At 42.1% G+C, this 288358-nt stretch overlaps 4 protein-coding genes across 7 annotated transcripts; 2 read left to right on the top strand and 2 right to left on the bottom strand.

The window, feature by feature from the left end:
* Positions 1–128029: 128029 nt before the first annotated feature.
* Positions 128030–208780, bottom strand: CTPS2 (CTP synthase 2). 4 transcript variants are annotated; one of them, XM_076357004.1, is made up of 20 exons: positions 208748–208780; positions 205184–205389; positions 202672–202842; positions 202286–202386; positions 200331–200447; positions 198892–198975; positions 194436–194516; positions 190348–190499; positions 189964–190096; positions 185650–185738; positions 184192–184286; positions 183290–183352; positions 182622–182665; positions 148765–148861; positions 146015–146070; positions 144220–144316; positions 140715–140859; positions 131648–131722; positions 131317–131428; positions 128030–129616 (listed from the first exon to the last, which is right to left on the bottom strand). In XM_076357004.1, the coding sequence occupies exons 2-19, from the start codon at positions 205347–205349 to the stop codon at positions 131353–131355; spliced, it is 1842 nt and encodes a 613-aa protein (XP_076213119.1). In that variant the 5' UTR covers positions 205350–205389; positions 208748–208780; the 3' UTR covers positions 128030–129616; positions 131317–131352. The 4 variants fall into 4 exon arrangements, with proteins under 4 accessions (XP_076213119.1, XP_076213112.1, XP_076213127.1 ...); XM_076356997.1 differs by lacking the exon at positions 208748–208780 and adding an exon at positions 208293–208521; XM_076357012.1 differs by lacking the exons at positions 131648–131722; positions 208748–208780 and adding an exon at positions 208293–208521.
* A 92-nt stretch (positions 208781–208872) lies between these two features.
* On the top strand, positions 208873–231012 carry SYAP1 (synapse associated protein 1). Its single transcript, XM_076357035.1, has 9 exons — positions 208873–209163; positions 213724–213842; positions 216151–216217; positions 217915–217988; positions 218338–218477; positions 221385–221530; positions 226664–226722; positions 227697–227844; positions 229396–231012. The coding sequence occupies exons 1-9, from the start codon at positions 208956–208958 to the stop codon at positions 229521–229523; spliced, it is 1089 nt and encodes a 362-aa protein (XP_076213150.1). The 5' UTR covers positions 208873–208955; the 3' UTR covers positions 229524–231012.
* Positions 231013–240467: 9455 nt separating this feature from the next.
* On the top strand, positions 240468–262769 carry TXLNG (taxilin gamma). The gene is given in 11 exon segments (XM_076356986.1): positions 240468–240525; positions 240528–240847; positions 249231–249543; positions 250252–250343; positions 253692–253862; positions 254597–254791; positions 256168–256287; positions 257348–257422; positions 260159–260251; positions 260788–260883; positions 261927–262769. Coding segments are annotated over 11 exon segments (1854 nt in total). The 3' UTR covers positions 262248–262769.
* Positions 262770–272981: 10212 nt separating this feature from the next.
* Positions 272982–281811, bottom strand: RBBP7 (RB binding protein 7, chromatin remodeling factor). The gene is made up of 12 exons (XM_076356971.1): positions 281614–281811; positions 281135–281279; positions 278966–279108; positions 278312–278485; positions 277887–278002; positions 277113–277273; positions 276558–276684; positions 276387–276464; positions 275716–275792; positions 275197–275254; positions 274305–274415; positions 272982–273515 (listed from the first exon to the last, which is right to left on the bottom strand). Exons 1-12 carry the CDS (start codon positions 281627–281629, stop codon positions 273447–273449), a joined length of 1275 nt encoding a protein of 424 aa, XP_076213086.1. The 5' UTR covers positions 281630–281811; the 3' UTR covers positions 272982–273446.
* Positions 281812–288358: the final 6547 nt, after the last annotated feature.

The raw sequence follows: 288358 nt of genomic DNA, 5'->3' as shown, positions 1-288358 counted from the left end.
CAGAGCTGCCGCTCGTCAGGAGCTCCCTCCTCCGGCTCGGGGAATGGCGGGCTGGGGCTCCCTCTCGCTCCCTGCGCTTTTGCTTTTCGCAGGTTTTGCCGCGGTTTTGCCGCTTCAGAAAGGGTCCCCCGGCGCGATCCTCCACCCTGGAGCCCTTCGCCTCAGTGGCTTCCTTTTTTTCTTCCAGTTTTCTTGGTAGAGAAGACATCAAAGCTGTGATCCTCAACAGCTTCTTTGACTTGGTCTTTTTTTTAAATTTGTCATCACGTTTGGACCCTTCTGTTGTCATTGTAGCAAGACTGGTTTAAGAGAGATACACACGTCACAAATAATAGTTTGGGATTTTCATATCTGAATTCTTTGAGAATACTGGGAAGAATGCTATCTAGACCTGTTTGTTTATTACTATTCCTTCTATAATTTTTTCTAAGACTTCTTCAACAACTCCACTTTGAGATGACTGTTCTGACCCAAGAGAGAAATTTCTTTTCTATTCCTTTTGCAAGAAATTTAAAAGCTCAACATCTGTTCTTTTGATGTCAGTTGTGACAATACATTATACATTGTATTTTTTGTCAATTAAATATTTGAATCTCTTTAATCACAACAGTCTTTCCCTAGAAAGATAAAAAAAATTTACTAGAGCAATCGAAGAGCAATACTTCCCTCAGTTTTATCAAATTTGTACTTCAGCCCAGAAGCTTAAGTGACTCGAGGAGGATGCCAGCTCCCCAGATTTAACTAGGTTGTAGCAGTCTGAGATCTGCTTAATTGATAGAGTCTAAAGTATATGAAGCCACTGCTCATTTTTCTCAGTGAACGTTTTGTAACAGGGGTCCATATTGCTTTGAGCATCAGATTGATGTGAAAACAAAAGTCATGTGGGAGAACGACATGGGTTATTGACTGCACTGCAGGGAACATGAAGGCAGAAAGGAGTGCATTAGTGTTTACATACAGTTGAGCTAAACAAGGATGCCAAATGCTCCCCGCTAAGAAGTATTTGAGCCATGACCTCTAACTAGCAATTTTCATTTTAGCCAACACACTCTTTTTCAGTGTAACACAGATCACTGTTAAGGGCAAGCCTTATTTCTTTCCTGCTCATTTTACAAGTTGTTTAAACACCTGAAAACAGTTGAGCTGCTGGAGAAGAGCATTGAGAGATAAAACTATCTGGCAAAAAGGTGTGTGAAACAGCTTCTTTCAGTACTTTGAGCTTGAAAAACAGAGTTACCTCTACGTGGGATTTTTCTCCTCTTGGCAAAGCCCTATAAAGTATCACAAGGTTGCTCAGTTCATTGTCAAAGGTACAACACAACTGTCCAAGGGCAGGCGTGAGTACCAGTCTTTCTTGAAGAGATGTCAGGGACACTGGCTCAGGGAGAAAGTCTGGAGCTTAGAAGCACATTTTGGGAGAAGATGAGTTTACTTGCTCCATCTCTGTTCCTGTTTTCTTATTGCTGGGAAGAACAGATGTGCTTATTTTACCCAAACTTAGAAAAGGGAGAAAGCTTGAACGCTGTAACAGTGACTTCATGAGAGGGTCACAGTTCACACCAGGTGTAAACAAGAGGAATAGCACCAGAGGAATGTGTTTGGGGTTGGGTTTTGCCTGCCCCTAACTGGTTTGGAGGAAGACAACTGTATTTCTAAGAAAATATGGCAGGAACCGCAGAGCCTGGGAAAAGGGAGAAGTGGGACTGGAAGCATGCCTGCCTTTGAAAGCAATCTGCCACCTCAAACAGAAAGTGGGGAGGGAAGGAGGAAAGAGAGATCACACCTGCTAGAGGAACTTAGTGTGGTTCTTTAAACACTTTGTGAAGACCATGACCTTGGCAGATCATCCCTTCTTCCCTGGGGTGTTTACAGGATCACCTGGAAAATGTTCACCAGGAATCCTGACAGAGCTGGAGATGGCGGGAGGGGAGGGAGGAGGGTGCTTCTTGCTTTTTTCATGAGCAAGGGATCCTTGTTACATATTAGATAGGCAGAGGATGATTTGAATCATTTCAGGGAACTGCTGTTTCGGTTTTCTCCCAACAGCTGTAAAATCTAACTTTATTTCCCCATTGAGGGACTGCCTTGTTAGCAGCTTTAGACAATTGTCGTATTATGGGAAATAGGTAAAATAAAACCTGATTCTGTCTTTGACAGGTTTCTGTCACTACATCCTAGTCCATGTTCCCAGTGTGACTCAGGAAATTACCGAGGACAAGTGGAAAAAAAGACCATAAATCTTCACAATTATTTCAGCATCCTTTTCTTTCAATATTATTTCTGTGACATTTGTCTTCATTTTGCCCTTAACTTTGATGTTATTGTCTCCCAGTGGAGACATGTTTTTATGTATGTATGTGAGTTATGTCCAGGAGCACCAAATCAGATTGCTTATGTTTGACAGCTGTGTTACATATGTCAGAGGGACAGGAGTCACCTCACTGAACTTGTCCTGGGGAGCCCCAGCTTTATTTCCTGCCTCTATTTCCTCATATGGTTTATTTGAGTACCAGACCTGCTGTTAACATATTCTCTTGTCAGTAGAGAATGAGGGAAGAAAAAGGGGAAAATTAGCTCCGCATCACCAGCTGATCTGAAGATGCTCAACCACAAACGTCAAAATCAGGTTGGATCTTTGCCACTGGACAGCATGTATTTTGTAATTCATTATAACTAAATATATATGTAACTAAATATGTATATATATAAAACTATGTATAATACTGTATATATCATTATATGGTATTTTTATATATGCTACATATTATAGGACTATTATAATTACCAACACTGGATCTCAGGGCTGATGGTGGGAAGCAAGAATAGTTGTGTAGGCTGGTCTAGTGATGAGGACAGATTTTTCTCTCAGCCCCAGAACAGTGACTAGTCTGATGCTCTCACCAGATTTGGTCATACTCTATTCTTGAGCTTTTCTTCACCCAATAGCAACCAACAGCACCTGATTCCTAGGCAGGGGGTAAGAAGCGATACCAGTAGGTCTCCTTGCCTGTGTAGAGCACAAGAGGTTATGCTACGGGTCATGTCCCGGCATCACCTGCATCTCCAGCTCCTCTCTTGCACAGGAAGGCTGAGTATCCATGAGGTGTGGGAGGGAAACACAGCAGAGAAGGGGGCTTAAGGTGGTCTTCTCCTAACCTCCTCTTCCACACACACACATAGGTAACTAGTGCAAACATGTGCCGTAAGACATGAAGGGAACACATTACTTTTGTTTTTCTAAATGTTTCTTGATTTTGGAAAATGTGTTTTAGTATGTAAGAACCCTGATAACAGAATAGTGGTACAATAAGCATAATTACAAAAAACAAGTGAGTGAAAACTTAAATAATGGAGAAGCGTTTTTGTAATAGATGTCATAAAACTTGTGAAGTTTGTGCATTGGTGACAACATCAGAGACTTGACTGTATTATGACCAAAGGGAGATAGGGCAATGAAAGGGTTGTGCGCACAAGTAAATGTCTCACAGGTTGCTGGGGAGCCACCAGCAAAAGGAGAGGGGCCAAACCTGACACTCCTGATACCCGTAAGGCACCAGGTAATGGGCCAAGTGAAACCCTCTGCAGGTCTGTGCTTCTCTCGGTTTGTGACCTATAAAGAAATAAGCAGGGACACATCCATTACGTTTCTAAAATATGCCGTGCTCATGACAAGGATGTTCCAGCCCAGCCTATGGACTGACTTACTGATACAAAGGAATTAACATGTCAAACAAAACTGTTCTCCTTTGGCCTCAGATTTATTTTGTTATAAAGATGGAGACCTAATAAGTCATCTCTGGCAAATTTCCCTCTTCTAATGCTGTCATCTGTTTTATGTTGATGAATTTTTGGTCTGGGAAAGTACATGAAAAACAGAAAGTAATTTCGCAGAGTCCTATAGAAGTGTAGATTTGTTGAGTGGTCATTAGATGATATCAGAAAACAAAGTTTATGACACTTTTTGTGGAGTCTGATATTTGTTATTTAGCAGATTTATGAGGCAAAAAATGTTTCCACAAAGCTCAGACCACAGCTGTAGCTATAGTAATATCCTTAATGACTTTTTTTTTTTTTTTTTTACTTTGGGTGGTAGTGTAGAGTGTCCTTCTGGCAGAAAAGTAATCAAGTATATTTATAGATTGGACACTTGGACATAGTGAAATGCTTTGAAAAATAAAAACATAAATATGCCCCAAGATTGAACATGACAATTTGTTTCATAGTCAATATAAACACAGTTTGTTCCTCTTATCTATCCTAACTGTACATAAGAAAATACCACAGCACAAAACCTTTTTGAATTTGTGAATAATGTTTTTGCATAGAAAAATGCTGCCATGAAAACAAACTTTTCAGCAGGAAGGTGGAATTTCCCCTTTGGATAACATTACAGAATTATGAAACTGCCCACATACCTCATTTCATCACTCTCTGAACTACGGGTTTTAATTTCATTTGAAAGGTTTGGATTTAAAATGTGAATTTACTATTCTAAATCAGAAGCAAAATCTCTGACATGAAATTATTTGAATGACAAATCATTTTAACATTTTGGTGAAAACAAAAGGATCGATTTTCTGTTCTTGAGAAGTACCATAGTTTGTTTTTTTTCTCTATTTTGGACAGTAATAATCAATTCTTACATTGTTTGGGTTTTTAATCTCAAATTTGGCAAGCCTGGGATAAAAATATGTCCTGTCCAACTTCAGGAAAAGCCAACTGAGGCACTCTGAATTGTGCAGGGTACCTGACAGTTACCAGGACAATATGCTTTCGAAGATGTATCTTCCAGATCATAATATGTTCAGGTTACACAGGATTTGTAATTATTCCCAAGGAGAGTCCTCAGATATATAAGCAGACCCAACCTTCACTGAAACCAATGGTGTTTGGAGAGGTCTAGAAAAAACTTTGTAAATTCAGACCAGTATCCTGGTTTCATGCCCTGAGTCTAAAACAAGTGCATGTAAAGCAACCATGTGAGTGGTTGCTTTACCATGGTGGTAGGGTTTGAGCACCCATGAATTAGAAGCACTAGTATGTGGTTATCAGGCTCATCATAGTATGTTTAGTGGAGAGAATTCGCTGGGAGATCAGTTCATGGTATGGATTAGCAATGAGCCAGCAGGTAGGAGTGAGCCTGGGCTTAACCTTCTGCTAAGCAGCATAAGTGAACTGAAGGTAAATATTTTCTGAAATCCAAGAAACTATGGTTAATGTGGTGTTTCTGGCTTGTGCCTTCTGTGTCTTTCTGGTTTGATACCAAATCAGAGGCTTTGCAGCAGCACTAGAGCTACACCGAGTTCACCGGCAGGTTTGCTTCTGTGGGGAAAAGTCTGTATTCTTAGAGTGAGGGGTGGCCATCAGTGTGGCCTCTGGGCAGGTGCTGGAAATTATTAGCCTGGGTGGGCATCAGCCAGGCTTCAGCGACTCTGTAAGGATGCTGCCAAGGCCACCCTCAGTAAGTGTTTCTTGAGGAAACCAAGTGTGACATGAATGTAATGTTCCTAGGCAGTCATTAAGGAAAAAGTCATAATTGGCATTTATGACTAGGATGAATCTATAATACAGACACAAACAAGCCAAAAAACATTTGAGGGAAGAACTTGCAAAGAGAAAGGGAGAAGGATACAGAGTGAGATCTCCATGTGTCCTTCTGTGTGCCGCGAGCGCTTGGCCGACTGAGGGCAGAAGCGCTGGGGCTGAAGAGTCCCTGGCTGCTGCATTTCAGCCCAAGCCCCCACCAAACAGCCGTCTCCACAGACATGCTGGCCTCATTGCTACGGGGCTCTTACCCTGCCATAGACAGTGTGAGACTGCAAGGCCCTGCAGGGAGCCGTTTGCTTTTTAAATACCCATAGCCTCAAACAGAAGTACTGTTTTCTTTGGCTTCCAGACTCCCAAAACGTGCTCGTGTGACAGAGCTCCTCCATAAATTCACCTCCTGATGTACAGTGCACTACAAGAATACTTTTGATAGCTAACTTTCGGCATTAGGGCAACATCTGAACTCTTTCACAGAAATAAGAAATTGAGCAGGGGAGCTCTGTGTGGCTCCAAACTGCAAATTAGAGCCCTTGAGCTGAGATCAAAGAAGGGGGAAGGAGGGAGCAGCCTGTGATAGCAGGTCCCTGCAGCCACGGGACTGGAGGTGACCCTGCTGCGGTGTTTCCAGGCTTGTACCTGATATAGCTCTATACCCTCACTGCTGTTCGGCTCAGCCTGAGGCATGATGATGAGCTAAAGCACATGTGAAATGTAGCTGAATGAGCTGATGCTAAACAGTATGAAACGTCAGTTCTCAGCAAGGGTAATAACACTGCTGGGACATAAATCATCTGTTGGGACACAGCCAGACAGCAGCAAATTGCAGGCCTAAACACAGAAAATATACATGATACATGGTAGGTGTGATTAAGTTTCAGGGCAAATATCTGCCAAATATGACTATGAGGATTGTAACACGGAGGACAGGGTAGAGTAGAGCCAGCATGAGTCGCGAAGGAGAGTGTGACTGGCGAAGCTGAGGCGCATTTTAATCAGCGAGCCAGCACTAATCTTCACTTCACTGAAGGAAAGAGCCAGCTGAGGCTGCTGATGGTGGTTCTGGAGAGGCACAGCTTCAGGAAAGCAAAACCGCTTGGCTTCCCGCAGCATAGGCTGCGATTCGGAGTGGCAGAAATACTGGCAGAGGTTCCGCTTGTAAACTGAGCAGCAGCAGCAGCAGCAGGTGGGAACGTCATGAGCACGATGATTTCCACACAGCATTTCATCTTGTGACTCGACTCACCCCCTGGGAAGCCCAACATCATCCTAATCTCTGTCCATTGTTATATAAATAAATATTTGGCTGAAATTTCCCTTTCTCTGTGAGTATAGGTTAATTGCAGGCCAGCGCGAGCCTCACGCCTGCTTACCTACAGGAAAGCACTTTCCCTGGCCTGGCCCCATGCCCCGTGGCCAGCAGGCCGCTCTCCTCCTGACCAGACGCTCCATGTACCCCACGCTCCTGCCCCCAAAGCTACCGAGCATCTTCTCCAGGAGCCTCTCCCACACACCACCCCGTGTCTTTGCAGCTTATGGGCAGCTGTGGTGACAATGGTTGGGCATCCAAGGGACCCTAGGGCCTGGGAACCCCTCTGGGGATGGAGCAGTGTGATGTGAGCTGGGGCACAGGGAGGGAAGAGGAAGGACTTTCCTCGACCCAGAGCAGAAAGACCAAGAACCTCTGGAGGCAGCGGCAGAGGAGGGAGCATGACAGGGATCCCCATTCAAAGCAGCAGGAACCATGGGAAATGGCATTTTGGCAGCAGTATAACCCCACAGAAGGGTAAGCACAGCTCCAAGTGCTGCTGCAAAATACCCCAGCTAGAGCTCTGTGCTCAGAGATGTCCCTGTGAGGCGCACCTGGTGTGTCAACTTATGAGCTAACCTCCAAGGCGAAGCCTTGACAGACTTAAGAATGATGTTTCGCCATTACGGAAAAACAGCCTGTACCTGCTGTGTGTCTGGTGGCAGGTCCAAAGCTGGGCAGGTTTCTAGATGCTACAAGACTGTCTTGGTCACGCACTGAATCTTGGCACACGGGCATAAATTCTGAAAATGAGAGTTATACTGACCTCCAAGAAATTTTTACCCTCACAAGAACAAGTAAAAAGTGATGAGTAAGTTGGACAAAGCAGCTGATACTGATCAGCTATTTTTCAGCCTTACTTATTTGAAAACAGCATCAGTGGTATAGCAACATTTTTCTTGATAAGCAGAAAATAAATGCATCACATTCATAGCTAACAGGCTTGTGCCTCAGAAAATAACAGACTAGAATGTTTTTATTTAGGCATAATGGGAGATAAAAAAAAAATCTTAAATTGCAATATGATGCAGAGAGTTACTTCAGTGAAGTGCTGATGTAATATGTTACCTTTGGTGTTACATAAACACCAAGAATAATCTCTTCTAGGGCGTAACAAGGCTAGCCTCAGTAAACAGTTGCACTCTAATTTCCGTCTGACAATTACACATGCTGACCACTGAGCAGGAATACTCTGTAATGTAAATTCCATTCCAGTAGGGGTTTTCACCTGAGATAAGCAAATCTGCATATGTTGATAGACAAATGTTTGACATACTCAGCTTTATAAATCTGATTAAGCCTATTTTTAAGAAATATTTTCAGAATTATGCAGTAGCACCTCCTACAGCCACTATTTCCTGGGTATTTTTTAAGACATGAGGCAGTTACATCACTTTCAAATTTGGAAATTGCATATGCAATTAGAGATTAGACAAACATGGTCACTTTAAGGCTGTAACCTCCAGAAACAAACTACTGTCTTCCTGTCTTACCTTGAATTCAGCGTCAGGGAGACTGTTGAAGCAAGATGGAAAGGAAAGGGAAGGGGAAAGGGAAGGGGAAAGGGAAAGGGAAAGGGAAAGGGAAAGGGAAAGGGAAAGGGAAAGGGAAAGGGAAAGGGAAAGGGAAAGGGAAGGGAAGGGAAGGGAAGGGAAGGGAAGGGAAGGGAAGGGAAGGGAAGGGAAGGGAAGGGAAGGGAAGGGAAGGGAAGGGAAGGGAAGGGAAGGGAAGGGAAGGGAAGGGAAGGGAAGGAAAGGAAAGGAAAGGAAAGGAAAGGAAAGGAAAGGAAAGGAAAGGAAAGGAAAGGAAAGGAAAGGAAAGGAAAGGAAAGGAAAGGAAAGGAAAGGAAAGGAAAGGAAAGGAAAGGAAAGGAAAGGAAAGGAAAGGAAAGGAAAGGAAAGGAAAGGAAAGGAAAGGAAAGGAAAGGAACAAAAGCTGTGTACACAAATAACAGTTTAATTGTGAAGGATTACTTGTTTTAGTTTTTCTGACCATTTCTGTAACCTAGCTACAGAATATTTTATTTCTGATGTGTGCTTTCCCTCTCTGTTGAAAATACTTGTCAACATCTGTGGCACATAAAAGGAATCTCAGGACACAAGCTAGTGGGAATTTTCCAAATAAGAGTCCTTTGAAACATGCATATAGCTTATTTTAATCATGTAACTTGCACCTAGGGGTAGCTGCTCTCCCAGTATTAACACCTTTTTTCCATACAGGTAATGGTATGCAGGTAACAACCACTTTCTTCTGATTTGTTTGGAACCACTATTTAAATTGTCCCAGAATTTTGATTCAGTGATTTAAGAATTTGTAGATTCTCTGAAATTACTAGCAGGAAGAAGAGTGAATTTACCAGAAGAATCACAGCACAAATAAGTATATTTAAAATAAAACCTGAAAAAAAAAAATGGAAAAAGTAACAACATAAAGGCAAGAAAATTGGTATGTGGAGAAACAAATTCCTTATTTAATGGAGAAAGCATTTATCTGTTTTTGGCTGTTATGCAGTCCATTTGTCATGGTGGCTAGGCTATAAACTGTGTTATGTCAGCATGCTGACTGTAAACTAAATATGACAATCTAGACTGTGGCATGTGCAAAAACATTTTGAGGATATATACTGACCCTGAGTACACACAGAAATACATTGAAAAAAATGCAGAGACTTAACCTTAAAGTGACTTTATTTTAACTATCTGCAGGCACAGAGGGGCTACAGAGGCTTCAGCAGAACTCAGAGACACCCAAGCATGAAACTGCTGAAGCAACTTTGACTCATAAAACGTGGGAGTCACAGATTGTGGTTTTTTCCATATTTCTATTATTCTCCCATCTTGTGACAACAAGTGAACCTTAATCTGTTAAAAAAAATCCATGGCTGGTTTCCTTCCACCTTTCTGTGACAGCATAAAAGTGAGTCTTTCTGTTCTGAGTGTGTCATGGTTTAACCCCAGCCAGCAACTAAGCACCATACAGCCCCTCACTCACTCTCCACCAGTGGGATGGGGGAGAGAAGAGTAAAGGTGAGAAAACTCGTGGGTTGAGATAAAGACAGTTTAACAGGCAAAGCAAAAGCCGCGCATGCAAGCAAAGCAAAACAAGGAATTCATTCACTGCTTCCCATGGGCAGGCAGGTGTTCAGCCATCCCCAGGAAAGCAGGGCTGCATCACGCGTAACGGTTACTTGGGAAGACAAATGCCATCACTCGGAACGTCCCCCCCTTCCTCCTTCTTCCCCCAGCTTTATATGCTGAGCATGACGTCATATGGCGTGGAATATCCCTTTGGTCAGTTGGGGTCAGCTGTCCCGGCTGTGTCCCCTCCCAACTTCTTGTGCACCCCCAGCCTGCTCGCTGGTGGGGTGGGGTGAGAAGCAGAAAAGGCCTTGGCTCTGTGTCAGCACTGCTCAGCAATAACTAAAACATCGCTGTATTATGAAGGCTGTTTTCAGCACAAATCCAAAACAGAGCCCCATACTAGCTACTGTGAAGAAAATTAACTCTATCCCAGCCAAAACCAGCACAGAGTGTCAGATAATTTCTTTAGTAAACATGTTAATAACATAGAAAAAGTAAGTAAAGTAAGTAAATTGAAGTTTCTAATGCTAAATCAGGGAAATTGTTTCCTTTTTTGTTGTTGTTGTATTGGGCTTTCCACCACGTCAGCATCCATGAAAATTAAAGACAAGTTAAATACTGCCAGTATTTGAAAATGGCTTTCTGTCAAAGAAAGTTTAAGAAACCAAAGAAAAAGCCAAACAGAACACAAGCAAGAAATAATAATTATTTCAATCTCTGCCCTTTTTATATGCCTCATTTTGAAGGACTTCTAAGAGGGATTAGGTTTTTGAGAGAAAATTGACCCCTAAAAGGGACTGAAGTACTTTATCTCCCAAACTAGTATTGAGCTCTACTTCAGACTGTCATAGATCCAACAGCTTATGTATGGGCAAAATTAATTTTAAAGGTGCAAGTTCTCCTTGGTGTATCTGCTTGGTTTTGAAAAAATCTGAACATGTTTGTGTATAGACAAACCTTATGAAAGTTTAAAAAAAAAAAAAGTAAAACAGTTATCACAAGCCATTCAAGGAGCTGTGAGGCCACAGGGCAATTACTGAAAGCTCCTAAATCTAGTTATTTTCCCTTATGCACCTGTGCCTCCTCTCTCTCCAGTACCACGCACTCCAAACACCCTCTTTTCTGCGGAAGCGCTGGTCCCCTCTGCCTCACCCCTGCAGGGACAACCCAGGTTTCATCACAGGCACCGAGGCTGCTTTCATTCTCCCCTCTGAAGAGTGCCTCTCTCACTTTGTTGCAGAGGTGAAACACGGAGACTGGATGAGCACTGTCAATATGAAGCAGGAGATGAAGACAGTATTTTTTTGCTCGGTTTGGAGGAACCTTTCAGCTCTGCTTTCTCCATGGACAGGGGTTTCCTGAGGCCTCCTTCTGAAGCCACCATCTTCTCATTCATTCGGCATATTTCCGGGCTGATGTTAATCATACCTCCGGCTCCTGCTTATACAACCTGCAGTATGTAAAGCTGGAAATTGCCCGAGCTCTCAGGAAATTATCTGATCTATTTAGAGCTATAACTTTCTTTTAGTCAACTATTTTCTGAAAAGTGATTTTAAGCTCCAGCCTTTGAATAGAAACTCCATATCAGATTAGTTCTTGAAAGGAATCTATAGCATTTAATAGCCCATTCTCTCTCCCAGTCAATATAATTTCTTTTTTAAAACCTCAGGGAAGCAATTCTTGCGGCTGAGTTTGGTGAGGTATTTGTTAATGTATTGCCAAGTAACAATTATATTGACTGGGGAATTCAACTGACTTCTTTGCATGTTACTCTTCATGCTATCACATTAAAAAAGATATCAGGAGGTAATTAAATAAAACATTGTTTAAAGACACCCAATATAGATCTATCAAAAGAAATCTATTTCAAGCATTTAAAGAACCACCAAAGTTTATCTCGTTGACATGAAATGGAAGTTAGATAAAGAGGCTTAACATTTCCTTTAGAACATTTTCCAATTTTTAGGATTTGAATGCTTTAGAGAAAGTATATACTGAAAAGCTATTTAAAGTAAAGGCTGGATTGCTTTAAGCAGAAGAAAATCAGAATGAGATGCTGAAGGTCAATCTTGAAAACATAGTTTGTATTGGTTTTAAAACATCCTTGACATTTCTTTCTGTTAAAAAGTAAAACACTCTAACGTATTTTTCTTGTAGTCGATTTTTTCCTAGCCAAGTGATATTTGTTTTCTTGGGATAAAACTTCATCCATTCCTGTGCCAGCCTCTTATCTATTTAAGAAAGGGTGTCCATTTCTGTAAGGTGGTTTTCTGCCTGTTTGCCCTTTGAGAAAGCAGTTCATGGCTGATGCTCTGCCTTCCAGCTAGCCTGTGATGTACAGCACCCCTGGCAACCCAGTAACTCCCAGGAGGAGATGGGTCTCTTACAGACAAAGCAATTGTTAGTGTGTACTGAGCACATCTGCAGAAATCTGGTAACGTAGCTAAATCACAAGTTTGCATATTTAAGCAGCATTTTATATAATAGCAGATTTGAAAACACAGTCTTGGATGAAGGGGCTGGTGCAGAGACAGTAAGGAAACAGCAAACAGGCACACTGGCTGAGAACGAAGGGATAATAGCCATCAGGTACCCCAGGTGCCCAGGTCTAGCAAGAGCAATTAACAGCACTTACACCGTCAGTTGATTAGAAGCTATAGGAGACATCACCTATATTCACTGCAGAAGATCCTATCCAGATCTGGATAGGATTCAGGTGTTTGTATCCTCAAATCTTATTTGTAAAGAAGGGAAGGCAAAGATGAGCGATAGCCAGAAGTAAAGGCAGCGTTGAGAAGAGGGGGATGTTGCTGCAAGGCTGACCACAGCTCAAAACTCTGGACACATCTTGGGGATTCCCAAGGACAACAGAGCAAGTTATTGAACAGACCTTCTGCTATTAAGCCTGATTTCTTCTGGAGTTTTTAGTTACCTCTTTTCTATTCTTTTTATTGGAAGGCTGATCTAAATTCTCATATATAAGGACCTAGTTTTTTGTTTGGCTGGGTTTTTGGTCATTAAGCCTGTATGTGAGGTGGAGCAAGTGGATTCAGGTGAAACCAAGGACACTCCATCTTTCTGTCAGCAGTGGGACCAGATAAAACAGCATAGCTGGGAACCCCTGAGTAACCTGTGTCCTTCCATATGCATGGGGGACCCAAGAGAAGCATAGTCTCAGTGATGCAAAAGCATTGGGTTTTGAGGTCCTATATTTTTGAAGAAGGATTCCTTGCAATGGCTATAAACCAGGAAAAGCACAGAACATCTCTTAAAGATTTCTGTTAAAATATTGCTTGCAAAGACTTACATTTCCCAAACCAAACTCATAAAAGCACAGGCAGTAAAGCAAACGAAGAGGTAGGAAGGCTAAAGAAGCACAGTAGGTATTCTAAGGCCTAAGGTTTGCTTGTGGATGATAGAAAACAGAAACCTCCTGTAACTCCTTCGGTTAGCCTCTCATTTAATAAAATAAGTATCTAAAAACAAAAATGTAAGTAAAGAGTTTGTAATCCCCAGGCATGTACGAAAGCAATTGTTATTGGTTTTTAATGCACAAGCAAGTTTATAATGATTCAGCAACTAAATATGATTTGTCAAGAACAAATTTTATCAAACCAATCTAATTACCTTCTATGATAGGGTAACAGACTTCACAGAGAGGAGGGGAGGAAGCATTAGATGCTGCGTATGACTTCACTTTTGAAAAGATTTTTGTGGTAGCTAGGGAATCTGTGGATGAAAAACTGGTGGAAAACAATATTCAGAAAGATGTTATAAAGAATTCATTGTCAAAGAACAACTGGGGTTCAGCGGGAGTCTCTTTTGAATATGGTTTTGCCCAGTACTTTCCATAACAAATGAGCTGATCAGACAGTTTGCACTTAAGAAGTCTGCAGAGCACACTACTTTAGGAAAGGCTAAAGGCACGTTTGACGGCAGGATTGGACTTCTGAATTGCCATGACCAATTGGGGAAACAGCCTGGAAAAACTGAGATGAAATTTAGTGGGACAAGCTAACTTGCTACACAGGCAGAAATAACCACAAAGGCAGGACAAAGAGCACCTGGCTGGACTGGTTTTCTTCAAAATGAGATCTAGTGGTGGTTGTGAGACAAACACTGAGCCATTGATTATGTCAGTTTGTGGCAAAAAAAAAGCCAGATGTAATGCAGGGTTGTTTAAATAGGAAGATCCTGCAAAACACACAGCATAACCCCTCTGCTCTACTCAACTTTGATACGGCCTCCATCAACATTTTTTAATCCATCACTGGAGGGTTTTTTTGACATCAGTTTAGGCAAACATTGATTAGAAAGGGTGTAAGTGTAGTTCATCCTGTCTTGGACAGAGGAATGAACTAGATGATCTCTTGAAGTCTCTTCAAAAAGCCCTATTTTTCCATTATTTCAATGTAAGAATAAAATACAATATTTACCACTTTTGCTCAGTGCTACAGTTCCCTCTGTTGCGCTTTCCTTTTTCACGTACTCCTCTCCCATCATCCTGGGAAGCCCAAGGTAAGGGAGATGCTTTCTTCCCTCTGCTCTCCTCCTTTGGTGGCATGCTGTCTTGTCTTGATCTTCCCCTGCTTTTCACCCCTACTGTGGCCTTCACAGACTGCTGCCCTGTAGCTTCATTCAGAATAAATCTGACTCCTTGGGCGGGCCTGATGTGAAACGGAGAGCAACCTCATAGCAAACATCAGCATGAATCCTCTGCTATGCGAACCAGGTTAAACCGATCAGATGCTGTGTGCTTGGCTGTTTTTTCTTCATCTCTGTGGTATTTTAAAATCTCTAATCAAGCTGTTAAATTGCTGGCTTTTATGTGGTGCATTTTGACACCTGGGCAGCCTTAGAGCAGAAACTGTCAGTGTATTTACCTTTTTCTTTGAAGCTATGATATGCCTAAGAGTTAGCACTTGCAAACTTTGCTGCGCCTCTCAAGAACTGAGGTGGCTGCAGGGTGGCTCCTTTCATTTTCACCCTTGGCGCTCATGCCACCTCTTGTCGTGCTCCCTGCAGGGCTGTCCACAGTAATCCTTACCCATCAGGTTTTCAGAAGTAGTTATCTGGAGCTGGCTACCCACATTCCTAGTTAGATGGTTAGAAATATGCTGCTTGACTGCAAAAGTCGTTCAGCTGGCCTTGGGGCAGCCCAGTCTGAAAGCTGACACTCTGCGTGAAGCTGATTAACAGTGCTAGAACTGAAATGTTTGGTTTTCTTCATATTCAGAAGGTCAAATCCCACGATTTTGCAAGAATTGCCTTGACACTGGCAAAAAGGTCTGCAAAACCTCCCTGCCCACCTCCCCTCCCCAGCAACCGCCTTTGCATGACCCCCTGCCTGAAAAGCTCTGAAGCGTCACTTGTCCCAGAATGGGAAAAGTTGGGGAACAGTGAAATGTGGTTGGTACAAAACATATAAAAAGAGATCTCTGTTTTCCAGAAAGATCATGCCAGCCTAGTTGCTTTAGCTGATACGTACGCAATGCTCATTTTTGCTTCTGCTGATGAATTTTGGAGATTCAACATGCCGCTGAATCAGGATCAAACTGAGGCTGCAACAGGAACAGTAACTATTGTAGTCCAACAGTTAAGGGCTGTTTCCACAAGCAGAGACTGTAAGGACTGTATGGAATTAAAATTTCAATCCTGCACATTTACAGCCAGTTTGCATGCTTTTATCATAACCTGAACATATAAGAAAAAAATATTCTTGCCTAACAAATTATTTCACATACCTTCAGACTTGGAAAATTACAATGCTTTTTTGTTATTCCACTCAAGGTATATTTTTTCATAGTGTGTAATGCTGTTCCTATGCATTTTCCATTTACCTAACAATATAAAAACGTAGCATTTCAAGCTTGGCAAGCAGATCAATGTGGACATTACTATCATCTTGATAAACAGATATTTCTGCAAGGGTTGAAATATGGATGTTTTTTCTAGCAGAAAAACTGGCATTCAGACTTCCTTGCTCGATGTACTCTGCAGCTTCTAGCTCTCGGAGAGACTGATACCATCACAGGAAAGTTTTCTGGATGTAGCTGAGACCAAAGTTCGACCCATTTACAAAAAATGATAACTCCCAGCAGGTTTTCATTCCTTACTAGAAGATGAATTGGCTCAAAGGGCTGCAGAGACATTTCCACATTAAATCACAGCTGCTAAGAGGACTGCCTTAGACAGGAGTTTCTGTGTTTCAAACCTATATCAATAAAAGAAATAGAAAACAGAGGAGGTGATCCGGAAAGTTACAACAATAGCTCAGCGTTTGAAGCAGCTGTTCAAAGGAAAAAGGCAAAATACTTCTATTGGATATTTGGTTGTCTGGAGCCAGAAAGGAATGAGATTAATCACAGTTTATTTTTTTTCGACGTGCCAATGTGCATGAGGATAAATGAAAGAAGTTGCTGTAAAGGTTAATTTTCTTAAGCAATTCCTAGGGCAAAACAAATGTTTAAGAAAACAACAATAAAAGTGCATGAACATGATGTTACTGTTTGTGAGGGAAGGGACATTACCTCTTTTATACTCTGTAAAATCTTACAAGTTATTGTCATTTACTTATTTTACAATGACTGGAAGGTCCTCTTTCCTCTTATCTATATCTCTAGTCTGCCAAATTGGGACCAGACATGTTCCTCAAAATCTCTGGAGAACTTGCAGGTCTGTAGATAGAGGGCTACATGAATCCCAAGTGTCATTTTTATAGACTGTGACAACTTGATGGTCTCTAAGGGCCTCCCACTGGTCAAACAACAGAACTACATTGGTACCCTCTTAAAATAAGGCTCCCTTCACTCCAGAGTTAGATGTGTGAGGGCTTTGACCACTCATACCAGATGAGGAGGACTCAGACAGGGCCTGGGCCAGGGCATGGGGAGGTCTCTGGGATGATTTCGAAGGGAGATTCTCATGGGGTTAGGTGAAAGGAAGAACAAACTTCTAGCTAAAAAACATTTCCAATGTTATTTAACCTCCTTGTTTTCAACAGGAGGGTACCCCAAGTATGGGTAACCTGGTTGTGCTGTATGTTATTTTTCAAATGAGTAATGGTTTGGTGCATAGAAAAAGAACTTTTAAAAAAAGTACCTACGAAACTTGGGGCCGGGGGGCAGAGGGGCAGAGATACAGTGGAGATGGGCGAGAAACCAGGGGGAACATAAAGGTTGGACAGAAGCTGGGACCCAAACTTGTCCTTAGCCTTTTCCTCAAGCTTTCCTCTCTAGGACTAGAAATGATCTCTAACTCAGCCTAGAGCTGCAATGCGCTGAGTCAATTTTATAAATATGGTCTTTCTTCACATAGAGTAAGAAATCTGAATGCCAGCTCTCCTCAGCCACCTGGCAAAGTCCAGATCTGGATCCAGTCACATCAGTCTGTCAGATGTCCTAGGCACATTTTTATGCTTTTCATGCCGTTGCTATACTTCTTTGTTCTGTTCCCATTTCCACATTACTCGTCTTAATGTTGTTGTCTCATCTTTCTCCTGCTCATGAGGGAGAGCTTTCCTGTAGCAGTCAGCTTGAGTGAGTATCCTTGCAACAGGCTACATGGTGCAATACATCAATGCTATATGCCCGCAGTGTGAGGTCCAGGCATTTCCTAGCTGCCCTGAAGCCAGCCTGAACACTTTCTGATGATTGTCAGTGTTCAGGCAGCGTATAAATCTATCCTGTCCTTGCAAAAAGTGACATTTCAAGCCTTTTTAGAAGGACACTGGAGCATCTTGTCTGCCCAGTATCAACATTGTGACGTTGCTGCAATGACTGGAGTGATGCATAGTATATGTGAGGCTCTGCAAGTGGAACCGAACAATAACGAGGACGATCGTTCACCTAGCTTGGAGGTGTCACCGAGGTTAAGTCGGCCTACGCCCTGAGTCAAAACTGTTTCCATAAAGAAAAAAAGACGGGTCACTGCCATAGGAGACTCCCTTCTGAAGGGAACAGAAGGCCCAATATGCAGACCGGACCCACTTCTTAGGGAAGTCTGCTGCCTCCCTGGGGCCCGGCTTAAAGATGTGAAGAGAAAGCTTCCTACCCTGGTAGGGCCCTCAGATTATTATCCATTATTGATTTTTCAGGTAGGCAGTGATGAAGTTGCAACTAGAAGTCTGAGGGCAACCAAGAGGGACTTTAGGGCTTTGGGACGACTGGTTAAGGGATCAGGAGCACAAGCAATGTTGTCCTCTATCCAGCTGCAGGGAATGAGGAGGGAAGAAACAGGAAGAGCCAGCAGATCAATACCTGGCTCCAAGCCTGGTGTCACCAGCAGGATTTTGGGGTTTTTGATCATGGGTCGGTCTACACAACACCAGGCCTGCTGGCGACAGATGGGGTACACCTGTCTCAAAGGGGGAAAAGGATCTTTGCACTGGACTTAGCAGGGCTCATTGAAAGATCTTTAAATTAGATTTGAAGAGGGAAAGGGATAAAACCAGGCTTGCTAGAGATAAGCCTGGGGGTGGCACGCCAATATTTGAGGGATGATGTGCTGGCAAGGTCCTTCAGTTTGCCATCTCGGTGGAGGTAGGTGATGGAGATGCATGCAGCAGCAAAAATGCAAGGTTTATGGATGTGTTGGAAACCGCGGAAGCACCTGAGAATGGTCACGTAGGAATTAGAGCTTCTACCCCCACAAGGTGGCAGGATCAATAGCCCAGCTGAAGTCGATCTACACCAATGCACGCAGCATGCACAACAAACAGGAGGAGCTGGAAGCAGAAAAACTATGATATAGTTGCCATCATGGAAACATGGTGGGATGACTCGCACAACTGGAGTGCTGCGATGGATGGCTCTAAACTCTTCAGAAGGGATCGGCAAGGAAGGAGAGGCGGTGGGGTAGTCCTGTACATAAGGGAGTGTTTTGATTGTCTAGAGTGACAATGGGGTTGAGTGTTTACGGGTAAGAATCAGGGGGAAGGCCAACAAGGCAGCTATCATGGTGGGAGTCTGTTATAGACCACCCAACCAGGATGAAGAGGCAAACGAAATATTCTATAAGCAGCTGGGAGAAGTCTCACAGTCGCTAGCCCTTGTTCTTGTGGGGGACTTCAACTTACCAGATGTCTGCTGGAAATACAATGCAGTGGAGAGGAAACAGTCTAGGAGGTTTGTGGAGTGTGTGGAAGATAGATAACTTCCTGACACAGTTGGTGAGGGAGCCAACTAGGGAAGGTGCCCCGCTGGACCTGTTGTTTGCAAACAGAGAAGGACTTGTGGGTGATGTGGTGGTTGGAGGCTGCCTTGGGCATAGCGATCATAAAATGAGAGTTTTCGATTCTTGGAGAAGTAAGGAGGGGGGTCAGCAGAACTGCTACCTTTGCCAAAGAGCGTGACCCCTCCACGGGCTGATCACCACTCAGAGCAGCTTTAGAATCAGGCCGGCAGAGATCCGAGTCCCTCTGGCACATGGCAGAGTCCACTCTGCAAAAGCCGTTCCTGTGTCCGACTTCTGGAGGGCAGACTTTGGCCTGTTTAGGGGCCTGGTTGACAGAGTCCCTTGGGAGGCAGTCCTGAAGGGCAAAGGAGTCCAGGAAGGCTGGACATTCTTCAAGAAGGAAATCTTAAAGGCGCAGGAGCAGGCCATCCCCATATGCTGAAAGATGAGCCAGCAGAAAAGACCAGCCTGGCTGAACAGAGAGCTTTGGCTGGAACTCAGAACAAAAGGAGAGTTTATGGCCTTTGGAAGAAGGGGCAGGCAACTCAGGAGGACTACAAGGACGTCGTGAGGTTATGCAGGGAGAAAATTAGAAGGGCCAAAGCCCAGCTAGAACTTAATCTGGCTACTGCTCTAAAAGACAATAAAAAAACGTTTCTATAACTACATTAGCAACAAAAGGAGGGCTAAGGAGAATCTCCATCCTTTATTGGATGTGGGGGAAAACATAGTGACAAAGGATGAGGAAAAGGCTGAGGTACTTAATGCCTTCTTTGCCTAAGTCTTTAACAGTAAGACCAGTTGTTCTTCAGGTACCCAGCCCCCTGAGCTGGAAGACAGGGATGGGGAGCAGAATGAAGCCCCCATAACCCAAGGGGAAATGATTAGTGAACTGCTACGCTACTTAGACACACACAAGTCTATGGGGCCAGATGGGACCCACCCAAGGGTACTGGGGGAGCTGGCGGAAGTGCTCACCAAGCCACTTTCCATCATTTATCAGCAGTCCTGGCTAACCGGGGAGGTCCCAGCTGACTGGAAGTTAGCAAATGTGATGCCCATCCACAAGAAGGGCCAGAAGGAGGATCCAGGGAACTACAGGCCTGTCAGCCTGACCTCGGTGCCAGGGAATGTTATGGAGCAGATCATCTTGAGTGCCGTCACACGGCATATACAGGACAACCAGGTGATCAGGCCCAGTCAGCATGGGTTTATGAAAGGCAGGTCCTACTTGATTAACCTGATCTCCTTCTATGACCAGGTGACCCGCTTAGTGGATGAGGGAAAAGCTGTGGATGTTTTCAACCTAGACTTCAGTAAAGCCTTTGACACCATTTCCCACAGCATTCTCCTGGAGAAACTGGCTGCTCATGGCCTGGACAAGTGTACTCTTCCCTGGGTAAAAAACTGGCTGGACAGCCGGGCCCAGAGAGTTGTGGTGAATGGAGTTAACTCCAGTTGGCGGTCGGTCACAAGTGGTGTTCCCCAGGGCTCAGTTTTGGGGCCAGTTCTGTTTAGTGTCTTTATCAATGATCTGGATGAGGGGATCAAGTGCACCCTCAGTAAGTTTGCAGATGACACCAAGTTGGTCAGGAGTGTTGATCTGCTCGAGGGTAGGAAGGCTCTGCAGAGGGACCTGGACAGGCCGGATTGATGGGCCAAGGCCAACTGTATGAGGTTCAACAAGGCCAAGTGCTGGGTCCTGCACTTTGGCCACAACAACCCCATGCAATGCTACAGGCTTGGGGAAGAGTGGCTGGAAAGCTGCCTGTCGGAAAAGGACCTGGGGGTGCTGGTGGACAGCCGGCTGAACATGAGCCGGCAGTGTGCCCAGGTGGCCAAGAAGGCCAATGGCATCCTGGCCTGTATCAGAAACAGTGTGGCCAGCAGGAGTAGGGAAGTGATCGTGCCCCTGTACTCGGCCCTGGTGAGGCCGCACCTCGAATACTGTGTTCAGTTTTGGGCCCCTCACTACAAGAAGGACGTTGAGGTGCTGGAGCGTGTCCAGAGAAGGGCAACGAGACTGGTGAGGGGTCTGGAGAACAAGTCTTCTGAGGAGCGGCTGAGGGCACTGGGACTGTTTAGCCTGGAGAAAAGGAGGCTGAGGGGAGACCTCATCGCTCTCTACAACTCCCTGCAAGGAGGTTGTAGCGAGGTGGGTGTCGGTCTCCTCTCCCAAGTAACAAATGATAGGACGAGAGGAAATGGCCTCAAGTTGTGCCACAGGAAGTTTAGATTGGATATTAGGAAAAATTTCTTCACCAAAAGGGTTGACAAGCATTGGAACAGGCTGCCCAGGGAAGTGGTGGAGTCCCCCATCCGTGGAGGTATTTAAAAGACATGTAGATGTGGTGCTCAGGGACATGGTTTAGTGGTGGACTTGGCAGTGCTAGGTTAATGGTTGGACTTGATGATCTTAAAGGTCTTTTCCAACCTAAATGATTCTATGATTCTATGATTCTATGGATGGAGGTAGCCGGGCCTAAGGAGTGGACTCCTAAATGCTCCCTAAGGCACAGGCTGCAGCTAGTATTTTTCCCCAGGCTATGCAGAGCTGTCCCTGTTACGTGGACAAATGGCCCATTTGGCCTCAAACCTTGGCTGTCCTGAAAAGCAGTGACACAGCTCACTGAAGGAGACTGACTCTTCTATGGGTGGCTACCAAAATAATCATTTAGCAGCTAAGAATATGCCTAAGGCTTTAACAACTTAGTAAGTTTATCCCACACCTGAGCCCAAGGCTGTTGATCTTTAGCTGCTTGTGTCCACTGCTCCCACTCAGTCAGGTGCCACAGTCTTCCTGGCTCACCCTTTGGGTCACCTTCCTGCACACAGCATGGGTGGAGCAGGGACAGCTGGCTGCTCTCCATGAGGAACAGCTCCCAAAATCACTTACCTACAGCACTAAGACTGGGAGCAGTCCCACCCTGTTTTGGGCAAGGCAAGCAGGCAAGTCCTGGCCGCCCTCAAGCTGCACTTCAGGTTGCAGTTCTTGGTGGGATCTCAGCTGTCCGTTGCCACCTTCTGAGTAATGCCCAAGGGCTGACAGCGCTATCATGGGTACAACAGCGATGAAGTGGGTGCATCTGGCCAAAGCAATTACATAAGATACAGCTAGCCTAGCAGAGTCACAGTCAGAAAAAGGTAATTCCATTTCCTAGGTTTTGATACCTTAAAATTTGCCTCTCCTGATTAGAAATATACATGCAATGTTTCTCTGCAAAGAGAAAGTCCTGGCAGCCTAGCCCTGAGGCACTCTGTCTGCTGAGCCGTATTTGTTCTTGAGCACCACAGGTACCAAAAAGCCGGCAAGAGCATCAGACAGCTTTTGTCCCTCCTGGGTTGGCAGGCAGACTTTTTAGCAGGGCCTGTTGCGACAGGACAAGGGGGAATGACTTTAAACTAAAGGGGGGTAGATTTAGACTAGATAGAAGGAAGACTTTTTTTTTCTTTTTTTTCTGAGGGTGGTGAAGCACTGGAAGAGGTAAGAGGTTGCCCAGAGAGGTGGTGGATGCCCCATCCCTGGAAACATTCAAGGTCAGGTTGGACGGGGCTCTGAGCAACCTGATCGAGTTGAAGATGTCCCTGCCCACGTCAGGTGGTGGGACTAGATGACCTTTAGAGGTCCCTTCCAACCCAAACTATTATATGATTCTGTGATTCTATGGGTTGCAGAAGATTGTGATCAAAAGCAATAATTTAGTTAAGTACCAAAGAAAACCCTGTTTTTTCTTTTTTTTCAGACCAGCCTTAATTACTGTGTGAAATACACATCCCCTGTGTTCACCTCCTCCTGCAACAGACATCTGACATGGTTCAGATCCTGACTGTGCATCCTGCTCTCCAGTGACCATAAGGGAAGCTTAGGGTGACAAACTGAGATGTGCAAGTCGAAAGTGAGACTGAGAGACACAGTGAGAGAACAGATGCTCTTGTAGGTCAACACAGATGGATAGGAGGCTGCCAAAACTGCCCTGGCAACTGAACAAGCTATGGGAAACAAGTTAAATGCCATAAGTCATCTGCAAATATGGTTGAAAGAGATGGTAATCACAGCAAACACAACCAGCGGTTGACAAGTTCCTGTGTTTTCCTTTTACCAGCAGAAGCATATGTGTTGTATTTTATTAAATCACCTAACTTCAAGAAAGAAGCAGCTGTTTCTGTGATCCTTAGGCACTGGTAGCAGACTTTAACTTAAAATGACCCACCTCCCCAGGGCCAGATCTATGGTTGCCCTAAATCAGGAAAACTCTAGTGCCTTCAAGAAATCTCTCCACTTAACAGCAGTTGAAGATCTAGCCCCCAAATTCAACCTCAACTTCTGTCTCTCTGAGTTTGCCTCTGGCTTCCATCACGAGAGCAGTTCAGGCTTACACTATCTATAGACAACCCAGTCACATGCTATAAAGTGACTACGTGTCTTTCAACTTATTATAGATACTAATAAAACACCTAGGGTCCTTGACATTTAATCTACTGTCGTAATAATGTTGGAAATAATCAAAACGTGAAAATTCATTTCATAGTTTCGGCTCTTGATTACTGGCTGAGGATAACATTTTATGGCACCTGGTAAAGGGCAGGTGAGATCATGCCTTTCATGTTGCTTGAGAAAAATGCTAAAGAATTCTGTGTAGAAAATAGAAAGAAGGCTCAAATTCTCATTTCAGACCCATCCCCCTTGTCTGCAACCATCATTCATGTTGTGTGTCCCTCTGGCTCATCCCTCAGTATCACAGGGACATCAAAAGCTAAGGTCTTCATGGCAGCAGTGGTCCTCAGGTAAGAGTGGCAGAGACAGCCGTGCTCTTAGAAATATTTTTAAATAGGACTAAATGAGAATAAAGGTGCTTCAAAGAAGATCTAAAATTTGAGAGACCCAGGAAATATGCTCCTAGGCAGAGGGGACAGTACCCCTGTACCAGGCAGGAGCTCCTTCCCATGAGCCCCACAGCCCCAGTTCATGGCAGCCTTGGGGCTGGGCAGGGACAGCCTTCTCCAAGACGGTACGAAGCCAGGTAAGGAACATGTCGTGGACATGATGCAAGTGGAAAAGTAAGAAGTTATTTAGCAAATGCCCTGGGAGGACTTCTGTCTGCCTGAGCCAGCAATACAGCTTGTCCTGGTTGCTTGTAGGTTAACCAGCTAGGAGAGAACATGCAATGGAACAAAAAGGTCAGAGATTAAGTTTTCTGCAGCGAGGCCTGCATTTTTATCTCCATCTCTTCAGCCTAATCAAATGGTTATTGAATGTAATGGAAAGACTTGCAGGCTCCCTCTGAGCCATGGAAGCTGGGAACACCTCCCAGCGGTATACTGACCCCTCTTCAGAGGAAAACTAACCTGGCCTGATTGCCACGCCAAGGAAACCCCAGCTTACTGCCCAGGTGGGAGGCACTGCAGGCCTGGGTTTTGCAGGCTAGGATCCCATAGCCAGGCACCAGGAAACTGATGCTGAAACAGCCATACTGCCTGCCCAGGACATTGGATAGGCCCTGGGAAAAGGTGGTGGTCAGGAGCCTAACCCAGGGCTGGTGAGCATTGAGCCTTGCTTACCTGTGCCCACCTGGCTTCGGACATGAGGATGAAGCATCTCATTCAAGGAACTGTTTTACTGTGTGTAGAAGACACACATTCTGCTCGCATTAATCCTTCGGTCTTCTCGCTGCCAGTCTAGCTTGAAGGAACTATTACACAGTCTATAAAGTTTAAAAGAATGAGAAAAACTCAGTTCCCCATGAAATAGATTGAAACAAAAACCACTCATCTTTTCTGCAGCAGCCACACAGACTAGACACAAGAGTCAGAATGCAACTGGGTCTGTAAATAAGAAACAAATTTGCAAGAGAAGATGCCAAAAAAAGTCCAGTTCCAGTTTTTGCTTTAAAAAAAATAGTACCAGATTCTCCAGCCTGGCAAATAAGGCTGGCAGTAAAATAAAATAATTTTAGAGAACTCTCACTTGTCAGGAATGCAACCTAAATAGCTTTGGTTCATGCAGGAGAGTCAGGGCAGAGGCATAACAAAACCTGCCCTTGGATTCAAAGGGGTGAGGGTGGTTCTCAAGGTTTTTATCTCCACTGACAGGCATGATTTTCAGTATAAGTGCACCTCCCTGCAGGAACAACAACAAAGTCAGGGGTTTACCAGCATGAACTATTCACAAAGCCCAGCTCTGTGGTTGTGTGTATCCAACCCCGGGAGAGGTAAGCTCAGCTGCAGCGAATGCTGCTCCCATCTCCACTTCCACGTATCATCATGACTTACCAGGCATGAGTAGATTAGCAAAATACATGAATAACTAGAAAGATTGCTGACATTTTCTGGCCAGAGTAGGAGAAGTGGGGAGGGATGCATGTGAGAAAGTTTGAGTTGTGAATGAAGTTATTTAGCCGCTACTTTGCTTCTCTGTGAAGAGGGGTGTATGTAAACTGCTGACCAGGATGAATGCCGGAGAAAAGCATTCGTGAAATCTGCTATGTATTTTCCAACTTAGACTTCAAATTAGAGCAGGACTAATAATTCATTGCAGACAATTTGCTCAATGATTTCACTACTTCCCCTGCTCACAAATCATTCTCAAGTAGATTGTGAGTCTCCCTGTTTCTATCCCTCCACTAATTTCTTTAAGTACCCTGGGGCAGCCAAATGCCGGTGTAAGGACCACAGGCAAAACCAGAGCTCTTGTAAAGGTAAGAGCACCGACAAATCCCCAGTACCATTAGGAGGCTCACCTGCATCACATGGCGGGAAAGTCTATGGCAGAAGATCCCAAAGTGAAATGTTGTTGAACAGATTACTGAGCCGGGGTGTGGGGGGGAAAGCACAACAGAGTCCCACTGAGTAGCTGTGTGAGGGAGAAATACAAGTGCCAGGGGACGCGTGCAGCTGGCGCTCAGGCGGAACACCCATACAATCAGAAAGCAATGGGGGGTGGATAGGCTCACCGCAGCACAGGCTAATTCTGCTTTCAGGGATAAATCACTTGCTGATTTATAACCAAATGAACGGCTCAGCTTAGGATGGAAAGTCTGGCCCTTTTGGTCAGACTTGTGAGGCTCTGCAAGGGCACTCGCGTGGTCCATGTGCACGGTCGTCTTTGGGGAACAGCAAGGCTTTGCCCAGAATTTCCCCCCCCTGCCTGCACACGGCTGCTCCCTAAATTCACAGAGAGGCTACCAGGGTCGGGTTGTCATTTGTAGCAGTGGCTTTCTGAGAAGGAATTGTGTCCCAAGCGGGACTGCATTGAGCCTCAAAGACCTGCATGTACTTATGCTATTGGAAGAAATTCTTAATGACCTTCTTACAAAGTAGTCAGGGCACAAAACATTTAGAAAAGCCAGTGGAAAGCCAACCATATAGTGATGACAGTGTCCTGAGCCTGCAGCTTTTGATGTGAAGAGCTTGGTATCCCACTGACCGAAACCGAGCAGGACCTTAGCTGATGTCTAGGCTGCTGGTCACTTGGCCTTTATTAAAACATCCAGAAGAAAGAAAATATCGAATTAAAGGCTTACCAGCAAGAGGAATTTCAGCCCAGATCTCTGTGTTAATAACAAATGTGTATCTTTACACTGATGTCAAACAGCATTAGGAAAAGCATGAATCCTTATGAAATTCTGCAAACAAAGGCGTCAGAAGAGGAACGCAACACAAGACATGGTCTGGCAGATCAAGCCTCACTCACTAGGCCTCTTGTAATGCAAACCTGGCCGCACCTCTGAGGCACAGCAAGCAGGATACTGATATCAACAGCATCACTCCCTCACAGAGGTCGCCACCAAAGAGCCGTGAGGAGAGCCTGCTGCACAGCAGATGCCACCGCAATTGCCTATATGGTGGAAGTACTTCTGCAGCGACAGGCTGGGTTTCTGGAAGACTCTGTTGCAGGAGTGAGAGCCCAACACGCTGCTTCATCTTTTTGAACCACAGTGTTGTGAACAGCCTGTTGTTAAACAAACAAAGTGGAGATTATTATTATTTTTATTTTTAGCATTTTAAATAAAACTTCTAGAAAACTTGGCACTTTTTGGATTTTCTCATTCTGTCATTTGAGTAATGTTTTGTTCAGCTTTTTATAAACTCGATTAAGTTTGAGGACTATGACACGAATTTCAGTCTCTTTTTCAAAACAAAATCCATTTTGTCACTCTTAACAGCACAAACTTGTGTGTGGATGAGAAATACGGACAGCACTGAACAAATACACATCCTATAAAGGGAGGATAAAGAATGAATCTGAGTTTGCAGTAGGACACTTTTTGCTTCAGCTTCCCCAGTGCTATGAATGAACGCTTGTATAAAACTCTCCTCTGTTCACTCAGAGTTGTACCAGACAGTAGTCTCTCATTTTAAAACAGGCAAAGGAAAATAAGTTTTTCCTCTTAAATTCAGCTGGTGATTTCAATTACTTTAATAGCTTTATGGATTGAGTCACTGAAGTTTCTTTGTGCAGGATGAAAAGGTGTTCCTGCGTGTGATCCTTCTTTAATCAGTGCTGAAATTTGTTCTTTCTAATAACACTGCCTATTTTTAAAAAGCTTCTTTCTGCTGTGCTGAGTCTAGGATAAATTCAGACTGTTAGTACCCATCCAGGGAGAACAGAATAACTCATTTCATAACAAAGCTATTTTCGTTCCTAGTCATGTTTGTAGCAGAATAGGAAACGGTGCTCCTGTTTTCTAGGGAGAGTACTTCAAGCCATCCTTTGTAATAAAGCACCCGGTTGATTCACCACTACTGTTGTTCCAGCTGGAGAGTCAGCATACGCTGTCTGTTAACATAGAGGTATGTCTACATGGATACATTTTTAACTCAAGATCATTACTATAAATACAGAACAAAATGGTTGCCAAATAAGCCTACTCCCATGTTAATTGGACTATCACATTAAACCCACACAGACACAGCATTTGAAACAGAGATCACAAAAACGTCAGTTTTCTCCACTGACTCATTCCACCCCAGATTAGCTGTTAATGTGGCTAATCGGCTGGCCTGCAATCCACTGCAATCCAGATAGGGTAGATGATAGAAAGGGCATATTGGTGGTGCTTATGGAAAAAAAAGGACCACTCCTCACATTGCGGCTAATCTGTAGTCTTACATTTCAATTATCTATTCCAGTAATAGGATGAAATATCATTGCTTGCATTCAGTAATGAACCAGAAACCAGGAACTTAATGTTCTCATCTACCAGGCAGTTTTTCTGACTTTTAAACCAATTGACAGTAGCTATAAAGAAACATCATAAAATACAGCATGATTTAAAAGATACAGCTCTCATCTTGCTCAACATTGTTCAAAATAGTCCTAGTTAAATATAATTTTCCAAATAGAGGGATGTCAAACTTTAACAGCAAGAGTCCCCTACTAAAGAAGTTTTTTTTTAATACCTAGAATTTAACATTTGTTCTTCAGCTTTCTAATAAATCGTCTGCTACAAATGCCTGCATTTTCAAAGTCCAATCAGAAATAGATTTAACTGAATGATACATACAATGTAATAAATGCACTTTCTAGCACTTCAAGTAGGAACTCAACAAAATTAAAATAATATATTAAAATTATGGATTTATTTATAACGTACCTGAAAGTATGCTGGAATTTCAGAAGATTAGTAAATTGGATTTATTTTCTAAAAGGACAATATTGGGGGTAAAGACACAGTGATTCCCTTAGATCTCATTCTTGCATTTTTAAATGCATTTGAGGCCTAGCGACTGCTTTGAGAATTCCTGTTTCCATGTGTTCATCTTAGATGCCTAAATATCTTTGGCAGTCAGGCTTTTAAAAGCAGATACTCCTCAGAATTTCAATGAGACTTTTGACTGCAATAATTTTGGAAATTAAAGTTAAAAATAAAAACTCTGAAGATACTCGAATCTTTTTCTGGGCTGGGTAGGTTTTTTTGATTTTGTGTAACTCATAACCAATGGAAAAGCTGCACGAGAATGCCATGAATTATTGTAAATGATTATAGAATTACTATCAACTTATCTCCCGCTACATTTTTTGCACCTGTCATTTGAATTCAAGCTACCTTTATATCCAGTATGACTTTATGACTTATGTCCTGTTCACACGCGTTTTCCTCCTGCTTCACCCCACTTTCCACAACTAACTGTTGTTCCACAACAAACAAACTACAGCCTCTCTGGTGGCTTCAGGTTTGTGACAGGGGAGTCGCTTCGTAATGTGAACTGCAGGTTATATGCTGCATGATGTCAGAAACTGTGGACTATCTCTATTTTCCAACCAAGGGAAGCTCCTGAAGAATACAAAGGACCTACCTCTTGACTCCATGCATGCATGCCTGCTTTGCCCCAGGGCAGGGTTGGGCTGAGAAAGGCTGGTGCAGTGCTGGGTGCCCAGTCCCAAGGGCTGGCCATGCCAGGAGAAGACCATGGTGTCATTAGGAGACCTGCGATGCTCTGCTGTAGCCACAGTTATCTAAAGACACAGTCCAGACAAGTGTTGCATTTGTGGACATATAATTTATTAGATCAAATTAAAAACTGGACAAGCTGTTGGGTACCCAAAGCTAAATACAAGTTGAGAAAACTAGTTAGAGTTTAACTGGGTGCATACAAGTTGGACCAATTAAAAGCCAGTAGCTGGCACCCATGCAGCAAAGGGAGAGAGGGTGAGAGATGATCAGCTAGCTATCTCCTAGGGGAAACAGCTGGAAAAGTAATTTATAACCTATATGGAGAGGATATAAAACCTACCACAAAACCAACACCTCAGTTGTAACCACCTTTTTCTCATTACTACTATTCATTTTCATTCCAAAACCTGTCTTTCAAAATTACGTATAGGTTTCCCTTGAGGAGCAGGGCTGAGAGATCAGACATGAGGTGGCTGCTTTGCAAGAAATGTGTCCACGGGCCGCAGGGTTTTCCCCCTGTATTAACGGTGGTGGCTGCAGGTTCCAGCCTGGGCCCCCGTGATGGCTGAGTTTCCTTTGTGTGGTGACCACGCAGACCTGCAGAGCACAGCCCCGCATGCTGGGACATGCCAGTGTGAGGTCTGGGAGAGGTGGGATGTTTGCTGCCGTGGCAGTGGAACTGTTGGCAAGCAGGCTCAGGCACGGCCTCGCTACAGCCAGCGCAGTGCAGACCGCAGGGAGTTGCAGACTTTGCTGGAAGTGAACGCAACTGCTTTGCTGGTCTGTTTGACAGCTGAGATATGTGAGTCAGGAAAGATCATCCTTAAACTGAGCACTGAGCTCAAGCAGTTCACCACTGGCATTAATTTCCCTCTCTGTCAATTGCCCCAGTCTGGTGGGGGGGCACAGCAGCAATAAAAAAACAGAAGGCACAAAATCAGTGGCAGCGAGAGGCAGATTAGATCTAATTTCCTTGGTTTTGGAAGCCTTGGTAGTGAGCAAGGTGCAAAAACACCTCCATCACACAGCACTGGGTGGAAACGAAGGATCTCAGAGGATCTGCTCTTTCAACCATTGCTGTTACCAGATTCCCGTGGCTCATTTTTGTTTCAAAGTGGATTTTCTGGAGACTGGAGCAGCTCAGGGGCTTCAGGGGAAGCCAAATAAAACTAGGTGAATGAGCAGTGGCAGTAATGATTTTTCAGCAGTGATAAATTATTTCAAGCAGGGATAAAAGCAAGAAAATTGGAAGAAATGCTTTGATACACAGTAAAAGCCTACAAATGATGAGCATCGTTTTGGACAGCTCATGGAAAACTCTGTGAGACAGCAGGTAAAAAAAAGTCAGATGAAAAACTAGTCTGGCTCTCAGCCTAGGATCTGAGAGTGGCTGGAAGATTGGTAGAATGTCAAGAAAAAGAGCACTGATTTATTGTTTTACAACCTTAAATGTACTGGCGTGGCTATGGCTACAAGCCTGTGCCACTCCAAGGCCTTTAAAAATGTACGTCCATTATCCCACAGCCTCAACCACCCACTGTGTCTACTGGTTATTACAGTCCTTTATTTGCTTTCAGTTCAGCTGAGAGATGTCTGATCAGGTTTGAAGTCTGATTGGGTTTTACTCTGGCTGAAACATCAGGCACCTTTTCAGTAAGGCTTATAGTCGCTTCAGAAGGGAATGTTTGTTTTCAGACTATATTTGAAGGGTACAGCCTATATTTCATTTGAATTCAAGATCTTTCCTATCTGTTGGGCACCTTAAATCCTTCCAGTGAGGCTAAATACCTACACAAAGCACGCAGGTTGGCAATACACTAGAAACAGCTATGCATGCCACAAGTTAAGGCAAAGAGTAAGCCTAAACAGCAAGGTCAGTCCAAACAAAGAAAACAGAATCATAGAATCATAGAATCATTGAGGTTGGAAAAGACCTCTAAGATCATCGAGTCCAACCGTCAACCCAACACCACCACCCACTAAACCATGTCCCTAAGTGCCTCATCTACACGTCTTTTAAATACCTCCAGGGATGGGGACTCAACCACTTCCCCGGGCAGCCTATTCCAATGTTTCACCACTCTCTCAGTAAAGACATTTTTCCTCACGTCCAATCTAAACCTCCCCTGCCGCAACTTGAGGCCATTTCCTCTCGTCCTATCGCTTGTTACTTCGGAGAAAAGACCAACACCCACCTCGCTACAACCTCCTTTCAGGTAGTTGTAGAGAGCGATGAGGTCTCCCCTCAGCCTCCTTTTCTCCAGGCTGAACAGTCCCAGTTCCCTCAGCCGCTCCTCATAAGACTTGTTCTCCAGACCCCTCACCAGCCTCGTTGCCCTTCTCTGGACACGCTCCAGCACCTCAACGTCCTTCTTGCAGTGAGGGGCCCAAAACTGAACACAGTATTCGAGGTGCGGCCTCACCAGTGCCGAGTACAGGGGCACAATCACATCCCTAAAAACATCAAAAACAACATAGAAAACATCAGCAAGTCTGGAAAACTAAGTGAGAAAATACAGTTGGGCAACCTGAAAAAGAATCTGAGGAGCAACTAGCAGAAGGAAGTGAAAAATAGACTAAATCCTTTCTCAAGCATATAAAAAGAAAGAATTCATAGTGCCAACTGATGCTTAGGGTATTAGCAACCTCTCAGAGAAGATAAGGCAGCTGCACAGCGGAGAAATGAATTCTTCACACTGGAAGAAACTGCAATGATTCCCGTGCCACCACTCCTCTTCCAAGATTCAGCAAAAGATGTCTTTGAAACTGAAGTGAGAGAAATAAACAGTCGGTTCACACGTCAGAAAGAGGTTGTCAGAGGACTTCTGCAGGGCCTCTGTTGTGACCTGTGATGTTCCACATATCCATAAAACACCTGGATGAGGAAGTAAGCAATGAGGTGAGTCAGTAACAAGAATTTCTTCAAGGTAGTAAAGATGAGAACAGAATTGCAGAAGATGAAGGTCTGTCAAGGTGAATGGGCAGTAAAATGACAGATAGACACCACAGAGGTGATTTGCCATGCAACAGGCAGTATTCTCTGTGGAGCTCCTTGTCAAAGGATGTTTCATGTGGAAGAAGGTTACATGGGTTCAGGAGACACCTGGACAAGAATTTGGAAGAGGGACCCACTGAGAGCTACTCAGTAAATAAACCACATCAGAGTCAGGAAAACACCTGAGCTGACAATATTTGGAGCCTGAAAGGATACTTGGGTGAGTCTGGTGTGTGCCCTCTTCTTGCTCTTCCCAGTGCCTTTGGGCACTACTAGGAACAGTGACCAAAAGGCTGAGTGGGTCCTTGGTGTGAATCGGTAGAGTGATTCTCACTTCCCTATGACATTCAGAAACACAGGAAATACACTATCAACTTCTTTTCTTTTTTTTGTTTCCTATGAAATGTGATCATTGGAAGGAGTCTCTTCTCAGAAGGGATTTAGAGCAATTATTTCCTGTTGCTGTATTCTGTGCTGGGCATCCAAAAGGAAAATTTAAGTGGGAGCAAGACTGTATCCTTAATGCCTTAATTCCTAATTGCAGGAGTTAGTTTTTCACAGATTGTGTGAATATTTCTAATTCAAAATTCAGGGAGAGTTCTCCATGGCACTGCAATAATCAGATCTCATTTCTTTTAAATTAGGGGATATTTGGTGCTCAAGTTCTTCATACATGCATATACATGTATACAGCATTTTTTTTATTTCTTTTCTGGATTTCTTTTCTTTCTCAACTGCATTTCCAGTTACTCACAATTACATGAGCATTTAAATTCCCTATTTTTGACATTTCAGTTATGATCTCTTCTTAACAGGAATCTTTACAGAGTTTCCCCACAAAGTTGGAACTCCACTATACGCTGGAAGAACTGACATCAGTTTTATGGTTTCCATCCTGTCTGATGCAGGTGAATGTAATTTGGACTTGAACAGTTTTTGAAACTGTTGTAATGGTAGATCACACACACCAACTGAACACAGGCTGAGAATGTCCCACCACCAGGAAAGATTAATCCAAGTGCTGTAGTTATGATGGATTGGGGTTTGCCATTTTCTGGAATTGGGAAATCCTGTTTGGGAACTGAAGCCAGCTTTGTGCTCATGTTCTCCCAGTGTTGTTGACCTCCAAGAGAAAAAAAGGAGAGGAAAATGCATACATAGGAAGGAAAAGCTAGAAGGACCCTGTAGGCATTCCTTCTGCAGAGCAAAGAGGAAGGTTTTTAGAAAGATCGTGAAGCTTAATAGAGAGCTGAATGCCAAAAAAATGGGGAGCAAGTGAGAGTTAAAATACTGAAGAGATGAAAAATATGATTCAAGTCCTAGAGAGAATGGGTTGAATAATTCTAAAACAGGGTGAAGTCTGTGTAGTGGGAGTGTTGAAAATGAAGTGATGAGCTGAGGGGAGGCACAGAATTGATCACTGAGATGGAGAGTGGGATGTAAAGGATGAGTCAGAACTAGAAAGAGGAATAAGTGCACTGAAGGGAGAGAGAGACCAGCAGAGACACCAGACTAAATGAGAAGAAATACATGAGGGTTGCAACCTGATTACTTGTACAGATGAGAATCCAGAACGGCTGTTGGACAGAAGGGCTGTGATTTGTTTAACTGTGTAAACTTCACCCAACCAACTTGGATGTGTGCATATGTGTGTGCCTGCTTGCACTCACATGTCTGCACGCTCACAGAAAGGAGAGGGGATGAAAGGAAGACCCTTCTTGCTCCAACTCTGCCTTGCGCATGTTCTTTAGTTTGTTTCTTTATCAGTGCACATGCTCTGGGCTTTGTGGATGGTGGGAGCTATTCCTTTCCTAGCAGTCAACGCCAAGTTGCAAGGAAGGCTCATATCCAGGGTATGCATATCCAGGGTATGCAGAAGACAAGTACTGCATTTTGGAATTCACTTCATCCCTAAAGCATAGGAGTGAATGCCATTTTATTTGTATTCTCCTACTATTTTCCACATATACCACATCTACTGCCTGTTTGTATTGAATTAATGCCTTCTGCTCTCAGCCCTTATGAAATCTTTAAGGCAATAAGTTTAGCAAGAAGATCCAGCAACTGCTTTCAGCTCTGACTTTAATTAGGTGTTCTGCATATTGGTTTCATATTCTTGGATTATGATGATTATTCCTCGGTCATAGCACTTCACATTTAGAGGCAACATTACTGCATTCATGTTTTCTGGTTTGGGAAGACTTTGTAAGATCAGCAACTGTTGTGATGTGATATACCCAGAAGTTTAGAGAAGGTGAGAAGAGGCAGCTCCTCAGGCTGTGGCACAGCTAGTGTTCATGGAAGCACCACAGAAGCTGGTGACAAGTCAAGACATCCTTCATCTGAGATCGCCCATCTGGCAGGGCTTAGATAGCTTGAAGGCCCCTGAGAAGAAAGTCACTTGGATGTTGGGCAGATTTCTGTTCAGACCTTTCCCGTGAAGAGGAGGCTGGAAGCCCTGGGATCGTGGGCACAAGGTTCACAGTCCCCCACCAGCAGCAACGCTTCCATTGCCAAACGCAGAGAATTGTGGTCAAAAGGCTTTGACATGATCCGAGTAGAGCTGGTGCCATGCAGAGATGCATAATTCAGAGCTGAGCATCTGGAAGGCAGGCACCGGCAGAGGCAGGTTCCCTGGCAGAGCCCATCCCCGTGCCATCGCTGAGCAAACGGCAGGAGCACGCTGCCGCTTCTCACACTGAGTGGGAAAACGGAGCAGCCCCTACAGCTGGGACTGGAAATGGGAGAGCAGCTGCAGGAAGCAAAAGCAAAGCAGGTTTTTTGTTCTGCATCCACAAGCAGTGACTGCCAGCAAAAGAGGAAGACAGGCAAGTACGTGACAACGGGGGACACTGAAGCGCTGGGTATGTTGATTGCCTCAGAAGGCCGGCCATAACTAGTGCAGAGCTGAAGTACTGACTTCTGTGTAACAGAGAGAATATGTGTGAAATGCTTTTAATCAGAGGACAAAGAGGAAAACAAGACTGCCTCGTTCAGAGGCTGGATGGTGGCTGAATACCCTGCCCCTGAAGGGGCCACCCAGAACTCACCTGTGACACACCAGTGGGAAATGACCATACAAAGGATACCTGAGCAGTGAATACCCTCCTGATGATACAGAGATGAAAAAAGTTCAGAAATTACTTAAGACACTCATGGCAGAGGGGCATATATAGAGTTTGGTGCCCTAGTCCCCAGGATACCATGCACACGCTGAAGCAAGCATCACACGGTGAAGCAATTTCCAGCATTTGAAAGAAGATTAATGAAGGCCATCAGACACCAGACTGCGCTGAGGGTGCACAGGATGGATACAAACAGGCAGTGGGGCTGGCTCAGAGGAAATCCTCACAGGCAGAACTACACTGACCCGGGAGGAACCTTCAGTCTGAAGCAAAGGGAGCACTTAGTCGTCAGAAGTCAGATACAAACCAAAGGCTGGACACAGCGACTTTAGTGGTGAAACTAGAGCCACAGGCACAGCAAGGTAGGGGGTAAAAGCTTCAGAGCTTGTAGTGGGAAGCCGACACCAGTAAGAACTGTTGTGGAAACAAACCCAAAATCAGGTTGGGGTTTGTACACCAGTCCTTCTGTTTGGGCTGGAAAATGAAGCAAGAAGGTGAAGGCATCTGCACTGGGGAGGAGGAGCTCTCAGACCTGACAGACCCCACACACCACATGCTTCTTCTCCAGAGGGAAATGGATGCTTTTAAGGAAGGCAGTATAACTGGCTGGGCAGAGTGCTTTGTGAGGGAGAATAGAAAAGTGTGTACATGGTATGATGTTTCATTGGAAATGGCACAAACTGAGCAGGCTGCAGGGATCCAGGTCCACACAACCGTTACAGGACTGATTTTTTATTTCAAAAAATCATGAGTCCATTCAAAAGCAAGCAAACCATGAAGTAATGCAGTGAGTCATACCTGCCCACCTCTAGCCATGAGGAGGTGTGCCAGCAGGCAGAGGAGCCACATCTGTTCTGCATCTCATCAGCCCCTGGAGGGATAACACTGAAGGGTTTCAGGAGGCTGAGTCTGCTACAGTCAAAACTCTCAGACAGTGCAAAGCCGTCCTTGAAATCCCCACGTCTGTTCATCCCACATCCTTCTTTAATGTACATTAGCGGACACCCTCAGCAGCTTCCTCTATAGCCCAGAGCAAATCACCATGCCAGTCCTCTTCAGCCCAGAAAACCACCAGACACTTCCAGTGTGGAGAAGTCCAAGTCACTGGAAGTGCACCAGTCTTTGTGACCCTGTGGGCAGGGCAGCTCAGAGAAGACTTCACATGCTAAGTTTCCTTACTGCATTCCTTTCTTCAGCTTCCTGCATTATCAGCTCTGTATCATGGGATTGCCAGAAAAAAGAAAAAAAAAAAAAAAGAAAAAAAAAGAAATAAAGACCCCTGCTACTCTCATGCCCCAATTTTCTCCATCTGTTTGGTCCTTAAAGCCTCATGTGCAAGTCTATCTGCAAGCCTCCCCACCTCCGGGGGACTCTTTATGCCCAAAACCTGCTCTCTGGAAGAATCTGAGCATCCAAATACCATCCCGGCTGCCCTGCCTCCTCCCCTTGGGGCCAAATGGGATGCATTACCATTAAAAGAAAGTTAAATACAGTTTATCAAGAGATCCAGGTGTCCTTTCACCCCCAACTGGAAACTCTTAGTATTAATCACTTTTTGATTTATTTGAATTGACTTTCTTGGTGAAATATTAGTGACATATGTGTTTGTTCTCCTGCCATGATCAAACGCTGACAACACAAAAGCCAAGGCCAAGCAAAGAGAAATGTATTTCAATATTTACTTTGGAGGTGACAGAAAATTATCGGTGAAGAGTTCTCTTCCAATTAATGTTATCACTGCTGTTGCAAACAGTGAATGACAGCAATGTTTTCACATGCTATAAAGCCTGGGTCTCTGACAGAGATGAATTGACAATCATGATCAACTCTTAACTTCCATTCCTTGTAAATGATTAGAATAAATGTGACAACAAAAAATCACTAGACCTTCACTAGGTAATGAAACTGTGAGTGATGAGCAGCCCATGATACTGCTTGTCACACCACCTTGATTGCTTTCTGGATGGATTAACAAAATTAGTAGGTAGCAAAAAAGTGGTGGGTGTCATACTGAAATTATGGCAAGGCATTTGGTAGCATATCACATAAATATTGTGCTCCAAATTCACTTAGACTGTTTTGGATGTGAGTGCTCTCCCAGGAGCAGCAAAGCAACTGTATAACTGACACTAATAACAAAAGGAGGGGAAAAATCAGCCAAAGGACAGTATTTAATAAAACACGGGAAGGAACCACGTAAGGCTTTATGTTATGCCTGGTCCCACTGCAGGATGCGGCCACTGGCACATATTTTCTGTTCTCGTCTTGGGAAGGGAGGAGGTGAAGGAGGTGCCTCTCTCACAGTCTCAGTCTGCCAGGAGGCAAAGGCTCCCAGGCACCGACTCACGAGAGAGAGAAGAGAAGGAACTCCTGGCCTTAAGCTTAAGTTTTGTCCTACTTTGGTTTTAAACTTTCTCTTATTTTGCCATGAAGCAATAAAGTGGGGTCTTATATTAAGAAATTGCTTTCCTTTCACACCTTTCTTTTTCAGAGCCTGCATCTGCACATGTAATATTTCAAGGGGAACAGTAAATGGAAAATTTAATTAAAGAGATATTTTATGAAAATTGGCTTGGGTAGTATTCACTAGCCTCACACAGGTAACAGTTATACTCAATAAGCTTTAAATAATATGTACAATGATTCAAAATTCTTTGAGTTTATACCAAAAATAAAGCACCAGAGGCTATTTAAGAAGTGTGATTAAAGACCTTAGCATAACCATGAAGTTACAATATAGTAACGCAGAACATATAGACATAACAAAACTACATGCAAATTACATACAATAGACAAAATTTGACTTATAATTTACAACTTGCTTTCTATAAAGAACTCTAACTATTGATGACTTATACTAATAATCTTAACTTGTCCACACTTTTTTCCCCTTTTTCCATCTGCTGAATAACCGTGACAGTTTTTTAATGGTGGTTGGATGGGAGAAGCCCAGAACATAATAGAACAGGTTGGGTCACGTTTATCTGACACAAACATATTGGCATCACTATGTTTGAAATGATTTCATAAATACACAACTGAAGGTTTGATGCTTTGCAGGTAGTCCTGAATATTATACCCATAGCCACTCCAAATATATTCCAATATATTTGCTCCCAATAGTGATCGTGGGTGTCAAATTAAGCTGATTAAACAGCCCACCTTATGAAATGTCAGATAAGCACCTGAGAGAGACCATATTCTTCAATGTTTTTACAGAAGATGACAGGTGTAGCAATCATTTAGTTTATCACCCTGACCTAAAACCTAACTTCCCCGGACCAGTTAAATGAATGATGAGTATTAGGTTGCTTTACACCTCGTCATTTGCTCTTTCATTCGTTTACTTGCTAACTCACAAAATTTCGGTCTTTTGAACTACAGCTACCAGCTGTATTCGCTTCAAACCACAGAGGCTTTCCTTGTTGAAACTTATTCCTGCCTAAAACCGTGCTGCATACTGCTTTTGAGAGTGATTGGGCCCCAGCTCATTGTTGGCCAATGCTGAACTGACCACAAGGCGCTGGCTGACTGTAGCACCCACAGGCAGCTCTTGTGCTGACAGACACCCCGCTTTGAAACTCTCCAGCAGTTTTCTCAAGCTACGTTTAAACAGAAAGTAAACCTAATTAAAACATTTTTGGCCCAAAACCTGAAATTACCCAATGAAATCCTGACATCTGAAAATATGAGCCGCTTATGGTGTAAATATATTCACTTCTGCGGTGGAGGACAGTGACATAGCTGCTTTCCTGCAGAGCAGGCAGCGTGCTGGAAAACAGAGGAACTGCTACTATGAAAAATGAAATTGGGAATTACATAAAAATGCAAAATTGTGGAATTATGTTACTTTAGCTGTGGTGATAAGATGTGAAAATACAGTGAACATTCATGTGACTGAAATACAGCAGCTTATGAGTAATATGTTCCTCAGGACACAATGATCTTGTTCAAAGCATAAAGAGAAATCAGGAGCTGAAAGAGGCTTGTGAATTTGCAGGCTATCTCAAAGGGAAATGAAAGCCACTATCCTGAAAATATTCATGAACTTGCTGAACTTTACATGTGAGAATCATCCTGTATTAATCATTTGTATAAACTTATTTAGTGGAGTCATACATTTTCAGCCAGGAGCATGCTGAACTATTCATTTTAAATACATGGTCTGATGAATTTAGTCTTCCTTTTGTGAATCAGCCATAAATGGATCCTAATTTGTCAGACAAAGTGTTGTCCTGGACAGTAAGCCAAAAATTTAAAACAGTTTTCATCTAATGGCCTATTCCCAAGACACTTGCTTCAGGAACCTCCTCTTTGTGGGCTGTTACTGATTACATGCATCTGAATAGTACCAGTCCCCTTTCCTGAACAGGTGGCTGAAATGCTTGGTGTGAGAAAGTAAGGAGCAGTGAGTGCTCTTGCTCGCTGAGCAGCACTGGTAAGAAAAACTCCTGCTCCTTTCAGTGGCTGGCAGAGAAAAAAACAGCAGCCAGATGTGAGCCAGTCCCAGAGACAGCGGTAACAGCCACCACCTTTGCCACGCAAAAACCCTTGAAGGAGCCTTCAGTGCAGAGGGAGGGGGAGAGAGCAAAGGACAACATCGGATGCTCCCTGCAGCAGCCGGGGCACAGCGGCCCTGTGTGCTCTGCTCCGGGCATGCCGGAGAGTCATGTGTGGAAGCTGCCTGCTTCCACGCTGTTACTGGGGGAAGTTTGTTAATTAATTTGAACAGCTATGGAAACATTTGATCGCATCCTGCGTTAAGTAACTCCCTTGCGCTCACCTCACCAGCAGTGACAGTAGGCAGCTTTATAGCCTACCTTTATAGTAGGCAAACTGAGAGTGTTAATACATCAAATGGGTGGTTGTGGCAGCCATCCATCAAGCATTCACCTCCTTCCAAATGCTGCCTTTTGAGCAAGACTGCCTCACCCCCATTTCACCAGGTGTGTCAGCTTCTCTATGTTGCTGATCACTACCATCTGTGAGGGAGCACAAGCTACTTCTGTACTGGTTTTCTGAATCCCCATGCTGCAGAAGTTCTCTGGACTATGAGCATTTTAGTCCCAACTTCTTGAGAAACTGAATAAGAAAAACAATACCATGACCACAAACCCCTGAGTAAATCCCTTGAATGTCCCAAGAATCACTTCAGTTTCCCAAGAAAACAATCGTCCTTCTGAGAAAACCATCCTGGAGAGTCAACTTGATGCCAAGTCCGAATTATATAAAAATGACAAGTTTCGTATATTTTATATAAAGCACGTGACTTAAAATCCCCTGACCAACTGAATGCCTAATGTGTATTTCTGTTTCACTCACAAATTAATCTGTTGTCTATGAGAATCAATAACTAATTTGAGAGTAGAAAGCTTATCACACTCATTAAACTCGGTATAAGTTGTAACTCATACAAGAAGGAACAAGGCTTCCATTAATTGGAAGCCAGCTGCAAGAGAGCCAGAGCACTTCAGAAAGTTTAGTCAAAAAGTCCCAGAGCCTTGACAACTTCTTAGAAAGCAAAGAAGGAAAAGCTTTCTAACGCAAGACTTTGAGAGGCTCTCTCCTCTGTGAACGTCTAGTTAAAGAGCATGTGGCAGAGCTCCAGGTATTTAAGTGCCAAAGTTTAGCCCTGAACACTCTAACTCTGAACCAAGCTGATGCTTTCTGATGATTAAGAAACATCTACATTTTTCACTGAACTAAGACCAGCTGTTCCACAAGCATCCACACTTGGCTAAAAGTAGGCATGGATTGTCATTTATGACTCCATAAGGATCCATAAGGACCCCCATCACCTGCACAGACTGGGGCTCACTAAACCATTTGTGTTGGAACAAGATTGTGGCAAATCTTGGAATTGTTTAAACTGACTTGTATGTCCTCAAATGCTCCTTACTCGTCACCAAGGCCAACTGATGACTGTGAATATTATTACTATATTATCTTTATTTTCATTTAGGCAACTTTTTAGCTGCCTTCAGAAATATTGTGCCTCCTTATTCTCCATTTTTTTCTTTAGCAAAGGAGCGGACACTCATCAAGTAGTAACTGTTTAAATAAATTGCATAATTCATGGGTACCATTCCCACAAGACCAAAACACTGCAGGACCTGGGAGCGGAGAAACAAGATGTCATCCCTACAGGTGCTTATTTCCTGCTATAACTTGGTTGCAGGCCTTGTGATCTTTGATTTCTTTGCTGCTCTTGCACGCATGCACAGCACTGTCTACCATTGCACTTTGGTAAGGCATTCCTAAGGTGCAGAAGCCTTCCTGTGTTTTTTTTTCCTCTTTTTCTTTTCTCTGTAAGGTTGATTCTTTTTGTAGTGCACAATAAAGCCAGGCTTCCCTCATTCAGAGGTGATCAAACTCTTCAATCACACTCTACAGTAAAACAGATCCTAAGGCAAAAAGTTTGTTCATGAGCATACTGTGCAATGTATTTCCTCATCTCTGCTTTCTCTTTTATACAACGCAAAGTCCTAAACCTCTCATCCTGATTTACGCAGTTGTCAGCAAACCATTGCCCTCCACAGCAACTATGTCTGTGCATAATCCACAGTCAGAGGACAAAAGCCGATTCAGAAGAACCTTGCAAGTTTGCTTTGCCTGTACCCCGCTGCCTCCTTTGCGGACCCAGTATTATCCCACTCTGTTTATAGTGCAAGTGAGAACTGAAGGGTGAGTCAATATCATCTGAATAATATCCCCCAGTATTCATACGAGGTGTGTGATGTGCTCTTCCCAGCAGCACTCCTCCCTCTCCCTAGCAAGGAGTCAGAGCAGAGCTGCCAAGGGTTTGGATCAGCAGGACCCTGTAGACCCCCAAAAGGGAATGAGAAGGCTGTGCTGGCTAAGGACATCCTGCATTTGAGAAAGCTTTCACCGTGAGAAGTCCTCAGGATGGGTCCATCTTCACCTGTGAGGTCAAATGGGTCAACAACTGAGTTAGCAAGATGGAGAGAGAACCTGGTCCCACACACATAGTCCACCCAGGGGGCTCAAATGTGCAGGGGGCTCAAGGGTTTCAAATGGTCTCACCCATCACTCAGCTGAATGCAAGATTCTCTCAAGACCCAGCAATGAGTGGATAACAGGAGGGTATTCTACCCTTAAACTTACCTCATTTGATCTATACTTCACCTTCAAATATAACATCCAAAGTTTACAGGATGAAAAGTGTGAGCTTAAAACAACAGGGAGAAAATTGCCAGTATGAGGCCAAAATACTTCTAAAACTTGCACCTTCCAACATCTGAAATATTTCTCCCTGAGGCTGTTTTTCTGATCCAGCTGGTATTTGTGGAGTAGAAATCACTTGCTGCTGCTGTATTTCAGCAAAGACGGCAGTAAAGCGTGCAAAGTACTCCTGAACTGTTAAGAAATACGTTAAGTTTCTAGAAATAAAATATCCCTTTATGTCTTTGGAACATCACCACAGTGATTCATCAGAAACAAGCAATTCTAAAAAAGTGCAATTATTCTTTAGCAGCTAATGAGGAAAATCTTTGTTGCCAGTACAAACTGAAAAGCTCAGTGTAAAGAATGAGCTTGGGTGGGCTGGAGCAGTTAGAAGAGGCAGCTTTTAGTGGAAGAGCAAACTCTAGAGAGTGGATCATTTCCATATGTTTCTCTATGTCAGCAACGTCTGTTTGAAGCCTCACTGCACAGTCGTGGGGGTACGTGGACATTCAGCAGTGACCACCCACAGGACTGAAGCAGCTGAACCTTTGCACAGTCTAAAAGGCAAACCCAGCACTGAGGCTAATGCTGGATGCAGCTCTCCCTGTTGCATTTCGTGCTTATTGTATGGTACCTCACAGCACATTCCCGAAGAGTTCCAATTTCAAATAGGTAAGATTCGTTGCAATGTGTTAACATACATTTTGCTAGCATGCATCAGTATTATTTTGATCAAAGCAGACCTGACTCATAACTTTACACTATAGGAATAGGTTGGAGTTTACTGGAACTGAACTATATCAATAAGCAGCAACAGTCATATTAAGGCTCTGTGATATGGCTCATTTAGCGTGCTGGCTTTATTAAATCTGGGGTAGTCTATGTTATGCATCATGCAAGGGGAATTTGGTAGAATTTTTCAGGTTTTAAAGAAATGCTTAAAAAAAACAAGAAACAAGAAGATTAGAACAATTTCCTACATAAACAGTGGATGATTTTGTCACTAAAGAACCTTCTCTTCAGAGCTCTGGCAAGCTGCGGAAATCCAAATGCTATTTGCAGACTTACTAGGTTCAATTGTGCTTTTAGCACATTCCTATTTTGACTGAAAAGCTCAGTTTTCCCACCCTGAGAGAAAATTCTAGCTTCCAATTTTGACTGAAGAGATGTCAATTTTCTCACTCTCAATAAAAATACTAGTTTTCAGGGTGAAATGGAGCCAAAACATTGATGGAAAACTATGGCACAGAGCAGTTCTCTCATTGCATGAACCAGTGTTCACGCTTCAGCAGCCAATGCAAAAGTCAAGAAGGGAGGGGATATTTCTGCACATTTCCATAGAATAAGCAGTTGGTCTAAAGGGTGGGTTCACTAGTCACGGTACATCACTAAATTTCAAGTTGCCCAGGCAGGTTACCTGAATGCAATCAGTTTTTCCATCTACAAAGCAGTAAAACGTTACTGCAGAGGTGAGGTGGGCTTCACACTAAAATGCTTAACAGACCTTGGAGAACCTCCAGACATGACTGACAAATGCAAAATGAGGTTTTATTCCGGGTTTGTCAAGAGGGCGCCTGGCTGACAGTGAGAGTGTGCAGAGCAGAAGCACAAGCGTCAGGAGTTGATTGTTTCACAATGCACCCAAAAAGAAGACAGGAAAGCAAATGCTGCCTCAGAGCCACATTAAGGCAGCCGGTAAGCAGGACGGGTTATTCCTCTTTCTCAGCAAAATCTCCTAGTCAGGCCTGCCAGAGCTGCTTGCCTAGCCTGTAGTTATTGGTTTAAATTTGGTTTTATGCAAAACAATGTTATTATCTCATCACTTTTATGTTTCTTTCTCAGTTGCTTTTTGCTTATTTTTTTAAAATATCTCTTTGCAAACTTGGACAGGTGAAAAATTAAAGAAGGACAACATTGGGGTTTTGCAAAGCAGCTTCTCATGTGCCATGGCCTTGCCCCCATCTCCGTAGTAGGGTGCAGATGACAGCAGGGTGCCCTGACCTTTCTGAAGCAAATGTCCCACCTCATGGAAATTGCTCTTTTCCTTCCCTACTCTCTGCACTCCCGTCAAGAGCTGGTGAGGCCTGGGGACAAGCAGGTGGGTTTACAGGTCATGCTTTGCTTGGAGGGTGCTACGGTCCTGCTCTACAGAGCTGGAGGAGTCAGGTGTAAACATCCACAATCAAAGAAACAAAATAAAGCCACAGCAGCGATATGTCCTTTTGCACATTAGCTCCAGGCTGACCCAGAGCCATGGGGAAGCCCGTAAGCTCTGGAAGGGTCAAGAAGCTCAACCATCATGGGGGTAGGGGCACCTGAAACAACCATACAGCATGGCCCGACCAGGGGCCTTCCTGGGGCACAGGGGACAGGGAGGGCTGCAGAGCGGGAGCAACATGTTACTAAGGGAGAGACTGGCAGCACATGATAGGGCTGGTGGCACTCACACTTCTGGTTGGGGTAATGGGATTCCCAGCCCCATGGCTGGGAACACTGGTTGAACAACACTGGAAGGTTTGGCGTGAAGAAGTAAGCAGAGCACTGGGGAAGAGATGGTCAGTTTTCAGGCTGCATCTCTGATAGCCTGCTGAGGGACCACTCAGATGAAAGTCTTGGTCCTCGCACTCGTGGGCAGAGCCAGAAGTATGAATGATGTCTGCTGAGTGCCAAAAGCAATGGAAATATTTCTTGGGTCATCTGCTCTTGCCAGGTAGTACTGCTTGGTTCAACAACTCATGAATGCAACAGTGCTTGATGCTAAGCCAAGGGTCTCTCATCTCACATCCAGCGACACCCACTGCTTGCTGGATTTCATTCTGCTCATGTTGGTTTCAAATCCACTGGCACTAACTAGCACTTACACATTCATTTCAAACCAGAACTCCTCCTGCCAGCAGCAGTGCTGGCTCGACTGAAAGTATATGTCGTCAGCTGGGTGATGAATGCTCATCATGTCCATCTAGTACTATCCAAAATATAACCAATGTACCCTTTCCTCATGTAAGACAATCTACTCAATATGAGATAAAGTCCAATCCAGCATGGGGGATAGTCCCATCTTGAGCAGGAGAGGGGATCAGAGGACCTCTAGAGCTCCCTGCTAACCTACACATCTGATTTCATGAGCATGGAGCCTCTGCTGCATGTGCAGGGCTAGTGGGCTGACATGAGAGACCCCCAGCCAGAGACAGGGTTGCTGCAGGCTGAGGAACAGTAACCCAGAGAGCTGGGCAGGAGCAGCATGCTGTACGGGTTACAGCCTCGGGAGATCAGTCACAGAGTGACAGTCATTCAGACTGAGAGGGATCTCAGGAGGTCTGTACTCCAACCCCCTGACCAAATCAGGGCCAGCTCTCAGGTCAGACGAGGCTGCTCAGAGCTTACACCAGTCAAGGCTTGAAAACTACCAAGGATGGAGAACGTACAACCTTCTAGAGTCCTCAGAAATAAAATCTATGGCACGAGGTGGTGGACTGAGCCATAGCCAAGAGCCATGGCTGGTGGGTCTCCAGTTTTGGGAACCATCACTTCTGGGTGTAGCAATCAGTTCTCCTGCCTCTTTGCCCAGTATGCTTCTAAATGTACAAAGGTGTTGTGATACCCTTCATGCACAAGACATTGGAGAGTAGCATACACTATGTGATAAATATGCTATGTTTGCCTACATGTAGTTATGGTGATAGCTATATGTGTAAGAAATACATTTCAGGGTCTCTGTGAAATGCTACTTGACGGTGTCTTCCTTGCTTGTGCAAGCCAATGCAAGGCACTGCAGACTTACATTGCATTACTATCTGAGCATAACAGGGGATGTTATAGGGAAAGAGGCAGCTGCAGTCTGAACGAGGGGCTTACATGTAGGGTCCCAGAGAATGCAGTCCATTTTAACTATCTGTGTCACAGATGGACCATCTATGTCTGCTGAGTAGCTCCCTCTGTCACCTCAGATTCAACCTCTGAATTTCTAGAGAAATCATGTCCCATTCCTTCTCTTCTCCATTAGTGTTTGACTAGTCTACACAGAATGGAAGAACTACAACAGAGGAGGTGTAAGAGCCTGCAAAGGCAATTGAGGCCAGCTTGGCAGAACCACTAACCCAACAGGCTGTATAGGCACAACAGGCAGGGGAAAGAAACAACCAACAAGTTTTTTAAGGAAACAAACACTTTAGACTGAACATTCAGATTTCAGTTTTTTAAAGATGAGAGGCTTCAGAAGGGATTTGTACTGTGGGGGAATCAAGTGTTTTGTCACAATATCACATAACAAGCTAAGCTGGGAATAAACCAGCTGGTTAGATGTCTGTAGGACGGGTAGCCTGGAAATAACATTCACTCAAGGACTAGACAAGAAGAATGGACTGACCAACTCTTCTGACATCCAATCTTGCAGCCTACCCACAGGGGCATCCTTCTATCTAAGCATAATGAAAGATCTGCTGCAGAGAAAATATGCCCATAAACATACATTGATCTAAAGTTAATGTACTTGTGAAAAATTGCTGTCTGGGGGGCCAGTGTAAGTGCTATCAGCATACTGGGAGCAAATACTGAGAAAGTTATTCTGTTGGCATCTTGGAAAAGAGAAAATACATAAGAAGTATGCTTTAGTGATATGCAAAGCAAACAAGCAGTGAGAAATATCTCATGTAGGTTCCCTGATGGAATACCTGCTAAAACAAGAGTCAGCAAAGACTAAGAGTCCACAGAGCAGTTGTTATATTGAATTTTAATGTCTCTAAAATGCCCTGATAAATAATGAGACATTACTTGTAATTCTTTCCCTAATTACATGATAGAAACCACAGTTGCTTTGGTAAATGGATTGAGAATTTCACTGGAACGTCCTCAAGCACGTTTGTGCTCTCCACTGAAACACTCAGTTGTGAGACCCTCTTGCAGCACTCCTCAGCCCCCTGTGACGGCTCTCTGTCCCCTCTAAGCAGGAGTCAGAGAAGCCCCTCAGAAAAGCTGGGCTGAGTTAGACAGCAAGGTCAGGTTAACGAGAGCAAAAGCTTAGAGCCAGCATGGCAGTCTAAGCTGGTAGCTACATAAACATACCTTGCACCAGTTTCAGTGGAGCATATCAAAGCAAGATGGAGATCCTCTGAAGAAAAGAATATGCGGTGGTGGCAAGAGGAGAGTTAGGGAAAAGAAGAGACGAGTAAAAAGAAGAAGAAAGAAAATGAAGATGTTTGGGATTGTTTTTGACTGAGCTGAGGTCTCGGGTGAAGGTACAAGAGCAGCTCTCCAATGTGTGGGTTTGCTTTCCTTGAACATTTCCTTTAAAAACCTGAACCTCCAACAATCTTTTGTGAAGTCTGTGGCCAAGACAGTGTTGCACCTTAAAGTACAAGATCTCTTTGCTGTGAAATTCTGACAGGGAAGTGCAGAGTTTGTACACCCATGAAGTTCAACTGATGTGATAGCTTTGGGCATTTGTTTGCCTTTCAGCACAGAAAACCCTTTTACTCTGATACCTGATCATTAACTGTTGTTATGCCTTTTCTCCCCTTTATCTGACTTTCCATGCAACTTATTTGTAAATGACTTCTATTTCCTAAGTCATTACTTGGTTCTTTTTGCTAATGTAAGTCTGTAAGTTTTGCCTAACAAAAAAGACTTGAAATATGGCTCTGGTTAGTATATATCTGTTTTCTCAAAGCAGCAAAGATCTAAACCTCTTATGTAGAACAGCTGTGTGTGTTAGATTCCTTGGTTTGGACAATGCTTTGAACAAACTCAATTTACCTTTCATTTCATAGGCTTGCTCATGCCTGAAAAAGAAATAACTTGATAAAACATTTGCAGTCTCTGCCAGCGTAAGCAGTGTCTGAAATGCTTTGTTGATGAATGGAAGTTTTCAGATTATTTTTGGTGCCGTGGCATACTGCTGTACATAACTCAGCCTGGAAAATAACTGACAGCCTCTGGCATCTTGGAGATAAGCAGTATCAGCCACCATAGAGTAGTGGACCCTGTCTCATGAGTAAAACAGACTTTGGCAGTAGCTTTGGGAGAGAAAACCTGATTTTTTCTAATAATCACGCTCTTAATGCCTTTTTAGTTTATTTTGATGCATATGCAGCCTTTGAATGATTATTTGCTTCTTTTTGCTAGTGGTCTTTTCCATTGACACAAAGGGCATCAACCAGCCTATTTTGAGATGTGAACGAAAAGTAAGGTGGCTAGGAACAAAAGCGAGTTCAAATACATGCAGCTATTTCCTGCGTCTAGTGGCTCTCCCATCCCTCCATCGCCTCAGTGCAAGAGGCATGGAAAGACGAGGAAGCGCATCCCTCCCCAGCTGTTGAGAGAGCCCTGCAGCACCACGCCAGCCCGGGGCAGCTGCACGAGAGCTGCACAGAGCCATTGCAGCTTTTACCTTCACCCAGCATCGGCTTGCCGGACCCAGACAGGTCTGGGTCACCCGCCAGAGCAGGCAACAGTGCAAACCACCTGAGGCTGCCAGGGCTGCTCTGTGCCCAGAGCTGCCTTTGATGCTCAGAGATATTTGCCAAGTGGCTGTGAAACATGGAGCCTGCTGTTTGGCTAACAAAATGGTCAGATGTGCCAGGGCAACTGGAAGAAAATCCAGAACACTTTTCAGAGCAGACTGCGTCCACAGTGTTGCTGATAATAATTGACAGATCAGATGAGATGTCTCAAGATAGGAGGAAAATGAGAACGGGCATCTGCACCCTCCTATATTATTTTTTCATCCTATTCTCCTTTAGTACACCCATATCCGTGCATTGTTGCTATGTACTTGGTACAGAGGAAGCCTCTGGCTACTTTAAGTCACAAAAAAATTATAGACACAGTGTGCATCTAAGTCTGTCAGATGGTAACAGCAATCACAGGCATCCACTGGTTTTTAAGTGTTAAACCAGGGGTAGAAAATCAGTTGCAATTACTCTTTTCTGGAGGTGTCAGCTGTGTATGATGAACACATTATACGTATCTTTGAAGGGAGACCACAGCACTATCTCATTATAAAATATTTTTCTTCCAAATCTGAAACTAAAACAAACAGAAAAGCATGGCCAGTAGAAATTGCATAAGTATCTTTATGCAACATAAATATGCAAAAGGCCTGTCAGAACATATCCTCATGTGTTGAAATCCACTGGATGGATGCTATCAGTCCCTAAGGAGAGAAGTCATTCAGATGTCATTCAAAGAGTATAATGATTTGAATGTTCACACTTTTAAATGCTCTTTTTCACATATCTTTCCATGTTGCGGGCACTTTCACAGAGAGCAGTGCAGGAGTCCTCTCCTGACCATGCTTTGAGCCCACAAGAGGCAGCACGGCACAAAGCAGATGAACCAAGTTAACATCTTACCAGCCACACAGTCACAAGCTTGCTGCACACATTTTAAAGCTGACAAGCTGTAGAGGTGTAGCCTGTGGGTGTATTTCACAGCCACTTACATGTCAGCCACATCCATGGAAGCCCTCGGCGTCATATGCCCGTATGGAGTTACCTGAGGCACTGGAATCTGACCCAGCCTTGGGGACTCTGCAAGGGGCAGCAACCCAACCCAAAGCTCAGCGCCAACATGGGCCCAGCCAGAGAAGGAGATGTGGCACAGAGCTGCAGACACCTTACCATAGCCACGTGTCATCTTCCAGGAAGATCTGGACATAACCTGGCCTTTATTCATGCAAACTGTAATTTTTCTCAGCTCCATCTTTTTAGGTCTCTGCTAGGGAAAATATACTTTCCCCCCTTCCCTACCTTGAGCATTTTCTGTATTTCAAGTACATTGTTAATCCCAGAGGTGACTGAAAGCTGAGCACATTCACAAGGGCTTTCCTGAATAACAATATACTTGGGCAGTCGTTTCTGATCCTTTGGAGGACAAGCAGCATGTCTGTCATGGCATCCTGAAAATGACTGAGATCACATCAGTAACAGCACAGTGAAAGGGCTGTAAAGACAGAGATGGCTCTGGTTTGAGATAATATCATTACTCTGACACAGTACATGTAATTGCTTCTGGGGGATGTTTTAATTAAAAGTGGAAAAAACTAAGTTTCTTTTCAACTTCAACTTCTTTCTGCCTCTTATCAAATAAGATGTAGATGATGCAGGATAATTAGTCTCATTGGCCTGAGTGGTTTGTGCTCGAAGTGTTTGTAATAATATCCTGCTTTACCCTCTGTCTTTTTATTACCCATAGGACACTGTGGGCTATCAGACCAATGCTGAACTGTATCAGTGCAGGCAGCCTTGGGGGCTCATATCTTAATATATGTTTTGACATCTGGTCAATCTTTAAATTTAACATATTGATTTATGTGCTAGCATTATGAAGAGCTCCCTATGGCTACTGAACTGTGTGTTGTTTGGATATACAAGGTCAGCAGCCGCTTCTGCAGATCAGTTCTTTGTGGTCTGTGCCAGAAGCTGATAGGAGGCAAATCTTCTGTGCTCCCCTTGAAAATAAGCTGCAAATTTTCTTTAGGAAAAAAAAAAAGTCATCGTACACAAAAGAGGAAAAGCTGTATGCAGGAAAATAGCGTGAATAGTGGAGAATAGGATAAGGAAATGAAAATGAAGGCAGAGCTGCATGGTTCTGAATCTGAACTTCAGAATAATCACATTTCATCCTCCAAGAATATCCTTCCAGATAAAAGCATGAGGTGAATACCGTTGACTTTCCAGACCACAAGTTCTGGAAGGAAAATAATGAGACAGAAAATATTTGACATTTATATGAAAGAGCTCCGGCAAATAACACTTGTGATTTCTTAGTATCACCAAGTAAAAGAAACAGGTGATGAAGTACACAGTAAAGAAAGATACATTTCTTTTTTCTATCCTCAATGTTTGGAGTTCCAAATCCATTTGCCAGATCTGTTGTTTTATTTCTTCCTTGCACCAGGACAGTCACTGCTTGAAAAGTAAGATATTTCACAAAATTTACTACCCTTTTTTATTTAAGACTTTATTTTTTTAATTTAAGAATTGTTAAGATATCCCTAACTGGTTTCAAAGTCCATTTTTCTTCTACCTTGGCTAGTGTATTATGATACTCCAGGCTTTTACATTGAAGTTGCAGATGAGGAGTTACAGTAAAATCATTGAAGTATCTTGTTAACTCCTGTCTGGTTGCTTATCAGGGGTTGTGACTTGGCAACTTTCATTGGAAACTACTTTGTCATAATCTGACAAGACAAATTAATTAGTGTAAAACTCCACCATGCATTCATTAATGCTGACGGGCCTCAAACCTTTGACATAACTGCTGCTACATAATTTATGCAATTGGCAAGGAGCACAGAGAGACAAGGGTTTATTTTTATCAGAGCATACAGCATTCAGTCTTTAAACACCTGTGCCTTTTAACAAAGAGATTAATATTAAAATGACTTCTTAATATTGTTAAGGTGCTTTATCCCTAGCTGCTGAAATAGCCAGAGTGTTTATACACCTTCTCTGCATGTCTGCAGAAACACAGCTTAAATATTATCGTGCAAAGATTTTCTTTCTGGTGCTTTAAAGATCTTTCAGGTGCTTTATAGCCTCTCTCTGTTGCTGTCAATGAATTAGAGCATTGCTTATTTTCCTTGGTAAGCATTTGTCCCCACTATGTAAATGTGAAAGGCTACAGATTAGGCAAGCAGAGTCTGTTGCAGGAGACTTTATAATTCAGCTGAATTAAGAACATTTTCATTTTAGAAGGATGGGACTTTTGAGAGCATTAGGGATTGTTGTAGAGATGAACTCCAATCTGGAAGTGGCCGTGTGCAGGGAATGAGGCCGTGTCGGTGAAGAAATGGGGCTGAAGCCATAGGAAGTAATGTCTACAACTCCTTTAATACTCCTCTAGCCAAATCAGCCACAATATCATACGTTTTAGGAGGAGGAGTACTGAGTATAGCCCAGCTGACCCTGCATGGTGTGGATGCACACAGAGGTCCCCATGCCAACTTTGCTGGAGTCAGTAAATAAATTCTTGCTGACTTCAGTGACCAGCGGATCAAACTCAAAAACTTCTTCTCACCCTTTTGTACAAAGAATGGATATCATAGTCACCAACTTGCAGAAAAATCTAATTCCTAACAAGAACATATGCTTCTATTTTGTTCTTTGTCTTTTGTTTTTAGGGTCTAAGGCAGAACCAGAAAGCACCCCTCCACCACAACGTCAGCAGCAGTTGCTGTTATCTCATCATGATTATGTTCCTGTATTTCAAACACCCACAAAAATATTGACTGCCTGAAAGTTCCTTTTAATCTGGTACACTGCCACTGACAGAAAGAAGAATAACCCACATCTGAAAGAAAATTGCAGTTTTTTCCCTGGTGGCCGATACACAGGTGAGTCAGAAGCAACACGAAAGAGTTGTGGGCCCTAATCATCTAGGCTGCTATTTTCCTTCTCTCTACAGCAGAGAAGAAAAGCATGGGTGGCTCTTTCCTGATCTTGCCCTTTAGCCACCCCACTCCTGAGAGCAGCCTTTTCCCTGCTCACTCCCGCGGGGGCTGCACAGCCCGCAAGATGAGTATGAGACGGGTGCAGGGGCCACCGCAGCACAAGCAGAAAGTGGTCCTGGTTTGAGGACTTACCAGGAACTCAGGTCCCCAAAGCTGAGAGACCAATTTTTTACCTTAGTCTGCTGATAAAATTTTATATAATTTCCATCTTTTTTTACTGAGGTTTTATCTTAGGAGATGATAGTTATAAGCACCAGCACAGTTCAGATACAGCCATTTGCAGTGCTCTGAAAAGCCAGTGCATTAAGCGCAAGCCTTCTTTCTCTATTATTTGTTTACAAATGCCTCACCCATCTGTTTAATCTGTATGTGACACTCAAAACTCAAATTTCTGCTAAAGAAGGTGTACTGAGACAATCCCAGGACTCACATCAGTTTGGGACAACGGGAAGGAAACAACAAACAAAAATTTTGCTCTGAACCTCATTTTAATATGACTAAATAGTACAAGAAAAGGAAAAGCAGCAACTGTGTGCACAGTACATATGACAAGCCCAGAGCCTGGAAAACAGTTTTGGAAAGATGGCAAGGTGGCGTGTCTGTGGAAGATAGTAAGACCAGAAAGGAGGAAGAGGAGATACCCTTCCTCAGGGAGCGTAATGGTGTGAATGGTGAAAATCTATCATAGGAACTGGAAAGTGCTACAATGTAGTAAGTATGCACAAGATCAAAAGAAAGACATACTCTTAATAAAGCCTCAAGGCATACTCTTAACAAAGCTAGTAACAAGATTTCAACATTTATAGCAAATCAAAAGCCTAAGTGGAATTGAGCTCGGAAGAGGGAGTTTGGGTCAAGAGGTATATAGCATGTAATAAAAGACTTGGCACTTGTTACTTTCATAATCGTGTAAAGGTAGAAGAAAAGCAAGTGTAGTAGGAGCTGCAATACCTTTTATTGCTTAACTGTTGCACTTTTGAACAACTGACGTGCCCAGAAATCTTGTTTATGTTTTTTACAGTACAACAAATTCAAAGCTCGGTCCGGGTGAGGAGCAATTGCTGGAGTTTCACATGATTATATTAATCCATTCAACAGTTTGAGAGGCAAAGAGCAGTTATTCCAGTGGAGCAGAGCTAGATGCAAGCAAAAGAAACAAGCTGTAAGGTCATTAGTCTCTGTGGGACAGAGATAGATAATCAGCACCTGCAGAAAGCAGGTGCTGTCCTGGTAACTGAGCTGCTTTGCTGATGAGTTGAATTTGACTTGCCACTTAGTACTCTATTTGAAGACCAAAGAGGATGTTTAATGATACAGAAAGGAACATTCACAAACTAATTACACAAACTATAATCAGTTCAGCACCAGAGTAGATCTGGCATATTATAGGAACAGCTGGTAAAACAGTGATTCCTGGATAGGTCACTTTCAAGTATCTCTGAGCATTCAGGTGTACATTTTCTTAAGAATTTAATGCTTAAAGTGGCTGAGAATTATCCAAATGAATTTCAGAGATGTGTAGAAAGGGAGCGGCCATTGACACCAACTTGAAGTCGGTGTGGTAGGACCTCTGAAAAGGTCACTGGCTGCCTACGTACATCTTTACAGGGACTAAATAGAATTTAAGGCATTGGCTGTCTATCCCAAGTCTTTAGATATCTGAAGACTTACCAACATCTGCCTTTCCCCCAGTCTCTTAAGCCATACACTGTACAAGAGGATACGCTCTGCTGAATCTAGGCCAGGATATCTGGAACTATTCCATATCCTCAGATACTTGCCAAACCTCTGTCATCTCTTCAACTCCCTTTCAATGCCAACTAAAGATGTTTTGGAGGTTGGGAATTTCTATTTTGTTTTGGGTTTTTTACCCATTTTAACGAGTAGGAAAACTACCTTGCATTGAGTAAGTATGTACCCAGGATACCCTCTTTGCATTGGCAGTGCCTGTTAGAGCTGTGTCTATCAAATTTAATGTGCTACTATTTTATGGAGAAGATTTTAAAATGTGTTTTTTACACATTGGAAAGATTTTGTTTGATTGCTTTTTCTAGAGGGCAGGTAGCAGTCCAAATCAAACCAAAGGGCATCCTCACACCTATCTACTATTTTGAATTCACATAAGCATGCAGCTCGCTGCGTCTCTTCCCGTTGGGTAACTCATGATTGTCAATAATATCTTGAGCTTTTTCTAATGTTAAAAGTAAAATCCTGTATATTAAAAAAAAAAAAAAAAATCATTCTGATTCTGTACAGGCAATGAATAAATGGGTCCTTATATCAAATTAATTCTAAGCCATCCCATCCTCTAGCAAACTATTTTGAGTGCATTTTCCCTTTGGATGAAGTACATACCGAAGTGATAGTTAACTGAACAGACTACCAGAAAAAAACATATTATCACTAATGCGCATGGCTTTAAACAAATGCCATCAATAAACAGGCACATCTAAAACACACCTGTCTTTCCATTCCACTAAGATGCATTAGCTATTTAATATATCACGTAGTTAGCAATGAAGCACAGTTAGTCCTTACTTTATACAACTTGCAAAATATCTTTTTAAAGGTTTCTCTCAAATTTTGGACGACAGGAAAATGTTTCCTATTGAAGCATAACATTTCTTGCCATTTCCCCGCTATCATAAGGCAGAAACATCAGTCAAGATTGCTTAGAAAATCAAGAATGCCTGAGCATATTGCAAGCCAAAGTACGGTAGAAAAACAGTGAATTGATTAATTCTATAAAGTTGAATAAACATCCAATAGACTCATCTCCCCTAGTATTAAAATTAGATGGTTCATGAGAATAAACATTATACATAGGAGAAGTTAATAGAAATTTAGGCTAAGTTAAAAGATGAAAATATCTCCAAGTACTATAAACTATGTAATATTATAAGCAAGAATAATCTTTCTGATCTGCTTGTGAATCCACTAAACCCTTTTTATCTCTGATTTCCAGTCAAAGAGTGCCAAGGCAGGTCATAAATTTCTTACCAGAGAGATCTTCCCAATAATGCCATCTACATTTTAAAGGATGCTGAAATAGCTGTTTCACTACATCTTTTCAACCCTTTGTGCATACAGATAGCACAGAAACAAGAGTTGTCTTTGTTATGCTGTTATATTGCACAGAGCATTGTGCCTGCCCACTTTCCCCACCCTCCAGTTCCCAGCCATTCTCACTGGAGCACCAAGGGCAAGATAAATAATAAAAGGAAAATGTTAAAATAATTATTTTAATGGCTAGAGAACAAGAAAATTTGGCTGAGATCTTTAAAACTCTGAGCCTAATATTAAAATCATAAACCCTTCACAGGTTTTTCAGTGTGTCCTTACATTAAAGACAGAGCAGCACCTACTTTTCACCAAATTAGATCATTGGCTTTATAGGCTCTTTCTCAAGGGTGAGCTTGTCCCTAGCTACTTCCTGGGCACCTAAACCTACTTGCTTTGATGTCAGTGGGATCAATGATAATTTTGCACTGACATTTGAACAGAACCAGAAACAGCATTCAATATGGTTGCATATTTTTGCGGCATGGCCCTGACACAGTAAATTTAATTCTGTTAATTTTGGAGATGTAGAATTTTTTTCCAGGTTTAGATATTTCCTTTTTGATTTACATTTTATCCACAAAGTAAGAGATATCTTGGGAGGTCACTGCGCTGATTTTGGCTATGGCAATTTTCAAGTTCTTTTTCTAGGGTTTTGGGCTTTCTTAATGCCTAGAAAACATTGAAGAACACATTGTACAGAAGTTGCAAGCTAAATCTCCAGGCTCTTCTTGTGCAGCTATTTGCAGGGTTGAGTCTCCGGCAGATTCTCACTGTCACTTCAGTGATCTGCATTACAGCATAACTTTACAAACCATCTTATTGGCACTGAAGATGGAGTGCAAAACTGCAGCTTCAGTAGAGCCAAGCAGTTAGGAAAGGCGGGGGCTGGGTATTAAAGTAAGTTATTTTCAGGGCTGACTTCAGCTTCTTTTGGTGCCAGCCCCACAGCATGCAGGAGAATCCGGTCCAAAGAGTCAGTCCCGAGTGTCGCCCTTTCTCCAGGAACTGATCAGCAGCAGTGAGGGCTGGTATCCAATTTAAAGGATGTGCCACTGACACACTGCCTAGAAGCTCTACCCAGCAACCTGGAAAAATTACACCAAACTTTTTGGCAGTCAGAGAACTCATTTTTTCCATTTGCCAACACAAATCAGCTGGTTTAACATGCAAGATGTGATTAAAGGGTGCCCCACATGACACCAGCTGGCCAGGGCAGCTTTGCCAGCAGTGCCTGTTATTTCAACTCTTTGCAGCAACACTTGGAGTTGGGTTCACTCCTGATTTGGGTGACAACCACTGGGCTTCTGCAAGGAGTGCCAGCACATCTGTCTGTGGCTCATGATCAAAGAAGAAAACAGAAAAGTAAAGAATAAGATCAAAGGGCTCAAACTTGAAGCCAAGTTCAGCAGAACTGGAATGAAGGATTCTTTCCTTCCAGCATCTTATAGATCTTCCTGCACTGTACACAATACATTTGCTGAACTTGCAACAGCTTGTGCAACTCTCTTCCAAAAACATGTTGCCAAGTAGTCTCCATTTCTAAAGAATGCCCTCCAAAGAATTAGAGAAACACACACAATCATTTTAAAGAACAATAAATGAAGTGAAAACTGTCAACTTTATTATGTAATTGCATTAAATCCATGCAATTATGTGCAAGAATAATTTAATTCTTTTTACTGATTCATTCCAGAGTTAGAATTACACAGTATTAATGCTAATTTTTCATACTGAGAATAATTAATTTGTCTCAATTTATTTGTTTGGGGGATGACTTAGGCAGGAAAGCACAAATTGCTCAGTGGCTAGATGATGTACACTTCAAAAACATTTTCCCTTGGCAGTATGTGATGATATGAGGCTTTCTGCAGGATCACCACCACGTACTAAGATCAGCGCCGGAGCACCTTCACGGTATTTCAAGATGGTCCCCATGCTTTTTGGTGGAGGACTGGGTGTGATTGCCAGAGGGTTGACTTCTCTTTGCTCGTACCTTCGTTCAGTAGAAATAGAGGAAAGGGTGTTTTAGCCTTTTTCTGGGGCAGGTCCACATTATTCCATCAGCCCTGTGGTTACTTTCAGGATGTTTTCCTGCTCCATATTTAACACTGCAAGCGAAGCTCTCAGCTGTGGATGGATGTTCATTCCTAAGTAATAGTGCAAGGAAAATGTGGGGAAAGGTTTGGGTTTCAGTCTGCATATAGATCCAATCTATTGTATGCCTTTGTGGACCTGGAAGACGTATTTAAGCACAAAGATAGCCCTTTCCAGCTCGTGCAGTTGGGACTGTGTGTCAGGCAAGCACCAGCCACAACCACACAGCTTCAGAGGAAAGGAGGGAGGCCACTTCACAGGTCCACCAAAAGAGCTTCCTCATGTTGCTTCTGCCACATGCTTTTCTTCAGAATTTGATTCTTACATCGATAGATATAAACTTACCTAATAGGTTCCTAATTTCTCAGAAAAAATGAGGTTATTTGAAGAAACAAACTAGGCTAATGAAAAGAAGGGAAACCTCAAAATAATTCTTTTAGAGCCAAAGTACAAGATAAATGGCAACCATATTTAATTTTTTAGGGCAATCACACACATGACTGAGCAATCCAGTAAAACACTGGGCAGATCCCTCATACAATCCCAATAAAATGGAGGAGCAAAACAAAGTTAAATCAATAGCGTAGGAATTAATTATTATATCTACTTACTTTACTCTCACACTTTCTAAGGAAAAAAAAGAGCCTACAAAAAAAGAAAATCCAAACACAAGTTAGTCTTTGCTCGCATCAGAAGTGTCATGTGTATGATCTATTTCATATGCATCACACTGATGTATTTTTGCTTAAAGTCTAATACAAACTGCTCCCGTATGTGTGAATTTCCAAAAGCCACTCTTAAGTCTTCACATCCCCACCTATTAACCTCATTTTATCTTTCAATGCGAGGCTTTTTTATCTCTTGATGAGGTCATTTCTTCACTTCCATTTTTTATTTCTCAGAAAGTTTTGTTTGAATACTCGAACTTTTTTTCTCAATATACTGGTCAAGACAGAGGACAGAAAGCTAATAGCAATGTAGGGGCTGTTTAAAGAGATGGACCCAAGGAGGATGGTTGGGAGGGGCAGGTAGAAAAGGGGCCTTGCAGCATGCAGACACCTTTGAGGAGGCATTTTGAACAACTTTCAGTGAGAAGAACCATAACAACTGTTTGTATTTCTAGGTCACAAAGGTCAGAACAACACCAAGAAGCTTTTCTTTAAAGAAAACAAAACCTAACACATTAATCACTCATAACTATGGAAGTAATCAGCTGATGAAAGTGAACACATAAGAAATTTAGCAACAGGTGTGTGAAATTAAATTTCCCCACATTTTATCAAACTACAGCCTTTCCAAGGCCCTGTTGCCACAGAAATGACCTTTTGGGCAGTCACTTCTTTCTTGGAAATGTTAAATTTACATTTGACTCCTCAAAGGCTTGGTTTTTTTCAAGTGTTCGAGTTACAAAGGCTAGGAGCTTAATGTCAGAAGTGCCTTGAAGCACTTCTGTGGGATGATGCATTAGAAGTGCTACAGGTTTAGTGGGACATCAGAAGGTTAGGATGTGCTGTGTCACTTTTACAAAGCAGTAAGTCCCAGTGCACCGTTGCGGTGAGACCTGCACAGCCAGGCACCCAGGGGAAGCATGCGGGAGAGGTCCCAGATCCGCAGACAGCCATGCAGCTTGCAGGAGTATGGACATCTCTGTTCTCGGATCTGCTGCCAGCCAGCCAGCGAGGGAGAGGGGTCATACATTAATAGGCCAAAGATGCATCTTTTATTGATTCCGTCTGTTGTTTTTTTAAATTCACAAATCAATTCCCTCTGCTCATCTCATCTGCCCTATTCCCCCAGCCAGCCCTCGCCACCTCTGCGATCCCAGAATACCTTTCTCTAACTTGCCCACCTTACACAGGGTGAAACCCCCTCTGCCTGTGCTTTGGCTCCTGCCTGCAGCAAGGAGCTGGCAAACCCTGTCCCAGAGGTGTCCACACCAGGATGACACCGAGCAAGAAGTTCTGCCCAGGGCAATGCCATCTACTGCTTTGCCCTGCCCATAGGCACCTCTGGTGTAGGTCCTGCTCAGCTCTGCTGGCACATTGGTCTGCAGCACGGATCGAATCCTCCACAGCAGCTCGATGCCGCTGGATGCTGGTCCTGTCTTACTGTCATCCCCGCCATTCACATCTATCCACCTTCTGACCTCTCTGATCAGCCTTCCAAAAAGGATTCCAGGTTAGTCCTGGCAAAAGAGCAGCTCTTGTGAGAGGCAGTGAGAACAGGAGGAGCTGCTTTCCCACTGGAGTTGCTTTCTGTCCCAGTCAGGGCACATTCAGGAGCTGCTGAAGGACCAGAGCATCAACTGGACTGCCGAGCGTGGTGCTGGCCAGGTCTCCTCCTGGGGAGCCCTGCCCACTCCCACAGCAGCAGGGGCGCTCAGTGAGGAGCTCAGTAGCAAATTCCTGTTGCTTTTTTTGTCCTCAAGAAAGAATTAATATTCAGTCAGGGTATGAAATTGTGATCGGTTGTTTTGCTGTAAATCCCAGGGCCGCCACTGAAGACTACGTGCAGCGCACTGTTTCAGGGATTGTTTCATGACCTCTGCCATCCAGAGACAATATGGGTTTTAAAAAGTAACAGGGTAAGAAGCAGAAACAAATAGAGAAGAGTAAGTAAGTGACATGGGAATGCATCTGACAAAACTTTACGGACAGATCTCACTGTTGTTTCAGTTGGTGCCATTAAGTCTTTATTCTCTGCTCTTTGCCACATTTCATAGCCAAATAGTTTTCTGTGGTCAGTGGCTGTGTAGCTCTTCTGAAGAGCCACACCATGTCACATAGCTGGCATCATACTCTTCTTTATCACTGCTCATGAAGGCCAGAACATCTCAAAAAGGCCACTGAAGAACTAGAAAAGGTGCAGAGAGGAGCAGCAAGGATGACCATTGCTCTGGAAAGAGAACAGAACCATATGGAAAGAGACCAAGATCCTTCAAGTAGGAAAATATATAGCGGAGGGGAATTAGAATAGGAATGGGAGAAATGGGTGGTAATGGAATAATTGGAGAACTGAGAGCCCTCAAATGAGAATATCACATAGCAGGCAGATTTGAAACAATCACAAGGCCAAATTACCCAATATAATTAAACTATTGAGCTCATTGCTGCATAAAATTATGGATGCAAAATGTAAAAACAATTAGACAAATTCATAGAAGGAAAGTGCTTCGTAACATAAACCCACACCTTCCGACTGAAGAAGCCCCTAAGCAGCAGGCTGTGGGTGAGAGAACTTACTGGGGCAGCATGACTGCAAACTTACTCTATGTGCCCACTCCCTGCCTGAGCACTTTTCATACTACCTGATGGTGGCTGCAGGGAGGGACAGAGATTTCCAGGCCACGTGGGACCTGTAAACCCTTTGATACATGTCATCAGTATGGCTCTAGACTGGCCAAAGACAGCTGGAGTCTGGCTTCTGGAGAAGAGTGACTGCCATGGGTCTGAGCTATTCTCCCCACACAGCAAGACCCAGGAAGGGGAACCTGGGATCTAGCAAAGATGCTGGGAGATGGTTCATCTCCCATCACCGTTCCCTTTGGCGTATGCTCCCGGGGGCCAGTACCAGGCTGTGCACAGCAAGCCCAGCCACGTCTGCCCTGCTTCTCATGGGGAGGAAGGATGCAAATGACCAGGGCATCCCATCTAGAGGCAACACAGCAGACAGGGTGCTGGTGGCCCTTCATCAAATGATACTGTCATACTTACAGCTGGGGGAAGTTCTTCTCCACCTCTGACTCAGGACTGAGCACTGACAACACAACTGAGCCCTATATATGAGTACAAGTTATGTGATGTCACGACTGATGCAATGACATCCCTTGCTAATCACTTCTAATGTATTCCAGACCATTCTAGTACAGTTCAGAACAAAATATAGCAAAATGTTCAGTGGAAGGGAGGCATGAAATTGAGATGTATGGAGTAAAAACACGTCCTCATTGCAGGAGGTAAGGAAAATTCAAGTTCTTTCATTAGGCAGCAATTAAAATGCAGTTTATAGAGCAGGAAAACAATATTACTGAACAACTGTAAGGCAGGTGAGCTAATCATTAACTGATTCTATTATGCTGCCTTCCCCCAAAATTAAAGTGATTTCCCCCTAAATTAGAATGAATTAAGAGTGTATTTCGTGATTACACCTTACATAATGATGCAAGGGATGGTACTTCTGTTCATATTTCCTTTCTCCTTTAATAAAACATGCCAGATAAGAAAATAAGCTAGCTGTTCCCATTAGCCGTTTTGAACACGGTGTATCCCACCCTCACGACAGGCAACTGGTAGGTAGGCTGTGAAATGCAATCAGCTTTGAGCCCATCACAAATGGGTTTGATGTAATTGATACTCCACAAATTACGTCCACTTCACAAACTAGATGGCATGGGTGTCAATGCGTTCATGTCAAGAGGCAGTTTTGCTGGGTAAGGAATTTAGGACTGATTTCGGAAGAAACCCAGCTGCAGATTTTTCTTTTGATACCCCCAGGAACTACCCCAGTTCAGAATGTTTTACAAAACAAAGGTATCCCCTATCCGCTCTTTCTGAAATGGTGCTGCAGCTGTCTGGAGAAGACAGGCTCTGAAGAGCAAAAAAGATGCACATCTGCACTTGCACAGCCCTTTCCTTCCCATGCTGTACGGTGCACTGATGGCTTGTGAATGCCCTTCGTGCCTGTCCATGGAGCTGTTTTGCCCCACAGGGCGACACTGCCATTCATCTCGTGGCTGCAGCATGCTGTGACCCAAATTGTGGCTCCCCCGCTCCAGAAATAGCAGCTTGCCTCTGGGAGAGGTCAGCCATGGCTGACTGCTTCATGTCAGCTACATCTGCTGTGGAGGTTTCCAAATCTGTCCTGCCTGGTTGCTCATCACCTTTCTCATCTTCGGGACTCGTCTCTCAAGAGGCTCTGCATTACCTCCCCATGGCTCTGCCCCAGGGCAGGAGACAATGTCTGCACAGAGCTGTCACCCTGCGTGCCTTATAGCCCTGTGAAATCCTGTACGTGGGTGAAGTTTTCACAGATCAACCACAGGGCAGTTCCTAGACATCCTCTGCTCTGAGTTTGTGGCTCAAGGGAGCTATAAACTTGGGAATTGGGATACACCACAGTGCTACAGGCAACTTTTAAGAGGGCTCTTAAGAGTACAGACACACCCAGATGCAGAGCAAGGGTCTTTCAGTCTAACAGCCTCTTTCCCAAAGAGGCTAAAGAATAGAGTGTAAAAAACAGTCTTCTGCCCTACAGATCCTCCCAGCCTCTAGAAACCAACATTTTCTTGAGCTAGAGGTCACATGCTCATCACTGCATGTAACAACCCTTTTCTCCATGAGCTTACCTAACTCGCTTCAAACTCATTTTTCTTTTTGGATAAATCCATGAATCTTTTGACAGTGAGGTTTGGGGTTTGATTTTCTTTTTTTCTTATTTTCCTCATGTTTTGGCGCACGTTACAATAAGCAGTCATGCCATGGGGATGGCAGGTTGCACCAGAGGGCTGGAGCTCAGCTGCTGACCCCCAGGACCATTTCTACCCAGACATGTACCCCCTCCCCAGCTCCCGAGCCCACCTCATGAGCAAACACACTGCTCTGCCAAGGCGGTCGACTGCTCCTGACCCTCCTTTTCCCAGCTGTTCGGGTGATAGCAGCAAGGGCAGGAGATGGGGGCGTGTGTGGGAGGTGGGCAGTGCTTTTGGGAAGCACAGGGGCTGTTGCTTATGTGGTCCATGTGGTCTGAGCCAGAAATGTAAATGCCTGAGGAGGTGAAGCATGTGGGGTCATGCACCAGAAAGTGGGAGCAGAGGCGAAATGTTCCATATTCTCTCCAAGACCTCCTCCCCACCGTGCTCTACAGAGTTCCCCTTCCTCTGCCTTCCCCAAGTCCTGACTGTCCTGCCCTGCTGCCGACCAAGACCTGGCTTCCCCCTGTCCCCCAGGAGCTTCATGGCCCTCCCAAGTAGGCTGGGTCAGCCCTAGGGCATGGCAGGGCTGGAAGTGCAGCTGGGGATGCTGCAGGGATGCTGGGAGGCACTCGCAGGAGATGGGACCCTTCCCAGAGTCGGTGCTGATTTTGCTGCTGACGCTGTAGTACGGCTGGTCCAGCTGTGACTGGCGTGTCCGCTGTGTGCTTCCCTCCAGCTTGTTCCTGTTGTTTGCGTTGTGTCAGAGCTGCTCATACACCCGCTTTGGCTGCTCTTTCTGTTCGGTGGTAACTGATGGGCCTCATTTTCCAGAAATGTCATTCTAGCACTGTTCATGAGCCTAAATGTCATTTTATTTTTTTTACATTACAGATGGGCACAATTAATGTGAATTACGATAATATAGATTAAGTATTACAAATTTCTCCCTTGCTGAAGACCACATTTCTCTTTAACTCTTAATGTGGAACCTGAGGTTATAGTACATCACCGCCAAGGCAAGCACTCTTTTTACGAGATCGTTGCCTTGGCAGGTGTTAAAAAGATCACTTCTAGGACAGCGACAAGTAGCATTTTAATTTTTACGCACTCTTAGTCTTACCCTGGGTCACTACAACTGGCAGAGCACAGCAATAGACTCTTATTGCACCAAAGCAGATGGGATTGTACTGCTGTTGTTTTTACGGCTTGTCGTTTGCATTATCCAAAACATATGGACATAGGTAACCAACTAGATGGATAGGGATGTGAAAGAAAGCCCACGGTAAGTGGCTTGGAATTAGTGCCTAAATAACGAAGTGAGGTAGCTGGCATTATTATCCCTTTCTCTGTGTGTAGTACTGCACATAACCCCAGACATGGGTCAGGATCTCTTTTTGTTAGATGATTTACTAATAGAAAATGGAAAGAAAATCCCAGTCCCCAAGAGCATTACACAGTTGTTCCTACGTGTGTGTGCTTTTACAAAAAAGGTGTCTACTCTCCGCTATCTGAACTACAACTTTGGCAATTGTGTTTAGCTGGAGCAGTAGCAACCACCTCTGAAGCACCTCAGATCCAAGAGCTACATAGATGGTAGAAATGGACACAGCACTTCCATTAAAAGTAATAATAATCAATGTGTGGAGGTTACAGGTGAAAATAACATGTTGGACCTGTAAGAAAAGGAAAAGACAAAGCGTGAATAAAAGCCTCTTCTGGGAGGACATTCAATCATAGAATAAAAATAGCTAGATGAAGAAAGCCCCCAAAAAATGGAACTGGCAAAAGAAAGGCACGTTTTGAAATGGCAACAAAAGAGTAAATTACTCTTGAGAGCTTAGAAGCTGAATGAAAGTTCTAAGGTCAACGAGGTGGTAGACAATGGTAAGAGGAGAAAGTTAAGAGAACCCTAGTCATTTGATAACTCGGCTATAAGGAAGAAAATTTGAGAGTTACAGAGAAAGAAAGAAAAGACTGAGAACAAAAGACAAAGTTAAAAAAAGAGGTAGAGTTTGGTCCTGGAACACCAAGGAAGCCGAAGAAGGGATAGGAAGTGGGCATAAACAGCACTACAGAAATCAAAAAACAGCAAGTTCTGCAAAACTAGAAGTATAGCAATCTAAAAATCAGAGTATGTTTTCTTTTCTCTGAGGCACAAGAACAACTTGATGATATGATTGGTTTGATACACATGTGAAAAGAGATTTTGCAGGGTGAGAAATGTTTCAGTTACAGCTTGAGAAAAATACACGTGTTTCCAAAAAAAGCGCAGAAGAAAATATCATTGTTGGTGAGGCAGTGGGATTGACAAGCAGAAGAGATTTGTATTTGTGATGATCATTGTACATTTTAGAAACTAAAATTTGTACTTGTAGTCATATGGGAAAATCAATGGGAAATAGTATAGGTATGATATCAAAGACAAATAAATCATCCGAATTTTCCATTAGAAGAACCGATGCTTGATTGTGAACAGTATTTTTGCGACCTACACAGTATACAGGGAAAATAAAAACCTTTTTTTCTCTGAAACCCAAAAATATCTTTAAAAATAAGCTGTAGAGAATTAAAGTGGAAGACAGATGCATAGATGCACTTGTCTTGAAAATAAGAAATTCCCTAAATTCTCAGTTATTTCCAGCTAGTAGTTTTAATACCTAAAGCAGGTTGTAGATTTTGATTTTCCTCTAATGTGAATTAATAAAGTGTTCAGATCATCTTTAACAGCAATTCCCAAGGCAGGGCTCACAGGGAGGGTGTGCAATCACTGTTGAAGCAGAAGAGCGTGGGGCAGTCAATTGCTCCAAGAGTGCTGCTGGTTGTCCAACCAAATGCAAAAGGAATTATTCCTCTCCTTAGAGAGTCATGGGCCAGCCTCATCTTCTAAACTTGCATAGAGCTCCCAGTTGTAGGCCAGGGATTTTAAGAAGTTGTTGAAATATCAGCAAGCCTCAAGCTGCAGATTCCCCATGCCTGGTGTGAGTAGCCTGTTGCAAAACTGGATCAATCATTGCAATAATTCCATTTACTGAGGAAAGGAATTTGGTAGCTCTGTTCAACCCCTATTGTGCTATCTACTTCTGACTGCTTGGATTTATAGCCTTTTTTCTCTTTCTGACCAAAGACAAATTCACACATGTCCAGACTCTCCATTTTCCACTAACCAGCAGAAAGACGACTCATTAAATCTACTGCCTGCACTAATGCATTAAGTACTCATGCAGTCTCTGAACACGCTCCAAAAAATACTTCTGAATGCAGGAATTTAGAAACTGCACTTACCTGAACAGCTTTCATCCTGTTTGTCAGATCTTTTCACTGATCATTACAATTCTAGGGGATTAAGCGTTAAACCTGGAGGACGCTGCATGTGAGGGAGCTGTGCCATTGCCTTGCAAAGCAGGAGCTCAGCCCTGTGAGGGCATCTCTGTGCATCCCTGTCATCTATGGTGCCAGCAGCAACATGTCAGAAGGGCTGTGAGAATCCGAGAAGTCCGTCAGTGCCGTGTTGAGCATCCAAACTTATCTTTGTTTTATGCTGCTCAGGATAAAAGTTTTTGCCATCCTTTCGATAGACTGCTGTCAATTAATTTACTGCTGATGCTGTGTAAACTTTCAGGCAGTGCTGACGTTTTCATTATTTGGCAAACTCGCCTTTCATTATCCACTTTGCCTCTCATACAAGCTCCATAAGGCCTGAGATTTACCCTAAGTAGCAGCAAATTGAATACATTTTCTCACTGAGAGAAATTGTTCAATCTGCAGAGATCAAATAACAGAATACTTGTACAGCAACAATTCAACTGAAGATTGAATTGCCACACGCTCACGCCATCCTAATGAGCAAGAGCAAGTCAACAGCAGGGAGATACTATTTCCCTGCTCTCTTTCTTTAATCTGCCAAGAAGGAGTGGACAGAAAAGGAACCACAGCTCGATAGGCAGGGAGGTCCCCTTTTAACGTTTTCTCCAGGCTCGAGTTTTAGAGACACATGATGAAGACATTTTCCTGCCTTTGTTGGTTTGCAGACATAAGGATTGAAACATAAGGATTGTCATCAACACTTGCAGATAAAGTGAGAACCCTTATCTTGACTATTGGAGAGCAATAATAAAGGACCTTTTTGATAATTTTTCCCCCTATTCTTACGTAAAAGTATGCTCCTTTTCCGGTTTTAGTTGTACTATGAAATAGTCATTCAGACCCAAATTCCAGGCACTTTCCTATGCATGTGAGTGGCAGAAGGAAGTAAAATATAACCTTGTAAACACAAATGACATGATGTGAACGTGAAAACTTGTCAGAATTCTGTAGCTATGCTAAGTTAAGGAAAACTAGGAAAATTTGAATTCAGATTACTTAAGGAATACAGTTCAATTTTCTGCTGCCTTTATTGTGAATGAAGTTGCTGACATTTTTCTCACAGAACAATTTCTCCTGAAGAAGATCTGAAGAAGAAAAAAACGTCCAGTGGAAACACATTGACTTGAAATAAAATTTGTTTTGCCATTCTCTGTTTTATATTCTCATAATAACACATAACTTTTAACATACAAAGGTTAAAAAGCTTCAGTGAAATGCTTCAGATGATTATTTTTCTTCATAAGGAGAATCCACAATTTCAACTGGACAAAACTGGACAAAAAAGAGCATGGTCCAAACTCTCAGCATTTCTCTTGGGATGGATTTTACAGGGTCTCTCTGAAATAGTTGTAAGCTGTGTGGGTAACTTGCAAGATGTGCAGTGACTGGTAAGAGAGGCCAGAGCATCGTGCGTTGTCCTTAGCAGGCCTCGAGCCCAAGCGTGAGCCCCAGGTGCAGACCCCAGGCTCCCACTTCCATTTGTTCCGCTGCTATCTGTGGGCCAGGTGAGGATTTCGCCTGGCGCCATGCCTCCCGCAGCTGGAGACGGCAGCACCCTTCCTATTGCAATATCACCCAGCTCCCGGCACTATGCTGATAAGATTTTGAACTGCTATTTATAGAGGGTCTTTCATCTCTTTTCTTCCAGGCTATGTCTTTCATATCCTCTGAACAGATAGAGTAGGAATTTGCCCGATATGCATAAGCCTTACAATCTTTTGTGAGAAACTCAGTCTCCTCTGGATTAAATTTTTTTGCTTTTCTTTGCAGAAATCTCTACATCTCACTGAAAGTCTGCAAAGCCTAAATCCTTTTTTTTCCCCACCCTATTTCATTTACAGGAGTCTGTACGGCCTTCAGACAAAATACAGAAGGACATTTTTCATGCTGGGTCTTCCACTGGAAGGCAGACTGATTGATAACAAATATGGGGAAGCAGAAAAAGTACAACAGTGTGAGAAAAATAATTTACCCCAACAGACTCAAATCATCAGGGAACATATTTTCATTTGCAAAGTGACTAGCAGCCTGCAGGAGGAAAGGGAGCAGCAACATGTTCCCTCTCCCAAGAGAAAAATGCACCCCTTTTTTCACAACACCACAACAGATGTGTTAATGTCAAATCTGACACATTTGTCATGACAGAAAATTTCTGCTAGCTAGAAACAACTGTTTCGTAGAAAGTACTGTGAAAGGGTTGCTGAATACCAATGAGCACCAGATTCCAATGCATTTCCTAAGACAGGCAGGGAATGCCCAATTTCAGACATCAAATGTTTGCTGAAGCATGTGGAAGATATGGATCGAGTGCATCCAAATTGAAACTAAGCCTCAAGACAAAATACCCCATGCAGCTTCCATGGGCTAACTCAATGCACCTTATATGCAAAACCAAAATGTCTTATTAGTCTAATTAAAGTTGCAGAAGTCTAATTAAAGAGTCATTACTAGTCCAGTTACGATCATACTTAAAGTTATTGTCCAAATTATGTAATTATTACAGGAAAAGCCTAATTAATAATGCAGTTAAAGCTGTGCTACATGAACTCTCTCGTAACCACCCTTCCTGTGGTGTATTGCTGACCTTTCCCCTGCCCTTCTGGTTCCTAAGGTCAGTGGCACCAGCCTTCCCCAAGAAGAATGGGGGTCATGACATGTCCTCAGCATCCCACCTTCTTCCTGGGGGAGGAATCTGACGTTGATAGTGGGGGTTATGGTTACATGTTAGCTAACACAGACTCTTTCTTCAATGGTCTTCATTCCTCCTTATATCTATTTTCTCTCTGTATGATATGTTTTACATATGTTGGATGCTTGTTTCTCTTGTGTTATCCCTAAAACCTGTTTTACCCAGGTCCCAAGGCTGGCTGCATTCCTTTAGTCACCAGTAATCGACCACTTCAGACTTACATTTATAGACCTTGGGCCGCTGTTGCCATCCTGTGCCTGCACTTTCAAGGTCTCTGCTTTCAGAGATGCTATGGTTTCCTGCTAACATAACTAATATTTAACAACAGCACAACCTAGTCATACATACATCCTTGTTCTAGGGGCATTAATAGTTCACTCTACAAAAATGGTGATCCATTATAAGGCAGCTAGATGGATAGTTGCATATAGATATAATGGTTTGTTAACTACTTGTTATTAATAGTCCTCACAGTAATATCACTTGTATGTTATCAAAACAGCTTTATGGCATTTGTGATGCACAGCCGGTGCAACCTGACCGGGGCAGGAGGCTTGCGCAGTGCACAGCTCCCTTGTGCTTCCTGAGCTAGAGCCTTGGCTGCTGCCAGCGGGTGGGAGCTGCGAGGTCAGTGCCTGCCAGGGGAATAGCTGGACCGGTACTCTGTAAAGGGTGGTAGAGTGATCAGCCGGGGCAGCTCTGCATGGGGCCTTTGCCAGTGTAGCATACACTAGTCCTTCCTTACCGTGCACCTTTTACCTACCACTCTGCAAGGCATATTACAGGGGGACCTACTTACAGGATCATTTTGACTTGGGCTTTCATTTCTTGTTTCAGGGTGTCTAAATCCCATCTCTGGAATGCTTTGGTATCTGCAAAGTGACTTTTTAGATGCAAATTATTGTGCTATAAGATTATTGTAGCTCTTCAGTTTGCAAGTCTAGAGATTTTATTTTTCTCAAAAAAGCTCTGCCATCATCTGAGGTCGCCAAGTTAAGCTCTCCTGTTTGTGAGTCACACGTCACTACACTCAATAAAGCTGTGGAGACCAGCAGTTGTCCTCATCTCACACAACTCCTCTGTATTATGATTTTCTTCTCCTTTATGTTGGTTGTCAGGGGGCACTGAAAAAGGAGTTAGTGCAAATGGATTACTGAAGGCTGTATTCAGCTCACTTAATAGGATGCCTTAGGCAGACCAGTGGGATGGTAGTAGGGCCAGGAAGTCCCGTTAGGGACATTAGGAACCTGAACGGATAATGAGGTCCCAGCAGGTCGTGCAAAGCTCTGCAGAGGTCCTTCAGTTCCTAGTTCAGGCACACAGACAGGAGGAATAGAGTTAGATGGCGTACATTGTGACCTAACACAATGGCTTTATTCGGGAAGGTGACAAGCGATTCAGAGCACTTACTGTCCAGTACTTAGAGACCCCAGCTCTCTGTACAGACACTGGAGAGGGGCAAGTGATGCCCACCTTTAGAAAAGGCAAGAAGAAGGATCCAGCTGTTGGCCCCATCTCTGTCCTCGGGAGAGGTACAGAGGCCTGCCCAGGCATGTGAAGGAAAAGGCAGGTCAGCCTCCCCTCTTGCAGGACCCTAGTAAGCAAAGCATTTGGACAACAGTTTTGCCTCCTCAGAGAAGTTGGGTAATCCTACAAAAAATTAACTGAGTTTAAATACTGAGCAAAGAATAAGTGATGCGGTCAAAGCTTTATGATTCTATTTAGTACATGTGCTGCACATATGAATGAACATAATTTTCCAAAGGCTTTTGCTTTTAATCTATTCCAAACATTCAAAAACTCCATTTCCAGTCAAACTACTGAGAACTGGATATTCCTATACAATTTCCAGCTTGAAACACACAGTCGTGTGACACACGTGTATTTATCTAGGTAATGTACGTGTATGCACATAGATACGTTGAAATTCTCAAACCGCACCATGGTGGGTTGACCCCAGCCAACAGCCTAACACCCACTCAGCTGCTCACTCACACCACTCTCTTGCAGGATGGGCAGAAAATAAAGGGAAGATGAGAAGACTTATGGATTGAGATAATGACAGCTGAAATAAAAGCTCTGTGCAGAAGCAAAGAAAAATATGTAGTTTATTCTTTACTTCCCATCAGCAGGCAGTTGTCCAGCCACTTCCTGGAAAGCAGGGCCTCAGCACTCATAATGGTTTCCTGGGAAGGCAAACACCATAGCCACAAACGTACCCCTTTCCTCCTCCTTTCCTTGAGCTTTTATTGCTGAGCACAACATTTGGTATGGAGTATCCCTTTGGTCAGTTCGGGTCAGCTGTCCCGGCTGCGTCCCCCCCAACCTCTTGCTCACCCTCAGCCTATATGCTGAGGGGGCAGAGTGGGAAAAAGAGAAAGCCTTGACACTCTGCATGCACTGGTCAGCAATAGCCAAAACTTTGGTGTGTTATCAACACTGTTTTAGTCACAAGTCCAAAACACACACAAAACGTATCTACAGATAATTCTCATCTCATTCCATGATACTCAGTTGTTCTGATTTCTTAAACTAATCTTGTCTGCCCATTTTTAGCTCTGCCTTTTCCCACCTTTGGTTCCTCCCCTGTGGTCCGAACAGTGATGGAGTCTGAAAACACATTATAAAACAAAGCTTTATTGAGGCAGTTAGAAAAATGAGCGACAACACACCCATATGGCAACTCATCCAATCACCTACAGCGAACACAGGATCATAAATGATGCCATGGCTCTGGTGGACTGCCAGGGGCACTGAATGTCCCGGGTCATCTGGCAGCAACAGCCAATCGTTCAAATGCCTTTTGAACGTGGGTAAGAGTCACGCCGTCCCTTGGCTCCACGAAGGTCAGTGTGACTTGGGAGAATCATACCTTCCATAAATCATGTGGACGGCATGCTGCCTACACTGCCCATGTTGTTCGAGGGGCGAGGGGGCACGATGTCGGCAGTCCTGCCTAGCTGCTGATATCGGTCAAGGGGCAGGGTGTCAGGAGGCAGGGTGTCATCCCCTAAATATCCCATAATAAGTCCTGTGCAATCCTGAACTGCTTTTCCCCTGCATCCCATAATGTGTCCCATGCCTAGGCAGAAACCCTCCTTAGTCCAAAAGGTGATCTGGAGAGCTGCTCCCAGTGACTCCTCGTGATGGGTTTCACGCCTGGATACTGGGCTGAGGTCCTGCTGGGGCAGCCCTGGGAGGGGCCTGGACAGAGTGTTTGTTCCTCTGAGACCTTAATTTAGGTTCCCGCCTGCCTTTGTGCCCCTGGGCTCCTCTGGGCACGTGGAGAAGGGCCTCTGATGGGCTGATTGCCCCTGGGATGGGCCTGGGAGTAGCTGGGACAGGGTGTGAATTGGGGTCCCCCTGTCATTGTCTCTCCATACTCCTTTGTGGGTGTGCAGACCAGCTTTTATTACATAACCTAACAGATTAAAACTAAAATTTGCAAACTACTTCTAAATGGTTCTGGCAACGGCTCTAGAAAGGCACTGAGTATGGATTTAACATGCATGAGCATGCACCCTGGTGAATGAGCAATCATGCCTTCGCTGCTCTCTTCCAGCCTATATGACTAACTTTTGGAAGACAGGTTGAGATCTGTAGGAAGATGTCTTGCTGGTCTAACAGCCAAGGGTATTTATCCATTGAATAATGACAGCTTTTTTCCAGCAGCATGAAAAGCTTCACCTCACCAGCTGCAAACGATTTCAGTTTGTCAGCTTCTGTGCCACCCAGCACAGTATGAAGAGATAACTTATGCGATCTTTCTTTCATCTTCTGCCCAGCCTTGATAGTCATTCTCTGGGGTTCCTCATGCTGCCCTCAGCCTGTGGATTTCTTCCCCCGGGAATACAAATGTGGAAGAGACAAGCTAAATGACATTATTGTAAGCCAGAGATAACTCTATAGTCTGCAGGACCTCTTCATTGGGATGTCATATGGTAAAGCAAAAGCAAACCATTACCATGTAGCCATCTTTCTACTGCAGTCACGTCCATTTAACTGAAGCTGATATGTCCTCATCTGTCCCCATGAAGGAAAATTCAAATCAAAAGGAATTAATTACATTGCAAAGGTTGAGGGAGGGAAGAGTTGTGTTTCCAAAAATAATTTTCTTTCATCTGCTAGATTCCTTTCAATCACCTGTAACATTAAGATGACCAGGACACTTCAGACTGGCCCTCTGCTCTTTAATCTCTGCTGAGTATGTGTGTTTTGAAAGCTTTTCTCTTTCTCATACCAGTGAGAAAATCTGTAAGTGCAGAATGTAATTTTTTTTCTATTAGATGTAAATGTAAAAGTAGGACTTTCTTGAAAATTCAGCCTGCTGCCTGTTACACCAGGTAATTCACTGAGATCAAAGCACAGACACACTTTAGTGACAACGTACAATTTAATCTTTGGGAAATAAAATTAAACACAAATTATGTAGACAATAACTTTTTTACCAGGAGGTAACAGCATTTTGAAAAAAAAATATGAATTTATCATTATGCCTTAGAGATGTTTCTACTTTGATGTTCTCCCTATGTGGACCATGAAGTTTCCAGAAATAAAAAAAAATAAATCCTTCCTTTTAAGCATCTTCATCTGTAGTTTTCTCAGATGTGGGAGTTTGGGAAGGGGGGGAGTTTGGGAGGGTGGTTGGTTTTTGTGAGTTTTTTTGCATTGGGAGAACCAAATCTGAGCAGCATCTAATAGAGCAGAAGACAATTGCTCAGTTAAAAAGCCAGGAGGGTTGCCTCCAATCTTCCAACAAGCCACCTCCACCAGCCTCTACTGCCAGTGCAAAGCAGAAGTTTTGAAGAGCATTTTAAACACATTGAGAGACATCCTCTCACTCTGCCATTCAGTGTGCCTTGCAAAATCTCCCCTCGAGTCTCCAAGTTATCCATGATGAAGGACCAGGTAAGGGGATGGGGTGAGAAAGGGGGACGTGTAGCTCATTGCATGCACCATCCTGCTTCATAAGTATGTCCATACTAGCACAGACCAAAACTTGAATTCTGTACTATGGACATTCTTTAATATCTAAGTAATTAGTGAGCCTCAATGTGATGTAATGTTGTTTATAAAGCTGTTCAACATGTTCATACTCCATGATAATACGTTGATCTCAGGCGTCCTATGTGAGTCGTAGTCACAGCTGCTCAGAAAGATGGTACCCAGCTAATGCTACTTGCCAGAGAAGTGTGACAGTAACAAGCTGTTTGTGACAAGGCAAACCAAAATGCTGCCTGCATTCATACAGTGAAAGCTGGCAGAAGTTACCTTAAGAAGCTCAAGTTAGGAGCTGAGTTAGAAACATTTCCCTTGTCCCATGCAAACCTTGGAGGTATGCCATTGCAAACCAGGATGCAAAGTCTGACTGTCAAAAGGGATACCTTCCTCCTCCCCAAAGTGGACTGGTCTAACTCAAACATTTCACTTGGACCTTTTAGAAATGTTTGTTTCTCGCTTTTTTTCTCCAGACTCGTTTCTCTTGTAGCTAAGAACACATTCCCTGGTCTCGACTCTCATTTAAGTAGTGTGGTGTTTGATAGTCACCCCCCAGAAATACTAAACCAGTGCCAGTGTTGCTGGAATAAGTGCTGGGGAGAAACAAAAGGCTTCAATTACAGTACCTCAGATTTTTGAAACAGAGTCAAAGTCTAAAGCTATCAATATAATATTGGGATCAATTGGTCAATCCATCCCATTAACTTCAGGTACTTCACAGAGGTGCGTGACCAAGTTAGGATCTCCTCCATGGGCAATGCCACCTTAGCTTAGACAACGGGAACTGTCCACCTGAGAGACTCATCGGTCTTACGGACCCCACAGGAGTCGAGGGCTGCTGCCACACTCATACAGCAGCCTCTCCCACGTGCACCAGGAGCTCCTCTGGGCATAGTCCAGCCTTTCTGAGGATGCTGGCCAAGCTGAGGTGACACAGAGTGGGTAAGGACACTTCCCTCGCCACAGTGGTCGATCCAGAGGGAGAGTTTCAGAAACACGGAAGGATGCTTTCCACGGCTTGCAGCATGGAGGGACTGAGCAGGCATCAGCTTCAGACCAGTTAGAGCTCTGCAGTCATGCTGCGATCCAGCTTCCTCGGAGAAGATGCAGCTCTAGCATGAGGCCAAAGGCATGACAGCTGAGAAGATTAGGAGTAGCGTTTGGTATATTTTTTCTCATGACAGAATAATAATAAAATAAATATAGGTAAAAAAGTCATAGTCAATAAGCAAAAGGTGACTACAGAACATATTGTTTTGGTAAAAAAGCAATTACTACTTTGGTTATTACAGAGTCCCTCAGTCCCTTGGTATTCATGATGTATCTCAAGGTTCACTAATAAACCTTTACTTTTCATAAATTTTGAACAGTATTTTCACTGGCCACCACATTACGCAGTTATAACTTTCACAGATAAAATAATCATCTCGTTCTTCAAAATGTTCTTGTTTTTCTTTTCTTTAAAAAGAACTGACAGCTGCACTCAGAAATCAGCCTATGTGGCTTTACTATTTTTTATTTATTCTTCAGAAAATATTTTTTCTGGCTAGCGCAAAGGATTTGTGTAGGCTGAACAAAAATGCCAGTGAAGTTATCAGAAAGTATCCTATTCACTGCAATGGGAATAGCTTAGGCACATTAAACTTACGTTCCATCTCCTTCATTTACAGTATGGTGATGGAGAACAGGAATTAATTTCTTATCCCTTCAAGCATTCTCTGTCACTAAGCAGTTGGTAATGTTTGATTCCCTTTTTCTTGGGTGGTTAATTTTTACTGGCAGTAGGGAAATGTAATTACCTTCATTCTGGTATAGTTCTAGGCCATACCTGGTCTCCCAAATGTACCAACAGCATCAAAACTACCTACTGCAGGAATTTCAACATGTATGTGTTAAAATTATATATTAGATTCAGCAATTCCTTTTCCCCTACAGCAACAAATCTGGCCCTTGTGAGCTAGTATTTTATGAAATATAAGCTGTGCATTCAAATACAGAGAATTCCTTTGCAGAATTGTATTTTTTTGCCCATTTGAAATCCATTTTCAGGCTATGTCATCTAATAAATACCAGATCCCAATTTATGTTCAGGTGGAGTATTATATTAGCATTCTTGGAACTCTATCTCATTATTGCACCCTGCCTATATAAGATGAACATTTTTCTTCAGACACAGATGTCAACCTATATTGATGAGATTCTCCCATTCCTAATAATTGGTATGAAATCACTCAACAGTCACTGCATAGAAATGCATAGCCCATTCTGTAATGAGCCATTCAGCATCCACATGAAAAGCTAGCAAGAAAACCACCTTCTCCAAAAGCTAAAATGACATATTAAAACTTGCAAAAGTTGGTATTGTATCAAAGAAAATTAGAGCATTCTCTAAGGCTTTGGGTATGGCAGCACATGCACAGCCCTGTGCGTGCAGTCCCTTACCTCTCCTCCGGTATGATGTGAAGGCCAGCATTTAAAATTGCTTATTAACTTTTTTGCTTACAGAAGAATAAACCAAAATGGTTCAGGATTGCACAGGGTCTATTTACAGTCCTTAGTTAAGAGCTTGTTCATTTTTACCTCAGAGCTCCACTGTCTTCAATTTGTTTTCCCTATTTTGCTTTGCTATTGTAATAGATCGGGCTGCTCTCTCGGGAAACCGCTTGGGAATACTGCTGTGGAGCAACTGGAGAAGGAATCACCTGCAGAAGAGAAATTCAAGAGGCCATCTGGTCCCTGCCCCACACTGATAGAGAGCGAGCCCTGTCAGATCAGTGCCCAGTCGCTTCTCGAAATTTTCTGACAAAGGGTATTCCAAAGCCTCCCGTGTCTCTGTTGCTATATACCTTGATAGTTGTTTTTTTCCCCCAAAATCAGACTTACGTCTTCTTTTCTGCAATTAAACTGATTACTTCTTGCCAGCTGTGGAAAACAACTGGACATGGAAAGCAATTAATTGTTATGCTCTTCACAGTTATCTTTTCCATATTAGAAATCTGTTATGAAGTTCCCCACCTGCATCCTTTCCTCCTAAGACTAAACAAAGGCAATTACTTCAACCTGCCCCTCAGAGGTGACGTCTTCGAGTCCTCCATCTTATTAACATTGCCTTCCAGTTTTTGGCATGCTCCAGTTCATCTGCAGTTTTCAAGGGAATTGTTCAACCCTTCTCAAGCTGGTATAGCTGAAAAGTGAGGAAATTGCCTAAAGGTAAATCACCTTCACGCGGGATCCTGGGCGCTGCTGAAGACCCAGAGCCCATGCAGAGGCCGTGTCCCTGCCATCCGCCCCTTCCCCTCCCGGCAGCAGTCCCAGCTGATCACCCGGTGCCAGTGCTGCGTCCGGGCAGGGGAGTGAGGGGACTTCCAGGAGCCCCTGGAAACCTGCTTGGCCCTGTGCACTCTCCCCCATTCACCCAGTGCTCTGCCTTGGAAGATGCCTGCGCAGAACCAGCGCTGCTGAAGGGGGGGCCTTCCTTACCAGCCTCCACGCCCCTGCTCGGGTGAAAGGAAGAGAAGGGCACCACAGCTGGGAGGTGCTTCTTTTTATGAAACATATTATTTTACATGGATCAGAGGGTGCATTTAAGGAATCCTGTGTCCATTTCACATTGGCCTCAGTGAGGGAAGCTCTAAGGATTCATCCCTGACCTGTGGTGGGGAACACCTGGAGATACAGCCAATGCTCCCAGTGCTGGCAGGTCTGCAAGGGTCTTGGCCACCACTTTTTTTCCTGTTTTCTTCTGAGGTAGAGTGAAACTCCGCTGGGAAACACCAGGAGTTTTGTTCACAGTGTATTCACCAGTGACTACAGAGAGGCATATGGGGAATCTCCTTGCTCTGGGCGAAATAAAGGTCCGGGTAGGAAAAGGCCAAAAAACAGAACTGAAAACAATCTTACTGTCTGGTTGCTAATTTTTTTGAAAAAAAGGATCTTTTTTAATACAGTGGCCACAGTTCAGTCATGAACATAGAGGCATCTAGTGTCATTTGAAATGTCCTACAGATCTCCCCAGCTAACAGATGCTGCTCCACGAGGCTACAGCCCTCCCATGGCTGCATGTTCTCCAGTCCCACACAGATGTCTCAGCTATCAAAAGCAGCAAAAATGACACCATGTTCAGGCAACTCAATCAATCTCTATATGTCTGCTTGCGTGTCTGGACAAAAAAAAAAAAAAGAAATCCTACAAGACACAAATTAATATCAGTTAAACAGCCTTGTGCTTTTGCAGGCCAGACAGACTTCTACTGCCTCATGTTATGCAGATTTACAGTTCCAGAGGATCTGCGGGTGCAAGAAGTACAATTTCCTGTCCTTGTGCAATAATAAAGGAGTTCACTAGTAACTTAACCTATATGTTCACATTTGAGTCACTCTCCAGCCTCAGTACCTTTTGGTTTTATCAATCATTCCATAAGCTCCAAATATAGTTAATTATGTCAAAGAGTGATAACTAAATCCAAAACAGACTTCCATGAAAGTTTTACTGGAGGAACTGGGTGGAAAACTGAGATTTTGCTCTTCATTTGAGCCATCATCTCATTATCACCTGTTCTTCCAAGTATGCTTCTGCCAGCCTCCTTGTCATTTATGTAACTATGTAAGGACGAATGTACAGCCTTCCCAATCTCCTTCTGTAGTTAACAAAAAAGATAGGCCCTCCAGACTCTAGGATTGTTGATGTGGATAAATACAAAGGGCCAGGAAGGAAGTTTACACACTGAATCTTTGAGCATCTGTAACTTTCCTTATTCCTTTATATGTTTTTGATTGCTTCAACTAATTCTCTCTAAGATATCACCCATGCTTAGCCCAGAAGGTAGCAGAATAGCTCCTTCAAACAGATGTTCCACTTTAGGAGATGTATCTTCCATCTCACTCTATGGAAACATCTAAAACACAGCCCTCCTGTTGTCTTAGGGATGGGAAGTGAAAGAACACACAGAAGAGTAAAGCCAGCTTTGGGGCAGAGGAGCATCCACATGGGCCCAGCAGAAACCCAGGGCCAAGTGCCGTGCAGCTTAGGCATCACCAATCTGCACTAACAGTGGGAGTAATGCATTCATGAGGCAGTCCGCACCTGCTGGCCATGCAGCCAGGGAAATCCCCTACCTGGCCTTGTAATTGGAAGGTTATCTCATCTCCCCCACTGGAGACAGCTTAGGACAACAAAGTCTTTAGTTTAGGTGACACTGCGCACCCAAAAAAAGCCAGTTGAAAGCATGTTGCTGGGTAATACTGATTGTAGCACGGATCTGTGGATCCTATCCAAAGGGGTTAGAGGGAAGTTACAGACCACATGGGTTTTCCCTTTCTTGCTCCTGTCCTCATAAAACTGAGTCACAGGGAATTCCTCCAGGCAGGCCAAGGGCAAGAAAATCTCCATTATACACGTAGTGGGAAGTTCTACTGACAAATCCTTTGAGATACCTCGATATAAATTGTGAGGGGAACAGGGAGGGATAATTTCTCTCAGTGTTCCCGAGCAGTTTTGTGTTCTTTCATATTAAAGGAAAACCATATAATTTCTCTCAGCAGATAACGCAAAATGTTTCTGATAATCTGGTGAATTCTGATAATATGGTGAAAAATACTTATTAACATGCAGAAATTGCAATGTATAAAATTACAGCTTTTAATTGAAAACTGGCATTGATACAAGTATGTTGCTGGAAAGGGAAATATGGTTTGTGATACTAGCAGTGTTGAGCCCCATAATGGGCTGTTATTTACTGATGTTTTTATACATACAAAGCATACACCCATTAGCAAGCCACTTCAGTAAATAAGTAGGGTACAACTGTAGTTAAAAATTATTGCAACTGAGCCAGTACCGAATACAAGCTCTTCTGATCTGCACTCAGACATACAGGCTTTCCCCTTTAAGCTTGCTGCTTATGCTTACATGTGAAAAAATGAGCTCTCTTTTTTGTATGATTTGTCTTTCTATGTTATCTGCAGAATACAAGAATAGCAGCAGGGCTGAAACCCTCCAGCATGACTCAGAAAGCTAAGAAAAGCCACCAGCCACCCTGCTAATGCGATGAGAGCTCACATGCAGAGCTGCTGACTGCCTCCCTACAAAAAGCCTCCCCCCTGTTAATACATCTCTGCTCACTGTCTTCATATCATCGCTTCCATACGTATATATATACACACGGTGGGGGTGAGCATGGCACAAAAAAAGTGGCCTCAGTGAAGTCAATCGTAATACTCCTGGTGAGTTAAACAGGGACAAGAGTTTGCCTCAGGTCTTGAAGTCAATGTGCCTGTGTAAAATTACATCTAAATTGTGGGCCTGAGCATAGCGTGGGGCGTTTGCAGTTTGGTTTACCCTGGAGGGAACCCCAGGAAAGTCAGTGTGTCAGGAGTTTGACATAGTCTCCATACATCACCAGCCCCCTGGCTGAGGCATGAAGAACATGCCCCCACCACGCTGCTGCGATCCATGGCCAGCCCGCAGTCCCCGAGTACTGCAGCCCAGCCTTTAACCAGCTTTGCTGTTCCAGTAGGCACAGGATCCCCCAGCGTCAGCTCACCTTATAACCCCATTTATTGCTAGACCCATCTTAAGAGAAAAGCAAAATCATATTTACTGTCACAGAAGACAGGGGTAATGTAATTTATTTATGGAATTGGGAACAAAGTTTAAAAAAAAAAAGAAAAACTAATGATAACAGCCACCTGAAATATTTCTCTGTCCCCATCTGCTCTGCCAGGAGTCGCTTGCAGATGTTGCTCCCATGGATAAATTCTCACAAGCAAATACCCATCAGAGTGTTATCCTGGAGACCCTGCCTCTTCCTCTGCTCACAGTCCCCTGTTTATCTGCTTTCTTAAAAAAAAAATCTCTAAATAGTAATGAAACTTCAAAATTTGTTCCACCTCTCCAGTATTCCCCTTTTCAGCTATTAACATCAGAGTTTGCACTGTATTTCAGCTTCATTTCTTTTTTCCCCTCCTGCCAGTCAGTGTAGACAGGTCCCTTGAGGCCGGTTTGGTGTGTCACTAGCACTGTGCCTGCTGCCCAGAGCTGCTAGCCAGGTCCCAGCTGACGTTTAACCACTGAGGTAAGTGCAGCAAAGTAGGTCATTTTACTGAACTTTCACATTTCCACTACGCATTTCCATCACTGGTTCAGCCAGTTCTGTGTTTTATCGCAAAACTTCAAACATTATATATTTACTGTTCCTTAAGATATAGTAGCACTTCACTAACACTCAGCTCAGCAGGTTTTTCCCCCAGATAACAGCACCCAAACACGCTCCATAACAGGGACAGACAGCAGAGCAGAGGCAAGAGCTACGAGCCTGTTGTCTCACGCTCAGTGCAATCTGCTCTGGGTAAGCACTTTGCTCAGGGTGAGGCTGAAGAGGCTCAGAGCAGTGGAAACAAGCCCAGAAAAAACAGGCTTGCACTCGGCTGTGTGCGTTCACGTTCACTGCCAGGGACGCCTGTGCCCTGCAGACCCCCACGTGCCCCCTGCGAAATCCAGCCCTGAAAATGGGGAGCTTTAGCACAGACAGGCTTAATCCCCGCTTCCCAGTGTCCTGGGTGAAATCTTGGCCTCGAGTACCCAGTGGGACCGTGGGAGGTCGCGTTGCCCCTCCATGCCCAAGGATAAAACACTGTCATTCTGATTCAGCAGCCCTTCAGAGATGCTCGTGCAGCCCGGCCATGCGGCAGTACCCGGTGCCCTCCCCTCCACACCAGCTTTCTGTTCACAGCGTGAAAACAAAAACCATTACTCACCAGCAAAACACAGCAGATCAAAAGCCAATCGTTACTGCAGGGAGTATGTGTTTCTCTAATTAGGGTACCTTCCCAGTATCTCTGTTTTTAACTGCTATGGTAACAGCCGGTATGAACATTAACAAATCGAACAGAATGGAAGGAGAGGCTCTGAAACAAACAGAAAGACCACATTACACGAGTGGACTGTGCAAAATGACGCAAACGCCAGCGAGTCTAGAATTGATTTAATAAGTGATATGCAACAGGTACAAATTTCTTGTGCCTAGAAAATAAGGTAAGAGGTATAAAGACTTATCAGCTGAATCCTGGTAAGTTGTATCCCGTATAATTATCTCGGCATCTTGAAGTGCAGATGCATCGGTTAAAGTAACCAGCATTTGTTATCTACAACAAACCCGAGCAATTACTCTTCAATGTAAAAATGTAAAGCAAATTCAGGGCAGTGCAGCAGTGTTAAAGTGGTTTCTGTTTCTCACGGCTGCAGTGCTTTCCTGAAGGAGCTGTAATGTCTGGCTGCACCCATCCACCAGGACCAGCACCTCGTGCGCTCCAACGACCAGAGGGCAAACGTGGGTGCTACGAAAGTCCTTCCAAAGCAGGACTGGCAAGCAGGAGAAAATGAAATACAGCTTTTATTCTGCAGTTACGGACAAATGTAGATACAAAAATCAAAATAGTGCAAGGCAAGTGTATTTCAAGAGAAAGGGACTGCAATATGAGATAATATACTGGAATAATATACTTAAGGCATGACATGTGATTCCTATTCTCCTTACTTCTTCTCATGTCTAGATGGGAATCCAGTTCACTTTTATCCCTCTTTACAGGCAAGCCCCTACTTTTGCGCTGTGTTGGGACTACCACAAAATACAAGGAAGTAAGAGTTTGTGAGAGGACAAACCTAGTAATTTCTTACCTCACCCCATTGACCGCAGAGCCATTTTTCTGACTTTCTCTTCTTAAGTTCTTTTTAACGTATATGTGCATTAAATTCATACACATACAGAGCACGATGTAACCAAATCAAGAAAAGGCAAAGTTGCTTTCTCCTAGAAGATCACCGAGAAAATAAACACAGAATGATTACTACTGAGGATTCTTAAACACTGGAGTGCTGCTCACTCACTACTGTTACTTGTTACGTAGCTATTTATAGTTGTATAAATATAACTAACTAGTTACACTAGTTACTAGGAGCCATAAAAACAGTCATCATGTGAACTGATATCAAACCCCATCAGACTGTCTGTCCATCAATCAGTCTTCTAGGAAAACCTTCAAGGGTCAATACACACTTATTCCTCAATAGGTGATATTCCTTCCTCTCAAACCTCAAAAAGAAAATACAAACTAGCAAGGTCTCTGACACGGGTCTGTGTGCTCCTGAGGGTGCACAGCACCTAGTGCAGCTGAGCTCAGTCCTCATGGAGTTTGCAGACACTAATAATTAGTTAAAAGCTACCATATTGAAAGAATACACAGTAATTTAAGAAATTCCAGAAAGAAAATTAAAAAACACATTAGCTTTGAAGCTGAACTCAGTCTGTCCAACAGTGTCAGAGGCGGTAAGGACCTCCTAGGCGTTCACCTGCCTCTCAGGGGTCACAGGACCACGGCCAAAAACGAGCTGCCACCTCCCTATCTGCACTGCCCTCTCCCAAGCACACCCATCACCGGGGCTCTGCTCACTGCTCCTTGCTCTCTGTTCACCAGAGCTCCACAAACTCCTCGTGAGCCATCAAAGCAGAACCTTAATTTCAGGAAATTAGTTTGCCCTTCGAGCAACTTATTATAACTTTAGCTTGAGTTGGAAATAAGCAGTGAGCAGTGTTTTTAGCAGAAATGTTCTCTGGGCTATACAGCAACACAGTAACGATGTAAATATTCACAACAAGATGAAGGTGTCTGTAATCTACTTCATTGGTTTCAACATTGAAATTTGGCCTCCTCCAGCAGACATGCTAAGTCCTTACAGTGCTGAAAGAATTAATATTTAGTGTACAGTTTGGAAAAGGAGAAGTTTTGCTGTTTAGAGGCTTAAATTCATACAGCATGTCTATGAAAGGCAAGGCTTGAATACCTATGGATTCAAACATGTTCAGTTTTCTTTTCCAAGTATATGAATCCTATGCTCAAGCAGTTCACTATACATACAGTTTTCTAAATCCCTTTTAACAGACATAAATAACCTTATTTTTAGTTCAGTGTTCCAAGTTTTATCAGCAGAATACTGTGTCTCATATACTCTTCCAAAGTCCAAACACAAATACATGCTGAAAATAAACTCTACTTACTTTGCTAGCTCTACTTACTGGGACATTCTTGTCTGTTTTTTTAACTCTAAGCACTGCTGCATATTTATGGATTTGAATACATACAGCATGAAAAGGAAGGAAAGTGGGTTATCTAAACACCTTTTGTAAAGATCACTCTGAAACAAAACTCAAGCAAAGGCTGGCCTTGCCGCAGGTTGCCTGTTCGTCTGCACAGTGGAACAATTTTTTAAAGGCGGAAAAGAGATGCTGGACAAAGGGAGCTTGCTCCTGCGGGTGACACATGGGGTTTCCTTTCCTTACGGATGAAGTTAACCAAGTGCTCTGCTACATTTCATCCAGTTTCCTCCAGAAGTCTCAGGACTTCTTCTAGAGGAGCTACTGCGAGGAGTGCAGACAAACAAAGCAGCATGTGTTACGCAGGACTGCAAATACCAGTAATCCCAAGGAGGGCTGCTTTGGGCACCCAAGGAGCAGAACTGCTGTGAGATGGGATCAGCATCTGAGACCAAGCCACACTGGGCAGTGAAGTTACCATCACAGCTGAGCCCTTGTCCCCGCAGCAGTACAGGTTGTCCCAGTGTGGTTCCCCCTCTGAACCAGAAGAGTTTTTCCCAGTTTGCAACTAGCATGAGCTACCTGGACTGCAGGCACTGTACTGCTACCGTGCCTCGCCGTGCTGCGGGCTGCTTCCCTGCCGAGACTTTCCTGGCAGGACTAAGGCATTCTCCCAAATGAGCTCATAGCTGAGAAGTGATAGAGCCTGATCCAAGTACTTACATGCAATGCTTAAAGAGTACTTTCAGCTCTGCCTGGTAAAGCAAATGATCTTTTGAGTCAAGAGAGGAGGAGGAGCTGCCCCTTTGCCAAGCAGCTGCTGTCAGTGCATAAGGTGCAGGGAAGAACCTCCTGTGTCCTGCAGAGTGGAGTGACAGAAAGCCTGAAATGCTTGAAGACAAAAAAAACCCTTGGAATTACAGCAAGCTACAGCCCTCTGGAGGTCATGTCTCGGGAGCTGAGAGATGGCTGGAAGGCTGTCATGAGAAACCTGGCCCCCCAGAGATGACCACTGAAATAACCTTTTGTCAAGCAAGTTATTCACATAGTTTACCCATTCCTGCTTTCAGATGCAAAAGTATCTACTCCCCAAACATAAGCACCTATAACCTTCCAGGTCTGTACAGATCTAGGAGGAAAGCTTGATCTAGCTGAAGAAGCTAGACCTGTGGCTGAAGAGGGAGCAAGGTACGGGGAAGAACAAGGTCAGAAGAATGACATGGGCTTTCCAAATTGTACCTGTGTCCTGCAGGGCTTTGTAATGCCTCAGGAGCCGGAAAGGAACAGGTCCCCACTTTGCCTCACCCCTTTCCCTGGGGTTTGCCAGCCAACTAATCTACAGCAATCTCTGTTCAATTCTGCCACTTTTTGGCCCTAATTCATCCTTTTTATAGCAAACTTTGGCTTTGGCAATTACTGATTTCCCCACAATTCCCAAAAGAGTACAGAGGGCCCCCTGGAGGCTTCAGGGTACAAGAGCAGCTGGATACATGGTTTAGAAGTGAAATAGGGATGGGCAATTTCTGGGAGATTGTGAAGAAGTAACAGTCTTTGGCCAACAAGGGAAAAGCCTTTCTTACTCCACCAGCTGCTTTTCTGATCTCAACAGTCGTTCCTGATTGCCCACGAAGTTCATGAAATTACTTTTTGCTCTGCAGTTCGCTCACTCTCACCTGGCAAAGCACTTCGTCACGCTGTAGCTATCCCCACCATGCGAGTGCAGCCCCACACTGATGGTTCGTGGCCCGCTCTCCCCAAACCCCGCAGGCACGAGTCCTGTGTCAGAGGAGCAAGGGGAAGGAAAGCAGGGGCCTCGGGATGGTCAAGGAGCGCTCCTGAGGCAGCGATGTGATGAGAGATGGGCTCGGGGCAGCCTCACTGAAACGCGATGCTGCGTCAGCAAGAATGACCAGGAATCCCCACTTGAGGAGTTTGGGTCAGAAAAAACATTTGGCTGTTTTATAGAGACTTGGCCCCAGGAAAGGGAGTATTGCTTTAAACATCCCGAACCTGTGGGGAGAAACAGGCACAGTCTGTGGGAAAGGACTGCCCACAGCTCTGGGGTGGGGAGGGAGCCTGGCACAGCGCTGTGCCCCAGGGGAGGGGAGAAGTGCAGGAACAGGAGCATCTGTGAGCCAGTGGCTTTGCTAACATATCTTCCAGCTATGAAACATCACAACGATGGCAGGTATCACCTTAATAAGAGGCCTTTCCCTGGAAGGAAGCTAAAAGGGACCTAGAGAACATTTTTTGCACTCTGTTAAATTCTGCATGCTTTATGGTAATTTCTGTTGAATTTTATTTTCCCTGTAGTTTTAAAACTTATCCCCCAGAATTCTATAGTTAGTTTGTCTTTTTTTTAAAGAGACAAATTGGCTCGAAAATCCTTTTCAAATATTATAATTTTCTATGAAGATTGTTTAGGGGCCACCCAAAAAATCCATAATCACAGAAACTTCAATTACATAAACAGCAGATATTTTACAGGTGTGTATCTATACGTAGTAACTCATATTATGCAGGTTTCTCAAATCAAACAATCCATGGGAGGAAACAAAGAAGTTATTTTCTTTACCCAATGCCTTTTTTTTTTTTTTTCTCATTTCTTCTGGCAAATGGAAAGTAAACATCTTAACCCACATCATGTGTTCTAAATAAATACAGAAATTGACTTATTTTCTACATCTTCAAAATACCATTCATTATCATCAAATCCTGCCACCTCATAGCAAATAATTTATTAATTTATAAGCTGCTAAAGGGAATGGATTTAGGTAATACCTTGATATAATAATTGATGACCTCAGTGTTGCAGATGCCTTTGAGTCAAATAGCTGGACCAAGCTACTCCAGCCTGACTGAAGAGGTTTCTAGTGAAATGTCACAAAAGCATGTGATGAGTTATTGCCCATCAACACTGTATATTGCCTGGCCCACTGACCGGACAACTACAGACTGCCTGCAGCTCCTGTGAGTCTGCCATACTTCCAGCTTTTGACATGGTGCAGTTTCTGCAGGCGCTGATTTTCAATAGATTTCATACAGAGAAAAAGGCACATTTTCTTTTCCCAGGCCAAGGGCGTACTGCTGGGTGTGACACAGGTCAGGTGCAGTCCTTTCATGGAGAAACAGATTCAAGTTGAATCAAATGGGGTGAGGGAAAATCATGTAAGACACTCCACACCGTTTAAAAGTTGGTCACTTTTCTTGGGTAGGGCAAAAAGGACACCAAGGGGAAGAGAAAGCTCTACCTTACCCCTGTTGGCTCAGCTGGGCCTGACTAGTACCGTTTAAAGCAATTGCTCTGTATTAGCCTAGGGAAAGTCCATTAAGGTCGCTGGGAACTGGTGATTTCTCAGTGTCATGGATCAGATCCATGTTCATTAAGCTTCAGTGGTCTCCGCGTACTCTGTCCTCTCCAAGCAGTGTTTGCTCTCACCCTGCCCTGACCACTAGCAGCCAAAGTCAGTAAAAAGCCTCCTGTGGTTACCCATCTTTAAGATGATGTTACATTTCTCTCACTTCCACTAGCAGAATAAAACATCTGGGAGTTGTTTGCACTAATATCAGTGTGGAAAATGTGAATACATTTTGTAAGCAGCATAGGAACAAACTCTGACAGTGACGGCTTTGATTTGGAGGGGCGATGATTGTATCAGTGAGAGTAAGTAGATGTTTTAATTTTCATCTGTAGCAAGATTTATTCTGAAGAGTTAAAACATATTCCGACATATGCACACACATACACATGCACATACACCCCTGCCCCCAAAATTTGGTCTGCTTAATTCAAGGCATATTACAACATTTTGCCCTTGGGTCTACAAACAGTTCATCCCTGAAGGTATCAATATGCGTTATGTAGTATAGAGAATTAAATGTAAAAATACCTGTACTGGCATTACACAAGAACAGGCATTGATACTTTAAACAGCTGAGCAAGAAATGAATTCCCCTTGTAGGAGCAGACAGGGATGTGATTTTTCTCTCGATGCCGTATCTGCCTCTTTTTAGGATCCTATACATTCAATTCACTTGGAGCTGTTTCATTCCAGAAGTGTGGCACAACTTGCCACACAGCTGTTGCCAATTAATAACAACAGGATATTACAATAAAACGAATAGCCTATTAGTTCACATCCTGCTTTATTTTCACGCCTCACTCTCGAGCAAGCCAATAGGCAGCTGCTCTGTGACTTTAAACTGGTCCCTATTCATTTTCTACAGAGTGTGCCTGGACACTGAAATGCATTATGCATGCACACCAACACAAAGGAGCCTCATTCTTGCTTCGAGTGTGTGAAAATAATACATTGGATCTGATGGTTATATAAATAGTAGTAATTATGCAGAAAACAGTCCATGTTCCCTTGGTAATGGCACCTCATTAATTTTGCTGAAACCTCCCTAAATCATAGCAATGAATTCTGCTGTCAGGTTTTGGTTTGGGTTTTTTTGTTTGTTTGGTTTTCTCTTTCATGAGCAAATTGTGCCATAGAAGAGTAAGACAGGAACATTTCTGCTGGGTTGGAATGGACAAATTGCCCATCATATAAAGCAGCGGTGGGAGAGAGGAAGAGCTGTGACGGATAGTACACACTAAAGTTGTGCTTGCTAACGGCTGTAGAGAAAGTATTACTTTGACAAAAAAATTCAAGAAGTAGTTCCAGAAGTGGTGGAGCCCAGTTTCCAATGGATTTGTGTCTTGTGGGCAGCTGAAATGCATGAAGGCTGCAGCATGAACTCATCGTGTGTCCTGGTTTCAGTCGGGATAGAGTTAATTTCTTCCTGGTAGCTGGTACAGTGCTGTGTTTTGGATTTAGTGGGAGAATAATGTTGATAACACTCCGATGTTTTAGTTGTTGCTGAGCAGTGCTTACACTAAGTCAAGGACTTTTCAGCTTCTCATACTGCCCTGCCAACAAGGAGGCTGGAGGTGCACAAGAAGCTGGAAGGGGACTCGGCCAGGACAGCTGACCCAAACTGGCCAAAGGGATATTCCATACCATATGACGTCATGCTGAACAAAAAAAATGGGGGAAGTTGGCCAGGGAGGAGCAGCTGCTGCTCAGGAAGTGGCTGGGCATCGGTCAGCAGGTGGTGAGCAATTGCATTGTGCATCACTTATTTTGTATATTCTTTTATCAGTATTATAATTTTCCCTTCCTTTTCTGTCCTATTAAATTGTCTTTATCTCAACCCATGAGTTTTACCTTTTTTCTGATTCTCTCCCCCATCCCACTGGAGGGCAGTGAGCGAACTGTGTGGTGTTTAGCTGCCTGCCGGGTTAAACCATGTCAGCAGACATGAGATAATCTCTGAGGAGAAACAAATAATATGAATTTTGAGAAAAACTGCAATTAGCCAGGGGGGTTTTTTATTAGTAGTAAATGCCAGATAATCTCCTTAGGAGCCAACCATTGACAGAGGGGAGGACTCTTCACTTGTAACCGACCTTGTGCGTTGTGCAGCTGAAATTCAGTCATGAAACACAAATAACTGGAGGCCTTGAAGACAGGCAGAGCATCAGTTTGGTTTCCATATGGACCCTCTGTTACTAGTATGATTTGAGCTCAGGCTGGAATGTCTTTCCCTTGGTAAGGAAATGAGTGGAAATGCAGTGTCTTTGAGGCCTTCAGCAGACTGTCAAATCTGATCGAAACTGAACCGCAAGTTTGAAAGTTATTGAGAAAGGAGCTGATGGTGGACATACCTGTGCAGCACTGGAGAATGAGCTTAGTTTCTTCAGAAACCAGGCTAATCAAGAGATATGCTCTCATTATTGTCACCTTTCTGGTTCCCAGGGCTAGCTGATAATAGTGTCACCAAGCTGATGGCCTCTACATAAGTCTACATGTATTTCTCTCAACCTCTCTGTCTTTGGAGGTCCAGGCCTTTAATACAGTTATTTCTTTTCAATGGACAAACTCTAGAGAAGTAGCCTTCTACTCTTTAAAATTAAGTATCATATAATTTTTCACATGGAAAACTGCTCCAACTCAATGGGTGAAAGGAGTGACTGACACCAGGACAAGGCACCATTGGCAGGTATGTTGTTAGAGATCAACTTGCTTGTGTGCTAAAATAGTCAATGAAAATGTAGCTCCATATATGTGGCCAGTGTTCACGGTGCAGCCTGGGAGCAGGAGGTCGCAGAGACTCCTTTCTCCTCATGCATGGAGGTGGAGCAAGCAGCTACTACTCCAGTGATGTTGAACTCAAACAGCCTCAGCACTTTTCAAAATATATTTATTTCGAGACATAATTATTTCAGTCTTTATTCCCGCTTTCAAAAGACTATGAATAGGCTTCTTCAAAGACTGAGAAGAGACTCAAAGCTATTTTGATTCCATTTACAAAATATTGGGTAGATAACTAACTGCTAATAAATACTCCACAAATTCCAAGGGTGTGTGAAATTTTGTCCCTTATTGGTCTTTGTGAAGTCCTAAAAAGGGTTTCCTTTAGTTTGCATTTAGAATCATAGAATCATTAAGGTTGGAAAAGACCTCTAAGATCATCGAGTCCAACCATCAACCCAACACCACCATGCCCACTAAACCATGTCCCTAAGCGCCGCATCTACACGTCTTTTAAATACCTCCAGGGATGGGGACTCCACCACTTCCCTGGGCAGCTTGTTCCAATGTTTAACACTCTTTCAGTAAAGACATTTTTCCTCATGTCCAATCTAAACCTCCCCTGCCGCAACTTGAGGCCATTTCCTCTCATCCTATCGCCTGTTACTTGGGAGAAGAGACCGACACCCACCTCGCTACAACCTCCTTGCAGGTAGTTGTAGAGAGCGATGAGGTCTCCCCTCAGCCTCCTTTTCTCCAGGCTAAACAACCCCAGTGCCCTCAGCCGCTCCTCATAAGACTTGTTCTCCAGACCCCTCACCAGCCTCGTTGCCCTTCTCTGGACACGCTCCAGCACCTCAATGTCCTTCTTGCAGTGAGGGGCCCAAAACTGAACACAGTATTTGAGGTGTGGCCTCACCAGTGCCGAGTACAGGGGCACGATCACTTCCCTACTCCTGCTGGCCACGCTATTTCTGATACAGGCCAGGATGCCATTGGCCTTCTTGGCCGCCTGGGCACACTGCTGGCTCATGTTCAGGCGGCTGTCAACCAGCACCCCCAGGTCCTTTTCTGATAGGCAGCTTTCCAGCCACTCTTCCCCAAGCCTGTAGCGCTGCATGGGGTTGTTGTGGCCGAAGTGCAGGACCCGGTACTTGGCCTTGTTGAACCTCATACAGTTGGCCTGGGCCCATCGATCCAGCCTGTCCAGGTCCCTCTGCAGAGCCTTCCTATCCTCGAGCAGATCAACACTCCCGCTCAACTTGGTGTCGCCTGCAAACTTACTGAGGGTGCACTCAATCCCCTCATCCAGATCATTGATAAAGATATTGAACAAGACCGGCCCCAAAACTGAGCCCTGGGGAACACCGCTCATGACCGGCCGCCAACTGGATGTAACTCCATTCACCACAACCCTCTGGGCCCGGCCGTCCAGCCAGTTTTTTACCCAGCACAGAGTACACCTGTCTAAGCCGTGAGCCGCCAGCTTCTCTAGGAAGAGAGCCTCCTATACAAACTAACATTGATTGTTAAGTAAAGTGTTTCTAATGCATTTCATTTTATTCTCTATACTACTGGATGCAGTAATAGGAACTGCTAATCGGGTTAACTCACCATTGTTGCCCTGCTGCCCATACAGAAGCATACAGATTCAACTGCCATTTCTCAGGTTCCCAAAGAATCTCAAGAGTCAGTTATTTCATGAGTATTCCTCACTCCCAACTGTGTCCCAGCTTTTACCCTGTCTGGTTCTCATAACTGAAAGTGTTGATGAATGCTTTAGTATTCATGCACACTATGCCTTTCTGTCTCTTGTGGTCTGCAAGCTGCAGCTATACAATGTCACTGTTTTATTTCATTCTGGCTTATTCATTTCTTTCATAAATTGCATGCCTGTGATATATTTTCCCAAACACTTCTCAACAATTATGACCGTGCTAAAGAATCTGGATACAGCAACTAGTTAATAAAAGTGTAAAAACAAGTATTAAAATATAATCTGAAAAAATTAAAACAAAATTTGTGTAGATGAAGTAATTGGCATGAGTATGTGCTATTTCTAAAAAGGCCGGTGAGAAGGTTGGAGAACACTAGGGAAATCCCTGGGCCAGTTCTTCTTCCTATTGCAGTGCTAGAAGTGTACTGTTTATTATAGCCAACACACCTACAGAGCCAGGTCATCGCTTTCAAACTCAGTTAGTCTGACATTTAGAAATATTGAGTATTACAGACTGTCGACTAGAGGTAGGAGTTCTTAGTGACTGTAAAAAATAGTGTTTTCTAAATTAAATCCCCAAATGGGAAAAGTATTAGTCGATGCCTTTCTTACTAGCTGTTCCAAAGTATTCTCTTATTTCATTGTATTGGGTTTACGTGGCAAGGTTTTGGTAGCAGGTGGGCTGCAGGGGTGGCTTCTGTGAGAAGACAGCTCCAAGACAGACCCGCCGCTGGCCAAAGCTGAGCCCATCAGTGATGTTGGTGGTGCCTCTGTGATAACATATTTAAGAAAGGGTAAAAAACACTGCACAGCAGCTGGGAGAGAAGAGTGGGAAAATGTAAGAAAAACAGCCTGGCAGACACCAAGGTCAGTGAAGAAGGAGGGGGAGGAGATGCTCCAGGCACTGGAGCAGGTATTCCACACTCCAGCCATGTTGAAGACCATGGTGACACAGGTTGTCTCCCTGCATCCCATGGAGGTCCACAGTGGAGCAGATATCTATCCTGCAGCCCGTGGAGGACACCAGGCCGGAACAGGTGGATGTGCCCTGAAGGAAGCTGCAGCCTGTGGAGAGCCCACACTGGAGAAGGCTCCTGGCAGGAGCTCCAGCCCATGGAGAGGAGCCCACGCAGGAGCAGATTTTCTGGCAGGGCCTGTGAGCTTATGGTGGCCACAGGTGACCCATGCTGGAGCAGTCCGTTCCTGAAGGACTGCACCCCATGGAAAGGACCCATGCTGGAGAAGTTCGTGAAGGCCTGTATTCCATGGGAGGGACCCCGCACTGGAGCCAGGGAAGAGCGTCAGTTCATCACATGTTGTCTCTGCCACAACCCCCTTTCTCAGTCCCCCTGCATCACTCAGGAGGCAGAAGAGTGAGGAGTGAAGTTGAGCCTGGGAAGAAGCGGGGGGCAGGGAAGAAGCGGGGGGCGGGGGAGAAGGTGGTTTTATTTTTGGTTTATTTCTCACTATCCTAGTCTGTTACAATTAATTGGCAATAAATTAAATTAATTTCCCCAAGTTGAGTCTGTTTTGCCCATGACGTCAATTGGTAAGTGATCTCCCTGTCCTTATCTCAACCCATGAGTTTTCTTCATATTTTGTCCCCCTGTCCTGTTGATGGAGGGGCTTGGTGGGCACCTGGCAGCCAGCCAAGGTAAGCTCACCACATTCATTTATATGATGTTTACTCTTTTTCAAAAGTCCTTCTGTGTCTATTTACTCTGTTAGTCTCCCTATCTGATACACCTTATTTTCTCTCTCTGTTGCAATGTTTCTTACGTAAATACATAACCACCCATGTTTTTACTAAGCTTTAGTTACTAAAATTGCTTCATTTTTGCTACTTAATAATTTTATCTCGCTTTGCTTGATCTTTCGAAGTCCATATTCAGTCTTTACTAGTGCAACACATTATTCATTCAATTCCTGAGGTACGCATAGAACTTTCGACTAATGCAACAATAGTCTGTCCTCTAACAAGCTTACAGCTGAAATAATAGATGACAGAAGAAGCCTGAGCTGGGGGCAATCAGGGAATGATGAGATTTGCACAGTATACACTTGAGAATGAATTGACCACAGGATATATATAGATCATCACGTCCTTGATGGCATGTAACCGTGTAATCAGGGTCTGATAAAGGCTTCAAGGCATCAAAGCAATGAGGTTTTAGAACAACCTTCTTGTTAGAGCTGTGGGGACAAAAAATAAGTCATCCTTTAGCTGGAGCCTGGTGTATTTCTGAAAAGGAGTGCGTGATGCTGTTGCCTGCAGCAGCAGGAAAGTGGATCTTTATTTTTCTTTTTATTTTTCATACAGTATTTTTGTATTTGCTTGTTCTGAACAAGGGAAGGAAAGGGTCTTGTTAGAGTGTAGGTTTGCAGAAGGTGAATGTCAAAACTGCATGCATGAAGGACAGCAGTCAAGGAATAGCACCTCATGAATGGATGATGGTTAGCGCAAGATCTAGTGAGAAAGCAGGCTCTTATTAAATGGCTTTCCAGTGGCTTTCCCATCTGCTCCTGTGGTAGCTCCTGTCCATGCTCAAGAAGTTAAAGTATCGGATTTACGTCACAAGAGACGGACATTGTGCAGAGCATTGCTGCGGACCAGCCGATCATGGACTAACCCAACGATGGCTGCCAATGTGCTGTGCAGAGCTGTCAGCACGTGGCACAAACCCTGCTAACTTGCCGAACCGCATTAAAATAAACCATAAACTATTTTCCAAATAAGCTGTTGCTCTAGCTTTTAGAGAGCTAATAAAGGCAGGAAGGGGAAGGAAGGTGGTCTGCTGGGTGGGGAAGAGGAGGAGAGGCATGGCCAGACAACGATCTCGCAATCGGGTGTGATCTGTTTTTCAAAAATAATTTGTACTCCATCTACAAACGGTATATTTCATAATAAATGGCACTGCTGGTAGAGTGGCTAGACATTTTAAGAAAAAATTTAATGGTTTATTTGATTATATGGGGCTAAAGCATTTGTGCAGGCAAAGCATAATTAAATACCAAGTTCTTTACAGCCCTCAGAACATTGCTGAAAGGTTAAGGTACTATCTTTCTCCCTTGTGCACTGATTGCTTTTTGACCACACACACACACACGTATTCCCCCAAATCTGTCAGCTTGCTGGATTTGCAGTTTGTTTCCTGATTTGAAATAGTCTTTTCCTACTGGAGCAAATACTTTTATACCACGGCTGGTAGCTTCCCAAATACTGCTAGCATTCAGGAAGCAATAACAGGGAATGGTTTATTCACCCTGTGTGTTTCTGTCACTGATCACACCTAGAGACTGAATCCTGTTTAAAATACAGCTTTATTTCCTAACTAATTGTTTGCCTAGAAAAACAGATGTCTCAATGAAAATGGCTAACTTAGGGGGAATGTGGGGTGTGATTGCAGCCTTTAAATTTTTTATTGGATTTCAGGTAGGAAGAATTTTCCTATGATGCTACATGACAGGGAAATCCATGAGTGTGCGGTTCCTGCACAGCACCTCCTTGGTGGCTTCGGAGCCCCAGGTCCCAGGATCCACACTGGCATGCAGTCAGGCTGCTGACTTTCTCTGCGGTTTCTGCTGTGCCTTGGTAGAAACCGGGCTGTCTCCACTGAATACTTCATTTTCTGTCTCTCTGCAGAAGCCAGGCAACGCTGTTTTGTTGGAATTTTTCAAGCACCTCTCGGCACTCTGGCACATAGTTATTTCTACAAAAACCTTCTTTAGCTCCTTCATTCACTGCCTACTTCACCCTCCTCCACAAGTCCCCTTTTGCTGCATGGCTGCTGAAACCTTGACACAGCAAAGGTACCTGCTGTTTCTGCAATTGCTGTCTACCGCCCTGCCCGTCTGTCCGTGTCTACCCATGGAAGCTTGTCAGCTAATTATATTGTCCGGTGGGGGGCAAGGATGGGCTTTGGCCAGCACCCAGCATGCTGGGATCCTGCTCTGTGCAAGCACTCCTGAGCACAAGAGCAACACAAATACATCGACAAAATAGTACTTGAAATAGAAGTAGGACTCTGCCACAAACACTCTCAAGAGCTCCTTTCCCCTGTCTCTTGTTGTGAGAATAGGAGTTTGATCTCTCTCCGTGCACCACCTTCACCAGATGTCTTTTGCAGCACACCCAGGGGGTCAGTGGGCCTGGGTTATTTCAAACAAAAGCAGCTGCCTTTAAGAGCATTCCTCTCTGAATGTGTATCATCTTGAATGCAGACACAAAAGTAACATCTCCCCCTTGATTTTCTAGAAGAGTTTTGTTATTGCATTTCATACTGTTTTGACTTGCTCTCTGTTATTTATTCTTAGGTGTCTGTGGCAATAAAGATGTATTTTCCTCCATAAGAGAGAGCGGAGAGTGTTTATTCCTCAGCTCTGTAGATCTGCTTCACCTTACTCCGTCTCTCTAAGGATAAGCCATCACTAGCAGGGCTGGGGAAACATAGTACATTGAACTTTCTGAAGCTAGGCAGGAGCAAAAAAATCTTGGGTGCAATGGTCCAAGCGTGGGATGTCACATCACTTGCGCCATGGTCCCGGTGAGGGAAAGGAGAAGAATTCAGCAGTCCTCACTGCTGAGGCCTGCAGACACACTTCTTGCTCAAATCAGGGGGTGGCATCCACAACCTGTTCTCCAGAAGACCGCTGATGGTTGCAGGCCTGGCAAGCTATGGCATATGCCTCTTAATTCTTGAGGACAAATACCCAAAAGCCCTTGTGTAGAGACATAGCACACTGAACTCCCTGAAAGGAGGGAGAAATGGGGTAAAATGCAGGATGGGAGAGGAAGTGAGAGGACTGGATGGGACAGCCGTCCTGCCAGTATGGTCAGCGAAAGGCTCTCCAGAACATGGGGCTACATCATTGCCCTGGGCATCAAACATCACCTTGCTGTTGACCAGATTTTTTGGCAGTCAAGTTCTGTGGGGAGGCTTTGTCCTGGAAACTGTTCACTCATTGCCCCATGTCTGGAATAAAAGCAGAGAGCCTGAGAGAAGTTTCACATTATAACCTGATATCTTCAAAGGGCTTCCCAAGAACATGATCGTAAGTGCCGTCAAACAAAGTTCTTCTTGTCCAGCCATTGTCTGGAGAGACAGCTTCTCTCTTGCCACTCCAGTCAACTTCATTTCAGTCACCTAAAATAGGTAATGCATTATTCCTTCATGTTCATATACAGACAATGGCCCAGAAGGTGCAGGCACTGTAATAGCTTAGATTTGTTTCCAGCTCAGCTTTGTTTCAAAAATAATTGCACTTTCAGATTAAGCCAAGCTGAGTATGGACTTCAGACCAGAATCTCTTTTCACTTAGTAAAAATGTGGGATATTAGGAAAAAATTATTCACGCTGTTACTCTAGGCAATTAAAGAAGTCTTATCATGTTTTCGTAGTTTTAAAATTCCTGGCTTTCAGTTACTGAAGCATCTTAAACCACATGTCATTTACTGTAGTTCTAACGACGTCTGTAGTTTCCTTGGGAATACTTTACTTGTCAGAAATTAAAATTCATTATCACTAATGAGATATTCTGATTTCAGATTGTCATTTCCGATCCTAAATATAAAAGTAATTACCAACACATACGACCCCCTAATGGAACAATTTTATCATCATTCCCGGAAGTAACATCAATACTTTTGTTGTTTCTTGTAAACAAAAAGCCTTTACCATAATGACCTCCTATAGTCAAGTAGAAGGATAGATACGTAGGATACAAAGGAATGAAATAATTGCATCAGCGATTTGGCATCATTTTCTGCTTACATGAGCAAGAAATAAGTACAAAAGGGCAGTTATTTAAGTTATTATGTACAGTTGTATAATGCAGCTTTTGTTTTTGTTTCCAAACTCATGGAAAAAATGATGCAAAATATGCAGCTGCGTCTCTGAAAACTGCAGCAACACCAGGCAGCGAAGAGAAGTTGGTGCTATTTGTAAATCTCAATAATCTGATGAGAACAATACTTAGACAGACATTAACAATACTTAGACAGACGTTAACTATGTCCCTTTTTCCCATTCCCATTTCACACGCATTTGAAAGACATGAGAACTTGGTGGATTTTTACCCAAATACTTCTCCTTTTCCTGAGGAGGAGGCCATGGGAGGAAATTGATTAAGAAAAGATGACTGGAAGGATCTTCTTGGATCATCAGATCTAGTCTTCTGTCTTCTCTATCAGTCATGTCATACGCATTTTTTCATAAAGAGACAAGTACATAACTTTTTTTTTTTTACTCCTATCAGAAATCAGCTACTGGTTAGGAACATTGGGTTCGTTTCCACTTTGAAATTGTTTTTGTCCGTGTTTATTTCCAATCGTTCTTGTATCAGCATTTACATCAGTTAAATGCAGCAAGGTCCTTTGGTTAACTGCCAGAAAATGGGCTTTCCTTTCTTCTGATCCTCCTCTCCCTTTTGCCCCAGTCCTTACTCCTCTTCAGAAAGGAAGGATCATCACGACTGTGCACAGTGTTTTGGGTGGGAACTTACCAGCGGTTCACACAAGGTAAATAAGACTTTTCCAGTCTCTGCTGGAAGTACTCTGCCTGATTCAGCCAAAGGCCGCTTGGCCTTCCCGCAGTCGCATCTCAACCTGTTCACCCTGCAGCTGCTCAGTGTAACAAGGGCTTTTTCCTTCCTCCTTTGCTTCCAGCTGATGAATTCCAGCTTACCGCAGGAATTTTTGCTACTTAGCAACCTTGTAATTTTGACTTTTACAATTTCGTTATTTCTCTCATGTCAAGATTTAAGGTCATCCTGTTGTTCCTGTACTGTTCCTACTTCCCAGCTGTTACCATCAAGAGCTCATCAGCACGTTCCTACTCTTTCTGCCAAACTCTAAGACATTTCTGAGTCCCACATCCAATCCCCAAGGAATTCAGGTCTTCTCTTTCCTCCTATTGATTAGTTCCCCTCCACTGCAAGCCTCTTACCGTCTGCTTATTGGCCATTTCCTTAGTTATCATATACTAACTGACACACAAAACCCCAGACTGATTAATCATTTCCAGTGAGGAAATGTTTTACTGAAGTCCCGACAGATTGGAGCTATTTCACTTCGCTTGTATCAAAAATTAATTGACTCTTGAGAGATAAATATTAGGTTAGCCTGGCACAATCTACTGTCGGGAGATTGTAAATCTATGTTGTGTTTTATCCCATTCCCCAACTAGTTCCTTGCCTTTAATTATTCTTTCAGACTTCTGGGATGAATGTTGCCTAACTTTCTAGTTTGACTGCATTCAGCATTTTGAATTCATATTTCGTTATGGGAATCAGCATATTTTACCATCGAGTTCAGAATTACTGGGTTCAGTTGAAGATAAGGTAACACTTAATTATTTGTAAGGCTATCTTTTGGTTATATAATATGTCTATTTCAGCACCTATACTGCTGAAGAAACTTTTCTTATTTGTTTTAAAGTGCATTACAAGGTCTAAATGAGTCATAATCTTCCTGATTTCCAAATTGTCATTTTTTTTGTTGACCTACCCCTTTTTTTGCTGATCAGTCTGACAAGCGCTTCTATACAGATTCTAAAGAGACTCTCAGTGGCTCAAGTGTAGCAAGTCTTCATCAGCATTGCAGATGCCTGAAGCCAGGAAAAATGAAAACCAGCCTGGGAGTCTTTCAAAATACACTGTAACTAATTCAGCAGTTTGGGATTTGACACATAATATAAGGCTCTGAGGCCTGTGTTACAAAAATCACATATATGATGCTAATGGTCCCGTTGGATTTTTTGTAGGTAATTAATGAGGAAGCTTGTCACTAACCACATCCAGGAAAATTGTGCCCACTTATTACCATGGTTCTCCATTCTACACCTGAGAAGGTACTTTCCTCATTCATATTGCAATTCTTAACATGTTTTTAACTTGAAGAAGTACTCAAATATGAACATACTCAAATGCATTCACACAAGCACGCACAGAGATAAACACTGGGAAAAAAAGTCAAAGATGTGTATGAAATAATTCTGCACACACACTACAGTAGTACATTTGCTTTAGTAAAACTAGTAGAAAAACCCCTCCTCATTGCCATTCTTACTAACAACTCTATAGTCACCTGAAGCGTTTAGCTTCACACTTAACTTCTGGTGTAGTAAGAGAACTAGAGAATTTGACCTCGTTGCTAGATTTAAGAGAAACAAGACAGACGAAGGAAGAAGCTGGAGGTTTTTAAGGCAGGATGTTGCCAGGGTTAGGAATTTGCTCACGCAATGCTCTCCACCACACTCAAACCATCCCAGGGCTGTTTTCTGGGCCCACACACTGAAATAAGTGCATATGCACAGGTCTTGAAAATGTCATTTATAGACGATGAGAAATACAAGATGCTGTGTTCAACGTTGCTGTCAGCTCATTTTGTTCCTTATTCCTTATCAAACCAAATATTCTATGTCAAAAAAAAAGAATGAAGTGACCTTGGTTTGAGGAAGTTAATTGGATTGTCAAGATGTTTCAGTACTATTCCCGGAATGGCATCATTTGAGTAGACTCTTAATATTTCATAATGGACTTCACGGTAGTGCTGAAATGTTTCAGAAAAGCAAACCTACTTTTTAAGTCTGTATTGATGAGTATTTTACCTTATCAGCATCTGACCAAAACCAAATGTTTGTTACAAAGTAGTACACTGTAAAACCCCCTCAGAGAAAGCCAAGTGTCAAGATTTGAAACGTGTAAACCAGGAGCTTCCCTGGCCCCTGGCCCTGCCTGGGCTACACCACAGGTCCCTTTCCCCTGTGACATCCCTTACCGACTGGGCATCCTGGTCATCGTCGTGTCCTCAGTCCTGCCTGGCCCTACCTCCTGCGTGAACCTCAAACCCACACCGCAGCAGCGTCTCTGCTGCTGCCAGCTGGACTCCTGACCTGACGCTCTACCTTGCTTCATCTGGGACTGTTGGTGGATCCTGCCACTGTCACCAACCCGGCCCTGATCACACCCTGCGGGACAGTGCCCCATCGGAGAGGGCAAACTAAACCCGAGCTCCAAAGGCAACAGGGCTGACAAATTGGTGCAAAGAAAGCACAAGCCCTGTGGGAGCCGTGATGAGGATGAGCCTTCCCTGCTCTTTGGTTCTTCTAGACTGCTCTGACTTTCCAGGCTGAAGATCAGTCCAGCTGGGCACAGCCTGGCTGAAGCCTTCCTCCACTTCTGCTACAGCTCTTCTTTTGGACTATCCTCTGTGCAAGAAGGATTACGGTAGCATATGCAGTAGTTAGCTTTGCAGGCCAGTGGAGAGTTTTCTTCTGCCTGGGAAGGTCCTTCTCTTGCCGGATTACACCCACCATACCATTGCAGCTACCAACTGCACTCTCCAAGGTCCCCTGGGGATCCATGGGGCCCAGGAGAAGCCAGCAGTATGTGAAGTTGGATTTCATCTCAGAAATACCCAGGTAGCTCTCTGAATGCTGATTGCTCCAGATTCTTACCACACCACAGGGTGTTAGAAACTAATCTCAGTTTCCATGAGTGCTCCGTAAAGCACTCCGTTCCTTCTCAGATCGTGCTGCTCATTCTAGTCCTTGCTTTGTTTTTCTTGGCTAGTCACTAATTATCCCGTTGATTGATGCAGAAGGCTGTGAGGACGTGTTGTTTTTGACATCAAACAACTTTTTAAAAAAAAATCTTGATTAAGGAAAGTTGGAGATGTGGTTTGTCTGAGACCCATAGGGATAGAGCCAAAAGACCTGTTAGACCCATAAGTAAAGTTGAGACCAGAATGATCTCATGGACTATATTTTCATTAATAAAATGCACCCCAGCAAAGGGTTAACATTGCTTGAGCATGTCTTACCTGGGTTTTTGTGAGAACACTTAGTGTACTCCCCAGCACATCTTAGGCTTTGAAGTACTCTACCTTCACACAGAATGGGGGCAGGAACGGGTTCAGCCTGCTGGTGGGCAGTCTGCCATCAGGAGTGTATTACAGTGTTACACAAACGTAATACCAACAGTCCCAATGCTGTTCAGACACGTATGCACAAATAAAATGCAGAGCGTTCAGAACAGAGACATTACGCCCTGCCTTGCATCACAGCGCACAGCCCAGCACAGCCCAGCTGCCTTTTGCGCAATCCAGCACCGGAGCCTCTTGATTCCTGTTTCCACAAGCAACTCCTAGTGCTCAGCAGCAGAGAAGAAGGGCAGAAGGAGAGCTGTGCTTTCCCCACCTGCCCCTAAAGGCAGGTCTCCTGGCTCCCAGCCCCGCCTTAGAGGGGAGCAGCGTTCCTGTAGAGGAGGGTCTCTGAGTCCGTGGAGGGGGAGGAGATGAGGGAAAAGATTATGCTGGAGTGAAGAGCTGGGGCAGGAGAAGAGAACTTGTATGACCTTGAATAGCAATATTCGCTGTGGAGACTCATCCCAGGCTCATCACCTCTCCTTTGTTCCTGTTCCAGCCGAGCACTCAATGTACCAATTCTCCCCTAATCAGCATCACCCTTTGTGAGCAACACAGGAAGTTTCCTATTTTCTAGATACAGCAAAATAACGCCTTGATTGAATTTCCTCCCTGGAAAGAGGCAGAGGGAGAAAGACCTTCTTCCATCTCTGCCCCTACACTAGGAGGCCCTTAGTGCAGCATTATCTACAATACTCAGAAACAAATTTAGCTCCCTGCCTCCAGAACTGAAAAACGGGGCAATCAACAGCATAAAATCTGTGCTGTCACTGCTTTAAAACACCCTGTGACTGACAGCTCTTAAACCCAGCATCAGAACAGAGGCATGTCCAGGCAGCGAATGACTTAAGATGCGGTGTGACAAGGTTACAAAACCTAGACTCCTCCATCTCATTTGTTCTAAAGTTTATCTCCGCAGCCTTTGACTCACTAAGTAACTGTAAACACCCACTGCAGCTGGTTTGTCTTTTTAAAGTGAGAGCCTAGTACTGTGTGAGCCTCAGCACTAGTAGTACCATGGCTAGAATACCCTAACTGGATAGGGGTAGTATATGCCTGCAAGACAATAAATATATCTTTGCAAGCAGTTCCCATTGGGAGTCTTGGAAATCATGCAACGTGGTTACTTAAACATTTGGCTTAGCTACCACAAAGAGATAGCATTCAGATATAAAAAGACAGTATCAGTTTGTGGGAACTTTATTCCATGGTTTAATGGTCCTTGGGGCAGCATAAGTGAAGCTATGCACAAGAAAGGAAAATAGGCAAGTAGGCAGTGGTCCTGGCAAATGGCATAGTCATTTATTCTAATTAACTGAATTAAATTACAGGAGTCAGACAAACTGTCTTTCTACAACCAGCCAACAAAATCAATACCAAGGATTAGTCACAGCAAATTTAGTAGTGTTCCCTGTTATGAAGGTGGCTGGACATTTCCTATTAGAAGACCTGCTTTTGAGCTAATTATTCTTTGCAAAACTTCATCTGTCTGGACTGAAATTTTCCATACACGATATCTAAGTTTGACTGATCCTTCTGGAAAATTTTAGCAAGACGAGTCCAACTATTTCCAAGAATAAAAATAGTGAATAGGCTACTGCTTGGCTTTGTTACTCTCCAGGACTTTTCTTTCCACCTTCTTACCCTTTGCTTTGGAGGAGGGATTTGAAGTGCAGTAGAAAGTGGAAGCTAGCGTCAGGAACTGGACTTGCGCCTCCCCAAAGGGTCTAGCCAAGCTCAGCTAAGCTTCACAGTCCTCAGACACTCCACAGATGCTCTGGAGAGTTCGGTAGCTGCGATGCCCAGAGGTCCAGCCCTCCCTGAGTGCGCTGCGCCCAGCTCCCTCACTGACACAACCCAGAGGACTGCTCGACATGCAGGAGCGGTGGGAAACTCCCCTGAACAGCTGCCCTCAGCCATTCCGGACCCACCTGGGATAAGCAAAGAATTTGTACTTAATTGTGCCTTTGGTGGCACCCAAGCAACCCAAGGGAGGGACTAGTCCCACTTTGAATAAGGAAGGGATGCAAACCAAAATAACAAGAAAGGAAAAGACTGGCTAGGTACAGCAGATGCAGAGGACCTAGGCCTGGGACAGGAAGAAAAGGAGACTGCCACAAGAGGAGCAAGAGGACCACGTTGACACAAGCACCCAGGCAGTGGCCCAAGTCCATACTCTGTGGTCCCTGGCACATATCAGCATCCTCTCCAAGGTGGTTTCCATGAAGAGAAAGCTCCCCAGGTGCAAGTCAGACAGAAACTTCACTGCAGTCCAAGACGTGCTGACTCAGTGTGATAAGGAAAGCCAGGACAAGGGGAGGAAGGAGGACTGGAAGGAAGCGGAGGATACGGCACATGACCAGGCAGGAGAGAATACTGCTGCGAGTGACAGAGAAAAGACAAATATTTCTTATAAAATCAAACTTCTAATCAATAAATATTAAAAAGACAGTAAGGCAAAATTAACACATTAATTGTTATTAATCCTTTTTCTCTTCTAGCAGGTGTGCTGACTATTCCTGGCCCACAACACAAGCGGTAACCAAGAATTATCCAGCCATGCAACGGAGCCATCAATAACTCTGTTGCCAGGATGCCTAAGGGAATTCTCTCCTAACCTGTTTAAGTCCCAGTGAGCTTGGGAGTAGCTGTCAGAGCAGACTTTGATGATCTGTTCTAATCATCTTTTCAGGCCACTGGGGAAGAAATAAAACTGAACATTTTATTATCTGACTTGGCGTGGGTTTGGGGTTGGGTTTTTTTCATTTCTTATCTGAGAAATCCAACCTCCAAAAACTTTCTTCTCGCTTCCTTGGGTTGGGGCTTCAGAGGCTAATCAAGCCGTGGTCAGATGTGCTCTGTAGAAATGACTGTCAATCCATACATTATCGCTTCCCTGCTGGAGGTGAACACTCCTCCGTCTGAATCAGGAGAACCGATTGTCGGAGTTCTCCTTAATCGGTCCTATGCCAGCTGCTAGGTTGATTTAATATTCACTAGAAGGCAGTTTAAGCTTCCCTGGCTTACCTTGCCCTGAGGTGGACGAAGAGACCTCATGTTTCCTCCAGCTGGGGGAGCAATCACCTCTGAAATCATCACAGGTATTCCAGCAGGAATCATCTGCCTCCAACTTAAACTTATGTTGTGCAAATGCTTAGCGCAAAGTTTATGTCCCAGAGCATCTGTTTGCTGCCACAATTTAGCCCACATAATGCTGAAAAAAAGAAAAGTGAGGACAACCCAGATGCTGCTGTATTTCAGCAGCTGACAAACATTTGGGCTGGAGATGTTGGCAGGGTGGCATACAAATACAGATGAGCAAAGCAATGTCCACTCTTTATTCATATTAGGGTTTCCTATAGTGTCTATCTGTCATAGGAGAAGGCTGGCCTATTCCCTGTATCTCCTCTCCTGTGAATCTGAATTCTGAAAATGCATGAAGACAAACAAAGTCAATTGAAATATGCATTAGGTCACGCTTTGTAAAAAAATGAAATAAATTTGCATGGTTTTGACAAAAAAGGCCAGACACAGGGAAAGCATCTGCATGTGGCACACGGATGGGCAAATCTTTCTCTGATTTTCATCTCAAAATAATTTGGCTTCAGTATCCTTAACAAGCAGGTGTCATTGTACAATACTGAATCAGACATGCAGAGTCGTGACTGATGAGAAGATCAGCCAGCAGTCCAACCTGGCATTTCTGCTATTTTGCTTCATCAGACAGAGCCACCGATGTGACTGCTACCTGTCTACAGCAGCCATGGAGACAGGCAGGGTGGCCGTGTCAGTATTATGTCATCTCCCTTCAGCTCCCCTATCCGCACTGGTGGGAAAGGAGCTGTGAAACAACTGGAAACACTCTTAACTCTTAGGATTCCAATTCTTTCTTCACAAAAATAGGTTGAGAACCTGAAATCTTGTTTCAATCTATGCTAGCTATCAGATGTCCTGATTTTTTCAGGGCAGCTTTTGAACTGACTCATGTTTTGTGGGAAAACCATGGTGCAAGGATCATTCCCTAGCCACCTTTAGAAAGCTGTCGCTGTGGTTCCAGCCACAGCAAAGGACTAATCCCATTTCAGGCAAGTATAAGAGGAGCGAAAGAAGAACAGAAACCCGCTTTCCTCTATTCATCTCAAGTCACAGCATTTAATGGTGTCAGCAGTGCAGTGGTCAAGTCTGGCCAAGAACACCCCACAAAGTTGTTTCATGGAGAAGGAAACTCAGGAGGTAAAAGCCCAGGTAGGCATCGCACCTGTGATCCTCTTCCCTTGGCAGGCACATCTGGCTTTAGAGAGTGTATGGGCCTCCCTAAGGAGACTACAGCAAGAAGTTTTAAGTATTAATAACTCTTCCGCTGCACTAATTCATTAGAGGATTGCTGCCAATTTTTTATTTGGGACATTGTTATAATACTTTGATACAAGAAAATAATCACTGATAGGAGCTGGCAATTACCTATTGCAGACACTACAAGAAGAAAAGAAAGAAATGATAAAATGCTGGCTATGGTGCAGCCCATTACCTTGATACCTGCTGGTGCTTAAATTCTCCTCAGCCTTCATTTCTTTTTATTTTAGTTGCTGCAACTTATCTCTGTGTGGTCTTCTATGGTTCCTGCTCCCTTGCCTCCAAAAGGCATATGTTAAACCTCAGAACTGCGTTAGGCTTTTTTCCCCAAGGAAAAATTGCCAAAAAAGAGAAATACAAGAAGTTGCCAATTTTTTAAAGTCAGTGCATAACCTTACCCTCTGGCCTGTCATACTTCCAGCCCCAAACTTCTATTCATGTAAGGATCAAATAGATAATATTCTTGTTTTCATACAATGTGTCTTCCTGGTTTCATTCCAACATGTGTTTATTGTCATCCTTGTAGAAATAAAACATGCAGCTGTTCATAACAACAAGAACCTGACGTTTTAGCAGAAAAATAGCTCAGGGGGCTCGAATTTCCCTGTTCCCTCCAGTCCTAGCCTCCTCCTTTCATCCTTGGGATGAGACTACAGACAATTTGACCATGTGAAGGACATTACAACCTTCTCTTTTCGAACTCCAGGTTGTTAAACTGCTTCCCAGTTGATGCCTTAAGAAGTCCTTCCTTGCAGTTGTCTTGATGCTGACTCTCTCCGTAGGACTGGCTTGCTGGCGAGGAGACAGCCCTGTGCTCTTCACCACCCCCTGGAAGCCAGCAAACAAAACCAATGTGAGTATTTGGATATTTTAAGCAGCACACGCTCTCTAACCCTGAACCCTGCGAATAATGAGGAAGTTTAAATGCCAAAGCTCCCATAGCCTCGTACCTATGGCATCATGAACTATTTCACTTTGATAAGCTGCATTAGTGCTTCTATGTCTCTCACGGCCAAAGCCAGCCTTGATCTAAAGACCCAGCAACTGTTTTGGTGACACCTGTGCCCAGATATTTCTCTGAAATATCTGGTTCCATTTACATCAAAGAGGAGATCTGGCCTTTTAATGGGTGTATCATAGTGAGCCTAGAGAAAGTCTAATGAAATCCATGCTGGGCTATTTCATTATCTTGCAGGCAATAAAGCCATCAAAACAAAGCCATTCATTATCTTTCCTATTAGGGAAGAAAACAAGTGATCTATATCATCTAGATTATCTCATTGTCCTCCCTGGTCAAAAATGATAGTGGCATAACGAACACTAAAGAAAGCAATGTATATTATTCACTTGTTTGTTTCCACAGCAAGAAAGCGCTGCCTTAGAAGTAAGAATAAGCTTGAGGGCTCAGCTGCATAAAAATTGTCTATTTTACAGCTCATTGCATTGTTAAGTAACATTACAGTGTAATTTGGGCTTTGGGATATAGTTTTACATAGGGTAGACATAGCACTTGCAGATTTTTTTTAATGTCCCATTCCCCCAAATACGTTACACATAACCAAATTAAATATTTGGATTTTTAAATCTGCACTAAATGGAAATGACTATGAGCATACACGACAGCAGGCAGCTTCTGGACTCCAATTCTGAAAACGTAATTGTTTCTAAACTGATATATTAAACACTTTGGAATTGCTTGTCTCTGTTGTATATCTTGTTAAAACAGATTATAAGCCCTTTATGGTAAGAGCTCTGTCACATCAACATGCCATAAGGCTGTGATCCTAATAAGAGATTTGGGATGCTAAAAAAAATACAGTGATAATAGTAATTTTTGTCCTGTTTCATAAGAAAAAGAGACTTCTGTGACTGCACCATTTTTTCCCCCATCTTTTCCTCAGTCTGTCAGTGAGCTTCTCATAACTTTTGGGAAATTTTCAGCCAGGTGCAACAAAGAAACAGGGGTTTCAGAAATGTTAAGTTCCACCAAACTTTGTGGAAACAGGCTAGAAATAGCTAGGTAAAAGGCAGTTATTGCTGACAAAAAGCATCAGGGAGCCGGGCAAGTGCATCGGCTAGGTGCAGGCTGGGCTGACCCGCACTGCTACCAAGCCAAGTCATAGCAGGAGCTCTTCTGGCCTAGAGTCACAGGCAACTGCTCTGGGGCTTACCCCCTCATCTCTGATGGTAACAAGAATGCTCAAACAGGGCACACCTTGCTCCAAAATACACATCTTCCACAGCTGTCTAGAACACTTGGGACAAATAAAAATAGTACCTCAGCTGTTGTAACATTTATTAGTCATGTTCTGCTTAAGCAGCAGAAGAAAATATACCAGTGAAGTATTCTCCCAGGTTATACCTTTCTGCTCCTCTTTCACTTTTCCTGGTACTTACTGCAAGAAAAATTATATATATGCAACTTTTATTCTTGCTTCATTCTTCCATATAAATATCTGATTAGATGACACTGTATTGTGCTAATAAGCCATACTAGCTTATAAGGACTTGTTTTTCAGGTCACCCTCTAAAAAGGCTTAGCCCTGTCCAAGGGAGTACCTGTAGCCAACCATCAGATCCTAACATGCGAAATGTGTCCAGTCTGAGACAGACAGTTCTCAGCTTTCTAACCTTAAGATGGAGGGGACAGGGGGACCTTCACCACGGCAGAATCCCCCATTGGTTGCATACGGAAGACACTGAGTATAGACACTGTATTTAATGATGATTACACCAGAAGTAGACCAAGGCAACTGTGGAGTAGGTTTATCCAGTGTTTGGATTCAACAAGGCTAGGATTTCACATCTAGGAAATGCCTTTTCACAGTTTCCATGGCATTTTTATTTCAACTAAGCCAGAATGAGATTCTAGTCTTCTTGGCTGTGGGAAGTAATCTGAAGCCAAAATATGTGGCTTAGAGGCAGCAGTTGAAATCAAAGGGACATTCAGAAGAATGTGTCATTATGATATTGCCCGTCTCTAGATGACTAAAGAAAACAGCATCTAAAAGAGAAGCATCATATATTTTACTTTCAGACTGGAGTCTCCTACAAATAAATGGCAAAGAAAAAACTGTTGGTAGTAAAGACAGTCAAGCTGTGTGAAATCAAGAAAGTTCCAGGTTCCCCCTAAAAAGGAATTTCCCTACAAAGAATATGACTAGCACATATAATTTTTAAAAAGCTCACTTGTAATAAGATTTTTTTTTTTTAATTTAGTAGAAGAAATTAAAACTAGGGAGAAAATAGTGAAATTTCATTTCTTGAGGGGAGGGGAAATTCTGGATTATGTTCTGGAATTGAATTCTTGTTCAATAAATTTATTATTGAACAGCTATTCATTTAGGCAAGTAAAATGGTTATCCTGTGGTAGCACTTCAATTCTGTATTATTAAACAGATGGAATAAAGGTCATTCGCCAAAGTTGGACTTTTATTTTCAGATTCACCATAATGCACAAATCTTTAATTGTAGGCCAGCAGTAGATGATCCTTTGTGGTAATTTAGCTTTAAAGCAATTAAGTTCTTAATGCCACTGTAACATAAATTTTCCCTACCATTTTCAGCTTAGCTGAAAGGAGAGGGTCAGATGTTGCCTTTGGGCACATTAATGTAAGTTACATAGACAGATGAATGAACTTCATTTGGTATTTGAAGTTATAAATTCTCATTCAAATCCAGAAGAGCTATATCTGACTCTGAAGCTGTTATCTAAAACATATCTCAGCTTAGGTCATTATGTATGAAACCATAATCATTCTTAAATGAATTTTTCATCTCGCCAAATACTTACACAGTACTTTTCATCCACAATGCTTTCCAAAGGACATCCATCTGGGTAAACTGAGGCATGCACTAACAAATTCATTCAGCTAAGGTCGTCCTGTGAGGAATAAAATCCCGTCTCTCAATCCTCACTTCTGGGCTCTAGCAAGAAGGCATCTTCTCCAGATCCTAAACCAGATATGATCATATCTATCCGACAAACTACAATACAGGTCAGAGATATTAAAGCTACCTTTAAATAAGATCTCGCAGAAACTGCATAGTCATGGCAATAAGGAGCAGGACATACAGCAATACTGGGAATGAATTACCAGTTCCACAGATAGTATGGACAAAAAGGTATCATTTTCTTCACTGTAGGTTGCAGCTTTACAAAGTAATAAAACTAAGAAGAGATGGGGTCCATCTGAGAAACATAGAACAAAGCATACTAGACATCCAGTTGCTGATTCATCAAAGAAGACTTCAAACTCATTTTAGAGGGAATTACAGCTAAAAGCCCCTGGGCAAGAGAAGTTCGAAACAACATATAAATAAGTAAGCCCTCAGACTGAGCTGGTCAAAAATCTGCAATGAGGTGTGAGAAAATCCAGCAAGAATATTTTGCCAAAAGCAATGTTTATTTGTCCAAACACAAAGGCTTCTTCCTTTAAAATCCTTCTCGGGAATCTCACTTATTCAGTGATGGTGAGAGCTGAGATACCTGAAGTGCATGATACGAGATAAAATAAGAAAAAGATGGCATAATAGGCTATGTTACAATGCAATCTTTTGGGAAGTAAAGACCCTCTAAGTCAAATATTTGAAAACTCTATGGGGAAGAACATAAAGTAAAAGAATGCTTTCCCTAATATTGGGATATTTTTAATGATCATAAAAGGTAGCCCAGGAGACTCTGTAGGGTGTCCTCCTTTGTTCTGTTGTGAGTCAAAAGACAAAGAAGAGCACGGCAAGTCTCAGGATGAAGAAAAGCACCCATAGTGTTGGACTTTACATCACTGATGCAGTTCTTAAAATCCAACCTGAGCAACATCAAAAAAGTCTGGTTTTATTATTAAGCAAAATTTCTCAGTTTCAGACATGAAAAATGTCTTTGCCTTTCAGTATAAAGAATCACTTCACCTTGTTGTCCCCGACCCAAAACATCCATACTGTTGAAAATAATTATGGACAACATTTACTGGCAGACACTTAGCAATCCATGAATTAAGGATTCATCTTCAGTGATTATTTTGTGGCAATTATAAGTCAAATCATTTTCTGGCTGAAAAACTGTAACTTTCAACTGCCAGAGGGATAACAAATGCAAATATTTAGCTTATTAAGGGAGTGTCACAGAAACATGAATGAGAAACTGGTGATAGTTCTATTTATGTTTTTTATACTGAAATACCTAAAAACTTACTTAAAAATCTGTTTACTTCTTTAAAGAGTAAAAACAAGGTAACAGAGCATCACAGACCACCCTAGAGCAGACAGAGAGAAATACAGCGGAAAAATACTGCTAAATTGTTACAGGGTTGTTGTCACAGCAATGATGAACCGAGGGTAAAGTGAAGCATGATTTGCGGGGAGAAGTAGTATTTTTATTAGATCAAGTTACATTGTTGGGAAAAACAAAATAAATTTCAGGTACACAAGCGCTCCTTCAGATGACCCAAAAGCTTGCCAAAACTCTTCTAGATAAATCTTTTCATTTCATGAAGATTGTTACATCTGCCTTCAAGTTTGTTTCTCCTCTTTAACTTCACAGTCAAAGTGTTAACCGAGGCGTCAAAGAGCAAAGCACAGGGCGTTAGTCCAGGCAGCAGTAGACACCTGCTCTTTTATCAGGTTCATGCTGCTGAACGCTGCAGTAAATATTACCAGAATTTTTATGTCTGTACAGTAGAAACAAAAATAAATTAGCACCCTTGTAAATTAAGGCTCCTCACTGCTAAAGAACAAAGCAAGCAAGCAAGCAGACTGGGTAAAGGTCTTTTACCCCCTTCACACTCACACATTCCTCTGCCTCACAGAAGATGACCAACAGATGTTGAAGGTATCATCTTCGAAAAAGCAGTTTCAGAGAACTGACACTGACACATTTTGTTTTGCAACCAGACTTATACTTTACACAGTCATATTTTAAGCTGTGCATAGGCTCTTGGTTAAACTTTTACATTTGCATCACTGCAACATTAAATATAAAATATATATATAAAATATATATTTTATATAAATATAAATATATAAGCATAAACTTTGTGTGATTACTCTAACCTGCCCTAGTAAGCCTTCTGTCAAAAGTCTCAACTAAAACAATCCCAGGACTTCTTCTATACACACTTCTCCATTTAACAAGCAATCATGTCTTTGTTCCCCAGTGAACTCAGAGCTGCATTACCCTGAGTAAAAAGCAGATCGTTACACGTATAATCTCATCCCTAATTCACTTAGTTCTGCAAGTAGCAAATCTCCTAATTCATGCCCCTTAGGAGGTCTGATTCTCTCCTGCTCACAATACTGTGCTGCTATCTAACTTCACGTAGCCAGGAGAGCTTTGTATCTTCAATTAGTCGGAGAGAAATATTTGTTGGTCAAAACCTTGCTTTCTTACAGCTTGTGTAAAACTGAAAGAAGATGCTCCCAAGAGTGGTATCCTTGTAAGTCTGTATACACAAGTCTGGCAATAATAAAGACAGCAGCAAGATAGCGTACACAGAAATAACTCTAAATTGGGAACCTGCTTTACACTCAACTATAAACTCGCACTGACCAAACTTTGTAAAAGATGCCATATTATGCTGCCAAGGCTAAACACAGGGAAAGTACATTAGCCAGCCACAAGCCTTAGAAGTTAATGTTTTGACTGTTCAAAATTTTGGTTGCCTATTCGATTTCTCAAACCTTGAGACTCCACCAAGGCATATTATTAGGCAGGTATGTTAACAGGAGTTCAAGCTCTTCCGGGTAGTGCTTGCATTGGAACTATGCTGAGAACAGTTTTCTTTTATGTTTACAAGCTTCCTTCTATCCCTTTTGGAATAAAGTAAATTAAAATCCTGTGTAGGACAGATGAAGGAGTAGCACATCCAGCAGAGGAAAAGATAATAAGCATTCCCCAGCCTGAGGCTGGCACTAGCAGAAGCAGAAGCTGGCACAGGTTTTTATGAACCAGCAGGGATAGTAACTGGATGGACAAAGCAGTGATGCAGCAAGTTCCAGCCATTAGAGAGAAAAAAGAGGTGCTGTCACTGCTTCCTGCTGAATCTGTGCCACCCCGGAGAACAGGGTTCAAGAGTTTTTTGGCCAAAAAGAGAAAGCAAGAGGGGTTCTTTAACCTATTTATTATGGCACTGGTTTAGCAAAAGGGAGTCCTGTGCTCTGGCTCCTTTGCCAACGACTGTTTCTGTCTTTTGTTCAGTAACTACTTAAAATACATACACAGCCTAAACAGCTGGCCTCAGGTGCTCTCCCTGCCTCCCTCCCTGCCAAGGAACCTCCTGTTGCCTCACCTACAGAATCATATACTTGCTGTTTCTTCAACACAGGACCGGTGGGGTTTTTGCAGATTGCCCTAACGTTCATAGAATCATAGAATCGTAGGAATCATTAAGGTTGGAAAAGACCTCTAAGATCATCGAGTCCAACCATCAACCCAACACCACCATGCCCACTAAACCATGTCCCTAAGCGCCTCATCTACACGTCTTTTAAATACCTCCAGGGATGGGGACTCAACCACTTCCCTGGGCAGCCTGTTCCAATGTTTAACCACTCCTTCAGTAAAGAAATTTTTCCTTACATCCAATCTAAACCTCCCCTGGCACAACTTGAGGCCATTTCCTCTCGTCCTATCGCTTGTTACTTGGGAGAAGAGACCAACACCCACCTCGCTACAACCTCCTTTCAGGTAGTTGTAGAAAGCGATGAGGTCTCCCCTCAGCCTCCTTTTCTCCAGGCTAAACAACCCCAGTGCCCTCAGCCGCTCCTCAGAAGACTTGTTCTCCAGACCCCTCACCAGCCTCGTTGCCCTTCTCTGGACACGCTCCAGCACCTCAACGTCCTTCTTGTAGTGAGGGGCCCAAAACTGAACACAGTATTCGAGGTGCGGCCTCACCAGTGCCGAGTACAGGGGCACGATCACTTCCCTGCTCCTGCTGGCCACACTATTTCTGATACAGGCCAGGATGCCATTGGCCTTCTTGGCCGCCTGAGCACACTGCCGGCTCATGTTCAGCCGGCTGTCAACCAGCACCCCCAGGTCCTTTTCCGACAGGCAGCTTTCCAGCCACTCTTCCCCAAGCCACAACATTGTTATGACAGCAATGAACATTGGCACTGAGAACTGAGCATGGTCCACCTATTTTAAAACAAGGACTGTGGTGCTGCATTTTGCATAATGTCCCAGCACTCAGGTAGGACACTTACCAAGCTCAAAGAGGACCTAGATCAGGCCCATCGAGGGTGAGTCGAGCATTGTGCCGCCTGATTTCTGGTCTCACGCGGGAATACAGCCCCAGCAACTCAGAGCAGGATGTCTGTGTGGAAGTTTGAGGAATCTTTCAGCAAAAAAATGTCCGATGGGAAGGTGAACACAACACCCATATAGGACAGGAACCATTTTTGGGTGTCATGGGAACACTCGATGGTTTGAGATCCTTCTATTGGCACACATTCATTAGATGCACGTTGGAGGCACCCACGGCAGTGTGCTTCCCCAGGTGGGTTCAGAACTGAATCACGCCAGCATTTGGAATGGATCTTCAGTTTTATTTCCTCCAAAAGGAACTGAGGTCTGGTGCACAACAACTGCTGTGGGAAACCATTCACGTGTAATAAATGGAGAAGGTTTGCTTCAAAACTGCACTGTTTCTCCAAATGGCTAATTTAGACTTAGACAATGAGGAGCATGTTCCAAAGGTAGCAAAAGTGATATTCAAACTAAAAGCCACCTGAGGTCATATTTTTATTTCTCAGATTGACTCTGTGAAATCAGGAGTTTACTGAAGCCATTATTGGGTGAGGTTATGTTATGCAGAAGCTCAGAGCAGACTATCCTAGCTATTCCTCTAAATATATGGAGTTTTGGATTATGCTTTAATCCAAGGCTTGAGTCAGTTCTTAGGTTATCCAAACTATGCTACTGTTAACTTTACTAGCAGCTTCCAACTGTTAAGTTTCTTAATTTATTAACAGAGGCAATAGAGGTAGAAAAGATAGAGTTACCTTTTCAGGAACGCTCCTGAAACACAGAATGTTATCTACATTTCAGGCAAAGCTGGTTTTCTAGGCTCTGATCCAAATCTGTGAGAGCATGTTACCAGCAGTCCAATAAGGCAACCAATTTCCTCAACTGAACTAGGATGTTACAAGCAGAGAAAATATTTCATATACAAAAAAACCATCAAAGTGTAAAGATTAAAGTACACAGTTTTTCCAAGATGAAAGACAGTTTAACAGACATTATTGTATCAGCAGGTCAGCTAGGTCCGACCAGATGTTAGATCCTGCAATCCATGAGGAATTTTAAGGAGCAAGGAGCCAGACAGTACTGAAGATGACTGACTTGTGTACGAATACAGAACAACAGAACTGGTCCACCTCTGTGCTCCACAAAAAGTTAATTCACATAAAAAATTACATAATTAAAAAAAAAAAAAAAAAAAAACAACAACCAAAACAAAACAACTTACAGATAAAAGCAAGAGAATCAACCAGAGATTGGAAAATCAACATTTCTGGAATTGCTAGTCAGAATGAACTTCCAACTGAGGCAACATAGACATTTTCTCTGGATATCTAATAGATGCTTATGTAAATATTCTGAGTCATTTTAGGGGAATTACACAAATATGAACCTCATACATAGCAGAAAATACGCAGATTCTTTTCATAGCCTTATTTTAGATGAGCCCTTAACTCATTTCCCCCTGTCAGCACATGGTAGTTAAAAATTCAGATACAGTTGAATACCTGGAAAATCTAGACAGTACTGAGAACCTGATACAGGGAGAAGTATCTGAGACACTAAGTTCGTTGCCATCAAAAATATAAAAGCTGCTAATTGAAAATGTGTAAAATCCTTGAACAAAGCACTGTTTATGTCAACAGTGGGGACAGGCTGAACTGGTAAGAGGAAGAGTTTGTCTGGAAGTTATCGCAGAGCTAACAGCTACAATTCACTATGCTAGCAGGGAAAAACTAAGCACTATGTGGGTTAAAATGCTGAGGCACAGAAATATATTACGGCTCTCATGCAGATGCCCAAGTGAAGGATCCTCCTCCTGCTTGTGTGCAAGGATGAGGTGTTATTCAGTCCTAGGTACAGAAAGGATTATATTGTTTGTTTGCTTCCCTGTCATGTTGCAGTGAGTGAGTTTCCCCAGGATGCTGGAGGAGGTCACGTGCTCTCCCAGGGGCATGTTATTCTGATTCCCTCCTTGATCCACCTTACTCCCTTTCTCAGCAAATTTTAGTCACCTCACATATGAAGACAGTGAAGTTGGGGAAAATGAGCTTCAGCCAGTCCCACATAGGTTTCCACAGCCCCTGTTCGCTTCCATGCTGATCTGGCTTCACTGCCAGCTGTAGCCAAGCTGTCTCAGAAGTCCTGTATGCTGCAATTACACTCCCTACTGTCATCAAGACACATACAGAGTTTGGGGAGAACCTTTCATCTGCATTGCTATGGTAACTGTAACATAGGTCCCATGAGGAGGTTAGCTCAGGTTGGTAAGTAAGTCCCTTGCTGCTCTTATACTTGATCCCCCCTTAACCTCCTCCACACTCTTTTGGGCAGCAAGCCCCTGCCCTTGCAGTCATTGCCAATCTGCCTTTTCTTTCCTGAAAACTTCCTTAGCTTGGGGCTGCAATTCCTGCTTACACAGATTCTTGCAGAGACCTCAGCCTCTACTTTCAAGCTGTTGTTCAAAACCTCCAGTGTCTTCCTGGCAAGCTAGGGCTTAGACGCCTGCAGAGGAATTCAGGAGAACGATGCCTGAGTCCCATGAATCCCAGGTGACAGTAAGCCCTCTTTGTATCAGCCTGTAATCAACAAAGTCACACTTTGTGTGATATGAATATGGCATCACTTCAGTGGCTTCAGAAAAACAGCAAGCTAGTGCAGGATCTGGCCCACCTTTCCACAAGTACTCCCTAATGAGGAATAGTCTGGTTGGCCAAGCAAATCCTCCTCAGTGTCTCAGGAAAACTTAGATATATGCCTCTCCATTAGATTCAACCTCTGCAGGTATTACATTAGCACATGAAGGTTATCTCTCCAAGCTGCTAAATAAACTAAGAAATCTCAGCTTCAAGGTAGTACAGGTTAAAGTATGTTCAGCAGATGCTAAAGGACTTCACGTGTGAAGTTTACAGTGAAACAGAAACCTATGCTCCTGAGATGCAATACTTGACTAGAGATATTCAGTAAGACACAGCTTTGTCTGCAGTATCAAGTTTACAAACAAGCACAGCCTCTGGTCAAACTCAACCAAGCTACCAAACTTTCTGTGAGGGAAAACCTGAGCGTAGCTGGCATATCAGCACAGGACCACTTTCTGGATGAGGTAGGCATAGGTTTTAAGTGTCATCCTCCAACACACCCAACAGATCTTCAGCCCCCAACACCCACACCCGGCAGATCTTCAGTCAGGTTTTCCCAAACAGAGCAGTTTAGCTAGCTCTAGGCTAGTAAACTATACAGGCTCACAGAACATGCCCAGGAACAGGTACATGATCATCCACTCCGGCAAAATACAGCACAGCTTTGTCCCAGGGTATCTAGCACTCTCCCCTAGGCACCCTTCTGAGAGTTAGCATGCACTAGGGACCTTTCCCAGCAGGCAGCCTGAATATGGCCCCCTTCTTTGGAGGTAAGTGAGTTTCATAGAATCACAGAATAGAGGTTGGCAGGGACCTCTGGAGACTGTCCAGTCCAACCCCTGACTCAGAGCAAGGTCAGCTACAGCAAATAGTTCAGGGCTGTGTCCAGCTGGGTTTTGAGCGTCTCCAATGATGGAGACTCCATCACCTCTCTGGGCAACCTGTTCCAGTGTTCAACCACCTGCACCATAAAAAAGTTCTCTCTTTAAGTAGAGTTTCCTGTGTTTCAGTTCCTGCCCATTGCCTCTTCTTCTTTCACTGGGCACCGCTGAGAAGAGTCTGGCTTTGTCTTTATTCCCCTCGCATCAGGTATTTATAAAGATTCGTAAGATCCCCCTTGAGCCATCTCTTCTCCAGACTAAACAACACCAGCTCTCTCATCCTCTCATCATATGATGGATGCTCTATCTCCATGGTCCTTCACTGGGCTCACTCCAGTACATCCATGAAAGTTTAGCTGTACAGTAGCAATCTCAGCCACTGCAGTTGGGCTCAAAAGAGACTACTGTCCCTAACATACTATTACAAATACAGCCCTTGAGCCTAAGCAACACTCAACTGAGCCAATGTAGGATGGAAAATGCAGATTTCACATTTTGCCGTGCTCCAAGTACATGCTAAAGAGGAGCTTTAACCTGCGGTACTGACCTAGACAGTTTAGTACATTATGTTACCTGCTCAACAGTTCATGCTTCCCGAGGAGGAAGAATGGGTCCAAGTCTATCACGACATGATCACACAACGTATAGATGCAGATCAATGCTCTCAGAGTAAATATGTCTTTCTTTCTTTCTACATCTCTTTCATTACATACCCCATTTTGGAATGAAAACACCAAAGCAAACTGCTTTATTTCATTGTTATCCCTTACAAGAATCCAAATTCCATTATTCACATGCAAATGAAAAATATATAAGCAATCTCACTTTGTTAAAATTTGTTGTGTATTTCTGTATTAGCAGGCTGTCTTTCTTGTCCTGCCACAGCACTAACAAAATACTGCTCTCTGCTAGATTGCTGTATTAGGTGTAAACATAAAAATGGAAATGAATACATTTCCACTGAAGGTACTTACTCGAACAGGATGAGAGGTCTGAAATAGTGCAAAAGCGCTCTTCACAAACTTTTTGCTTCAGAAGGATAGCAGTCAACATTCAAACTTTGCCCTCTATCCATGCTTAGGAATTATTTCTTCAGACTTTGGACTGCGCGTGTAAGGTTTGGCTTTTTCACATCCTCCTCTCTCTTTAGTGAGAGAAGCCTAGCTACAGGTTGCTTGTGACAATCATGCTTCACTTCACAGAATGGTTGAGGTTGGAAGGGACCTCTGCAGGTCATCTGGTCCACCCCTGCTGCTCAAGCAGGGCCACCTACAGCCAGTTGCCCAGGACCGTTATCCAGGCAGCTTTTGAGTATCTCCAAGGATGGAGACTCCACAGCTCTGCTAGTGCACGGTCACCCTCACAGTGGAAAAAGTGTTTCCTGATGTTCAGATGGAGCCTCCTGTTTCAGTTTGTGCCCATTGCCTCTGGTCCTGTCACTGGGCACCTTTGAGAAGAGCCTGGCTCTGTCCTCTTTGCACCCTCCCTTCAGGTATTTATACACATGGATGAGATTTCCCCCCTCCCGCCTTGAGCCTTCTCTTCTCTAGGCTGAACAATCCCAGCTCTGGCAGGCAGATGTTCAGCCATCCCCAGGAAAGCAGGGCTTCATCACATGTAACAGTGACTTGGGAAGACAAACGCCATTATCGCCAAACGTCCCCCACTTCCTCCTTCTTCCCCCAGCTTTATATGCTCAGCATGACGTCATATGGCATGGAATGTCCCTTTGGTCAGTTGGGGTCAGCTGTCCCGGCTGTGTCCCCTCCCAACTTCTTGTGCACCCCCAGCCTATTCACTGGTGGGGTGGGGTGAGAAGCAGAAAAGGCCTTGACGCTGTGCAAGCACTGCTCAGCAGTAACAAAAACATCCCTGTGTTACCAAGGCTGTTTTCAGCACAAATCCAAAACACAGCCCCATACTAGCTACTGTGAAGAAAATTAACTCTATCCCAGCCAAAACCAGCACACTCTCAGCCTTTCCTCACAGGAGGGATGCTCCAGTCCTTTAATCACCTTAGTGGCCCTTCACTGGACTCCCTCCAGTATGCCCATGTCTCTCTTGTACTGGGCAGCCCAGAACTGGACACAGCACTCCAGGTGTGGCCTCACCAGGACTGAATAGAGGGGAAGGATCACCTCCCTCAACCTGCTGGCAACACTCCTAATGCAGCCCAGGATTTGGCTGGAAAAGGCTCATTTGCCGCCTTCCGTTTTGGAAATGGCATGCTGCTGCTTCTGTGTCCTGGTTTCAGAGTTAATTTTCTTCCTAGTAGCTGGTACAGTGCTGGGTTTTGGATTTAGGATGAGAACAATGTTGATAACACACCAATGTTTTAGTTGTTGCTGAGCAGTGCTTACACTAGTCAAGGGCTTTTCAGCTTCCCATGCTCTACCGACTGAGAAGGCTGGAGGTGCACAAGAAGCTGGGAGGGGGCACAGCCAGGACAGCTGACCCAAACTGGCCAAAGGGATATTCCACACCATATGACGTCATGCTCAGTATATAAACTGGGGGGAGTTGGTTGGGGGGTGGCGACCGCTGCTCAGGAACTGGCTGGGCATCGGTCAGCAGGTGGTGAGCAATTGCATTGTACACCACTTATTTTGTACATTCTTTTATCATTATTATTATTATTATTTTCCCTTCCTTTTCTTGTCCTATTAAACTGTCTTCGTCTCAACCCACAAATTTTACTTTTATTTTTTTCTGATTCTCTCCCCCATCCCACTGGGGGCGGGGTGGGAGTGAGCAAATGGCTGTGTGGTGTTCAGCTGCCTACCGGGCTAAACCACAACAGTCTTTTTGGCACCCAACGTGGGCCACAAAGGGTTGAGATAACGACAGATCTGACCAGAGCTTGTTAAGGCAAATTTGTTATAAGCATTCATCATATTGGTTTAACAGCCACTGGACACAATGTTGATTAATCTACTCGCAAAGTTGTCATGCTTGCTCTCAAAGTTGTGTTATGTAAAACCTTACTTGCTGTATATGTTCCCTGTTGTGCTGTCTATCACCTCTGGGAGCTGGATCAAGGATATCATTTTGCTGCACTGTGTAACACTACTGGTTTATGATGTGATAAAATTATTGGTCGCAAGACTGATTTTTGTATTTGTACTTTTGTATTTGTACTTATGTATTTGTACTCGGCATTGCCATCATCTCCGTACTGTGGGAGCCACTTTTTGGAAACTATTAATAATTACATCTTTTACCTTTTCTCCTCGGGGAACCAATCTATGAAGGAGACAGAGGGGGACACTTTCCCCTGCTTCTTCACCGTCCCTTTCTCATTCCGGCTAGTTACAACAGCTCTTGAGAATTTTGAATATCCTTGGGATGTTCAAACCAGCATGTTCCTATTGCTATGTCTCCCGAATGTTGTTCAGGTCTTGTCTAAGGTTAAACAATTATTTAAGAATACCATCCAGAGATCAACCCCCACGACAGGCACTGTAGCTACTCAAACCCCAGTGACAGGCACTGCAGCTACTCCAACCCCCGTGACAGGCACCACAGCTACTCAAACTCTGGCGACAGGCACTGCAACTGCTCCAGCCCCCACGACAGGCACTGCAGCTACTCAAACCCTGGTGACAGGCACTGCGGCTGAACCAGAGAACCAACCCGTGCCAGTATCAGTTGCCCCTATACACAAGAAGAAATACACAAGAAAATCAACTCATTTAGTAAGGGACGAAGATGAACCAGGGCCATCACAAGAAGAGGAGGAGGAAGAGGCAGAACCCATAAATGAGATGGTAAGCACCCGATCCCTATCCCTGAGTGAGCTGTGAGATAAGCGAAAAGATTTCAGTCGTCGTCCAGGCGAGCACATTGTCACCTGGCTGCTCTGATGCTGGGATAACGGGGCCAGTAGCCTGGAATTAGAGGGTAGGGAAGCCAAGCAGCTGGGATCCCTTTCTAGGGAAGGGGGCATTGACAAAGCGATTGGAAAAGGGGCACAAGCCCTCAGCCTCTGGAGGCAACTCCTGTCAGGCATGAAGGAAAGGTATCCCTTCAAGGAAGATGTTATATGTCACCCAGGCAAGTGGACCACCATGGAGAGAAGCATCCAGTACCTGAGGGAATTAGCCATGCTGGAGGTGATTTATGATGACCTGGACAACGAGCAGTTATCCAAAGATCCAGATGAAGTCAAGTGCACATGACCCATGTGGCGGAAGTTTGTACAGAGCGCACCATTGTCATATGCCAACTCATTGGCAATACTGACCTGGAAAGATGGAGAGGAACAAGCAGTGGACTAACTGGCTGGCCAACTCCAGCAATACGAAGAAAGTCTCTCTTCCTCCCTACGGGCCTGCGTCTCAGCTGTGGAGACACTGCTGGACATGTTAGCTGAGAAACTGTCCCAGGAGTTCCAGTAATTCAAAGAGGATGGGTCCTACTCCCCACCTGTATGGAGCAGTATCTCAGCCATTAGGAGTAAGCGTCTGCTCAAGAGAGGGTGTATAGTGGATACACACCATGGGCCACCCTGTGGTTTTATGTACGTGACCACGGAGGGGACATGAGGAAGTGGGATGGAAAATCTACCTCAACCCTAGAGGCATGGGTACGTGAGTTGCAAGGAAAACCAATCACAAAAGGGGGTTCTTCCAGGAAAATTGCTGCTCCAGTTTCCAGCGGGCAGTTCCCCAGAGAGAGTAGAAGGGCTGATTTTACTTCGGATCTTAACAAAGGGACTTTTGATTCGCATTTACGAGAAGTGAGTAACGGATACTATGACCAGGACTAGAGGGACCCTGCCTCCAGCCAGGTGGAGGAAAGGGACAACTGGGTTTACTGGACTATGTGGATTCGGTGGCCTGGCACATCAGACCCACAAGAGTATAAGGCTCTAGTAGACAGCGGTGCACAATGCACCTTAATGCCATCAAGCTATAAAGGGGCAGGACCCATCTGTATTTCTGGAGTGACGGGGGGATCCCAACAGCTAACTCTATTGGAGGCTGAAGTAAGTCTAACTGGGAATGGGTGGCAGAAGCACCCCATTGTGACTGGCCCAGAGGCTCCGTGCATCCTTGGCATAGACTACCTCAGGAGAGGGTATTTCAAGGACCCAAAAGGGTACCGGTGGGCTTTTGGTATAGCTGCCTTGGAGATGGAGGAAATTAAACAGCTGTCCACCTTGCCTGGTCTTTCGGAGGACCCTTCTATTGAGGGGCTGCTGAAGGTCGAAGACCAACAGGTGCCAATCACCACCACAACGGTGCACCGGTGGCAATATCGCACCAACCGAGACTCCCTGATTCCCATCCATAAGCTGATTCGTTGACTGGAGAGCCAAGGAGTGATCAGCAAGACTCGCTCACCCTTTCACAGTCCCATATGGCCAGTGCGAAAGTCTAATGGGGAGTGGAGACTAACAGTAGACTATCGTGGCCTGAATGAAGTCACGCCACCGCTGTGTGCTGCCATGCTGGACATGCTGGAACTTCAATACGAACTGGAGTCAAAGGCAGCCAAGTGGTATGCCACAGTTGATATTGCTAATGCGTTTTTCTCAATCCCTTTGGCAGCAGAGTGCAGGCCACAGTTTGCTTTCACTTGGAGGGGCGTCCAGTACACCTGGAACCGACTGCCCCAGGGGTGGAAACACAGCCCCACCATTTGCCATGGACTGATCCAGACAGCACTAGAATAGGGTGGAGCTCCAGAACACCTGCAGTGTATTGATGACATCATTGTGTGGGGCAACACAGCAGAAGTTGTTCTTGAGAAAGGGAAGAAAATAGTCCAAATCCTTCTGAAGGCCGGTTTTGTCATGAAACAAAGTAAGGTCAAGGGACCTGCACAGGAGATCCAGTTTTTAGGAGTAAAATGGCAAGATGGACATCATCAGATCCCAATGGATGTGATCAACAAAATAACAGCCATGTCTCCACCAACTCGCAAAAAGGAAACACAAGCTTGCTTAGGCGTCGTGGGTTTTTGGAGAATGCACATTCCAAATTAAAGTCTGACTGTAAGCCCTCTCTATCAAGTGACCCGGAAGAAGAACGATTTCAAATGGGGCCCTGAGCAACGACAAGCCTTTGAACAAATTAAACGGGAGATAGTTCCTGCAGTAGCCCTTGGGCCAGTCCGGGCAGGACAAGATGTAAAAAATGTGCTCTATACCGCAGCCGGGGAGAACGGCCCTACCTGGAGCCTCTGGCAGAAAGCACCAGGGTAGGCTCAAGGTCGACCCCTAGGGTTTTGGAGTCGGGGATACAGAGGATCCAAGGCCCGCTAAACTCCAACTGAAGAAGAGATATTGGCAGTATATGAAGGGGTTCGAGCTGCTTCAGAAGTGGCCGGCACTGAAGCACAGCTCCTCCTGGCACCCCGACTGCCGGTGCTAGGCTGGATGTTCAAAGGGAGGATCCCCTGTACACGTCATGCAACCGATGCTACGTGGAGTAAGTGGGTCGCACTGATCACACAACGGGCTTGAATAGGAAACCCCAGTCGCCCAGGAATCCTGGAAGTGACCATGGACTGCCCAGAAGGCAAAGATTTCTGAATATCTCCAGAGGAGGAGGTGATGCGTGCTGAAGAGACCCTAACGTATAATAAACTACCAGAAAATGAGAAGCAATCTGCCCTGTTCACTGATGGGTCCTGTCGTCTTGTGGAAAAGCATCGGAGGTGGAATGCTGCTGTGTGGAGTCCGATATGACCAGTTGCAGAAACTGCTGAAGGAGAAGGTGAATCGAGTCAGTTTGCAGAGGTAAAAGCCATCCAGCTGGCTTTAGACATTGCTGACTGAGAAAAGTGGCCAGTGCTCTATCTCTATACTGACTCATGGATGGTGGCAAGTGTCCTGTGGGGGTGGTTACAGCAATGGAAGCAGAGCAACTGGCAGCGCAGAGGCAAACCCATCTGGGCTGCCGCATTGTGGCAAGATATTGCTGCCCGGGTAGAGAACCTGGTTGTAAAAGTCCATCACGTAGATGCTCACGTACCCAAGAGTCGGGCCACTGAAGAACATCAAAACAACCAGCAGCTGGACCAGGCTGCTAAGATTGAAGTGGCTCAGGTGGATCTGGACTGGCACCATAAGGGTGAATTATTTATAGCTCAGTGGGCCCATGACACCTCAGGTCACCAAGGAAGAGATGCAACATATAGATGGGCTCGTGATCAAGGGGTGGACTTGACCATGGACACTATTGTGCAGATTATCCACGAATGTGAAACATGCGCTGCGATCAAGCAAGCCAAGCGGTTAAAGCCTCTCTGGTATGGAGGATGATGGTTGAAATATAAATATGGGGAGGCCTGGCAGATCGATTATATCACACTCCCACAAACCCTCCAAGGCAAGCGCCATGTGCTTACAATGGTGGAGGCAACCACCGGATGGCTGGAAACATATCCCGTGCCCCATGCCACCACCCGGAACACTGTCCTGGGCCTTGAAAAGCAAGTCCTATGGCGACATGGCACCCCAGAAAGAATTGAGTCAGGCAATGGGACTCATTTCCAAAACAACCTCATAGACACCTGGGCCAAAGAGCACGGCACTGAGTGGGTGTATCGCATCCCCTATCATGCACCAGCCTCTGGGAAAATCGAACGATACAATGGACTGTTAAAGACTACGCTGAGAGCAGTGGGTGGTGGGACATTCAAACACTGGGACGCACCTTTAGCAAAGGCCACCTGGTTAGTCAACACTCGGGGATCTGCCAATCGAGCTGGCCCCGCCCAGCCAAAACTGTTACGTACTGTAGAAGGGGCTAAAGTCCCTGTAGTGCACATAAAAAATATGCTGGGGAAGACAGTCTGGGTTATTCCTGCCTCGGGCAAAGGCAAACCCATCCGTGGGATTGCTTTTGCTCAAGGACCTGGGTGCACTTGGTGGGTGATGCGGGAGGATGGGGAAGTCCGATGTGTACCTCAAGAGGATTTGATTTTGGGTGAGAATAGCCAATGAATTAAATTGTAGGATGTTAATGACTATGTAATACTGTATTTCATCACTTCTGTGGTGGCTATATGCCATATCAACGGTATCACAGTAAGAATCACCCAGAAAAATGAAGAATGAACTTTGACGAAACCAAGCAAAGTGCAGCAATGATAGAACTGGACAAGTGCAGCGGTGATGGAACCAAAACCAGCTTCAGCATGCAAAAAAAAATCCAACACCACACAGCATCTCTCCTGCCCTGAAGGACTGTTACGACAGATGGAGCCCAAAGTCATGGACTAAATAAACTCAACGAACATTTTATAGGGATGGCCCATAGACTAAGGGAATGATAGCTGTGTCTATATATCAAAAGACAGGAAAAGCAGTGGTGATTAATTGGGATGTATTGGAAAGTGCAGGAACTGGGCATGACGTATATGGTATAGAATAAGGGGTAGATACTGTCCTGGTTTCGGCTGGGACAAAGTTAATTTTCTTCCTAGTAGCTGGTACAGTGCTGGGTTTTGGATTTAGGATGAGAATAATGTTGATAACACACCGATGTTTTAGTTGTTGCCGAGCAGTGCTTACACTAGTCAAGGGCTTTTCAGCTTCCCATGCCCTGCCAGTGAGAAGCTGGGAGGGGGCACAGTCAGGACAGCTGACCCAAACTGGCCAAAGGGACATTCCATACCATGTGACGTCATGCTCAGTATATAAAGCTGGGGGGAGTCGGCCGGGGGTGGCGACTGCTGCTCGGGACCTGGCTGGGCATCAGTCAGCAGGTGGTGAGCAATTGCATTGTGCATCACTTATTTTGTATATTCTTTTATCATCATTATTGTTGTTGTTGTTATTATTTTCCCTTCCTTTTCTGTCCTATGAAACTGTCTTTATCTCAACCCTCAAATTTTACTTTTTTTTCCCTGATTCTCTCCCCCATCCCACTGGGGGCGGTGGGGGAGCAAGCAAACAGCTATGTGGTATTTAGCTGCCTGCTGGGCTAAACCACAACATTCTGTCAGCTCAAATAGGAGATGGATCCCTTGCGGCAGTGATGTGTTTGTCTCCAGGATACTGCTTTGTGTAGCACAGTTAGCAGGAAGAGGATTGGTAAGGGCGCTGGGAGATCAAGGTGCTGTTTCCAGCTTCGCTCCAGGCTGTATGTCCCTTTGTCCCCTCAGTTTTTTGGATAAATCACAGCTTCTCACAGACAATACAACTGGGTCACAACTAAACGAAAAATTCCCTCCTTGTCACCACAGTTCACAATTGGCACCATGATTCATTAACACAGTAGCTAAACACTTCTGAATAACACAATTTAATATATTTGAAAATACATTTGCACATTACAGACAATCTTAGGAAATGCTTCACCTTTCACAAACCAGTGGCCAGTGTCTCTCATTGGGGAAGACATACAGTGATACCAATTCTGCCAATACCTGCTATTTCTAAGGCACGCTTTTGCAAACCACTTTAGAAAAACACTGCCATAGGAATACGTTTTATATTTCATTACCATTAAAGCTTCTTTTAGTGAAGAGATAAATTGGCTGTGTAACCTAAGATTTTCTAAAGCAATGCAAAGCTCTCAAACTTACTGTTTTACAAAGCGGTAATAAAGGACACGGTGCTTTCTATCTTTGTACAGATATTTACCTTTTGATGAATTAAAAAAGTCACTTTGCCCAAAACCAAAATGAAACACAAAGTTCAAAATTCAGAAGTTTTCTTTATAGGAAAGGGTGCCCCAGGCATTTGGAGCCCGTCAGTTACATAGCTCAGGTCCAGCTTCTGTGACAGGTCTGATGATGCCACCCTGCTAATGGGATCCAGCCTTAAACACGGTGCAGCACCTCTCGCCTTCCCCTTCTGTCTCAGTGATTCAGGCTGCAGCCCTGGCTTTGCAGGGCTGCCTGCAATTGTCATGCAGTGGAATAACTTGTGATTCCTAAATTAAAATGCATCGTTCTATTCTATTGGGAAATGAGTGCCATGACCATGGAGTGGTCACTGGATGAGGGAAAACAAGGGTGAACCTTAATTCACCTTTATACTCATTTATTGAAATTAACTGACTGTTGCACGGCTGGAGCCCAGATAATGCTCCACGTTTATGACTGGTTCTTCTACAACTTGCATACAAGTGTTCGAATTACATTTTAACATACGAGTGTATTCACTTTCTCTCTGACAAAATACAAATACAAAACCGCCTTCTAATAGCACTTCTGTAATTTTGTAGGTCAGAATTACATTCAGTATTATCAGGCTTTCACGAGAAACAGAGCAAATAAGCTTGAACTTTTGAAAGTGAAATCACTTATAAAAGCAAAGTGAAAAGATGTGTATCCAACATCAATTATTATAATCACAGAGCTGAAATACAGCAACAATTTCTCATTTGTACATATGGAACAGCAAAAAAGTAAAAAAATATATACATACAACAAGCTTAATAGGGAAACAAACCTGAAACAGTTCTCTACTGCTCATGGATAAGACAACTTTCCCTTACATTTTTTAGTGCGTTCCCTCTCATTCACAAGAACTAATGCATTTTATCTTCCTGTTCTAAGGCGAACTGAAAACAATCAAATCTTCCTTCAAACCAAGAACAGTTGTGAACTAGTGAATTAACACATATTCACCTGAGATCATTCTGAAATATAGGACAAGATCAATAATGATTAACAGCTAAGGTGCACAACCATTTTGTCATTTTTAAAGAGAAACAGCCTTTATACAGAACAGTTTTTGCTACAGAACAGTAAAACTGTCATCTGTAAAGAGAATTATTGGAAACAGTATAGGAGGAGACACTATGAGGACCGTAAGCAGCTTACTCTTCTACTTTCTTCTATGCAATATTGTCCTGTTCTCAACTTTCTGTAACATAAAAAGAGGGAGGGGAAGGAAGAATAAATGGAAAAAAATTAATGATTAAAAATATTTCTTCTGTAACTCCATTTATTTCATGCCTATGTCAGTTTCTCTCAAATCCGTTGAGTGACTTCAAAGTAGTCCTATGGTAAATACTACAAGTAAATGCATTTCATCTAGGTCAAACAGCATAAAGCAAAACCACAAAGCTAAATATAGTCTACGTGTGTATCCAGCTCTGATTAATGGGTAGAATTGAACCTGAGGTAAAAATAAATGAGCCGATGCTTCTATTCTTCTTTTATATCTGGAATTAGTTATTTAATCCTTTCTAGAGTAATTCTGTTGAATATAATTGGTATCCACTAGTGACATGTTCAAACAAAATCAGCTTGACTACTGATAACTACTTAAAAGCATCACAAAAGTACATTCATTCAAGCACTGAAAAAGTCACACCTGCAATGGTAAACAGAGAATTACCATTCATAAACTCTACTGAGGAAAGCAAGGTCAAAGCTAAAGGGGCTGTCCTGTACTATGTGTTGGTCTCAAGAAACAGAGCCACAGTGATGTTTGGAGGTGGGAAGGATCCGGGCAAGAGTGAAAAGGAACATTTTGTCTATTTATTTTTTGCTCACTCTAGGACATGCATTAGTACTGTATCTGCATGCACCAGGTCATGAAATCATTTAACATTCTGTTCTCCACTCTCATGACTTGGGGATGTATTATTATCTTTAACGTGTGGTACATGAGAGGGAAAAAGAAATAAATTAAAAATCACAGAAGAAACCCATGCTGCGGCTAAGAACTAAACTCCAATTTCTAGCATCTCATGCCAGCATTTTAATCAGGAGACCATCGGGCAGAAGTGCATCATTCACATGCAGCCTTGATCGTCTGTTTGGCACAGCTGCTTAGTGACTACCCCATGTGAGAGGAATAAAATCAGAGGGGAAAGTTGTGTCCTGCTTACAGAAGTGCTCAGAAATACTGAAAAGCATGAATGTACACGTGTATCAGAGTACCATACCAGCCACAACTCTGATGAATCTGTGTAGGGAAAATAAAGTAAGACTAAGATTCAAACCCAGATCCTGCAGAGATCAGGCGTCTCACAGGAAATATAACCTCCAAACTGAAAGGAAATCTATGGCTACCATGTTTACAGGTGAAAAAACAACCAATCCAACATCACTTTGGCAAAGCCTATAGCAAACAAAGCTACGATTTTATAAAACTTGTTTTAATCTGCAGAGTGATAGAGATGCAATCCAAGTATTTATCTTGGGATGTCTTTGTTGTATCAATGCATCAAATGCAATTAAATATTAATGCAAAACAAAAAGTCATGTCAACATAGTGTACTCAAAGTGATCCAAACTTGCAAACTGAAGTAACAAAAAAAAAAGCAAACCTAATTTTAAAATGTATTTTCATTGTACCTTCAAACACTAACACAACTTGATTTTGTACAGCATCCTACATATAAGTTGTACCCAAAACACGTAGCAGACTTTAATATCACAATTGCAGAGTTAAGCAGCAGAAGAGGAAAAGAATTAAGTGCTGCAGGCAAGGAAGAAAACATAAGCTCTCAGACAGGATTTGAAACAAAAGGGAGAATCAAGATAACTTTGTGTCCTGTTTTAAGTTTAGAAGAAGTAAATGTCATAAAGCAGTATCAAAATGATTCAGTTTACCTCAATAGCATCATCCATTTCTGTGATCTCATACAATTATTTCAAGCTTGTTTCTGAATTAGGGAACTCTTTTTCCGGAGAGCTGTCATCGCTGAGGTCACTGTAGCTGTCACTGTTAAAAGCAATACACAGTCAGAAGGATCTAAACCAAATATTTTATTTCAAACCCTCCAACCCAGATGATGCATATGACCAACGCTTTCCTCAAATGCAACCCATTTCCAGAAAAATACTTTAAGCTCATGCTCAATTTTGGTATTTTAGAGCACCTTCCTCTACAGGAATGGGCTTAAGTTTGGAGTCTAAGACCTGATGAGAAAAAATACTCTACCTGATAAACAGTCTGTCCAATTTCTTTTTGCTTGGCTCCTGTACATTCATTCTACAGTTTGTTGGTGCTGCGTGCCTGTGACCACGATTAACAACATGGAGAATAACAGGTATTCAGAGCAAGACTAAAAGGAATTTCTCATTTATGATAAAGAAAACGATTGTTTTGACCAAAGAAAAAGCTAAGACTTAAACTTCATTTACTCAGAATGCTTCAATTTACACTTAAATTACAATTCTTGCTCTTCCAGTCAGAAAAAAATCATTTTCATTGCCCCAAGCAATATCCTGACAGTTTTTCCTGAAGTTTTATCCCCTTCTGCTCTTTCCTGAGAGATGTAGACTGGTTTTCACAGAACAAACTGCCATGCAAGTGACTGTTTTATAAGCAGCCAGAACAAGTAAACAGTGAAGGACAGGAATCACCACAGCAACCGAGAGAAAGAAGTGCCCACAAACCACATTTTCAGTCAGCCGTGATGTCTATCGGGTCTCCAGGTTTATCTTAACTCTAAATGCACAAACTGCACCTCTTCAGAAGAACCTCCAGCCTCAACCTCCCCCTATGACACTTCAATTCTACAGTCTGTTTTCCAGATACTTGAACTTCCCAAGATCAGAAGCCAGCAAAGGGAGCCCAGGGAACTGACAAGTATATTTAAGCAGCAATAATTCTGGTCAGTTCTGTGATACCTCAGAGAGCAGGTTATGGTTAACACAGTACAGGCAGGGATCTCAGACCTCATTTGTGTGGGTACACCAGCGTCAACCTTGGGTACCAACTCTACTCCAGCCACTGCACACCTGTCTCGTCACGTCTCACTCTTACCACGTACACCTCCATCCTCCAGCCAACGGGACCTCAGTCACGTCACGCTCCCCACCTCTGAGCACGATCTCCCACTGAGACATCAAGCGCATAATCAGCCCATGACCCGCCTAGACACAGCCCTATCAGTTGATCCGCAGCGACTGCCTGCTGTGTAACGTTTCAAGGCGAACTATGTAACCTCGCAGCTGGAGCTCTTTGATCTAGACTGCAATGTGGAACAGTGAACAAACTGCACTCAGTTATACTGGTGCTTGTTACTGAGCACTGCTTTGTAGCCTGAATTTCACCCTCTCTTCTTTGCAAAAAAAAAAAAAAACCAACCCCAAAACAACAAAGATTAGGTAAAAACACAGACATTTTTATAGAGTGGGACAGGAGGAGTGGCACCAACAGTCGTCTCATTTAATTTCTACCTCTGACTGTTAGGAAAGCCTCCCACAGTTACAGCAAATCACCGTACCAAATTCTGTACAAAACAGAGTAGATATTCCAACTGTTCTAACATTAAGACTTTGCCTACAGCATTCTGCCCCTTCTTTGCATGACACGCATGTTGTTGATGCGGTTCTTATAAAGAATGTGTCATTATCAGGCTCGCGAGAAATGCTCAATTTGATCATTTCACCAGCTGGCAAACAATTACACAGTTCAAGTGAGGAAAGTGTTGTTAACAGTATGATCAAGCATGCCAGATGCACACAGACAAACACAACATCACTGACATTGTACTTACTTCTTTCTGAAAGTACCCATGGAAACATGGAATAAGAATTCAGTATTATTAAAACAGTTTTGCATTTTCACATCACAGCAAAATAGCAAAAATTGTCCACAGAACAGAGGGTAAAACTGTGACTGCAGAGAGCTGCGTGATCTCATGATAGCCCTGGTTTAAGCCCAAAGTCTTCAGAGAAGTTTTTTTTTTTTTTTAAACAGGCTCTGCTGCCCAGTGGCAGTCACAGCCCGAAAACATATGCCAGAGCTCCATATACAACACAGTATGGGAGACAGACGCTTAAGTAAAAATGCTCAGGGACCAACGAGGTGAGCGGAGAACTGCCCAGCTTCATCTGTTGAAGACAGTTAGGCGCTGATCCCCACTCAGCACTCTCATGTCCCCCACCCAGTGGGTCCTCCCCCACTCAGCGACATAGGTTTTAGAGGCATTCGCCCATAGAAGCAGTCACACAACGCTGGCTGCTTCCGTCATTTCATTGACTTACCACCCTAACTTCTCAGGCCTGTCTCCAGTTTGCAGAAGCTGAGGGTCATTTGGCTAGCCACTAGCCCAGAGGCTAAAACACTTACTCAGCCGATGACAATTTTGCTCCTGCTCCCGCACTGCCCAATTCCGTACAAGGTTTGACTCCACATCCCAGAGTAGGGCTCTTGTCACCGCGTTCTTGACTGTTTTGCAGTAGCACCTCATGGTCTCCCCTACTTTAGGGCTGTCCTGCTGGGTGTAAGTCAGTTTTGTTGCTAACAGGCAGGCCATAGTTGCAAGAAAGATAGGGGAAATGCCCAGGTAAGGGTCAGCCCTTGGGCTTCAGACTCACAGAACTGTCAGTCTCATCGTTTCAGCTGCTTGAACGATAAGCACCCCCAGAAGCTGTGGCATCATGTTAACAAGAAGAACTTGGGCTCCAAGGAAACCTGAACTTCTCCAAGAGCTAAGCTGCCGGTGGACTTGAAAGCAAACAGGGACTCGTGAATCTTGGCATATCTGCACCTGGGTGCTATAGCTTCAAACCAGTGCTGATGCCTAGTTTGTAAGATTTACTGTGATATGAACTGTGTTCAACTGATAAGTAATCTGAAGAAAAACTCCAGGTGGTATTAACCACAAATGAGTCATCACCTCTCTTAGGAATAAATGTGTACTACCTTCCAAATTATACCGAGTTGCTAGACAGATATTAAACACAAAAACCAAATGGATATTTTGTGCTCACAGTTGCTAATATTATGTAATCTTACTTAAATATGCTGGCTATGAAGGTGGTGGTGGTGGTGGGAAATCAAATAAGCCCAGCTTTTCCTTTATTAAATTCTTTTTCACACTGAGTCCTCAACTGAAAAAAATATGCTTACATTTCCTTCAGCAAGTTTTCTCTCAGTTTGTGTACAAATTAATTAGTAATTATCCTGGGCAGAAACCTGACACCCACTTCATCTTGTTTGTAACCATTCCCACAACAGTGGACTCCAATAAAAAGGAGCTAGTGAGCAGATCTAAGGCCATGACAGCGGTTCTATTCCGTCTTTTTTTTTCCTCCATGGGATCTGGAGTATAAAGATGTGGCCAAGAGAAAAACAGAACAAAACTCAGAGTATGCAGTGTCACTGCATCTAGTCAGTCACTTCAGTCTTCAAGATGGAGAATTTTGGTCACTTTGATCCTTACACCGAATCTACCTGTAGTTAATGGAAACACAGTCACTGCAAAGTGAAATATCAACCAGTACCTAGGTGATATTTCACTTTGCAGTTAACTGCAATGTGAAACATCTACTAGTACCTCGCTGGCATTTCACTTTGCAGTGAACTGCAACATATTTCCCAACTGGAGCAAGGAAAACATCCTCTGTTGAGAAATTACATTACAGGGTTTTGTTTTAAGTTTTACTCATCCTCAGATCCTCATCTTCTCAAGGCATAAGCAATAAAAAAAGCTTCCCCCTGCATGTGCTCCATTATTACCAAATTCATGCCCATTTCAGATCTCTCTGTTCTACTGACAGAGGTATCATCATACCTCTGCTATGCATCAGTCTAAAGCACAGGAGGCGGCAAGATGAGAAGGTTACCTATCAGTATGGTACAGAAGGCAGCCGACAGCTGGGGCCACATGGCATGAAGCTGGGATGCATCACCTCAGCAACCAATCTCAGCTGCAAAATCACTAGAATTAAGACTCAAGATCAATTTTAAATCTTTATTTCTCAAACAGCTGCTCAAAAGCACCAAACTGCCTGCTTTCGATGTTTTTATTAAGAAACACAGGCAACTGTAAAATGGGTACTCCTTGAACGTTCTGTTTGTTTCATTTGGAAAACCCAGATCAACATTCTTTAGAAACAAAGTATTTGACACAGTTTCAGAGGGGCTTTTTTCATCCTTTTTTAATGTATAATTAACAAAAAAGTCCTTTTCCAGAAATGTAAGCAATTTAAACAATTGTTACAGTAATGCCATTCCCTGCAAAGGCAGGAACCAAGCTAAGTGCATTTCTTCCTCAATGCAAATTAAAGATAAATGTATTCACATTTAGTACAGGCTGTGGCTGTTTAAAACAAACAATTGTTATAGCTTTCAAGAACCTAGCCAAAAGAAATCTGTCCATTATTATTATTTATTCCCCTCACAAAAAGCTGAATGATTAAAATTATTATAGTCATTAAAATATTATTTAAAATAAATGCATACTTGATTGTGCAATGGTTATAATTGCAGTCACCCATATTTCTCGGTGCATATTTTTATGATCATTATATGATCATATATCATTTATGATCACCATCATTATACGATCCTATGCTTCCATGAAACATCATTTCATTAAAGAACCCCTCAGCACATACCTAAGACTCCCCAGTTCCAGCCTGCCAGACATCTGCACTCACATAACTGGACCCAAGATAACGGTTTTATTAGGATCCAGCATTACAAAAATCACAACCAAGATGCCAGAATATATCTGGGTGTTATAAAAACTCTCAGCTGAGTCTCATGCATGGGATTCAATTCATTCAGCTTTAGACATTTTCATCTGAGATAGTTACCACCAGCTTCTTACAATCAAAGGAGAGAAACAGGCACTTGTAGGGTATAATGTTTCTGACCCACTTAACCATTATGATGAGCTATTTGGCTCCTTTAAGGTGCATATTCACTTAGTGACTACAGAAAAAGACTCGGGGTGACTAGCTCCGAAGTGACTTTACTGTAAACATCTACCATTAAAATGACAAAGTAACTAACCATTACTAAGTTCATCACTAAGTACCACTACGGTTGAGAAGGAATTTCCTTTAAAACTTTTTCTATAGTTTTCTGTAAGAGCTCTGAGGGTACCAACAGGTCTTAGCTGCCCTGACCATCCTCACCTGGGGCCTCCACCAATGGGCCCAGGAGCCTTGGCTCCCAATCCTTGCCTGAGCTATGTTGCAGGCATGCCTGTACCCATCTCTAGTTCTGTAGTCACTTGTTGACTGGACTTCCTGGATTGACCTCAGACCTAACTCATCACTTTGCACTTACGCACTGGACTGCCTGTACAACATGGTGGCTGTCACTGGAGCCAGTCCGCTTGCTGCCTTTGGTGACTGTGGTACTCACTCCTGCTGGTGAGGACACTACCCCTACCAGCGCAGTTGCCACCTCAGCTCCTGGATTGTCTTCTTTTGTGGAGCAGCCTGCCTCTTGCTGCTCTCTTGAGAGTCTTCAAACCACAAGATTTCCTTCACTTTCCTCTGAAATGTCTGGATTTGGCCAATGGCAGAAATATGATGCTGTGCCAGACGTGTTCTTCATTAGGGACATCGTACAGGAGACATCAGAAATAGCCCTGCCCATACCTGCTTTGTCCCTCATACACCAGAACATGTCACACAGGCTGTTTCCTGTTCTGTCTATAGGTGCTTGCCCAAACCTCCCTACACAGCTGATTTAGGAGATAGTTGGACCATGTTAGTGCAGTAAGCACCATATGGGCAAGTCTTCTGAGGTTTTTTTCTATATGCACCACTCCTGTCCTCTGGCCACTTTTGTTCCTTGTCTCTGAATGCAACTCATAAGTCATCTTTTATTAATAACCTGCCCAGAACTTTACAGAGTACTCTGTGACTAGATGGCATTGGATTGGTGCCTTACATTAGCATATTCACTAATGACTTGCAAAAATTTCTTTTGGCGGTAGTCCTAGTTGCCCACACTTTCTCACCTAGGAACACCTCTCACTTCCTACATTTCCTCCCATCTACTGGACATTTGTGTTTAAATTATTTATCTTTAGCTTGTTACCCTCTTCCTCCAAAGAAACACAGGATTTCATTATTTTCAGCACAGGTTTCTAAATTCCCTATGTATTTTCATGTTATTGCTTTGTTCTGAATAGTGCTTTCAGCTCTTATTTAAATGACATTATTTGCAAATATCATTAGTGCACTGTGGCCTACTCTTGCAGGCCATTAATAAAGATGTTGGTTGAGGGGAAGGAAGAAGTAAAGCCTGCTGATGCTAAACTTGCCGGGAGGGGGGGGGGGAACAGCAACATGCCTTTATTGTACATCAGTGGTTTTGCAATCCATATGACACTGTTCCCAAAGATAAGCCAGTTTCTATTACTTTTTCCAAATTAAACTCTGTAAGACTCAGTAAAAGCCAACATTACATGTGAAGTTCCCCTCTTCATCCACTAGTTTTCTAGTAAAACCTTTTGGTTTCTCCTAAAAAGCAGCCGTTTTTGTGGGTATTGTACACTTGCTGAGAGTCTCCTGTGGTTCTGGTTTTCTCTGTCCTTTAAAATGAAACAGGTAAACTGGCAGCCTCTCACTTTCCTCAGCTCTGTGTGAAATGATGACTTCAGTATTTCCATGAAAAGATTTGGAAAAGGTCATGATTTGAAAGCATTCAGAAGGAAATGAAGTGCATGGCTTTGTCTGATGGTTAGACACTCATGCCATAATGCACTAGAGGCTGAAATAATCACAAAGGCAACTTAGATTCCCAACTACCACTTCAGGTAACTAAGTAATAACTCATCGCTGAGTTACTCCGATCCTTTGCTCAGTTCCTGACTGTCTCTGTACACACCAAAGCTCCTGGGAACTAAGTTTACCCCAGAGGATGCATTCCAGTCTCAAACTAGGTATGCTCATGCCTATGTCTAAGCATTCTCAGACTGTCTACCAGACTAGGCCTCACAAAAATTTAAGAGAAGGTTTATTCACTTTTATTTATTTAAGGCAGTCTCCTGGGAGGTGTGATGCATCTTTAAATTTACTGTTCGCTTTGCTTAGAAGCTAGGGCTTCTGTCCAGGTGTCAGATGTTCTAAAATTGCATCCTAATTATGGGGCTGTTAAATGTTCTGGGTAATGATTTGCTCTTAAGAATCTCATGCCGAAATATGTATTTCCTTTTGTCTCAGGACTTCATCATTAATTATCCTTTTAGTGTTTCTAATAGCCTAGTTTAGGTAATCTGCTCAACTTGCTGGCCTCCACAAATTCTCTTTCAGGTTATATCTTTGCTCTAGTCAACAGCATGACTAGAATTCAGGTAGGCAGTGCTGGATGAGGTGTGCAGAAAATCCTCTCCTCAGATTTGTTTCAGTCTTGTTATGACATGCCTTAGCTTTACAGCTCAGTGAAATCACTAGCATTCTGGGGTTTAAAGGTTTAAATTAGAAATCCTTTCCACTCAGCAGGTGAATATGTTAATATGAGTGGGTGTCCTGTAATTAGTACTGAAATTCCCTCCTGAACATTCTTCCCTGCAAAATGCTCCTCTCTTAGCCTCAAAATGTTTTTCTATTCCAATGCTGTTTCTCAAGACAAGAGAGGTTTGCTCGATTGCTGTGTAACTAGGTAAATGGTAAAATTTGTATTTTTATATATAAAGTTCTGGGGTATGAATTCTTGTCTTTGCTAAATGTTTCAGTGTTGGTTGGAGTTTGTTGTATGAACATGAAGAAAAAGAGTCGGGTATATATTTTTATTGATTAATTCAAGTAAGTGTAAGTGCGGCACATTCAATAATTGCTGAAACTTAAAGTCAGGGTTAGAAAACATATTTGCTATAATGCTAAGGGATTTAAATTTAAATTAGCAGGACACATGCAGATCACTCATTCAAAAAAAGTAATATTCCTTTACCTCAGAGAGACAAATAGGTATACTTATGGGAGGAAGCGGTAAAAGAAAGGATATTGGGACTTGGAAAATATGATGAACTGTGAGGCAGAGGGTGCCCACAAGAGGAAAGACTGAAGATCACTGTGCTTGAAGACTCCCTCCTGCCAAGCACCACAAAAATTTGACCTGTATAATGCACTGGCACAAATTTTAAAAGGTAGATAATATTATGACCGCTAATAACAACGACAGGCTAAGGTAATAGGAGTATTTCGATCAAGCTGTAGTTTGCAGATCAGAAAGAAATTCTCTCTGTATGTACATCATTGCACAATTGGCCAGGGTGAGCGAAGATGAAGTGCATTTATGAAAGACAACTGATACCCATAAGGAGCAAGGTACCAAAATAGATTGATCTGGTCTGGCTTGGCTATTTTCCATTACTACTGAAACCTGAATAAAATTTCTATTTCTCGCTTAAGAAAAGGACCTCATTTTAATAGAAAGCAATGCTCAGGAAAAAAAAAAAAAACACAAACACAAAACTAGCAAGTTTGGTGCCTTGTTTAGAGGAAAAGCCAGTAAGCCAGAGTTGGATCCGTTCTGTGTTATTATTCAGTCATTCTGTGACTGGTTTTTTTAATAATTTTTTTTTTCATTTTTGTTATTGTACCCTAGGCTTCCCTCTGACCTCTTTATTATTGTTTTTGTAATGAAATTGTAACTGTTGTTAATATCATTGAAATAAACAAGAATGAGTTAACACTGGCTAAAAACTATTGCTACATTCAATAAACCAAAAACCCTGTGTCCAAGAGAACTGGGACAAAGGATTTTAGTTTGGCTGAACCATCCAGTTTTGATCTAGATCCAAACCCTTCCATAAGCCTAAAGATATCCTAACTGTTTTGTTTCAGGCCTGTCTCTGCTAGATGGTATTAATTATTTAGCTACTACAAAATAAAATCAGTGTTTTCTTCTTTGTTACTATCATCATTCAAATACAACTAGGTAAGAATTTCACTGCATTGCTTGATCCTCTAGCAAATCTCTTTCCCTGTGAAACTACCGTTACTGAAAGTTAACACAGGAGGCCACTAACTTCATGTGAATTTACTAAAGGGTTTTTTTACTTCTTTCTGGTTATAATGTATGGATCTGGCTTTAGCCCTAACAGCCTCTAAAAAGGAGGAAGTCAGGAACTGTGCTTACTGCTTACAGATACTTTTACACCAGGGTTTATGTCAGGCATGCACAGGAACAAGTAAATCAATACATGAAGAACTCCTTTTCCCCTTCTGGACTTCTGAACTGAAGGACGGGATAGTCCCTCCAAAAATGTGACTCTCAAACTGCAGGCAAGTAAGTAAAAAAAGATTACCTTGGAGACAATTTACATCCACGTTGCAGGTATGCATTGAGTGTCCCAGTTGCTGCTAGCAACAGTCCAAGGTATGGAGGTGAAGGTTTCATAGGTCTTGAGGAAAACTCTGGGTGAAACTGAACTCCCACAAAATATGGGTGATCTACAAGATAGATGTCAAAGAAAATTATAAGATGTAGGAAGACAATAGTAGAACAACTGTTAGGAAAAAAGTATTGAAGATTTCACACAGGAGTCCAAAAGCCAGATCAACATGTGTGAATAAGGGCGAGGCAGCAGGAACCTTAGCTTTTTCCACGAAAAGCAACTGACAACAGAGGCAGAAGGATAGTAAGGCAAATTAAGGAAAAATCATCCTGTGATTCAACCTTAACGTGCGCAATGATGTAATTAAAAGCTGAATAATAAACCTGCACCGACATGTAAGGGGGGGAGCAACCACAAAGTCTACATTTATCATGTTATTTTCATAGTATTTCGGTTTCCAATATATATTTATGCATGTATATTCAGAACACGCACCCATACATATCTGAGGGAAAAATGAAACAGTTTCTAAAAGACCAAGCATTACCATACAGCAACTATTTACACACTAGGAGATGGATATGAAAGCAACATACAGAGAAAACTGGGGAAAACAAGCTTCAAATAATTAGGCCTGGAAGGGATCTCCTGGGACATTAAGTCCAGTCTCCTGTTATTGAATGCAGCTACATCGTGTAGTCTCACGCACAAAGGGTCACCGTAACATCCCCTAGGTTTTTTTACTCCCACTAGAAAGCCCTTCTGATACTCTCTCCTTTTGCTTAGAAACCTTCTCCTAATTCACAGGCCATCTTTGTTCCAGCCAACTTATATCCATTTCTTACGGTGCTCTTCTTTCCTGCTGTTTGGCCTGTGTGATTAAGGATGACAATATCACCATCATTCAACTCCACCTCATGCTGCTTCATCTTCTCTTAGATCTTCAGCTCTCTGTTTCCCAAAGCACCTCTTTACTACTGCTTCTGCTTTCCTTCTTATCCGAAAGGATAAGGAAGGAAAAATGTTTTCATACTCTTTCATGCTGTGCACCTCTTCCTTCTTTGAATATTGTTTTAAAGGAGCTAACATTAACCACTTCTAGTGCCAGGACACTGGACAAAATTAACCACAGACCTCTTCTGGTTCGACAATTTCCAAAATAATCCCAAACATTCAAGGAATTTCTCTGCAGTACAGAATAAGTGATAACAAGAAAACTGGGTTTTTCTTCTATGAAAGATAAACTATATGATCTAGTATACTGTTCTTCTCTCTGCTGCTATGTCTTAAAGAGAACCTGGATCCTAAATTTATCCCATAACTTCTTTCTCTCTACCATGCAGTTCAGTTCTGTAAAGCTGTAAAACAAGACAATGACAAAGCATCAAATATTTCCTGTGGGGGTATTTTGCTTAAAAGCTTTGCCTAAGCTATCTGGTGTACTGTTATTTCTGTGCTTCCGCTCCAACCCACCCTCCTCCCTATGATGACTGTTTTTCCTTAGTAATCAGAGTCTCCTTGCAGCCCACTGTGAAATAATTCCAGGTTTTACTGCTGCTTTTATTCTTTTCACAGTAACACGCAATTTAAAAATTCTGCCTGATTCATTTCACGATGCTCTCTATAGAAGTTGTTTCATGCAGGGCAGACAAAATAGCCTCCCAACACCAGCACGCATAACAGAGGTAATCTATCGGGAACAAACTAAGCAAAGAAAACCATGACAATTAATAGTTTATGAATTCACATGTATCCTTTGCTCTCAGATTACTCTCTATGGTGCATTTGCTTGACATTGTAAGTAGGTGTCTATATTCAAACCCTGGTTCAAAATTACAGCACTGTTCTTCAACATACCATGGAGTATATAAAATGAATTCTCAGGAGCATCATGTCACAAATAGCGCTCCATAGGATGATAATGTATTCTTATGATAAATTTATGTTTGTGTGCATGGAGTTTATCTTAACCAATAGCAATTAGCGGCCACATAAGAAAAGAAAAAAAAAATCTTGTAAGGTAGCCTACATCTTCAGGTGCCCGATACTTATCTAGCCAACAGTGACTTAATAGCAAGGAGTTAAGCGAAGAATCAAGCAAAATCAAAAGGATTGTTTCTAAGAGCTACTCTGTGTAGCATTCAACAAACATATGCGGTGTAGCTCCTTTTTATTTCAGAACCTTTTAGAAAAGGCATCAAGTCTTACTTGGTAAAGTAGTCCAAATCTACCAGATTTCCACAGTGTCAAACCCTCATCTATCTGAATCACTTCTGTGAAATAAAGGAGCTTGCTTTCTATCTGATTTTCATAGTTTTTTCTATGATTCTAAATAGAGGGTAACTGAAGGAGACACAAACTGATTGGAAGGCACCTTGGGAGGTCTCTAGTCCCACCTCCTGCTCAAAGCAGGGTCAAGTTCAAAGTTAAATCAGGTTGCTTACAGCTTTGTCTAGTCAAGTTTTGAAGGTTTCTATCTACAAGAATAGAGATTTCACAGCCTCTCTAGGTAATATATTCCAGTGATGTTTTATACTTTGGCTATATTGCATGTATACATATTTCATATACTCAAGCAAACTGAACATATATTAGTTATTGGGACCTGACTAAGAATATTTGAGGGTGCTTAGGGAGCAGGGCAATGTCATCGTGAAGCTGGTTTTTAATCTTTAAAAGGCCAAGGTGATCATGAGAGGTCCCTGATGACTGGAAAGAGGCAGTCACCATGTCCTTCTTCAAGAAAGACAAAAAGAAGGATCCAAGGAACTACAGGACAGTCAGCCTAACCTCAGTTTATGGCAAGATTATGAAACAAATCCTCCTCCAAGGCATTTCCAGACACATGAAGGACAGGAAGACAACTGGGCACAACAAACTTGGAAACAATCAGCCTTTGGATGCAGGAAGAGCAGTATTGCCTTCCTTTATCCTGACTTTAGCAAGGCTTTTGATGTGGTTTCCTAGCATCCAAGTTGGGAGCTATGGACTATGGGTAGACTACAAAAAGCCATTAAAAAAATGGCTTGACTGCTGGGTTCAAAGAGTAGTGGTGAGTGGTATGAAGTCCAACCAACAGCATACTTGGAGATACTCAAAACTTGACTGATACGGCTTTCAACAACCTGATCTATATTTGAAGGTAGCCCTGTGTTGAGGCAGAGGGTTGGACTAGATGACTTCCCAAATCACTATGATTCTACATAGCCAAATACCACTGAGCTAGAATTATGACCTTTTGGAAAAGGAGCATGTCTCTCCCTGATAATCAAATACATGCACAATCCTTGAGAAGCGTAAGACTTCTCCTAACATCCTCTGAATCTTGTACTACACAGGTGGAGTCAGCAGTATCCCCCAACATGATCTTGGCTGTTATGACAGCTAAATATTGTGCCTACATACCATTTAACAACCTATAGTTTACAGGGTTTTAATAGATGCAGAAAGTACTACAGACAAGTAAGACACTCACTCTCCAGTTCAATAATTTCCATTCTGTTCCCTTCCGTATCATGGCCAACAAATTTCAAACCTTTCTCTTCAAAGCAGTGAGTCAATTCTGGGTTCACCTGAAATATTGAAAGTAATAATAATTGTAGTTCTATTTCTTTTTGGATTTAACAAACAGTAGTAGTTAATTGTAATGTTTTTAGTATGCATACAAGAATGAAAATAATTGAGAAAAGAGTTGGGAACTTTTGCTTTCTTGTTTTAACAACTCTCTGGTATAAATTTGTAAAAGTGGGCATGCTTATTTAATAAGAGATGAATCAATAATTTTAAAACTTACTACGTAACACTCAAGAGATTAAAGCCAGGGTCACTTCTGCTTGCTGTCCTCCTGATTCTGAGCAGCTTGCATTCCTCATTTTTTAAATGGCCCACTACAGTAGGTGTAAAGACTGACCTCCTCTTTGAACACTGCATTTCAGTGGTTATGACACAAGCTGTGGTTCAGCTCCCTCTTCAAACTGAGGAGCTCTGCAGTGAGCTGTTTCATTTCCTTGGTGATGTTCTAACCACTCAGTTAATATTCAAACTCTGCGCACCTTTACCACCATCCCATTCTCCTCCCAGCTTTTTAAGGAAACTTAACGTTGTCTGAATCAGTTTGTAGCATGCACACATCTCACAGCTCAGGCCCCTCTGGAAATACTGATGGTGTCAGGTCCCTTCTGAACTATCTCAGAGATAACTCTAGGAATCCAGCTCTTGCCCGTCTCCTTGAATGACAGTATTTTGAATGTACACGGACACCTTTGCTCAGATGTTCTCAAACAGAGGAGTGGACCTATACAAGAGGCCTACAGAGTTGGATGGTAGGAAGCAAGTGATCTGAATTAGCCTCCGAGTTGTAGATTCCTGAAGTCTGCCTACATTTAGACTATGAAAGAATGTGCACCACTGGAACATAATCTAAGCCTTTAAATAAGCCAAATCGGCCAAGAAGCAATGCATTTAAGGATTATAAGCCTTTACCTTTCAAATACTTCACAGGAAGTCAAGTCAGGTAATCTCTGACATCACTCTCCAAGACCATTTTTCTAAGACACTGCACCTTCTCTACCACAGAAACAGTACACTACATTATTCCCCTCTATTGAACACTTGCAAGAACACCTCTGCAATACTGTGTCTAGTTTCAGGCCCCTCACTAGAAGAAAGAGATTGACAAAATGTTGCGAGTCCATAGGAGGTCCAACCAGGATGGTTAGGGGGCTGGACCATGTGCAACGTAGGAGGAGGGACTGCATGAGCTGGATTTGTTCAGCCTGGAGAAGAGAAGGCAAAGAGTGGATCTCGTTGCTGACTTCAACTATCTAACGGGACAGTATAAAGAAGACTAAGCCAGACTCTGCTCAGAGATGCACAGCACAAGACTGAGAGATAAAAGACAAACTGCCCAAGGAAATCTCCTATTAGATATAAGGGAAAAAAGGGTTCACAATGAAGTGGTTAGGCATTGGAACAGATTGTCAAAAGATGTTGTGGAATCTCTCTTCAGAGACAATCAAAACCAGATGGGACAAAATCCTGAGCAACCTGATCTAATTTTGAAGTTGGCTCAGCTCCAAACAGGGAGTTGGACCAGAAGACTTACAGAGGTTCCTTTCAATCTAAATTATACCATCTAACCATTACTAAATTTTGGGTTATGTTTATGTAAGAAATCTCCCATTGGCTTTAAGGAGAATCATGCCTACCAAGAGAAACACAATTTGCTTAAGCTGTAACTTTTGAGCACAAAGTACATTAGCAGTGCTTACCTCATATCGATGCCTGTGTCGCTCCTCTACAAACATTTCATCACCATAAAGTTTCCCTGAATATATAACAAAAAAGAAATGAATGCTAATGTTTTGCTTTAATAGTTGTTACAAATATTTCTCGTAATTTAAACGTCAAAAAAATTTCACATGTAAAACATAACAGGACATTATTCATCTCACTCCAGCTTTCTGTTTTTCTGAGTGATGACTAGTTTCTTTTAATTTACTGTTACCTGAGTTTATTCAGGATTCATATTCAACATTCCTTGACCAGAAATAGCTTCGGTAGACTAGAGTCTGAAGGCTACAGTTAAACTAATTTAAACTGTAAAGCTCAAAATGAAATAAAAAAATGTTTGAGTGAACAAGGAACATAAAATCCCTTCAGGGTTTTACAACAGTTGTATGCAAAAGGTGCAGTGAAGGAAGCCTTTTAGTAGTATCTGTTCCATTTTAACAGATTATGCAAGGCAGCTGGCATAATACCTCCAATGACAATATCATGGTTTAACTCCAGCTGGCAACTAAGCACCACGCAGCCGCTCGCTCACTCCCCACCAGTGGGATGGGGGAGAGAATCAGAAGGGTAAAAGTGAGAAAACTCGTGGGTTCAGATAAAGACAGTTTAACAGGCAAAGCAAAAGCCGCGCATGCAAGCAAAGCAAAACAAGGCATTCATTCACTGCTTCCCATCGGCAGGCAGGTGTTCAGCCATCCCCAGGAAAGCAGGGCTCCATCACGTGTAACGGTTACTTGGGAAGACAAACGCCATCACTCCCAACGTCCCCCCCTTCCTTCTTCTTCCCCCAGCTTTATATATGCTCAGCATGACGTCATATGGCGTGGAATATCCCTCTGGTCAGTTGGGGTCAGCTGTCCCGGCTGTGTCCCCTCCCAACTTCTTGTGCACCCCCAGCCTGCTCGCTGGTGGGGTGGTGTGAGAAGCAGAAAAGGCCTTGGCTCTGTGTCAGCACTGCTCAGCAGTAACAAAAACATCCCCATCTTATCAAGACTGTTTTCAGCACAAATCCAAAACACAGCCCCATACTAGCTACTGTGAAGAAAACTAACTCTACCCCAGCCAAAACCAGCAGAGACAAACAGAGAATATTGTTTTTCTCTGTTCTCCTGATCTCATTACCCAATGACTCTTGCAGTCCTCTGAGCCTAATCTGGAACACTCTACATTCCAGAGCAACAAGGAGTAAGTTAGAGGTATGCAGTAAACCAGAATTCAATCATACCTCTCACTTACAGTCACGGCTCAAACTTTGCTCTCAATTTATCCTAGTGTCATTAGGATTACTATTTCACTTAGGGGTTGGTACAAGAACTAGACTGCCAAAAAGATCTCCAAAAATTGTAGAGTGATAGTACTGCAATTTTACAAAAAGTGGTATATGTGTTAATTTTAAGGAACCACCTTTTCAAAGTCATTATTTCCATTCAAGTTGTAAAGCATTAGAAACAGGAATCAGATTTCCTGAGTAAACTACCAGAGCTTTCTATGAGTCTTTGATAAATATGGTCATCTGAACAACTCATAATACTGGTCAAGAGTTACACCACGTCAATTTTTATTAACTTTTCCAAGAAGCGTTTAGGCCACAGAACAACTTGTACATTGTGATATGCATATCTATATCACACCTAGGCAAAGCATCACCCAGGTCAGTCAGATCACTAGCACAGGCATTCTCTAGAAAGGCAGATTTTTCATTAAACATGCGTATGTATTACACTTTGGTCTCCTGCTGAAGCAGATGTCATTTTTAAAAGATCAGAAGGATACATTCCATAGGTTCAACATATCTAAATACAGTAATAGCTCAGATCAATGTCAGGGGCAGGGCAATATAAGAAATATGCCCATATTTATCGATGGACAAGAAACCACTTTTTACACATTTTCAGCATCACATATTACTACTGTATAATAGGCTGATTACTAGGAGACAAGTATTACTTCTATTTTAAAATACATATAGATCAAATTGAATCATTTGTTCTATATTCTGGTTGCTTTTATTTTGCCTTTTGAAGCATCCTGTTACAGCAAATCATTTTCCTTTCTGACAACAAATAACTTGCTTTCCCAAAACAAGACTGTTTGCAGGGCTGGGCTAGGCCTAGGGCAGTGCTGGATCAGAGACTGGAGTTAAGCAGGGCCTGGCTATAATTAGGATACAAACTAGCAAACCTTGTCAAGACAAGGTGAGGACTAAGGCAGCGGGGCCAGATGACAGTTAAAGCTGAGGTGTACTGGCAACTCTAAGCAATGACGAGCAATGTTTAGGTCTGGCAAGAGCATAATGGGTAGGAGTTTGGGTTAGTTCTACCAAAAAGCTTCAGGGGTAGAACAAGAAGCCCCGGTTCACATGTCCTATCAACTCATAAAGAAAATAGGAAGAAAACACTCTGATCTTCCCAAGAAAATAATGAATTAAACTACCATAAAATGCATTTCAGTTATCTCAGCAGTCTCCTCATTGTTTATTTAAAGCATTGGACCCTAACTGACCTTTTCACTGGGACTTCCAGATCTCTCTCATTTCTTTCTTTATATTCTGATCCTGGGTAAATGTATATGGGAACAGGATCAGAGTGAATGAGCTTGGGGAAGCTGTTACCCAACTGCTCGCTTGAGGTTGTAGTCCTTTAACAAAATGTGCCTTGGCATTTTTACTTTGCCATGTTACAGAGTTCCTATCCAAAAGGCAAGTCATAAAAGCAGAAATGTAACTTACTTAAAACAGAATTTTGTGTTTTGAAAACAGTCTTCCTCTTCCCCAGTCTCATTGTTCCACCCATATCTCCAGGATTGTGTTCTGGCATGTCAATAACCTGTAGAGAAAAATTGTTTATACAGTGTTTCATCCAACAAAGAAAAAAAAATATGCAACAATTGCATAACAGGCTGCATAGATTTATAAATGGTAATATGATTTATTTTTCCTCCAAGCATTCCCAATTATGACTTCTCTTTGGTTTTCCGAATGCTTGTTCTCAGTATTGGCACTGTAATAGACTGAGGATATTACCTAACTGGTGTGAAACTTTTTCATTTAATGTTAAGATCAACAAAAGCAATTCATTAGTTCCTTAATTTAATTTTTGGGGTGAAAAAAACCCCTTTCTTTTAAAAAAGATACCAAAATGTTAGCAATAGGATAATTCTGCCAAAAGCTATTCTTGGTGCTATAAGGGTACATAGATTTTTAAAAACTGATAAATTCATAGACAAAAAAAATCCACCAAGTGATAAAGATACCATCTCTGAAAAAGCGAGTCCCCGAACCACACAGTGATAGAGGCTGAAAGATTATCCTGGGTAAATATTACTGTACACTAGGCCCTTTCTTATATTGTTCTTTATACACAATGTTCGTTCTTAGGCTAAGAGGCAGAAACAGCTGTCTTATCAAGACAGCGTAACTCCTCTTTTTTGGGAAGTGGGGAGAGGAGGGCGTGGAGCAGCAGAGTGAAGAGAAAAGAAGAGGGCATTTGTAATGACTATAATCTAATGTTGTAAAAGCAGAGTACTAGAAGACGTGACTCCAACACGTGCGCTATTTCAGATTATATATGCAATTAATTTATCACAGGGAGAAAATGGAAAAGCCTTCCCCCCTAATTCACCTTTACTAAAGGGTTTCTCAGATTGCCTAAGAATCCACATAATACTGGGTTGCCTTGTATGAAGAATATGCTATTTAACATAACATTTAAAGAAGAGGATATACAAATACTGGTTTTGAGGACTGAAGTGGATGGTTCAAATGGCTGCTATGCGGGTCAAGCAGAATTCAGGATGGTGGGATTCAGGGGATGGGAGAAACAACAGCTTAGTGGAAGGAGTGCGTTTAGTTTTGCTCAGTTTGAAAAATCCTGCTGGGTCTCACAATCATGTTTAGAGGAAGTCTCTCTCAGAGAGATAAAAGAGTTCAAAATTGTAGAAACACATGAGTTGAAACTATGACCTACGTGCTTGTATTCACATATACACCGTCAGTGAGGAATGTAATTGACAAAGAAAGGGTCTAAAAATACAAATATTCACACATATGGGTAATCTGGAATTGGATTTTTATTAACCTTAATTTGCCCTCTGGGAGTAATGAAAACAATTTCTGATGATACACTTCATGAAGTGAAGTTATTCAATTTAGAAGGGATGGTGGAAAGTGCTTAGCCTTTGGCCTTGTGCCAATGCATTTCAGCTGTGCAATTATCTCTGTATAACCTTATACCTTCAAAATGTTATTTATAAGCTATATACTCATTATAAAATGTCACGAGCAGAAGTTGTGATCAAACCAGTGGGATATTACAAATCCTCTAATTACCTCCCAAATCATGAAGGTGAGGACTATGCAGCACATTCCGCTAACAACTCCACAAACTCAAAAAAAAAAAAAAAAAATCCTTCATCAAATCCCTATTACTTCAAAAAAGATGAGATTGTCTGCTTTTTACTTTATTTCCTTCCATTTACTTTCACTTTTTTTCTGAAGTAGTGGCCACAAAAAACCACAGGACATCAGAAGCAGTTAGAATGTGTACAGCAGACTGTGTGTATATGTCAAACACTGACCCTCTGAAATCGAACACAAGTTTTCCATGAGGTGTTATATACTTGCCTACACCCATACTACAGATAACCTTAACGTTGTGCTCCTGACTCTTGTCAAATGCAGATGAAGTGGTAACAAGCAGCTATCAAGTACTTCAAGTATACACTTTTCTTCCAATTACAAAAATTTCACTTTAACAGCTGTTTAATGAATATTTGCAGTTGACAAGAAAAACAATGAGGTGGTTTTTTATTTCTTTGGTTGGTTGGGTTTTTTTAAGTTTGGAGGCTAAAGTCAAGATTAGACATTCCTTCATTCTCAAAAGAGTATCAAGCACCCAAATACTGTCCCCTAACCCCAGCTTTAGATTTTTCTTCCTAAAAATTTGGGGCAGGATGTTTTGGTCTAACTTTGCTAAATGAATCATAGTAATACCCAGGTGTCTGGGGTTCCCCCCTCCCCCTCCAGAAAAAATTAGATTTCACTATTTTCACCTTTCAGTATTTGTTTTAGTAAGATATTCTCGCTATCAAAACATTTTGAGCATAATGCCATAAATAGAAGGAAGCATGGGGATACAATGAGTGAGATGGTAACTTCTTGAAGGACATTGCTCAGCTCAAACTCCTCAATTAAAACACTGGCTCCAAATGAAGTGGACCTGTCTACGCAGTCCGTATCAGATGTCACTAATTCACTGCACTTAAATGTGTTCTCCAGGAAGACGCAAAAACATGAGTTAGCAAATATATGGTCTCCTGTTCATTAAACAGAGCATATCAGTTCAAACAGGTTATGGCCACACTCTCAGCTCTTCCTTCTTCCAGTAGGCAAAAAACAAACACTGGATGCTCATGAGTCCCACTAAAGCTCTAGATAATAGCCTGGAACGAAGCCAGGCTGTGAAAGCACAGCTTCGTCTGCTCTGCTGAGGCCTTCCACCGCCCCTTGGGTCAGAACCCGACATGGGGCTGCAAGCCCAACAAAAATTCCACTGGAGAAATGGCCTCTCAGGGAAGATTTGGGCATTTTTCCCCCAGTTAATCTTTGTCTTCTAAAAGGCCTCCTTCCTTGTCTCAACAGTTACCATAGTGTGGTCAGGGGCACATATTCAAAAGAGGATCCAACCCTTAAAACTTTCACTAATGTCTGCTAAGGCTTAATTGAGGTGTCTTTTAAGAAACATTGCATGATACAACTGTTCAAACTTATTTCTACCTGTTGCAGATTTTCTGCCAATATGACAGCTGTATTGAGTTTCAACATCAGGCATCTTACTGTGTGTGTTCATGTTTTGTTATCGATATGTGCATTATAAAGCAGCTCTCCATCTTCCCCAAGATTTTTAGGTTTATGATAGTAATAAAATAGACAAGGCTTCAAATATTAATTTTTGTAGTCAGGTGAGGAAAGGAGCTACTCATGAAGTAATACCTCAGAGCTACTCTGAATCTTCCTTTTTGATATGCTCTGTAGCTCTGATCAACTTCAGCAACTATCACAGCACAACCCTCAACGTTTATATATTACATGAGTTTCTCTGCAACAAAGTCTGTGCAAGAAGCTTTTGAAAGCACAGTGGCACTGCTGCCCTACAGCCCAAGGACAGTAATAAGCATCAGAAAAGCAACTCATATTATGGAAAATTTTGCCATATTTTACAGAATTTATTTGATCAGATAAAAGACGAACCTTCAAGTGGTGGTTATTTTGAACAACTGTGCAACTGAATAGATTCTTCAAAGAGCTTATGCTTCCTGCCACAGAATAAATCAACTCTTACTATGCACTAGTTCTTTGAAGAGCAGAGAACAGCACAGAACAGGCACCACAAGCAACAAAAAAGCATCAGTAGAGAGGGTGCAAGAAGAGATAAGGCATTAATTAGGTCTTTCTTACCCACAGCTCTGAAAACTGCCAACACTACAGGGATTTTACAGAGATCACGTATCACACACCAGACAGCCAACATGAAATAAATAATGAATCTCTCTGACATAACACAAAGCACATTCTAGATACAAAAGTCTGATCAGTATTAAATCATGCTACTGATGAATAGTGACTTTAACTACCCATGAACTGCAATCTTCTTTCAGAAATCTACTGCTTGGATCGTTTCATTGTTGTTAGGAAACATATAAAAGCTAATGAGAAAACCGCTCAAGCCCAGACACTCAACACAGAGCAACCAAGGCCCTGAAAACCCAACACCTATCATTTTAGTAATCACCCCTGGACCATTAAGTTTTGTCTTTGTTTTGCCTCACGTCCTGCAATGCCATTTTGAGAAATACATCTACCTTGGTTACCCTGGGGGGAGGGGGGTCGTCTGTTTGGGGGTTTGGTTTTTTGGGGGGGAGAGGGGGAAAGGCGGGAAGGGAGGGGAGCATTACTTGGTTTGAACAACTCATTGGTAAGTCAGCTTCGGAAGTGAGTTTTTAGGTTTTTTGCCTTTTTACTCTGCCCTTGTCTGGTGAGCAAATGATTTGTCACTGCTGAAAGAAATTGCTATACATGTAAGCGCTGATCAAAGCATCAGGAGAAGCCCCAACCCTAAAGATTAATTGAACACTGAAAAGGGGTTCTAAGACACTCAGCACACAAGAGATGTGCAGAGGGAAAGCTGACAGGAGCAGGGAATACAGTGACAGGTACTGATGAATATTGCTGAGCACAGCTATGAAAAACACCCAGCAACGCAAACTGACAAGGACTCAACCCAAACTAGAGGAACCCATTCTTTGACTCTTCCATCATTTCTCTGCAGGATTAGTCAGTACTTGCTAGATTCGATCTGATCTGTTTCAATCATAAGTCCATCAGTAAACAGACCCAGCCACCTACAAATGGATGTTTATACTAACTTTTTAGAAACAATAGTACAAACATTTTAAAGAAAAAATTGACAGATGCAACACTAAGTGGTACTGACAGCTTCCAACTTGGCAAGTAAACCAAAAAGACACTCCCCATTCATTCAAAACCAGGGTTTTAACATTTTCAATTACTGAAAGAAGGTGCAAGGATCACGTATTTGCCAGAACCCCTTACTTCCTTGTCCCCCAAAGATACCCTAGTTCCAAGCAAACCCCATCATTGCCCACCTATCTAAAGCACTCAGCCCTCTACGATAGAACTAGTTGCCATAAAGCCACTTGCAGATTTCAGACTACTCAGTGCTCCATTACTCTGACTGAAGTAATGTTCGTTTTCAAAAAGATGACCACCATCATGTATAAGATCAATGCAGAAATCATCAATAGCTTATTCATGCAGTTACATAGTGATATGAGTAACTAGCTTGAAAAGTCCTGTCCTCTACTCTCTTCACTCAACTACAGCACAGTGTCCAAATATTCCAACAAATATCAGCTTAAATTTCTTAAACTCTTAAAATCCCATAGGATGTTACTGTCCACCATTTTACAGTTTGGGCAATCCTCTTTTCCAGAGATTTGTTGTTTCCTATTTTAGAATTAAGTAATTGCCCTAGAGCATTTATTTAAAGTCTAAAAACTCTATAAGAAGGATTCTGCCTGAATAGGCAGAAATTCTGGTACAGAATGTTTTTAACATTTTCTTCAGAAAAAGTCATAAAGGGTGTAACTTCTTTTTCAAACAGTGCTTACTCACTCATAAGCACAGTGCAGTGAACTGAGAAAGTTAATGGAGATGTTGATATGCAAAGCCCATATAGCTATTGCTTAACAGCATTTTAGAATTCATTCTAGTTATTCCAGCCACATGTCCCAGAGTCAGCTTAAAGACTTAATCAAGCAGAAATTTTCAGACTGTTAGCGTTAGCGAAAGGAACAGGGTCAGACAGTGCTGGCTATAGAAATACACTGGAGTGCCAGTCATGCCATGCCAGGAAGTGCAGGATTTGCCACAGACTTGAATAACTAACAGAAAGTGGAAGAGTATTCTCGGGCTTTGGACTGGTCCGGCTCGCATTACAATTAATGACCAAATACTCACTAATTTAATTTCAGAAAGATCAGCACATCTGCAGCTAGGAGAAATCCTTCCCTTCCTACCACATACATCTACTAAAAAATCAGAACTCTGTCACTGCCTTTGAGGGGCACTTCAACTGAAATTGCTAATAGGTGAAATTTTGCCCTTACCAAATTCACTTAAATCCACATGAGATACATCAGAAGTAGGAAGGCATGAAGCAATTCTGTGCCTCTGAGCATTCTAAAGCAGAGGGAAGAACCTAGAGAGGGAGACAGAGCCCGGTGCTCTCTTCATCAAACACCCCAGCCACAAAGATGAGACAGGGATAATCAAACACTTACAGCCTAAGATTGTTTAAATAGTAGTACGCTTGATGGTCTGTGACTCAGAAAATTATTACCTCCTACAGGCAACTGCCACGGAAGACTCGGCCACAGAGAAGCCCCACTCGCTAAGCTATGCAAAGTAGCCAAGGAGACCTGAGATTGTCCTTACTAGAGACGAAGTACTACCCTCAAAACTGTCCACCGTGTTCTGTACTTCCTCTACCCCGAGTCATCACACATGAGCAAGCACCCATTCCACTTATTACTCATTCATTAACAAGGTAGCGTTAGTTAGACTCACTTCATTATCAGTTATCTCTGCCTTCAGCAAGCAAGGCAGATGGAAGATTACTTGCTTCAAGGAAAGTAAGCAGTAAAATTGCTTACTTCAAGTGCTCGCTACTCCAGACCTTCACAGAGAATTTCTGATATCAGCTTCCAGGCAATGCTCAGTACCATGACCTGCACTATCCTAGTATTTCTTGAAGAAATTCCAGTCATCTGCCATAAAAATCAATATCCTCATAAGGAAGATGAGGAGAAATAGCAACTGTTTTCCATCCTGTTTCCCTAACGTAATCAGACCACTTCCAGACTTGCAAGTAAGTCCTGGATTCCAACCACTGAGCCTTCTCACAGAAGGGTGACACCAATCATCCCGATATCCTGTCCATCTTCCAGATCTGCCCAGTGGCGATTTGGTACTTGACAATCAGGGATGCAGAAACTGAGTCATTTCTTCTGGAAAGGAAGTGAGTGGGCAGCAAGCAGAAAATTACAGATTGCCCTATTTTAATTTTTATTCTAGTTGGAAGGTACTTTTGTTGTGGTGTAAAACTTCCCAGCTAACTTCAGAGCTGCGAAGAAATCCCTGGAAAGGTCCTGGATCAGCTGACAGATTTCTTTTGAGTAATCTCTCTCAAATGCTAATCAGAACAGCAAGCCACAGCCATTTGTTTCTAATTATTTTTTGTAAGCCCTCCTCCTTTTTCAGGCCTGCCAAGACAGGTGCAGAGGCACATTTGCCACAAATTTATTGAAATTGTGTGTGCACATGCTAAAATATAACAGTTGTTGCAATGGAAATAAAATACATCTGTGGACTATTTCTTTTCTTTATTGGAGATGGAAAAGCATCCTACCGAACGGATAGCTATTTGAATAGGAAAAAAAAAAAGGTAATGGTACAATACTGTACTTTGAAATTGAAAAAGAGACTGGAAGTTTCCAAGTAAAAGCTCTACTCCTAGAAGAAAGAAAGAAGCGTAAACGCTATCTGGAGCTTGAAATCCATGTCAGTTATAAGAATACAAACCTATTCATATCTATATTTTTGTGGTTTAACTTCTGTTTTAAGAGAAACAGCTTTATTCTGTCTGTGATTCAGCCTGATAAATCATTTTTACGTTATCTGACAACACATGCTTGACTGAGATTCACAACTTCATGCAGTTTAAGATGATTTCACCAGCTAGCTTTAGTTACTGTACATTTCATTAATATAACATTAAATTGAGGTTTTAAACTGAAGGAAAAAAAATATACTATCACATTGCTTGATACTGCCAGAAGAAAATGCCTTGTTTATAATTAGGAGTAAATGAATGAAACAGAAATAAAGGCGTCTAGCTCCATAAGGATTTCTGTGCTACAGATATGTAGGAAGCAGCCCAGTACCACTCTTTCCAATTAGGATATCATGCTTCATATCATGCCCAAAGATCAGTGGCAGACCATGAGCTTTAATGATCGATAGATCACCTTTCGAAATGGACACCAAAATTTAAAACCTGACATTTCTACATCAAAGAGAGAATTCTCTACTAGCTGAACTAACTTAGTATCTCTGATAGGTGAGCATTTTATGAAAATCAGCCGAATAGAAGGAAAAAGAATGCACTTACTCAGAAAAAATTCCCTGATGTTTAACTCTTAACTTCTAAGAACAAAAAAAAAAAACCACAATACGATCCAAGATCCCAAGTAAAGGCAAAGTAGTAAGAAAATATCTTGAAATGTTTTAAAGACACTGCTGAGCAAACATGTTAAACTTCTACAAGGTGTTTTGCAGGTTATATATCTTTGCAAAAAAAAATCTCACTAAAGTTGTAGACAACTGCAGACAGTTGTGAAAGTAAATGTTACTCTACTCCCAGTGCCAAAATCTTGTGCCAATCTAATTCATTCAACAAGCAGCTCAGCTGAGTCCACTCTGCAAAACCACACAAAACAACCAGCTCATGCCAACCACTGTAACCGTTAATTGAAGCAGTTTGTTCTGATGAGCAAGTCTATTTTCTTTTCAACTCTTCTTTTACATTTAAGCTGTAACTTTGTAGAAATAAAGATAGATGTAGATAATGAAGAAATGTAGATAATGAAGGCTAGAGTAGTTCTCACACTAATTTACAGTATAGTCATGCTTCTTCCTACCTTCCATCCCCTTCTTTGTTTTTGTTTTTGCATTTTGAAATGGCATCTCACAAAAAGATCACAACCAGGAACAACACTGTGCAAGCTAAAGTAACTGTTTTTGGAAGACAAGCAGGATCACTTTTACTGTTTAAACAGAGATTCATATCTACTATGTAGATATCTTGGAATATTTTATATGCAGTTTTGTATTGCCCTCCTCTCTTCCTCTTTGGAAGCTTCTGGGTTGGTTTAACTCCTGTTTAAATGTCACGCCAGTTCCCTCACCTCTACTACCCCGTAACATTCTGTTCCCCATAACAAAAGCATACAGAATGAAAGGACCTACAGAACTGAAGTTGGCCACCCCATTACTTAGTGGTCCTCCCACTTAATTTACTAATTTGAGACATTCTAGTAATGATAATCTTGTGGACTAGTAGCAGAACAGACATACTATAACAAGGAATTTCTAGGCAGAAAGCCTCTGGCATAATCGCTGTAATTTTAACTACTACTATGTCTTCCATGGCATGCCCAAGACAATAAAAGTACCTTGGCCTATCTGGTCTTTCATGCCTGCAACTTTTCCTACATTACAGAGAACAATCTGAATGCTGGATATCTCATTAGGCATACAGAATGGACATCTAGTTCTCTGGAAAGCTCTCCAGCAACGAGTAATGGGATTTTCTTGCCCTCATGAAGCCAATAGCAGTAGTGGAGATTACTTCCATGAGTCATTATCCTCCCTCCCACACATACATCATAACATTTCTCATTCCAGCTGGAGACCTGGAAGAACTAAAGCAAGTGCTGGATATCATATAATGGTAATCAAGACACTGACTTTTAATTCTAGGATTTCCTAAGAATACTGTAAACTATATTAGGAAAAAAAAAAAAAGACGACAGCATAGGGAGATAATTACAGTGATACAACTTTAACCATTTAGATTATCTTGCAAAAAAGTACCCTGGCATTTTCATTACTGTCTATCCAACAACAGTACACATCTCATCAGCTTCAGAAAACCAAAAGGAATGCTATATATTAATATAACAAAGATTAATTACCTTAATTACCTCTGCCAGCCATTTTAGGGATGCTTTGAGTCACAAGCTCTACATTACATTTAATAGTTTCCTGCTTCCATTCAGAAAAGCTTCAGCTGGCCAAAGATCACCTTGCCTGGAAGAAACTTAATTCTGGTAGAAGGTTTACGACCTACAATCCAAATCTTTTTTATTTCAAGCAGAAACCACGATGTCTTCCTTCTGAGCAGGATCCTTCCTGTCTCACTTTGTCTCTTCTGCCTCCTCCAAAAACCTGATAAACATCACTGTCCAGATCTTAATTTAATTCTGCACTCTTTGTGATCCTCCCCCTAGCAAATTAGCTCTGTCCCGTTCAACATCAAATGACAAGAATTCTTTGGAATTTGCTTTCCTTAATTGTGTTTATACAGGTATCGGGTGAAGTTCAGACTGTGTTTAAAAAGACAAGTGGCTTGACAAGTTGCATCCATGCCACCTACATCGGCAGAGCTCAAATGTTAATCACTTGCGTCCCCAACAAGGCACCAGTGAGCACCACTAGGATGCTTGGATTCAACTACGGTCTAGAGTTAACATGACAGTACAGACATACCTGTGCAGTTCTTGTTTGTTAACGGATCATAAAACCAGAATTGCAAATCTACATATTCATTTTTAGAGATTAATACGGTACATACTTTTAAAATATAATCAGATAGGAAGAGATACGTACAAGGAAGTAAGAAGAGAGAAGCAGAGAGGATGTGTGCATGCATGTGAAGAACCACTAGCAAAAAGGCCAGAGAGGAGGTAAAATGGATCTTCAGATCATTTCTTATTTAACAGCAAGATGGTGAAAGCCTACGGGAAATATTTTACCAATATTGTTTCTAAGAAAGTAGCATCTATAGAATAATGTCACTTTTATACTACCACAAATCAAGTAGGCATTTAATTAGCGTGACATCAGATGAACACACCCAGCATAATTCAGACATCCTCTGTGAAAAGTGTGGGTGGCCAGGTACAGATCAATTCAACAGATCATGCAGTGATCCACTCAAATGCTACAAATGTTTACCAAGCAACCAGCAAAAGATACTGCCACACAGCGTAAGTTCTAGGCTGTGTCACCAACCGCACAGTACCACACAACATGCAGTTAGCACAGCAGCTAGCTCTCATTCAAAGCAACGCAGAACAGCTACAACCTCGCAAAGACAAAGTAATTAGCTATTTAATGGTGCCCGTACAAAAATCATTTTTATCCTTCACCTGCACCTCTAACAGTTTATGTCTCCAATGGCAGAATGAAGAGTCAGAGAGCATGAGAAACAATTTTTAGTTAAAAAGCACAGGTCTACAGTGAATCACCGTTGAATCCATTGCAAATGCAGTTCTGTTGTTCAGTGCTTAACTTCACAGTACGGAATATCTTACCATCACATACAAGTCAGGGATGGGAGGCAAATAAATCCAGAATTAAGAAAACAGAAAACCTCATTTAATAAAAAAAGTCTTCCTTTTGGGATAACCTTTGTATTATTCTTCTACCTCACTTCCAACAGATAATTTGATAGGGGGGCAGAGTATTTATTAAAAATAAAACTTTGGCTAATAGTTTTTCTTTATTTTTAATTAAAATTATGTAGTTCAGAATATAATGAACAGACCACTCACATCTCATTAAATACACCCTCCAATACACCTATGCAACTGATTTGAATTCCTCAGGTTTTTCTTGCCCATGCACTCTTAGGCATACGTTCAATTCCAGTTCTCACTCCTGGATGTCTACAAGGCTGTTACTAAAAGGGTGGAAGTCCTCGGCTGCTGCACAGACCTTTTTTTTGCAGGTATCAAGCCACTTTACAAAGGCAAGTGTGTTGCATTACCTCCATTTGGTATGAGAAAAATAAGGCAGATATTTAAACAGTTTGTTTAACCTAGCAGAACCAGGACCTCCTCGACACCTAATCTTCTTCCAACACTTTAGAAACAAGGCACCTAACGATACAGAAACTCACACATTCCCAGGTGAGCTTCTAACAAGGCCAGTGTCTTAATGTAACTTGGCCAGTTATCTAGGTAGGAGAAACGTCTATGGAAATGGCATTCATAGTATTGGAGGTGATTTCATGTAGTTTTCAACATATGAACTGCAATACACAGGTAATCTATTTCATGTTTCCCAATTCTTTAATTTTTTTTTTAATACATAATTTTTGCAAGCTTGTTTGCGTGAGTGGTTTTTTGGGGCCAGGGGGATAGAAGAGATGTTTTGGAGGCATTATATTCAGCGATACAATCACGGTATTAAGGGATCAGGACAATCCCCTTCCACATTTACTTTATTTCATTGATCAGTATTGCATTTTTAACTTGCCAAACAGGACAACTGTGAGGAACTAGTTTACCACAGTGCTTCCAAGTTAGTCCCTGTGTGTGGGAACCACCTCACATAACTTTGACTGCATAACTTTCAGATAGGTAATTAAGGGAGCCACCTGAGTGCTCCTCTCTGTAGGGAGCAGAGCACATCCACAGGCCAATACATTCCAGCTGAAGAATCACACCAAAACATGTGGCAGCCTGAAATCCTCATCTAAGCTGTAAGGCAAGCAGAGCTGTTCTGCCCTAACATGTACAACCTGCTTGCACAAAACGATTTTGTGAATGGCCCTTTCACATCCATACTTTGTCAACACTATATATACCACCCCTGGAGCGTCCACAGTTCATACTGAAGTGACACACTATTCAAATATATTGCAGCGTTACCAAGACAGACTTGGGCATACAGCCCTCCATAAAATAAATGTTCTCTGCTTGTTAAATCAAACACTGACAGATACTCACCTATGTCCAATTCATCCAAAATTGTTCTGTAGATAGCATAAATTTCCCTATTTGATTTACAATTAGTTACACGTAATTCCTTATCTAAGTACTGGAAAAGTCAAAGACTTTCTGAAAATGTAACTTGCAATTCTATTTAGAAAAATCCTTCTTATGAAGAAAACCTTAAGAAGGAAAAAAGTGGGATGTTACTAACAGCAAGAAGGCATCCTTCACAAAAACTAAACCTATGTCCAAATGAAGATAAAAAAAACCACAAATACTTTTAAGTTAAATGTATAAATACCAAATCATTATCCTTTCCCAAAATATTTGAGAAGCAACTTGTAAAAGGCATCAACAACTAAGAGTAAATTAATTTTCATTCATTTTCATTTAAGGAGAAAAATCTGGCATTGATAAGCTAATCAATTATCAGGATTAAAAAAAATAAAGTAAAACTTATACTCAAAGAAGCTATGACCATGGCATAAAAAAAAAATTAGCATTTTGCTTGTGTGCACTGTCAAGGAGTTTGAAAGACATTCCGAAGCTAAAAAACCTTCTTCATGGGAGACTCTGCTGCACCCATCTCAAATTGAAGTGTTAAAAGAAGTGGTTACAAAACAAATAGACAAAATAGACAGTAAGAAATCACTGGAAAGGATGGTACTCACTCAATTTTGAAGCAACTGAAGGGTGAAATAGCTGATCTAGTAACTGTGGTGAATAACCTCTCATCAGCCTTGTCACCCAAAGACTCTGAAGTGGCAAATGCTTCAAAGGAGATACAGAGACCTATAGTCTGAAACACCTGATGTCCATGCCAGGCAACCTAGCAGAACCTTTAACAAAAATGTAGAAGTAGGGGGCACCTGGGCAGCTATGACAGGTTGGGACACTGCCAACAAAGATTCTGTAAAGGGAGGTTGTCTCTCTGTCACCTAGCTACTGAACTTCTTCAGAGGAAAAGTACATGGATAAGGGAGATTTGGTTGATAACCAAAGTCCACTTTGATTTCTAACATGTTAGAAAGGCATGTAAGGCATGTCATCAAAGACTTATAAAAAACTAAGCAGCTATGGGATTAAACACACACAAAATACAGTTAAAAGATAAAGTACAAGAGTAGAAGAATGCAATTTTTCGCAGTGGAGGAAAGTCACTAGTAGAGTTGAACAAGGCTCAAGGAATAGTACATTCAACTTATTTGATAAAAAGAAAAAAGAATGAACAGTAGGTGACAGCCCGCTGATGACACCTAATTTACTGAGGGTAATAAAGATGAGGGCTTACTACAAAGAATCACGAAAGGACCTTCTGAAACTGAGTGATCAAAGATTAAAATGTCAGGTGAAATTCAGCAGAATCAAATATAAAGCCATGCACAGGGGATAAAACAAGCTTAATTTCACATCACAGTTACAGGCTTTGAGCTGATCACAGCCCCTTGGGAACAGGACCTTGAGACTACAATAGATGGTTCTAGGAATATATCAGTTCAATACTCAGTAACAGTCAAAAGCTATTCAACATTATTAGCAATTACAAAAGGAAGAAAGACCACAACAGAGGAGATGATTCTAACACTTCTTATGTCTGTGCTGGCCACAGTTTATACTGTGCAGTTTAGGTCTTCCAGTCTTCTCTGGCTTGAAAACATCTGAGCCAGAAGTTGCAGGAAACCAGAAAATATACTGGGGAAGCATCACTGTACACCTGCTCTACTATATTTTTCCCCAGATAATTACTCATAGATGACAATGGAGACAGGTGATGGGCCAAATGGGCCTTTGGTCTAGATGGAGCTGTGGTCTGACCCAGTGTGCTTTTCTTAAGTAAAGGTGATACCATAAAATGCACCGGAGAACACCAAACGCATTGCCTACCTGTGATATAACCATAGGTGTGCTTAGTTCACAAATATATTTCATCAGTTCAATCTGGGTTCTAAAAGGGAAGCAGGGTTCTTTCCTTTTAATTTGTTATCTCAAATAAAGGTCTTCCCAGTGCTACTTGTCACTCAAACTTCAGGTTTGCTGAGTTTGCAAGGACATGGTGGAATGAAGAAGAAATTAAATAAATTCACTGACGAAAGAATTTTTAGAAACTTTTTCAGTTGTTTGCTGAAGTACTGGCTCTCTAATGCCCCCAAGAAGACAGAGATGATTAAATGTGTCTTGTCACTTAAGTTCCAGCTCAGAAAACACAGGTAAAAAACAGTTAAGTTGGGTGAGAAGGTGCTAATATATTCACCACATAATGTTGCTAATGATACTGAATTTCAAAAAATGGTAATTCATTTGGTGTTACAGAATTCATATCATTTCTGTATACCACGACTTACAATTCCACATTCACAGTGAGAGAAGCAGCAAGACAACACAAACCTTGCGAGAACTCTATCTCTACTTAAAATGGATTATTTTGAGAAAGTTTAGAATAGTTTTCTGCCACAAGACAAAAAAGTTTTGCACAAAGTCAAGCTGTGCAAGAAAGCAATGGTTGCCGATCTGTGGTGTTTGCAGACACAGCATGTCTGTTGTAATTTGTCAAAACTTATTCTTCAGTTTACAGATTGAGCAATACTGAGGCTTTGGTATTTTTGCCAGGCTCTTGGGCAACTGTTGGGCTTCCTTCTCATCAGTGAAGACCAATGTTAATAGTTTCATGGCACATTACGTCTCTGATCAGGCCCTCTGTAATTAGCCAGGCCAAATGATAATCGCAATGGAAGCAACAGCTGGTTAAATCTATATTATTTTTTAGCTGCAATGCAATAATCAGCAAGTGGTTTTATACATTTTCATTATTTTTCAAATGTATAATTCCAGATTCTTCATAGCTAGATATTAGGGCTTTTTAATCCTAGGATGCAAGGGACAATAGAAGGTGAGTATGCAGAGGTGGTGGGAAAAATCAACTTCAGTAATGTCTCAGAGGAAAAACAGTATTTCTCCTTTTTTGATGCTTTGGCAGTTCTGACATACCTGTGCATGCTATGTGGCCTTTGTATCTTGGGGTTACACAGGTCTGTTCCAAATTGATGCTAGCCTTAAGGCCGAGCTCCACATGGCACCTGGTGCACACCCTTACAAGCTAAAGACACTTAAAACTTCCTTATAAAATCCTCTCCACTCTGGGTTCTGAACCCTAAGAAACTTGTTAAAGCTGTAATTTGTTACAGCTTAGCTGTGAACTTTGGTGTATTACAAGAAAGAAAGAAAAGCAAAAAGCAAAGCCTTTCTGCGTTGAAGGCAAGACTAGTCACTAACCTAAAATAAATGAAACTGGCTCTAAGGTTGAATCTTAAATTCAACTTAATTGACAGTCAGGTTCCTCACTAGCACAACTGAGAAATGAGTTATGACTGACATGAGTAATTTGTTAATTTCAGTTTATAACAAAATGCAAATCTACTTCTCTGAAGTTCTGTTTTACAGTTGTTTATAAACTGCTCATTTGATGCATTTGTGTAAACTGAGAACTTCCAAACTACTACTGCTGTTACTTACTGAATTTATTATAATTTGGCTTTGATTTAGGAATCACATTAGGTAATTAGAAAACCTGAAATTAAGCTAGGTACACAAGCAATATCCTTTCTTGACTACAGTTCTTGTTAAGTAGCAATAGGTTCATTTCTTTCAATAGGCCATAATCACATAAACTGATTGCTCTAGACTGTTAGTTAGACAACAGCTACTCTTCTCGTATGCCTGATTAGTTTCCTCTGATTTAATCTTTGGTTTTCCCTCATGTCCCAGGGTAACTCTTGACTTGGTCAAAAGAAGGGGCGGGGGGAGGGAGACTTCTCTAGCAGCCTTTTGCTTCCATTGTCCCAAATTCTCATATCAGAGAGAACTGAAACAAAGTTATTCATGGTAATTTACTTAAAGAACACTTTGACAGTCTTCCTTTGGAAAGAATTTAGCAAATATCTATTGTATCTACAAATCAACATATCAAAGTGCTAACAGATGAGGGATTTGTATGCCAAAGGTAAAGCCGTTACTTCGTAACGTCATTTTTGTTGTTTCACATTGATAATGAAATGCATCAAAGAATACCACTAATAATCTGATTTTACATGGCACAGCACACTTCTGACTGAGAATTAGCAACTATTGGAGCTCAACCAGTGCATATAAGCGCCTCTTTCTCTGAATCAGAGAGAGCGCTCCAAGGTTCTTAACACTATGCTATTTATTTCTCTGCCTCCGCATTTTACGCTTCTGAGTCTGACCAGGCCAGCGAGGCTGATCTAGTTGTTCTTACAGAGTGCTGAAGGTAAAGAAATTGAACAGAGAGATTCAGAGGTTGCAACCAAAAAAGCCTTGCAAAATGACCTCCATTTCTTTCTCCCTAAGAGCACCTCTCATGGTTGCTGCTGTTTTCCCCAAACTTACCTGTTCCTGGAGGAAAGCAGGTGGTCATTTCCTAGCACAAGCACCTTTACTCAGTATTGTGGCACTGTCCCAATAATTCCCTTCTACTTCAGCAGCAAGGCCAGTACAGCTGCAGCAGAGTCACAGTGACCTAGAGGGTCACTGCAGCACGATTCTGATAAAAGACCTCAGTGCCCGATTTCTAGGGGCTTGAGCATTGTAACTGTGCCGAGGGCCCACTGTCCCTACCCAGTGTACAAAGACATCCACGCAAGAGTGCACGTTGGCCCATGTGGTCAAAAATTCAGAATACTCATTCTCCCAGCTCCTGCTGTTTAATGTAAAAGGCGAAATTGTTTTAGACAGAGAAGCCAGAACCCAGGATTCCCCATCTTCCCCATGTGCACGCAAAGAAAATCAAGGGTATCCTATCACATCACCATACCATTATCAAGCTGTAGGCTTGCTTTAAAAGAAAGCGTCACTAACTCACATTATATCAGGCCCCTTTCTATCAAATCTTATTAAATAAATTGTAAGAATACATAATGGATTAGGCCCTTCCAGGATCGAGACAACCAGATGTGTCATTTCTTGACTCCCTAGTAGGATTGTGCTGGATTATTACATTGACAGACAGTAGTCCTGGACTTGCCTGAAAACAGATTATAGGTATTTCTAGGCAAGAAGAAAGCTGGGCAAAGGAGTTTCTTACTAGTATCTTCACACTTTGGGATTTTAGTGCCAAGTAATTCCTATGTTATGTGGTTTATTAGGTACACCTCTAGACCTCTTTTGAACAGTCCATCATGTTTGCATTGCTAAGAGCAGCAACAATGCTTTGAAAACAAACTACAGAACTCGATTCTATCTCTCCTCATCGATTTCATTTTCAGGATGAAGAAGGCTTCTTAGATACAGCTGAGACATCTAGAGAGTGCAGGCATCTCCAAGGTCAGAGGACAGCTGAAAGAAGACTTAATCTCACCAGGGAAATAACGAACTTGCTAGTGCCCCTTGTACAGCATTACCTTACTTATACTTACTTTGCCCTACCTCATACTCAACAAAACGTCACTCCTCTGTAAATCCATATGTGCCTTGCTGGAATGGAGATTTATGCATTTTTGAGCACTCTTAAGAATTCCAAAAAACAAATCGGAGTTTAGGAAGGAACAAAAAGTTTTAGGGTTTTAGCGATTACACTAACTGTCAATTTCAGCTGTGGCAGTAACAACCTTATTGCACTGCTGCATGAGCCAAGGTTCAGAAAGTGGAAGGATAAAACCTCTTCTTGAAATACGTTCTCCCTCAAAACTGTCTCGTGTAGCACAGAGTATCTACATCACAAGGAGTTTCAGCAATATAATAGTTTGTCTGCCAGATGTGTACATATGACAGCAAAAGCTGACACATACAGCCACAATGAATAACACATCACCAATTTAAAGCTGACTACAAACAACGCACCATATTAAATCATCCATCTGTGTAGCAGCCACACCCAGTCCTGTTCAGGGAGACACCTTCAACGTCTCATTAGGTATATGTCATAGTACAACAAGGGAGGGCCTGGAACAAACTCTTGTCAGGATAACCCATATAGTTCAAGTTTAATTTGTGAGATGAGACAACCCTTTTAACATGTCACCACTGGAGGTTTTACAAACAATGGCAATTTTAACATAAGGAATGCATCACCTGTAACACATAAAGGATTTTACAATCCATCCTCAACTTCCATCTAACAGTTCCATACCTCAAAGCAATGCCAGGTTCTCTACAATGGCTGTAGAGCAGTTTGCCGAACTTCTCACCCATAATTATTTGATCTTTTTCAGAAGACTTGTTAAGTGGATGTTCCTTCCCTCTCGGTCTGGTCCTTTGTCTCCTCCTAGCCTGACAGTAAGAACACATGGCACTGGCAACACTGAAAAGTTCTATCACAACTCCCCTATTTGCACTAGAGAGTTAGTTCCCACATCTGCCAACGTACACCTTGAAAAAGGTCCCATGTAGTAGACGGACTATCAGTATCCCAACTTTAAAGCCTTTTCCTTTTTGCAGAGGGTGCAAGAATGTCTGAAGAGGACTGCAGTTGCAGGACTGATTCTCTGCAGAACTCACCAAAGCCCTTATAGCCAAAATGAACACGCATCGTGGTAGCAGCAGACATCTGCATCTCCATGGCTTTCCTTTTATCATTTGCAAATTATCTACAGTACAACTATTTCAAAAAATGTATTCCTACTGATCTCTTGTATTTATCCCATATTTAACTTCAGATGCAGCATGGGGATTGGTATTTTACAACAGGCAAACACACATGTACATTCTTTATACTAGTATTAGTTCTATACAAATACTGCTCTGCTTCTTTACTCAATAAGAAATCAAACTCACTTGACACCTGTGCAAGATTTCTTTGCAAATCAGATAAGGAATCATATGTTCCACAGAGTCCTTAATCCAGCACAATTTACTTAAATTGTCCCATCATCTTTCTTCACTTCCACTCCAGAAAGTAACCAAAGTTAACAAAGGGCTTTGATCTAGTGACTGATGTCTGGAAGCTAGAGATGATGCACAAGCAGTATACAAGTAGAAATAAGTGAATACTAAGCACAAAACACCTCCTGCTCTTTCTTCCCAAATGCACAACATCCACAAATATATGTTCTCAATTACAGCCAACTTCACCTTGACAGTAGACATTTCTATACTGCGGTCAGGCTGTAACATAAGCCTCACAGAGATTCCTCAAGTAGCTTTAAAGCAGTTGGGCTCACATACAAGTAACAGCGGTGCTGCTACAATGAAATACATCATAGAAGGTGGAAAAATACTGGAGGGTTAGGGTGTTAACCCATCACCAGAGGATTAAACAGGATGACTGAGATAGTTGCTACCCTCAGGTGACAGCCCCACCCCTGTGGAAGATGCCTTGTCCTTTCCAACAGTGTCAGTGAATGGCATAGAAATCCACTTGTAGACCAACCCCATTTATAGTCCAGCACATTAAGGTAAACAAGGAGCAGATTCACATACCATTCAGCCATCAATGGTGGCAAGAAGGATGTGACAAGGGCAAAAGACATAGCACCTGAGTTACCATCCCACTTAATCCATCATTAAACATGCATAGAATCACAGAATAGTTTGGGTTGAAAGGGACCCCTAGAGGTCACCTAGTCCAACCCCCCTGCTGTGGGCAGGGACATCTTCAACTCGATCAGGTTGCTCAGAGCCCCCTCCAACCTGACCTTGAATGTTTCCAGGGATGGGGCAGCCACCACCTCTCTGGGCAACCTCTTCCAGTGTTTCAACACCCTCACAGTAAAAAATGTCTTCCTTCTATCTAGTCTAAATCTACCCCCCTTTAGTTTAAAGCCATTCACCCTTGTCCTGTCGCAACAGGCCCTGCTAAAAAGTCTGTCCCTGTCTTTCTTATAAGCCCCCTTTCAGTACTGATAGGCTGCAATAAAGTCTCCCCAAAGCCTTCTCTTCTCGAGGCTGAACAACCCCAACTCTCTCAGCCTTTCTTCAGAGGAGAGGTGTTCCATCCCCCTGATCATTTTTGTGGCCCTCTTCTGGTCCTGCTCCAACAGGTCCGTGTCTTTCTTATGCTGAGGGCTCCAGAGCTGGACGCAGTACTCCAGGTGGGGTCTCACCAGAGCAGAGGAGAGGGGCAGAATCACCTCCCTCGACCTGCTGGCCACGCTTCTTTTCATGCAGCCCAGGGTATGGCTGGCTTTCTGGGCTGCGAGCACACATTGCTGGCTCATGTCCAGCTTTTCATCCACCAGTACCCCCCAGTCCTTCTCGGCAGAGCTGCTCTCAATCCCTTCATCCCCCAGCCTGTATTGATACCGGGGGTTGCCCCGACCCAGGTGCAGGACCTTGCACTTGGCCTTGTTAAACCTCATGAGGTTCACACAGGCCATGAAGACCGTGTGACCATGACACCATAAGCTTCACCACTCCTACCACTAGCAGTGGTGCCCAAACTTCAGTCATCCCTGCAACTTGTATTCTATTACCCTCCAATGTGATTGGAATTGCCTTCTCCAAATACGTCAGCAAACCAGTTTACTAGGGCAATACTCCGCAATAGCTAATTCTGAGTAAATTGAATCTGCAGGCACCATCACTGAAAGAAAATGACACACAATCATCACAGGGACATGTATGTGATGTGCATCCCTAAACAGACTTATAACACATCATCAACTTAGTTCTTTTTTTGCTAATGGCTTTGTATCTAAGCTACAATAAAAATGTCAATTCCAAAAGGATACGGTGCTTACTAACATGATTTCTCTAGCCCAGGGCAAACCCAATTGAATTATGTCATAAACTGCAGGAACGATATATATTCATACATCCAAGAAAGAGCAGCAAAACACTGTAACCAAATATGGACTGCTGCTTCTACACTGGGAGTCAGCTTGCACAGACATCAAAGCTTCATACCAAGTGCTGTTCTTCAGCATAGATAAATGCTGCTATCTGCTAGTCACACGTCGTCTAATAGTGGCAACAGTAATATATTATCTTCCTCTACTTTTGTTCAAATTCTTGGTCAGCGTCCAGAATTCCTTACCCCTGGATATCATTCTGCCATTGCTGGGTTCTGCTGGATAAACTGTACCTATCTCAGAATAGCACTTATGTCTTACAAAGGGGTCTTCTGGCAAAGACAGTGTACTGGGGCCTGTTTGAGTTCTGTTGCTGATTCCGATACAGAGTTCAGAGATGCCACACAAATTATTGGAGGAGGGCACTGCGGTCTAAATGAGAGAGAAGAGGACAAAGAGTTGGGAGATCAAACTACAAATCCCAACTCTGCCACTCTCTCATGCAGAGAGCCTCTTACAGATTACAGTACCTTGTGAATAAAGCTGATCTGAGGAGACTGGATTCATCCCCAGATTTGACATGCAACTCTTGTGCAACTCTTGAGCAGGTCACCTAAATTTCCAGACACTGGTCTCTCACTTCCATGGGAAGATGTTTCAGTAAAACTAGTTATGCTGTTTTGCAATTAGGTGGTGTTCTTTAACGAACCCTTAATAAATTAGCAAGGCTAATGTGCTGAATTCCTTGAGTTGTGATCCCTCGAAATGCAATTCTTCTTCCATACTACTAAGCATCTTACTACTACATCTTCAAGACAGGGAGGTGCCTTTGGTACAAGTAAAGACAAGTCATTTGAATACTTAAAAAAAGTTTTGCAAATACTGTAATGTCAACAATACACATCAGGCACACCAGCTTCCTGACACTGCTTCCAAAAGGGATAAAGCAGTAAGCGTGGTGAGGCTACCGCAGGCAGGAGCTGTAGGCAAGGAGAATTAGCAGACGGGGAGCAGAAGCCTTCGCAGATCACCTGGTCATGCACTACTACTAAAATTGCACCATCTACCAAAGGTGGAAAACAGGATGGAAGGAAAAAGAGACAGATGTTTGTTTTTCATTTTGTTTGTGGAAAGAAGAGGAAGAGAAAAGGACTTATGATTATCTTACTGTCATAAACGACCACAGAGCTCACGCCCCTGCTTGGTGTATGGGACTTGCCCTAACCCATACAATGCATTCTAGTCCAGGACTCCCAGACTTGCTTGCACTGCTACCACCATCTACCGTAGCAGCAGTAGAGGTTCTGCTAGTGATGACAACAGCAGCTCCTGACTTTCTGTTGAGCCAAAAAGCAAACACAGGAGAAAGTGCATTTCCAGCTTCATCCCTCAGTTGGATTGGACAAAGATTTGGGGATGCCTGATCCCAGTTCTCTGACCCTCAAGCTAATGCCAAGCTTTCGCGCTGAATTTGAAATCAGTGTATTTGTCCTTCCCACAACAAGCTTGAAATAAAGCGTCAAGAAACTTGACAAAGTATTCCACTATTGAAGACCTATAGCCTGCCACCTCCTTGTAAAATGACATACAGGTTCTCCTCATCAACCAAGTGCTTCAGGCACTATTTAAATCTGCAACACCATGAGCGCCCAGAGTGGTGAACAAGCTGTACAGCTTTGGACATGGCATCTCAAGCAGGATGGGAACCAACTGGAGAAAGTCAAGAAAAGATGAGTAGATCCAAGAAGCAGGACTCCCAAAGGAAGACTAAACTAGCAAGGATTTCTGAACCAAAAAAGGAGGACAGGGGATTTCTCTGACATGTTAAAGGCCATTTTAAGAAGGAAGACGAGAGGTCTGTTCTCCCTATCTGTGGAGACAGGAGAAGCAAAGGGCTTAACTGCAGCAAGACATGTGGACATTAGTAATATTGTCTAATAGTAAGATAAGGAACCACAAGGAATGAACCAGACAAGGAGGTTGTGGAGTCCCCATTATTTAAGGCACTTAAAAATATCTTAAGCAGACATTCAACATAAATACTGGTGATCCCACTCTAGGGCAAAGGGAAGAATGAATTATATGATCTCTGGAGGACTCTTCTAATACTCCTCTCTCTGACACTTTGGGAAGTGAGTATAAGCACATGCAAGCAGGCTGCTAATGCAAGGTATATATCTACATGATTCATCCAGCAAAGCTTGCCTAGACTTCTCAGGAAACCTCCTACTTTACCTGTCATGGAACCCTAGACCCATACACCTGCAGTTCCAAAAACACCCCTTCCAACCCACCCATCTCCTACAGACCCACAAAGCTCTTGGCTCAGAGTTGTAAGTGATGCAATGATGACTGGTTCTCAACAAGTGATGCACAGGGTGAAAGATCTAGTAAGTGAGCCTGGAGCTAAGCACCAAAAAATGACAACAGCAGACCAAGCAGATTAGAAACCACATGTAGAAACCACAGCCAGAGCCAGTAACTCAGAAGTTGCAAAACCAGCAGTGTTGGGTCATGAAGCATCAACCACAGGCTGAATATCACTCAAAAATGCCCATAGACCATCAACGGAACATGATTTCTGAACCTGCAGAACACGATACTCAGTTATAAAGGTTTTCCCAAGAAGGAACCGTTTTTCAGAACCTTAGATTTACCTTTCCCATTTAGAATGCTTCAGTCTTTTTCCATTCCCATCATGGAGTGTTTTGATTCTTAATAGTAGCAACCAATAATTTATCCCAGAGCAAATTTATCACTCTCCTGTGCTAAGAAATAGCACGAAATTTGGAGAACTGGCTTTGGCACTGGTGATTACCAACTCACATAAAGGGCAAGTAGCTTCTTCATATTTTATTAATTTATCTGGATCTTTTTAAAACAAATTTCTACTTACCATTTTCCAAAAGTCCATTATAATAACAAATGCTACACATATCCCCATAGGAGCCTTTTTCAGGCTTCTTTGGGTGTGGTACAACTTGAAGTGTAAAATACAGAAATTTAAGAGAGAAAACCTCCCCAGGACGGCCTATAAAGATCAAGCAAACCTACACTGAGTGCAGTGGTGGATGCTGATGCCGACACATTTCAGAGAGAAAAAAAAAATATTACTCATTTCTACTGCTATTTCTCTATTTCTTTCACTACTGAAAACACAATAAAACTAGTGTACTGACTCAATGACAAATGCTAGTTTCATAATTAGGGTGGAGCATGCAAGCAACTATAAAGGTTGCCCCAGTCTGAGACTCTCACTTCTGCTGGATATATTTGAAAGCTCTGGATTTTGAGTGAGGTAAGCAAAACCTAAACATATTGGGTGTTTCAAATCTTTGAACCTAACTTCAATTATTTTTTTTCCTGGTAGAGATGATCCAGTTTTACAGGGAAAAAAAAAAACCAAACCTTTTTTCATCTAGGTTAAGTATTAACCATTTCACATGGTTAGTAAACCAATGAACAGGGTGTCAGATGTATTTCAAAATTCTGATGCACAGGATTGTTATTGTCTGCTTTGTTTGCAGTTATTCTTCAAGACAACATCTGAGAAACATGGAACATTTAGTCAGTGATAACCTTCTGAAGTATTTTACCCAGTATGCTTTAATGGAGGGTAGCACCAGTGCACTGTCCATCGGTGGGCTGAAAAATCTACTCCAGAATCAATTCGCACAGTACCTAAAGGTAAGTTTCACTCTTATTATATTCACTGTGCTTCCTGTGAAATGGATAGGAAAAAGGAAAAGGAAATACAGGCAATGATGTTGCAAGGCAGATTATTGTGCCCAAATGGTTTCACTGACTCCATAAATAATCCTTAAATAAGGGTCATTTGATAAAACTTCATTCACATTCAATGAACAGTAGCTCCAAACAGATATCTGAGTAGGCAGTTTATAACAAAGCCCTATGAAATAAAATGCAAAAATCTAAGAAGCTGTTTTGTTTGGGGTTTTTTATGTAAGCTGAATTTCACCTAGAAAATTGCATCTGAGTCTTATAAAATATTTTTTGTTTCAGTCTAAATAATAAATCTTGAATCTAGAAAATATATAGAAAAATCTATAAACCAAGAAAATCAGTAGGACAAATTTAAAAGTAAGAGAGATGAGCCAATTTCTATCTAGGTTAAGTTCCCACCATCACAAAATAAAAGAAGGTTTGCCATTCCAGAAAGATGCCAAGTAAAGAAAAGATGCCACCAAGCTAGAGAGAGAAATACCCATTTCCTGTAGCTGGAAAAAATCTAGGTTCTGATTTCATATCTATTCTCTGCCAGACCTTTCCTGAACTGGATTAGTACTCAATTTAGATTCTTATGCTAGACAAACCCTTAAATACTGTGTTTTGGATAGCTGACAAAAGCAACTTTTGCTAAAGGTCTGAAAGAAGTTGCACCTCAATAGAAAAATCCAGTATTTTAAGAACTACAGTAATCCATTTTAGTCATTTCATTAACATGAAGTGGCTAATTAAAAAAAAAAAAAATCCCACACTAATAAAACAGAAAGGTGTTTTTCCCTTAAAAAACATGTCAGAAATTAATTGCCAAAAATTAATAGGAAATGTGACAGCAAACTCAGAAATATAATGCTTTTTATATTAGCTGTAGACAATTTAGCACCATACTTATTTTCCCAGATATGAGGAAATGGAAGTATTCAGGAAAAGCAATACTGATGTTTTCTGTCTGGATAGCAGACGTTTTCAGGCATCTACTCTGTTTGCAGAAATATATGGCACCATAATAGATCAACATAAAAGCAGGACAGGACATTACAAAACATGCGTAGACATAAAATATGAAGAAAGAAAACATTCTAAAAATTTAAATTATAAATTGGGTTTATATTATTTAACTAACCTGATCAGGGATGTTATCAGAATACTCACTGCATCAGGATGTTACATGCACTGTATTACCAGACTTGACAAATAAAAGGAGCTAATAATCTAAACTAGATTTAATACATTAGCAAGAATTTTTCAACAGTAAATACGGTATTCCTAGTAAAAAGGGGAAAAGGGGAGGGAAAGAGACTCTCAGGTCCAAAGTCTAATGAAAGTAGCAAAATGTTTTCAAATAGTGTATGCAGGGCCCAAATTAGTACCTAATAAAGCAGTAGGTGATATGCACATTAATTTTTATTGGCAACTATGTACATGCTGCAGCTATTCCACCTGCTCCATTTCCTAAATTCCAAATTTACCCACAAGACTGAAGTAACCTGTCTGAGTAACACTTGATACTTCTCAAATGGTTATCGTATCTTTGTTAACATTTTTGGCAGGGGATAGCAGGCACTGTATTTCTAGTTTAACCAGAAAAACTGGTAAATACACTACCAGTAACACCGTCAAGTAACACTGACTGCATCACTTCTTGGCAATATTCCTCATAGGAAAATAGTCATGGCAAACTATTTATTTCTTTTTTTTTTTTTTAATTCTTTTCCTATAAAAACAGGATTCATTCTCACTTGATAACATAATTAAATCGTTGGACAAAAATAATGATGGAAGTGTCAGCTTTGATGAGTTTGTGGTGCTTGTAAAAAAGATAACTGGTACAGGACAATAAGGCATCTGCAAGAATGAATATCACTGCTTTGAAGAGGAGGAGCCTGGTGGTCATGTACATTGTATGTACACCTAAACCCACAGATTTGTTACAATTTTAAAACGTACAGAATAAAGATTTGACATATAACGAAGTATGTCTTGTATTGTGTTTCCTGCACATTCGCTAGCCGCGCTTTCCAGCTAAGCTGCCTCACAATTATTTCAGAACTACCTGTTTCTATTTCACTCTACATTTGAGAAAGTGTCGTTTAACAAACCCTGGTTTACCTGAGCTATTATTTTGACCTCCAGAGCAATTCAAATCAAAAGGCTTCTAAAACACACAAAAGGAAAGATGTGACAATACTTCTCCCAGTTGAGTTTCATCATTCACGTAAGGCGGCACTTCCAGACGGTAAACAGTTCAAATTTTTAAAACATAAAGTAGTTATTTTCAATAACAATCTAACAGTGCTAAGTATGAGTGTAACATTACATGTTCATTTTAAATTATATTTACCTATGTACTTTTTTTGTTATGACTCTTGTAAATGGGAATACATAAGTATTTATAGGAACTGAGCGATTGCTGTTGCAATTAAAACATTCATTACATTTATTTGGTGCAGTTTTAACCTTTTCATTGCATGATTTCCTGTGACATATGTACTTCCACACATGTAATTCATGGGCATTATTATTTACTTTAAGAGGAAATCAGTGAAAAAGAAGAGAAATGAGAAGAATGGAAATTTTGAAGACAATTCAGTGGATTAGGCACTAATCCTACTAGAGAACTTGGAATTTTGGACTGAATTTTAACACCAACATCATCCATTATCCTGATAAATCAGTTAAATCTCAGAGTTACTTAAGGACTTAAAGACTCAACTTAATTGCAAAGCCTATCAAGTGCATTCAAGATCCCATACTACAGTGGTTCCTATCCCTGAATTTCCTGTCCATGAAATGAGGAATAAAGTACTCCACATCAGTGATGCATGAATAGAAGCCTCAAAAATTATGATATTTAAACATGATATGAATGTTCTAACAGGCTCCTGGGCCATTCTTTTACACAAACCCTTCAGTTGTTAAAATGTGTTATGTTTCTTGGAAGCAAAGACAAGAAAATCATAATATTTATTACTTTTTTCTGGTTTATGAAAAAAAAATATTCTAAATTAACAATATGCTTTGGTTTCAAAACTAAACATACCCCACACACATCTCCTTACTAAGCTACGTTAGCTACTTTACACACAAGTAAAATCACAGAGTTTTAAGAGGTGCTTTTGCACAAGTGGGACATATGTTTCTTTTCATCTCTTAGACAACCTTAGAAACTTTTTAATTCAATCAGGTTACTGACATCCTGAATAGGAAAAGTGGGCATCAAGAAACAAACATGTTATAAGAGTGTCACCTACTGGCAAAATATACTTCTGCACAATTTCTTGAGTTCCTAGAAAATGCACTTATTTTACCCAGTGCAGTATCTGAAGTTTCATGATCCTACACAAGATGCAATAGGACATGAAGAACAACAGTCACAATTAAAATTAGCTTTTTTAAATTAAAAAAAAAGTGCATTAGAATTATTTCTGGAGAGTCTTTTTTTTTTTTTTTCCAGAACAGTATTAGATGCATTTGCAATAAAATTGATGAAGAACATAACTAAAAGGCTCATCCAAAAAGAAGAAAAAAAAAAAAATCTAACTTTAATAGTAGAGGAAGACGAGGGATATGGAACAAAACAACTCTTTTGCCATCCAGTGAATCCAGTTCATTAGCAGTTCACAGACTATAGAGTTTCCCTTTAAAGGAATTAATTTTAAAATTATCGTTTGCAACAGAAAACTCATACTAATCACTACTCTCAAGCAAATACATTACTTTTCTGAACAGCTATCTTCCTGCAAAGAACAGTAACAATTTACCTGTCATTATTATCCAAAAGGCTAGAAAGTAAAGCAGAAAGCTTAAGAATATATGATGGGAACATAACCTGCAAATAATAAACCAAGATGAGATCAAGGACTCGAGGGACTGTGATCAGTGCTCGTGTACCTACCTCATTTTCCCTACTGAAATCAAACCCGTGTTAAAGGGAAACTGAAGCCAAAACCTTAAAGTGGTATTTTGACACTGTAAATGGTATGGTCTGGTGAATACAGATAACTGCCATATCAGAGGTTTTTGGTTTTTTTTCTTCAGACCACACATTTGTAACTTAAGCCTAAACGAAAATATCTAATAGCAACTTAAAATCTCTCAAACACAGCTAATAAATCACAGCTTATTAACATTTTCAAATTCTAGGTCTCATTTCCTTCAAGTTTTCATCACAGATATTCAGTTTTAGGGATTTTTTTCCCCCCTACAGTATTTTAAAAACACAATTTTGCCTGTTTTACATTATTAAGTCATTAACTTCCATTTTTTGTATTCAGAGACTACTATTTTTTCCCAAGGTATTTGAAATCTTAACTCTACAATACTTGCAGTCATTTACATGCCAATATAATTGATATCAATATTCCCCAAAACAAGCAATACAGGGTTATACAGGGTTTCCCTCCTATACAAAGTTACTGATGGGTGCTTTTGCAGAACCCAGGTTGAGCAACATTGTTGCAATGATAGTCAGTAGAAATAGATGAACAGCTAAAATGAAACAGATATTCAGCATTGCAGGCAACTCTCTACATTTGCACATTCAGTTATGTATGCATAACTGAATTATTGTTCAAAACAGAACAAGTCACAATTGCCTCATCACATAAAAACCTTTTACGAGGCTCAAAACTTTTTATTAATGCAGACAATGCTCTTCTATAGTACAATAACTTGTGTTATTTTAATTGAGAGACAGTTGCCAGTAATATCATTTCTCATTATTTCAGCCACCTGTTTTTCCTTTGGAAGCCTAATTGTGAGTTACATGTTTACTTGACAATCTCAGTTTTTATTTCTAATAAAAAAGGTTCAAATTTCCATTGATGCCGACAAAAGGAAAGCAAAGTAGACCAAGATATTTTATATGCACTTTAGAAGAAACTATTAACTTTGGTGAGTACAGTTCTGAGTATTTGAGTGCTTAGCAAATTAAGAAGGGATGTAAGTAGCTGCATATTTTATGGTTGCCCCCGAGTTCCCCTGCCAAACTACAGATTTGAACTTTTGTCTTTTTTCCTCCTTCTTAAAAATAAAAGGAAATAGAACTACTGCCTCACCAGTGCCTTTCTTCTCCCTCTTCAGTTTCCAAAGGAGCAGGAACCAAAAGAAAAGTACACTGCTTTGGTCCTAAGTTAGCACTCAGCTGAATGACACAGTGGCATCACAAGATATTATCAGTGCTGATACGGTGTTTCCAATTAACTTTCTTGGATAATGAAACATCTACATCAGTTCAGTAGTTCACAAGCTTCGCTAATCTGCTTCTCTTCCAATTGTCTTTATTGATTTGTTATTATATAGAATATCTAAACAGTTTTTAGCACAAGATGGACTCTGCTAAGACAGATTATTTAGCAGTTATAATTATCGATAGTGTAAATTTCCCCCTTGGAATGATTTACATCTGTTTCTTGCCCAGAACCAAGATGTCAAAGATCAGATTAAGATGCTGAAATATCACCAGTAATAACCAATTTCAGAACCTTAATGTAGCTCAGAACAAAAGAATATCCTTTATACGGACTGCAAGCATACTGCTTCAATTGTAAACACTGTATTAATCTTCTATGACACACATATTCACCCCATTGTTTTCTTAATTTTATGTCCGCATAATTTTCTCTAACATATATACCTTACTTGCCCTTGAATGCAAACTGCAAATCAATCAGTTAATTACTTGTGGAATAAAATTTTGTCCTAGATACACCGTACTAATACACACTACAATTTCTGTAATAGACAAAACTGCCGGTAGGGCTGCAGCAGACAAGCATCCACGTTCCTCACTTCAGCTAAGTGTGGAGCTCTGCATCGGAGCCAGCTACTGTGAACAACCCTTAGAATAACAGAGAGAAACCAGCAGTTCCACAGGGTGACTCACCCCCTCCTGATGATCTGACTGCATCCTGAAAAGGTACCTGAGGTGACTAGCTGAAACACAGTCATGAGAAGTTAAATAAAACTGGCACTAAAAAGCCCAAGAAACAAAGATGCCCCAGAATCAGTCTCCTGTACTCTTGCTTCCCAAAAAATTTACAGTAAGCTTTCAACATCTTTCACATTTTACAACATACTGCTATTATGAAATTGATCCCTCCAGGGAAAGAGTATGTCTTCGCATACAGTCAAGAAGGGTGAAGGAAGAGACCTCTTACTACAGCAAACCCACAAATTTGATGCCAAATGCAAAGTTTACCTTTGTTCATCTGAGGACATTTCCAAATGCCACCAAGTTTTAGCAGCAAGTCTCACACTGAAACTCTGAAGGTCTCTAATTTACCTTCAAAAGTTCAGACTAGATTATCTCTCCTATGCATATAAACAACCTTGACAAACAGGTCAAACGCTCTAAAAAACTCCTATTTGCATGTTTCAGACTAAGCAGATGTGGAAAAAATGTATTTTACTTACAAATCCCAACAAAACTCTTTTGAAGGAAATTGATACAGAAACAGCAGGTCACTATGAGCAACTCACTTAATTTATCACTAGAACAGATATTTACATCTTACACCAAGATACTACTTTATTTCTCACACATAGTTTTCTGTTCTTTTTCATTTTCTTAAAAACTGTCTCTTACTGATCATTTTTAAGTTTTACTATTATGACAATGTGATACCATACTCTCCTGAACTAGGAGATACCTGGAAAAACTCCACTCTAAAATTTTACCATTGGCATATGATAGAGAGCTCTGTCTTATCTACAACACCGAAATTTTTCTCAAAAGGAGGACTGAGAGATACATGGGGGAGGAGGGGTGTAGTGGTTATTTATACTATTTATATAGAGGAAAGACAAGAATTTTTCTACAGCTTTACATATAATCCTTATCCTTTTATAGAATCATAGAATAGTCATAGAATAGTTTGGGTTGGAAGAGACCTCTAAAGGTGTAATGGAAACACCTTTAAATTGTTGTAACCCATGATTTGAGTTGCATGTTATAGGAATTACTATAGCAGAAACCCCTTGTTGCTAGCCAGGCTAGGAGCAAGGGGAGGAGTTTATTGCAATGTTAAACCCTATAACCTGGCCCAAAGGGACCAGGGGTGGAGATTGTAAGGGAAACACCTTTAAATTGTTGTAACCCATGATTTGAGTTGCATGTTATAGAAATTACTATAGCAGGAACCACCCGAACCAGTGGAGGACAAGCCTTACAAGAAGCAATGCAAGTGCAGCAGTGACCCGACCTGAGCTGGCTTTGGTACCCAGTAACTCCACACATCACACCACCGCTCCTGTCCTGAGTGACCACCATCACAAATGGAGCCCAAAGTCACAGACTAAATGAACTCAATGGATATTTCATGGACATTTCTGGACATTTTACACATTCCACAAGGGTGGTCCATAGACTAAGGGAATGACATCTGTGTGTTATATCAAAGGATGGGAAGTGGGGTGGGTGGTTAATGAGGTTGCACTGGAAAATATGGGACTTGAGCATGACATAGATGGTATAGAATAAGGGGCGGATACTGTCCTGGTTTCAGCAGGGATAGAGTTAATTTCCTTCCTAGTAGCTGGTACAGTGCTGGGTTTTGGATTTAGGGTGAGAACAATGTTGATAACACACCGATGTTTTAGTTGTTGCTGAGCAGTGCTTACACTAGTCAAGGACTTTTCAGCTTGGTGCACAAGAAGCTGGGAGGGGGCACAGCCGGGACAGCTGACCCCAACTGACCAGAGGGATATTCCACGCCATATGACGTCATGCTGAGCATATATAAAGCTGGGGGAAGAAGAAGGAAGGGGGGGACGTTGGGAGTGATGGCGTTTGTCTTCCCAAGTAACCGTTACGCGTGATGGAGCCCTGCTTTCCTGGGGATGGCTGAACACCTGCCTGCCCATGGGAAGGAGTGAATGAATTCCTTGTTTCGCTTTGCTTGCGTGCGCGGCTTTTGCTTTACCTATTAAACTGTCTTTTTCTCAACCCATGAGTTTTCCCACTTTTACCCTTCCGATTCTCTCCCCCATCCCACTGGTGGGGAGTGAGCGAGCGGCTGCGTGGTGCTTAGTTGCCGACTGAGATTAAGCCACGACAAAAGGTCATCCAGTCCAACCCCCCTGACGTGGGCAGGGACATCTTCAACTCGATCAGGTTGCTCAGAGCCCCCTCCAACCTGACCTTGAAGGTTTCCAGGGATGGGGCAGCCACCACTTCTCTGGGCAACCTCTTCCAGTGTTTCACCACCCCCAGGGTAAAAAATTTCTTCCTTCTATCTAGTCTAAATCTACCCCCCTTTAGTTTAAAGCCATTCCCCCATGTCCTGTCGCAACAGGCCCTGCTAAAAAGTTTGCCTCCATCTTTTTTATAAGCCCCCTTTAAGTACTGATAGGCTGCAATAAGGTCTCCCCAAAGCCTTCTCTTCTCTAGGCTGAACAACCCCAACTCTCTCAGCCTTTCTTCAGAGGAGAGGTGTTCCATCCCCCTGATCGTTTTTGTGGCCCTCCTCTGGACCCGCTCCAACAGGTCCGTGTCTTTCTTATGCTGAAGACATATATACACACACACATATAATATATACTTTTTTTATATATACATGCACACATATATAATATATACATATATATTTATATACATTTATATTTTTATAATAGCTTTGTGCTACACTTTCCAGCTTCCCTTTATATTTTATTCTCTAGTAAAGCCAACCTAATCATTATTGTCTACTCCCAGCATCAGCCTACAGCCAAAGAAACTATTAGAAAAATTACAAAAATAAAGCTAAGGCAAACCACAGGAGCAAGCAGGTGAAGGCAAGGGACTATTAAAAGAAAATAGCTTTTTAAACAATACTGAATAGGGACAGCGGACACCTCTTCATGTCCTACCATGTAAAAATATAACAGACCTTAACTTACACAGAGGTAACTCCCTTTCTCCCTTTTTAACAAAAGATGTATGTTCACAAAACATATGCAGGAAAAAAAAAAAATCAGTACTTACAACAGGGTTTTTTGTGTCTGGGTCAAATTCTGTAGAATTTGCATCTGAAACCAAAGTTCAAAACAAACATAGTACATTTCCATTGTTCTACATGCACTACAAACTCATTGTAACAGTTCTGTGGCATTTTAGGGCTTGTCTGCATGTAAGCTACAATCTTGTATGTTGAAACACATACTGCATCACTTCTGAGGCAGGCATGGGAAGCATATGACCTCAGTCACACACTCCCTTTCCTACTTCCCAAAACCTTGTCCTCTCAGCTCTTAGTAGTAGAATTTCATTGGTGAACTAAATCTCTTCATACTACTACTGCAGTGGCTATGGTTTGGCTACTCCAACTAATGAAAGCAAGTGAGAAAACCACTTCTCACTTTTTACTCCCACCACCTGCGCACTCCAGAAAGAGACTACAGAGGTGAACTGCAAGCACATTTTCTCCTACACTCCTTAGATCACGAAACAGGTTTCAAGCAATCTGTGTAAGAGTTACTCCCTTGTACAGAAAGGTAGTACAGGGTGCTTAGCTGAAAATGATCAGGTTGCAAGAGCTAAGTACCTAATGATCATAGGATCTATATAATAGTTCTAATAATAGACATACATTTCACATATGGAATAAAATTTCTTTTAAGCAAATCATATTCACACTAGCATACTAAGCTCACCTTTCCAATTCAAACAGTTTCTTGCAAATTCCACAACTGCTAACTGCATTCCCAGGCAAACTCCTAGAAGAGAAAACAAAAACCCCAGAATTTAACAGGACAAACAGCAGGACTGACAAAGTACTTGCCGTTCTGTCTTAAACTTGACTGCTTAGAAATCTTGGTACCCAGTGTATACACACAGAATTACCAAAAAGCTAAAACAAAAATGGCTGCTCAATGTAAAACTCACTCTTCAAACTTGGCACACTGTAAATACACGTGACACAATTATGTGCTTTAAGCCCTCCCAAAAATATTTTTTTTCCTCCCATCTATTTTACCAATAAAAAAATAAAGACAAACAAAAGCTGAAAGCCTGTGTATATCCAGATTCAAATTTTGCTTTGGCAACTAGTCAAAGTAGTCACTTATAAAATTGTAAGAAATATGGAGCAGGAACCAAAACTTTAGAGGCACTTACATAAACAGCACTTAGCTTATAGGTCAGATGGCATCTTTAGACTTTACCATAATAAAATATACCAGTAAATCAACAAAAATTATTTAATATAGCAAATGTGTCCAAAGACACCTATGTTTTCTGCACACCGATTAATATCTATAATGATGCTGATTTAATTACAATGAGAAGCAAAGACTCTCCAAATAAAATTTGAATATAGCAAATAAAACCTCTGGAGTAGGGACACTCTTTTTCTTCCTCCCTATACAGCAGATGTAGTACATGACTATGACCCTGGGCATTATTTACAAGGCAAATATTCACAACAGCACACGTACTTCCCTAAGACAGGATCCTTCCCTAGTGTGTGTTTGTTGTTTGGGTTTTTTTTAAATCAAATCAATTAGCTTGCTATACACCTCCAAAACACAATAAATTTGGACTCTAATAATCTTACCAAGAAAAGGTTTTTTCTTTGTTCTTGCCCAGGAGATAGCTTGGAGCTTGCCTTCTGTTCCCCTAATTCCAAACCCTCCTGGGACCAGAATGCCACTGTAATGACAGCCATATAAAAAGCAACCAACATGTAGAATCAAGCCAGCAAAGGAAGTCCATACAAATTGAAGAAAGACTTTTGAGGTTATAACAAAACAAGCACAATGCACAAAAGGCATGTTTTGTATGACCATTCAGAATACACAGAATTTAACTCTAAATTTGGAGATTTGTCTCATCTACCCACCCCAATTCTCATCTGGCCAACCTCATGCTTCACAGTGAAATTCCTACTGCTTAAATAAACTAGCTACATAGAATCATAGAATCATTAAGGTTGGAAAAGACCTCTAAGATCATCGAGTCCAACCATCAACCCAACACCACCATGCCCACTAAACCATGTCCCTAAGTGCCTCATCTACTCGTCTTTTAAATACCTCCAGGGATGGGGACTCAACCACTTCCCTGGGCAGCCTGTTCCAATGTTTCACCACTCTTTCAGTAAAGACATTTTTCCTCATGTCCAATCTAAACCTCCCCTGGCGCAACTTGAGGCCATTTCCTCTCGTCCTATCGCTTGTTACTTGGGAGAAGAGACCAACACCCACCTCGCTACAACCCCCTTTCAGGTAGTTGTAGAGAGCGATGAGGTCTCCCCTCAGCCTCCTTTTCTCCAGGCTAAACAACCCCAGCTCCCTCAGCCGCTCCTCATAAGACTTGTGCTCTAGACCCTTCACCAGCTTCGTTGCCCTTCTCTGGACACGCTCCAGCACCTCAACGTCCTTCTTGCAGTGAGGGGCCCAAAACTGAACACAGTATTCGAGGTGTGGCCTCACCAGTGCTGAGTACAGGGGCACGATCACTTCCCTACTCCTGCTGGCCACACTATTTCTGATACATATTCACTACTCAAGGATGTTAACACCAAAACTTTATGTCTACTAAGTAATACTGAAGAAATGAATGCATTTTGACAACAAACAACATCCCTTTACAAATACAACTTGAAATCCTGGCAATGATTCTTAACAGAGACATCTGCAGAGTGTCACCAGCATTTACTAAGCTTTTCTCTACCTACCTTCCACTATGATGCATCTTGACAAAGAAAAATCTTTGACAAGTGACTTGCACTGTAAAGAAAGTCTAGCTAACCAAAAAAAAAAAACAAACCACCCAAAAAAACCCAACCAAACAACTGCAACTTGTCTGAAGAGATTAAAGCAGAGTTTGAGGATATAGGTTGATACTATAATTTGCTATGTCTGAAGCTTGTCACCAACCATGCACATATATCCCTTTACATAAGTAACAGAAGTCTGGATGCATTGAGAAATGATTTACTGAAGCATTTTTCATCACGTGAAATAAATATCATGGTCTGCATTCGGGATACAGAATACCCGATGCCACTTACTCTGCTTTGCATAGTTTGTGCCATGCTTGGTGATATTTCACCGAGTTCTCCGCTTCTGTAGAACGTTCAAGTTCTGTTGAATCTATGTACTAATGACAAAAAATATGCAATAAAAGTCATTTCTTCCACAGAAAGAGCAGCATACACTATATAACCAACTTTTTAATAGCATTAAGACAAACGTATTAGAGTTTCAAGTGAATTTCCCAATAAACCCGTAACAACCTCACTGAAGACCCAGTATTTGCTCTAGTTGCAGTAATCCATGCCCCTTTCTTTGCACATAGCTCCAAAGCTCTGCCTGCCTCCAGTCCTCCAGGTAAGCAGACTTAGTAGAATGCTCCATAGCTGTATACCCAGGTTTTCTTCCTATGGAAATCTGGGCACCAATCAAGGGGTGGTGCTGACCTTACCCTGACATCCAAATGAGATGTGACCAGGGTGTTCACTTTCCTAGCTTTTGGGTGCCACAGTTTACCTAATCTTATCACAAGCTGGATAAACCTGCATTGTCTAGCCTGTGAGAAAGGCATTGCTGGGGACTGACATGAAAGCATCAACTGTAGAGAGGGAGGCAGACTCATTACCTATGTCCTACTAGAAATACTGCATTAGAATCTCTGCTGCCATTAATAGGCATGGCTCCTGAGGTACCACTAGAGCAAATGAGCGAGGCGGCTGTGTACTGCACCGGGGACACCAAAGATCAGAGTTTGATTCTTGGTTTTGTCAGTCTTTTTCTCAGAATAACATAATTAATAGCATCCTGCTGTAGAGTCCATCCCCCATAAAAACGAGATCATCTGAAATGACAGAAATCATTTGTGTGTGAAGAAACGAAACTGACAAGATTGCTGAAAGTTTTCCAGATAGGATTGCCTTCTAGCAAACATCATCTACTTTTTCCACACTCCAGAAGGCATCAAAAATGCAACAGAAAAATAACTACTTATGAATGTTGTTATTCTATACTAGTAGGATACTGTAGGATAAACTAAAAGGACACTTTATCATGCTGGGAGGTTGGAAAGAGAAACTAATTACAGTTGAAGTTAACTGTGGTTTCCTTGCCAAACATATTGAGCCAGCACATTTATCACTTCAAGCAGCATCAACATTTCATCATTCAGATATGTGGATGGTAGGTTATGAGCTGGATGCCACATACAATATTAAGCAGTTTCTTCAGAACACAGGATTATACGGAGAGCCTTTGGACAAAAACACTAAAAAGGAGGTTAGCACACACAGGTAAGTACAGTAGGCGCCCTTGTCTTAACTTTTCAGCACCGCACTGGAGCTCCAGCAATCATCGATTCACATGCTCGTTAATGCAAAAGCTCCACGGAAATTAAGACTAGCTGCACACAAAGCTAACTGCGCATTTGCAGACTTGGCGCCTTTCACTTTTTTGCTAAAAGCAAAGTTATTTTACCTATCATAAAAATTTCCCACTATGCAGCTGCCAGTATAAAACACTATTTAGAGTGACAGAATCATGTAGGTCGGAAAGGGCCTTGGGAGGTCTCTAGCCCAAGCCCCTGCGCAAAGCAGGTCAAATTAGAGCAGGTTGCTCAGGGCCATTTCCAGTCAGGATCTGAAAATCTCCAGGGATTAATTCTGGCTGTTCCCACTTTCTCGTTTTTCATGCACACAGAAACAACTTTTTGGAGTATTTGCTCCATAATCTTCCCAGGGAATGAGGTGAGGCTGACCACCTGCCATTTCCCCAGATCCTCCTTTTTGCCTTTTTTGAAGATTGGTGCGACATTTGCCCTTTTCTAGTCATCAGGAACCAATAGCCATGACCCTTCAAAGCTGATGGGAGAGTGGCCTCACAATGACACCAGCCAGCTCCCTCAGCACTCTGCGATGCATTTTGTCTGGTCCCATGGACTTGTGTATGTCCAACTGGTCTGAATACTTCCCAGCTAGATGTGTATGTATATCGTGGAAGAAAACTTACTTATTTCCTACAAATATATTTATTTTATTTTTTTCCTCCATGACACCTCCTCCCCTTTCCCTTCAAGGGACAGGAGACAGGCTGGAGCCTTAAAACAGAAGCTATTTCTTCCCTAAGCTGAGGTTCTGGTGGTTGGTTTTGTTTTGGTTTTTTAAATATATTTTCCATGATACCTACGAATTGGCTTCTTAGTCACATAAACACATAAAGTTTACTTGAATTCTGCTTAATCCTTATAATTTCAGAGATACTTTTTAGCAGTGAACACTCTGCATAAGTTCCCTAGTATGTAGAAAAATATTTCCTCTTATTAAACATGAAGTTATTTTGTTTTCTTGAGTGGTTCCCTAGCTGTTTTACATGATAGGTAGCAACCAGTCCTCTGTCTCTATACTATTCAACATTCAGCATACCTTACAGAGGACAGCAGTAGAAGGACACTAAGATAAGCAGTTTCTGGTTTTTTTCCTTTTCTCTTGATAGGAGGGGCCTCTTCCCCCTCCCCAGAGAATAAATCAACCCACTTCTCTCAGTAAAGAAGTCCTACAGAAAAAATAGTTCAGATTTGCTTTTGTTTTGTGCATCTCTGCATGCCTCCCCTACTTGAAAAGGTTCTGGGATGACATCAACAATGAGAAGCAAAAGATGAAGGATTTGCAGCTGACTGATGTGCCTGACAAGCAGCAGAATGATACTGTGAGAAAACAACAGGGTGATTTCAGAGCCCACAACAGCACAAGCCACAGCGAACAGAACATTCTACATCATCACAAGCTGCTGCAACTACTTCACCATCTGATTAACAGTCCATCAGAACCAAGCAGTGATGGGAGGATACAAAACATAATTGGTTATCTTGGTACAGGGGTAGTCACCTTCTCCACCAAGTCACTGAAAAGAAAACACCTGAGGTGATACATTCCTGGTGACCTGTGTTCTCAAGAAAACAGAAGTATGTTACCAGGTTTCTGATATGAGAAATTCCTTCTTTAGTACTCAGTGTTCATGGTTTAGGGAACTTATCTTCTCCCAAAAGATAACAGAAATACCACTGTAAACAAGACTCCCATGTATTCATTACTCTGTGCTTCATTAAAGAAGTACCTTTGCACCCCTGGTTGTTCTAGGTGCTCCCATTGCTTCTTTCTGGGGTAGATGGACTAAGACAACAGAATGGTGGCTACATCTTTGGCCTGCTGCCTTCAGCGACCTGTTAAGCCATCCTGGATATTAATGACTTTCCTCATCAAAAAGTGGTTAGTTCCAGTGAGAAATTTTCTAGAGCTGAGTGGAAACAGCCTTGCACAAGCATTATCTAAGCAACCCATGCATAGCTTTTGACACACTGAAATTTTCACTCTAATATCGTCTATTTTTTATATCACGAAAAAGGGAAAGTTCAACAAAGGTCACAGGGTTTAGCAATTTTCAGCAGTTACCAACGTGCATAAACACACGAACTTGCCTCGATCAGAGACAGGCAGAGACCAGAACCTACTGAGTGCAGTACAGCCTGCAACTGCCCACTTTGATCAATCTATCTTACATCATTTAATAAATCACTCTAAAGCAGCATGTCATTGCTGATTCTTTGCAACCATTTATTACTGTTTCGCTACTGCAAGTTGCTAAAATGTCCTCTGTACCCACCAAGTGATAATAATACACACTTCCACACTGCTTCTCTGCCCCAGACTTGCCATCCCTAGCAACAAAACTCAGCAATGGAAACTGATAGTTCCACCAGTGAGAAAGCCGGTAACAGTTTCTCCCCATGTAGTTCAACTTTCTATTCTCATTAAAATGAGACAAATTAGATCCCTAAATAGTCCTTTATTCGAGGAACTACTATTTTGAAGAAACTAAGTTTATGGCCCAATTCTGCTATCATTAGAATCCTGCTGAAGATAAAATGGACAGCTCCCAGAATATTAACTGAAATGAAGAGCAACAGCTTCTGGCACAGGATTTTAAAAAGAAACTAAACTGCTTTCCAATTTACCTATTTTCTCCTGTCTTTAAGCTAATCTCATTAATATGATAAGCAGTTGCATGAGAACAAGTGAAACCTACCTTTGACAGTAAATATAAATTCGCAGGTAAAGTCTGCTTTTTCATCAGATCCAGTTTTGGGTAATTGCAACGTTCCTTTCAGATAAGTTTAGTTCCAAATAAAATAATTAAATCTGTAAACACTTCTTTAAAAAAAATGAGATGCTTGGCTAGTCTGTATTTATCTGCATGATTCATTTTCTAATTTCCACATGAATTAAAACTGCCTCACACGATGGGAACTAGTAGAGTATATTCAAAGTATTCCTGAAAGCAAAATCCAGAAATATCCTCACCATTAAATCCAGTTTGTGATTAATTGCCAGCGCAGAGTGTTCCAGAGCCTTGAAAACAGATGCGTAGCAATCACTTAGTTTTGTGTACTTGCCAACAAGAGCTATGGAACACACCTTCAGCAACCTTTCATATCTGACAAAAACAAATTTTTCGGTTATTACACCAACTTTCACAAAGAAAACATTTTAACATTGTTTGCTTTTTCTTTAACTTCACAAAACATCTTCTAAAATCTCAAAACTGACAATGTTTTTAAACCCAGACCATTCACAAGTGTTGATCAGCGGCATGCTACTGACCCCAATCCAGTTCGACGACCACAGCAGCTAAAAACCTAACTTGAATTAAAACACTTCTAGAAAAAGCAGCAGGAGTTAAAATACCTGTCAGCCATTTTCTTCCATTTCATTAGGAGATCACTTGGCTGGTCATCAATAGGTAAATTTAACCTCTGTTTAAAATACTTAATGATGCCTTGCTCCTCCAAGAGGATTGGTACTCGATAAGTGGAAGAAACATCATGGATAAATATTACCTAACAAAAAAAAGCATAACATAAAAGACTTACCTAAAAATTTTTCATAGGAAACATACATTTTATTTTTTGTATACTACATGTGTTTTGTATTCTACATACATTCTGATTTTTAAATAGTTTTCTTTTGAGTGAGCAGGGCAGCCCAGCCAATATTTAAGGTTCCACTAAATCTACAAGGAAAAAGCTACCCAAAAGGTAAAAATGTGTTTCACTTCTTCATCACACCATCATACAAAAATAGCTTGTCAAGACTATCAACGCGTCAGTTTTAATACAAACATCTGGCCCCACAAGCAGTCGTGCTTGCTAACACTTCTTTCTCCCTCTCTCACAAACTTGAAGAATATTAACTGGCAAAGAAAGAACACAAATGGAACCTAACAAAACAGACCCAATTAGGTTGCGATAAAGTCTCCTAAAAGAATTTTGTTAGTGAATTCGGTTATGTAATTAATTAATGAGTATAGTCCATTCAAGGACCGTTTAGTTAAGAACACATTTATAAACCACGTCCAAACCGCTTGCAGTTAAGTTCATTGCACTTGGCTTACACAAGACCACAGAGTTCAGAATCCTGAGCACAAGTGTTCTCTTCCCTGATACACATGAGAACTAAAGGATACTCGCTTAAGTTATCCTTGAGTTACTTCTGTTCATCACACAAGTATGTACACATGCATGCTGCCCCACGCCTCTATGTGCCCATTCAACAGCAAAAAGAATAGGGTAACCACAGTAGGAATAAGGCTTATCCAACTGTTCTTCCAAACTTGGCAGCTACCATCCTAAGGATGTAACATTAATAAAGAATCACTAGCTGCTCTAGGTTACAGCCGTGCTGACTACGGAGACTGTTATAATCCTGAAACAAGCTGAAGACATTGCTTTTGTTTTGGTGGTACATACACTGAAGCGAGGAGGGAGGACTCACTTGATAAAAGCAAATTAAAAAAAAGAAAAATCCACTTAGAGGAAGTCTGTGGACAAAAAAGCATGTGGTCTTCACGGACTAGTTATGACAGTCCTGGAAACTATTTCCAGGCACACAAAAGATAAGCAAATCATCAGGAGTACTCAGCATGGATTCACCAAGGGAAGGTCACACTTGACCAACTTGATAAACTTCTACAACGAAGCGACTAGCCCTGCAGATGAGAGGAGAGCAGTGGATATTGTCTACCTGGACTTCAGGAAGGCTTTTAACACTGCCTCCTATAAGATCCTCATAGACAAATCGTTCACGTAGGGGCAGGATGAGCAGACGGTCAGGAAAACTGGTGGAATGGCTGGGCCCAGAGGGTGGTGATAAGCAGCAAAAAGTCTAATTGAAAGCCAGTAACTAGAGGAGTACCCCAGGGGTCAGTACTGGGTCCAGTCCTGTTTAACATCGTCATTAATGATCTGGATGATGGCAGAGCGTACCCTCAGCAAGTTTTCAGATGACACCAGCGGCAGGAGTGGCTGATATGCTTGAGGGTCATGCTGCTATCCTGCCAACAGGCAGGAGAAATGGGCTGACAGGAACCTCATGAAGTTTAACAAGGGAAAGTGCAAAGTCCTGCACCTGGGGAAGAACAACCCCAGGCACCAGTATGTGCTGGGGGCCACCCAGCTGGAAAGCAACTTGGCAGAAAAGGACCTGGGTGTCCTAGTGGACATCAAGTTGAACATGAGCCAACCAACAGTATCCTGGACTGCATTAGGAGGAGTGTTGCCAGCAGGTTGAGGGAGGTGATCCTTCCCCTCTACCCAGCACTGGTGAGGCCACACCTGGAGTACTGGGTCCAGTTCTGGGCTCCCCAGTACGAGAAAGACATGGACATACTGGAAAGAGTCCATGGCCCACAAAGGGCCGTGAAAGTGATTAAGGGACTGGAGCATCTCTCAAATGAGGAAAGGTTGAGAGAGCTGGGACTGTTCAGCCTGGAGAAGAGAAGGCTCAGGGTGGGGGTGGAAAATCTCATCAATGTACAGAAATATCTGAGAGAAGGGTGCAAAGAGGACGGAGCCAGGCTGTCTTCGGTGGTGCCCAGTGACAGGACAAGAGGCAATGGGCACAAACTGAAACACAGGAGGTTCTCTCTGAACATCAGGAAACGCTTTTTCACTGTGAAGGTGACGGAGCCCTGGCACAGGTTGCCCAGGGAGGTTGTGGAGTCGCCATCCCTGGAGATATTCAAAAGCTGCCTGAAAAACGGTCCTGGGCAACTGGCTCTAGGTGGCCCTGCTTGAGCAGGGGTATTGGACCAGATGCCCTCCCTTCCAACCTCAACTACTCTGTGATTCTATGACAGCAAATAAATGGGAAAGGTGGACTGAAAAGATTGATCCCCTTGAGATTGTAAACCACCGTTCTAGACACAAAATAAACTGTAGCATCTTCTCTACTGGCATTGCACATCACTCCAGGAAGAAGACTGATGATGCATCTAATCCTTCAGTTCACAAGAAATCCAGGATCATTCTAGCGAATATATAGACATGTGGCCAGTGTCTTCTGAAATCCAGAAGTGATTCATTAATTTTAAGACACACAGGGGACTTAAGAATGGCTTTGCAGAATTCTGATGAATACAGTTATGAAAAGGAAAAAAAAAAAACAAGGCTGCAACGCAGTATGGCACCTAGCAGCATCCCAGTTCAGTCCACTGGGTCTAATCACCAGGGACACACCTATATTACACAATGCAGTGCTGTGGATAGACGTTTGAGCTAGCCAGAACAGCACAAGAAGAGTGCAGCACTCTGCCCAGAATCATATACTCAGCTTCTCATGAAAGCTGTGACTGATACAACTATTGAGCTTCTCCCCTAAAAGGCAGAACTTTGGGGAAAAAAAAAACAAAAAAACAAAAAAAACCAGTGCCACGAAGACAGCTCCCTCCCTGCCAGGGAGCTCTTAGAGGAGTTCAGTTACACACGCGACTCTTGGTCCAGTTAGACTGGCATAGTAACTGCAGTTGGAATCTGAGTATGTACATGCTTACACATGGCCTGATACTGCCAGAAAAGCAGACACCATTTTTGTTTGACTGAACTTCCAGTTGTCTCTCTCTGGCTGGAGAGGAACCACAAAAGCATTTCTGAAGGATTTTGCAGAAGCTAGCTCAAGGGTGTTGTCTTCCACAGATAGTAAGATGGAAGCAAGGGGAGGGAAGTAATGGCCATACTGCCCTCTATGTCCTCATCGGGAATCTTACTATAAAAAGCTTTCTCTTACACACCTGCAGAGAGAGAGGTCAACACTAATACATATTTGAAATACAGCATAACTTTGTTGGCATCTGTTACCTCTTTAATATCATCTATATTACATTGAAGAGTAAAATGCTCTCACTTGCAAAAATATTAAAGAGCATTTGATTTATCAAAATTAATATTTGAATAGCAATTAATCACAGAAACTATTAAGGCCAAAATCACACGTGAATTATAAAGGATATATAACTACACAGTAGATGTTCTAAGCATGTTAAAGGGCATGAATAGCCTATTACATATTATCACAGTAAGAGTGTTCATGTGGCTATGATGATCTATGGACATAAGCAAAACCCCTAGCTTTAACCACACTTTGTTCATCCACTATTATAACCACCTGCGATGATTTATGGACAACGACCAACCATAGCTTGAAACTGCACAGTTTTCACAACTATGTGTAGCAATTAACCATGCACTCAAAATCTATTCCTTTTATTAACTTTTTACATAACATGCATTTAAATTTTTAATGACCGTTTGACATAAAATTTAACATATAAACTCCCAATATTTTTAAAGTGTTATAGTGTACATGACAGCAAGATAAAAATTGTAAAAACAATTACATAGTAATGAAACAGTCTGAAGTTGAAAACAGAAATGCACAGAAATATTTGTATGCTTTCCCACACGTTTAAGTAATGATGAATAAAATATTAAAGTACTGACCTGCTCAGGCTCCACATGGCAAAACATGGAAATCTTTTCCTTCACTGCCATTTCTATAGGTTTTGCACTTCTGCAGACAATCTGTCATAACAGAAGGAGAAATCTTAAATATTTACTAGGCAAACCAATAGAAGATCCTCAATACTGTTTATGGAGAAATTAATCTCCTTTGGAAGCCCAGCACAAACAAATGTGCCTTTTTTTCTCTTCCCCTCTTTTGGAGTTCTACAATATATCACAGCTCACACACATATATCTGCTAGCAAGGCAGAAGCAAATCAGTCACCCACTGACCCACTTCTATTAACCTTTCTTTGGCATTCTCTGTAATACTGCTTCCCCATGTTCTCCTTTCTTGTAGCTACTATTGTAATACTCTACCTAAAGTCTAACAGCTCCATAAGTATGAATAATATGATGAATCAAAAGAAATATTGTGATCTTATCAGCTAAATTTAGAGCAACACTACTTAGCTTATATGCATGTTTTCTACTACTTCAGTACTCCAGCATCTTTTTGTAATTCTTAATTTACACGTCATGATAAAAAGAAGGAAGCTGAAGATGAGAAAACTGTTTCATAATTTTGTGGGTTTTTTCCTGGTGCAATTATTCTGCTATTATTTTGCTGATACATGTAAAACTCGGGAATTTTAGAAAATACTGACAATTTTTACCAACAAAGAAAATAAGCATGTGTTTTGGTGTTTGTTGGAAGAGGGTTTTTTGCATTATGTAACTTCAGGCAACTAACTCAAAATGCAGAACTGCTCTCTCAATGTGCCTATCGATTACTTAGTCTACTACCTTAAGTTATTTTGAATAATGGAAGTATAACAGAAAGTAGCACAATCCTGTTAAAAGATTAAGTCATTATTTTCCCCATCTTTCTAGCAAATACAATTACTTAACGCATTAAGCCCTTTTTTGTTCAGAAACTCGTAGCTGATCTTTGATCACCTTGCTAGAACGCAGCTTAGCTACACTGATATTGCTGAAGTCTAACTTCCTCTAACCTTGCAAGAAATTCTAAAAACAGAAAAACAATGCCAAGTATAAGGGAAAATTAGTGTACATTCTAATAATCAAAAAAGAATTATGAAACAATTCGTACATTCTATTCAATTATGCACAAATTATACTTAAAAATTGAGTACTGTTTGAAGACATAATTCATAAACCTTGATAGTATGAGCACATGATTAGATCCACTTAGAAATCCATCATCCATCTTGCTGAGACAAATTTAAAGTTAGTGGAGTCACAGAAATCAAAAACATCAGAATCAGCATGAAAATACAAAACGACATAACAGTGGCGGAGATGCATCTCAAAGAAACATAATACAAAGAAGATGAGGAACAATTCAATTGAGTAAGGCGGCACTGACAAGCATATAATCAGTTTTCAAAATGCTGTAACAGAATCCATTAAATCTGGAGATTTAGCCTGTTGATTAAGCGCTTAGAACACCCCACGGAGAACATAAAGGCCCCTGTACATACACAGCTGAGACTGGCCCAGCATGCCACCTCGGGGAAGCCTGGGACCAGACAGCGAGGCAGCAGGTATTAAGAACAGGTCTAGCCGTGTTTAGATCAGGCAGCCTGGCAGCACAGCTTATGAAGGAAGCCCTCCTGACCGCTGTTCTAGGAGCTTCCCCATGTGCTGTTTTGGCCTTGGGCCCCTGTCCAAGACAGCAACCATATAAATATTTTCTTGAAGCAGTGCCCAAACAACTTACAACAGCGCCAAGAGACTTTGCTCAGAGTGTAATCTCTCTATGCTTTAGTGGTCAACAGCAGCAGCTTAGAGGGGGGGGGGAAAGTACCGCACTTCTGGCAGTCCCAGAACTGCCCCAGGAAAGAATTCAAGATGCGAGAAAGTGACTAGTCTGTTTTCCTTTTATTACACACACACACCCCCCAACAGGCTTTTAAAAATTTATTCGGGGGAGGAAAAAAAAAAAGAAGAGTCAGGCGCTGGCAATTCTCTTAAAGGCCTTCAAAAATCACATGCAACTTTCCATATGCAACTAGCACGTCAAGAGGGATTTTGAAATTTAGGCCCTGAAGCTTAGAATATAGAGCAGCGTTGCATTAATAAAAGTCTTTCCCTCCACAAGCTGACTACAGTCACCAGGTCACAACAATTTGAAGCTACCTAACACATCCTTCACATATCCTATTTATAAAGCTATCGGTTTTGTAGTTATAAACATGCTTTTTGATAAACATAAAATGCAAGAGTCAAAAAAAAAAATCAGAAAGCAGCACACCACAATATTTAGTTGTGTGACTATCCTTTTAAGAATCATTTTTCTTTTTTCAGGATATAAATATTATATGGAAGCAGTGACTATTCTCACTACTCTTTCATTTCTGAGAAGGGCTAGGAAGCTTTTTCTCCTAGTGGACTTTATGGGAACGGAAAGTGCTCAACAACTTCCAGAATCAAGTATGGAAAATAGCCTTTGACTTAACAAGCAGCCCCACAAGAAAGAGCAAAATTGACCTCTTCTGTTCCTAAAGCAGAGTGTGTCTTCAGCTGCACCAGCTGCAGCTCAGGAAGATATGAGCAGAAGTTTGAACTGGGGTTGTAACTGGCATTTGAAGCTGTGCTGCCCTCGCTTCAGTGCTATCAACACTTGACCAAGCAGATTAACATCTCCAATGGCAGACAGGTATCACAACAGGGAGCTGCAATCTACTTATGTTCCCTCTCTGCTACCAAGGAAAAGTGCCAGGGAGGCAAACACTGCATCCAGGGAATAAGCACATACTCAGTACTAGAGCACTGGGGAGAACAAATGGAAGGAGTTGAGCATTTGTCATCATTTGCCAACTGGCATGAGGTGAAACATGCTGGCTTTAGGTTCGCTATACTATGCGGTGCGAGAAGGGATTGAGAGCAGCCCTGTGGAGAAGGACGTGGGGGTAGTGGTGGATGAAGGCCAACCATGTCCTGGGCTGCATCAAAAGAAGCGTGGCCAGCAGGTCGAGGGAGGTGATTCTGCCCCTCTACTCCACTCTGGCGAGACCCCACCTGAAGTACTGCGTCCAGCTCTGGAGCCCTCAGCACAGGAAAGACATGGACCTGTTGGAGCAGGTCCAGAGGAAGGCCACAAAAATGATCAGGGGGATGGAACACCTCTCCTCTGAGGACAGACTGGTGAAGAAATATGGTGAATCCAGAGTCTGACCAGAATTAGAAAATGCTGCAAAATCTTCCTCTCAATAAAACCTTTTCAACAACCAGCAACCTCCCAGGAGGTTGAAATGCTGAAATGCTCCACCGAAATGCTTCTCTTTCTCCTGAACTCTTTCTAATATTCACATCTACTCACTTAAAAAGCAACAAAAATCCCTACAATGGGCAAAAAAGTGTATTCTAAGAGGATGAGGACATAGAAGGGAAACAAATATGCCATGATGATAGGTGTATTAAAAAACTCTAAAACAGACAGATATATATTATTTTAAGGTCATGCTGGATGGGCCTTTGAGCAACATGATCTAGGGAGAGATGTCCCTGCCCATGGCAGAGGGCTGGACTAGATGACCTTTAAAGGTCCTTTCCAACCCAAACCATCCTATGATCCTATGACTGAGAGAGTTGGGGTTGTTCAGCCTGGAGAAGAGAAGGCTCCGGGAAGACCTTATTGCGGTCTTAAAGGGGGCTTATAAGAAAGATGGGGACAGACTTTTAGCAGGGCCTGTTGCAACAGGACAAGGGGGAATGGCTTTAAACTAAAAGAGCATAGATTTAGACTAGATAGAAGGAAGACGTTTTTTACGCTGAGGGTGGTGAAACACTGGAAGAGGTTGCCCAGAGAGGTGGTGGATGCCCCATCCCTGGAAACATTCAAGGTCAGGTTGGACGGGGCTCTGAGCAACCTGATCTAGTTGAAGATGTCCCTGCACACGGCAGGGGGGTTGGACTAGGTGACCTTTAGAGGTCCCTTCCAACCCAAACTATTCTATGAAAGAAATTGAGGAACCTTACTTTGAACATTCACCCACACGTTTCATATTTCCAAACAGGAATATTTTTAAAGGTTGTACTTCAAAGGTAGGATTGCTGCTTCTTAATCATGCATAAAAAGAAATTTGTGAGAGAATGTTAGAAGCCAGAAGCATTCTAGGTCTTCCCACAAAGTGAACTGAGACTTTAGATTACTTTTAGCAGTGCAGAATGATTTTTCTGCAAAGATCCCTTTAGAAGAACATAGCTACAGTCCGAAGATATTGCAACGAGTTAGTTGAATTAAGTTAACTTAGAGTGAATTTGCATAATTTGATTTCCTGTGGCTTTAGTGAAGCAGCGCAGCATATATGTTGCATTTCTTCTAAAATTCTTGTCTCTCATGGGAGACTGAGGCTTATTCTTTGAACACAGGTTATGCAAGGACACTTCTAGATGACCTATAAATAAAAATCTGTATTTATTGACTCACCAAATCTGGAGACAAGCCTAGACCCCTCAGTGCTCGAACACTGTTCTGTGTTGGTTTTGTCTTCTGTTCACCAGTGGCGTTAGGCTGGAAAGACATATTTTGAAAGCTCAAATAGCAACTAACATCTACTAACAGAGCAGTTACAGGTCAAAAGAGAAAAGTCATTGCAAGTAATAATACTTGCAGGAAGTAACCATATCCAAGCAGAGCCACAATATGCCAGAAACAGAAATGGCACCACTGTTATTACTTATATAAGAAATGCTGTGAAGAAACCACATGGCCCTAATTCAGGTCAGGTTTATTTTGTTTTTTTCTTTCAGAGAAAAAGTTTCAGTATAACTGACTCAGGTAGAAGAATATTCCAAAAGTTGGATTTTGCTAATAAACGGAGAATGTCCAACATAGCACAAAGCCTTCAGTGACTGTCCTTGGAAATAATCAGATGTAGTAAAAATTCTGTTCTCAAATACAGGGAATCAATCCTACCAATTGCTGATCAATCCTCTAATCCATAGCTGCAGTGGTTAATAATTCTCTCTTTATCTGCACAAGGTGCAATCATATCATCATTACCAACCTCTGCTTACCAAAATCTCCCCAGTGAATACTTACCTCTTAAAATACTAAGAACGCCTACTTGTGAAATAAAATTTAGAGTTCGAATGGAAAAATACTTTTAGCCCCGTACAAAAAGCTGTAGTGGTCTTGACCGGAAGACCACTGTACATGGAGGAGCTAGCGCTCCACGTCAGGGTCCCCCTGAGGAAGCCCAGGCCTGTGCTGTGCCGCACAAATCCCGTGGCCGCAGGACAAATGCAGGCAGCTCCCGCGCAGCACCCACGCCCGCATCGCCTGCTGGCCTTTATCTAGGGATGCGGCACGAAGTTCTCCCGAGAACATCCTTTCTGTTTGACAGTTTTAGTGCTACCGTTGTTTCCTTGTGAGAAAATGATCTATCAGCTCAAATGACCGAAAGGGGAGAATCTCTTTCCCCGGGCGCAGTCTGCCCGGCGCATCTGGGCCGTTCCATGCTGCACCACCCGGGGCTGCCACCACCTGGAGGGACGTAAGGTCGTTTACACCGCCTCTCCTTGCAGTTTAGCTCTAACAAATAGAATTTTCAGCCATACCTTAGAGAGTCCGAGTGCCTTTCTTACTGGGTTCGTTATGTACCAGCATCTTCCCGCGCTAAGCACAACTATATTTAGCCTCCTAGATAAATTAGTGTTGATAAGGGGTTTTTTTGGTAACTTAGAACATTAAAACAGATTCTCACATCAATAAAGTAATTACCAAGACCTTTATTTACCCCAGTGTGGCTGGGTTTCATATCTCTGTCTCTAAAACCCTCAAGCTTGAAAGGATTAATGGGAGAAGTAAACAAATATAAAGCCCAATACAGAGTAAAATCTATTTTATTAATTTTAGTAACTTACCTGTGGCACTAGACTAACATGGATATTACAGAAGTTGTCTCTTTTTGCTTTGAACTGAAACTGTCTAAACGCTTCAACAAATGGCATTCCTTCAATATCTCCAATGGTTCCACCCAGCTGAAAAAGAAAGCTTGGATATGTCGAAGTGGCCAAAAGCAAAAACAAAAGAAAAAAAAAAGCCTACCTCTTACATACTCAACAAGTTTTCTGAAATTTTTATCTTAAAAAAAAACACTGACAACTGAAATTTGCAGGCATACTCTGCAAAGAACCCTCATCTATTCTGCGCATTTTGTTTCCTGTGGAAACCATAAAACAATTTTCCAGTTTTGTTGTATTCACTTTACACCAAACATAAGCTTCCCATGGGAAGATGTGTGGTGTTACTGAATAATACATGCTTTCACACTGCCTTCAAAGTGGTGAAAAAGTAATCAATAGTTAAGCTGATATGAAGGCTTTTGTACAGAAAAACTTTCTTTTCCTGTCTGTCAGATTAATGAACAGTTGTGAACAACAAGATACAGACATTTAGCAATATTATCATAGCTTTCCAACATCAATAAATGCCATATGGACAACATGAAATAATATTTCACATTATAAAAGACTTTAAATATTTATTATCAAACCAAAACCCAAGACTAAGTCCATGATAAAACTTATTTATAGACAGATGTCTTTCAAAGACACAAAGAGCTGCAGTAGACTAAGCACTGAATAAAGCAGTGTTCAGCACGTAAGTCTTATGAAGTAGTTGTATTTCAGAATGATCTTTCTGTGCCACCAAGTGGCTTTTGACAGAATTGCATATTTGTGTTCACCCAGTACCAGAAAAACTTCTGACAACTACATTTGTATGTGACACACATATTCAGTCTAACTCCTTCAGGATTTTGCCATGGAAAAACATTACAATTATCCTTAAAGTCCTGAAGAAAAATATTTTTATCAGGCTGGAGCTATAACAGAAAAAAAACAACCCACCACACATGGAGGAAACAGAAAATTAAATTTGAAGTTAAAGAACTGACAAGCCCATCACTTATTAATGTTCTTCCGCAACTTCTGTATTTACTGTTTGTACGTTTGTTTTCAATGAAATGTTTGACTCTCACTGTGCACATCATAAAAAAGATCTATAGCTATACCAATAAGCATATTTTAAATCAAGGCAGATTCTTCTGCGTAAGAAATACTGAGCAATTCTGTGACCTGGGTCACAAAGTTTATCACACTATTGATTACGGTGGTCACTTCTGGCATTAAATCTATGACATATTCTTCTGTCAAATTCTCAGGTATAATCTTTTTCCGCTGTAATAGTAATACCAGCAATTACTGACTGCCTTTCCTCCAGCTGTCTCAATGCCCTACTAAGGATGGGTAAAACTCGTTATTTCCATTGTGCAGAACATCAGCAGGTTAAGCGATTAACAAAGTTGCCTCCAAAAATCTTAAAAATAACACCAGAAAGTGGGAAACTAACTTATACTGTGTTTAAATATATTCCTTTAAACATGACCACGAGCAACAAGATGGACATTTGAAGCCACATGGAAAGCTAGAATGTTAGGCTCTCCTACTGACCACAGGAGATTTCAGGTATTACACACATTTTCTCTATACTATTAACAGTATAAAGCTTCAGTCAAATGTCCCTATCTCAGAATAGATACTTCACATTACAGTAACTGGCTGCTTTAATTTTATAAATCCATAAACTCTTAAGCAGCTCAGTTTCAGCAATATTCTAGAAGGGATTTAGTCAAGTAAACAGAAGCTGTAGGGATAAGACCATGCCTATCATTCTCAGAACAAATCAAAGAATATAAAACATGTCTTTGCATTGCTGCTCTCCATAAAACTTCAGTCTGACCTTTTTACAGTAAGTAGCAAAGAGAAAGTTCTTTGTGTTCGCTGCGGATATATATCCTAAAAGGTTCCATACTTGCCTCAATCACACAAATTTGTGGCTCTTTTCTGTCATCATCCACCGCAACTTTTGCCTGATTCATTACCCATTCCTGAACTGCATCAGTGATGTGCGGAACAACTACAAGACAAAGCCAAAGAAGGCAAGCATATCTTACTTTAGGCCCATGTAACAGTTTTTGCATGCAAAAGGGGGAAAATGAGCAGAAAGTCAAAAGGAAACTGCTAGCTCCTTTTTCTATTCCTCCTTTTCTTGAACCCAGAGGCCCAACATTACAGGAATATGCCCATATCTCTTGGGAAAGAGAAAGGAATAAGGTGATGCCGCAAGGAGCAGCTTGTTCTAGCTGATCACATTTTTGTGAAGACTGAATGGACTAGTATCCCACAGAATTAAAAATATCACCTTGAACAGTTTTTCCCAGGTAATCACCATGTCTTTCTTTATTAATGACATGCTGATATATCTTTCCAGTGGTGATGTTGTTATCTTTATAGAGATTGATGTCCAAAAATCTCTCATAATTTCCCAAATCTAAGTCAACTTCTCCACCATCATTCAATACAAAAACTTCACCTGAAAAAAGAAAGTGAAAGCAGACAGAAAAGCAATAAAATAATGATAAATTATTAAACAGACAGCAGGAATACCACAAACATCTTATAATTGAAGAAACGTTTTTTGAAATGACATATCACGTATCAACAACATATCAATAAAGCACATGCTGCAACTCAATCTGTGTTGCCATTCTGTGTGACTTAATATCTGAGTCATTACTTTTACATCGAATGCCTATCCCTCAGTCACATATAGTTTTGCAAATAAATTTAAGTTATATTGCCAAAATATTTAAGTGACTTAAAAATATTTAACCAGCATTTCAACAGCGTGCTACAATCCTCAACTGGAAGAAAACAATCTCCAGGAATCATAAATCAGCAACAAATAAAACATTAATTTACACGTGGCAGCCAAAAACTGTGCTTTTATAAGCATGAATTATTACACACATTCAAAGTGTTTCACTATAAATTCACGTTGTTTGGATCTTAATGATTAAGGCTTGGATCAGGAGTAAAGTTATGATGAATCTAAATGCTTCTTCAAACATGATCACTGTTTCTTATTCAGTTGTTTCATCTTGTATATTTGGTTCACTATGTCCGCAGCAAGGGTTAATTCTGACCCTGAAAAATCTAATGAAAATATCCTTCAGGTTCAGACTTTTCTTAGACCTCTAAAGAGTCTCTAAACTCTGAATTTAGTCAACTTCAGAAGGAACTAAAGTTGCTAGATCTTGAGGTAAGGCTGGAAAGCTCTTCAGAAAAAACATAAAATATTTTGCCATGACCCAATGAATCAATGGCTAAACAAGTTACGGGACTAACGCACAAGGAAAAAAACAGAAGCAATCCCCCTGAAGGTACAGTGTAGACTACGGAAATAGATATCCCACCAAGATACAACACTCCACCTCAATGAACAGTTTAACAAAAACACCACAATGTGTACAACAGAGTGGAAAATGTATGCCTGATCCTGTAAGGCACCGAGTACCTCCTCTGTACTAAGTTATCATTTAAGCCAACAGACACGAGTGGAACCAACGTTACTCATAAGCAGGCCTTGGAAGAATAAAAAAATACATTATTAAAAAACCTCTTTAGTTAACTGGAAATCATCAAATCAAAATCCTTTGACTCAATCATATTTCTGCCAAAATGTTAACAAAAGAGGCTTGCCATTCTGGCTTGTGTGAATTTCTACTTACTACCCAGCAAGCCAGTGTTTCTTCACAAGCAGTAAGAAACTCTTAAGTGAACAGAGGGGAGAAAAAAAAAATTGTGTGGGAATAACATGCCATAGTATCCCCTCTCCCCTGTACCTGATCCAGGGGAGGAATACATCCCCACAATCTCAATTCATTGCAGGAGTCTTACCACCAAAGGTAAAGGCATAACTATCCCGGTCAACTGCCTAAGTAGCACCAGATGCACTTCTGAATGTGCAGGACTAATGGATTAGTTAAATTTGGCTTTTTGAGAGCGGTCTGATGTGCTGTGCTCTTCCTCCACTTAAAAACCAAAGTGGTCTTTTTTCAGTTCAGGAGAAAAACACGTTTATCTCCAGTTCCAAAAATTTTGGTCTAGACTAAAAGTAAGCAGACAAAATCCAACCAATAAAAAGAATTAGAAATGTCTATTGGCTGAAGGTACTTTGGAACTTTGAAAACCATTGTTTTCAATAAATGGACAAGTAACAAGACAGACAGCTGAAGAACATTCAAAATTATAAATGCATGTCAGACTGCCTTGTACCTCATCAGCTGTGTAGTCAATACAACCAACATAGCTTAGAGAACTAACCAACCAAACTAAGCATCTACTTTAAAACGGTATCACTAGTTGGCTCTCTAAGCTTCACTGATGATTTTGACTAGATCCTCATTGTCTAAAATGGGAGCTTAAACTAACTCTTATGAAGACACACTAGAGGCACCGACAACTGACATCTAGGTAACAGCATTCACAAGTAACCGTCAAGGAGTTAAGTTTCAAAAAAGTTTTATAGTACTATTCCTTTTTTTTTTTTAATCAAGTTGAACTGAAGATAGCATTGACTGAGCAAGGCCTAGAGCTAGGATTTTCCCAACAAAGTGGTACTTTATAGGAAGGAAGCATCTACTCATAAAAGTATCTTCACCAAACAGGCTTCTCCTCTCTTTACTTAGAGCAGACAATGCCCTTGAGAACACATAGTAAGGAACAAACTTGCGTTGCCAAATAGATTATAAAATTACTAATCACTACCATACTATCGTTTCTCAAAAAATTAAAAAAAAAAAACAAAAAACCCACCACGTAACTGTGAATACAAATCTTTATGCAAAAGGGAACAGCACTGCCCTTCATACCATGTTCATATGGTGAAAAGGTTCCAGCATCTATGTTTATGTAAGGATCAATTTTGATTGCAGTGACACGTAGACCACATGATTTCAGTATGGTGCCAATGCTGCTTGCAATGATCCCTTTGCCAATGCCTGAGATGACACCACCCGTTACCAGGATGTACTTCATCGGAAAATCAGCACAAGCACGCTGATCTCAAGCTGGAAATCTAAAATGACAAAGATGTACATCTGATGAATGCGTATTCATGCCAGGGAAGAACACAGCCTCAGTATGCAAGAAATCTAAGCTGAAAAGACCTTCAGAAACAGAAAACAAAATCACCATTTTGGAATCTGGGATTAGGATTCATCTCTCCCAGCTTATACACCAATACGTAAGCTGAGCACCTAAGTCCACTCCGCAGTCAGTGGAAAAACAGATACCATTTTGATACGCTGCCCTGTGGAGATGCCGAAGAGAGGCACAGTTCACCCGGCCTATTCCTCTCCTGTCACAGGAAAAGCCAGCTAACTTTTAGAACCACAAGCTAGGCAAGATGAATCTCACCCCGGATTCTTTCTAAATTGAAGTTAATCATTTCACATGTGTTTTGAGAAATTAGCTCAAAGATTGTTCATTGCTACATTAGCCAGAACACTCACATTCTCCACCCAGTAGCTTTACCATCAGAAATAGCAACTTGTAGCTTCAAATATCTCCTAAAATCAGAATGTTATACCATCCACTCCATTTTTCAGCAGCTTTCGCTTCTCCAACTCACAGTGTATCAAGTATTTCACCAGAAGTCTTAAAATATCCTACAGATCAATAGAACATGAGACCAGAACAGAAAAACCGAACCAAAATGTCTGTATTTATACTACGGTACATTACTGCTCAAGAGCCTAGAGTCCTTTCTTCACATGCCTACCTATTCTCCTTCTCCAGGTAACTACTGTGAGAGAAAAAAAACAAGAGAAAAAGAATCACCTAGCATCTCTGGACTATGATGCAGAGTAAAAGTTGATGCTGTTCTAGAAAACAACATTGTATCTGTTTAAAGTTTCAGATTTAGAGAAACGTCTGATGTTACGACACACATTAGCATCATGAGTTCAGAAGGGCAACCCTGGACAGAGTAGCTCTGAGAGCTGTGGCATGTGGCCTTCAACGTGGCCAACTTGTCAGAGTCTCTGCTTCCCTGTCTAGACCATGAAATAAATGATTCTTCACAAGAAGGAACTGCAACTATGAGTACTCACAAACACTGCATCCTGAAGACATAAACATGATAGTTAATGCATATCATGGTGCTGAAGCCTTGATCAGACACAACATCATGTTTCACAGTGCTCTACAATACTACTAGCGTAAGCAACAATGGCTATTCAGATACAGAAACTTCCTCTCTTGAAAATGTTGTTGTTTATAAGAAGCCTGGATAATTCAAACTTTTCCGTTTTTTCAAAAGGACCTGCTGTGAACTAAGAGATTCAAATATCATACTAGGCAAATCACATGATTGGGGGGGGGGGAATAATCTCATAGATGCTAATATATCTATGCCACCTTGCACTGTGTATGAGTATGAATGGTAAGGGATCCGGAACTATTAAAACAGTTGAGGAGACACACCCACTCCCTAAAAATTCTGCTAATTACTATCCTAATTAAAATTCTTCATCACCCTTCTTGTTGCTATAATCTGCTGTTCTCGCTGACGGCTGTTGATGTTGTCCCTGCGATTCTCCCACTTCACCTGGCTTTCACACAAGCATAGATTTTGCCACCATTTCTCCCCCCTGTCTGAAACAGGATGCTGTTGTGCGTACCGCATCCATAACTGCATCCACATTACATTCAGGCAGCTGTGGAGGCTAATCACTGGAATAATTTTTGAATAATGACAGCGTGGCTCACCACAGAGCAAAAATTCTAGGGTCAAGCAAATCTTTCCTTACTTAAGTACCTAATTAATTCAAAACAACATGCAACAGCACGTGATCTAACGGCGCTCAGGATAAATCAAAGCAGTATGGTTCTTCAAACGCTGGCAGTAAGCAGTAGCTAGTGGACGAACATTGTAGCTCTTCCTCTTACTATACTGAAGTAACGTAAATAAGGCCTGCATCTTCAGGAGACAGAGTTCAGGAACGTAACAATGCTTGTTATCAATGCTCTTACGACTGATAATAGGAATTAATAGCCTATTATTTCCTTGTCAATATGGACAAAAGGAAGACCACAACCATCAAAAGTATTTAAATCGGGAGAAAAGGATCATCGGGAATTAACTTTTCCCTGCTATTTAATTTTAACATGCAACTTTTTTTTAATAGGATAGATTTTAAGATTTGGAGCCTACCTCCTCTGTTTCAGAGCCTTCCTTCATAAATCAACTAATGTAGTTGTCAGCGTTAACATTTCATAATCGTCTAAGCCATTTTCAAAGCTACTTCCAGAAAAAGAACGGGGGGAGGGAGAAATGAATTCAACAGGTATAAATCTTGAACACGCGCCACTTCAAAACCGTTAAACCCTAACACCTTGCTTACAGGAGCCAAAATGAAAAGCTCGCTGTGATTGTAGCGAGAACACCGATTTCCCAGCAGCTTAAGCAAACACAATCATGTTTACCCGCAATAGAAACAAAGAACTCCGGGTGGTTTGGGAAGCCACTTTTAAAAGGAGAAGTCGACAGTTAGGGGAGGGAAAGCGAAGAGAATACCGGAGGCAAACGTTCTGCCGGGAACTGGAAGTCAGCACAGAGAGGAACGCGAATTTCTCCGTTTAGCCGTACCAACGGGAGCTTGCTGTCTTCAGGGGGGATTTGGGAGCGCTCCGCCCCAAACGGGCTGCACTACAGTGAGAAGTAAGTTGCAGCCGAGCCCAGGAGAGGGGCTCCCCCTACCCTGCCCTGCCCTGCCCCAGCAGCCGGGCGGCCGTCACATCAGGGGGGCGGCGGGCGGCTCCGCCGCGGCCCAGGTGCGGGGCGGGAAGGGCCGTCAGAGGGCGGCCGCTAAGCGGAGGCCGGGCGGGCAGGACGGCGGAGCAGAGAAGGATCGCGGGGGGGGGGGGGGGGCGGCTGCCCCCTCCCGAGCGACCGCAAGCCGCCGGCCTGTGACTTACCGCCCCGCGCCGCCTTTTCGTCTTTAAAGGCGGATACTCCAACCCACAGCCCGAGAGCGAAGATGAAGTGCGCCCGCTGCCCGGAAGCCCCCGCGGGGCCACCGCTGCGGACTGCCAAACTGAAGCGAACCCCCGGGGGGCAGGAGGAGGAGGAGGCGGCGGCGGCGGCACCTCCCCGAGGAAGGCGAAGCCCCGCGGCAGAGCCCCGAGCCGCCGCCCGGCCGCGAGCCGCAGGTAAAGCGCCCGCGAGCCCAGCCCGCTGCCTCCCCGTCAGGGAGGAACAAGCCAGCGCGCAGCGCCGGCAGCCGCGGCGAGTCGCCCTCCGCGCGCCGCCCACGCAGGCGGCGCAGCCGGCTGGGGCGCGGGCGCCGGCGGCGGTCCCGCGGGACAGGTGCCCCGGGGCGGCCCCGCGCGCCTCCCGCCCCCCCCACCGCCGGCGGCGACGCTCTCCCCACCTCGCGCGCCAGCTCCGCTGCCCCGCCTATTCCCCACCCCCTGCGGCGGGGCGAGAGGCAGGCTAGAGCGCCGCCCTTCCCCGCGACAGGCGGAAGTGGCGTGTGCGGAAGGAGCGGGCAGCCCGGGCTTCCGCATACAGAGCTGCTCGCCCCTTGGCGGTAGGAGTGCCCGTTAGCGGCCGAGCGCGGCCGCCGCCGCTCCTGCGCCATGTTGCGCGGCCTGGGCAGCTGGTTGGGGCTGGAGCGGGCGGGCGAGGAGAAGCTGCTGTCGGCCGAGGAGAGGAGCAGCTCCGCGGAGGAGGAGGATGAGGAGGCGGCGGCGGCTGCGGGCGCGGAGCCGGCCGTGCAGGGCTCGGAGCAGGTGGAGCCGCAGGTGGACTCGGAGGCGCTCCTCAGCCAGGCCAAGGGACTCGGCAGTGAGTGTCCTGCCCTCGCACGCCGGTGCTGGCGGGGAGAGCGGGGCGGAGGCCGCCCGGCACCGCCAGCCTCGGGGCACACCCGCACCTGACCAGAAGGCGCCTCTCGCGCTGCCCCCGCGGCCGAAGCGCCTCCGCTCCGCTCCCCCCGCCCCCGCGGTACCCTGGGCCGCCGCGGAGAGGTGTGGGGCTCCTCCCCCTCCCACACACATCGCTGCTGGGTGCCTTCATGCAAGGAGAAGGCTCGAGTAAAAGAATAGCTTCACTTGTTGGAGGGGTGTGTCGTGCCCGGGCATCTTCACGCGGGGAGTGCTGCTAGGGGGTCTCTCTTAAAAAAAAAAAAAAAAAATAAAACAGTAGTCTTAGCAGCAAAATCCCCTTAGTGTGGTGAGAGCAGACTAGCGACTGGAGAAGTGAAGGTAGACCGGTCTAATGCACGTTTAGGGGTTGGAGAAGTTACTAGTACTTACCATTAGCACATAAACCAAAGCTTTAGTTGAACTAAACAGCTAGAGCTAGGTTTTAAGATCAGTTAAGCATGTTTATTCTCAGTTCAGCAAATGTAAAAGAAAAATCACTTTTCATCTAGATAGCTATGACTCCAATGTAGCTTGCATAGTGATGCAAAATGGGGAATGCAAGTTTGAGGTCACCAGAATACTCTTTTTAAAAAAACAAAACAGCTCTGAAGCATGTCTTTCCAGATGTAAATGGTAATTCAGGTCAGCTTAGCTAGTACGGAAAATGATCTCAGTGAAGAAGTGTTAAAAGTCATTCTCCTCTACCCTTTTTTATTCTATGTTTTCACATATCTTGGTTTTGCATCTCTTTTAAATGATGTTTGTTAACTGCGGTCTATGGCATGCATCACTACCGTGTAGTTTTTCATGCAGCTTGTCCAGTCTCTTCCACAGTTCTGAAACTTTCTTTAAGTATCTGTTTTGTTGTCATTGTGGGAGAAGTGATGTATATATACAATGTACTTCATGAATTGGTGTGGAGTTTCTGTGATTTTTCATAGGAGAGTAATAGGGTTTGATTATTTTGTTGAACTCATCTCTAATGAGGCAAGGCTGTAATTTACTATAGGTAAGAATTCTGCTTTACTATAGTAGATTCTTAGATAAAATTAATCCAAAGTACAGCTCCATACTCGTTGCTAAATTGTTTTCTTACTGGTGCTCTGAAATGCTGGGTCAATATCAGCAGAAAGGTTAGTCTGAGATGGTTCTTTACTGTGCTTTGCCTTGGGCTACATGAGCTGCAGCAGATTATCTGTGTAGTTTGGTCAAAGACTTGTCTGGTTGTTGTAAATTGATCCTAATCTGGTAGTCACTCTGACTGTTCAGGAAGGAAAAAAGACTTTGAATTTTCAGGGGAAGAGTAAGTGTTGACTGTTACAGATATAATTTGCTCTGCAAGTGAGAATTTGGTTTAGTGATCCATGGATTCATTGTCTGTGACGCCAGAGAAGATGGTGGTGGAAAGGCTTTTTTGTAAGGATTTGGACATCACTGTTTTAACACATGATTACTCTAGAAACATCTGCATGACTAACAACCAGGGTAGCTGTGTGGAAAGACTCCCCTAGCACATAAAGGATTTTACTGGTAAAACTGAAGCCTTACATAGATTATTTTTTGCTCATTATCACATCATTAGAAAGGTTAGGAGAGTTTGTCAGTGTGAACTTATAATAGAAATATTGCTCGATACATATTCTTAATACAGGCATAGATTTGTAAGAGGGAGGGAAACCTTCTTGTTCATTTGAAAGTGGAAGTGTTGTTTTTCCACCACTGATTCTATTTTTCTAAGGCTAAGTACCACCTCTTACTGAGGTTTTATAAGTACCTCGGTTCAGAAGAATATTTGCCCTTAATGGAAGCAAAAAGCATTTTGTTCTTCAGACTGGTTCCAGGACTGGCCAAAACCACTTTGCCCAACAATACCAAAATGTCGCTGGACAGCAAATGTTTTGGCACCTTTTTCACCTAAAACAATTGCATATGAGAAAATTTCCAGGGATACATAAAATGACCAATAAAAGCTGATAGGGAGGAAACAATCCAGTAGGCTACTGCTTCCTCTACTGTCATAAGGGGGACAGTATATATGTCTATATCTAAAGTGTAGAAGATAGGCATTTTTTTAATACCATGTGAAGCATGTGATGGGTTGTAAAGCCTGATAACAGATACGAAAGATGCTAGCAAGTACTTGAAGGAAGTTTGGTTGCCACCATTCTGTGGCTTATAAATGGAAGTTACATATAAAAAACTGGCTTGCTTGAGAGTTGGCTAGACCTCTGCATTTGTCAGTATTGGTTTGGTGATATCACTAAAGAGACAATATTTTATACACCACGAAGAACAGTCAGCTTTCCAAAAGGTGACAGGAATGTTCCAAAGTAATTCATTCTACCAGTGGCTAACAACTGTGTGTTAAAACAACTCACATATTTTTGCGTGGTAAGGTTATTTCTTATATTTCTAACTTATAAGGAAACTGGAATTTTTGTGATGTCTTGAGAAGGAAGGTGTTTTTTTGTTTGTTTGAAACAGAAGTGCTGGGTTTTTTTTTAAATCCCCTGTATAAAAGTCAAAGTTTATTTTCTGGAATAACTAAAATATTCTTACCATCCCATGTACTTTGCATTCTTAGTAATGCCTCAAACATATCTTTGGTAGTTACTATGCGGTTTAGATCCACTGTTACTACTTCTAACCCTAGAATTAGAATAGGATAGAATATTTCAGTTGGAAGGGATCTACAATGATCATCTAGTCCAACTGCCTGACCACTCCAGGGCTGACTGAAAGTTAAAGCATGTTATTAAGGGCATTGTCCAAATGCCTCTTAAGCACTGACAGGCTTGGGGCATCGACCACCTCTCTAGGAAGCCTGTTCCAGTGTTTGAATATGGTCTCAGTAAAGAAATGTTTCATAATCTCAAGTCTGAGCCTCCCCTGACTGATGCAGCTTTGAACTATTCCCACACATCCTGTCACTGGATCTGAGGGAGAAGAGATCAGCACCTCTCTCTCCACTTCCCCTCCTCAGGAAGCTGTAAAGAGCAATGGGGTCACCCCTCAGCCTCCTTTTCTCCAAACTAGACAAGCCCGCAGTCCTTAGCCGCTCCTCACAGGACATGCCTTCCAGCCCTTTCACCAGCTTTGTTGCCCTCCTCGACGCATTCGAGTACCTTCACATCCTTCTTAAATTGTGGGGCCCAGAACTGCACACAGTACTCAAGGTGAGGCCGCACCAACGCTGAATACAGCGGGACAATCACCTCTTTTGACCGGCTGGTTACGCTGTGTTTGATGCACCCCAGGATGCGGTTTGCCCTCTTGGCTGCCAGGGCACACTGCTGACTCGTATTGAGCCTGCTGTCGACCAGCACCCCAGGTCCCTCTCTGCAGGGCTGCTCTCCAGTCGCTCCTCTCCCAATTTATACTTGTGCCCGGCGTTACTCTGTCCGAGGTGCAGAATCTGGCATTTGTTCTTGTTAAATTTCATGCCAATGATGATTGCCCAATGCTCCAATCTATCTAGATTCCTCTGAAATTATTTTATTTACTATGGCACTTAGCGACATTGTATCATTTTATATACTGTAACTGTGATATTACAGTCATAGTACAACTGTTCAAATGTAATAAAGTGCTTGTGACATCATGTCATTACCTGAGAAATAAACAATACCAATGTTGTTTTAAGATCCTTTGTCAATAAACTGATATTTAGTGTTTCTGAAGGTTGGTGATATACATCTTGCTGCTTGCAAGTTTGTTATCCTTAATTAAAAATGACCAATACAAGGCAGCTGTCCATGCTACATAGTTCTTTCCCTGCCACCTTCCTTCACTTCAGCACTGCTAATATAAAAAAATGCTAGTTAGTCTTTGAAAATGTTTGTTACTACTGTTCTGACACTGAATGTATCCAGAAAAATAAGCAAACGGCCACAGTGTTTCTCATGGAGCTAAAAAGAGGAAGACAATGCAAAATAGAAGAGGGCAAACATCAAGAGCAAGCTTCTATCTTAAGACTTTTGAAGGAATCTCAAGTGTTACTTGCCTAAAGTTTTTCATGCATTTGCTGCCTTACTTAATGAGACTTTATTGTGCATGTTGATTTTCTTAAAAAAATATAATTCTGTTTTAATACTGTTGCTAAAGTTACTTTATTGCTTAATGTCTCCGAAATACTTGAATGAAATTAGGAAAGACACATTGCTTCAGAAAATTCATTGGAAAGCAATATTTCAAGGACCATTAGGAATGTTTGATTTAGTAAACAAGGTTCATGTGTAAAAGTTTGATTTACAGAAAGTTGCGATCAAACATACAGTTTGATCATCATCAGTAAAGAATATGAACTAGAAGAGGGTAAACAGGATTTTAGGAGTTCTTTGTAGGCCAGAAGCTGGGTTAAATGAATTTGAAGGAAGATTCTAAGTAGGTATCCAAATGTCTAAAGAGAAAGGAAAATCTAGTAAGAGAACTGGATGTAAAGAGATCTTTTTTCAGCTCTTTCTCTTCTCATCTGTGAAAGGTTACCTCTTCAATTTTGCCACTGCTGCTACAAAAAAGATATCTGAATCTGTTGCCGAAACAGCACATACAATAAAGAAGTCTGTAGAAGAAGGAAAAATTGACAGTATCATTGATAAGGTATTTTATTTCTAGATACTTGATCTGAAAGATCTGCTTGCTTACTGTTGTTGTAATGTGTAGCAAATCTGGCATGTGATAACATTTCTTTAAGCTGGCTTTAGGAATTACGTATTTCAAGAGCAGGTATCTCCTGTCATGGTAAATGATGTGACTGAAATATTTATTCAGGGTAGACATGCCAAAAAATGGTCACCCTGCTTTACTCAGTACTGCACCTGTGTTCCATTCCTTCAGGATGTAGATACACTGGAGAAAAACCAGAAGAAAATACAAAAAATGCTGACATAGGAGGAAAGGCTAGCAGAATTAGTAGAGACAGGCAGTTGGGGGATGGCTGGGAGGTGTGTGGGCTGGGTTTTTTCCCCAGTTTATTTAGGTGGAAAAAGGAATGCTATAGCCTGCGTCTTAAATGCATCTCTGACGCAAGAGTCAGAATTAGGTCAGCTTTGTGGGTATTGTATACTAAGACCCTAGAGCTATACAGGTATGGTTTCATAAGACCCAGTGAGTTAATGAAACAACTTACTATTGTCTTGTTCTTATCCCCCCCCCCGGACCCTGCCACTTATCTCTTGCCCTCTCTGTTCTGGCTGCCAGCTCCAGTTGCTTAACTTCTGCCAGCAAGTGTTATTCCAGTGCTTTAAGTCATGAACTTGGCGGGGGAGGAGGAGAAAAAAAAAAAGGCAGCGATAAGTGCTATGTAGTGTTCTGTGTTTTTTAGCAAGGGTAGCTTGGAAGGGGAAGGGAAAGGGAACTGGCCAAAACCAACCCAGCTGTAGTGGGGCTGTGTATCCAGAGTATCAGACATGGGAGATGCAGCCAGACCCCTCCTCCTGCTCCTGTCTCTCAGACACCCCTTCAGGGGAACTAAAGCGTTTCCTTTTTTTTTTTTTTTTTTTTAAAATACAGTGAAATTCAATTTCTTGGTATAATTAGTTTTCCTGTTGTCTTCCAAGTTAATCATCAAATGACACTTCTAAATTTCTGTTATGATCGAATTTTGTCTCCAGATTTCATTGACTTTTTAGTGACAACTCTCTCTATATAATAGCAGAGTTATATTTCCTACTACAGTATATTAGAGTCTAACGTCATTTTGATCCACATGAAAAAGGAAGAACTGAATAAGAAGGTTATTTGGTAATTTAATACACAAATAATAATGCTCATAAGAAACTGTAGCTAAGTACCTACAGCATATTTTATGCCTAAAATACCATTTTCTTTTTTCTGTGAATGCCTTAGACTAATATGAGTTTCCTGTTTTGACTAATAAGTTTATATATGAGAGAAACAGGGTTATAGCTTTATCATCGTAAAACTTTTTTCTTACACCATACAAATTTTTTTATTCCATAAATACCAAAAATTCATATAACTTACAACCAGGAGGAACCACAACGATCTATTTGTATAACAGGTGCTACAGTAGTTCTCTCACTGATGTTAATCTTAAACTGAAATGCTGGGTTGTTGGAGGAAAAAAAATTTGGAGGAATTTATCAGGATTTAGCTTGAAGACTTGCGTGCTTTTTGACAACTTGTTAAGCCATAGACCTCACTGCATAAAATTTGTATTTTGTGAGTGGTTTAAGTATTCATTTCTAGCTTCATGGTTTTTTGCCTCTGCTTTCAACTACAGAACAACATTTGCATTGTTACTTCTAGATTATGGCATGCCGACTTCTGAGACCATTCTCCATTTTTTAATTCTAAATTCAATATAGGATATTTCTGAACATAATTTTTTGATGAAAATTTGTCAACAACATAAATGGAGAAATGATTATATTTCAGCTAAGCAGACATTCTGAAAATCATACTTAATAATTTTACAAGTCCGATTTATTGCAGTGGATATATTTCTTAGGCAACTCTTGAAACTTACTGTAAGGCCAAGGGTACCTTCAAGTGTTTAATGCTTTAAAAACGTGTTCAAATAAGTTTAAACAGTCTATGTTGTCTGTATTTGATAAGGTAAGGCGGTAAGTATATATGCATAGTATGCTGATGTTCAAATTACCAGCTAGGATTTTCCTCCTTTTTTTTTTTTTGTCCCCTGAACTTGATAAAACTATAAATATAATTTTGAAAGCCTACACAATAGTTTAAACTTTTAAAGGCAAAATTGAATGTTTCAGTAAAGGTGAACGTATGATTTACATGAAACACCTTTAATTAAGTTACAAAAAGGGCCACCAGGGATATGAGAGTATGATCCTTCTGTGTGAAAGCACTTTCTGAGTGAACATGAAACAAGAGGAATGATTTTTTTTTTATTGTGGTTCCCTAATTTTTATTTTAGACAATTATTGGAGATTTTCAGAAGGAACAGAAAAAATTTGTCCAAGAGCAGCAAACAAAAAAATCAGGTAATGTATGCTTTTTTTGATAATGCATAACATTGCATAAGCTAAAACTTGCTGGAAGCTGGATAATTGAGCTATAGCTAAACCTAATCTATCAAAACTCTGTTTAATGAAACACATTATGGCAGAACCTAACATATATTGTGGAATAGGAAGATGACATTTTTGAGTGAGGTTAGCGTTACATTATCTAGTTGGTTTAGATTTGCTTTTTTAACCAAATTCAGCTTTATGAAATTAACTCAAAGATCACTGTGCTACCAAAGCCGATCACTTATTGCTGTTTTGAATCTTAAGCCTGTGTATTTATTAAAAACAGGCATGCTGATTACTTTTGAGCTTTAGCAATCATGTCGCATTTTCATAATGAAATGAAAAACATGGGTTAGGGTTTGCACTATAGTACTTAATTAGTTTTGCTGTAGGAGTTGCTCTACTTACATTAAAGGCATAATTGATCCTTTGCTTTCCCATAAATCATTTGCTTTATAATTATCTGTGATCTAAATCCTTCAAGTTACCCACTCATTGACATCAGTGGATCTATTTGAGACTGTAAAATAAGCACTTTTTTTTTTACATTGTGTTTCATCATTGGGTTTTGTCTCTTTTAATGTGTTACCTGAACACAATAATTTCTGACAGTTTGAATAATTAGTAGCTCTATTGTTAATCTTGAAAATGAGCTGGTTTTAAATGGATCATGATAAAATTTTTCATACTGTCTGTAGTTAGTATGTTAGTCTGGTTTCTTCTTGCAAGACTGCTTATGTGATCGCATTGTCTGTATTTCTGTCTTTTTGGGTCTGTTAGTAAACTTTGGCATCTGTTAATATATTTCTACAAGTTTCATGAAAATAGGTAGCTAGATTGGTGAAAAAAGAAGTAGCAGGTGGCCTAACTGAAAGAAGCATTAGCATCAGATGTGAATCTATGTGGGTGAAAGATCTTGCTGATGGAAGGTGCATAGGCAAATAAGCATTGTTAGTTTCAGTGCACAAGAATTATTTGCTAACTGCTACAGATGCATCATAATGTCTCTGTAGGCTGCATTTGCATTGATAGTGAAGAGATTAATACATCTACAAGAGTTTATTTTCCTCTGTGTACAGCCTGCAGAACTAGTTTGGAAGTATCTGTGTAAATGTATAAATCAGCTGAACTCGAGTATGCTTATTCAGTGTATAACGTGTTGTAATTTCTAACAATTTTATAACATTTTTCTCCATAGTTAAAAAATTGGTGTCTTCTAGGTGTTAGAAAATTAATACAACAGTAAATTATTTTGAAAGCTTAATTTAGACAAAGTTTACACGTTTAAAGTGAATCTAGAAATTTCTATTTGCAGGCAACTTAACCAGTTATACAGCACTACTTCAGTAAATAAACTAAGAGGCACCAAGTTCTGACTGGTCCACACTGCAAAGAAATCCCCACAGTTTTAGTTTTACAATAACAGAAGTCAGTAACTTTTATTTTTTATTTTTTTTACCTCTGATAAGCAAAGATCCATTCCTAGAGTTTCGCCCTTATGCCATGAGCTTAGTTTAGGAAAAAGGAACAATGAATTGGCTTACTGACGTAAGTCTGCTTATTTTTGTGACATTGTATGTTACTTTATGTAAGGTGTGTTTTGTGGTGGTTTTTTTTTTTTTTTTTTAATAATACATGTGTGATTATTTTCCTCCTTTCAATAACAGAAGCAGCAGTGCCTCCCTGGGTAGACAGCAATGAAGAAGAGACAATTCAACAGCAAATACTGGCCTTGTCAGCAGTAAGTATTTCGTTTCCTGTAAGATTTGAAATTTTTCTGTTGGGAGAGGTTAAAACTTCCTTTTTTTTCCAAAGTAAGTTTGGCTAGCATTATTAAATTATATATTTTCAATATACTTCTTTTAATGTGTCTGTCACTGTACTGATCATGTGCAAGAGTAAATAGTTCTTTCAGTATCAACTTGAGCCAAAGTAGATCCCCAGTATAATTTTTTATTTTTATAAAGGCTTTACAGCTTTGTGGTGTGATAGAATTATGTGAGAAGTGGGATTGCTTTGCTGGTCTTGTGTGTGAAATATGATATCCTTTCTCTGATACCAGTTAATGACCATAAATATGTTCTTCAAAGGATAAACGAAATTTTCTGCGGGATCCTCCAGCAGGTGTGCAGTTTAATTTTGACTTTGATCAAATGTACCCTGTTGCAGTGGTGATGTTACAAGAAGATGAACTTCTCAATAGGATGAGGTTTGATCTCGTTCCCAAACAGTAAGTAATTTCTGCTGGTAACTATGTATCGTTGTACTTTTAATGTGTCTGTAAATATTTGTAAATTACTCCTTTTTCTTTTCACTTCCTTCAATTCTTTCTTTATGTACTTCCTCTGTATGTATTTTATACCTGCTAATTTCAAATGCGTGGAGTATTGCATGTGCATTGCAGTTTAGCAATGGGAGGAAAGAACAGAAGTAGATCTGTTAGACATTCAGAACTAATAAGAACCTGTTGACTTAAGTATGGGAGAGACCTTAAATTTTTTCATGTCCAGTGTGCTAAATTAATTGAAAACCTTTTTCCCAAAGGTAAATGCAGCAACAAAAATGTTTCAGACCTATTGGTGTAACTGACACCCCAAAAAGGTTACTAGAGATAGTCAGAAGTCCCCTGGAGAAATGGTAAAAGAATGCATCCCAAAACAGTAGCGATGCATGCAAGAAAAACTGGTTTTGAATAGGTGTCATGGTTTAACCCCAGCTGGCAACTAAGCACCACACAGCCACTCGTTCACTCCCCCCCCGGTGGGATGGGGGAGACAATCGGAAAGGTAAAAATGAGAAAACTCGTGGGTTGAGATAAAGACAGTTTAACAGGCAAAGCAAAAGCCGCGCACGCAAGCAAAGCAAAACAAGGAGTTCATTCACTCCTTCCCATGGGCAGGCAGGTGTTCAGCCATCCCCAGGAAAGCAGGGCTCCATCATGCGTAACGGTTACTTGGGAAGACAAGCGCCATCACTCCGAATGTCCCCCCCCCTTCCTTCCTTCTTTCCCCAGCTTTATATATGCTCAGCATGACGTCATATGGTGTGGAATATCCCTCTGGTCAGTTGGGGTCAGCTGTCCCGGCTGTGTCCCCTCCCAACTTCTTGTGCACCCCCAGCCTGCTTGCTGGTGGGGTGGGGTGGGAAGCAGAAAAGGCCTTGGCTCTGTGTCAGCACTGCTCAGCAGTAACGAAAACATCCCTGTGTTACCAAGGCTGTTTTCAGCACAAATCCAAAACACAGCCCCATACTATCTACTGTGAAGAAAATTAACTCTATCCCAGCCAAAACCAGCACAATAGGCAATGGGAAAAGCTCTGTGTTGCAACTGCTTTCCTTCTAGTGGACCTAAGTAAAAGATCCATAAGGTCTTTGTCCCAGCTGTTATGGCCTGTTCCAGTATGGCTTCTTGAACCCAGCTCTATTCCAGTGCTGTTGTCCTTCCTTGTCCAGTTCCAGACTCTGCTCCTAAAACTTGTTTCACAGGTCAACGTTCTTGTTAAGTAGGAGTTCCCAACATTAGTCTCCTTGTCTAAGGATGGAAACAGGAAAGAAAACATCTTTCTTTGTGAGCTTTTCTGTATTAAATCTCCTCCTTTTATAAACCTTCCCAGCTCCTCATTTTATTTACCCCCTTCCCTGCTGCTCTTTGCTGCTGTCAGTCCTAAAGCTCTGCCCATATTCTAGGTCTTCATCAGATCTGTCTCTGATGCTCTGTCTTCAGCCTCTGGTTCTGCTACCCTTGCCTATTCTACCACATTGCTTAATAGGGTTTTTTTTCCTGTTCTTAGTCTTAATAGTCACTGTTTGCCTGAATGGGCAGGTGTCCTGGTTTCGGCAGGAATAGAGTTAATTTCCTTCCTAGTAGCTGGTACAGTGCTGGGTTTTGGATTTAGGGTGAGAACAAAGTTGATAACACACCGATGTTTTAGTTGTTGCTAGGTAATGCTTACACTAGCCAAGGACTTTTCAGCTTCCCATGCTCTACCGACTGAGAAGGCTGGAGGTGCACAAGAAGCTGGGAGGGAGCACAGCCAAACTGGCCAAAGAAACATTCCATACCATGTGACGTCATGCTCAGTACATAAACTGGGGAAAGCTGGCCGGGGGGGCCGCTGCTTGGGGACTGGCTGGGCATCGGTCGGCAGGTGGTGAGCAATTGCATTGAGCATCACTTGCTTTGTGTATTATTATTATTATCATATTATTATTATTATTATCATTTTATTTCAATTATTAAACTGTTTTTATCTCAACCCATGAGTTTTTCTCACTTGTGCTCTTCCAATTCTATCCCCCATCCCGCGGGGGGGGGGGCGGAGTGAGCGAGCGGCTGTGTGGTGCTCAGTTGCCGACTGAGGTTAAACCATGACAGCAGGAAGGTAACTTCACTCTCTTCCATCTTTCCATCTTTCCTGACCTACACACCTTCCTCCCCACGGGTCTTAGCATTTCTGGCTTCTGTTCCCTCTGGGTTAAGGTTGGGTATTTTCTTGCTTGCTGGAGGATTATCAGAGGGAAATGTTACCTAAGAAATGGGATAGTCTCCCACTTATCAGAGCTGGTCATTTCCGAGATGGCAGTTTCTAGCTACTGAAGGTACTGCAGACATGCTGAAAGATGTTCAGATAGTGAAATAGTTCTGCTGCAATCTAGGAATGGCTTCTGCCTATAGATCAAAGATGTTTCAGTTCCACCTGAGGCCTAGGGAAGATGTAGACCAATACGGTTTGACAATGATAGAATGTTGGGTTTAGAGAAGAAGTGAAGAGAACAGGGTTATTTGGCTTGTTGGGTTTGTTAACATAATTTGGCAAAAGAGATGGAACAGCATAATATTTTTCCAAATTATGTATTGCTGCATGCTGTTAATCTTTTTCTAAAGACATAACATTATTATTATTATTATTGTTATGTGTTCAAGTCCATTGTAACTGTCTTGTAACAGATCAAGAACTTCTGCAATGATGGATATTTTTAAACTGTGTTAATATCACAAATGTCTTTTTTAAGTTTTTACTTAAATGGCAGCTATGTCTACTCCTTCCCTCTGCATATTTAATTTTATTTCATTTCTAGATTCTAAAAGGAACCATATTTCCAAATGTAGTAATCAAAATCTGTTTGTTCTCTCTAGCGTAAAGGAGGAGGTGTTCTGGAGAAATTATTTCTACAGGGTGTCCCTAATTAAACAGTCTGCACAACTCACCGCACTTGCAGCTCAACAGCAAGCAGTAGGAAAAGAAGAGAACAAAGGCAGAGAAGAGGATAGTCAACTGAAAGGTATGGAAAGGATTTGTTTTAGCACAGCTCATTAAGTTAGTGTCATGCATACTGACTGTATGCATCAGGTGACATTTGAATTTTTATCCTGGATTTCCTATTAAGTCAGTGCTTTTCTCACCATACTTGGTGTGTTTGTCCAGATGGGGGAAGAGGAGGCTCCCAGTGCTTTTAAGCCATTTTCCAATTTCAGCTAACTTTGTCAGAAGAGTGGAAATCTCAACAGATGAAATTTTGTACTTGGCTTATAACAGCTCAAGACCACTAGTGTTTCTGGTGTGCTTTTCTGACTTGTCAGAAAGAAGTAGAAGGTACCTTTGGTTCACCTGATAAGCCAACCCAGCCAGCTGGCATATGGTTTGCTCTCAGCTTTTGCTTAGGCCTCAGGCCAAACAGAAGTTAGTGAGTGGTACGGGGGTAGAATTACTGTGGTGGTGGAGGCAGAGACGCATGCAGGACGTGGAAAGGCCCACAATGTATTATAGAAATGGAGGGAGATGGGGACCAGGAGGCTACCTGGGATTCACCCTTGAGATGAAAAAGCCACTTCAACATAGGTGTCTTCAGTTAAATTGATCAGTTTGTACAGATGATTCTTACTGACCCTCTTATGAACGACTGGGCATCTTTATCTGCATGCAAACAAACTCTGCAAGGAGGAATATATGCAGCTTAAAGAGTATAAAGCAGTTACTGGCGAAGACACAAAAGATAACTAGTAGCTCATTAAATCTGGGCTTAAGCTAGGTACGCTTACCCCCCCTGGTAAGACACCTGAAGAATCTTGGCAGGCTGGGTAGGCATTAGGCAGAAGGAGAAAGCCTTCGCTGCACCTTGGAACAGATTCTCATACCCCCAACATCAATAAATTGTCATCATCTATGAAATCCATTAATGCTCGTGTCCTGTTGACACTGCTGGCCTGACTGATAACCAACTGATCGCTGCCAAGTTGACTTCTTTTTCCCCTCTTTCGAATATAATAGCTTTCCATATTGGTATTTCTCCTCTTCAGTCCTTGCATTGCTAATGATCCCATCTTTCTAAACCTACCTCAGTTTCTAATTTCACCTTTCTTATCTTTTTACAGACTTTCTCACAGCTCTTTTGCACAACTTGGTAATTTTCTGCACAGTCTGAGCTAAGGTTACTCAGCTGGGCCCTGGCTCCTTGGACACAGGCAGCTGAACCTTGGGGTGAAGGGGAGGTTACAAAGGGAGTTACAGAGCCGGGCTTGCATGTTGCATAGAAGATACCTTTTAAAAAAGGACTGTAATAGTTTCCTCAAGCTTTTGTGTGTGTGTGTGCCTTTGCTGTCAGTTTGTCTCATTCTGTTTCTCATAGGTTCTGCTCAGAGTGCACGTGTGTTAGCACAGGCAAGGTCCCTATCTAGAATGAACAAAGTAGTTTTCTCCGAGTTAAAATCCAAGCAATGCTGACAAGACAGGTCACTCCAGAATCTACTGCAGGCCACGAGGCACCAATTCTGATTTCTTTTATCCAGGACAGTTGTCTGCTGTCCCAATGGGCTATATACAGTCAAACATTGCAGCATGTCCCCATGTTGAACAGCATGCTGTCTGTCAATCATAGAAACGCTACTCATGCTATTTCAGGCTTTGTAAGCTTAAAAAACATCATGGCCTCATTTGAGCATATTACATGGAGCACAGAGGAGATCTAGGCCAAATCTATGCAAAGTGACCACGGGCCACGTGCACTCCAGAGGATGCTAGCCTTTGAGGAGAGTATGCTATTGCCAGCACACGCCAGTGGGCTGTGGGGAGCAGGGTTCCCTCCCTGGGAAGATTTGCAAAGACAATATAGAAATAGCCCAACATGATTTACATGTTTACTATAATGATATAATTCTTTTGCTCAGTATAGTTCAAAAGACTGCTTTAAGCAAAGTATTACAGAACTTGTGGTTGGTTTGGATTTTTTTCTGTACCTTTAATTTAAAATATGTGCAGGTTAAAAAACAAAGTTGAGAATTACATGATAGTGAATCTTCCTACTGTTTTCGTAGTTTGTAAGCATGTTCTTTTCTCTCCATAGACACAGAAGAGCAATAGAGGAAATGTGATTATATGGAGAAACAACTGATCAGTTTTGTGGAAGCCGAGACTTAATTTTTTTTCCTCGTGTAAAAGAGCTACTCTTAAATGTCCTAGACTAACTCTTTCATCGTAACAGAAAGCTTTTGACTTCACCTTTCAGTGCAGACTGTATTTAGGCTCATTTCCTACTTACCTGTTCATGTCATGTCACTTCTACACTCCCACCATATTCAGCTCCCATTTTTGTCATTTTCTATGAGCAAACTGTGTTTACTGTTACCCTGTGCAGGTACCATCATCTCAGGAAATCACTGGGATTCTCACAATTTCATAAACTTTTGCACCTAACTGGCATCTAAATGCACTTATCTAATTTTCTTTCTTGTATTTCTTTATTGTTGTGATTTTTTTTAATCTTTTTTGGATTTCTGTTCCTCTGAATTTTTTATTACGCCAACTGATAGGATTATATTAGAAACTATTAAGAGTAGTGACTGTTTTCTCTGGTTTCTGTAGCGCCTCACAATAGATCTTTGAGTATTGGATCCTTTCATTTGCTACTGCATTTAGTCCTTTGTAGAGAGGAAAAGGTTGCATTTGGAAAGATTAGAACCATAAATTCTGCCAAAAGAGACTTTCTTCACTGTTGTTTATAAGCATATTCTCTGTGAAGTCTGTTTACTACCAGTATGCTTCCCCTTCCCACTGAGCTTTTTATTTGATTTCTGTTTCTGTATATCATTGCTTCAGTAAACCAATTTCAGAAAAAAAGAAAGCTGACACTGTCGTGGCCGATTGGCTAGTCAAACAGAAGTTACTCTGTCGTTAATTACAGTGCTGAAGGTTTCCTTTATGAAAGCTAAATATGTAGTTAAGTGGGCAGTCTTAGACTGTAAGTTCCTAGGGCAGCATAACCTCCTTTTTTTTTTTTTTTAACAGTACGATGCTCACATTTGCCAAACTATAGCTGTTTTAATTGAAGTGTCTCAACTCTACAGCAGAGATGGCAACTGACCCTATTGAACAACAAAACTGTTATCTTTGAGTCATCCAAACCCTTGGAAATTGCCAGTCAAAGAGAAAGTTGCTGGATAATACCCAAAGAGTTAGTCTAGTAAAATTACCATTGTGACTGAAAACAGAACATATCTTCATTTAAAAAAAAAAAAAAAGGAAAAAAAAAAAAAAAAAAGCACTGTCTTTTGGCCTGTTGTGGATCTCATACAATTCAGAAGACCAGTATAGGATACACAGATAAATTTACTGTCGTAATGACTGTATATTCTGTAATGACAAAGATACATTTACCAGACTGTAGTAAATACGTGTTTTGTTTGATTCGAAAATTGCATAGGTTTGGGAAGCTCTGAATCATCTGTGTTACTTTGGATTTAAATAACCTTTTTGAAGGTTGGATTCCCTAATTGGAGGCTAAAACTGGAAGTAATTGCCTGTTGGTAACTCTTCATAATGTTCAGAGTTTCTTCTTAAAGCTGACTGACGTCTATAAAATAGAATTAATTGCCTTCCATTTTTATGTCTGTCTTCTTACCTGCTGTTTTCACAAAGTTAAATTAGCATGGTTGATATGAAAGGGAAGAAGGGACAAATGGAAGACATTCCATGTTCTAGTGTAGAGACTATATAAGATCTATAACAAAATGACAAGTTCTAGTCCTTCTCCAGGTGTTAATAACTATTTACTTGGGAATGAAGTTACCTCAGGGGCAGAGAGCACATCAGCAGTGGAAGAGGTGATGCCAGGCCAGTAGATCCAGAACAGTGCTAATGGTACGTTAGTCACATCAGACTGCTGCATGGCCCAGTGCAGAGCTGCTGTGCCACTTCTGCATGAGAGCAGCAGATGGAGCTTGAGGCACCTCCCTTGCACGGTGCTTTGGGCACTCGGTGCTGACAGCGAAGAGTTCGTGCCATGTTCTGCAGCCTCCCGGAGCAGGGAGTGCTGGAGCCTGTTTGGCTGTGGTGTTGGGTGCAATAACAGGTCCTCTGAAGACTGGGAAGGGGAAGGAAGAGAGAGGATGGGACAGAGCAGTGGGCATTGAGTAGATGAGCTGTATAAGCAGTGACAGCTACCAATTAGGGAGTTAGTTTAATTAGAGCTGATCTTAATTCTAAAAATTAAGCCTGAAAAAATTCCCCCTTCGGAAATTGCTGAGTAAGCAGGAAGGGTCCACCTGGGCGCACTGCAGTAAAGCAGTGCAGCAAGCTCAGAGCTGCTCTGCATGTTTAAACAAATAGAACTGCTAAGCAAGCACTCCATCACTACCACAACCTGCCCAGTATGTTAATTGTTCTTGCAGCCACTTGGCTCTTTATTGTGACTCCTCTACCCTGCTAGTTGCACAAGGAGGAAAGCTGAGGTGTTCCTTTACCTGCCAAGAAGAAAGATCTTTCCTTGCTTGTAAACAATCATTGTCTTCCTAGTACCATGCTACTAAATACGGAATGCACAGTGAGTTTTCTTAGGAAATTGGGAGCAGCTTCTAGGGTTTATGTTTTTCAGTGACTTCCTTTGCCTGTGAAAGACGGCAAGGCTGCGGAGCACTTGCGCTTGCGTGTGTTTAGGGGTGTGCATACAGATGTAGTCTGGTACACCTCAGAGTAACTAGTGCCCGTGTCAGTAGTAGTACCCAACCAGGGGAGTTTGGGAACTTCTATGAGAGGCAGTAACTGGATTTCGTGACTAAGTCTACACCTTTGTAACTTTAAAGATCTTGTGACATGTGGTGTAATTTGTGTTTTATAGAAGACATTCTTTCCGATTCCCAACTGTTCCTATTTATGTAGTTCTTTGGATCGGTTTGAGGGGCAGAGGCGTTCCTGTGATTTAACTTTGGAGTCATAATTGCTAAATTTGCCTTACTTAAGAATAGAAAATTGCTTCTCTTCTGTTTTGTTGTTGCAAATGCTTCACCTATGGCTGAATTCAGCCTTTCACCACCAGGATTCCTTAAAACTTAAAATACAGTATTTCCTTGTACATTTAATAGCTATGCAGAATAAAGATCTTTATATACTTAAATGTAATCTACCTTTTTCTCCCTCTTGACAGAAACAGTACGGCCAAAAACACCACCTGTTACAATAAAGCCTCAAATAAAATCTCAGGAGGTAAAAATGCTGTTATATTTTATCTGGTATTTAGTATGTGAAACTGTAACTTAATAGGTAATTATGCATCTTTTTGAGTAAGTTGTGCTATGAAACCATAATAATATCTGACACTCCTAACCTGCTGCTGTTCTGCTGTGATATTAATTTTTAGTGCATACGCTTTAAACTCATTTTCAGTAGAAGAAACTTTCATTAGTATGCTGCACATTATAATAAAACATGTTTTTACTCTGAAGAGTGACGTTTCCAAAATGTCTGGAGTAGAAGGTTTGCATTGTATTTAGACATGAGGGATACCTTCATAAAAATATATTTGTGTGCCGTGTTCTGGCCAACTCTTCAGCAGTTGTCAGGCTTAAGTATAGGAAATCTAAATAATGCATTGCAACAGCAACATTATTTTATTGCAACGGCAAGAAGAGTTTTGCTTGATACTGCAAAAACCTTTAACTTAGGCACGTAATGACCCTTGTTCATTTCTGGATTGTAAAATCAGTGCCAGAGAACTCTCTTGGCAGAAGCAGAGCTGTGCATTCACTTGCCAATAATACGCAGTGGACTAAATTAAGCTAGAAAGGTTTCCAAAGAACAGTCCTCTCTTAATCTTATTTGTGTGTAGAAAACTGTTACTGAATTGTGGTCAAAATTTAGTATTAGTCTTAGGTACTGTTCTAAACTACTGAGTTTATTACTGAAGATTACAAAACCAGAATTGAAGTTGTTAAGAGAACACAAAAAGGAGCCTAGGGTGAAAAGCAGATCATGTATAACTATCTAACATTTTTGTCTATACAAAAGTACTCTTAAAGAAAAACAGCCCATAAAGAAAAAGAGCTGTCAGAGTAATGCATTTGGTTTGTTTCTTCGCTGAGTCTATCGAAAAGGCAGTCAGTCACATGAGTGAAAGTATGTATTGGTGACATTTTCCTTCCCCTTTTTGGATAAGCTTATACAAAAGTCTCTTACTGCAGGATGAGGAAGAGATTTCCACAAGTCCAGGTGTATCAGAATTTGTGAGTGATGCTTTTGATGCCTGTAATCTGAATCAGGAAGACCTAAGAAAAGAAATGGAACAACTGGTGCTAGACAAAAAGAGAGAAGAGACTTCAGTAGTAGAAGGTAAAGCCGTTATTACCTTCTGTGTCTTAAATACAGTAATTCTAAGATAGATTGATTTTAAAAAAAAAAAATTGTAATTCAATTTAGGAAAGTCGATTTGTGACTGTTTTTCAAAGTGTATGAAACAACCTGCAATGAAATATTGCAGAAATTAATGATAATTCTTACCACAGTCGAACCACGTCTTATACAGAACGTTAGCCCTGAGGAGTTTAAATCCAAAGAACCTAACAATTTTTAGGTGGCTCTTTTATGAAAGTGACAGTGGAGTATTTTTTTCTGTCTACCTCCTCCTTTCCCTGCCTTCTCTTTCACAGGTCCTTATGTGTATGAATTTTTCTTTCTTTAATTGACATCCTTGTAGGTAAAGTACAGTATTTGGAAGTCAGGCTGTGTTCTCTTCTTGTGACACCAGCTAAAAAGGCAGTATTTGCACCAGACTGTGAGCTTGCAGATGCCTCTGCTGTAAAAGGTTTACATGCATTTGTAACAGTTAAAATTTAACAAATAGCTTTGAGAATGATGAGAAGAAATGAAGTGGGGCTTATACTTAAAATAATTCAGAAGAACTAATATCAGTGTAAAAAGCATACAAACAATCTGTGATGATGTGACTCTGGCCATACACAATGAACTATTTACTATGAGGACACTTGTATCTGTAGATGCTTATCATAATACCATTTTCAGAATTCATCTTACAATGTGTTTTGGATGTTGCTGAATCCTTGTTTTCTGAAATCGTTATTTTTTCCAACACATAGCCAAGCTTGAGGGATTCTTAAAAGTAGTATCGGTTCCTTGCATTTAACTTTTTGATGCAAGTGTTTCAATAAGTCATTAATGTGTAATTTGTTCAGAGAAATCTCAGCTGGCCTTACTGACTTGGACTGTGGAATTACGTACCTTCATATCTAGGCTGAAGTACTAACCAACATGTAACACATCAAACACCCATCTCCTCCCCCATACTCTTGCATATGATAGTTAGAGCTAATTAAAATGGAGATTAACAACACAGGAATGCCTTCTGACTCATTTTTTGCCCTGAAGTATGAAATATGATTACCTTTAACCCTGAGCTTGCTTAGCTACAAATGTCAGTGAGGAGAATACCTGCTTCTTTTTTTAAATTATCCACAGTATTTGATTGTGATTTTTTTTCATAACAGTATTTTCAAAAAACTTAGGAACTTCACTTATTTTTTCCGGACATTTAAAGTACAAAGGGAGACTCAGTTGATAGTAGACTGAAAGACTAGGAAATGAGCTTGCAAAGGGACGCTTGTTAGAACTAAGCTGCATATTTGCTTTTTGTATCTTTATTACAGTATGCACGTAGGAATATAGACTTGTATGTTAATTAATTCCTATCTGTGGTCAACAGAAGATGAAATTTCTGATCTTGAAGTTTCTTTAGTTTTTAAGGAGAATTGTCCATAAAGTTCGGGGGATATAAGAGAGATTCAGTGCAAATTCATCTGGTTTTATATAAACAAGCAACATTCTGTATTATCAATTTAATTCTTACACATCATTTATCTCTTGTAGAAGAAACTGCTGATTGGGAAAAGGAATTACAACAAGAGCTTCAAGAGTATGAGGTGGTGACGGAATCAGAAAAGCGTGATGAAAACTGGGATAAAGAAATAGAAGAAATGCTGCAAGAAGAAAATTAAGCATTTTTACAAAATCACTATAACCCTAACCTTTCTCTGAGGACTGACATGGATTTCTGCTTTCATATTTTGCTTACGAAAGATCTTCAAAAGACATAAGAGAATCTCAAATCTTTATAATTCCATATGGGGATACAACCATTATTTCTGTTCTTTATATGAGCAGTTTCTGAACTTCTACATTCTTCAAAAGAAAAAAAAAAAGAGGAGACAGACACTGCAGATTATATGTCATAATTAAAAGTGATAACATTATTACGTGAAGCAACAGTTTAGTTTGAGGCATTTTTAGGTGGTCAAGAAGCTCTGCAAAGAGATTTCTAAATCTAAGAATCTCAGTTTGTTTGTCTACAGCCTTTCTGTTTGGGATGTAAAAATGGATGTTGTAAGTAACTTAGTCCTTGAAACTAACTCTCTCACCACATTTGCACTCTGATCCCTGTATAATCTGTAAATGTGTACTATTTTAAGGTACTTGTAGCTAGTAGCTTTCATGTGTATTTAACTTCCTTAATGTATGTGGCCAAAGAATTTATAGAAAACCCTATCGAATAACTTCCGATAATTTGTTATAAAAAAAAATACTAATTCAGACTCCAAAAGAAGTACTGATTAATTTTTGATCAGATATTATTAACTGGCAAACATTTAAGCATTTAAATAAGAACAGAGTTATTAACTGCTTGAATTAAACTGTTGTTTTTGTTAAATCATCACATTAAGATATTGCCTTTCCCCACAGAGAAAAAATAGTTTAATGTATTCTTTCTTCAGAAGACTGTTATGTTTCCATTTAATTTTGCTGTCTGAGTGAGAGCAAATTAAATATTTCTCTTTATTTTAAGTGCTGAAACACTCATGTAAAAACTCTGGCTGGTTTGGACATCTTTATTAAATACTGTAGATATGTATAAAATTGGCTCATTTATTTGGAGGGAGGGCAGAGAGGGGCAAACGTTTCAGACTTACACAGATTTCAAAAATATACTTTGTCACAGTGCTTAAGACATGGAATTTAAATAAAAAATAGTTTTCTTTAAAAGATTTTTCGATTCTTCTTAGGCATCTGGATGTTTCTTGTAGTTTTACCATTAAGTCAGTATCTTTATGTATATAAATGAAGATTTGATGTTCTATTTGTCATCTATTTCATAAACTTCTGTGACAAAACATTAGTGAAATTCCAATTATGAAGGAAAATGGGTAAAATGAAGTAGGTAGGAGCCATTAAACACAATTGCATTGTAGGCATGTTACATACGGTAAGCTCTGTCTTAATGACATAATTCTGCAGAAAAGTCTGTAAAGAGACTGAAAAGATTATAGCTGTAATTACTCAGGCAATACTCATCCCATGGGAATTGAAAAGAGCTAAGTAGTTTTAACTGCTGTTAACTAAGAAAGACTATTTTAAATTGTCTGTATTAGCAACCTGGACAGAAAGCCCTCCTGTATTTCTCATCATGGAAAATGAACTGTTTTAAACCTGCATACATTTGACTTCTCAAATTAGTTTCTTTATTACCATACACTTTCTCAACTACAAATCATCTTAAGCACGATTTGTATTTTTATAGTGTTTTTCACTTTTAGTTAACAGATGCAAGATAAATCGTGGTAAATAAGAGGTACTTTAGGAGCTTTTTATATCCGGGATTAATTAAAGGCCACAAAAGTTAAATCTGTTATGCTCATAAAGATCAGACTATTCAAAGCTTGACGTTTTACTCTTGACAAATACAACTGCTCACAGATTTAAGCTGGAGACATTAGGATCTGTCTACTGTACAGTTTGACACGACACCTTCTAAAAAGATGGGCAGTTCTATTCTGATAGTGGCAAATCTTCCCCGGATGACTCGGAGCCCAAAATCACTGCTACAAATGTCTGCTTTCTTAAAAACCAGCCTGATCATTCCTAGTGTTCTCAGGTATACGACAGGCGTGTTTGCATGGGGTTTGTACATCAAGCCTCGTCTTTCTTTTTGTGTAAGCTTAGCCTATATAATGGTTATAGACATGAAACTCCATCTTTTATGAAAGATGGCTCCTACATATAAAACCTTAGTTTTCCAAGTCTCATGAAAAGCAAGTATGTCTAAAAAAAAAACCAAAAACCCACTACTTAAATTTGCATTTCAAAAGGCAATAATGTAGCAAGGCTTAATCTGACTGAGCTCTGATATTTGAAGTCTCTTAATCAAAAATCATTTTAATATTTTCAAATCTGCATATCTGGTTTTAACCTGGAAAGCTGAAGTAAGTTTTGTGTAATCCTGCACAGTTTTCAGGACTGGCCCATGCCTTTCATTTAGGTCAGTGCTACAAGTGCCTAGCAGTTTTGATTGTGCATGGTAAGAGGGAAAGCGTCTGTGTTCCACTTGTCACATGGGATGAACACAGGTGACCTCTTCACGTTCACAGTGAATTTTGTAGGCCTTTGTAGACCAAATATGTCTCAATAATATCCTTCATAAGCAAGTACGCTGGCGTTTTCTTATCTTTCCAAGGACTGGGGTGGTGCAGATGCTAAAATCTGGCAAAACAACAACAGTGCAAAATCAAGGACAAAACCAAAAGAAACCATGAATGGAACTAAATAATATCAACCTGTAGAGACAATGTAACAGAAAATGCAGTTGTTCAAAACATTGAGGAAAAGCAAACAAATGAACAAGAAGATGGTTAACAAGTTTTCTTAGAAGAAACTAAACTTTCAGATTTCGAAGCTAACCTTTGAAAAACAGGGAAAAGATTGCCCAAGATCCATTTAGGTTAGCTTAGAACAGTGATACAGCTTTCTTCCGAGATAACATCATCTCCGGTTACTCTCTGCACCAAAGCATCCTCTTCAACGATCAGTTTACTAGTCCAGTTGCTATTAATATGCATATGGGATTTTTTGACTCAGTAATTTGTTCAGAGGAGGAGGAAGAGGAAAGATCATAAAAACCTGGATTAAAAAAAGTGTAGTAAAATGTTCCCCTACATTCTTATTCAATCATTTACAGCTGTTCTCTAAAAAAAAGTTAACCAAAGCTTTCAATTTCCTGAATTGTTTCAGTAAACTTTGAATTTCTTCAGTTTGTCACTTCAGTTGGGTCATAAAACTGCTTTTTTTCTCCTTGCCGTTTGGTTATCTTGGTGTTTGTTTGGTGGGGTTATGTATGTAGTACCAAAGTACGGGATGTCAGTTTTAACCTTATGCATTTAAAGAATAACCCTATGTCAGGAGCGTATCACCTGACCATGAGATGCCTCCTTGAACTCTTGGCCACTCAAATATTATTGACTTTTACTTTGCAATAGCTGTTACGTAAAAGGGAACGAAGCGTGTCTGGTCACTTACCGGTGCACCACCAAGCAATGGCAGCCACGTCGGGCCCTCGGTCCATGTGCTGTATCTAGGGTCTAGTTGGACAATCACAGCGTCGAGAACCACGCTGGTAACGGCCTGGGTTTCGATTCAGCAGAAGTTTAGAAGTAAGATGTATTGTCTGGCCTGATACTATACGTTGCAGTAAATGCTGACTGATATATCTATAGCAACCACAGTACAGTAGCCTAGCCTTAAATAATGTTACCCATTAGTAGATTTTTGTTCCAAACTACTCATTTTCAATGCTTTTTTCCTTTATTTTAAATATTAGGGGGGGTGGGGTTTTTTTAGATCAGCGTTCAGGTTTTTTAAACAAAATGGTGAGTAACAATGAATTAATTTCTTGCTATATTTTCTTTGTATTATTTTGAAGTTAATTATTTCAGAAAACAATTGCTACAAAAACATCAGAAGACATGCACAACTTCATTTTCTTCCCAGTAGAGCCCAGTATTAGCTCTCTATATATATATGAAGACCATGCATATATATAAATGCAAAACCACATCTATTAGTGTGTCTAAATACATTCAAAAAATCACAATGTACTTTTCCTTTTCAGCTGTTACTTTTAACTAGATACAATTGAGAGAGGAGGAGCAACCAGAATAATTATCATTTGTTTGTCACTATCATTTTTAATGAGACAGCATACTCTGTAGAAATTATAGAATCATAGAATCGTAGAATCATTTAGGTTGGAAAAGACCTCTAAGATCATCGAGTCCAACCATTAACCTAGCACTGCCAAGTCCACCACTAAACCATGCCCCTGAGCACCACATCTACACCTATTTTAAATACCTCCAGGGATGGGGACTCAACCACTTCCCCGGGCAGCCTGTTCCAATGTTTCACCACTCTTTCGGTAAAGAAATTTTTCCTCACGTCCAATCTAAACCTCCCCTGGCGCAACTTGAGGCCATTTCCTCTCGTCCTATCGCTTGTTACTTGGGAGAAGAGACCGACACCCACCTCGCTACAACCCCCTTTCAGGTAGTTGTAGAGAGCGATGAGGTCTCCCCTCAGCCTCCTCTTCTCCAGGCTAAACAACCCCAGTTCCCTCAGCCGCTCCTCATAAGACTTGTGCTCCAGACCCCTCACCAGCCTCGTTGCCCTTCTCTGGACACGCTCCAGCACCTCAACGTCCTTCTTGTAGTGAGGGGCCCAAAACTGAACACAGTATTCGAGGTGCGGCCTCACCAGTGCCGAGTACAGGGGCACGATCACTTCCCTACTCCTGCTGGCCACACGATTTCTGATACAGGCCAGGATGCCATTGGCCTTCTTGGCCGCCTGGGCACACTGCCGGCTCATGTTCAGCCGGCTGTCGACCAACACCCCCAGGTCCTTTTCCGACAGGCAGCTTTCCAGCCACTCTTCCCCAAGCCTGTAGCGCTGCATGGGGTTGTTGTGGCCGAAGTGCAGGACCCGGCACTTGGCCTTGTTGAACCTCATACCGTTGGCCTGGGCCCATCGATCCAGCCTGTCCAGGTCCCTCTGCAGAGCCTTCCTACCCTCGAGCAGATCAACACTCCCGCCCAACTTGGTGTCGTCTGCAAACTTACTGAGGGTGCACTCGATCCCCTCATCCAGATCATCGATAAAGATATTGAACAAGACCGGCCCCAGTACTGAGCCCTGGGGAACACCGCTCGTGACCGGCCGCCAACTGGATGTAACTCCATTCACCACAATGCTCTGGGCCCGGCTGTCCCGACAGTTTTTTACCCAGGGAAGAATATGTCCGTCCAAGCCATGAGCAGCCAGTTTCTCCAGGAGAATGCTGTGGGAAATGGTGTCAAAGGCTTTACTAAAGTCTATCTTGAAGAATGAATCACTTGCTTCATTTCATAAAAGCCTGGTTTTCATTATGGTACAGATTGGGAACATTTTCCTTTGCTAAATCAGGGATTCATGAAGCTATGACAAACCTCTCCACATACACTTGTGAGGTATGCTTAATCCAAAACTACATGGGCAGAAAGTTTACTTTTTCTCAATGTAAGCAGTCCTGACAAAGTAGGGAAAGACAGAAGAAAAATGCAGTGAGATAAGGGTTATATATAAAATTAGAAGAATAAAGATTTGATGCCTGCTTTGATATATGATGCTCTAAAGAAAACCATGTTTCATGAGGGGTTTTTTTTTAATTGTATGCATGCACAAAACCTTAATTCTGCAGTTGCTTTTATTTATTTGTTCTCTTAGCTATGGTTTCCATAATAAAATATGAAGGTTTCAGAGCCAGATAAAGCTACAGTTTCTCTGCATTTCCCATCCTTCTCGAGGAGAAATGAGCACAATTTACCTCACAGTCAAATAATGGCCAGCGAATAGATTGATTACACGCAGCTTCTTGTCTCACTTATTTCAGAAATGGGCCCTTTCATGACTTTGATGCCTGCAATTTAAACATCAAACAGTTTTGCTTTTGCTGTATCATCATTGCCTTGCATCCTGTATCATGTGTAACAAGACTTTCAAGCCCATCGTGTGTTGGGTGGATGAAAGTGCTGCTGTTAAGAGCATTAGTGGGGTGGAGAGGAGCCTCCGCAGACATTTAGTGCAGATGGGGAAACAACAGTCTCTCTCGGTGGGATGTGGTGTCAAAGAATTAGTGGGCATGTGAATGAAAGAGCTGAAACCATTGCCTAAGCAGGCAAAAATACCGGCGCATAGGATCTTTCAGGCAGAGGAACTGGTGTATTGGACACACTTAGGGTCTCTCTGGCTATGGATAGACTAGTCAACTGACATGTCTGAGCACATGTTGAAAACTGAATGCCTACAAACAGTTAGAAAGACCCCTAAAAATGTTTGCCCTGAGCCAGCTAGCAATCTCTTCACCAGCTCCTGGCCACTGAGTTATTCCCAGTGGAGCTGGTGAGCAACCCAGCTTTGGAGGCCAAGCGCTGCGGGGTACGGTAGGGAATGGTCTGCATCCCCTTGGTCTAGGTGCCGGAGGACAATCACCGGCAGATTTAACTCATGACCACAAGCATAGCCTCTGGCTTGGGTGTCCTGCCTCCAGTCCTGGCTGGCGTAAACAAGGACACGAGCAGCGTTAGGGTAAGCAGCGCCGGGTTCATCGGGTCCCCAGACCGACTGCCTGCCTCGTCAAGGTGAGCCAAGGCTCGCCTTCAGACCCTAGTGGCTGGCATCCGAATTCTCTTTCAAAGTACGTTTGCACAAACCTGTAACTGGTTATCATTCTTATCCATACAAATGGCCAGTTCCCTTTTTAATCTAGTTCATTATTTCATTGGTATTGTGGGGTAATTAATTTCTTAATGTGTGAGAGGGAAAAATCTTTTTATTGGCTTTAAATGTGCCACTTTGTAATTTAACTTAACTCTGCGTGACATAGGAAAACAGAAGATCCTGACTTTGCCTTCTTTTCATCATGTCTCACTTGATAATTTCCTGAGCCAAGCAAGCAATTTCAGACTTTTCACTCTTGCCGTACAAGGGTTTCTCTATGCCCACAATAATTTGTGACAGTTTTCCTTAAAGCTCATTTACCTTCAGAGTTAATTTTCAGGGAGGGAGGTGAGACACGTGCAACAAGCACAGAAGAGAACGCACCACCCAGCTGACACATGCTGGTTTAATTTAATTTCTGTATTACTCCTCATCCCATTCCTTGTATACTCTGATACTTGGGGGTTTTTTATTTTTAGCTGTATGTTTGCATAGCAGTATGTGTTTGCAGTATTGTTCACCTTGGGCCCCAGGCAGTTTCCCTAGTAGCTGTCATTTAATTTTAGGATCCTGTGAAGTAGAAGAGTGGTGATTTGTGTTGTTTCGTTTGGTTGGTTTGTATTTTTCCATTTCCTCTCCTGCCTTCATTTTCGTTTTTGATTGGTCATCCTGTGAAAAGTAACATTGGAAGAATTACAGTTCCTACTCAGCTGAGTGGTGCAGTCAACACGCCAGAGGGACGGGATGCCATCCAGAGGGACCTGGACAAGCTGGAGAAGTGGGCCCGTGTGAACCTCATGAGGTTTAACAAGGCCAAGTACAGGGTCCTGCACCTGGGTCGGGGCAACCCCCGGTATCAATACAGGCTGGGGGATGAAGGGATTGAGAGCAGCCCTGCCGAGAAAGATTGGGGGGTACTGGTGGATGAAAAGCTGGACATGAGCCAGCAATGTGCGCTCACAGCCCAGAAGGCCAATCATACCCTGGGCTGCATGAAAAGCAGCGTGGCCAGCAGGTCGAGGGAGGTGATTCTGCCCCTCTCCTCTGCTCTGGTGAGACCCCACCTGGAGGACTGTGTCCAGCTCTGGAGCCCTCAGCATAAGAAAGACACGGACCTGTTGGAGTGGGACCAGAAGAGGGCCATGAAAATGACCAGGGGGATGGAACACCTCTCCTCTGAAGAAAGGCTGAGAGAGTTGGGGTTGTTCAGCCTAGAGAAGAGAAGGCTTCAGGGAGACTTTATTGCAGCCTATCAGTACTGAAAGGGGGCTTATATGAAAGACAGGGACAAACTTTTTAGCAGGGCCTGTTGCGACAGGACAAGGGGGAATGGCTTTAAACTAAAGGGGGGTAGATTTAGACTAGATAGAAGGAAGAATTTTTTTTTTTTTTTCTGAGGGTGGTGAAACACTGGAAGAGGTTGCCCAGAGAGGTGGTGGATGCCCCATCCCTGGAAACATTCAAGGTCAGGTTGGAGGGGGCTCTGAGCAACCTGATTGAGTTGAAGATGTCCCTGCCCACGGCAGGGGGGTTGGACTAGATGACCTTTAGGGGTCCCTTCCAACCCAAACCATTCTATGAGTACCAGGGGGAAAGTGTTCCATGAAAAATTCTGGTAGTCAAGAGCTGCTTGAAAATTTTGCTGAAAGCAATCATGATAGTAGTCATGATGAAAAGGACAAAATTAAATTTGGTGCTGCATTTCAATAGTTTCCTGACTGCTTTGCATGTTGTAACAATGCTGTAAGAAAAGAAATACTATCTTTATCTCATAGTTTCTCAATTGTCATTGTTTAGAGTTTTAAACATCTTGTTCTAGTTGTCACCCTACCGATGTGTTTAAAAAAGTAATGAAGCAACTTATTTTTCACCAAGCTGCCTAGAAGTCCCCACCCCAATGAAGGCAGTGAAGTACTCGAGAGAGGTGTCAATCTGACCGCTTACATGTACAGCGTTCATGAAGTTAGACTACTCTTAAGTATGGTAATAACTACATAACTTCGATGTAGTCTGTAAAAAAAGATTACCCTGAAAATTTATAAGAAGTTGATGACTAAAAATTTTTACCAATGATGATAATAATAATAATAAAGAACTAATTTTCCTAAAATTTCAGCTTCCTGCCTGTCAAAACATGAGACCGTTACTTTTGGTGTCCAACAATTAAGCAGCTTCTTGGAAATGGCCATTTGGGTGGAATATCTACTTGGCTGCTCCTAGTGTATAGTCCATGACTGTTCCTCCCTTGCACGAGCGATCTCCAGCAGGGTCATTAACAGGGCACAACTGCAAATATGTTCTCATCCTCCTGTCAGTACGTGTGTTTACTTGCAGGAGTGGAATATGAATTTCCAGGACTGTTGATAGGCACTTTGCTGGTAAGTGCATTTTTGAAGGAAAACAGTTCACAAAAACACACCGACATAGGGATAGAACCATAAACGTAGCTGAAAATGCCAGAAGTACTTACTTTGCTCAATTTCACGCTTGCGCTCTTCAGAGGACAACAGCACAGCAAGGAATCAGTGCACCGGAGATCTGTGACTGAGTTTGGAAGCTGATGCTACTTCTCTCACTACACCTGCAGCAGCTATCCCCAAAAAAACCTAAACTTCTGTAAAAACTGACTTCCTAGGAAGCAGTATCCTTCTTCACAAAATGATTATAATTGATCTGTGTCACTGTATCAGCAGAAAAAAACCCTGCCAGTTCAAGCGTGGAAAGAATTACTGCTGGAAATACATTCTCTAACGTCCGGTAGTTTTTGAAGAAAACTTTGTCCCCCTTGACACAACGGCCTCACGCCTGCTTCTGCTGCACGATGTGTGCTAACCTCTCTGGCACCCAAATTCACCAAAACAGGCCTTATAGTGAAGTTTATTATAGTAGAGGCTTACAGCCAGCAAGAACTCCGTGCTTCTTTATTCCGTTCTCTCTCAAAGTAGCTCATATTTGTAATTAATCTTACTTCTGTTCCAAAAAGCGCCTATCTGGGGGAAGGGAAGGAGGGCACAAGAGTAATTTATGTTTTACTACATATACACATACTTTCAAATAAGAAATTAAAAGTAGCCTTAAAAGCCCTACTCAAGGATTGCACGAGCCTTCCTGGGATCAACCGGAGCGTGGATCTCTCGCTACTCTCAACCGGATGGGATGCGTGGGAAAAATCTTAAAGCATCAAAATTCTGCTGGGGGAGAGGAGGGGCCCTTTTTTTCTTTTTGCAAGAGTTGTATCAGTATAATGCATGTTCGTAAAAGAACAAGTGTTATTTTGGGGGAGAAAACCTCCCATCTAAAGATCAGGATGATACCCAGAAGCGTAAAATTATTTTTCATCTTGAAATTAGCAGTCGAATAGTTCTGGCAAGTATAGATTCAGGATGTAAGGACAGAATAATTTAAGCAGGTACTGCCTCGCTGTATTCACCGCCAATATCCACTCCACCTATTCTCTGAAGTAGTAAGTGTTTAGGGGGGTTGAGAGTGATATTTTTATTCAGCAACTACCTAAAAGAACATAAAGGTTCCCCTCGTATTATGCAGAGGTTAAGTTTATTTCCCCGGGAAAGCAGAAACATACGTATTTCCAAGACGTTTGCTTGCGTCACTTCTAAGCTACTCGGCAGCAGTCCACCGGCAGACCGAGGCCCGCACGCGCACGTGACACTGGCGGCGGGTTCAAAGGACTGCAGGTATGCCTCAGCGGCGTCACTCCTCCCTTCGGCCTGCGTCGCCATCCTCGCTTTTGAGGGGCAATCCGTAAGCCCCTAGCAGCCTTCCCGCTAGCGGGAGCCACGCGGGGAGGAGAAGGGCTTTGGCTGAGGCGAGGGCCGCAGCGCTTCGCCCCCGCCACCAGAAGGGCTTAGGACGCGAGGCGGTTTCTCCAGCCGCGCCGGCCTGAGCGGCTGCGCCGCCGGCAGCCCCGGCCTCGGCCACACGCGCACAGCGGTTCCTGGCAAAACCTTCCTTGCGCAGCTCGGTTTCCCGACAGACGTCCCGCTTTTTCTTCAGGAGAAGCGGCTCCGCCGCCCCGCGGCCGCCGCCCGAGGACGGCCCGCGGGAACCACCCCGCGCTCGGCCTCCCGCCACGGCCACGGCCACGCCGCTGAGCTGGCCGCGTCTTCAAAGCGATGACGCATGCAGTAACAGCCACAAGGAAGGCGGAATAAAGCTCGAGGCAGGGAGGGGGCAAAGTTTCCTTCGGTGGCCGGCCGTTAATAACGCTGTGTGTCTGCGGCCCCTCCCCCACCCCGGCCCGAGCCGGCGGGACTACATCTCCCGGCACGCCCCGCGGCAGACCGGACTACCGCTCCCGGCGGGCCCTGCTCAGGCTTGAGCGCAGGGGAGCCGCGCAGCGCATGCTGGGGCCGGGCGGCTGCGTCGCTGCGGGGAGCAGGTTGGGAAGCGCAGTCCGCCCCTCTCCGGGAGCCCACGAGTGACTCCTCCACCCCGCCCGCCCCGGCGGGAGCGGCGGGCAGGGAGGGCGCAAATCTCCCACGTGGGGCAGAGGGCTGCACGGCGATTGGCTGTCGTCGGGAGGAGGGGCGGGCCCGCAGGGAGAGCTTCCGGTGTCCCCCGGTTCGGCCGCTTGTTTGGATGCTGCCGTCACATCATGGCGACGCGCGGAGCGGAGGCAGCGCGCGGAGGAGGCAGCAGCGGCAGCGCGGCGGGACGGAGCCGGCGCCAGAGCCACAGCGGCGAGGAGGCGGCGGCGGCGGCCCCGAGCGGCAGCCCGGAGGTGAGGCGGCGCGCAGCCGGGCCCGAGGGGAGGGTGCTCCCCTTCCCCTCTCCGCCCCGCCGGCTTGTGGCGCCTCGTTCCCCGCCTCCCCCGTCCCCATGCGGCCTCCGCGCTCGGCCAGCCCGGGCGCTCGGGGCTGGGGCAGGCAGCGCCCCCGCCGCCTCCCCCGCCTTCGGGAGCCTGCGCCGGGCAGGCCAGCCTCGGCTGCTCTCCGCTTCCCCCGGCAGCGGACCCGTCGCTGCAGCCGCGGGTGTGTGTCGGGGGGCGTCTCGGCATCGCCCCCGGGGAACCGCGATCGCCTCGCGGGGGCCGGGGCTGTCTCTCCCCCCTTTCCCCCCTGCGGCCGGCCGGCCGCCCGCGGGGAGCGCGGCGGGGGCGGGGCGGCCCCTGCCTCGCGCGCGCGGTGGCACGTGGCGGGGCCCGGTGGCGGGGGGGGGGCGGGGGGCCGCCGCGCCCGCCGCTGCGCGGGCCGGGGTCTGGGCGGCCTTGGGGGCCTTCGCCGGCCTCCCCTGGGGGGGCTCCGCCGGGCGGCCCCGCCGGGCGGCCCCGCGTGTCCCCCGCCGGCGGAGGGGCCGCGGCCCGGCGGCGTCGGGCGGCCCCGGCGCCGCTACCGGCAGTGGGCTGAGGTGCGAGGCACACCTGGCAGGAGCGGAGGCTTCGCCCTGCCCGCCCGCGGGGCGGTGGGGGTGCGGGGGCGGCGGGAGTGTTTCCTTACCCTCCGAAATAGGTAAAAAAATGGCCTTTTCTCTCTTTTCCCTTCCTCTGCCGAAACGACACCGAAAGCAACGGTGTCCTGGTGTCCTCGGTGACGTTACAGTAATTGCCGGCTGCCTGTCCGTGTAGGAAAAGCCTGAAATACGTGTGCTTGGGCACCCAACAGCGAAGGCTTAGAATGTGCTGTAATTCAGCTCCTCTATGTAATATCACCAGCGCATAGCTGTTTATGTGACAGAACCGCCTTGGTAATCCCATGTGCCGCTTTAGCATCTCATCCTGTGTCCTTACATAAATTCAAGTGGCTTTTTTGTGTGGTAACTTTTTTCTGTGGTATAAAGGAAAATAGCATCCCAGAAATAGTAACTTTGTGGTGGTGGTTGTTTATTTTGGCTGTTGGAGAGAGATTTAGGAGGTTGTGGAGCTAGTTTTCCTCAATGAAAAAACATCCCTTCTGCTGTGTGTTTTCTGAAGTTTTTTACTAGGAAGTGACTTGTAAGTAACTTTAGTGTCTGCTATGAAAGCCGATGATGATGTTTTAAAAAAGAAAAAAAAACCAGACAAAACCCCCAAACAAACCAGTATCTCCATGTTATTTCATATACCCACAGTCGAATGGAATTTAACGTTTAAAATAGGTGAAATGTGGCAGGGACTATTAAGCAAATTTTACTTTGAACTTTTTTTGTGAATTAAAAATCCTTCAGCAATCTCTTGCGGATTTCCTTCCCCCTGCCTTGGTACACGGGAGGTTCTTTAATTTTAGGTTCCTTGTGACTTGTTTGCATTGGGAATTCAGAACTTGTCTACCCTGCTTTTTCCAGAAACGTGCTGTGGATGACTAGAAAACTATTAGGTTTATAGTAAAGAGGAAGTGAAACCTCATTGGCGGAAGTGATTCATGTTATGTTAAATGTTTTCTTAATTAGCACCTGTCTCAGATGCTTGCATTAAAAAAGGGCTGGTGAAATGTGCAGCACTTTGCCCTGCATGTAAATGCACTGAAAGTTTCCATTTAAGCTTTGGGTTCACCCAGTTAAATTTTTGCTAGGATTACAGGAAGTGTTTTTTAATGTTTTAAGCTAAAACAGGGAAGAGATCTTTCTAATCTTTTTGCAGAGCACAGAGAAGAAAAATGATACAAACCCAACCTCTTTTTTTTTTTTTTCTTTTTCCCTCCCCTTTGAAATTATGTTTGAGGTAAATAAAAAAGCTACTTTTAAAAGCAGGAATGTCTTCTGTGTCACGAGGGCACTGAAAGACAGAGCAAGAAGCATGGAAAGAGTAACAGAAAAAAGTAAGGACCGTAAGCAGGGGTCATGTGAGAATGTAAGTGTCTGAAGCAATATCAAAGACCGTATCTTGAATGTAAGGCCAGCAGTATTAATAGTGGGATTCTACTGACACTGACTCTGTATTGACTTTTATAAAGAAAAAATACAGATTTCCCAAGCAGATATTTCTTAATCGTCTTCCTGCTGTGTTGGGACTTCTAACCTTGCAATGCTTTGAAACTGATGATGAGCAATACTGCAGGTGCCTCTGTCCAGTATTTTGAAAGTAAATAGAACATAATTTTTAATGTAATGATGGAACAGGGTGAAATGTTTGTTTGAAATTACTTTTCTGATCTCAGAACTAAGATCTTAGTTCAGCGGGGAAGCCACCTCAGAGGCCGGCAGGTTTTCAGAGAGGTGTAAGTAGACTGAGTGATCATTTAGGTCAGTGAGCACAGTATAGAGAAGTATTGCATGGAGAAATAACCTTAATAAGCTAGTCTTGTGATCACAAGCACCTGAATTACCGTGTCTAGACCAGTGGATGAAGGTCTACCTGCTATAAAATTCAAACCCAAATTTTGTGACATCCCAAAATGGTAGTTTTTATGGAGAAGTCATGAATAAAATTACTACCGAGAATGACTGATTTTTCAGCACAATACAGTCATGTTAAATGAAGGCTTCTTGAGTATCTGCGCTGAGGAAAAGTATGTTACACATGTTTTCAAAGTAAGTTTTCCTGTGTTAACAGGTAAAAGTAAATTGCTGGGATGCAGGAAGCCTAAAATTTGTTATAAACCATAAACATTTATGATAAATTACATACTTTTTGCCACAATATTTTTTTATGTAATTGGTCAGGATAAGGGGTATAAGGCTTTTATGTCCAGTTGCATGTGCGATAAGTTTGAAAATGTAGTCAGCTGAACGATGTTACTCAAATGGTCTTTTCTGGAGCCTGATACTGAACAAATGATTATGTATTTTCTTGTATATTTAGGTTGTCTTACAGTTGTGAAGATCTGTTTTACATACATATGTTTGTTCTAGAGCTTCCAGGATATTTTTTGAAAGTATGAGCAATTCCAAAGGCTAAGGTTCTAAGAGTCTTTTCACAGTACAGGCCAGCTGCTACTTTGGGGAATGTAGGAGATGTTTTGATAGATTAATGCTAGTGCTTATTTTTTTAGGGTAATTTGCTAACATATAGGAGAAGGAGGATGTTGGTGTAGCTACTAATGATGGTTTCTTTTAATAAAAGGTACAGAGAGGTGTTTTCAGGTGTTTTAGGGAAAGATTGAGTATGTGTATGTGCAGGAGTATAAAATATAGGTACTTTAGTACACACAGTACCAATAATAAGCACAGTATATTTTAGGTAACACTGCATGTTACAGACTCTTGTAGGTATTAGACCAAAAAAATAAATCTGTCATGATACATTTTGGCATGGTGGGATAAGTTCTGCCTAGGTGTCTGTTTTGTCCTTATGTGCAGCACATGTTACTGAAGCAGTACTGTTTGAAGTACTGTTTGAAGTAAAGTTGGCTTAGGCTCTTGTGATCATAGCCAGTTTCAAAAATAGGATACCTGTCTTGTACTCTCATCTTTTAGGTATGAAGTAAGGTAGAGTTTTCCTGATGTGCACCTTTTTTGATCAAGGTACAAGTTGAGAGAACAGAGCAGAAGGCTGAACGAAAGCTTTGGGGTGAACAGAAGCAATGTTACCAGTAATTTTCCTACAGGCATCCTCAAGTTGTTTGGCCTGTAACTCTGTCTTAAATAGCTTGAAGATTATATGCTTATTCAGAAATGTCATTGTCTTGTAATAGCTGGTTTCACAGCTAGGTAGGTGGCAAGTATCTTATTTTTTAATGGTAGAGTTTTGAATTTTGATAAATAATTTTGTGATCTTATGAAGTGGCACATTATCTGTGCAACATACCCTTTTTGTCTCTGACTAAAAATCTTTCCAGGTATGTAACAATCTAATTCTGGTCCGTCAGATTCTAAGCCACCTATCATTAAAGCCGGTTGGAAGCCAGCTGGAAGCTGAGAGAGCGTGGTAGCAGCTAGAAAAGGTAGTGGTGATTTCAGTAGAAGGTCTTTGGTGGGGTGGCTTTGTTTTGTTTTTATTCAGTCGGTACTGAATCAGCGCTATTACACAATGTGCTGTTGGAAGTGCTCTGTTCTGGCTGGAATGTTAAACTGAGAAGTTCACTCGTCTGATGAGCACGCATTTGAAAAGATAGAGGTAATAGTTGGGGTTGTTCTGACCATTGTCTCAGTAAGGGGGGGCAATTTCAGTGATACTAATATGGTTTAGTACTTAACATTCTCAATGTGATGTTTAGTATTGCTATACTCCAACTTGAAGCTTGATACAGATCAAATCTGAAACTATCTGTAGTTAAAGTGTTTTAAGAATAAAATTGAGTGTAAGAAGGCTGTTTAGACTTCTGGTTATGTTTTTAATATCTAAAGTGAGAGCTAATGTAGAAAATTCTTTGTTAATCATAATCAGGAAGTCATCTAGCTATTCGTGTTTGTGTTCTCTGTTTAAAATGGAAACAAATGCTTTCTCATCTAGGTTAAATACATTAGAATTTTAGTATGTTGTGCCACTACTGTCAGTTTTGCTAGAACTTACGGACTACAACTTGACAGAATTTGATTAGGTTTTTTTAGTTATTTTTTGTATGTTATCAGGTTGTTCTAGCTGCTGGTAGAACCACTTCTTTGAATACAGTATTCTAGCCTGTGGTCACCCATTTTTAATTGTATTTAAGGTAAGAAAATTGGATATTATTACAAAAACTGTCTACTGCCACACTGAGCTTTGGTTTTGCAGGGAGCATGCTTGCTTGTCAGTAAGCTTGGATTTGTTCAATGTTCACTGGAAAACAAAAAGGTTGACAAGTTCTGTAGTTTTCACCATCGCTATTAATTTCAAATATATTTGAGATGTACAAGACACTTGTACAGAAACCTTTTTCTTCAATTTGGTATTCTGATAGGTTATTTCTGCCTTCTCTGTTAGACTCTGGAGAATGAGTCCGAAGTTCTGAAAATCCTTGTAAGTTTTTTGACGAAGGATAGAGAATACTCAGAGTTGAGAAATTATTATTGGCAGTAAAGAATTGGACTGACACCTAATTCGACTTCTACAAAAAGCTCTGCTGAATTAATGAGGTGGTGATGTTCACTCTGTGAAACTTCCAGATGCTTTGGAATATGCATGTGAATTGCCAGCTCTGAACTGACAGGTGTTTAGGTTACTGTGATGGTTTGCTAGTGGAGGTGGGCATTTCGTGACTTACTGGTCACAGGTATGCCCCTGCCAGTAGTTGTTCTTTTTTTCCCCAGAAACGGCAGAATTTTCTCAGATGAAAACCAGTGAAAACTTCTGGGTTGTCTAAATTTGAAGCAGTGCTTCTCATGAACGTCGTCTTGCTGACGGTGTTCGAGTACCTCCGTAGTCAATGTTAACTGCGTACCTGTGGCGAGGATAAGGTATTTTTTGTTTAGTTCCTTCTGCTCTGGCTGTGATTAGACTGACTTTTTTTTTTGTGACTCTCGTGCTTTGGCTTCTTTCCAACCATCGTGCTAGCACTTCTGGTTGGCAGGCTTGCCTGTTGCTGTGCAGTGAACTGGGTTGAGGTACTGATCTGGCTATAAACTGTGTCAGAACAAGTTGCACGAATGTTGTGGCTAGCACAACAGAGGGGGGGTATGAAAAAGGGGAATGAAATGATAGCAAGAGAGCTGTTTGGGCACTGCTGCTGTTCAGCGTGTAACCACAGCCAGTCAGGCCTTCTCAGCCGCTTGTTGGAGTTCCTGGCAATTTTGTGCTCTGCTTTCAAAAAGAAAGTTTTGAGTCTGTTTACGGATTTCAGAAAGTCTGGAAATACCGTGCCAAACCAGAAACTTTGAGAGTAGAGCAGACTTTCCCTACCTTTTGCCAGGCTTTTCAGCCACAAGGATCTGAATCGGAAGTTCATGTTCTGTGTGATGGAAAAACTGCAAGTTTCAGCTGTTGTGTTGATACCGCAGTCCTACTCTGGTATCCTGTTGTGTTCAGATACCTCTGATCTTTCCTGTCTTGTCGATGTAATGTGACACAGTATCTTCAGCTTCTGTATGAATCATGGTGTTTAGAGAAGATCTGTGCCATGGTTTCAACCATTGGTACCTACAAAAAGGTTAAGTGAGCTCTGCTGTTTTCACATCTCTTGTCCTTCTTTAACAAGCATCTCTTGTTTGTTTACTGACCCTAAAATTGGAGGGGTAAGCCTTTCACATGCCAGTGGAAGCCCCACAGTTTAAGACAACCTAAGAAAAAAAAAATGCATTTTGCAGCTCTCAAAAGTCAACTGTTAAATGTTGGTGTTGGTTATTTGTTACAGCAATTCTATTAAATGCCTGAAAAGGTAATGCAGTATCAAGTACCTTGTCTGACGTGACCGGAGAATGATAAAACTGCAGTGTGTTTATATTTGTCCGTAAAGCAGGTGCATCATTTCCACACTTGCAAAGAGCAGTGCAAAGTGAATCTTCCTTGATAAGTCGAAAGTTGCTCCTTAATGTCTATACAGATTATTTGCAGTTAAAAAGCTTATTGTCTTTTGTGAAAGGTATTGTACGAATTCCATCTTCTCAAGAATGAGTCTGCCTTGAGATAAGGCCTAAACCAAGGGACTTGCTTTCAGTATAGAGAACAACTAAGCTGTTAGATATTTTTTACAATATTAATGCATGTTTGTTTAACGATTTTTAAATAACTCTTCCAAGCGTGCTGAACAAATTGGGAGTTGAAATATATCTCACAATATATTATTAGTGTTGGCTGCATTCCTTTGATGTTGGCTAATTCCTTTTGAAGAGGAAAACGGTCCATCTGTGCAGAATATAAAACCCAGTGCAAACTCCTGGCTTTAAGAATTAGCGTATTTTTAATATTAAAATATAAGATAATCTGAAATTAATTTGTGCTTAAACAGCATAGCTCAGCATATAAACAAGCCCTGTTTTTATAATTCCTTGTGACTTTTTAAGGAAATTCACTTTCACTGACAATAAATCAATGAGAACGATCACTTTACTTGGGCAGTAAAGTGAGTTCAGCTCTGCTTATCATACTTTTAACTATGTATCCACATTGTATAGCAGGATTGTGAATGGACAGGGAAAAAAATACCCGATCACCTCCAAGTATTGTCCTGAGTCCCAGCCTCTGTAGTGTGACAAAACAAGCAAACACCCTTGAAGTTCTCATCAGCCTTATATGTTTCTAGAAATTGAGAATGTTGTTCTGGTGATGGAGAGAGGAGCTGCTTAATAAGCTATAGAGTGGTATCATCAGCTGTTCTGCTCCAAAATATGGACATATCGCTGCAGTGTTAAAACACTGGTGATGTTTAACTTTTTGGTTAAATGATTAAACATTTCGGGGTTTAAGAAATCTTTCGAGAAAGCTCTGTTTGCTTGAGCAGAAATAATGTATTGTTAAAAATCATAGGTAGTAGGACTCCAAATCTGAAGCCAGTTAATATTCACTTTTTTGATGATATCATAGATGTGAATTCTAACATTTCAAAAATGGATGTGCTCCTGGTCACGTTTGTCATTCTTGTTATAACAACAGATTTTCTCCAGTCATGAGCTGACAATGGTATTTGGCATTCTGATTGAAGTAGTTTAAACTCTTACCCTGTGTATGTTATCAAAACAATGTATTTCTCTGGATTTCTTTAGACTTCTAGCAGGTTAATTTCCCCCCCCTCTTTCTTTCAGTATGTCTCTTGAATTATTTCAAAACTGGTATCTTCCCGTTTTCTGAAACTGATACCTAATAAAGTTGTTTTTAATAATGGTGTCCTCCTCTCTCAATTTCTGTACCTTATTTTTCATATAACAGTACATAAATTTAGTTAAACTCTTGCTGAGTTTTAGATTTAGTATACTTAGTGTTGATTTGTGAAATACATTTTTAAGAACTGTGAGGGAGAAATGTTTTCATTTAAGATTGTGTGCTTTAACAGCTGAGATGATAGCCAGTTAGTTTTGGAGCATTAAGAACAGATTTCCATGTGAACTTTTAATTTGTAGAGTATGAATGGTTTTGCAATGACGAGGTATCGAAGTTGTTTCATAATAGAGTAATTAATATTTTGGGCTGTTGTGTGCTGTTTTCTTCATCGCTCTTTAGGGTCATTCTGTCTACAGTTATTGATACACCTGTCTTAACAGTGAGTATCGACTTGACTTGATCAACTTGAATGACGGTGGAATCTTACTCTTATTTGTCCATGTAAAAGAAAGGTGGAAGTCTTCATTTTAAGTACAGTTGCTTAACTGTTTGCTTCCACTTCTTCCTTTCCCTTCTGTAGTTCGTTGGTGGTACAATGGAAGATGCTGGATCTCAGGAGATGGGAATGAATAACCAGGATAAGCTGGTGAACAGCAAGTGCAATGAATTGTCTGATACAGCACTGCAGCATGTGCAGTCCAATTGTAACAGCCTTGAAAACACGGGGGCATTGGAAGAGGCTGAGTATATCACAAAGAACAGAAAGCACCCGGGGTCCATGTGCTGCTCTCAAGAGTCTCGTGAGGAGACTCCTGGGAGAGAAGAAGTCCGTACTGATCCACCTGATGGCCAACAAGATCCAGAGGGTGAAAAGCACAAAGAGAAAACTTTGGGTATGTTCTCTTTGGCATTTTGATTTTTAAATGGCTTTAATATTTTTGTAAAATAGCTATGCATTTTCTCTGTCTTTGTCTAAAGTTTACTTTGTAGCCAAAACTTGTCATCTTTAACAGGATATTCTGAGAAAATGTGTACTTCTGCTTAGGAAAAGACAGTTCTTAATGCATATGTAAGAATCCTTCCGCTGGTAGTGCTATTTTTACAGGAACTTTAATAATAATAATAATAATAATGTGGTAACCACTAATCAGCTTTTTTAACTTTCCGCTTGTTGGATTAACTTTTAAATTTGGGATTGCAGTGTGCAATGCTACCAAAGCACTGCTGATATTTAAATTCCAAAGGCTTATTAAAAACACTTGTGTGACTATCCTTTATTAGCAAAATTTAACCTTTTAAATTTCACTCTCTCAGATTTTTCTTTATCTGTGCTATTATAAATTATAAAACAAAAATATTTTTGTGGTTTTAAGGTTAAAGTAACTTTTGCTATCCAAGTTGTGTAATGGCACATAGGCAAGACAAATTTATTCTTACTGTGATGACTTCCCATTTGTCATCCGTTCGGATTAGGCAGCTATCAAACCAGAGAACAACTTAACTCACACTAATTTCTCATGGTTCTATATTTTACTTCTAAAGACGGGCTGCTTTTCTGGTGTGTTTTTTCTCAGTATGGTTGTCTTTCATCCAATTCATAGGAAAAGAAGTGCTATTATTAATGCAAGCCTTGAACACACTTTCTACTCCAGAGGAAAAGCTGGCAGCTTTGTGCAAGAAGTATGCTGATCTGGTAAGTAATTTGTAAAGATAGCAGGAGTTATTCATGTGTTAATATTAACTGTGGAATGCAGGAACTTCTAATACAGGACAGTTAACAATTTTGAATGTTTCACAGTGTTGGTAGGAAAAAAACCCCAAACACTCAGGCTTATTATGAGTATTGCTTCAGCCAAACTTGCATGTAGTCATTTCACTTCTACATGACTGCCTAAATCCAAAGTAAAAATAGGTTATGATAACTTTTTGATAACTTGGTGCTGAAGCATAACATTAGGATTAACAGAAAAGCTAAGAGTATCTTTTGGGGCTAATTATTTTCTTAGGCTTTGTCTGTTGATAATGCTTTTGTGCTAGCATTTTATAATTTACGCCCTTTAGGATAAAGGGAAAGAACATAGCGTGATAACGAGATTTGAGGGGGGAAAAAACGTTCAGTTATACTTAACTCCGTAGTGATTTTTGGGAGGTAGGGGAAGTTGGAAAGATCTAAGTTTAAATTTGCTTTGTGCTTTCTGATCATGCAAAGGAATGGATAGAAAAGTATACATTTCTTCAGTAACAAACCAAAAAGGCAAAATGTTAGCAGTAACTGATCATAAAGTGCATTCCCACCCCAAGTAGGAGAAATGATAACTTATTTTCTAAATTGATGGCAAAACGGGGGGGGGGAGGGGGGGAGGCTCAGAAGGTGACTTTTCAGAATGTGCTTGGAGACAAAAATGCTTCACTTGTTTATCTTGAGAGGGACAGACAAGAATGGAAAGACTGGAAATACTGTGTACATGTTTTCCCACCATATTTGTAGATATAAAATGAATGCGGAACTAAAGAGAATAACTTAATAGCTTAAAAAAAGCATAGGATTTGCCTTCTGTGGATGTCAAGTGTATCATATATGAAAATGTTTCTGAAAATGATATAATGGCTGCACAACATGGCATAACTTCTGAAATAAGTGTATTTTTCCTTTGAGATTAATAATGTCTCCAGAGTTTTGAGGGTGAGCTAGCAGGTAGTCTTTTTACTCACAGAGGCAATACTAATTACTTAAGAATAGACTTAGATTAGTTCTGTTTAGGAAATCCAGAGTCCTCCTTGGAGGTCTGTTATGTTTTTGCTTTGTTTTCCTTGCTCTCTCACCTGCATGCTCTTGTTCACATGAGTGAATTTCCTTCAGAACCAGCAGCTTCTCTAAGAAGTCACTTTCATTTAAATGAGAAACAATAATACTTCCATAGTGCAACTCAAGGGTGGGGAGCCCACCTAAAAATGAGCTTGATATTGTGAGAGAAATGCAGTAAATGAGTTAGTTCTTATGAGCAATTGCTTGTGCATGTGATACCTTTTCTATTTGAGCAAACAGCTCCCATGTCAAATCACAGTGGTGATGATGATGGCCTGCATGAGGAGCTAGGTTGGCATGAATTCCTCGCTTCTGCAAAAAGGAAACAGTCTGCACCATCTTCACTTGAGTTTTCTTGTTGAAGGAAAGATCTCAAAACAATTAGGGAACAGCTAGACCAAATGAATTGTAATTTCCTTCAAGAAGCTTGGCAATCAGGAGAGACGTGTTTGCGTCACGTTTTTTCCCCTCCCAGGAGAGGATCGATAGTCTATAGGTAGAGTAAGCATTCACAGTCCGTAGATAGCCACCATCCTAGAAAACCAGTTGCTTTCCCTGTGATGCTCAGAACTGCTGGGAAGTTGGGTGGGAGCTTGTCCGGGTCTAACAGTAGCTCCATTTTAGCTGAATGAGTCTTAGAGGTACTCTGTTCCCCTTAAAAAGTTTAGGTTGGATCTGGTTGTGTTCCTTTTAAGATGCATTCTTTTCTTCATGATAGTGGTGGTGAACCACTGGCATAGGTGTCAGCTTTAATGCCAGCAGAGGTTTGAACTGTTCATGACAGTGCACCTACAATGCTTTTTTTCTTTTTTTAAAGATTCATCATCTTTAAAGCTCACTGTCAGGTTTTTCAGTGGTGTCTCATGAAAAGGACTGTACAATAAAGGTAGGAATGCCTCTCTCCTGGCAAAAGATCTTCCACAATTTTTTTTTTTTCCTAATTTGGAATCTATCAGGAGATCAATTTGTGATGCAGGAAGGTTTGCATCCTTGGTGATATGTCTCACACTGGCATACTTTTACAGGCCTGAAGTTTTGTAGGTATGCAAACAGCACAGCTGCTTGAAGTCTTTTTTCTGACCACCCAAGAAAAGGGCTTTTTATGTTTGGATATAAAAACATTTCCGTAACATTCCTTTTCTCTAAACTAGATTAAATATACATTTAATGTACTGTTGTCATGGAGGTCCTTAACTTTATTCTTTCTTCTGTGCTTCAGCATTATTTTGAGCTCTTTCAGAAAACCAGCATTGCATTCTTCTCTGTCATGGTGATGCTCCTCGTTGCCAGCCTTCTTTTCCGGTGGTGTCCCGAGGCTGAGGCACTATCTAATAAGGAGCAGTGTTACACTTAACATTGTTACCTTCTTTACAACAGAACAGTCTCTAAATAATGTGGTTTCTCGGGGAGCCCAAAAATTATGTGTTATGGAACTTACTCTCAACTAGATAAAGCAAGAAACTTCCATTCAGTGGGTATTCATAGAATATATTTTGAAGTCAGCACTGTATACAAAGTTTAACGCTGTCATCTACCATCTAAACAGCCTAAAGGAAATAGAATTGAAAGTTTGTTTCAAATGGTTGAGACTACAGATCTCTTAAGTTATCAAAGCCTGGGCCGTGCAGCTTTAATAGTACTCTACTTGATTTGTCAGGGCTGCTGGTTGTATCTGTTCCTTTCTGAAATACCTTAGCATTTTACAAACTTGTATCAATTACTGCTTCCTCTGGTAGGAGCTCCTGCTGACAAGAAAGAACTCTGTACACAGTTCAGTGGGTTTTTCTTTTTGATAGTAAAAACAAGACCTGTTGGATAAACAGCTGTGTGTACCTTACAGATAAGAGAGTGGAATAAGTTGTGACTTGTTGAAAAGCCAGTCTCAGCTGGCTTTTAATTGTATCTGCCACATCCTCCTTTCTCAGGGCTAGTCCTACCCCTGTAACTGAATGCAAGCTGATAGCCCGTGGTCAACAGGTCCATGGTCCCTGTTCCTCAAAGGCAAATGTTTGTTAAGTTGGAATTTGTATATTTTCATCTTCTGTCCTTACACATTTAGAATTGTCTGTAGGATGATGGGAGTTACTCTTTAAGATGAACTCGGGGGTCTTAATGAAATTATTTGACTTCCTTGCTTTCATCTGAAATGTTTAAAAGTTTGTTCAGTCTTCTCATCTAGATGCATAAAGATAGTTTCGCCCATGTTTATTTAATAAATATACTCTCTAATGTTAGTTGGAGGAGAGCCGGAATGTTCAAAAGCAGATGAAGATACTGCAGAAGAAGCAAGCGCAAGTTGTGAAGGAGAAAGTCCACTTGCAGAGTGAGCATAGCAAGGCCATTTTGGCACGTAGCAAACTGGAATCTCTCTGTCGGGAGCTTCAGCGTCATAACAAGACTTTGAAGGTTAGTTCATTTCCATAAACTACGGTGCCAGTGGTGGTGGAAATCTTACTTATTGATTGCTGCTTTTTCCTTACCACTTTGCCTATTACCTGTACCTGCAGAAGATGAGTGGCATGTGGCATAAGTGTACTTGATTTTAAGGTAAAGAATATGGGGATAGTTCAACTCGAACTATTTTTTTTCCCCTCAAACTGGTTCCTAGGTCATAGTACTTGAAGTATGTGATCTTGCCATATTTGTTTCTGGGAGCAGGGCTGATGACTGCTGGAAAAAATAGCACAAGTGAAATAACAGCAGCATGAAATGGCAGGGTATCAAAAAAGGCTTAATTCTGTCAGAATATAATGGATGGGAGTGAAATGGAAGAAAGCTAAGAGATTCTTATCTGTGATCACTGTAGGAACTTTCATTATCGTATCAATGCTGTTTTTTGACATCTGGGCAATTCTTACGCTTGCAGAGGTATTCATGTAGCATCTTAGAATACCAGCCTCTGAGTAATGTTGGTAGTGGTAAGGACAAGATTCTCTAAAAGTTTTGGAATTTCTAGATTCTTTGTTCCATGCACTTCATACGGGTAGTCAGCGTAGCATATTATGATTGTGGCTTATATTAACTCTAGCACTCTAGAACTTGAAACTCATCAGAAGTGAATATTACCATTGTTTCTGACTCAAAAAATAGGAAAAAGGTGCATGGTTTGGTTTGAACATGTTAATACTCTCTCATAAAAGGATGAAAACATACAGCAAGCGCGTGAAGAAGAAGAAAGACGGAAAGAAGCGACTGCGCACTTCCAGATTACACTGAATGAAATTCAGGCTCAACTGGAACAGCATGGTATACATAATGCCAAGCTCCGTCAGGAAAATATTGAACTGGGGGAAAAACTGAAGAAACTCATTGAGCAGTATGCATTGCGAGAAGAGGTGCTTACATTATGCTTCTAATGGGATTGTTAGTTCCTTGACTGTAAGGCTCAGATAATTATTTAAAAGGGAGAAAAAACCCTAATACTTTACAGCCATCGTATATGTATTTTAAATTATTCTTTTTACTTCCCTACTGTGAAAAATTAAGTAGCTGTTTGGCCCACTATCTGCCTTTCCTGTCTGGTTTTGCATATCTAAATTCAAGATGCATTGAAAAAAGCCTTTCACAGTGAAAGTGGTCAAATAGAAATAAGTTGTCCAGAGATTGTGGAATCTCTATCTTTAGAGGTATTCAGAACTCAACTGGGCAAGGTGTGAGCAACCTGATCAGACTTTGAACTGATCAAAGTTCAAAATGAGTGGACTAAATGGCCTCCAAAGGTTATTTCCAACGTAAATATGTATTAATCTTTGAAGTTCTTCTAAATTATAAGAGTTATTCTCTGTGTTACTTGTTTTGGTTCATTAAGGTTGGGGGGTTTTAGCAAGCTGCTTTGTGTATGTAGCTCTTGTTGGCATAGAATCAAAATAAGCTATCCCGCTTTAAGAATATATTTGGACTGGTGTCATGGAAATGACTGTATTTTAGGGCTAACGGAGCTAGCTTTCATTGGCACCAGTATGTGAGCTAGCCAGTCTAAGCTACAGTAATGGAAAACAGCTAATTCTCCTTGTCAAAGACAACTAAGCTTCAAGGAGTTCTACAGCTAAGATTAGTTAGTTCTTGGTTAGCATAGGAGGTTTGGAATATAATTTCTCAACTGGTTTGGGGTTTTTTGGTGTTGGGTTTTTTTTAAATCTGCATCAGTTAGAAAGCTCTCTGTAGACTCTAGTTCCCCACCTCTTGCGCTCATGGAATATTTGTATCTACCATGAGATAATTTGGGGAAGAGAAAAGGTAGGAAGCTGCCTTGTGCTACTTTACGTATGGAAGTAGGACTGCAAAATTCAATGATTTGTGGAATGTCATAAGCCAAATACACTATTGTTGCAAACCTTGCTTGTTTTGAGCTTTTTTAGTTATGAGCTTTTAGATGTAACAAAATACAGTTAGGATTAGAGGTAGACACACCAACTTTAGAAGAAAGGATGTAGACTAATTGTTACAGGATTTTTGAGACGCCTGGTGTGAAGTGACTGACAGTATTGTACCAATTTAATAAAATATGCATCTGGCTTCCATGAAAGACAAAAAACGTGTAGCTATAATGTATGGCAATAACGGGAGAAAAAAAGCATGTAAAAGTCTTTTGCCGCTTTTTCTTTTGCATGAAACTTCTAAACAATATGTATCTCCCCATACACGTACACTTACCTTAATTGACCAGTGCACTGTTTATAATTGACTAATACAATTTTCTTTCTTTGTTTAGCATATTGATAAAGTGTTCAAACATAAAGAACTGCAGCAGCAACTTGTGGATGCCAAACTTCAGCAAACTACCCAACTTATTAAAGAAGCAGAGGAAAAACATCAGCGAGAAAGGGAGTTTGTAAGTGAATTCTATGTATGTTAAGAGAAATAACAAAACCCACCAAACCAGACTTTTCATGATGTAAACCAAATACAGCAAACTGAGGGGACTGTCTTTTGAAAGTTAAGATAGATTTCAACATCAAGACTGAGATTTAAATTTTGTTTATGTGTGTATGATGCCTACAATATTAATGTCCATATTCACAGGCAAGTAATGTTACTGTTTGCATTTTCTCAGCAAATGTGCTGGATGTCATTTAGACTTTTCTTAGACCAGGAAACACCAAAGGTACTTTCTTGCTGTCTTGTAGTTGTAACTTCGGTTTTTATGCTATAAGAAATAACAAAAGCAGAGTAAAGCATATACTCTTCTGAACTGTCTGTCCCCAGAACTATTCCTGATGTTTTATTTGTATGTTGATAACCAGCAATTTACTTCCAGTGTTCCAAGAAGTTAGCTTCCATTTAAAAAACAATACTTAGGTGAAGACTTTTTTTTTTTTAATGCTCCTTATGTATCTGTAACTTCTTGGCAAAAGCCTTGCTTTTCCTGTATAATCTTAAAATGATCATCCAGCGTTGGATTGTTCTATACTACTAAAACATAATTTTGGAATCATAAGCTGATGAAAATATCTTCAAAGAGGAATCAAAAACTGAAGCAAAATTGAACTAGTCTGTAAAGGTAATATTAGTGACTGAAGAAATGGAGGTGGAAAATAAATTCGGTTACAAAACAGTTAAATTACATACGGTTCATTAATGAACTACTCATATAAATTTAGCAGTTCAAACTTGCTACAGAAATAGAAACATTGACTCATGCTACCAATTAGAAAAATGTCTCAAAATAATTTCTGCATGCCAGCACATGCTTTAAATTGTATATATGTATATATATGTACATATATATGTATATAATAGTACAATAGTGAAAAACCTATGTGAGAAAACATGGTTGAATGGCCCTTAGATGATGTTAACCTTTGTTCATTTTTCATCATAGGTCAAGTTCTTTAAGCCATTCTTAGGAGTACTTTCTTAATTATATGGCTTTTTGCCTTTTTTTTTTTTAGCTGCTCAAAGAAGCTACTGAGTCCAGGCACAAATGTGAACAGATGAAGCAACAGGAAGCTCAGCTGAAGCAGCAGGTATTTTTTTTAATGGAGTGCTCTTCAATAACAGTTGTACCGGGAAAAAAAAAAATACCAAGAGATTTGTGATTGTAATGAACGTAACACAACATATGAAAAAAACCTACATGTTGTCATTCATCAGATGCAATATACTACTTGTGAAAAGTACTTGGTATTTTTTTAATTAAGTCTTAAATTTAATTTCCAATAGGTAACTCTTCAGTAGTGAAGTGTGAAGTATAAATTGTAAAGACTTGACATTTTGTACTTGCTGTTTAGTACATCTGGAGAGTATACTGTTACTGGAAGGTGCTAACCATTGAATTGCTGGAGTTAGTATCCTTTTAAATTAACAGTGTTAATACTACAAAGACTAGAATGTATGAAAGCTTGGGAATCTCTTCATTGTGGCTACTTTTTTACCATTCCTTGGCTTCTCTGAAACTGTTGTTCTCTCTCCCAAAGGTATTTTTATCTTTTTTTATAGCTGTTCAGGCTATAAGAGGCCTTTGTGACTATAAAGAGTTGGGTGGAGATTTTTACCCATGCAGGTTTTAGAATTTGGTCCTTACTGTTTCCATCCTGTCCTGTTGTGGAGGATTGGGAGCAAGCAATGTCATGTTTATCCTTTAGTCATTCAGGTTTAGTAACCTAAATCTGAGTGTCTCTGTCCACAAAAAAATTACTATCTTCCAATTGTTTTCTCGCTGTAAATGCTACAGCAAAATCCTCTCGGAGTGGAGAGATGGTCTCCAGTTTTTGTGCTGTGGTTCTGGATCACCCGCAGTCATTGGCCACATGTGAGCTCAGCTCGTAAGGCAAGGGGAAATGGTAGGTTCAGCTAACACAGCATCTGAGAAGCAGTAGCTATTCCTTGTGTTGCATACCTCTTACTGCTTCAGTTTTGTAAGGTTTTCTATTAAGTCTCCTTGCAAGCTCTGTTTCATGCCCTTTTTTCACACTTACTGTATCTAATTCTTTTCCAGGCTTTCCAACAGTTATATTTAAAGTGTGTGTGTGTGTAGTTAAATGTAATCACGTATGGGCACACACACCCCTCCTTGGGGTGTCCAATGACTTGGACCCATTAATATCCAGATTCTCCCAAATAGTTTTTTGCTGCGCTTAGTCTTTTATGATTTTTTTTTCAAGTTGGTTACCCTTTATTTAAAATCCCACTGCCTTTGTTATGCTTTTTAATAGTAACAATGGGTATAGTTTGTGGTTTCCTGGGGCCAACAGATTTTTTTGTAGAATAAGATGAGCTAGAAGATTCAGTCACAATAATGGCAGGGAGTCATGATCTACTGTGGACAAGGTAGGCTTATTCCTGTTATGAAATTTCATCTACTGTTAGAGGAAAATACAATATTTCTGTGCTCTGAATTGTATTGTCCTGCAACCCCCAATGTAAGAATTGAGAGAACTGATTACTCTTCAAATGGAGAAGGAAGTTACTAGTAAATGGTCATGTATTCTCAGAACATCAAATCTCAACGCTGATAGTATAAGTTGTTTTAATAAGAAGCATAACCTATTTTTTTTGTTAAAAACTATGTTAATTAACATATTTTGCAGTTCCTTCTTGATGATTGACCTTGTGGTGCAGGGCAAGAAAATTTTCTGGTATCGAATGTTAATGCTCTGCACTTGTTAAAATGCAATGTTTTTCGCTATTAAATGAATTCCGTGTCAACATTCACTTTTGTCCTGGTTTTGGCAAGGATAGAGTTAATTTCCTTCCTAGTAGCTGGTACAGTGCTGTGTTTTGGATTTAGGATGAGAACAATGTTGATAACACACCAATGTTTTAGTTGTTGCTAAGTAGTGCTTACACTAGTCAAGGACTTCTCAGCTTCCCTTGCTGGGCCAGGTGCACAAGAAGCTGGGAGGGGGCACAGCCAGGACAGCTGACCCAAACTGGCCAAAGAAACGTTCCATACCATGTGACGTCATGCTCAGTACATAAACTGGGGGGATTTGGCCAGGGAGTGGGTGACTGCTGCTCGGGGACGGGCTGGGCGTCAGTTGGTGGGTGGTGAGCAGTTGCATCACTTATTTTTCCTGGGTTTTGTTCCTCTTTTTCTCTCTTGCTGTTTTCCTTTTCATTACAATTTTGTTGTTGTTGTTTTATTTTAACTATTAAACTGTCTTTATCTCAACCCACGAGTTTTCTCACTCTTACCCTTCTGATTTTCTCCCCCTTCCCACCAGTTGGGGCGGGGTTTGCTGACTGGGGTTAAACCATGACAACTTATTATGACTTTAGCTCACTGGGCAGATTTCATAGGTTGTGAATGTGTATTTTGATTTCTGGAATCAGTCATGTTTGTTTTTTGTCCCAGCCTTAGTTGTTAGCTTTGGCTGTGGTGGAAAGATAGGTCTTTTCTAAGTTTAATTTCACTAACCATGTGCTGAATTTCCTGTATATTAAAGTCCACAGACTTTTTTTTCTGGTGGAAAATGAGATAGTGATGAACTGTGTCTTGCAACATTTTATTAAGTATAATATCCTTTTTTCTTTAGAATATATTGCTGTTCTATAAACATAGAACTCTCCTTTCATATATAATTTGAATAGCACGTGTTCAGACAAGCTCTGCATGCTCCTCAAATGGAAATAGTAGGATAGTATAAAAAAGATAAAAAGTTAATCTTCTACTATTTTGAGTTTAATTTTCCCTTGTATCTTAATATTCTTGTATTTGTATACAGCTGTTCAGATTAATGTTCCTGCCTCTTTCCCAACAGCTTTCTCTTTACATGGATAAGTTTGAGGAATTCCAGACCACCATGGCAAAAAGCAATGAACTCTTTACAACCTTCAGGCAAGAAATGGAGAAGGTACTTACAGGATTACTTAGAGTTTCATAAAAAGTAATACAAAAATGCATGCTCTTAGTGGGATGCATTTTGAATTTAAAACAGTGTTTGCCTTCTGAAAATATATGGAGTATTTTGACATTTAATTTGGATCATAAGATGGGGCATAAGAATTTGTCATATTATGGAAAGGTACGTAATTTTTTCTGGTTCTTGACATACTTGCATAATATCTAAAGCCCAATTTCAATGTTTTATCAAAGACATACAATACTTCTCGGTCTTTTTGGCTGTGCTTATGTTTTAAAACTTATTTTCCTGGAGCTTTTTATTAGTTGTACTTGAAGGTTGCTAGTCTGTTTCTAAGAATCAATCTCGTTTTCTTTGAATGCAGAATCTGTATTTGTGGCGTTGATTTTGTGCAGAAGGACTTTTCTGTAAAATAACTTGTTCAAACTGGACTTGGAAAGTAACGCTAAGAAGTCGAATTACTCATGTAAACCTACCTACGTTGCAATGCAAGCCACAAAATTAAGTCTTTTACTTATCTTTTGTAGATGACAAAGAAGATTAAGAAACTGGAAAAGGAAACCATAGTGTGGCGTACAAAATGGGAAAACAACAACAAGGCTCTTCTGCAAATGGCTGAAGAGGTAATTATCTTTTAAGCTGCAGTATGGCTAAACTAGAATCTGTATCCTAGCAAACGTCATACAGTTCAGTTTCAGAGAATTGGAAATAATACACAGTAGCCTCTTCTTGGATTGTCTACCTTACGTTTTCTGTTGTGTAAATGGTGCTTTTCTCCTCAGACATGGAAAATAAAAAGCTCCTATATAAATCTAAACTCGTGACAAAAAAAAAATTCAGCCTGATCTTTCCTTGCTTACTGTTTAATTGGTGGGATGATGTGTATGAAATCATACAAGCTGAATGAATTGACTGTATTTTAAGATGCTGAGCAAAGTTCCATCAGTGCTGCAATAGAAATCTATTTTAAATATACAAGACTGACATGAAGGAAATAACCCGTGTGTTAAGGGATCAGTTACTTTCCTGCATTGCTGCTGCTTTTGAGGTCATAAGGTGCCATTACTTAATTGTAGTCCAGCAAGAGAGGAGCTGAAACAGTTTTCACACAGGCCATAGGCGTACAGTTCTGCCTACGCTATCTAATGTCTAGTTCAAGTATATTAGGTATGATCTTGCTAAACCATGCTAGGTCATATAGGTCCTGCTACAGCACTGCTTCTTTTTCTCTGTTCTTTTGAGGAGCCTAGTTAGGAGAACCATGAGTATGGTACCTTCTGACCTGGATTCTGCTGCTGGATTGTAGATTTCCCACTTGCATGCCCTTCTGCTCCCTATAGTTGCCATTATTTAGGTTGTAATTGACTGCTTTATGGGACTTCATATCAGGATCCTCACTGATATTCGGCCCTCGCTTACTATTAGCGTTATGTGGTTATCTAGTTCTCATTGCTTGTTTCTAAAGGTGTCTGTTGCCACTCCAGCTTAGACAAACCATCTGAAGTGTAGGGGTCAAGTATGCTGAGCAAACTTGCTCTAGTGCAGCTGGAATTAGATTAATTAAGACTTAATATTCAGGATTAAATAGTGGTGATTCTTCTCATTAATTTAAGAAAAAAAACCCAGCAGTTGGATCACAGAGCTTTTATGTTCTTTTGTTCTTCAGAAAACAGTAAGAGATAAAGAATACAAGGGCTTTCAAATAAAACTGGAGCGTTTGGAGAAGCTATGCAGGGCCCTTCAGACAGAAAGGAACGAGCTGAATGAGAAGGTGGAAGTCCTTAAGGAGCAGGTTTCTCTCAGAGAAGCAGATGTGGATCTAGCTGTGCAGGTGTTGCAGTCCTGCACACTCAATTCCCACGAGGAGCTGGGAACTCCCACTGACACGGAACCAGGAATCCAACCCGATGTGGAATCACGTGTGGCAAATAGTTCCGAAAAGACTGTCTCAACAAGTCCTGTTCCTGGCACTGAATCTGTAGACTAAAATGAAGTGTAAACACTGTATTGAGAGATATATTTTGTGTATAACTTTCTCTGTTGGTGGTAACTATTTGGTTTTGTGGTGAAAATTTTCTTACTTTTTCTACCATATCTGTATTTTCTTAGAACTACTGGACTTATGTGGTACAGGAAGCTGCATAGCAGCTTTAAATAGCTTAAACTATAAATTTTCCACAACTGTGTTGCACATCTGCCTCATTTTTTAAAAGAAAATATTTTTCCATAAAAGGATGCATGTGCATTTCCTCCCCACGACACAAATCACTGTCATGGAAGACCGTGTACAGATACGACATCGTTCCGGGGAAAATAGTGACAGCATGTCACTCTTTTCGTTTAAAGAACAGCATTCTGGTTTTGTTCATTGATTTGCCACTCAGTAAACTAAAGATTACCAATTTTTCCAGTAAACTTATCTACATAAGGATGTCTAATGGCCAGTAAAAAAATCTCAGCTTTCCCCTCTAGTATGTTTCCGTATATATGAATGAAAAAGTAAAGGTCCAGAATATAGTAAAAGATACGTTTAAAGGGTTTTATGTACTTTGTGGTATGAAAAAACAGCTTTGAAATCCATTAATTTGCAGCTGGTGAAACAGGGTGTACAACTTTTTGCAGACTTCTCAGGGTTGTGTTGTAAAGGTTAGTTTGGACTATTTGCCCTACCTGTGAACACGTTAAATACAAATGTGTGAGAAAATGTACAGCAATGTTACCGAGTGGAATTTTGCAGTCGTGTAGCCAATTGCACAGGTGTTGGTCACGTTCTTCCCTCTCAGCTGCAGCGTGTCCATCACATGGTTATCCTGACTAGAGAAATCCATTACTGTCTAGACAAATCTCCGGATTATCTGAAGGGCTGGAAAACAGACATTGACTGCCGTAGGTGTGGAAGACGCGAGTCTGTGGCATATAGGCTTTCTCTAATAGCCTTGTATGCGATGTATTTAAGTGTGAGTTAAGCGTATACTGGTTATAATTGAACATGTAGATTCAAATGCTTTTCCTGAAGTACAACGTGGAATTCCTTGCGCACGCAACCTCGAAGCTGTACCAGTTGGCGGAGTGCCTTCCCAGTTCGGTTATCTGGTAAAGATGGTACTTCTAATTCTTACACTAACATACCACAAGCCAAGCTCCCTTGTTGACCTTAAACCATGTAGTCTTTTCCTAGAAAATTTGATATCCACATTTTGACTTCTTTTCCTGAGGGAAACTAGGACCAATGTTTATTTTTTGGCAAGACAATGTGTGAAATAACGACAAGCTACCCTTAACTTTAGTTGCCATGTATTTACTTTCTAATTTTGGTTGCCGTTGTTTTAAGAAATGCAAACGTGTAGCCTTTTCTGGTACTTAAAGTTCTTTGCACTTACTTGGGAGGGGGATTTCTGAATCAAGCACATCTCTCAATGAGCTTCCCACCCTCATTGCCCTTGACCAGTGTAGTGGCTAAATTACTTGAATGTTCAGGCTGCACTGAGCTCCTGACCCTTTTCCTTGTAGTAATGTACATTGAAATAATGTAGCTGTCTCTGAAAGAGAGCAAGGTTATGTAAGGCCTGACAAACGTGTTTTGGCTCATACCACTGAGAGGAACTGTGCAAAACTGACATTTCTTAAATGGCGGAGCAAATGGGAAGCTGGCCGTCTTTCTCCTAGGCTGGTGCGGTTTTTGTGTTTGTGGTCCAAGCACAATGCAGGAATGAAAAGAAGGTAGCAATGAGCAGTCAGTCAGGTTAGACTCAGAGCTTTGCAATGTTAATCATGCTAACCATATGGCATAAAAAGTACTGGAAACGAGTATTTCAGACTTGCTTTTCAAATGACTTGCTTTATAGAATCAAACTGTTTAAAAAAGAAAAATAGCTGTTGCGAGAACTGGTTTTCAGCTAACACTAAGCATGAAGTAATTTTCCTGAGGGAAAGTGAAAAACTTTGTATCTGATGCATCATACCCTTGGCAAGGTAGGACATGCAGTTTTCTATTTTTACAGTTTATTATTTGGACATTTGTATCTTTAACAGTTCTTTCTATAGCGCTTGTTCTATATGGAGGCAAGAGTGAATTTTTGGACCCTGCTGCAAGACTATTTTAAAGGGCTTTTAGAGACATGACAGGTGAATAGAACAGCAATACAAATATATTTGTTACTGACTTAATAATGTCAATGAAGCAGAACGCCCCAAGTGAAAGGCTTTTGAAACGGGGATGTCTTTTTCTCTTTCCTACCCTTAACGTGCCCGTATCATATATCAACTTATCTGGCCAAGGTGGGCTATACTTTGCTTCCTGAAACCGGTCAATACAGTTTCATGCATTGCTTAAAGAGCGCTGTTTAAAAAATTTTTTTAAAAAAGAGGGGGGGGGGAACCCAACAAATTTATATAAGGGATAAGCTCAGCACTCTGACTGATCTGCCATACAGCAGGCTCTTGCACTGCCAGTCTGCAGCCAAATTGGCTCCAGTAGGGTTTTTAAATGAACTGGTATTAATGCCTTTCTCCCACTACCATAAACTGTTGAACCTGGCCTGTAAACTGATGTAGCCTGAGATAAGTATGTCTAATTGTCAAAACTCTGGGGCGGGCCTGATTGACAGTTTCACCATGATGAAGCTGCAAAAAGCTAAATTCTATGTGACGCAAGACCCAAATATGTGTATACGTACACAAGTAAGTTAGGGCTGTATCTCTAATGTTTTGTCCTTCCTTTCATTACACCTGGTTACGTTACAGTTCAATTCTCAGGTGTTGCAGAAAATCTACCTCTTTGGACTGTAGATGGAAATAACTGTGAAAAAAGTGATGCAGAAATCTAGTTTGTGCTAAACACACTGCTTTATTTTTACAACCCATGTCTGCTTTCATGAGGAAAAATGATAAATGAACAGGCAGTCTTTGTTTTGCTTTTCAAAAACATTTTGTAGAGATTTTTCACTAATGTGAATCTGAAATTTTATCTACTCGATTCTGTATAGATTAAGTAAATAAGTATGCTTAATATATTGGACTCTGAGTTTTTCTTTAACGTATTCATGTCTTCTAACTGGACCTACTGAACTCACTGTATTTGTTTGAAAACTCGAGAACGAAAATTAAAAGATGTGGAAGTTTGAGTTGGAGCGTATTGTTCGAGTGACGTGCCCTAGGGAGGGGGCTGTTACAGGGTGGTGCCGATGGCTAGCATGTTCCTGGTGGTAGCCGGTACAAGCCGCACGGGCAGGGTCCGGTAAGTGAAGCGCCGTACCTGCAGGCTTCAGTTCGGGGGCATCGTAAGGTGGAGGGCATGTCGGACCCCGGAGAGTGGGAGCTCCGGCTGAACCTGCGGCTGCCTGCTCTGAATTCTGCCCGTGCCTTCTGTCTCCAAAAGGTTGCCTACCATAGTTCAGGAGGGTGCTGTGTGAAAAATGGGGGGGTGGGGTGTCTGTTAAAAATGAGGCTGTCTAGTTCATCGAGTGCTCCCTATTCTGTCATATGAATGTGAGGTCGCTTGTTTCTAATGTACAGTTCTCCCAGCTTCCTAATAATGCTAAGTGTTCTGTTTTGCCTCTTTCTGGCATATTCCCTAACATTTGGCAACTTCCCTAAACTTATGAGAACTGCTTCTGAGTTCAGTTTTCCTTTATGTATACTTTTTTCTAGGTAGCACAGAACTTTTTACAACAATATATTATGATGTGCTCTTCTTTGAAGATAGTATTAATTCACTTTTTTGAAGATACCCATTTTATAAGAGCTGAGCAACGTAGGTCCTGCCCCTCAGCCTTTTCTAGAGCTGTGCCAAGTATTTTGGAAATCCAGGTACGTTGCCTGGTCTCAGTCGCTGTCCTTGCCGTACTTGTTTGCTCCTTCCAAGTATTCCCTCATGCCTGAGACTCGTCTCCACAAAAGGCGCTGCCTCTGCCCCTATGAAGCATCTCTACCATTTCTATCCTTCCTTACGGTGCATACCGATACAGAAGTCAAATCTACTGTTAGTAGTTCCACGGATCTCCCTGGTCTTCCTAAATTCCTTATAGAAACTGGTCAGAGTCGCAAGCTTTGCTAGAGATAAATGTGGTTACATGTCACAGTTAATAGCTGAGGAATTTTGCCCTTTTTTAAAACTTTTTTTGGTAGGCGCTAAGTCTCTTCTGTTAACGCACGCGCACACATGTACACACACATTTGAGGCCGTACTTAACTCTTCTTGTGAAGAGTCTCTCTGATGCGGGAACCTCTTTCACCAGCTGCATTCTGAGCCCTTCAGTCCGTTGCCGCTGGGGCTTCATCTCCTTGGCAGACTGGCAAGTGTTTGATGTAATTGAAAAAGACGCTTGCTTTTAGGCCTTTAGTAAGTCATTCCTCACAGGTACTTTTTTTCTGCTTTCTGAATATTTTTTTTTTTTTTTACATTTGAATTTCCCATTATCCACCTTTTTCCTCCTTAGACATGTCTTCTTGAAAGAAGGATGTATTTTTCTTCTAACAGCCTAACTCGGTCGCATCTAACCATGCTAGTTTTTATTGATCTTGCTGACTGGCACCTATCTAGCCTGAACTTTTAAGTAATTTAAGAATATTGTGCTGCCTGCAAAGACTTTTTCCCTTTTAAACTGTTTGTTACCTTCTGGGTTTGAGGTTGAACATTATTTTGGATTTCTGGCTCAAACAAGGATCTGGGCTGTGCCTACCTTACGGACTGTGACAGTTGAGTCTTAAAGCAGGCCTTGTGCATAATTCAAGACTATGCCAAGAATACTGCTCCGAAAGCTCTACTTCAAGAAAGTAATCACTTACAGCATCTAAAAATTTAAATACCTTGTTACATCTTGTGATACTTGATCAAGCTGAGGAAATGAATTCAAGTCTCTCATTTTTAACCTTATTCTAACTACAGCCATGTAATAGATATTCCATACTGATGTAGTTCACTATCACTTCCACCGAATTTATGTCCTGGTGTTAAGAGTCAAAATAACCACCTCAGTTCTGCCAAGTCCAAGGTACGTTACTGGTATTTAATCCATGCAATTTGTTGGGGTGGGTCATCGGTCTTGGTGTTTTTTCCCATCACCAGTATTCATATAAAACCATTTGATCTTTGTCATGTTGCCTGTTCATGTTGCTGGCTTTGACTGCGCTTCTGCTGTTTCCTGCCAGAAGGTTGCTTACTGACTCCTAACCTTTTTCTCTGGGACATGTTTTTGGGTTTTTTTTATGCAGGCTTGATGTTTAAAGCAGAGAATCATTGCCTTTTTAAAGGGGAAGAGTAGTTACACAAGTCTCAAACACCAGGTTACCATTCGGTATGCACGTTTGGCCATGCATAACGTGCAAACCCATGCCTGTTTGGGTTTGCAAGTCAGTCAGCTGAAGTACCAATTCACAGGACAGAAGCTGACTTTGAGGGAATTAAGAGAATCTACCCCATTGGGCTTCTCTGCGGAGAGTTTACACAGCTAGCAAGCGCGCTTTGGTCTGCTATTTCAGTGCTGAAGTGAAAAGGCACAGTGTGCACACCAATAATAATGCAGTATAGTATGGATAAGGGCATAAACCGCATGGCCACGTATCAAAAATTGCCTGGTATCAAACAGTTGACACTTAAGGGTCTTGCGTGCTACAATAAAAGCAAATGCAGTCCTTCATACACAGTGAAGGAAAAACCCTGAAATTGCTTCTTGCCTCACTGAAGCAAAATGCAGGAACATTACACTCTCTCTCAGTTTTGCTGTTGTATAGGTATCAATATTTCAGCATCAGTTACTCTTAACCACTTGCAACTCCTCAGAGAGGTATTTCTGTTGTTCAAGTTTACATTCAGAGGAGTTGGTGATGCAAACCATCAGGTTCTTAGAGAAGAAAACAGGGGCAACAAAAATTTGTGATGTGCACCACTAATGCGTGTTGGCCTTATCAGTAACGAACTGCCACTACGCTGCGGTGCTGGAAGCGTGCAAGAGTGCTCCTCTCCAGCACTCAAGTGGTCTGATGAGATAGCATGGCTGAAGATGTTATTATTCAACTTCTGATGAAATAAACATCTTATTTCAACATCTGTTGAAATAAAGTAGCATGTTTTCAATGTAGTTTATAGTTCCACTGTCGTTCATGTTTTATTTCAGTACAAAAGTGAAAGAATTTAGATTTCCTTGGTGCAAGCTGAAAAACGTTAGAGGGAAGATACCCTTTATGCTGAAAAACTGCATAAAATGCATAGGTGTTGAGAACGAATGAAGAAGTCACCCTCAACTGGCAATTTTTCACCTTAAATTACCTTCTGTAGTTTTTGTTATGCCCAGACTTCTGGAAATAATTAGTACAAAGAATGTAGGTCTCAACGCTATACGCAGTTCCCTTGAAAAGAAAGGCCCGTGGATGGAAAGCGTGCTGGTTTTTCCTCTCCCCAGCATATACCGATCTGCAGGAGTAACTTACTGAATTGAGTATGCTCCGCAAGGACTGTGTAAGTACACCTAAAGCAACTGTTGTTTAATGCAATAAATAAATATCTTACTGTAGCCATTGTTCAGGTTGACTGTTTTATGCCTTTTTTTTTTTCTTTCTTCAAACTCCATTATTTTTACTACTAACTGCAGTACATAAGCAGTATTACTATGGAGGTAACCAGTTTTTAAAATCAAAATATTAAGGCACTCCGATAGACAAAGAGGCTTAAAAATGATGACCCTCCAATGTTTCACAAACATTTCACGCACAAAAAAAATGTGTAGGACTTGCAAATTAAAAACCGTAATGGTCCCAGCAGCACATTCCCACTCAGTAACGAAAAGGTTTAAGTCAACAAGATGTAGGCTGACTCAAATTAAATACCGGCCCTGTGACCTGGCTGTGGGACCAAGCTGTCCTATAGCTACCTAAATAAGGCTTGTGCGAGGTTGCCACTATCGAAGGAAGGCACATGTGTACACGTGTACTGTGAAAGACAATTCAGACTCAGGGAGAAGGAATCCGTACAGAGGTTGCATTTACTGCAGCACTTTGAACTACAAGTATACTAAAGATAACAAAATTACGCTCTCCTTTTGTTCCATGATAAATTACCCCATCCTGCTGCCTTTCAGCTGTACAAGAACGGGTACTGAGTGCATCCCTAAGCCCCAGCTAGCTGACTCTTCGATGCTCTACAGGGAAGCGGCAGAGCTTTGTGGGACGTTGAAGGTATCCACCAGTGAGTGACTCACAGAGCTCCAGCTTGGAGCTCTTGGCATTTCAGTAAAGGAAATCAGGAACACTGACAATCACTTTTTTTTTTTTAAAGGTTGGGGGGGTCTGTACAATAGACCCAAAATTTCTCTTGACAGTATGCCACTAATCAGGTGAATATGCTTTTGCAATAATTTAACTTCACCCAGTTAACCGGGATGCAAAACAAGGTCATTAAAAAAACAGAATGGCTTTAGACTTTTATGAGTGAACGAGTGGCAGCCTGGGTCTTGCCAGACACGGCAGTGCTTCGGCAGGTGTTCTGCCTTCTGCAGGAGACCCTGTTTCCAATAGGAATGAACTCAGAGAAGTAAAAGTTACAGGGCCAGTCTATCACAGGGGCCTCTAACACTGAGTCTCCAGCTTCCTGAGGGGGCCTGAGATATTTCTGGAGCCGGTTCGCAAGTTGGACAACCGGGGACAGAAGCTGTTAGCACGGCAGCTGCATTGGCTGTCTCAGGCCAGATTCCTCCCTTCAGCAGGAGATGCCCGCCCCCCCCCCCCCATATGTGTCAGTCAAACCAAAATCACACTTAGAGAACGCATTCATCTCCACTTCCCAGATGTGGCGTTTTAGTGTTTTTACACGCACGAGCACCCGCTAGACCGAAGCATGGTTAATTGGGCAGCAGCCTAGCTGTCCTTCAGCAGCTTTGACCTTTCGTGCTGTTCCGCACATCCTCTCCAGCTGCTGCTGCTGCCTACCTGCTAAAAGCTGACAGCATCTCAGCCTTCCACGGCAATGTTCAAGTGCTTTTGCACCTGCCTGCATCGCTTTTAGAGGAACCATTCTGGAAAAAGGTGTGGAAGGAGACATGTCTATGCATGATGACACAGTGCCTACAGCACTGGGGTGGGTGGGGGGGTGTCCTGCTAACAGCAGGCAGGGGATTAAAAACAAGCAACATAAGAAGAACGACGAGAACAGCGCTGCAATTAGTAGTTCGCCCCTCCTTCCCGCTCTGTCTAGTTAGTGAGGCAGTAAGAAGACTTAAGCATTAACAACCCAACCATAATGGACGCAGAAAACTGAAATCACTAATTACAGGAATGAACTACGCTGGACATGCTGGTGCAAAGCAGCCAGTAGCTCTCCTTGAAGTAAGCGCTGAAGAGCACCAGCAGCTGGAGGGGTCATGTAACAGGCCACAGCCCCACCTGTGCCAGGAAGAGCCACCACCGTGCTCTCTGGGAAGCACTTTTGCTTTTGCAGTAACAATCGGTCAGGCCATTGACCTCTTCGTTTCCTATTCAAGAGCTGTGTATGTCAAAATGAATGTCAAAAGGAAGTATGACCTGGCCAAAAACTGTCCCCAAGTTCAGTATGTTTAATGCTTATCATTTGCTGCCACTTGCAAATTAAATTAGCATCCAGAGCATCTAGAGTTCCCCTTAGATATCATTGTGGAGCCCTTCCTGTGAGGCAAGGAAGAGAAAACTGCTGGCCTGCTTACACGTACCAAGGCTCGGTCAACAGATGTTGACTCTTTTAGCTGAATGACCCTTAGCCAAACAGTAAACAGGAAAGTTGTTAGCAGTACCTTTGCTCCACCATTGCCATTCCCTCACAGCACCAGCGCAGGGATAGTCTGCTGTAGACGATGACCAGAGGGGGCATGCTGGAAGGAAGCTGGTCCTCTCAGTGACGTACAGGTGAGCACCTTCCTGAGGAACAAAATGCTGAACCACAGACTTCTGGAGTCAAGTTCCAGCTTACAACTGCCACCCGTGTCCTGGAAAGGGCTACCTTCGGCTGAACGTTAATCAACAGTACAGTACTAGTACATGGTACTGGTCTCGTGAAGGTGAATTAGCTCCCTCATCAAAACCATCTTTTGTTTGTTCCCACCCCGCTCCCAAGTACCAACGCTTTTAAGAATGGGATGTAACATTACGCAGGTCTACTAGACCCAGGGAGCGTCCAGCCTACCAAATTCCCGCACAGAACACGGAAGGAGCTAAATCAAAATTCATTCCACTCTCACCCCTAAAAAATGGAAGTATTTACCTCAAATAGCAGCTTTCCATTCATGAATGGTAGAGTAGTGGGCTGACCCTGGCCAGCAGCTAAACACTCAACACAGCTGCTCGCTCACACCTCCCCACAGCAAGACAGGGAGAGAGTAGGAAGAAAATCCCAGGGGTAGAGATGAAAGACAGTGTAATAGGCAGGTGAGAGAAGGGGGGGAAAAAAAAAAGACCAAAAAAAAAAAAAAGTGAAATCACTTGCCACCTCCCAGCAGCAGGCCCATGCCCTGCCAGCCTCCAAGCAACGGCCACCATGAAAGGCCCCCTTCTTCTTCCTCTACCTCATGTTTCATCGCTGAGCGTGACATACGGTAAGGGATATTCCCCTTTGGCCAATTCAGGTCAGCTGTCCTGGCTGCGCCCCCTCCCCACCTCGTGCCCACCCCCAGCCGACGTGGCGTGCAACCACTGCCCAGCAATAGCCAAAACATGGGTGCATTATCAACACCCTTCTAGCCATAAACCCGAAACCCAGCACCGTATCCGCTTCTTGAAGTGAACTCCATCCCAGCCAGACCCAGTACAGGTACGTTAAGATACGCAGCTTGAGCCCAGCAGCCTACTAACTTGTCAAAATTCAAGTAAAGACAAGAGCAAGATATGCATCACGGGAAGTTACATTTTCAACATAAAAAAAAAAAAAAAAAAAAAAATCACATTTTCAGGATCAGTCACCAAAGTCGTCTATTTTTTTCAGTTTGAGCAGAAAGATCAGGAAAGCCCGCAATTCATTTAATTGAGCCCTGTCTTAAGTAACAAAAAGCTTTAATTTAAACTCAAGTTAGACACCAACTTAGATTTGTCTGACCGGCAGCTCCCACGGTGATCCATAACTTGGCCGTAGAACCATGATAAATATGGAGATACTTTACTTCTACATGGTCCAAATTCTCCAGCTTCCCAGTCAGCCAGAGATTTAGAAGCAAACTGTGTTTTTGTCTTCTATTTGTTCAGCTGTTAATGTATTTTAGACACCTGCCGGATTGCCTCACAGCATTTTAATCCAAAAAAGCTACAGGAGGGCTCTAGCTAAACGTAGGCGATGATGCCAATTCACCGAGAGGGCATTGCCATCCTGGCACCTAACACAAGAAAATGTTAAAGGCCAGCGTTTCCACCGCCACTGCAAAAAAAACCCCAAACAAACCAAAACCCAAAAAACCCTCCCAAACCCAAAACCCAACTCAACACTTACTGGACGACTCTGCTCAAGATTTATACTTGAACTTTACGGGTCTCTGACCGGTCATCCCCATGTACTCCCCAAACCTCCATCTACACCCATTCTGCTTGTCAAGGATCCGAGGCATCCATTCCAAGTTTTTCGCATCAAGACAACTCTCATCTCCCCAGACCTTTAACTGCGGGGCAAGCTATCAACTAAGAAGTACGTATCTTCATTACCATGCAGAAATTAAATTATATTCAGGAAAGAAGGCATTCACCTTATGTCAATGGACATTAAACACAGCAAACGTTTTATTTAATAAATTTTATTTATGCAAAGCCAATCCAAAAGTGTTGTGTGAAAGTGAAAAGCTCTTTTTACATATTAATAAAAACTTTTTTTTTTTTGGCGCACTTTCTGTGTGGGAAGAGTGAGGATTTGACTGTTTTATTTACAGGAACCCACTAAGTTTGTTTAAAAATATAGACATAGGTATTAAGTCATTCTTCTTTTCCCTAAAAGCTAATTGCTGTACAGTGTACAATGGCTCACAGTGCCCAAATAACCAAGGGTAGCCCATGACAACTTGACTATACAAGCTTTTCATGCCCAATTAAGAATATTCTCGTTTTGATGCAATGCTTCTGCCCAGTCCTTGTTTTTTGGGGTTTTGTTTCTTTTAGGGGCTTTTTTTTTTTTTTTTTTTCTTTTAACATACACAGTAGTCCAATTATATTACTATGTCACACCCGGTATTTCCTTAAGGAAGGAAAGTTATGTTCCTTGACCCTCCAGTTCGGCTGTTGCTATATCTGGTTCTTCATCATTGTAGATGTTTTCTGCCTAAAGACACAAAATATTACGTTACAAGTGGTAGACACAGCTGTTCTTAAAGTCTTCTACACTTGATACAGAAAAAAACATGACAATACCAAGGCGGCACAGACATCGCCCCCTCCTTAAAGGGACCTTCTCCCTGCCTTTTCTTAAAGGGCAGCCAAATTTAGGAATGTGCACGCAGTGGCTAGACTTCAGCAGTTCTCTTCTCGTGTTGTTTTATTTCAGCAGCATAAGCATTAGCCACCTAACCATCAGCCTTACCACGTACATTTTATTTGGACTTATTTCAACCTCAGTCTGAACACACAAACAAGTTAAAGAACAGGTATAAAAACCTGAAAGCCTGACCTGTGATGCACATTTAAGTCTGTTACACTTTTTTAACTTAAATTATTGCCAAGTGACTTTATTCCACATTTATAAGACAACTGATCAAATTCCTGTAACGTAAAATAATACGAACTGGAGAGGTAAAAGGCATCTTGCTTCACAAGTCAACGTGCGGGGAGGGGGAAGAGTCAGTCTTGGCTACTATTGGATGTAAGGTCGCAACTGCCACATTTATTCTTAATATTAACTAGTACCTAAGACTTGAGTCAAGAATTAAGTAGCAGTTGCATTTGTTCGGGTTGTTTTAGTCTTTGTTTTCTTTTGAAAGTCTTACTCTCCAATCAAAGAGCGCTGAGAAGCGCAGGGGACAGACCACTTTCAGTCACTGAAGAAGAACGAGCCATTTTGGTTTCGTTTATGCAACAAGCTTCAGAGCAACTCAAGAGCCGTTGTGACACTCACCATTTGCCATATCTGCATTATGTTGTCCTCCGATACAGAACAGATTACCCAAGGCTCATTAGGATTCCAACTGAAGTCTGAAATTTTGGCAGTGTGTCCTCCATGAATAAACTGTTAAAAAAACCCACAAGCTTCAGTAAGCCATTTCATCTCTAGAGAGAAATCTGTTAAAACCCAAGATTCAGAAGTTAAATTCATCACGCTGATGACTACGCAAAGAAGAAAAAACTTGCTACTGGAGATTCACAATACAGACTTAAAGAAGGCGTGTGCGAAACAGCGCGTTCCACTCATTGCTTACGGACACAGATGCAATCGCTGAGACAGCATTCAAGACGACAGTTCGTACTGTTACAGCAACAACTGACTGACATCCTCAACACGGTGCTACTTCACACAGGGTTGGGCTGGGAAACCCAGCCATATTTTATATCCATTACCTTGTCTGATTATATGAGCACTTACACAGTTACACAGGAAATGGGGAAACCAAACTATAAGCATTTTTGTCTGTTTGTTTCCTAAGGAAGCAAAACAAAACATAAGCCTTTGTACTTTCCACATCAGTAAAGTTAGCTATACGGGACCTACTTGGTCTAATGCGAGATAAACTATTTGAGGCCTTAGCTTTACACGCATTTAGTTATAGAAGAATACCAAGCACATGGCCGAACTGTAAATATGTTTAACAATAAAGATGTGTAAATCGTGTCCAGGGCAGCTTTGAAAAAAATCACTACCTTCAGAATTGAGCAGAGGAAGCCTACTGCAACGGATTGGAAACCGGGGCGGTGAAAAGACTTATGAACTGCTGCCGTTTTAGTAGCGCAGTCATTAGGCGTCATACTGCCATACAGCATGTCAGCAGACTGAAACCTGAACAAAAGCGTACCAGCAGCTCAGGAGGCCCATCTTCTGCATCCTCTGCAGACTGCTCTTCTCCAATTTTACTGTAAGAGAGTAGTTTATGCTTTTTATTAATCATGAAAATTGCATCCTATATCACCTTAACTTCACAGTTCCTAGCCTTTGTTTCCAGTATTTGCTTTTGCTATCGGTTTTTCTCACTGTCAGGTAACTATAAGCCTCAGGTATAAAACATCAACTGTTTGGCGTTATCATTACTGAAACAGAATCTAACTTGTGAAGCACATGGAGACAGAAATCACTTATTACTAAAGACAACAGAAAACAATTTTATCAGCAAGAAATCCTCACAGAGAAGTAACATTAGAAGTACTGTGCTGCTTCTACTGTGTACCCGAAAGACCAGGTCCAAGTTCAGCAAGCAAGGAAGGCTGGAGAACAGCACAAATCAAGTCTACCAAATAAAGTAGGTCTGCAGCCTTTTTTTTTTTTTTTTTTAATACCATCTGTTCATATATATTAAAAGAAAGGAATTGCTCTTCACCTTAGATCCCACACATTAAGCCGACGATCAGTACCGCTTGAAGCAAGAATTGTTTCATTATGAGGAGACCAGTGAACCTATTGAAAGAAAACAACTTGACTGGAGCAGTTACTGATTTCCAAAGCATATCCTGAATAACCATCACCGGCACCTGGCCATTAATTTTCAACAACTATACTCAATAAATCAGTTTCTTCCAGCACAAAGGATATCCTATAGCTCGAAGAGAGTCCTTTAAAGTCTTAAGATTTCTCAAATTGAACAGCCAACATTATTTCACTGTTACAGACTTACCGTATCATGAAATGTAATTGTCTAAAATTCACTGTTACTTGCACCTACTAAATAGGCAGAGTTCACAATATTAGATTTGAACCCAGGTCCTCTCTACAGCAGGACATTTTAGAGAAACCTTCTACCTGTACTGAAGGTACTTGCAAACTCCCAGTATCTGTTTAGCAGTAAGTCGTTGACTACTTGCTTCCGAGTCAAGTGGGGAAAGGCAGAAAGAAACGACGTGGTACTGGCTGTATTTATTGAACCAAAATTCACTATTTCATGTTTAACAGACTTATTTATCGTGGTTGGTCACCATATGAAAATCTGCACGTTCTTGTCCAAGTCAGTACTCTTCTAGTTTTTTCTACAGCTTGTCAGAAAAGTTTACCCACCTGAAAAATTTCATCTTTATGAGACTCAAAAGAATGGAGTTTCAATTTTAAGTTTCGAAGATCCCATAGAGCCACCGTCTGGGAGAAGTAACAAAAAATTGTTTTTACTACAATGGCTATAGAACTATCATCTAGAATACTTATGAATTTAAAGTATACACAAGTAAAAACCTTGTCAGCAGAACCAGTTGCTAGAATGAACTCGCTGTAAGGATTGAAGGACAGACAGTTGACCTCGGCTGTATGAGCATCTACAGAATGACTTGGCTTGGACGTGGTATTAGATCTTGTGTCCCAACTGTTGCAATGAAGGGTTTGGGGGAGGGTGAGGGGCAGGGAGGAGAGAGCGAGAGTGAACAAATGTAAGTTTTCACAGGAGGTTCTTTTTCACTACACTACACATTAGTTTAAGAGACTACATTATTACTAAACCTGAGTCTGAAGCTAGTTCTTATTCCATAACCTTTCAGTATTTTGTGTCTGTTGTACGCGAGCAGTTCGCACCAGAAAGCTGACATACATATTAATTACATCTTATTTTCAAATGATGTGAACACATTAAATGACATGCAGCTTTTGGTGATTCTGCAGCATTACTATAGTTGATTGCACTGAAGAGCTACATGAGATCATTCCAGAATTCAGATATTTTATCCAAGTGCTCTGGACTGGTCCACTGACAGCACACAGCAGGCACTATCCAGAAACCGCTTAACCCCAACTTACATCATCAGCTTCTGATCATCCGCCACGGATCCAAACAGCGATTCATGGAGCAGATGCCATGCCACGTCTTCTACTACTGCGGAGTGCCCAGTAAAGATTGCTTTCGCATCAACAATTTTGCCTTCTTTTGGTCCAGCACTTATATCCCATAAACACACAGTCTGTAAATAAGAGTCATATTCTATCGTTACGCTGACTCTGACTGTATTATCTTTCAAGAAAATAAGTAAATAGTCACGTTCTACATATAAACAGAGAGATGACGCTCCTGAAACAGTTCTTTGTTTTTGGAAAAGAACACTTAATATGCCATAAGTGAGAAGTGAGCTAAGTTATCAACCAGTTTTCTGCAAATTCAAGGCCCAAGGATTATTTATAAGGTCACAAAAGCACTTTACACTTTTAAAGCCCACAAAGAAATTTATAAGCTGTTAGTTCAATTGATCTTTGAGAGTGCTTACTAATTTATGGTCTCAGACCCAAGCCAGTTTAAAGGGCTGTTATACAACAATTTCTTCCAGCAGACAACTATAAAAACATTCTGTTCTTACTTCATCAAGAACGTTACAAAGAACTGGTTGTTGATTACAGCCTGAAGTCAACTGACAGCCTTTAGAAATATAATTACAATACGTGAGAGCTTCCCCACATAACAATATACAGCTACACTAACCCAGTTTTTCTCCAATTATCTATTACAGCATAAATTAGGAGGGGTGGTTTGGTTGTTTTGTGTTTTTTTTTTTTAAATAGGGGAAAAGATGTGGGTTTTACATGATCATCTGATGCACTGAGAAGATGTCCACTCAAATTTGAGTTCCATGATAAGCCATAGCCTTCCTTCTGGTGCCCTCTTAATCTAAGGTCAGGATTACACTCTCCACTTGGGTCTGAAAGAGAGGAAATTCCTTCCATTTAGCTTCACCTTGCACATCAATCCGTAAGAACATATTATCACCTAACAACTTTGTTTCCATTGCAATAATCGTATTTTATACATCTGCCTCTTAGGAGAGTGCTGCTTCTATCAAGATTCTCTTACGATATTGAGCATAACCAGGCAGCTAATGTCACAGAAGATATGGGTCATCTTATTCGGATTCCAGAGCCCATCACCTCTCCTCCCAATTACAGTTAAATACAAGTTTACCCCTCAATGACAAGAGACATTTTGCTTAACTTCAAGGAGTCTGACCCACCTGGCTTTGAAGGATGTTTGGTGTAGTCAAATACCAACACATCAGCAGACGGTGTTTTTGTAGCAATGATGCAGGGATTCTGCGGCATGTAACGAGCACGGTTTACTTCACCTTCATGGTTAATTTTAATCTCCGTTTCGATTTTGCCGGTCACAGATCCAAAGCCACCAAACTCTACATTTGCCAGAAAAAGGTCAGTTTATCACATCAACTATTTTCAACGGGTGAAACAGCATTTCATACCATCTCCCCCACCCCAAGAAACAGTGGTAAGCATCTTACCATAATACAATGAAGCCTATGAAGGACTAGCACCAGGTGACACAACAGCATTAACACTTTAGATACTTTGAATCCTCTATGGTACAAACTCCTTCAGAGCTTTAGTCTCTACTTGAGGTAGATGTGTATCAGTTTTCACCACAACTGACAGAGCTGGTAGAAATGCTAGTAGGGATTGTATGTCATAATGTTACCTAAGTGCTTCTGAAATAAGAAGTTTCCTCTTTTTAGTCACAACTAATGAACTAGAATTAGTGTGAACTGATAAGTATATGTCAGCTTTAGTATTTAACAGAAAGTTAGAATATCAGTAGACAGAACACTTAGTAATGCTACTGCTAAAACATAATCTAAGAATGCATGCATGCCCACCTCCTTTCTCACTGTCATATTGCGAAGTATCAAACTGATCATCATTGGGAATCTGGACTCTTGCAACAACCAGGTGGTTCTGTTCATCGGACGTGTGTGTTCCCAAAACCAGCCAGTGTAGAGCATAATCCTTTCCTTCTGGCCTGTTTAGAATAATAAATGCGTGGAATAAAATCATGTGCTCAGTTCCAGAAGTTTGATAGTGTTGTGGTTTGTTGCCGAAACCAGGACAGATAGCATAGCTAGCATCAATAACACTCAAGATCCAAACTTCTTCAGGGAGCTAGAAGAGAGACTTGTGTAAGAGATCCTTTCCTTTGTCGCAAGAGACTTGTGCAATAAAGTCAACTAGCCTCTGACATAAGCAAGCCAAAGATACAACCAGCAAGGCTAGTGTGACAATACACATCAGTAACCGTTGCCACTATGGCTTGAAAGGGACAACTACAGTTTGCACAGTAGTTAAAGGTGACACTAATACCTACTTCTGTCTTTAATTCCCTTAGCAGTCGCACAGTATTGGTTTAGAAAACAATCAACAATACTTTCTATAAAACACAAATACTGAGGACAAGTGGCAACCTATTTCAATTGCCTCTCTCAGCAGCTTTTACCAGTTATTATTCTATTTCAGAAGCTCATTTTTAAACACTGCACAAGTCCTAGCTAACTAGAATCAAATTTCTCTTCTGGTGGTTAAACGCAACATTTAGTAATAAGTGAAAGGCTGGATGGACAGTGCCATTTATCCCTGAAAGGAAAAACTTGAACTGTCAAAACCAAGCAGCTTCTGCATTCCTGAAAGCAACAAAACTAATTACGCTCTCTGAATCCAAGCAAACAGGAATCATTTGGGCAATCATAAACCACCGTAGGTATTACTACACCACTTCCAAGGCATCATCATACATTTTGAGGGGGAAAGAAAAATATGGAACGAAACAAAAAACACACAATGCACACGCACTTACTTGCATCAGGAACAGGTGTCCCATCATGTCAGGTGCCATACAAAGAGACAGTCCTTGCCTTAAATGGCTTACATATTTTGACACTGGATAATTGGAAATACCAGGTTTTAAACTGAATATTAAGTCAATCTGCAAAATACGAGGCAAGCAGAAGTGTTCCTCATACGGGCTCCACACCCTCAAATCCCCGCTTCATTTTCTCCATGCCATGACTAGTTAGCTCACATCTCTCAACATCTTCCCCAAACATTCTGGTATAGAAAATTAAGTGATCATCTAACCACCAAGTATAACATCACACAGGTAAGGTGGAATTTTAAAGAGGAAAGAGACCATCCTCTGATTATTGTGTGAACTTTACACATAAGATATTTTAAAACCTAGCTGGTTTACAGTTTATAACAACATGACGGACCCGGTTCTTGTCCACTAACTCAATGGAGCCCTGAGTGATTACTGTGACAATTTAAGTTCTATAGTAGCTGGCACATGAACAGAATCTATCCCCATCTTCAACATTTTTTAAGAAATTAACCAGTGAGCCCACAATTTTCAGGGGGAGGTGGAAGAATGGGAAAATTAAAACATGTGAAGTCAACAGTGAGCCAGGGACAGAACCAGGACGTGAAGCACCAGTCTTAGAACAACATCCTCTTAAATAAGTCCAGACTTAAAACAAACAAACAAAAAAACCCCAGAGATAGATACTGTAGCTTCTACAGAACAGTAATCTGTAGTGCACATGAAGAAAAACAGTCTTCAAGAAAAAGCTAATTTAGTACATAGATTTCTCTGATCAGAATTAACTACAGAAGAGTGTTAGGTCTCATATATCAGTAAATTGAGAAAGATTTCTCTCCTCGCACCTCACGACACGTACTGCTAGACTAAGCTAGAGTTCTGTGAAGTATCAGCTTGTGACTTTTTTCCTCAAAGCTTCTGCATACCCAAAGGATTTTTAAAGCTGTAAGCAAAGTAAAGCGTTACAAGCTCACAAAGAGGAGTCTAACCCAAATTATTCTTGTCTTGCGTGGCTTTTATCCTCAAGTTACTTAGCAGACATGGTTAACAGGGACAGAAAGAGCAGTGGAACAAGCAATTGCACACACCCTCAGCTCCCGCTTTGCAAACTAAGCAAATCAGCAGCTGAGCCCTGTGCCTCCCTGGCACCTTCCAGGCCTCTCTTCCCTTCTCTCACCTGGTCACATCAGGCAACCACTGCACGGTGAGGCTGGGCCACTCCAGAGCATGTGTCATCACCAGGTCGTACAGGAAGGGGGTGTTTTTCTTCCAGATCTTGTACTCCTCGCTGATGACACGCTCCTCCACCGTGTCCTCCAGTACTGCGGGAAGGGAGAGAGATGAACCAGGGGCTCGGCGCCTGCCGCCGCCGAACCGGGGCGCGGAGAAGGCGGGGAAGGGCGGTGTCGCCACGGGCCGGGGCTATACCGGGGGGGGGGGGCGGGGTAGGAGAGGGGGGCCCCGAAGCGCCCTCAGGGGCGGCCGGCGGGAGGACAACTGCAACCGCCCCACCCTCGCTACCATCCCGTCGGAAGTTCCTTAGAGAGGAAGCCCGGAGCGCCTCAGCCCCGCCACGCCACCCGCGCCCCCTCCCGCCGAGCACACGCGTCCTCGCCCCGTCGCCCAGCCGGGGAGAGGGAAAAGGAGGTTTCCTACCTTCCTTGCTCGCCATTTTGGGTGTGCGCGTGCGCGCGCAGGCGAGACGCGGCGCAGGAAGCAAGGGCTAACGGCGCCGAAGGGGGAGAGGAGGAGGAAGAGGAGGAGGGCGGGAGAGAGCGAGGGCCGGCGGTAAAGGCCCCGAGGGCCCCAACGGCGCTGCCGCCGCCGCCCCGCCGCGCGCGGGCTTGCCGACTTCCAACCCGCGCCTCGAACCACCGCGCATGCGCTGCCGGCGGGCCCGCGGCACCACCGCCCGCAGCGGCAGCCAATGGGGTGGGCGGAAGGGCCGCGAGGGCGCGCGCACGCGCGCGCGCGCGGGGGGGGGAGGGGGGGGGGGGGGCGGCCGGGGCGCTCCGACCAGGCGCTGGCGCGCGCCGAGCCCACGCGGGGCGGGACGGGGCCGCCCTAACGGCCGGGAGCGCGCAGGAGCCCCCTGGAAGCGCCGGCGGGTGGGGAGGGAGAGGCGGAGGCGGAGGGTGCCGGTGCCGCAGGGCCTTCCCCGCCCCGAGAGCGCCCGGGCTCGGCCCCGAGGGGGCCGACGCTACGCCCGGGCGGGTCCGCGCTGCGGCCCCGGGATTACGGGGCGGTGCGGGGCGGAGCGGGGCGGAGCGGAGGGGGCGAGGAGGAGCCAGGCGGCCACAGAGGCGCGGGGTGTGCGGGCGGGGGGAAGGCGCGTCGGCCTGGCCGCGCTGTGGCCGCGAGGTGGGGCTGTGGGTAAAGCAGCCCGCCCGAGGGTGCCGCAGCGGGAGCTGGCGGACGGGCTCCCTGCTGCTTCACCCCAGTCCGAGGGCGCTGCGGGGCGACCTGCCCGCCCGCTCCAGAGGCTGCCGCGCGGCGCCCGGAGCGAGCTCGGCCCGCGCCGCAGAGGCGCGGGATACGCTTTAGACGTAGGGGCTCGATGCGCGCGGTCCGCTCGCCGCAGTTTTGCCGTCGCCCCGAAATCCCGGCCTAGCCGGAGGGCCTCGGTGGCGCCGAGAGGCCGCTACGCAAGCCCTACGGAGCCGCGCGCGCCACAGCGGGGTTAGTAACTAGTTTCTCTGCTCGGACGGTACCCCCCGGCCGCACGGTGCCCCCGGGGGCAGGCGTGCCTGCCGCGGAGAGCACCGGCGCTCCGCCCCCCCGGTAACAACGGGGGCGGTGGTGCCGGGAACGGGGTGCCGCCACAAGCCAAACTGGGATGCGCTGCCGCCAGTACTGCTGGGGAAGAGCGGGGTACCGAAATGCTACCCGCAAGTGTCATTTGCACTCGTCTTCCTTGCAGAGGGGTAAAATAAAAAAATCGAAATTCTAGAGGTGTTAAATCCCCAAAACACTCAGAAGTGGGTGAAGAACAAAAACATTCTTCTGGCCCTCGTCTTCAAACTGTCCTACTTGTAACTGCGGCTCTAAGGCAGATTTACCAAAGAGGGCATCAGTCATTGCACGCTGGAAGTAGAAATTGGGAAACGGGAGTAGTTTTATTATTACTTAAATCATTCATTAGTTTTCATGAACAGAACCCAGGGTCCATTCAGAAAGGAGGGACAGTGCAGTCAACAGGAGGGAAATGAGAACAAACGACTTTTTCTACGGAAGTGTCCAAAGTACAAAATGCAAGATACCTTTTTCCACCAGTCAGAAATTACAATCATTTAGCCATTAAAAGAGCAAAGGACAGCCCACGTATCAGTTAAAAAATGATCCCGGCAGGAATGAAGACTAGAGATTAGCCTCATGGAAACAAGCGGAGGCAGCTACGTCCAGGAGACTTCGGGGAACCCAGAGGGAGAGGGAGGCCGGGGGAGCGGGGGTGCGCGGTGCTGCAGCCGGCCGTGCAGGGCTGCTGTGGTGCTGGGCAGCCAGCCATGGGCTGCGGGGCAAGCCGCGCAGTGCAGGGCTGTGCTCAGCCCCTGGCGCAGGGGCTGCGGAGGCTCACCGCCGCGGTGTGTTTCTCTGATCCGCGCTCCGCGCTATATGGAGGTTTGGGGCTTTGGCGGTAAAATGGAAATTTCTTGGAGATCCAGCAGCTAGCAGGCGGCCTGGCTGCATTTGAAACAAACTTAGATTTAGCAGGAAAGAATAGCAGTTGACGTGTGTTTAGTATGTCTTAACTAATAAACCCTAAATTATATTACAAACTTAGATATTAATACCACTTTACAACTAGAAAAATGTAAGTAAAAACGGTTACAGAGGCCACAGCTGAATAGTTACTTTTTTTTCAGCAATGATGCTGAAGATAACAGAATGTTGTTTAATTTTCTAGGAGAAATGACCGTTGGAACTATTTGTTAGTTGCAGTTAGGGCATGGAAGACACTGAACTGCATTATTGAATCCTCAGTCACATAATATCAGTCAGCGTTACAAGAGTTTTAAATCCTATTGTTGTCTAATAGTATTGTCTGACTGCTGTGGCGAGTGACACAGCTTCTTTTAAGCAGTCACATACAAATCAAACATATGGCTTTGCCACCGTGCTCGCCCAGCCTTTCTGTTCTCCTCTGTTTCAGCTATCACTAACCAAAAGACCATTTAGTTTAACTGCTTAAACAGTGCTTGCCATAGGTAACAGCCTTAACCAGGGTAGATCTTTCTAGCAGCTAATAACACTTCCCAGCAGAATAATGGAAATAGAGACAGTTAGGAATCGGGTTAGATTCTCCCAGATCCCCCTAAAGATTCAAAGGAATGTTTTGCCTCCAAATCGCATGGGTTTTCTTACCATGTTGTGACTTAGAGTCTTAAGATGAATTCTTGCTTCAGTATTAAACTCGGGGAGATGAATCCCCTATCACTAAGGCTCATATGCCTTGAGTCCCCGAAAGGGAGGAAATTTGCTCTGTAGAGGAGCTCACTGCTCAGCTGGAGATAGTGGCAGGAGAGAGAGAGGAACACGCAGCCAAGTAAGAGCCAGCGTTTTTTAATTTCCCTCTGTGAGGACACTCTTCATGGGCCGAGCCTTCTATGGTCTGGACTCCAGTTTTTCAAAAAAGGAGTCCAGTTATGGAAAATGTTTATGTCTAGGAGAGGCTGGAGAGTCAGAGGCTGGTAATAGCAGCTGAAGGTTGTAGCTGAGGTAGGCAGCCAACTCCTCAAACAGGAAGCCTTCCCTAATGAACCGTTGCTTTTTTGGCAAGAGCGTTGAAAAAATCAAAATTTTTTGGTGGAAAGGTTAAATAACTATATATTAATCTTCCCCTTAAACCTGCACAGTTTGGAATTAAAGCTATGCATGGCTTACTTATTCAAAACGGGAATCTTGTTAAATTAATTGGAAGCTTTAAAATAATCCGCTACATAGGAGTGCGCAAGTGAGCGTGTTAACACACAGAGCCTTGATCACAGAAGATGTGTTATCAGCTTGCCTTTGGCAATGCTTACTAGTTGTTTTGGTATTTGCTGCCAAGTATGTGTCTACTCCTACAAAGTGCTGAGGCCTTCCTAAAACGTTGGAGAGTGAAGACTGAACCTTTCAGAGTCTGTGTGTTGTCACAGAGCGTTGAGCACTTAAACCTCAGATACTGGATAAAGGAAATCTCTGTCAGGCTTCCTGGCTTTAAGTCACCGCTGTTAGCTCTCACTGAAGGGTGATCACATGGCCCCTTGAAAGATCAAGCCTGTATGAGCATTTGGGTGGGATGCTGTTTGTGCCTTTTGCTGTAAACAGCAGTAATTGTTGCCACAGCTTACCTGGAATATGACGGGGAAAATGTGAATTAGTTTTGGAAAACGATACACAAAATTGTCCTTCAATGATGTCATGTAGGGCTTGGCCGAACTGTAAGTGACGAGAGGAATTGCTCCCCGACCCTCCACAAATTTTTGCAGATTCTCTTTAGGATCTGCAAATCGAGTTGGATTCTAATGGGCTGCCAGGACTAGTACTAGCTTTGGTGAACAAAACCTGTCATGCCTGTGTATCAAAATAGTTGGTAAGTGACCAGCACAGTTCTCTTCTCCTTGCTAGCGGTTATACTTGCACACAGCCACATTTTCTTTTAATTTAAAGCCACGCACCAAAAATCCTAGTATTAAGTGCTTTTCTCCCATTGAGATTGTCATGGAAAAGACAATTTATAAGCAGTACAGCTATCAAAGAAGGCCCATCGTCGACTCTTGGGTTGGTTATTTGCAGTTCATCAGCATGGTCGTATCTGTGACCACACATTAAAACATATCCTTTGATTCCCACACTTTGTAAGGTAAGTAATTACCCAAGGCCACTGTTCATCACTTGCGGTATGTGTAAAATGCACGATAAATTAGTTCTGAAGTAAGAGAGTGACTTGAATCATAAGCTTTATTTTATTAAGCTATACGTCTTTCAAACCTAAGCATGAAATATTGCATTTTTATTTCAGTAAAAGAAAAAATCTCCTGCATCCTCAATTGTGTCTGCTGCATCGTGCTTCAAATCGCCAGATATGAAGAATTATATGCACTTATTAATTTTCAGCTTGAAGACATGTATGCTGATTTATTACTCTGCAAAGAATTAGCTGGCTTGCTGGTGCTTATGTCTCTTATACATTATGCAGAGCTGATGGATGTTCATAGCACAACTCGGCAAGTAGGTGTAGGTATTACTGTGAATGACCATCTCAGTCAGAAAATTGTTTAAAGAAAATCAAGTTTGCACAAAACCTCAATTGGAAATTTTTGGAAATGGGTAATTTTCCAATTACCCATTGGAAAAGTAAAGTAGCAGCCTCAGCATTTATTATTCTCTAATATAGTTGCTGTCATTGCATAGTCTCAGTAGCCTGTTTGGAGTAAAGCATCATTTTCATCAAACATGCAGATAAGAAAAGCACACCTCAGTTTAATTGATGGAAACATCCATTCAGAATTTCTTGAAGTGTGACCGTGTTTATTTTCCTCACTGCTCATTCAGTATTTCTTTGTATTTACCCAGCAATTATTATCTCCCCAGTATAAATCCCACCTAACCAATACCCTGCTGTCACAGAAAATCTTGAGCTGTAGCAGTGTAGCAGTGTCTCGGACTTTCTTGTTCTCTGTGACATGCAGTTTGGGATTTGTCTAATGACAGCATGTCTCTGGCGGTTCACTTCTAAATAGGCTTGGCTGTGTTTTGTCCTGATATGCAACATATGTGTGCTGCGTAACCACGTGCAAATGGTAGCTTTCACTTTGCAACGAATAAAGTACATTTGTAGGAATGTCAGTTACGTAGGGGAAGGCATGACTCACTCGGATTACATCCAGCATTGTAGACAAATACTCCTCTTGCACCTTCTAGGTGGGATTGTTCCCACTATTGGGATGCTGTAGCGGGAACTCATGATCTGCGTGTTTTGGATAACTAGCACCGTTTGTCACACTTTCAGCTAACCATTGTAGATTGTATTGAACTTCGTGCTGCAAATGAGAAGCAATCCTACGGCAGTCTTGTGCATTCCTTCAGTATTCAGGAATACACAGTGTTTTACCTTTGATGTAGAATATGTCTATGTTGGAACGTACAAACTAAGCTTGTTCTCATATAACAAGCCCCGCTTCCCCTCCCAAAATAACATTAACACTGTACTAAGCCCAGACTAATAAATCCAACCCTGCTGAACGCTTTTTTGTTGCTTGCTGTGGACATGGCAGCATTCCCTCAACACCTGGGCTTGCTGGGCTATTTCTGCGCTCTGTGGCATTTTCTTAGCATTTTCTATGCATTTTTTTAATAATTCCATATAGAATGGCAGGTAAATTATTTGAGACATGGATATCAACATTTACGTAACTGGCTTGGTACACTTTTATCAATTTCGCAGAGAGTAGTGGAACTGGTGGAATTACTGAGGAGCAGGGGAATACATGAGTAGTTTTTAACAGGTCATCTTATGAAACAATGCTGCAATGTGTGCTGGTTTGCATGCTGTGCATTTCCAAGAGGTTGTCAGATGTGCTTTCATTGTATAGTCTGCTGTAGTTCTGCAGCCTACTGGCCTGGATGGATTATCGCCCATGTGTGGAGTTTGCAGACCTGTAGGTATATTAAAAGAAATGGCAGAGAGTATTTTGCTCGGCAGAAAATACTTTGGCTTTTTGATAGAAGTAACAGACGTGCAAATTTGTACAACAAACAGTCTATTTTCCTAAAAGTATAAATGCTTAAATGAGTGCCAACAGGGGGATTTTCAATAAAATGGAAGGAGACATCTGACTCCTGAAGCTTCCAGCATTTGGCTCAGTGGAGTTCCTCGTTGCTTGTTGCCCTGGCCTCCCTCCCTGTGATCGCGGAGGAGCTTGGGGAGCAGGAATGGGGTAGTTCCAAGCCTGTGTCTGGGTCACAGGAATCAGAGGAGACTGTAATCCAGAAGCTGCTGTTTTCAGTTATATGGAAAGGAGTCGAGGCAAACTGCTGCTCTCAACGACGTGCTGAAGCATCGTGAAGCACAGCGAAGTCTAAGCCTTCCGTGCCAAAGAAGGTGAAAGGGAGATGTTCATTATAATCCATTTCCTCTTCATCTTCCCACTCTAGGGCTTAAAAGCCTCTACAAGTATTCAGTGAAGGAAAGCGATCTCTGCTCTTGCCTTCTAATCTTTGGGAATGTCTCTCCCCATCCGAGCTGCCTGACCTTCTTTTTCAGAGACTTCTCTGAGGTCACCATATGGTTTCTTTCTTTGTTCTTCACTCTTACTCTTTTGAGACTTGAAGCAATTAATAACAGCATTATCTTCATGGTTCTGGATATCTCAGAGGTGAATCCACCGAGACAGGAACGGTGCCAAGCTGTTTTAGCTCA

The sequence above is a fragment of the Aptenodytes patagonicus genome, chromosome 1 (assembly GCF_965638725.1).
Source record: "Aptenodytes patagonicus chromosome 1, bAptPat1.pri.cur, whole genome shotgun sequence".
Taxonomy (NCBI): domain Eukaryota; kingdom Metazoa; phylum Chordata; class Aves; order Sphenisciformes; family Spheniscidae; genus Aptenodytes; species Aptenodytes patagonicus.
This window is presented reverse-complemented; position numbering and strand designations above follow the sequence as displayed.

Excerpts from the sequence above, each read along its gene's own strand:
- SYAP1 (XM_076357035.1), top strand. The coding sequence starts at position 208,956 with ATGTTGCGCGGCCTGGGCAGCTGGTTGGGGCTGGAGCGGGCGGGCGAG. Across the intron at positions 221,531-226,663 it reads AGAGGATAGTCAACTGAAAG|AAACAGTACGGCCAAAAACA; the intron begins GTATGGAAAGGA and ends CCCTCTTGACAG. Across the intron at positions 226,723-227,696 it reads CTCAAATAAAATCTCAGGAG|GATGAGGAAGAGATTTCCAC; the intron begins GTAAAAATGCTG and ends CTCTTACTGCAG.
- CTPS2 (XM_076357004.1), bottom strand. The coding sequence starts at position 205,349 with ATGAAGTACATCCTGGTAACGGGTGGTGTCATCTCAGGCATTGGCAAA. Across the intron at positions 200,448-202,285 it reads CACAAATTTGTGTGATTGAG|CTGGGTGGAACCATTGGAGA; the intron begins GCAAGTATGGAA and ends TTTCTTTTTCAG. Across the intron at positions 148,862-182,621 it reads CAGACACAAAAAACCCTGTT|GTTATTGACATGCCAGAACA; the intron begins GTAAGTACTGAT and ends TTTTCTCTACAG.
- RBBP7 (XM_076356971.1), bottom strand. Across the intron at positions 277,274-277,886 it reads TCAGTGCATCAGATGATCAT|ACTGTGTGTTTATGGGATAT; the intron begins GTAAAACCCACA and ends TCTTATTTACAG. Across the intron at positions 274,416-275,196 it reads ATGGGCCTCCTGAGCTGCTG|TTTATTCATGGAGGACACAC; the intron begins GTACGCTTTTGT and ends TTTTTTTAACAG.